This window comes from Balaenoptera borealis (assembly GCF_965194805.1).
Source record: "Balaenoptera borealis genome assembly, chromosome: 12".
NCBI lineage: Eukaryota > Metazoa > Chordata > Mammalia > Artiodactyla > Balaenopteridae > Balaenoptera > Balaenoptera borealis.
Genome location: NC_138869.1, coordinates 69,048,810 through 69,292,602, shown reverse-complemented (window position 1 = coordinate 69,292,602; position 243,793 = coordinate 69,048,810). Strand labels below are relative to the sequence as shown.

Here is a 243,793-nt window from a genome sequence, read left to right as displayed (position 1 = left end):
GGCCAGTGGAGGACACAGCTGTCCTCTCTACTGTCCTGAGATCCCTCATGGGGAGGAGGGAGCAGCTTCCATTCCTGTAGATGCGTGTGTACATCTGCAACAGCAGGGACAGCCAGCCCCCGAACCTGACACTTGCACTGTGAGGGTCTCCTGACTGCCAACACTCGCTGAGGTGTGGCTGAAGGAAGGGGGCTCTGCGCAGGCCTGAGGCTCCCGGTCGCCTGGTCTCAGGCCTGTGGCTTCCCCTCTCAGCTTGTTTCCTGCCCTGTGGACCAGATGCTGCCCATCCCACTCAGTCCTTTGGAATTACCATGGTTTACCTTCAGCCTCCTACTCCATCCTTGGCAGCCCCGTGAGAGAGAGGTTTCCACTGCTGCCTGACAGCTGCTTTTCAGAGAGGTTAAGTGACTGGGCTGAAGCCAACTTTGTGGTTGAGTCTGGGACCCCAGGTCCCAGCTCCAAGTCCCGCGTTCTTTGCGGGACGGTGGACGGTGGTGGAGACCCTCCCCTCTGCCCACCGTCCACCACCCACCCTGGACTTCAACCCTGCTGAGTCACTCCTCCCAGCTGGTCGGTTTGGCTTTGCCCTCTTTGCTTTGCAAAGGTGAGGACCTGGGCTGGAAGGAGCAGAGACCCCTTCAGCTGGCACAAAGGGGAACCGTGGTGAGCAGCAGGGAGGCACATGGCCAGGCTGCAGGAAGGGAGCTCATTTCTTCCTCCTTTTTCTCTATGGACGGGGGATTTTCCTCCTCGCTCAGGCCACGGGGCAGTTCGTAATATTCAATCCAGGCACATTTTGATCTCTTTTTTTCTCTTGTCCAAGATCCTGGGGGAAAAAAAAAACCACATCAGGCTGAATGTGCACCCACTGCTATGTGGGGCAGGGGCCAGGTGAGACAGCCCCAAAGTGCCCACCACCATAAGATTCTCTGAGATCTGGAAGATTCCATCCTTGGTGTCTGCCTGACGGCAGCTCCCCCAACCCACGCCCCCAGCTTCCTTGATTTACTCGGGGCTGAGCCTGGTTGTTTTCCTCTAAGTCCCCAGGGTATCTTGAGTTACCCTGCTCAGAATCCCCCTTCTCTAGAAATTCCCCCCATAACATGTATAGCAGCCACTTTCTTATATGACCTCAAATCCTTCGCCATGGTGATGGGATCCAGGGGAGGCACCTGATTGAGATTGGGCCAATCATATTACTATAACACTGGCCAAAGCCAACTGGATCCAGGACAAAAGAATAAAGCCCTTCCCTATGTATTGCTTATAACTGGGATCCAAGGAGTAGTGGTCAGTCCTTTTCTCATGTGTGCTGGTAATATTTTGCCACATTTGTTCACACATGCACAATCAACTTTTTTTTCTTTCTGAATCATTTGTAACAGTTCATCCCTAAATCCTTTTGCAAAGTCCCCTGAGAATGAGGACATCCTCTTCCATAACCACAATACCATGATCACATCTGCCAGTTTTCTATTGTTGCACAATCACCTCAAAACCTAGAGGCTAAAAACAACAACAATTATTTTATTATCTCTCTTGGGTTTTGTTTTGTTTTTTTAAAATAAATTTATTTATTTATTTATTTATTTATTCATGGCTGCCTTGGGTCTTCGTTGCTGCGTGCAGGCTTTTCTCTAGTTGTGGCGAGCGGGGGCTACTCTTCAATGCAGTGTGTGGGCTTCTCATTGCGGTGGCTTCTCTTGCTGTGGAGCACGGGCTCTAGGTGCGTGGGCTTCAGGAGTTGTGGCTCGTGGGCTCTAGAGTGCAGGCTAAGTAGTTGTGGTGCACGGGCTTAGTTGCTCTGCGGCATGTGGGATCTTCCTGGACCAGGGCTTGAACCCGTGTCCCCTGCATTGGCAGGCGGATTCTCAACCACTGCGCTACCGGGGAAGCCCTCTCTCTTGGTTTTGTGGGTCGACTGGGCTCAGCTGGGGGGCTGTCTCTCAGGACCTCTCTTGTGGTTGTAGCCAGATGGGGGCTGGGGCTGGAGCCATCTAATGTTCCTCATCCCCATGGCTGGTGGTTGAGACTGCCTGCTGGCTGGGACTCAGCTGGGACTGTTGGCCAGAACACCTCTGGGTGGCTTCTCTGTGTTGCCTGGACGGCCTCACAGCATGGTAGCTGGGTTCCCAGTGTCAGGGTCCCAGGGGGCAGGAAATGGAAGCTACCAGGTTCTTCAGGCCCCTACCCAAACACTGGCAGAGCATCACTTCCACCTTATTCTCTTAGTCAAGGAGTCACAGAGCCCAGATTTAGGGACAGGACAGGGTCCCATCTCTTGATTGGAGGAGTGTCCAAGAATTTGGGGGCTATATTTTAAAACTAACACACAACCCCATGAATTCAATGTCAACACAATAATATTACCTAAAACACAGTCTGTACTTCAGCTTGTCCTAATGATGTCCTTTATACCTATCTAAACAAATCCAGGATTCAATCCAGGTTATGCCCTGCATTTAGTTGTCATGATTCATTAGTATTCTAGAACCCTCCACATGTATTTTGTCTTTCAGGACATTGCTATCTTTGAAGAATCCAGTTGTCTTGCAGAATACGCTGCAATCCATGTTTGTCTGGTGGTGTCCTCAGGATTTGATTCAACATTTTTTGGCAAGAATACTACCGAGATGGCATTGCATACTTCCTGCAGCACATCTGGGGCACATAATGTCATTAAATCAAAAGACATATGAACCCTCCCCCCACAAAACATGTCATTCATTGATTTATTAAAAACTTCACTTCGCTCTACCTAGAGGACAGGGTGCTCTAGAACTAAGAAACCTAATAAGTCACTCAAACCTCTCATCCTGTCTGCAAATGCCTGTTATTGCTAATCAAGGGAAACAGACGATAATTCAACATGAACAGAAAAAAGCAGACAACGTCCATTCAAAGAAAAAAAAATAGAAAATGAGAATCAAAACATTTCAGCTGATGAAAATTCTCCTCCAGAAAACCACCACCAGGCAGTCTAACATAACACTTCAACCTGTGCTAAATATCCTTAAACAAGCTTTTGCAGATATGAAGAAAACACTGTAAATCAGAAATTTTAAGACATCATACAAAAATGGACCCCAAAATGAGAAGCAGGAAATGAGAGTTAACAAAAATCGGGAAAGGAATAGAAGAAAAAGTCAAAATCATCTCACAAGTGAAGATTAAATTGCAAGGTACGGGACTTCCTTGGTGGTCCTGTAGTTAAGACTCTGTGCTCCCAGTGCAGGGGTCCCAGGTTTGGTCAGGCAACTAGATCCTGAATGCCACAACTAAAGATCCCACATGCCACAACTAAGACCCAGGGCAGCCAAATAATAAAATAAATATTTAAAAAGTTGCAAGGTACTCAACTGAAAATATCATAAGAGGCATTCACATCATAAAAGGAATGAAAAAACCCAAGAGAACAAAAATAAAATCAATCACAAAGTAAAAAGTGTCAGAGAAAAAGAGATGGTTAAATATAAGCAAAGATGGTCCAACACACACTTAACTGGAGTGCTCAGAGACAGAAAAATAAAACAGTAGAAGAGAACTAAGATCACACAAAAGTATCACTTCCCACAGAAAAAAGAAACTTTCTAGAAATAAATGACATGAACATAATAAAAGGGCCTATCGGGTTTTCCCTGGTGGCCCGGTGGCTAAGACTCTGCGCTTCCAATGCAGGGGGCGTGGGTTCAATCCCTGGTCGGGGAACTAGGATCCCACATGTTGCACGGTGTGGCCAAAAAATTAAAAAAATATATATAAAAGGTACTATCAAGTACTTAGAAAAAATGATCTGGAATGGTCAACTCTGGGACAAATGTTAGTAAAACCTAGAAAAAGAAGAAACTTGTCCTGATCATGCTGAAGGTGGGGGGCCTGGCAGTGTTATTTACTCTCCCTGTTGCTTTGGGAGGATGTGTGGAGAGATTTGGATTTCAGCAGCTGCCATTATCTAAGGGAACCTGGAACCCAGCTCAGGTCCTCTTGGTGAACTGGCAGAGACCACTGGGAAGTTACATGTGAGTTGTCAAGTCAGTTCCTGTTACTTTGTTTTATTTTTGCTTAAGTTGGCCAGAATCATCTTGTTGCTTGCAACCAAAGGTTCCGAGCTGTAATATCGTGTTTCCTGCTGACTGGATGGAGCTGGGTTGCAGAGAGAAGCAGATGTGAGCTAGAGAGGTGAAGGAGTTTTGGAGCCCGTGGGAGCCCTCGTTTCAACCCATTCAGAATTCTGTGTATTTACTGAAACTTTTGCTGAAGTACTACACACTTTCACAGAAAGTACACACCCATGTCATTAGCATCCAGATGAAGGATGGAACATACGAACCCCGAGAGGCCCCCTCACATACCTTTGGGTCACTGCCCCCCCTCAAGGGTAACCAATATTGATTTCTCTCACTACAGGTTACTGTGACCTGTTTTTTTTTTTTTTTCACACACACACACTGTATTTTATTTTTACAAGAGATAAATAGACTGACACCAAGCATTGTACATGGATGACCACAACAAAAGCAACAATGATTGCAATTACCAAACATGAAACACACTCATACTATGTCATAATATTGACATTCAGTCCAGTAATCCTCCACTGTAACAGCTCCTTTACTTTGTGTGACCTGTTTTTATACTTTGTGTGAATGGAATCACACAGAATCACCCAACATGTATACTCAGGTCTGGCTTCTTTTGCTCAGTAGGATGTTTGTGAGTTTCACCCATGTTGCTGTAGAGATTTAGGATCCATTGTGGAGGTGGAACAGGTAGGACTTGGAGATTCATCATTTGCCCAGTGCCCTTGGGCAAAGCACATCACCTCCCTGAACTCAGTCCTCTCATCTGTAAAATGGTACTGACGATGCTAATTCCCAGCTGTTAGTGCTGCAGTTTCCTCACTGAGCTCCATCAAAGGGCCTGGAATAGAGCAGAGGCCGCGGGAGCCCTATCCTTCCTCTTGTCTAAAAGAGCGTAGCTGTGCAGTTGGTGGGAATGTAAGTTGGTGCAGCCACTGTGGAAAACAGTATGGAGGTTCCTCAGAAAACTAAAAATAGAGTTACCATATGACCCAGCAATCCCACTCCTGGGCATATATCTGGACAAAACTATAATTCAAAAAATACATGCACCCCTATGTTCATAGAAGCACTATTCATGATAGACAAGACATGGAAACAACCTAAATGTCCATCGACAGAGGAATGGATAAAGAAGATGTGGTACATATATACAATGGAATACTATTCAGCCATAAGCAGGAAGGAAATAATGCCATTTGCCGCAACATGGATGCAACTAGAGATTATCATACTAAGTAAGTCAGAAAGAGCAAGACAAATACCATATAATATCACTGATATGTGGAATCTAAAATATGACACAAATGAACCTATCTATGAAACAGAAACAGAATCAGGGACAGAGAGAACAGACTGGTGGTTGCCAAGGGGGAGGGGGTTGGGGGAGGGACAGAGTGGGAGGTTGGGGTTAGCAGATTTAAGCTTTTATATATAGAATGCATAAACAACAAGGTCCTACTGTGTAGCACAGAGAATATCCTATGATATTGATATTGATATTCAATATCCTATGATAAACCATAATGGAAAAGAATATATATAAAAAAAGAATGTAGTGACTTCCCTGGTGGTCCAGTGGTTAAGAATCCGCCTTCCAATGCAGGGGACATGGGTTCGATGCCTGGTCGGAGAACTAAGATCCCACATGCCTTGGGCAAGGAAGAGCCAGCCATAATGAAGACCCAGCGCACACCCCCGCCCCCCAAAAAAGAATGTATATATGTATAACTAAATCACTTCGCTGTACAGCAGTAATTAGCACAACATTGTAAATCAACTATACTTCAATTAAAAAAAAAAAAAAGAGTGTAGCTGTGGCTGCTAGCACTTGGGCTTGGTCGTCCCCAGCGTGTGAAACAGGGGCACCTCTCTCCACCCACACCCCTCCCTCGACTGCACTTCCAAATTTGGAAACAGCTCTTTCCCTGGGGTGCTCTTGCCCCTGTTCTCCACTCTGTCTCCTCCGTCCCCAGTCCTTGGTCCATGGGAGGACGTGGTTGTGTGCTCTCAGTAAACATATTAGGCCAATAATGATGCCTGTTAGGGATGACTTCTTGCAGTTGAGGAAGCCTTAGCTTGCGCACGCCAGCGCAGGGGGCTGAATCCCAGCGCTCCTTCCGCTCCCTGAGCCTCTGTGAGGAGCAGACTGTCTATGTACCTCTCAGGGCTGTGATAAGAGTGACAGGAGCAACCTCATGACAGAACCAGCCCAACTTGCGCCTGTAGTGCCCGCACCGCGGGAGTGAGACGCGGTGCACATTGCATCACTGGGATGATTACACATGGGCCCTCCAACACTTTGTGATTTCATTGGTTTGAGGTGCGGACGGACATCGGAGCTCCCCCAGGTGACTCTAATGTGCGATAGAGTTGGCAACCAGGGCCAGGCACACAGTGAGAGCACAGTAAATGTTGACCTGGGCGGAGAGAGGCCGGAGCTTGCTGGGAAGGCTGGAGGGTGCAGCTTCTTGCGGCTGGCGCGCCCCCTTGCTCCCCTTACGCGTCTCCTGTTTGCACCCCCAGCTCCCTTACTCTGCCTTCCTCTCACCCAGGAATCCAGGACATCCCTCACCTGCCGCCTCCTGTCCGGGGTCAGCCCGGTTCCTTCTGGATTTGGGGGTAGTGCCCGCCTCCATCCCTGCTGTCAGCGCAGGTGAGCCCAGCCGCGCACGAATCGAGTCGGTGGGGGCGGTGGCCCAGCCTGGAAACAGCCCTGAAATAGACACCCCCGCCGCCCCCGCTGCCTCCTCCCAGGATCTACTCGAGTGAAAAACAACCCTCTCTATCAGAATGTCTCTCCAGGCGTCGAAGTGGGGTGGCACCGAGTCCTGCCGGCCGCGTAGACCCGGGCCTGGGTCCAGCTATGATGCGCGCGCGGACCCTCCCCGGGCGGGCCAGGGCGTGCGGTGAGGGCGCCCGGCCACCGGGCGGCGCTGCTGGTCCGCGATGGGAGCCTCGCGGCGGCTGGGGCTCTGGGCCGGGCCGGTTGGGAAGGGAGAAGGCCAGCGCTGTGGCTCTCCAGTAGGGAGGCTCCTCACGCCCCTTCTCGGTCTGGGGCGTCCCGAGAGGTGATCTCCCCGCATATTTGGGGTGGAGCAGGGACGAATGGGCTCTTCATCCTGAGGAGGCCGGGGCAGGGGGCTTGCCCAGGCCAGTGATGCACCCTTCTGCAGGAGCTGGCCAGGAGAGAAATGGGGCCACCGTCCCCACTCTCTTGATACTTCTTTTTGTCTCACGTTTCCCACGTGCTTCCTGAGTTCTGAACTTTGGTGGCGGTAGGGGGGAGGAGGTCAGGACTATCTATACATCTAACTCTTAGTCTGTGTGTCCATCGACCTGTCTACCCAGGTGACATTTGTTCCCCACAGGCTCTAAACCAGCTGGACTGAAGAAATGGGAGGTGGGTAAAAGATCATCCCTCCCAGCCTGGGGAAGGCAAACCAGTGAACTGGATGCCCTGGAATTCTGGACCCAGGTGATGGTTAAGCCGGGCCTTGAAGGTCAGGGAGGGGGTTTCTGGGTGAGAAGGGCAGGTGATTCAGCCACAGAGGTGAGAGGGAGGATGGAGGGCCCAGGGTCACAGGCTGGAGGGAGCCAGGAGCTGCATACACTATCTCACCCAACCATCCATAGGGACAACGCTGGGGGATCCCCTCCTGATCCATGAGGAAACTGACAGAGGTCAAGGGACTGGCTGTGGCTCACCGGTGGTGAGTGTTCAGCTGGGGCTGATGCAGGTGTATGAGGCTCAGGTGGAGAAAGCACCGGCCTTTAACCACAGAGCACCTTAACCGGGCATACAGGGCCAGGGTCAGCCTGCATCAGCTCGCAGTCCTGAACACTCTGACACTGGCCTCCCAGGAGCACAGGGGCTCTTTCATGCTCCTGGCTTCTACTCTGTGCCCCCTGAGATTTCTCCTGCTCTGCTCTCCTCCCCACTCACACCTTGCTTTTGGGAGGGGCTCTGTCTGCCATCAACCATGACCTCTGCAGTGTGTGGGAAAAGCCCTTGCCCCTGGTAAGGGGATTCAATTCAGACTCTACCAGCAGGTAGGGGACACCGGGTGGGGCAGAGTCAATGCTTTAGGAGCCCCACTCCTCCTGTGACCACCAGGGGCTGGGGCCAGAGAAGCCATGGGCCAAGGGGCTAGCGGCTCAGAGCTGGGGCTGTGCAGAATTGGGGCCAGGGTCAGAAGTCAGACTGAGCTCTGCAGTGAAACTGCTGTGCAGCCCTGGCCCAGTGGCTCCCCATCTCTGGGCCTCAGTTGCTCCCTGAAGGGGTGGGGCAGATCCCTGAGGTGGGGAGGGCAGAGGGGAGGCCCAGGTGTGGGGATGTAGGGGTGGAGCGGGGTGTGGGGGGCAGATGGGGTGGGATGGGAAGCCCTGGTTCTCTGGGTTGGGTGTGGCTGCGTGCTAGCACACCCGGCTGAGAGGCCCTGTCTCCCCACCCAGCCACGGTCCCACCTCGCTCCTGCCTGTCCCCCGCGTATCGTCAGCTGTGGGGCCTCATACCCCACTCCAGCTGGTTGGAGTTCTATTAATATTTCAGTTTGATGAATTAAAGATTCTTTCTCCCCTCCTCCTTCTGATGTCCCAGGTGGGAATTAAAAGCACATCCGATCCGGTCAAACGCCATTAAAATGCAGCCCACGAGGGTAGGAGCTGGCGGGTGTGGGCTTTTCTTTCCCAGCACTGCTTTGTCCTCTTTGGGGGTGTCTGGGTGATGGTTGGTCTTTGTGGGTACGGGAGGCAAGAGAGAGCTGAGGTGGAGGAGCATGAGGGGTGTTTGCCTAAATGCTGCTGCTTTAGAGGGAGCAGCACCCCCTGTGTGTGGGGCTCGGGTTCCGGATAAATGAGGATGTGGGGATGGGGCAGGGCAAGGCCCCTGCAACCCCTGCCCCGTGACCTGACCAGGACCCCCACCATGGGGTGTTTTCCGGGTCAGCCCAGCTGCCCTGGCTCTCCGCGGGGGCCGCTGCAGGCACCTAGCAGTGAGGATGAAAGCCTTGGAGTCAGCAAGGGCGGGATCGATGCTCCTTGAGGCTCCACTAGCAAGAGGTCCTGCGGGGTCCTTCCCAGCTTTCTATCCTGCCAGCTATCTGGCTCCACCTTAGCAGGGAGCAAATACTGGGACTTCCTTCCATGCTGTACAGGAGGTTCCTAAGGAGGACCAAGGCTGGAGTGTGGTGGGGAATGATGGAGGGGCCCGCCAGGGATTCCCATCCTGGCTGTCAGTCAGCCAGCCAGGCTGTGTGGCCTTTGCCCCAAACCAAGGGCCTGGGGCCCATTTGGAGGACAAGCTAAGGCTCCAGCCATAGGGATCCTTAGACCTGAAAAGCGCTTCTCAGCCCCATCCTTTCCCTTCAACCCCAAAGAGCCCCCAGTGTCAGCAGCATCACGGTCCACATTTGCCGGTGGAGGGAGCTGAGGCTCAGAGTAGGCGAGGTTCATGGGACACATGCCCTCTAGAACAGGGTGGGGGGCATGCTGTGACAGTGTCTGAGGCCGGGGTGCTCCGTGGCGTGTGTGATGATCAGGGAGGTGTGTGGTGGGCATGAAGGAAAGGACTGGTAGGATCTGGAGAAGGCACTGCAGGTGGGGCATGGGGAAGCAAAGACATCCCCTTTCCAGGTTGCCCCCCCACCCCTGTCCCCTTGCCTGGCCTCCTGCAGGCCTCCTCTCTGGGCCAGCTGGACTGCATCCCCTCCTGCCCTGTCACCTGGCTGCTCGCCTGACGCCCAGAGCCCTGCCATCAGCAGAAGGAGCAGGCCTGCCATGAGGCCCAGGGTGGGGCGGGAGGGGCTTTAAAAAGTTAATTGTATTTTGATCTCGGCTGTGACATCCATCCTAATGCTATTGGGCTCACAGCTGACAGCCCCCCGACATAGGGAGGGAGAGGGATAATAAGTAGTTTTAAATCGCAGCATGGCAAAGAGGCTGGAAAATCCAGAGTCTTAAGAAAAAAGAGGGAGAGAGAGAAGAGAGAGGAGGAGAGAGTGGAAATCAAGGAGGAGGAAGCATCCTTCTCTGGGGGGGGGGCGGGGTTGGTCATCATTCATTTGTTTAACAAGCCAACCTTTATTGGGCACCTGCTGCATGCTTGGTACAGGCTCAGACCCTGGAGGCTCAGATGCCCAGTCTGGCTATGGAACCCCCCTCCCCCTCCCCTCCCCTCCCCCTCCCCTCCCCTCCCCTCCCCCTCCTCCTCCCCTCCCCCCGCCCTTCACAGCACTCAGCTCTTCCAAATCCTACTCCTCTTTCAGGGTCTAAGTGATAGCTCCCCTGAGGGCCCTGACCTCCCAGCCTCAGCTGCCCCTCCCTCCCTGACCACCCAAGAGCCTGGGGCTGCGCCACAGCCTCTCCTGCTTTTCCTTCCTCATATCCCCTTCCTCTAGCAATGTGGTGCCAACTGTCCCCTAAATCCTTACCTACCTGGTTCGGCTCCTGCATCTGGTCCCCAGCACTTGGGTTTAGCAGAGCTGTGTTCAGAATCTGCTCTCTCTGCTCCGTCCAGCTTCTCTCCTCTTCCCACGTGTCAGGGCGGGTTGGGAGGGTGTAGATACAGCTGTGCTGTGGACCCTGGAAAGTCTTTGGTCCAAATGGGATGATTACAGGTGCATAGGTCCCTGGGGCCAGATGGTTTTGGAATTTAGAAAGATAATATGGCACAAATATGATATATTGTGCAACAGCGCCAGGGGGCCTGGGGCAGTATCCCCAAAACAATATGCTGGCTCAGGTTCCTGTGGTGAAACAGAGTATCTCCCACCGAGGGAGCAAGACAGTTACAATGACTCGCTTTCACATCAGGTTTTGCAGCCAAATGACTTTGCCGAAAATTTATGGACAAACTGGTTTTCAGAGCCTGTTGGATTTTGGAATTGTGGAAAGGGGATGATGGCTTTAGCCAACTCATTAGTCCAAGTCAAAGGTCTGAGAAAGTTCCAGGGGTTGTGGGAGGATTCCCAAGGTTGGACCCATACCAGCCTCAAAGGAGGGGGTCACTCCCTGGCCTGTCCCCGAGCCAGGCCTGGGGCAATTTCCGAGTATCTGTGTCCTTGAGACTCAATATCTCTGTGGGGCAAAGGAGAGGGGCTGGGGTGGCCCTGCGAGGCTAAGTAGGGGTGACTTACCCCGGGGTGCTTAACCCCGGGCCTCACCTCTCACCCCAGCTCTCCTCAACTCCTCTGAGCCTGCAGGGTGACTTCGGACTCACTGCAGAGCCCGGGGCCATGCCTTCTCTTGTAGTCAGTTCTTCATCCTGGAAATGTCCTGCCAGGGGACAGTTATTGTTTAAACAAACTCCCCTGTCAGGGACATTTCCATCTCATGGCCTGGTTCAGGGGAAACCAAAATTGAAACCCATCAGACCCCGAGGCTGAGGCGGTGACTGGTTTCACTCCACATGGGGACCATTTCTCAGGTGTTCCAGGCCTGCCAGGCTCCCCCCAGGCCCCTGCACCTTCAAGCTCACTTTGATCTAGTTCAACAAATTCTAAACTTCAGGATTTTCAAAGACAATTGCCCTCTCCTATTAGGAATCTTTTGAAATAGAGAAGTCCTAGAGCAGCTTGGTGAGTTTGAGTTGCCAACCCAGTGGTTGGGAAAAGGCAGGCAAGTTGTTTTCCCTTGCCAGGGAGGCCAGAATGAGAGCAGGAAGAAAGAATCTGCTGCAGCAGGAGGGAGTTAGGTCAGACCTCAGGAAGAACTTCCAGGTCATAAAGGTATAAAGTACGGGTGCAGGACTTTCTCTGATTCTTTCCTCTAGGACTACCTGCCTCTTTCTCTCCCCCCAAAGCCATCTGTCCATCGGTGCTGAGACGGTGTCTCCTTTTCTCTGGGGAGGCCCATGTGTGCAGGACTGGTGGATTAGAATATCCCCCCTGAGGACCCCACCAGTGTCAATCAGGTCAACTTCCTTAAAGATTTCAGAAAAAGACCCAACACCAAATCCCAGCATCCTTAGAAAGAACTCGGCCCAGCCCCTCATGTCACTGATGGGGAAACCAATGCTCAGAGAGGCTGGGCAACTCCCCCAGGTCACCACACAGCCTTAGCGCCGAGGACCTGGCCTCCTGCTTTCAGCCCTGTGCCCCGCTCCCAGTCAGAGAACAGCTCTGAGGAGTGGGAATGGGACGGCTTGCTGAAGAGCAGTTTGGAATTTGGGCCCTCGACCCACGCTGGGGCCCTGCTGTGTGATTCCTTGAGGTCACCTGTGATCACTCTTCTCCCACAGAGGCGGCTCTGTAGTTCCTTTGTCTCCAGGGCAGGCGACAACAACTGATGTTTCTGGAGGTGTGTGTGAGTGTGTCTGTGTGTATGTCTGTGTCTGAGGGTCTCTGTGTGGGTGCGTCTCTGTGTATGTGTGTATATATGTGTCTCTGTGAATGTGTATCTGAATGTGTCTCTATGTCTGTGGCGGGGGTGTGTCTGTGTGTTTGTGTGTGTGAGTCTGTGTGTCTCTGTGTGTCTGTTACCATGATAAGTCAAGTCAGCCATGAGTCAGCATGAGGGAGAAGAGGTGTCCCAGCTGGACCAGGCTGGGGGGTCACAGGTGAGGGCTGGGTGGCTGACCACTCTGAGGCTGGAGGCCTGGAGGCCTGGGATGGCCCGGGACAGCTGCCCAGAAGAGCTAGGCCTCAGGCTGAGACCTTCAAACTGGACGAGTCCACAAACTCAGCCATCTGCCAGCCAACAGTGTTTCTTTTTTTAACCCCTGAAAAATATAGCCTACCCAGGCTTCTGCGACACAGCTGGTGGGGGGTGGGATAATTATGGCCAGAGTGCAGGCAATGCTGAGGGCCAGGGGGTGGGGAGAGCGGCTGGGCTCCTTTTGGCTCTCAATAAACCATGGCCCCTTTATGTTCAGTTCCATTCATTCATTCATTCAACAAAAGGCTATTCAACAAAAGGATATTGAGGACTATATTCTGTGTTAAAAACTGCAGTGGCTCCCACTTCTGGGCACCTAAACACAGGACTGGGTGCCCTGCATCCATTATTTCTTTCCCTCTTCATGATGGCCTTGCCAGTAGGGCCCAGGCTCCGGCCCTTATGGACCCTTGGCAGGAATCAGACAAAGAACCCCCATCTTTTAGGCAGACCCATCCTTAAGACAGGATGTGTCCTGTGTCAAGCCCAAGGCAGGCTGAACTTGAACCTCCCAGCACCCCTAACTGGGTGGCTTCTTGCACAGCAACCCGGCAGCCCTGCTCTGAGGTCAGCATCATGGTCCTTCTTGTACAGGTAGGAAACTGAGGGACCCTGGGCAGGAGGACCCAGGTACGCTCGGGGTTTGGTTGGAACCCAGGCAGGCTGTTCCCAAGGCCACGGCCTCTCCAGGAGTGACTTGAGTTTCCTGCAAGCCCAGAGCAGTGCACACGCGGCTGGGCAGAGCCGGCAAACAGCAGGAGCTTTGGTGGCCTTAGCTCATTCATGCCTCTCTAAAATGCATCTGGCCGAGGTGCATGTGGCCATGGGTGCGCTCTTCAAGGGCAGGGTGCTGTGCTGCCCTCTGTGTATTCCTGGGACTAGGAATGCAGCAGGATCTCGGTCAGTGCTGGTTGCATTTAAAAAAAAATGGCATGAATGAATGCATGAATGAATGCATGATCACCGCCCTCCGACCAGAGACTTCAGTCTGACTGGGTAAATGAGACATGTATTTGGGGCTATCACATGAGAGAGTTACAAAGAGAGTTCATGTTTTGCCAACATGTGTTCATTCACCAAACAGTGATTGAGCTTTCACTAGGGCCAGGCATGGTGCCAAGCCCTGGACGAACCATGGTGAACAAGATATGGTTCTGGCCTGGCAGTGTCTGGAATTCTGGAGGAGGGGATGCCTGAGTGGGTCTTTGGGAAGATGCCGGGGCATTGGATGAGGAGCAGGGAGGGAGAAAGGGCAGAGTAGGGGAGGGTCAGACCCTGCTATTCCCAGGCCCTCCCAGACATTCCCCTGATCTAGAAGAAGAAATTATTTGTGGAAATGAGGGGTTGGGCTGTGGGGGGCATGAATCCCCCCAGGCCTGGGCACAGTGGAGCCCAGATGGCACTCTGCAGGTCGGCCAGGATGACTGAGGTACTGATGTGGGGGAGGGAGGCCGCTGGTCAGCCACTCCCCCCCCCCCCCCCCCCCCGACAGCTCTCTGGCACTGTGCTGAGCACCCTCCCTGGGACGAGGACAGTCACTTGTCACAGCTCTAACTGAAGACACTTCTGCAGTCTGGGATGGGATGCTCTTGCAATCCTAAGAGGGCTGCAAGGTTCCCTCCCTCTCTTCCTCTCTAATGCCAGCCCTCTCCTGGGATTTTTCACAGCCCCCCTGGGGAGGAGGAGAGCTGGGGCTCCAGCTTCTCCCTGGCTGAGGGATTTTTCCCCAGGCTCGCTCCTGTCTGCCAGCCAGACCACCTGTTACACTTTGCAGACCAGTGCTGGAGGGAGACCAGTGGGCTGTGGGCCATGGAGTGGGAGTTCCCCAAGCCTGGTGGCGTTCTGGGGTGGAGGGGACCTCAGTGGGAAGGGGCTCCTGAAGGCTGTGTGACCAGGGGCAAATGGAATCCCCTCCCCCTCCCGTCCTGTGTCATATGCTCAAACCAGGAGCAGTGGGGTGTGCAAATGAACATGCCACATGGGGGCACACGCCACGTGCGTGGTGCAGATGTGTGATAAGCTGGCCTAAGGTGGGGGTCTTAGTGATTCTCAGGGAGGATGGGGGTGGGGGTGGGGAGGAGTGTGACCCCTTGGCATCCCTGTATTTGCTGTACTTCTCAGGGAGTGTGTCGGGATGCTATGTTCCTTGACCCTCGACCTTTGGGGTCAGGAGGGGTCCCTGCCAAGTCCTCTGGGTCGAGGAGCAGACATCCGCCCCGGGGGAGGGGGGAGAAGGGGGCTTCCAGGAGAGGGCGCCTGTGGGGCGTGGTGAGAGGGGGAGCAGAAGGCGGGGCTGGTGCGGAGGGGTGGCGGGGAGCTGGGCGAGCCCCAGCCTTCCGGCGGTGGAGGTGCGGGGTCGGGGGTGGGCTCCCAGGTGCTCTCTCTTTAAAAGGCCGGCGGAAGCCGCGCGCTCGGCCGCACCTGCAGAGCAAACTTGGCGGGCAGGGCTCCCGCCTTCCCGAGTGCGGCGGCAGCAGAGTGGGCGTCGGGCTGAGCGGCTGCGGTCCCCTCGCCCCCTCGTGCTCCCGGCGCCCGCCCCCTCCCGCAGCCTCCCCTCTCGGCGTCTTCCTCGCTTGCTCGCTCGCTCGCTCTCCAGCGCGCTCTCAAGCTCGCTCTCCTTCTTTCCTGCTGCCGTGCAGCTGCCGCGGCGCCGCCGGGCGCCCGCATCTCAGCCGGCTGAGCTCGCTGCTCGGCTCACGCTCCACTCCCTTCCTAGCCCGGAGCCCTCGGCCGGACCCCGCGCCCCGGAGCCGCCTCCTCTCTCCCTCCGGCTCGGACGCCGGGCTCCGCGGCGGACGGAGCAAGGCTGCCCGCCGCTCCCTAGCTCGCTGGCTCGCTCTCGCCGGAGCAGCAGCCGACCGCCGCGCGATTGGAGGCGGCTCGGGCCGGGCGGCCGCCAGCTCCTCCCCGCTGCGTCCCGGACTCCGGGCGGCTCCGCGCCGGGCTCGGACCGCAGCGTCAGAGCCGCCCGCCGCGGCCCGGGCTCCGGCCACCGCGAAAAGCCAGCCTCCGGCCGCCGCCTCCCTGCGCCCCCGGCGCGGGCGGGTGCGCCACCGAGCCCTCGCCGGCGCGCGGTGAGTTGTGGCCCGCGGGGAACGGACAGAGGGGACCGTGCCCTCCGGCCTCTGGGGCACGAGCTGCGGCGGGGACTCCAGGGCTCGGGGATGTGGCCTCTGACAAGCCCCCGGGCTCGGGGCTGCCCAGAGGGCCGGCGGACCGGAGCTTTCGGGGCTGGAGGGCGCGGGACCCGGGCTAGAGGGTCTCCCCTCGGGGCTGGGGCCGGCTGTCCCACCGCCCCGAGACAGGCAGTAGGGCAGCGGCTCTTTCGCGGGCCTGGGGGAAAGTGTCTCTGTGCCTGGGGTTGTTTCGGGTTCCCCCGATTGGGGGGTCGAGCCCGCGCTCAGGTGGGGGCGGCGGCATCAGAGCGCCCCCTCTGCGGAGAGGCAGGGCGGGCGGGGGCGCGGGCCGTCCTTTGCCCCCGTTCCCCGCGGTCTCCCGGCGGGAGAGCAGCGCCAGCCTCGCGCGCCTCTGCTCCCTGACCCACACCAGCCCCGCGTCCCGCTCCCGTGGCCGCCCCAGCGTCGCCTTCGTCTCCGACCGACCCCGGCGCCGGAGGCTTGCTCTCGGCGGAGGCGGGATGGGACGGCACCCCAGGGTCTGGGGTCTCCCCGCGGCCCCGGGACTTCACGGTCAGGTGCTTCTCGGATATTCGGGACCGACCCTCTCCGGGACCCTGATGAACCTTTGCTTCTACGCGGCCGCGGGGCGGGCAGCCGGGCCGAGTGTCTGTGTGTGTGTCTGTGTGTGCGTGTTTTGTGTGTGTGGGGGGGTCCCCTCCGGGGTCGGCTTTCCCCGGCGCTCAGGAGCTGAAAGCGCCCCCTCCCCGCGCGGGGGCGGGGCTGGGAGGGGGAGGCCGCGACTGCGAGAGGCGCCCCCGCACCGGGACGGTCTGAGGCTGTTTGTGCTGAAATGGGGCGGCAGTGGCGGCGGCAGGGAGTCCTGAGGCCCGAACCTAAGAGCGCCCCCTCCCCCAGGCCGCGAGTGACACCCCCGCCTTCAGACTTTCCGTCCTTTTTGGAGGAGGCTTCTTGTCTCTTTCCATACTCCGGTCACCCTCCCTGCCCCTGGTGCGGGAGAAAGCTGCTTTGCGGGACTGAGCTGGTCTTGCTTAATGGGGTGCCCCAAACCACGTGTCTGTTGGAGCCGTGGTTAGTCTGTCTGCCCCTCTGTCAGTCTGGCAGAAAGCCAGATGATGGTGGAGGGAGGATTGTGTGTGTGTGTGTGTGTGTGTGTGTGTGTGTGTGTGTGTGTGTGTGTGTTCCTCATAGTCCCTCCTCTCCTCCATTCTGGGGTGAGGTTGGGGACTGAGGGCTGGCAGGGCGGCCAGCTCTGTAAGAGTCTCCATACTGGGCACCCCATTCCCACAGCCTCCCATCCCTGGGCCAGCTCATGGTGGAAGTGAAGAATGTTCTAGTTCCCATTGCCCCTTCCCCAGGATGTGTCCTGGGTCTGCCTTGCTTTCTCCCTGGCTCCACATTGGATGCTGGGCCCCAGGCTCTGGGTGGGCACCTCTGCTCCTCAGAGGCCTCAGGGCATAAGGTGGTGGGAGAACTTCCATGAAAAGGTGAGGACTTGCAGGAGCTTTTCTGATGACCCCTCCTGACGTGGCAGAGAGAATTCCCACAGAGCAGTCTGGAGGCTCCTGGGTGTGGACATCCAACGGACAGGGCAGGGGGCTTATCTCCTCTCCTGGGCAGGCCCTGGGACTAGTGGCAAGGGCCCCCGAAGCGGCTACAGAGGGGAGTAGGGGTCAGAGCCCTTGACCCTCTCCCTGATCCCCTAGAGGACCACTTCCTGGAGGGCCTTCCCAGCCCCTAGTGTTCTGTCCTTGGGATGGGGTCGGGAACCTTTGGGGATGGTGCCTCTGAGCCTCTGCTTAGCCCTGGATGGGCATGCCTGTCCACTTGTGAATTTGGTGACCACTGTCTTCATCTCCCCCCAACTTTTGTCATTCTAGCCCTCAACTTTCCCTTAAATGTCAACATCTTCACACCTGTCAGGGACAAAAACATCATAAAGTTCTTCCCTCCTGAGGTCTTGCTCACTTCTAGGGCTACCCATCCCAGGGGCATTTGCTGTGAAGACAGATTCAGAGAGGAAGAAGGCAATGCTTAACCCAAAGGAATGCTCTACCGGTGGTGGATTTTCAGGAGAGAGATGTATGGGATGTTGGGGGTGGGGCATGCAGCACATCCCATAAAATAGGTCCTGAGCTGGTAGAAGGGGAGGAGGGAGCATGCCAGGAGTTGAGCTGCCTTCTTGGCCTCAGTGGTCCAGCATAGGCTGCTCCTCCCACCTCCCTCCTCTCTCCTCCCCCAACTTTCCTCTGTGTGGCTTCATTCTGTTGGAGGCTTGACATCTCCAGGAGGGAGCGCCTTGCACAGCGGCAGGCAGGCAGCTGAGGTAGGTGAGAGAGTCAGCGAGCAAGCCTGTGAATGAGCAGTGTGCTGGCCAGACAAGTCGGGGGTGGGCCCAGACCAGAAGGGCTCTGCAGCCCCCACCTGCTCCCTGAGGGGTCCCCTGCCCAGCTTCCAGGATGCTTGGCCACACCCGAACCTGTCCCGCTGCAGGGGGACAGCTGGCAGGAAACGATGGCACCAGGACCATGGGCTTCTGAGCTTTATAATTACAACCACTAGACACATCCTCTCCCTTAGACAAGTGTGGGGCCGCAGCCCCTAATTACCAGTGACCCCAAGACATCTGCCCACCCCTGCTGTCCTCCTCTGCTCAGTCTAGCACCCCATTTTCCAGTGGGCAGGCCCCACTGGCAGCCTGGGTAGCTGGGCCTGCCAGCTGCTGGATGGGAGATTATCTCACTTCTGCAGAGTGAGGCTGCCTTTGCCACCCAGAGAAGGCACGGGGGAGCTGGCATCTGGGCTCTGGCCCTGCTCACTGGGGCTGGCAGAGCTGCTGGCTGCCCAGGCCAACCTGAGGGAGGAGGCCGAGGGGCTTCCCCTGGTGGGCAGCGGGCCCGAGTGGAGGGCACCAGCTTTCTGGTCCACCCCCCCCTCCCCCCTCCACCGCCCAGCCTGGTGGCGGCTCCTGGAAAGAGCAGGGAGGGCTTGTTTCCGTGTCCACTCTGCCCTAGTTAGCAGGGGACTATCAAAAATTAATTTCAAGATCTCACTGCCTTTGGTCCTTGCCAGAGTGCAGGCTGCCTTTTCTCTGGCTCCTGGGAGCTCTGTTTCTTTCCTGGCTGTGCAGCTTCTGGCCTCCCTCTGTCCTCTGCTCTGCTTCTCTTCCACTGTCTCCCTGCTGCCTCTCAGCCCAACCCCAGGCATATAGCTTTGCCTTCCCAGCGAGCTTCTGCTCCCCGCCAGTCCTGGAGTCAAGCTCTGGGGGCTTCTGCCTCAGTACCGCCCCCCCCCTCTGCTCCCCCAACCTCTCTTTCCCTGCCTGAGCTTTGCTCCTGAAAGGGAGGCTTATAAAGGGAACCTGCTTAGGAAAGATGAAGCCTGCCCTGCAGCCCTGCCTCCCAGCCCCCCAGCCCCCCAGCCCACAGGGCAGAGAGAGTCTCTAGCCGCCTGTCCAAGTTTCTCTTGGCTCCTTGGAAAAACGAGCACCACAAGGATAGTAAAAATCACCCTTAAATGAAAGCTGATGACTCCCGTCGAAATGTTTTATAATTAACCTCACCGTTTAGCAATCTCGTGGCAGCAGTGAGGCATAAATATATGTGTACACACGTATATTAAATAAATTGGGGAATGCAGTGCATAATGACATTATCTGGACCCCATTCAATTAAGGTAGATATTATCTGCAGTAATTGGGAAATGCCAGCCCATAATGACAGCCCGTGCCATTTCGGCTGGAGCCATGCTGACGAGCAAGCTGTGGTGTCTCCCTAAGCCTCCCTCTTCTCCTGGAGAAAGCCCTGGCCGCCCAGGGGCTGTGATGACGCCCTGGGGAGCTCAGCTGGCTGGTGGTCCCAGGCTGGGCCACCTGCATCGGGACCAGGAGGTTGAGTCCTCCCCGGGTCCCCCACACTCAACCCTCCCAGCCACCCTTCTGTCCCTCAGGGGGACAGACTAGTCTCTGGACCCGTGTTCTGGTTGGGCTATGACTTCTAGTAAAAACACTTCATCGCTACAGGGTTATTTTTAGATTTGAATATAGAAATAAAGATTGGGGACTTGACCTGGATTCTTAAGTTTTTGGCAGGTGATTGCTTCTCAGATGTCACGGCCCCTTCTTTGTGCCTGGCCTCAGGGTGCCTTAGGGTGGGAAGTCTCCCCCACCGCTGTGGTTCTGTTCGTGGCTGTGCAAGGCAGTAGGGTTTGGACATGGACTCCCTAAGCCAGTGGGCCCCCGCTTTCCAGGGCAGTGCCAGGGTTCAGGAGGGGAGACAGGAAGAAGGAGGAGAGAGGAAGAAACAGCATGAGCAGGAAGCCCACAATAGCAACAACTGCAAACAAAGGCACTTGCCCACTTGGATGTTGTGCTGGAAAACTGGATGGTCCTGGCAAGTGGGGGTGGGGTGAGTTGGGGCCAGAAGGAGAGGCCTGGGGGTCTGCATGGGGGCTGCTGGTTGGAGGAGACCTTGAGCAAGCGTGAGCTTGGTGGCTGGCCCCCTGGCTCTGGGAGAGGGGGAAGGTCAAGGCTGGGCATTTTCTGAGCTGAACTGGTGGGACCCAGTGCCAATGAGGTTTGCTTGCTTTGCCTTCCAACTGATGGGAGCTGCTGTGGCCTTAGCAGGTGGCTGCCTTTGAGCCTCTGGTTTCTCTAGTCCCGAGTCCCTGCCTGCTGTGCTCACAGTGGGCCCTCCTTTCTGCATCCACACCATGGCCCACAAGGTCCTGCTTGATCTTGTGCTTGGAGCCCTCTCTGACCTCCTCTCCTGCCTCTCTCCCTTCCCACTGCCCTCCAGTCATGCTGACCTCCTTGCTGTTCCTTGAACAATGAATGCTAATCATATGCCCACCCCAGGGCCTTTGCACTTGCTGTTCTCTCTACCTGGGATGTTTTTCTCCCAGATACATGGCTCATGCCTTTACTGTTTTTAATCTCTGCTCTAATGCCACCTCCTCTGAGAAGCCTTCCCTGACTATCTTTTTCTGAAAAAGCTCCTCTGAGTCATTCCCTTTCTCCTTACCTGCCTTGTGTGTCTTCATAGCTCCTTGATCCCCTGAAGTGCCACCCATCTGTGTGTAGATGTATTTATTGTCTCTCCTGCGCCACTCCCCACTGGGATGTTGGCTTCACAGGGCAGGTGTTTGTATCTGTTTTCACTTCCAGCGTTTCCCCAGTGCTCAGAACAGAGTCTGGCACACAGCAGGAGCTCAGCACGTATTCGGATGGCACATTGAATAACTGAATGGTCATGGATTATATTCCATGACTGCCCACACAAGAGGGTTGTAAGAATTCAGGGTAAGGTCTGAGTCCCACTCCGGGAACCTGGAATGCTGCTGCAGACCCCCACTCCCTGCCCTGGGCTCCACACTGGTGAGGGTGGTGCTGTGCTGGCTCTGGGCAGGGACCTGGCTTTGTCTGGTTGTTGATTGAGAATTTCCTGCATTCTGAGCCTTGGGCTGGGCACTGGGACACCGAGATGAGGGCGGTGCTGTGCACCCAGGCCCTTAACCTGCTCCCAGGCTTATCAGTGCCAAATAACAACACACAGAGAGAGGCTTTATGGCATTGGCTGTGGAGGAAGGAGATTAGGGGAACTAGAATCATCAGGGCAGGCTTCCTGGAAGAAGTATCTCAGTTGCTCACTTGAAGGGTAAGCCCCACAGGGAGGAGGCTGGAGGGACTCCAAGGGTCGGGGAAGCATGGGCAATTGGTTTGTTTCCCCCTTCTTAGTTTCCGTTGGCATGAAGCTCAGGAATTATGTCCTCCATCCCTTCCTTCTTTCCTTCCACACGCATTTCTCAGTGCCCACCGCATGCCCAGCACAGAGCCAGTCACTTCTGAACCAGGCCCTTGTTTTGGAACAGGGAGAGGATGGCTTTTGAAGTGAGGTCTGGGGTGTCTGAACTTGGGAGGTTCCTGATCAGGCCAGGGAGCTGGAACAGCTCAGGGAATTGAAGGGAAGGGGGCATGGGGTCCAGACCCCCACTCTTCCCTCCTTCTTGCTCTTAGAACATGGCTCGAGCTGGGTCAGTGCCTGGAGCAAGGCTACTCTTCCTATTATTCTAGAAATAGATTATCTGGGAGAGAAGGGTGGAAAGACCCCAGGGATCATTCAGTCACTTCCACAGACCCTGGTGGGGGATGCGAGGCACCGTGCAGGCTGGGATGCAAGATGAGGATGATGTGATCCCCCCAAGTTGTGGTCCAGGTGGGGAGAGGGTTGTGCTGCTGGGGTTTGAGGGAGATAATTGGTCACCCCCTTTCCTTAAGGACCCAAATCATACAGGTGGAGATTTGTTGCTGGTGCAGCTGGGGTGGAGCGGGCTTCTGATGACCTGCTTCCTGGGTTAGGCTTTGTCCATTTGAAAGGAGACTGTCTAGCAAACCACACCTCTGCCCAGCCAGCGCAAGTCCCCAGGGGGATAGGAGAGAGGGGGGCCTTAGAGGTGACCTGCAGTCCCAAGGGGGTGGGGGTGGTGTAGGAAGGAGGGGAGAGGCCTCAGGTTCTCCCTCACTGTCCCCTTTGGGGAGTGGAGCTGCCAGCCGCTCCTTTCGTGGAAATGTGAGATGTGGGCAATGAGGCGTCTAAACAGCTCAGGGGGTTCAAACCCCACTCCACCCCTCCATTCACAATCCCTGAGTTCTCCCAGCACCTGGGCTGGGCTGGGCCCAGCAGAGGTCAAGGTGAAGAGAGCTGAAGTAGGTGCTGGAGGGAACTGGGGCAAGCAGAGGGGGAGGGCCACCATAGGTCCGGAGGCCTGGCTCAGGAATGTCAATGTCGGGAGGGTGTGCTGGGGACCCCGGGCAGGCGGGGAGTCCTCTCTGGACCTGGCTTTCCTCGTTCCACCCGCTCAGCCCTAGGGGCTGGGCTGCTGGCCTGCAGAGGAGCCAGGAGGCTGAGCGTCCCCTCGGAGGGCTGGAGGGGAGACGGAGCCGCTCTGGTTGTGGCCCCCACCCCTGGAAGCAAAGCGCAGGGTCCCTCCCTCCGACTCTGCCCTTTATTTCGTGTTTGGGAGAATTCTATTTCTTTAGCTTTGGGAGAAGAAAAAGCAGCTCAGTGAAAACTAAATTGGAGCTTACTAAGTCACAGTAGCTCTCTTCTGGTTGTTGTTTTGTGGTTTGTGGTTCTTTCTGGCCCAGGCCCTGGCTGGAGAGGGAAGGGTTGAGGTCAGGCAGGAGAAAAGCCTGGAATCCTGCTTGTTAAGACTTGGAAAGGGTCACTGAGGTAGGTTTGGCCAGTTCCTCGGGCGTCTGAGAGACCCTCAGGTGGTGGGGCTGGCTGGGCTAAGGGAGGGGGCCAACTGCAGCTCTCCCCCCAGCCTCCCCTCCCCCATCCCCTTTCACTGAGGAGAATGTTCTGGAAAATGCCATTGGCCAGTGAACTATTGCTCTACCCTGTGCTCCTCATCCCTCCCTGCCTAGTTCTGTCCTCCCGGGAGCGAAAGGCTCTAGCAGGGACAACAGAGGGAAGTGAGTAAGGGGCTGAGGAGGGAGGTGAGAAAGGGAGACTGAGGACGGGAGAGGAGACCCATCTGGGGGTGGGTGGCCATCCTGGTGATTTCATCCCCTCTAACTGTTCCGGTTTGAGCCTTCCTGGCTGTTTTGGACCTGGGGGGGTTGGTGGTCTGAGGGCTCCCAGCTCCCTCCTCCCCTGCAGGTGGAGGTGCCCCGTGGGGGAGGGAGGATCAGCCTGACTCCCCGTCCGCCCCACCCCCAGCCTCTGCTCTCCTGGCTCCTTTCACTCCCAGGTATTTTTACTTTTCCCTGGTGCCTGTTATGCAGGATCAAAGGAAGGAGGGGAGGCTGAAAGAGGCAGTGGTTTGCCCAGCTCTTGGAGAAGCTCGGAAAAGGCAGGCCTGTTAGGTCTGAGGGCTGGAGGGGACTCGCTGCAGGCAGGCTGGGACCCAGTCCAATGGAGGGAGGCCTTGCGGGTGTCTGAGCAGCTTGGGGCAGGGCCTGGGGCCTTGCGGTCGTGATTCTCATCTTGCAAGTATTTGCCTTTCTCCTCACTGAGGCCTCCTTCCCCCGTGTGGCCTCTGTCCTTCCCCTGCCTATGGTGTGTGTGTGTCTGTGTGTGTCTGTGTGCGGGCACTGATCAGCCCAGAGGTGCTCAGGCTTCAAGAGAAGCCAGTGCTGAGCCCTCACGAAGGATCTGGAAGCCTGAGCAGGGCCTGACTGTCAGAAGCTGCTGTGCATTGCTTTCCCAGCCTGAATCTGCCCTGTTGCAGCCTCGGCTCACCACCTTGTCCTGATGCCAAAAATCCCTCCATTTGAAATTCAAGAAAACCAAGCCTGACTTCCTAGGATGCGGGAACTGGGCAGGGCCTGAGAGACCCTCAGGGCCAGCGTGGTGGGGTGGTCAGGGCCTGGGCGGCCTGCACAAGCTCTGTGTCCCTGGGCTGTGTCACTGTTTGACGTTTGGTGCCTCAGCTTCGTCATCTGTGTGATGGGGATAAAAGTCCCAACTGGCTCATAGGGACGTGAGTGTCACCTGAGAAGCACTTGCATGGTGGCTGGCACACAGCACTGTGTTGTCCTTTGCTGTTATTTCTCCAAGGGGCACAACTGGCATTTGGACAAGACAGTGTTTCATTGTGCGGGCTGTCTCGCCCATGCCATCTCTGACCCTGCCTGGATGCAGACTAGTAGGTGACTCTCTCCCATCATTGTGACAACTGAAATGCCCCCACAGGGACGGGATGGCCTCCAGACTGGGTCTTATTCCAGCCCATCCATTTTACAGATGTTGAAACTGAGGACTCCCCAGGGGGACAAGTGTGGCCTCCAGCAGGGCAGCAGCAGGACTGCGGGGTGGTCTGAGGCTTCTGCTGTTTCTCTTCTGAATCCCCTAGAACTGGCCTCAGCAGCTAGTATCCCCCATCCCCTCACTCCCCACAGCCCCCTGGGAGAGAGATCTGATAACTTACTCACACAAAGGGTTGAGTGCTGATGAGGGTTCCACACAGGTATAGCTGCCCCTCTCCTGTATTTTAACAGCTCTTAAGCCTTCCCCAAAGCACAGACCGCCAGCCCTAGGTCACTGAGTCCTGGCTTCCTGCCAGCTTCCCCAGGCTCTCTCAGTGTGACTGGTGCTGGCTTTGAGTCCTCACCCGCCTTGACTTGCTGTTTGACTTTGGCAGAGTTACATGGTCCCTCTGGGCTACTGGTTCACCTGCAGAAGGGGGCTGAGGAGAATTAAGAGCCATACTCTTGGCCTCTGAGGAGCTAATGGAGGAGAGAGCATTCTGATGCGGGGGTAAGATGTGAGGTGAGGGTTTAGAAGAAACCCGGGGGCTGAGGCTGGATCCTGGGCTGTGCCCCCTCTCCCCCTCTACCCCTTGCACAGACCTGGAGCAGTCAGGGACTCTGTGGGGTGGGGGATGGGTGGTTCTGAGACCACAACTTGGTCTTGATAGAGGGACCATATTTCCAGGGACACCTCCCAACCCAAACACAAGCTCTTCTTCCAAATGGCTAGGGAAACTGAGGCACAGAATGGGCGAGTGGCTGCTGGTCTTCATTTGACAAACCCATGGGGAAGGGGGCCTTGGGGTCTCCCCCTAGCCAAGCCCTGGCTCAGCTTTCCGCCTTTCTCCCTGGGGCCTCCTGAGTCGAGGGGAGGGAGGTTGCTGGTGGTAAGGGAAGGCTGGGCCCACACAAGGAAGTCCTGGGGAAATTAGCCCAAATTAGCCATGAGAATGAGGAAGAGCTGGTACTCTCTCCTCCACCCTTGCAGATAAATATTTAATCACAACAACAATAATTAACGACGATCATCATCACAATGTGCACTAGCTCAGGCCAGAACCCAAGCCCCACTCTCAGAGGGAGGAAGTGGGGAAGAGAGAAGGAGCAAAGAGAAACGAAGAGAGAAAGACCCTTAGAGAGGGGGAGGGGAGGGGGGGAGGGGAGGCGGAGGCCCAGCAAGAGAAAATGAGCCTCAGTTGTGTTGACCGCCCCCCACCCCCCGCCCGGGGTGGGGGTGCAGCTGGGGTGGAAATGGGAGGGTCCACCTAGCCCTCCCCAATTCAGCAGAAGAACCCCAAACCCCGGCAGCCCCAGCTTCTCCCTGGCCTTCAGGCTGAGCAGCTCTCAGCCAGACTTCTCCTGGGGCTTTGTTGGCTTTCCTTGTCTCTGAGTCCTCAAGGAGCCCAAGTGTGTCTGGTTCCAGAGCTGGGAGCCAGAAAGCTGGGTTCCAGGCGGCGTTCTGCTGCTCGCCCCCTGTGTGACTTGGGTCAGGTGCTCTCCTGCTCTGGGCCTTGGTTTCCTCATCTCTGAAATGGGCTGTGCCCTGTGGGACCGGTTTCTGCCTGCTCCTTCCTGTGGATGAGTGTTGAGAGGGGCCTCTCTTCTTCCCAAGCCTCCCAGGTTGTTGCCTGGGGAGAGTGCTCTCTGAGGCCTCGGGTCTGATGGTAGTAGGCACAGGCCTTAAGAAATCTTCAAACACCACCCAATTTCTGCCTCAAGTTCTCCCATTTGGACCAAAGTCGAGCAGCAGCTGGGAGGAAACCAAGTTCAGGAGATTTGTGGAGTCTTTGGCTATAACCTCCAGCATCTCCTGCTCTCAGGCTCCTGATGAGAGATCCGAATTGCTAATGTCTTCTTTGGGCTTCTCTTTGATTCTCTCTCTCTCTCTCTTTAAGGTTGGTAAGAGGAGAGCATTGGAGCTGTTTTCTCCTTGATGCCAAGATCTGCCAAGCTAGGAGCACTCTCCTGCTTTCACAGTCATCCACCAAGAACAAGGCCTGCAGGACGTGGGGACCAAGCCCAGAGCTTTGCTGCACCCCAGGCACTCCCTGCCGTCTGGGAGCATGGCCTGTGCCCGTAACTGAGCGTTGCCTGCGGGGCGAGGACCACCAGTATGGTTCAGCCTGTTGGCTGCCATCAGCCGCCCTGCTGCTGAAGCTGTGCTGGAGAGACTTGTGGGGGCTGCTCTGCCCCTGCTCCCCCAGGCTGTGGGCCAGGGGCCCACCACGGCTAGGAGGGAGGCCTGCCGTTCATGGGTCTCTAGGGATTTCCGAGATGCCTGGGAAGAGGGGCTGGGGCTGGCAGTGGGCCCGGCTGCTCCTTTGCCTGCTCCTCAGCCTGTCTGGGCCCTGGGTGCCTTCCTCCCTGGGGAAGCCCAAAGGCCACCCTCAAATGAATTCCATCCGCATAGATGGTGACATCACTCTGGGAGGCCTGTTCCCGGTGCACGGCCGGGGCTCAGAGGGCAAGGCCTGCGGAGAACTCAAGAAGGAAAAGGGCATCCACCGGCTGGAGGCCATGCTCTTTGCTCTAGATCGCATTAACAATGACCCGGACCTGCTGCCCAACATCACGTTGGGCGCCCGCATACTGGACACCTGCTCCAGGGACACCCATGCCCTGGAGCAGTCGCTGACCTTTGTGCAGGCGCTCATTGAGAAGGATGGCACGGAGGTCCGCTGTGGCAGCGGCGGCCCGCCCATCATCACTAAACCTGAGCGCGTGGTGGGTGTCATCGGTGCTTCAGGGAGTTCGGTCTCCATCATGGTGGCCAACATCCTTCGCCTCTTCAAGGTTAGTGCCTGCCCAGCTCCTTTCTCTTCTTCTCCTCCTGAATCCGAGGGAGAGAGTGTGTTTCCCAGCAGCCCCAGCAATACCTGAGAATTTGGGGCTGACCTGTGGTGAGGAGGGACCCAGCCCCGTGGTGCTGACCGTGGTGCTGAAACAGCACCTGCTGCAGGCAGCTCCTTGATCAACTCCACTCCTCTGCGGGGAATTCTGAACCAGGAGGGGAAAGGAAGTACTGGCGAACAACAGAAGGGAGGCGGAGATGGGCAGACAGAAATATAAAAAACCCAGACAGATGGACGAATAGAAATTTAGGTAGATAGAAAGGTAGACAGGTTAAAAGATAAACATAGAATGGGAATGTGAATGTTGGAGATTGCCAGGGAGAAAAAGCAAGACTTTTGTTTTGACATTGTTTTTCAATAATTGCAATTGCCAAGAAAGATCTGTTTTTCTCCTGGGTAGTTGAGAAAGCCCCGCGTGGCCCTCCCGCTCCACCTCAAGATTATAGTCAGAAGATGTGTCCTGATTTTTTGGATGAGGTGTTGGCTACTGAGCCCGCAGCGACTGGAGATGAGGACGGGAAAAGGCCTGGAGGAGTGGGCAGTCCCTGTTTCTGGTGCCCTTGGCCCTGAATTTAGCTTCCCTGGCTCATTACCTTCCTTCTGCCCCTCTTCCTTGCACACCTTTCTCCCTTTCCTTCTGGAATTCCTCCCTCCCCCTCTTTGCCGCCTCCCTTCCTCTCTTCCTGGGGCCGGAGCTGCTGATTTGCAATTCAATTGGAGCCAAGTGCTTCGCTAAGCTGCTAAAACTACTGAAAGCTACTGGGTAGAGAGAAAAACATTACAAGCATTTTACCAGTAATTATGTGCCTGCTCCTCTCTGGGAGCCTCCTCATTTGCTGTGTGTGCGTGTGTGTGTGCGTGTGTGTGTGCGTGTGTGTGTGTGTGTGTGTGTGTGTGAGAGAGAGAGAGACAGAGAGACAGAGAGACAGAGAGAGAGGGAGAGAGAATAGGGTGAGGAGGAGGAAGGGAGGCACAAAGGGAGCCTCTGGGTCCCTTCTTCACTCTGGTGTTAGATTCTTGGCCTCTGGAATTGGCCCCTTGTCTCCTCAAAGGCTCCAGAGTTAGGGAGTGGACGGAGAGAGGCTGTTTGGCCTCATGCAGGATGGGAAGCGCTGAGGCTGGAGCCGTCTCTCCTGGACCCTTTCTGGAACACGTTTGCCCAATCCCATGATGCCTCAGTACTTGGGGGGCATTTCTGGGGGGTGGGGTAGAAGTGGGGATGAATGGTGCGAATGCCCCTGTGTTGGCTGCGGGGGTAGGTGGGAAAGAAAGGTGGTTGGAGGTGTCCTGTCACAGCAGGGGCGGGGTTGGAACTTTGCCATAGGCTGGTCTGGGCCACGTGTGCTGTGCAGTCCTTGCCTTGGGGCCTTCTTCCTGTAGTGCTGGTTTTGCTTGATGATCCAGATGAAAACACTATTTTAATTTAAAAACAAATGGCTGCATTCTGAAGGATGCAAAATCACGCTGAAGCCGGAGACTTGAAGGAGACTTTGCCTTTGTAGTGAGCAATCTGAACAACCCCTGGGGAGCAGTGTTGCTCATGGGCATTTGTTGGTGGGATGGTTGGGGAATGGGAAACCGGTCCAGTCCCTCCACCTGCCCGATTCTGCAGTGAGGAGTAGAGACCCAGAGGGGAGGGGGAGCAAGGCTCTGTGGTCCCAGGGCCTAGTGATGGCTTTCGTGAGCTGTGTCATCAATTCAGCCTGCCTTCCCTGGGCTTGGGAGGTGAGGCGACCTGGGTCAGCAGATGTCATCCTATCTGAGTGGGGCACAGTCCCCCAGCCTTTGAGAAGGCCAGACTACAGGTGGGGCTGCTGCAGTGTCCTTTTCTGAGCTTTGTATTAAACACCTTGGTGAGTCTGGGTGTTTTAAAAAGTGTTTTATAAAGATGATAAATCAACGTGATTGGGCCCTTGGGGCGATGACATTGGTGAGGGTCCTTCTCCACCATGTCCCAGAAGGGAACCAGTACCCACTTTATAGGGAGGTGGAAAAGATCAAAGGAGCTGAGAGGTGTCCCCAGACACATGGCAAAGGCTCTAAGAAAGGTCGCTGCCAGCGTTAGGCCTTGAAGCGGGCTCTTGGAAGCCCCATGCAGCAGTGGGCTGTGACTGCTATGCTGACCTCTTCCAGGATGGGGAAGGTCGCTGGTGGGGTGAGGGGGTGTGGGGCCAAAGGGCCTCACCAGCCGAGAGCTCTTCCGCTGCCCATCTGGTCACATATGAATGTGGCCGTGGCCTGGGTTTTGTCTGAGCCTCCTCAGATCACAGGGAGATGAGTGGGTGGGGAGGTGGCGGGTCGGGATTCCCCCAGCCTGCGCAGAGAGCAAGATGGGACTGGGAGGTAGAGGCCTAGGGAGGGGAGAAGGAAGGGGGATGGAAGGGGCCTGTTGGGAAAGGAAAGGGAACGGGCGGTGGGGGAGATGGGGAGAGAGCCAGAAGGAGACAGCTGGCTATGGTCCGAAGTCCCTGGGTCCCTTTTAACAGCGTTGATGTTCCAGGCTGGCGACAAGAGGGCTCCTCAATAATTAAACTGATAGAAATGAGAGGCTGGGCCAGAAACTGAAAAGCCATTTACAGAGACCAAAAGATTGAACTTTGAGGAGGGAGGTCAGGTGCAGAGCCTCAGACAGGGAAGGATGAGGGAGGGGCATCTTGGGGGCCGGGGGAGCTGCGGTGTCAGGTGTCTGTTTCAAAGGGCATCACTGCGCCCCAGTCCCGCTCTCCGCCAAGGCTATTAGTGGGGTCTGCTGGGAACTTCTCCCAGAGGCTGTGATTACAGCTCTCTGTCCTCCGTGAGGTGGATTTCCTGTGCAAAGCTTAGAGAGGAGCTCTGGGTTTGGGGGCACGAGGGGTAATTTCCTGCCTGGAGAATGCTGATGGGGTTCCATCAAGGCCAGGGTATGAGCAAAACTCACACCTGCCAGAGCTGGGAGGGGCCAACTTCCTGTCATACAGATGTGGAAACTGAGCCCTGATTAAGGGACGGGTCAGGGCTGTGGTCAGGTCCCAGCTCCCAGAACTGACTCCTTCCAGACCGCCTGCCCAAAGCAACTGGGTTGGAAGTGGGCCTCAAACCCAGGCCTTCATTAGGGATCAGAAGCCCTGACTTTGGGAAGTTGTGGGTCTGACAGCTTATATCCTTTACTCCCCTGTTCCCACCCTCTCCTTCATCTTCATTTTGGCTCCATTCTCCTAGTTAAGGGAATATTGATGGAGGTAAAGAATACTTTTCAGAGGAGAGCCTAACGCAGAGGACGTGGCCTCTACAATACTATGTCGTGGGGACAGCCCAGGTTCTGAAGCCAGTCAGATCTGGGTTTGAATCGCTGTGCCACCAGAGTTACCTCAGCATATCCACCATATCTACTCACCCTACCAGTCACTTACACCATAGTATGAACGAGCCAGTGAGATCTTTTCCTGAGAGCAGTTATTGTTGGGGGGAAAAAGAACATAGTAAGTGCCCTGGAAGGAAACAGTTTTCAAATCCTTGACCTGTAAGAGCTCAGAAGGATCCAGAAATCATTGCATTGAGTCCCTCATTAATCTTGCAGTGGAGAAAAAAACAACAACAACAAAAACTGAGGCTTGAAGATGGGAATATGGCCTAGCATGGTGGTTAAGAATCTGGACACTGGAGCCAGACAGCTTTCGCCACCTTGGCAAATCGTTTAGCCTGTTTGTGCGTCAGTTTCCTCCTTTGTAAAATGGGGATGATAGTGGTCTCCTAGGCCTGGTGTGGGAATTAAGGGTTAATGTCCAGAAAAGGCCTAGCCTGGTGCCTGGCACACAGTCAGCCTGCAGGAAATGTCATTGCACAGCTTGTAGCTGGGCCTTAAGTCAGCATGGGAGACTCCGTTGATGTGGAGAGGCTGGACCGGGTGGGCAGGGACAGATGGTGACCTTTGAGGCTGATCCTGGAGAGGACCGACCATCTGCTGGGCCTCAGGTGTCTCCCTGCAGTGTGGAGACTGAGTGGCCAACTTAACTTGCAGGTAATGAGGGTTTTCTGGCTGTCACCACAGTGGGGTTTGAGCACTAAGAGTGGGGTGGAGTGGAGGGAGGGCAGGAAGGGGCAGGTGGGAGAGGGGATGCCAGCCAGCAGGTGGAGGGCAGGTGCCCAGCTTCCTAGGAGAGGCTGGGCCAGGGACACTGGTGGGCGACATTGGCTCTCTGTGCCACGTCAGCCTGGCATGGGAGGGCTTGTCCCTCGCGGGGCTGTGAGTGCTGTAAGGGTTTGTGGTGCTTTTTAGAGAAAGCTGCCTGCCAGGTGCTTGGCTTGTCTGCCCCTCAGTGCCAGGCCCAGGGCTCCTGGGGAACCTTTGTGGCTCAGCTGATACCCCATGTTCTGTTGAGGATGTGGCTTTCCTGTCTTGAAAGTGTTTTCACTGCACAGCCAGGAGGAACTTTCAGGAGGGTCCATCCACTCTCCCACAGCCTGCCTGTCTTCCTTGAAGACAGCTCTGTCCTTGCAGCGCCCAGGCCAAGAAACTTGGTGGCATTTTTGACCTCTGCCTTTCTACCATCTGCAAATCCTGCAGGCTCTCCTTTAGGACACGTCCTAGTGCTGGAGTCTCCTCGACCCCCACCTTGTGCGCTCTCACCCGGATCCAGAAGAAACCTCTCTCCTCTCCCTGCTTCCAGACAGGCCTTTCCACAGCCCAACCTTTGCTCAGCTAGCAGAGGGATCTTGCTAAAAGCCAAATCCAATCTGCTCCCCACCCTGCTTAAACTTTTTCTTGACTTTGCATTGCTCTTAGATTAAAACGCAAACTTCCAAAATGCTTGCCAGTCTGACAGACCCTGTGCTACCTGGTGCCCTGACCACATCGTTTTGCCTCTCCTGGGTGCACTCCATACCAGTCCTACTGTTTTCTTTATGTTCCTTGAAGACACTGTGCTGTTTGCCCACCACAGGGCCTTTGTACCTGCTGTCCCATCTCTATTGGAATGTTCTCCTCCTACTCTTTGAGGCTGGATCCCTCTCATTCAACCTAAAGTTTAAGTGGACTCTCTTCAGAGAAACACCCTCCATCCCCCAGTTATTCTATATTATTTTCCCATCTTCCCCTTCATGACCCTCACCACAGTTTGTAGTCATGTCCGTATTTCTTTGTTTGTTTTCTTGTTTCTCTTGGCTTCCCCTCTGGCCTGCTGCCTGTTTTTGTATGGCCCATGGGCTAAGAATGGTCTCCGTGTTTTAAATAGTTAAAAAAAATTAAAAGCAATATGTCATGACACAGGAAAATTATATGAAATTCAAATTTCAGTGTCTGTAAAGTTTTATGGGAGCGCAGCCATGCCTGTTCATTTACATATTGTCTAGCACTGCTCTTGAGCTATGCCCTTGGAATTAAGTAGATGAGACAGAGACCATCAGCTGACCCCTGCTGGCCTCTAAGTTGCGCCTATAGGACCCCAACAGATGCCAGATCCATGGGGGGCCCTCAGGAAATCATGGCTGAAGGGACTCATGGAGAGTGAGCCATTTGCAGCCCCCATGTCTCCCCAAACTCTGCGGTGACAGCAGGGTGGCCCCCGTCTGCAGAGCCTGCATGAGCTCCTGGCTATGGGGATAAGTGTAGCTAAGCTCACCTTACCATGGGGTCCAGCCACTGGCCACTAGTGCCCACCACTTTGGTGACCCCTGGGCCACCTGTTTCCTCCCCCCAAATACCTCCAGCTCCTCGCTGACTTACGGAATTCTTTTCGCTTAATGCTTTGTTCCCCGTTAAAGGGTATCCCCATGTCCCACTGTTGGCTGTTATTAGAGATTTGTCCCAAGAAGACTTACTCAGTAAATGTTCGGGAGTGAATGAGGGACCCTCCTGAAGAGGTCGTTGGGGTAAAATAATCACAGCATTTACATGGCATGTATCCTGTGTCAGGGTCTGCCCCAATCCTCACAGCAACCCCCAGGAGTAGGTGTGCAGTGGTTATCCCCATTTTATAGACGGAGAACTGAGGCCCAGAGAAGCTAAGCAAATTCCCCAAGGTCACACAGCTAGTAAGTGGTGGAGCTGGGATATGAACCCAGGCTGTTTGGCCCTGAATCTACCGTTTTCACCGCTCTGCTCTCCTTTCTCTTGGTCATCAGATAGTCTTGGGTGAGATCTGGCCCAATACTCACTGTGTGGCCTTTCTGAGCCTCAGTTTCTGTATCTGTAAAAAGGAGTGTAATGATACTCATTTGGCAGCAGTGATAAAGTATGCAAAGCCTTTAGCGGGTGCTTAGGGGATGCTGGTGTTACGAGAACAGGTTGGATAGACATTAAGGTGTCTATCCAAGCAGCCGAGGGGGGTGGGGAGGAACGGAGGAGGTGTAGGAAGTGGTCTTGCTGAGGGTGACTGTCAGGGCCTGTTCTCCTGAGGTGAGGACCACACAGCCCTCCCTCTGCTTTTACAGCATTTCTCTTTCCCCCAAACCCTAGGTGTCCCTTTGTGGTGGGAGTCTGGGGAGGGGGCCTCAAGACCCAGGGTCAGGCCAGCATCTAAACAGAGTGGGGAGGGAGGTGAGGGGAGGGAAAACGTGGCCCTGGGGAACAGCCCTGACCACTGAGTTGCCAATTCTCTCTGTGCTCCCGGCAAGTCCTTCCCTGTGGGTGGGGCACTGGGGTACAGGTTGCATCGCCTAGTGGTTCTCAAGCCTGGCAGCTCATCATAGTCACCTGGGGAGCGTTGGATTCCTGGGCCGCCAGTGGTGAGGAGCCCTGGGGCTGGGTCTGTATTTGCACACCTGCTGGGAGGCTCAGCTGGCCGCTGGCTGAATGCTCTGAGTCCTCCACGGCGTCCCGGTATTCCTATCCCATCTGGCTTCTCTAGCGAGCGCCCCCGCCCACCCCGCAGCCCTCTCAAGCCCACTTCCTCTGATGTGCACCTTCGGGTTGCAGGACCTCTCTGAACACGGGAAGTTTGGGAGTGGAAACGAGAGGGTTTCAGCTCTGATCACTGGACTGGCAAACAGGCTCATTACTGGGAATGAAAAGGAGTGGAGGCCTTTGGGGGGCCTCTGGGTAGATTTCCTGGAGATGCCCTGGAGGGAGGCCTGGTGGGCTCCTGGAGCCTGGGTAGGGCTGACAGGGCCCCTGGGCGAGGTGTGTGACATTGTGGAGGGGCCAAGGTGGGGCTGAGCCTGGGGAAGCTCAAGTTCATGACTGCTGGTTTCTGGCTCGCTGTCCCCCATCTGGACCTTGGTTGGCCCATCTGTAAGAATCCATTCATTCGTTCACTCACCAAGTGTGTATTGAACATCTCCTCTGGGCCTCCCTCTGCTAGAGCTGTGGCCTCCATCTGGCTGCACATTGGAATCAGCTGGGGAATTTAAAATTCCCGGGTACCCGAGCCCCACCTCAGGATTTTGGATTTAATTGATGTGAGATGGGGCCTGGGCTCCCCAGGTGATACTCACGTGGAACCCCAGGTGGAGAACCGCCACGCTAAGCAACTTTACAAAGCAGGCAACAAAGCAGATGGAGGCCTGGCCCTCGTGGGCTTCCACGTTTGAAGGGAAGGCAGGCAGTGAACAGGTAAAACACATAAACGTATAATTGTCACGGGAGAGCAGTTCCTTGCAGGACAAAGCAAGGAAGTGGCTAGAAAGCCATGGGGGGTGGGGGTGCCAACTTAGGATGGTTGGAGGTGGACTTTTTGAAGTGGGACATTTGTGCATAAACTTGAGTCGAGTGAAGGAGGTCGCCCTACAAATATCTGGAGGAAGAGTTTTCCAGGTAGAGGGAACAGCAAGTACAAAGGCCCTGGGGCAGGACTGTGCTTGGTTGATGACTTGACCCAGGAGCTCAAGAGGGAGGACCCAGACAGCCCTGGGACCAGGGAGAGGAGGACCAAGGGGGCTCCAAAACCCACATCTGCTCCTTCTAGCTGCAAAGGGTATTGGGGGAGGAGGGTTACCAGGATTCTGGTGACCTTGGGCAAGTCACTGAGCCTCTCAGGGCTTCAGTTTCCTCACCTGTAAAATAGGTAGGTGGTTCTTGACCAGTCCTTGTGAAGCCACAGAGGTGATGGGCAGGAGATGTAAGGGTAGAGCCCATGTGAGAGGCTAGTTCTTTCTCCTGGCTCTCTCCGTGCTGGCCTCTGGCCTCCCCCTCCCAAGCCCCCTGTACCTCTTCTAACTCCTCCCCCTTCATTTCCCTGCTCCCCGCTCCCTGACCTGAGGCTGAACAGAGCTGGAGACAGGAGGGAGGCAGACGGGGACCCTGAGGGGCAGTAGCTTTCAGTAGTCAAAGCATGGGCCCTGGGCCAGATGGCCTGGTTCATACCCCTGCTCTGCCATTTATTACCTGGGAGGCCCCTCTCTGTGCCTCAGTTTCCTTGTCTGTAAAATGGGGACCCTTGTAGCCCCCACCTCATAAGGCCTTGTGAGGATTACATGAGGAATACACAGAAAGAGCTCAGGGCAGTGCCTGGCATGGGACTCTGGATATTGGCCGAGTGCCTGGCCCTGGGGGGGACAGCACAGAGCAATGGCCTTGCAGGCAGCCACACAGTAGGTCACTCAGATCCTGGCCCCAGATCACTGGGCCTCTCTGGACCTCACCATGTCATCTATAAAATGGGCAGAATCACATGCACCTTTCAAGGTGCTGATGCAGAATGATAAGAATGGGGAGCGGGTGGCAGGGTGGGCGCACAGTAGGGTCAATAATATTTGTCCTCATCTCTTGCTGACAGAGTATCCAAGGGGCCTTCGAGGAGGGGTGTGGTCTGGGCCATGCTGGGTGGGGGGCTCTGTGGGGCAGAGAGGCAGGTCGCTGGCTTTGGGCAGAGGAATGACTCTGGTGAGTGTACCCGAGTCCCCCTGTGTGACGGTCCTGGGGTCCTACCGACCCTCCCAGTTAGGTGTGGGGGATGGTAGGGAGATCTCCGGCTCCCCCCTTGGGGAGGGCTGAGGGTCCCCTTACCAGAAGTCTCCCATAGCTTAGGGACCTGCGCTCTGGGCCTGGCTCTGCTGCTGACTCACTGTGTGACCTTGGGTGGGTTGGCTGCCCTCTCTGTGAGCCGAGGGCGTTGGATTAGGTGGGCTCTGACCCCGGTCCTTTACCTGGAGCCTTTCCTGCAGAAGGAGCGACGAGCTGACTCCTCAGGGTTCAGGCTGACCACCCGTGGCCTTCCTTGATCGTGGGCCGTGCTTTCCAAAGCCTGCCTCCCCGCCTCTGCCTGGGCCATGCCCTCCTCCTGGAATGTCCTCCTTGATGCCTGACGGGCAGAGTCGGGCTCCTCCTCCAAGCCCTGACTCAACATCCAAGACTTTCCTGACCCTCCAAGGTCTGAAATCCTGGGGTACATGGGGTTTCTCGTGTGGCATTCTTGGGTCTCCCCAAAGTTCATGAGCACGTTGAGGGCAGGACTGGGTTGGACCTCTCTTGGTGCCCGGCCTGGATACAGACAGAAAGACAAATCAGGGAGCCTGCCATCCTTGGGACCAGGAGTTGGACCACACGAGGGAGCTGTGCCTGCCGCGTGGGTGGGGCGCACAGGCTGCAGGGCTAAGCCCACTTTACTTCCCTCTGCCCAGCCCGGTTTGAACTGTGTACTTTTCGGTTTCCCCCGAATTATTAAACTAGCATTTTTATGACCAAGACATGTTGGAAATGAAAAGAAGGAGAATTCTGCTTTATATTCCAATTGACCTTTTCACTTGCCACCCGCTCAGGGGGCCTGGGCTGGGGCGAGGTGATGAGACGCAGGCCCAGGCCTCGCCTGCGGGCGCTGGTGCTGGTGCTGCTGTGGAGAGTCCTGGCCGGAAGCTCTGTCGGGGGAGGGGAGCAGGGACACCCTTAGTCTGAGGCCCTCTTTCTCTGTACATGGGTCCCCAGCCCTCTGACTCATTCTGTCTCGCTCTGCAGCTTTCTCTGTTTCCCTCTCATGGCCTCCCCCATCTCTCTCTTCCTCCTGGTCCCTTTTGGACTCTCTCTGGGTCTCTCCCCAGGTGACCTGGGGCAGCCTCATCCCGGGGCCCCGTGGTTCAGGTAGGATGTAAAGCGGCTGCCAAGCCCACCTGCTCCCGGCCGGGCACCCCCCAGCCTCGTGCCAACTCTGGACACCCACCTGCCTCACACCTGGATTACGGTCGTCGGTATCTCAGCGCTGAGCACTTCCTAGTGGGTGCCCAACCCACCCAGGCCCCCACTCCTGACTCAGGTTGCCTCCCACAGAGCTCCAGAAATTTCCTTGGAGGTATGGCCTGGCCGCGGGTGCACCTTGATGCTGCTCTGGGCTCCGCTTTGCTCGCCTGTGGGGTGACAAGGGCTGGCTCTATGTGCTTCGCAGGGCTGTGGGGAGACCAGGCCAGGCACAGGGGTGTGGACCTGCTTCAAAAAGGGAAAATCCTGGCTCTGCCACGTACTGCTCTGTGACCTTGGGCAGGTCACGTAACCTCTCTGAGCCCAGTTTCTGGTCTGTGAAATAGAGAGGGTGGTTGTGAGGGTTAAATGGGATGATGTAGAGTGGCCAGCACAGGGCCTCGTGCCCAGAGGTGCTCAAGGACAGTAGCTGCGGCGCCCTGTGTTCATGCGCTACTCTCCCCACCCCCTCCTTTCATCCCTCATTCCTGGACCTCCATCCTCCCTGGGCCTCCCTTTCTCCCTGGGGTCTGCTGAGAGGTGCCCCAGGGTGACCAGGAGGCCTGCGCTCTGCTCAGCCCTGGCCCAGCGCAGGGACAGTGAGGGTGCCACCAGGCCGGGGGCCCAGGGAAATTTTAAACTCATCACAGCTGAACTGTCTGGAGGGCGGGAGCCCCCTGGGTCCTACCCCCGCCCTGGGCAGAGTGGAGAGGGGCCCTGATGGTCCTCCATGTCTCCTTTTAGGGCTGCAGAGCAAAGAGAGGCAGCTCTTACCTCATTCTCCATCACCCTGAGGCTGTGGTTTAGGGGAGAGGACAGGGCTGCGTTAGCCTCTGTCAGGGCTGCAGGCGGCAGGGGGCGTCTGTGTTCAGTGCAGCTTCCTCCCAGGCTGAGCAGCCTCCCCCCTTCCAGGCTCAGGTTCTGGAAGCTGCCAGGGAATCCAATGTGGCCCCCACCCCAGAGGGGCAGGAAGAGGGCAAAGCTTAACCCTTAGGAGTGAATTCCAGGTGGGAGACATTTGAAGTTTAGGCCTGGGGGGTGGGGCTGTGAGGGGCGTGGCTTCCACCGTCAGCTCAGTTCAGAGAGAAGACCTACGGAAAGTGGGGTGCAGGGAAGTGGGGTGCACCCAGCTGTCACAAAGAGCCTTTTATTTTACTAAAGATGAATGGCATCTCCCATGTGGGTCTGACAGGAAGGGGTTTCCCTCGTTCACCGGGCATCATATATTTTAATAATGCACTCTTTCAAGCGTATGGAAAATTATAGAGAATAATATAATGAACTGTCCTTGTAACCACCCCCTGGCTTTGTCAAATATTGATAATTTTACTCTAATTGTGTCAAAACTTGTTTTCTTTTTAAAAAAGAAAACATTGCAAATATAATCAGAGGCCCTTGCTTGCGTCTCCTCATCCCACTCCTTTTCTTCCCCCCAGCAGAGACGGCCCCAGCACTGTCTTGTATGGGTTGTTTTTAATTCCTTTAATTCCTGTGCACTTGAAAAAAAAAAATATATATATATACATACATATACATCTCTCCATAAATAATACTTAGTTCTGTTTTGCCTGTTGTATGCATGATAGACACAGGATCACACTGTGTGTGTTCTGCAGGTGCTCAATGTCACATTGCTCTGCGGTTTTCTTTGTTCCTTTCCTTTTCCAGGTAGCTTTCCACTGCAACAGTGCCCAGTGTGATTGCTGTCCGTTTTGTGTGGTCACCTAGGCAGGTTCCCCGAAACTGGTTCTGCGTAACCATCCTTGCCAGCGTCTCCTTGTGCTCTTGGAGAGTTTCTCCTGGGTCACACCCAGGAGCGGAATTGCAGACTCATGGGGAATAAACCTCCTGAACTCTCCTAGAGGCTGCCATGTTGCTCCCCACATTCTGTGCCAGGGCACTGGTTTCCAAACCTGCCTCACCACTGGGATCCCCAGGGGCTTGTTAACACAGGTGTTCCCGGGGTGCCTGGACCTAAGCCAGCCCTTCTAAGGAGACAGTCATGGTGTGGAGTCTTATTTCATCAAGTCCCCGGGGGCTTCTTGGACCTGCATTTGGAAGTGCCCCTCCTGGCTCTGCCACAGACTTGCTGTGTGGCTTTGGACCAGTTGCTAGATCTCTCTGAGCTAGGGTACCCTAATCTATAAAATGAGGATGACGATGAGGGTGAAGACTCAGTCAGGGCTGGCCTTTACTCCCTAGGGTATAGCCTGTGGTGTCTCCAGGGTGGCCGCAGCCTGGCTGGGCTCTGGCTTCATCCAGAGGAGGGATGTCCTCTTTGACGCCATCTGTGAAGTCATGCTTGGATTCATTGTTTTGCTTAACAAACATCAGGGCCCCCTGCTTTGTGCAGACTGTGCCATGCTTTAGAAACACGGAGTCTAGGCCAAGGACCCTGACCTTGGGAGTTGAATGGGGCAGTAATTCAATGACAATGATGTGAGTGCTCTAATGGGGGTGGACAAGGTGCCCTGGGGGTGGGTGAGGGGGGCCTCTAACCTGCCTGGGGGGGAGGTATCAGGGAAGGCTTCCTGTTAGAGGACAACTAGCTGAGGCTTACCAGCCAGGACACAATTAGCTAGGTCAAGGGGAGTGCTGGTGGGCAGGGGAGGGCATTCCAGGCAGAGGGATCTGCGTCCAATGGCCTGGTGGTGAGAGAGAGAGAGAGAGAGAGAGAAAGAGAGAGAGAGAGAGAGTGAGCCTGGTGTGCTTGTGGGGGCCTGGCTCTCACACCTGCCTGGGGCTGCAGGAGCTGGGCCTGACCAGGCGGCCGCCTTCCCCATAGGGGTCGCTCTTGACAGCAGGATGGCCTTGGGTCGCAGCTGGAAGGGGTTTATGGGAAGCCTGAAGTGTGAGGAAACGTTAAGTGCCTTCTAAGTACTTTGATTATTTTAAATTGCTTAAGTGGTTTCTAAGATGGTCCTAAGTATCCCGGTGACATAGACACAAAATCAATTAGGAAAGTACAACAAACTCAATAAGAGGAGAGTAGACCCCTCACCTGCCTTCTCTGCCCCCATTCCCACCTGGGCCTGGCCGCTCAGCCTGGACCAGGATCCCCTCCTCTCGCCTCCCAACACCAGACTGGGGATCCCCCACTGCCTGTGCTGGGCTCTCCTGGCCTTGAGTCCTGACCCCTCTCTCAAGCATTTCAGTTGGGGGTCGGGGAGAGAGGGTGTGTGTGTTTGGGGACCTGACAGGGTCTCCTTTAAAGATGCTTCTCTCTCCGGAATGAGCCTTTTGTCTGGCCGCTGGGGGACCTGGCGCACCCTAGGCACGGCCTCCTTTTCAGTGACAGCATTATTGCGTGAGTGCATCAGACCTTCCCCTGGGTGTTCAAAGGAGCCAGAGGACGTACCCCAGCCCCAGCCTCGCCTGCGTGCCACCGCTCCCTGCGTGCCTTCCAGAGAGCTCTCAGCCTGGGCGTGGCTGCCGTGTCACCCACTCCAGGCAACATTCACCAGCACGTGGGGGGTGTGTGCACACGTGTGTTCTCCCCCTCCATTTTCACACATCTGCAGCCCCTGCTGGGTGAGCTCCCAGTGCTCTTGGGGTTCGCCTCTGTCAGCGCGAAAGGGCTTTGTGTGGCCCCCAGGACTGCCTGCTTCCTGTTTCCTCAGGACAGACACTTAGTAGTTTCTGATCTTGTGCTTTTACAAAGAACCACGATGGGTAATTTTGTGATTGGCCACTCCGCGGGTCTCTGTAGGGTGAATTGCTACAGACACGTGCTGGGGCAAAGGGCAAGTGTGTTTGTAATTTTTTGTACTCTTGCCAGCAAGGGGTGACGGCTGGACTCGGTGGTGCCCTGTGGCCGGGAGCGTGGCCCCAGAGGAGGTCCTGTGGCTGATTCTGACTTGACCTCCGTGCAGCCTCCTGTAGTGGATCGTGGGAGGTAGGGCCAAGCTGGCCCCTGGGCCTCAGCTCAGGAGCTGCCCAGAGGAACGAGTGGGCTTGTGTCATGTCTCACTGGTAGCTGGTGGGGTGTGAGGTTTCTGAGCCGCTTCCTCGGCCGTGTCTGTGCACGTCCAGGGGGCTCTCCCTCCACAAGGAGTCGTGGCAGTGAAGGCTGGGGTGCTGGGTGCTGGGAAGCAGGAGGTGGCAGGGTCCTACCTAATTGGAGCGGTTATCCTGGGAGTGACGGGTGTTCAGGTGCTCCCTTTGGGGGTGGGTGGAAAGGTGGATGTGGCAGGTGCAGCATAGGAGGCAGAACCAGGTGTCCTCCGTGATGCCGTGGGCATAGAGCACGGGGGTGGGGAGAGGTGCCCAGCTGGACTGCCGGCCTGAGGCTGGGGGACTGTGGCTTCACTTGATTCCTCCTCAGGAGGAAAGCCCCCAAAGCCCAGGAAATTCAGCTCCAGGACTGCAATCCAGCATGGTGGCTGAGGGAGGGCGTGGGCAGGGGGCCAGTCCAGCAGGGAGGGGAGATGACCTCACTCGCACCATTTGCTGTGGACAGGAGGGATACATGGCAGGAGGGGTCTGGGAGAAGCAGGCAGGAGCCCCAGGGCTCCCAGGGTGGCCTTGCCTTGGTACCCTTCTCGCCCACCTCAACTCCAGCCCTCCCTCCAGCCCCTGCCAGCTCCAGCCCAGTTCCCCTGGGTCATTCCCTGACCACACCCCCTGCAATGTCCAATCTGCTAACCTCTGCTTCTGATGTTCCCTCAGCCCCTGAAGAATGCTCTGTCTACCTTTTCTTTCCATAAAAAATAATTGAAGTATAACTTATACATAGTGAAGTACACAAATTTCAGGGGCATTACTTGATGAGCTTTTATAAATTAAGATACAGAACATTTTCAGTTCCCTAGAACATTCCCTTGAGCCCCTCCCAGCCCACATCCCTCCCTCCCCAAGGCTAATCAGTAGCCTGATTTCTAAAAGCATAGATTAGTTTTGTCTGGTTTTGAGCTTCATACAACCAGAGTCACACAGTCAGTCTTTTGTGTGTGGCTTCTTTCACTCACATTATCTGTGAGATTCCCCCATGTGGTTGGGTATTTTGATGATTTGCTCTTTTTCATTGCTCTGCACTATTCCACTGTGTCATTGTTTGTGTAGGTCAGCATTCATTTACCCATTCTGCTGCTGCTGGACATCTGGGCTGAATTCAGTGTTTAACTATTAGGAATAAAGCTCTTCTGAACATTTGTGTACATGTCTTTTAGTGGACATTAGTGCTCATTTATATTATATATATAAATATGAGTAGATATGATTGCTGGCTCTTTGGCTGCATGAATGATTAGATTTAGGAGAAACTGCCAAACATTTCCCTAAAGGGATTATAGCTTCCTGCCACATTTTTTTTGCTTTGGAAATTCCACCTGTGCTTCAAAGGCCCATCTTGAATGCCACCTCTCCTGACATCCTGATGGATAACAGCATTGGTCACTTGGATGTCAGCTCTACAGGGCACGGTTGTGTCCCTTTTCTTGTCTGCTCTATCTCTAGGGCCTGGAACCTGATAGGTGCTTCATAAAATGAATAGTTGAATTTATGTGCCTGGCCCTGTGTCAGGAGTTTCACATAGGTTATCTAATGTAAGTCACTGGCTAGGAAGTCTGTCGCACTGGCCCTATTCTACAGGTGAGGAAACTGAGGCTTGTCCAGAAAGCAGCAGAGGCCTTCAGCACTGCCTATCCCTGAAGCCTCTGCTCATTCCACAGTTCTCAGCGGCATGTGTTTGGAATTTCTTGCTCTTTTTCAGCTCGCCCACTTTGATTTCACTCGGCCTCATATTCTAGTCCGGGGGTTGTTGAATTAAATCTCGTGGGTGACCTAGTTAGCTTGTGACCCAGCCAGCTCCTGAAGGATCTGTCAGCTTTTTCTTCATCCTGAGCCTGTGCCCTAGAATCAGGGTTTTCCAGGTTGGGATAGGGGTGGGAAGGCGGAAGAAACCCACCCGTATGAAATTAAAGCCCTCTTTTGGCATGGCCAACATTTGTACCTTGTCAAAATCCCTTTCCATTGGTTGTGACAATCCCTGAGGTCACAGCCTGGCCACCCTCATTTGCATTTTCCGAGTGAAAACATTGGAGCCCAGGGAGGTGGTATGACCTGCCTAGAGTTGTCAAGGAGCCTGGGGAAGAGCTGGGGTGAGGGCCTTGAACTCCTGCCTTCCAGCCATGTGCTGTGGTATTGTAGGGGTGGGCTGGGAGCGGATGGAGAATGGGAGTTAGGCTAAGAACCCACCGAGGCTTGTCCCAGGGCCGCTTTGGGAATCTGGAAAGGCTCTTTCAGGTCATCGATTTACTAAATGGTCTTTTAGATCCCTGAAAGGTGTGCTGGGTGTCTCAGGGGCAGAGCCCCAGAGGAGCCTGGAGGCCACTGTCCGTGGTGCTGAAGCAGGACTTGGCTGTTGGGAAGCAGAGGAGGGGGCAGTAGAGCTGGCCTTGGGGGCGCTATAGCTTCCCAGGAGGTGCTATCCTGCCAGTTTTGGTGGGAGCTGGGCATGTGGCTGGGCAGACGGTGCAGGCGCCTTGATATTTTAATTGAAGCCTGCAGACACGGTTACTCTGTCTGCTGTGCTAACAATGTACGGAATAAATAATTCATTGGTGGCTGTGTTGTGCCTGCTGTTCTCACCCATGGGGGTGGCCACACGTGTGCTCAACATGCAAGCTGCTGGGTGGGCCAGGAGCTGCTATAATGGGCTGGTGGCTGGACCAGAGGCGGTGCGTTGCCATTTTAACAGGGCCCTGGTCACCTCTCAACCGCCGTGAATCGGTTTCCTCCCAGGCAACCCCCAAGGAGAGGTGAGTGGAATGCGGGGCCAGCTGCTCCTGTGTGTTGCAATTAAGTGACACTTAAAGGTCCATTTGTCCTCAGAGCAGCCTGAAATGGCAGCAACCTGGAGGAAAGGCCCCTCTTAATGGGCACTCTCCCTGGGCTGTGTTTGAACTGGTTCCATTGGATTCAGCAAATATGTATGGAGCTCCAAGTTTGTGCAAGCTACCGGAGCAGGTGGTGGGGATGGGAGAGATTGCCAGTGAATAAATCTGGGTCCTTCCTGGATGCGGAGGTATGACATGCATATGATTTGTCACAGCTCAAGTTGGGGGTGTGGGAGGGCTGTGGTGGAGGTACAGGAGAGGGTGTGTGGGGGCTCAGAGTAGGGAGAGGTCGGTTCTGACAGGGCATACATGGGGTGGCTGCCTGGAGGAGGTGTCCTGCAGGCAGAGAGGGAACCATGACAGTGCTCCAGTGGAAAGGACAGGTATGGCTGGAACTTCAGGTATGTCTGGCATGGATGCAGCAGGGCTCCTGGCATGGGAGAGGGTCAGTGGAGAGGGAGTTGGGGTGGATTAGGGGCTGAGGCCAAGAGTGTGGGCTTGATCCTGCAGGATGGTGCCTTGGTCCGATTTGGGGGTTAAAATATTCCTTTGGGTGTGGAGTGGAGGTTTGGTTGCAGGCCGAGGCCTGAGGCTGAGAGAATGGTTAGGAGACTGATGGAACATTTCAGACTGGAGGGCCATATGGTGGCCCGAATGATGGCCTTAAGCATAGTGTCATTCATTCATTCGTTCATTCACCAATCAAATAATTAGTGAGTCATATGTTAGGCTAGGTTAGGAATAGAGCAGGGAATAAAAGCACGCGCAAGCACGCGCAATCCTTGCCCACATGGAGCTGACCTTCTAAAGGGGGAGAAAGACAGTAAACAAGCAGTAATTCAAGAGGTGACAGGTGCTGTTGAGGAAAATTGCAGAGGGCCAGGGGTTTCGAGAGTGATGGAGGAGGTGAAGAGCTCTTTTAAACCAGGTGGTCAGGGAAGGGGCATTTGAATACAGACCCAGGCAAATAAGGAAGGGAACCAGGTACCTGGATGGTATTGTGGGTGAAGGGCACAGCCAGTGCCAAGGCCCCGAAGCAGGAACATTCTTGGTGCATCTGAAGAACAAGGAGGCTGTTCAGAGGGAGGAGAAGAGGCGGCAGGGCTGGGTCAGCAGGAGCTCTGGGTCCCAGGACAGTGTGGCTGTTCACTCCAGATGCATGAGTGGCCTGTGGAGGGTTTTAAGCAGAAAGTGATGGGATCAGATTTATGGTGTCAAAAGCCCCCTGGCTGCCCTGTGTGGGCTGAAGGTGTAGCCGTGTCAGAGGCAGGCATGGAGGAGTTTATGTGTAATAACCTCCCTCTCTCTCCCCTCCTCCCAGGGGGCAGTCACCTCCCAGCCCTCCTCCGCAGAAAGCCCCTGAGGAGGCTTTCAGGAGGCCTGGCAATTCTGCAGAGCCCTGTTCTTCCTGCCCCCCTGCCCCATGCCCCAATCCCTGACGCGCTGCGGCTGCGACCCTCAGACACTGCTGGATGTGCCTTGTTCAGGGCCCTCTCTGGGCCTCAGTCACCATAAGGTGAGCCTCGTGGCAAATGTCTTCCTCACTGAGTTGATGTGAGGTTTAAATGGGAGAATGTCTGTGAAAGCTGTAGAGGGAAGGCCATTATTATTACAAATTTCAAAGCTAGAGGGCAGACCGAAGGGAATGGTTGAAGGGGGCCCTGAGAGTAGTGATTTAGGAACCTGTGACTCTAGGTGGTGACCCTGGCTGAAATATGCATGGATTCAAAAGCTGCAGGGAAGAGATATTTAGGGAAGCACATGCCGGGCAGACTGCCCAAGGAAGTGGTGGGTGTGGGGTGCACCCTTGCCCTGAGGGTGATGCCGTGACCCCCTGATGCCTGAGCCCTGGGCTGAGTCCTGTCCTCACAGGAGGTCCTTCTTCAGCTTCCCCTGTACCCTGTGCCCCCTCCGGCCCCTTCCCACCAAGAGGTTGGGGCCAGGAGGGTGTTTCCAGCTGGAACCTGCTGGGGGCACCAGACTGTCCTCATCTGGGGGGCTGCTCACGCTCCCCACCTTCCATATCAAGCCTTTCTCTCCCCCACAGAGAACCTGGGGACTCCCCAGCCTCCAATCAGCTCAGGCCCAACCTCAGGAACCTCCCTCTGTCCCTCCTCGGGAGGGTGGTTGAGTTATCTGCCGCTCATATGTTTGGCAGAGAGCTGGCGGTGAGACCCAGACTGGCAGTGCGTTCACTGTGGGGCTCCTTCTGGGGAAGCCCCTCTGATTGCTGTCGGGAGCCGTGGATCTGCTGAGGTCCTCCAGGAGCTGCTTATAGAGCTGTGAGCGGGAGACACTGCCTCCCTGGGGCTGGGGGAGAGGACTCAAAGAAAGGGCCTGTTTAATTTAATTCTGTGTTCTATTGCGCGTTGGATAAATAACCTTCATTGAGATGGAAGGTGGGGGGATGGACAGGGAAGTTTGATTAATTTCGAGCTGGTTTCTCATTTGCTAATTTTCTCCCAGTTCAGCAGGATTATTAAAACAAATTACCGACACTGCTCTCTCCTCCCTGGGCTGGAGCGGGGCTTGGTTCACAGGAGCGATCCTGCCCCTCTTTTCCACTACAGATATTTAGGTACAACTTGTGGTGAGGGATGAGGCCTCCCCTGTCTCGGGGTCTCTGGGCAAGGCCCCCATTTCTTGTTGGGGATCTTCACGTCCCTGCAGCCTCATGGAAGTGCTGGACACCCAGGGAACAGGGGGAGGTGCTGGCCAGCCAGGGCGCTCTCCCTCCAGCAGTGCCAGTTACCTGGGTGGGCTGGGGCCTGGAGTGAGGGACAGGCCTGCCAACTCCAGCCCTCTCCCCAACCCATGGTATCCAAGGGAGCGGGACAGGTGGACGAGCATGGCAGGCGGGCTCACAGTCTCTGGGCTGCCCCTCCCCGTGGTGCCCAGTCCTTCGGTCCCCTCAACCCCCACTGACCCGGTCTAGGCTCATCAGCCCTCGCCCACCTTGAGCTCTGCCCCTGCCAGGCTGGATCTCCTATTGGTTGGATCAACCCTGCAGAAAAACGGCCCCTTGCCGGGTGGTAAGTGGGGAGAGTGATCGGCACTTTCCCGCTCACTGTGGGCAGTTGAGAGTTCCAGCTGCTTGATGGGCAGCTGGGCAGGGTGGTGACAGTTCAGGGGGTGTTATGAACATTCTTTTGTGCTCCCCAAAATGCACAGTAAATGCTGTCCCTGCCCATCCTGATTATACAGGAGTGTGTGTGTGTGTGTGTGCACGTGCACACACACACACACATTCAGGTATATTTAGCACCATGAGCCACTGTCAGCATGTGTGCTTGTGTGTCCAGGATGTGTGTGTGGGACTCAGGGCTTGCTTGTGTGAGCTTGTGCTCCTGAATATGGGGGCGGGTGTCTCAGGTACACTCAGGTAGACCTAGTGTGCATGCCTGGCTCATAGCATACCATCTGCCTCTAGGTGTATCTGTGTGTGACTCATGTAATTCTGTGTGTGGAGTGTGTGCTCTCGTGTCTGTGTACCTGGGTGTATGTGGAGTGGGCAGGGGCGAGCACTTGTGTGTGTGTGTGTGTGTGTGTGTGTGTGCACACAACGCCCTCGGCACATGCACGTGAGTGGGTCCTTCGGTTTTGGTGGACTGAATCTGCCGGCTCCTGGCAGGGCTGCCAGGTGCGTCCACGTCTGTGTCCGTGTGTGCGTGTTTCCTCCTCCCTGGTCCCTGCCCCCATCGGCTGATACTCTGGAGCCTGAGATTGGATTACCTGGAGTGTCCACCTGGGCAGGCCTTGGCTGCCCTGAGGGTGACCATGGGGGGACCTGTCTCTGCTTGGCTCCGTGTTGCCTGGGGGACATAGGGGTCCCCTGGAGAGAGGCTGTTCCCTGTGGCCTCCTGACCCTCCACTCCCCCAGCCCGCCCTAAAGGACCTTCTTGCGGTCTTCATCTCCAGGCCTGAGCTGGAGGAAGGGGCGGGTGAAGGAGAGCTGCCAGGCAGGAGAGATGGCCCTGAAGCCTGGGCTAGGGGAGGGGCACCAGCTCGACCTCTAACTCCTGAGGCTGGGCGGTGGGTGCGGGACGCCCCAGCCCCTGTGACTCACAGGCTGTTGAGGCTGCCAATCCTGTGAGGCACAGCTCCCTCCAGATGCTTCCTCCAGCAGAGATGTGTTATATCAAGTCGAGTGAGAAGGGCCATGGGTCAGGGGCCAGGGAGGGGTGTGGGGCTGCTTGAGATGAGCTGTTCAGTGACAGCCTCTCTGAGAAGGTGATGTTTGATCAGAGATATGAATGAGTGAAGGGGTGTATGTACTCTGTGGCTCTGCGGGGGGAAGCCAGCCGGGCAGAGGGCACGGCACGTGCAAAGGCTGTGAGGCTGGACCATGCTTGGGGCTCAGGGGCTGTTTAAGGAGGCCAGTGTGGCCAGAGGGAAGTGAGTAGGGGGAGGGTTGGTAAGAGCTGAAGTCGGCCAGGCAGCAGGTGTTGGGGACATGCTTGGGAGGCTTTGGGCCCTTCTGAATTGTCCCTGCAGGTGCCCGCTGTCTGCTGGGCCTGGCTGTGCTGGGAGACGGGACCCCTCTCCGGGCACTGCTCCCAGCGGCTGCCCCCAGTGGGACCTGCTGAGGCCCGGGCTCACGGGCAGACCTTTGTCAACTCTCCGGCTTTATGGAGATTCTGGGGCAGGGGCTTGAGTCGGGGGGGACCAGGTGGGAGGGGCCAAGATCCGCTCCGGGCTTCCCTCTCAGAGTGAAGCGTCAGCTCAGATCACCAGTTGCTGGAAACTAGACACGTGGGCTGGGGCAGGGGGAGTCTGTGGGCATGTCCTGCCTGTCCCCTCATTGTCTGGACAGGCCCCAGATGTGCTGGTGGCTCTCGCTGTGGGCTTGGAGGAAGGCCGGGCAGCAGGATGGAAGGATTCCTGCTCTGGCATTGGTGGGCCTGAGTTTCCATCAGTAGTTGAGGGATTGAGGGCCAATGACTTCTTTCCTGTCTCCAGGTCCCTGCCCATAAAGTGCAGAGAGCAATGTCCACCTGGAAGGGGTGTTGTCAGAATTAAATTAGTGAGGTTAGAAGGCCCAGTCACAGGTCAGACCCCAGAGCAGACCTGAGATGAGCATGGCGGGCAGCTTTCCTGGGAGGTGCCCTCAGGATGGAGGAGAAGAAAGAAGGGAAGTTCCAGGGCCACTGCCTTCATGAGCTGGTACCTCGGTGGGTGCCCGGGACTCATCCTACCTGGGCTGCTGGGGGAACAGCATAGAGCAGGTCCTCAGTACTGGGCAGGACCGTGCTGTCCCCATCCCATCACAGTACCAGGCACACTGTGGGCAGGTGGGCTGTGGTCGCTGAACGGAATCAGACATCTGCAGGTTTCTGCAGTAGATGGAAGGAAGCAGAAGGGTCTGGGGAGAGATTCCCCCCCAAATCCTACCTGCCATCCTTTGGGAGGAGCTGGGCCCTTCCAGGCTGGAGGCCGAATTTCTGGGCTGAGAGGCACAGAGGCAGCACAACAGAGCTGGGGTGTCTCAGAGGTGATTCAGGTCAATCCTTACTTCCACGGAGAGGTGGCAGAGCCTGGTGGCAGGTGGAGCCCAGCAGCGAGAGTTCAGATGCATGTCTTTGGGCAAGTAATTCAACTTCTCTGGACCTCGGTTTCCTCACCTGTAAAGTAGGCGGAATGCTAGTACCTTGATGACAGGTGTCTGGTGAGGACGAAATAAATGAATGCTGAGAACAGAGCCTGGCACATAGTAAGCATTCAGTAAATGTCAGTTATTACTGTGATTGTTATTTTATGATTATTAGATGAGAAACCTGGGGCACAGGATGGAAGAGGGTCTAGTTTGAGGTCACACGATGAGTTAGTGACAGACTAGAATTCAGGCTCTTTCCACCCTGGCCAGATTTCAGAGCGGTAGAAGGTGCCGGCAATGGGGGTGAGAGGTGGGGTAGCTTCCCCTCCGCTCTGGGCTGAGTCCCTGGCCCCTCCTCAACCTGCTATGTCACTGGGGCAGCTGGAGAATCCCCAGGAGCCCACTTATCTTGAAGGAATGGGCTTGGCCCAGAGGAGAAGCGGGCAGCTGACCCCGGAGAACTTGTTTGCCTGGCTCCTGGCTTCAGGCTCTTCATTTGGTCTTGGGTGCGCTCAGAGTTCAGGGGAGGGCTCACTGAGAGTTTTGTCACAGAGGGAGACACTTGGAGCTAGAGGGCTTTTGGGGGGGTGGTCATACTTCTCTCTATCTCCACACACACCCCTGGGCCAGGCCACCCTCACCTCTTACCTGGACTAGTGCAGTAGCCTTCCCAATGCACTTGGTGGTTCCCATCTTGCCCCGGATCTGTTTCCAGTACAACCATGTCTCATGCTATATTCTCCCATCCTCTCTGTGTTTTTGCCTTTCCTTGAACCAGCCACAGGGCCTTTGCACCTGTCTCACCTTCTATCTGGGTTGTTCTTCCCTCTTTACCTGGGTATTGCCTACCCATCCTTCAGGTGTCAGCTCACTGCCCCTCCTCAGGGAGCCCTCCTTGGGTGCCCTGACCGGATTCAGGCCCTTATTCCAGGCTCTCACAGGTGCCCCCCTGCACTCCCCGACCTCTTCCCAGCCCATCTCAGAGGTTGTGATTATGTATGTGTTGGTGTGCGTATCTGGTTAGAGACCGTCTCTCCCACGGGACTCAGCTCCACGGGAACAGCGGTTTGTCTGCTTTTGCTCATTGTGGTCTCCCCGGTGCCTACCATGGCGCTGGGCACAGAATGAGTGCTCAGTAAATATATTTTATTTTTGTTTAATAAATTTATTTGTTTATTTTTGGCTGCACTGGGTCTTCGTTGCTGCGCACGGGCTTTCTCTAGTTGCGGCGAGTGGGGACTTCTCTTCGTTGCGGTGTGCGGGCTTCTCATTGTGGTGGCTTCTCTTGTTGTGGAGCACGGGCTCTAGGCGTACGGGCTTAGTTGCTCCGCGGCATGTGGGATCTTCCCAGACAGGGATTGAACCCATGTGCTCTGCATTGGCAGGCAGATTCTTAACCACTGCACCACCAGAGAAATCCTGTAAATATATTTTAAATGAATGCATGATGGGGTGAGAGGCCCATATCACCTCTACCCTTGCCAGGGCCCAGAAACCCTTGTTTTGCAGATGGAGATGGGGCTTCCACAGCAAACGTCCCCCAAGAGGGAACCCTGGGTTAGAACAGCACCCCAGGTACACCTGCATGGGGCCCCCTTCCTGAGGGTGCTGGTGAGAGATGGGTCAGCGCCAGGGGCTGCCAGTGCCTGAGGACAGCGGTGGGAGCAGCTAGGAATCAGAGAAGCCCCTGGAGGTTGGCGGTGCCCCCTGCAGGCTGGGTTCTCAGCAGCTGGCTCCATCCCAGGGCCCCGGGAGGCAGTGCTGGGTCAAAGGGGGGTGGGCAGGGGAGAGATGAGCTCTGCAGGTGGCTAGTTGTCAGCCTGCCCTGTGGTCTTGGCTAAATTGCTGCACTTGGCCCACCCATTCCCCTGTCCAGCCCAGGGCTCAGGCTCCCTCGCTCCAGTGGGGCCTCCTCCCTGCCAGCCTGGCTGTGGCTGAGCTGTGATGTAAATTACCTGGAGTGATGGTGATATGACTTTTATCGGCTTGTGTGTTCGATAATGTTCGTGCATCCCATTATATCATATTATATTAATACAGAGCCATATATTCCACGCAGCACAGCACATTTACCTGACTTGGGAGAACACTGGGCAGACGCCGTGGTTCATCTCTCCCCGCCTGGCCGCGCCCCCATCGCTGGCCTGCAGGACAGTGCCGTTACAGATGCTCCAGGGGCACCCCGTTCACTGAGGTCGTCCCGGCCCCGCCCCCGACACCCGCAGCTTGGGGGTGGGCTCAGCGGGTTCTGTGGAAGAGGCTTCTGGATGTCACCCCCACATCGTGGAGGCCCCGTCCTCTGTCCTTACTTGTGAGTCCAGGGCTCATTAAACCTCCATTGAACAGATGTGGAAACTGAGCCTCGGACACGGGAAGTGTGTGTCCAAGAGATGTGGTGAGGAAAGGCCAGGAGCAAGGACTCTTGGCTCCCCATCCTGGCTGCTTCCCAGGGGCAGGGATGGTGTGGGCAGAGGGCAGGAGGCTGGCAACGAAAACGGAGTATGTGCCAGGCGGGGCGTAGGGGTGAGAGCGCCCAGGTGCCGCAGTCAGTCAGACCTGGGTTCAAATCCTGCCTTGCCACTTGCTGTGTGATTTTGTTTCCATATTTTCTTGGGCTTCAGTTGTCTTATCTGCAAAATGAAGGTAATAATAGCATTCCCTTTGTGGGGTTATTGTCTGCAGATTAAATGAGAGAATCCCTGTGGAGTGCTGGGCGTGGTGAAGGAGCTTCTGAAATGGTAGCTCCTGGACCTGCTTGGATTCTGCTAATACCTGCGCAGCCTCCTGCCTTCTGCCGCCCACCCGGCTCTCAGGATGCCCGGCCCCAGCCCGGCCGGTTCTGAGTGCCCGGTCCCTGCTCAGCCGCACCCTCACCTCGACGCCCTGGGGTACGGCAGCCCCCTGGGCTGGTCCCGAGCCCCTGCCCCTTGGACACTTGGGTGTGGCCTGGTGCCGGGTGCTGCCCGGCTCCCTGGCCCACAGGCAGCCTCATGGCATGGAGAAAGCCCAGCTTGGCCATTAGGTGGGCCTGGGTGTGGCTCCCGGCCCCAACGCTAGGTGACCCCAGGCATGGGCCTCAGCTCTGAGCTGCAGCCTCTCGTGTCAATCGGGGCGAAGGAAACCTTCGCGCTCCCTCAGGGTGTGGTGAGAATCAACAGGAGAGTCTGTATCAGACACATAATAATGGCTCCTGGCAGCTTGGATGTTTGTGTCTCTTTCCAAGCTTTCATGTCTGTGGACAGAGGCTGGTTCTCACCACTGTGCCCACTGGACAGATGAGGAGACTGAGGCTCACAGGGGCGGTGACTTGCCTGCAGTCTTGCAGCGAGGCAGTGGGCAGAGGGTGTGGTGGCCTGCTTCTCACCTCCGGAAACCTGGGCTTTGGGCCCTTCTAGGAGAAGGGGGTGCAGGCACTGCAGCCCCATGGGGCTCCCCTGGCCCCCACCCTTCCTCCCCAGACTCTGGGCTCCTCCGTCCCTCGGCCTCCCCCCACATGTTACTCTTGACAAGGTTACGGAGTCAGCATGTAAAACCTGCAAAAGTGAGTGTAATTTATTGATCTAAATTTTGCTTATGAAATAGGACAAGTGCTGATTTGAGGATCTTGTTTCCTCTCGCCCTTACGCCGCCTGCTCCCCCGCCGGCTCTTATCTGCGGTAATTCCCCCGAGCCTGCATCAGAACCTGCTCCTTTGTCAGCCCTGCGAGGCTCTCCACTCTGCGCCCTCTATTCTTTTCCAGGCTCCGTGCCTTATCGGCAACCCCCCTTTTTTCCTGGGCTCCTAAGAAAACATATAATGTTTAAAAGGGTGAGACAAGGTACTGAATAAAGCACTTTCTGGGGAAATATTTGTTCAAAGGCGTGTTGCCTGCATCTGTCTGGTTCTCTCCTGGAAAACATAATTCAGAGCAGGCCTGGAAATTAATCCAAGTGTCCCCTTGCTTTCCTGATAAGAGGCTGGGTGGGTTCCCGGGAGGGAGAGACATAGGTGGGTGGGGGATGGCCCCCCAACGAGTGCCTTCTAGGATATCACTGTGAAATCAGGGGGATAGGGCCCCAGGAGGTGCATGAGCTGAGCCCTGGGGTGGGAGGAGGGAGACCTCAGAGCATCTTCCGTGAGCAGGGCGCTGCTGTGGAGTGGCCCCCTTCCGCAGAGCAATGCCCTCCACTTACCCAGGTGAAGTGTCAGACCATGTGAGAATCAGAACTCGGTCGTCTCTGTCACCTTGGCAAGGCCCCAAGGCTCTGAGCCTCGGTTTCCTCACCTGTCTAAGGTGCTCGGGGCCCTGCTGAGCTTGTCCTCAGGCTGGCTGTGTGGAGGGAATGAAGTGGCCCTTGAGTTTATTGAGCCAAGTGCTGTGCCAGGCATCTGAGGACACAGTGAGGAATAAAAAAAGGCCCCTGGATTCATGGAGCTGATGTTTTAGGGGGAGGCGGATAATAAATGAAATAAGCAAGTAAATCTAGAGCATGTTAGAAAGTGATCATTGTTATGGGGAAAATCAAAGCAAGGGAGGTGGAGATGGGGTGCAGGAAAGGGACGCTGGATTGGTATTAAATAGGGTGGTCTGAGAAGGTGGTATTTGAGTAGTCTTGAAGGGAAGGATGTGAGAGAGCGAGCCACATGGGTCTCTGGGGAGACCTGGGGGAAGAGCAGTCAGGCAGAGGGAACAGCCAGTGCAAAGGCCCCGAGGCAGAGTGTGCCTGGCATGTTCAAGGGAACAGCAAGGAGGCCAGTGTGGCTGGAGCCACGTGAGCGAGGCCAGGATGGTAGCTGGAGATGAAGTCAGAGGTAATGTGTTGAAAATGCTTTGTTAAAATGCCAAGTGTTGTTGATCATTTTGACAGATGGCCCTAAGCTGAGCTGTAAAGGGCATTTTATTAGCACCCAGCAGGGGGTCCCAGAAGAAGGCTGGTGTGTGAGTTTCTCAGGAAGAGGGGAGACCTGTTATCTCTCCTGTCTTCTGCCACCTTAAACATTTCAGTCCTTCCAGCTGCAAGATGATACGAACTCTTCCCAAACTATTTCCCCATTACGATGCCAGCAGGAAAAAGATGCCCCTTGTGACTGTGGGGCCATGCTGTGGGTGGGAGGTAGGTGAGGGTCCTGGTGAGGGGCCCTGACCTGGGCAGCGGGGCCCTGGTGGCAGTGGAGGGACCTACACATGCTGGCTGTGCCTGGGGCCTCGGGGGGAGTCAGGGGCCATGAACCCACTCTCTGGCAGCCATGGGTGGGGTTGGTGACCCTAATTAAAAGCTTGGATCCAAAAGGCTTGATGATGGAATTTCTAATTAAATCAATTTCATCTCGTCTGGGAGACAGAGGTTTGCATATGATAAGCATGAAATTAATAATTATGTTCAGAAATTAGCTGTTGCTCAAAGCAGAGCCATTTACACAACCCTCTGGGGCCCCTGGCCCCCACCCCTGCCCGATCCTTTGTGATGGGGATGGATGGACCATTTCAACCCATAGTGTGATAGCCAGGAGTGGAGGTACTGGCTGAACACAGAGGGATAGTAGGGCTGGCTCTCCCCGCTGCGGCCACAGTCGATGTGGGCGGCCCTCCTTGTCACTGGAGGCTACTGCCGTCACTCTCAGATTCTGTGTGTGTGTGTGTGTGTGTGTGTGTGTGTGTGTGTACGTGTACATGTATGTGTAGGCCCACTTGTGAAGGGGGGAGGCTGAGGTTTTACATGGCAGTAAAATGGGCTCTGGAGCTCGTTCCTCTGGGTTCAAATCATAGCTCAATCACTAGCTGTGTGCCCTTGCACAAGTTACTTAATGTCTCTGTACCTAAGTTTTGGGAAAATGGGGAGAATAAGAGGGCCCACTTCATATACAGTTATTGTAAGTTTAAAGGTGTTAGTCACATAAAACCACTTTGCACAGTTCTTGGCACACAGTAAGCACTCAATAAATGCTCATTCTCAGGATGACGATGATTACATCTGTGTGTGTGTGTGTGTGTGTGTGTGTGTGTGAATTTAATTCAGTTCAGCCCAAGCCAGCCTATGATGGGTGTGAACCAGACACATCCAGGCTCTTGAAGTGGAGGTAAATAAGACCCATTCCTTGCTCTCCTGGAGCTAGAGCTTACGCCCCCTGTGTCTGTCAGCATCAGGAGGAGGTGCTGCAAGAACAAACAGCCCCCGCATCTCTGTGGCTTAAAATACGTAAACTGAATACTTGCTATGTTACATGTCCACAGGATTTGGCTGAGTGCTCTGCCCACCTCCTCAGGGACCAGGCTGGCCTGGAACATTGCTGGTCACGGTAGCAGGGGGAATATGTACCCTGTAGGGTCTCACAATGGCAATGAGGTGCTCTGGACTAGAAATGGTAGCATTTTCTGCTCCCAGCTCAGTGGCCAGAACATGGCAGGTGGCCCCGGCCAAGCATGAGGGGCAGGTGGTTGGATTTTGCCAGGTGCCAGGAAGTCAGGGAGCTGGAAGTGTCTCTAAGGACCAGCACCCATGTTAGTCACGTGCGGGCTCATTTAGTGGCATCTCTCCCATTGGAATGTCAGCTCCATGAAAGCGGGGATTGGTCTCTGTGTGTTTACCCCAGTGCTAAAGATTGTGCAAGGTGCTTAGTAGGTGCTCAGGGAAGCACTGAATGAGTGAATTCATGATGGAATCAACAGAGTTTCTGAGGTGTGTGGGTGGGCTGGGAGCCTGTTGAGGGAGGGGAGGCTGGTGGCCACAGAGCGGCCCAGGCGAAGGGACCACATGGCTTTGTGGGCAGATTTTACTGTCTTTTAAGATAGCACTTGCAGCCTTGGAGACTGATGTCCATTTCTCGGTCAAGGAGGGGAACGACTGCTGGCCTGAGGGGCCTGTGTGACTCGGGCAGAGGAGAACACCCCATCTCCGGGCCTGGGGAGGGGGCAGAGCCGGGGAGGCCGAGTGCCCTGGGCAGCAAGAGGGGCAGAAGGCCTAGTCAGGGCGCCCAGGGTGGGCTGGGCAGGCTGATGGACTGTGCTGGGGCAGAGGTCGGCGGGCCCAGGCCAGGCCAGGGCACATGGCCCGGCCCCCAGTGACCTGGTGCTCGGGGTCCGGAGCTGGCGGCTGGGCTGTGTCCGCAGGGTAATGGGATCTGATTAATGACGGCGTCCTGAAGTGAGTCGCCCTGGACCGGCCTGGCCTGAATTCCCACAGGGTCTGTGGGAAAGTGGCCGGTGGCCCCCAAATGGCCCAGTGGGTTGGGGGGAAGGTGGTTGTTGAGGGGAAAGGCCCTAGCGTGTGGCTGGGATGAGGCCCAGGGCAGCTGGCAGACCATCCTTCCATCGGGGACCCATCCCAGTCCTTCCACAGACCACGCTGACCACAGACCACCCAGACGCCAGCCCAGCCCCCTGCTCAGGGCATCCCCCACTTTCCAGGCTTTGGAAGCCTGCTTCTCTGCTCTTGAACCCTGGGGTCCCTCTCAGAGTCGGGCTGGGTCAGGACTGAGGGCAGGTGCCCCTCTGCGTGCTGGGTCCCCCCACTGTACCCCCCTCTGCCGTACCCCAATTCCTTCACCTGACTGCCCTTCCCAGCTGCCTTGAACTCCCCCTGACCCCCCTCTCTGCACCGCCCCATTTCTCCTCTTCAATCTCTCTACACCCTCGACCCACCCTGCCAGCCTCTGCTCTCTCCTCAGGACCCACAGTCTGACTCTCCCCGCAGTGAATCCCTGTTGCCCCCAACCCGGCACTTCAGCCTGGAGGCATTTCACTCCGAGGACCTCCTCCCCCCACCCCCCCAGCAGGCTGGTTCTCTGAAGGTGGGTTATTTATTTATTTTTTAAAAATAAATTTATTTACTTATTTTTGGCTGCGTTGGGTCTTCGTTGCTGCATGCGGGCTTTCTCTAGTTGTGGCGAGCAGGGGCTACTCTTCTCTGCGGGGCACAGGCTTCTCATTGAGGTGGCTTCTCTTGTTGCGGAGCACGTGCTCTAGGCACTCAGGCTCAGTAGTTGTGGCGCACGGGCTTAGTTGCTCCACGGCATGTGGGATCTTCCCAGACCAGGGCTCAAACCCGTGTCCCCTGCAATGGCAGGCGGATTGTTAACCACTGCGCCACCAGGAAAGTCCGGAAGATGGGTTATTTAAATCCGTGTCTTCAGCGCCTGGCTGAGAGGAGGTGGTCGCTGATCCACAAGTGTATGGGGGGTGCCTACTGTGTGCCTGGCTCTCAGTGAGATGCCCTCCTGTCCCCGAGGCCCCGGGGAGGGAGGGAGGTGGGCTGGCAGCACCTCTGCTCCTCCCGGGCACCGTCTCTGCAGCAGAGGGCGTGTGGCTCAGGCCATGAGAGGGGTCGGGTGGGAAACGACGGCGCCCCAGGCCTTTGCAAGCTGGCCTTCTGCCCTCTCGCCAGCTCTCTGAACCGTACATTCCTGCCTGAGCAGCTTTCATGTGCCTAAAACCTGGTTGCCTTTTATCTGCAAAGAAAACAGCCGATGCTGAGAGCTGGGCAGTCGAGGCCTCATGCAGCCAGAATCAGAAGGGCAAGGAGCAGGCAGCCACTCCGGGGTCTGACCGGCCCCATGCAGGGTCCTCTGCTCCCCGAGTGAGAGGGGCTGCGCCAGGCAGGTGGGGGTCCTGGGGTCTGCCTGGGTCCTGGCCTGGGTCGGGCTGGTGGCCAGAGGGGGCTTCAGGATCCCGGCCTCAATGTGTGGCTGCCCGGCCTGGCTTGTGGGTGGAACAGAAAGAGCAGAGTCGGCTGGGAGGGTGTGCAGGGTCTGAGGCCAGGACTGGGGGACGGTGAACAGGGAGGCAGGGGAGCTGGGTCTGTGCCTTGTTTCTGATTTCTCCTGGCTCTGATACTCAGAGGGCACTTTCATCTCTCCGAGCCTCAGTTTCCTCATCTGAAAAATGGGCACAACGGTCCCAGTCTTGCCTCCCTCTCTAATAGTATCTAGTATTTGCTGAGGGTCCCCATGTGCTGGGCACAGTTTTCAGCCCTGTGTGTGTTCTCACTAATGCAGTCCTCTCTGTTGTTACTGTGACTGCTTTATAGGGGTGGAAACTGAGGCCCAGAGAGGCTGCCTGCTTGCCTAAGGTGGCACAGCTGGATGGCAAAGCTGGGTGGCACAGCCCTGGGCAGGTTGGCTCCAGAGAGTGCTGAGGCAAGGGTTAGGGAAGAGGAGGGAGGAGGAGGGGCTTTTAAACACTCACGCTCACAGGAAGAGCGTTGCGGTTCCTGTCAGGTGGCCCTAGGTGTCCGTGGTGATGGCCCCGGACATCCAGCTGCTTGACCCGGGGTCCCCAGGCCTTGCACAGGTCAGGGTGGGAGGTTCACCCCTGACTGCTATGAACAAAACCCTGGCCTTGACAGAGCCCTGGCCTTCAGAGGCTGTGGGGACTGGGCCCTTGGGGCACTCTGAGATGTTGGGCAGCTTGCTTATCCCCCGACACTCCTCTGGATGGGGTGGGATGGGGACCGGCCATTCTCAGGGGGTCCTCAGATTCTGCTGGTTGGGGAGCCAGTGACCCAGAGCCTGAGCTGTTGGCACCTGGGGCACCACGTTCATCCCAGCCAGTGTCTCTGTGCCCCGGGGGGTGTTTGGGGCTGCTGGCCAGGCCTGGGGCAGGTTCAGAACAGATTCAGGTTGGAACACACAGATACACATGCATGTACATGCTTACACACATGTGCATACACGTACATACGCGTGTTCCCTCTGCCTAAAAAGCCCTCCTTCAAATACCCAGGGCTGCCTCCTTTACCTCCTTGGGGTCTTGACTCAAATGTCACCCTACCAGAGGGGCTTCCCTAGGCCTTCTCCCTAACAGTCCCCTGAACTCTCCTGATTTCTTTTTCCTCCTGGGCCCCATCCCCATCTACCAGCTCTGCATCGCCTTTCCATCGCCTGCCCCTGTCTACATGGGGTGCCCCACGGGGCAGTGTCCACCGCCTACCCCTGCTCTCAGAGCTGTGCCTGGCAGGTTGTTGGCGCTCGGTGACTATTGGTAAGAGGAATAAATCAATGAGTGTGCTGTGTGCTCAGGGCATATGCTCCAGCATGTGCTCGCACGTGCGCATGTCACACAAACACACATGTGCTTGACATTCATCTTCATTGTTGCTCAAGCCCGGAAGCAGCTTTTGTCTCCCATGTGGCAGGGACCTCCTTGTCACTCCAGAAGCCAGAGAGAGAGAAAGAGAGGGAGGGAGAGAGAGTGTTTATTCATGTATTTCCCCCTTCAGTCACTCACCCCTTTCGTACTTTTGTAGGCGTGAGGCTCTGCTGGGTGCCAGCTGCAGACACACTGTGTGCCACTCATGGGCATCCCACCTGCCTCCTCCCCAGGGTGTCCCCCAGATGCAGTGAGTGTTGGGTTTGGGGGTGGAATGAGCCCAGTTCCCCTCAGTGTCTCCCCAGTGGCCTTGCCCAGCACAACGTGGGGTGCCTCAGAATGCTTGTTGAATTGTTAAGCGGCCAAATACCCAACACCTGGGAGGACGGGGAAGATGTGCTCAGTGCCCCTGGAGCAGCCCGACTTGGTGCTGCGGGAGGTCTGAGCAGGCTCTCTGGAGGATGAAGGCTCCTGGGGGGCTGCTTGGAGGAGGTGGCACTTGAGCTGGGCCTTGATGCACCAGGAAGATTTGGATGTGGGGAGATGAGGTCTTGGGCTTTGTGGGCAGAGGAAGGCAGGCAGAGAGGAAAGAGAAACAGGCGGACAGATGGCCCCAGAGTAGGACAGCCGTCGTTGGTCAGGGCTGCTGGAGTCTGACTTCTTGCTGACTCTTGTCCCATGAGGGCGCAATAGGAAGGTGTGGCATCCCCAGCACCTGGAACAGTGCCCAACACACAGTTTGGTGCTCTAAGTGTTGGGCGACAGCAGGAGGGAGGCAGAGAGGGAGGAGCTGGCGGTGGGACAGGATGGGCATGGCTGTTGTGAAGGAGAGGAACGTTTTCTGAGGAGGATGTAAGCCAGCGCCTCCCTCCCTCTCGGCTGGGCTGCAGGGACAGTGAGAGCTGCAGAGATGCCAGAGCCCCACTAGGGCCAGGTTGTCACAATCTCCCTGCCCATGGGGTCCCCAAGGCAGTCCTTGCCTCTGCCCCTCCACTCCAGGCTGGGGTGGGGATGGGAGGGAGGGGAGCTTGGGGGGACCTGCCAGCCGCAGGAGGTGTCCCCACTAAGCAATAACTCTGTGACTACAGAGAGAGAGCTGGGGGTGGGAGGGGGAGGCACCAGGGACAGTCCTAGAGAGTAAAAACAGAGAGAGAGCTGCCAGGAAGAAGTGCAGGGGGAGGGATAATAACCCATATCAGAGCTAACCCTTGAGTGCTGACTGCCTGCCAGGTGCTGCCCCTAGCACCTCCCGTGAGTTCCCACACGTGACCCTCACAACCTTATGAGAAAGGGATTGGAATTATTCCCATTTTGCAGAGGAGGAAACTGAGGCCCAGAGAGGTGAAGTAACCTGCCCCAGGTTTCCCAGCCGGTGCATGGCAGACCTGGGATTTGAACCTGAGCAGTTTAACTCCCAAATCACTGCTTCAGGCCATCCTCCTGGGCGCCTCAGGAGGGCCTGGAGCTGAGGAGGGAGCCTGCAGGGGGCGGGGTAGGAGGAGCTGGCAGAGGCGATGTGTAAGAGGATGCTGGCTTATCCCCTGGACCCTGTTCAGGAAGCTGGCTCTACCCCTCCCCAACCCTCATCATCTCAGGGCAGGGTCCCTGTTCCAGGATCTCAGGAATGGTTGGGGGCAGCGCAGGGGCCCCTCCTGGGCTTCAGAAATCAGAGGCCCTGAGCACTCCTGCAGGCTGACACACACACACACCTGCAGGAATCCCATGCTTGGCCCTCCCACCCTTTATGGGAATGAGGGTGTGCAGGGGGCTGGGGCGGCGCCTGGGTCTGAAGCCGGCCGACGCAGGCTGAGCTCACTGGGGGAGGCTCTGAGTCCCGGCACCTGGACAGCCAGCTGTCCATCCGCTGTCCCTGCCCAGGCCGAGTGCCCGGATGGGAGGGGAGGGGGGAGGTGGCTTGGAAGGAGGACCGAGGGATGAGAAGTTGCCTCATGTGAGCTTCTCTGGCCCGTTCGGCCACCAGCCCCAAGACCTCCCTGCACCTGCTGCCCCTCCTCTGAGCGGGCACTTTTGACTCCGGCCCTGTGGCCCTGTGTTGGGAGAACACATAAGAAGTAGGAGACAAGCTGCTTCTAATCAGGAGGCGAGTGGATTTCTGGGTGTGTGATTAGGGCTGGCAGAGGTGAGCTGGCAAACAAACAAACACGGCCATCTTCTCTCAGGGACCTGCTGTGGTGGCCCTGCATCTCCATTGCCAGCTCCAGATTCAGGGCGCTTCTCTTCAGAGGGATGACCCCAAGGGTGACATTTATTTTGTTCTGTTTTACTGTCAAAAATGTTAAATGTAGACATTTCAGGCACGCACAGAAGTACAACAAACAGGGCAGTGTACCTTCACGTCCACACCAGTCAACAGTTGGCAGCTCTTGGCCAGTGTTATTTCTTCTTCCACGTGTTCCCACAGCGATTATTTTGAAGCAAATCCCAGACCTCATCATATCACTTCATGCCTAAATATTTTAGTACATATCTCTGAAATGGTGGGTCTCAACTGGGGACAGTTTTGTCTCCCGGGGGACATTTGGCAATGTCTAGAGACATTTTTGGTTGTCACAACTGGGGGAGGGGTGTGCTACTGGCATCTAGTGGGTAGGGGACAAGGGTGCGGCTAAACATCCTACAAGGCACAGGACAGCCCGCCAACAAAGAATCACACCCCACTCCCCTCCACAAGCGTTAACAGTGCTGAGGTGGGGAAACCGCGCTCTAAGAGATAGGGACTCAAAAACCAGCCAGCCAACCGCACCTATAATACCATCATCAGACCTTAAAAATAGCGATACTTTTTGAATGAATCATCAAATGTCCAACAAGAGTCCGCATTGTAGGGGGTGCTGCTTTCATGCTAAGTGTCCTCCAGGGCTGAGAGGACTGGGCTAGTTTTCAGACACTGCTGACTCAGGCAGGCAGAGGGACGCATGTGCTCTGGAACATTCCAGTGAGGTTTGCTTTCTAAACATGTGCTGTATTTGCGTGGTTCTACATGGAAAACATACAGAGAGTCTAAGGTGGAAGGTCCTGCCCAACCCCGCCTCTAGCCCCTGGCTCTCTCCCGGGAAGCAGCTTTGCCCCGTTTAGTTTCAGAGCAGGTTGAGTATATACCCCAGTGGAAGGTGGATCCCCCCACTGTCCCTGGGGATAGCCACACCCTAGGCAGAGGCCAGGTGGGCAAACCCATGTGCAGGGGGCTCCTGGAGTCCTCTGGCTCCCGGAATATTTTCCCACCCTCAGTTGCCATGTGGACTAAAATTCTGGCCATTAATTTTTTTCTGCCAGGATTGAATCTTAATTATTCCTTAGGGGGATCAATCTTCGATTTGACATCAGCCCAGATCAGTATGCCCAGCCCTTCACCCTGTCACCGTGGACGACTGAGAGCAGGGTAAAGGGCACACAGGAAGGGTACATGTCGGTGTGGACCAAGGCAGGGGGTGGAGAGCACGGGCCACTGGCTGGTCCTGGGGAGCCGGGAGCAGACGAGAGCCCTGTGAGGAGGGCACCGGGGATGTGGGTGGGGGGAAGGTGGGGGAGGCTCAGGAGGGTCCACACGGCCCCTTTCATGTCCCTTGGGGATGTTGGATGTCAACCACAGGAGGAAGGGCAGCTTGAGAGCTCTGTGTCCCACCTTTGCCTGGGGGGCCAGGTGGGAGGTGTGAGGGCAGGAAGGTGCCCTGTGACTGGGGGAGCCGGGCTGGGGCCAGGAGGCCCGGAGTCTGCCGTTGAGAGGCTGTGGCACGGGGTGGGCCCTGTGTCCCAGGCTGCGGAGAGAGGGTTTCCTGGAGGCCCCACTCTCTCTGACCTTCTGGGATTCAATCTGTGGGGTGGGGCGAGGGCTGTGGGAATTGGAACCTGGGCTCTGTCCCCTCTGAGCTGGGCAGGAGGAAGGAGCCTGGGCCCAGAGGGAGCTGTGGGGATGGGGTCTGCTGGGGGGGTGACAAGAAAGGCTGCCTGGGGGCAGGGAGTGGACCAGATAAACCCTCAGGCCCCTCTCACCACCCTCATCCCCACCCCATCCCAATTCCCACTCCATCCCTGGGCCAACCGTCTCAGCCACCTGGGGATTCTCTCCAGCTGGGATGTTCCAGCTCTTTATGTAAATTGAGGCACCCAGAGGATCCCGTGGGGTGTGTGTGTGTGTGTGTTCGCACGTGCGTGTATGTGTGTACATGCATGTGCGTTATCCCCTATGACTCTGGGGTGTGTACGTGTGTGTTATTGAGGGACCACCGGCCACAAGACCCAGGTGAGGTGGCTTGGGAGACTTTCTAGAGGGCTTGATGCTGACATGCCTCTCACTTCTCACCCTGATGCCAGCCTCACTCCTGCTGGGAGTCGGGAGAGGCCTGGGGAGAGATGGGAGCAGGGGAGCTGAGTGGGGGTGGGAGGCATTGGGACCCTGGGTAGAGCCAGGGGCGGGGCTGACCAACCATTTGCCCACCCTCTCTGGGCCTCAGTTTCCTCCTCTGTCAAGTGGGGCTGGGACCTATTCAGCCCATGTCAAGGGGTGTCCCCCAGGACGAGAGGAGGCAGTGCCCATGGGAAGGGCTGGGGGTGGGGTCCCAAGGCCATGGGGTGGGAGGCAGGTTGGGGTGTAGGGGCTGGTGCTGGCCAGGCAGGGTGAGGTGCCAGCCGCCCCCATCAGTGGCCCCTCTCGCCCCCAGATCCCCCAGATCAGCTACGCCTCCACAGCCCCTGACCTGAGTGACAACAGCCGCTACGACTTCTTCTCCCGCGTGGTGCCCTCGGACACGTACCAGGCCCAGGCCATGGTGGACATCGTCCGTGCCCTCAAGTGGAACTACGTGTCCACGCTAGCCTCAGAGGGCAGCTACGGTGAGAGCGGCGTGGAGGCCTTCATCCAGAAGTCCCGTGAGGACGGTGAGTCCGGCGCCCGCCTGCAGGGTCGTGCTTGGGGCCGGGGGGATGTCACAGCGTGGTGGCCGAGCACTGCTTGGGAGCCGCTCCCTGGGTTCTGCCTTGGACTCTCCTGCCCCGGGCCACCCCCTCATGGGCCTGAGTCTCTCCTCTGAGCCTGTGGCCTTGTGGGCGGGTGGCTGGGTGACTGCTGGGGCCTGGGGGTGGATGTGAATGAATTTTGCGGACATGGCTGGGCAGACGGAGGGACTGACAATATTCCCAGCATGGGAGCTGATGGAACAGCCCCTGTTCTCAGGCAGAGAGGAGGAGAAGGAGGTGGGGATGGAGGTGGGCTTGTTCAATGACGTCTCAGGGACCCAGGAGCCAGAGGCCAACCAGCAGCTTCTTGGAGCAAGGATTTGTTTGAGGGACTGGGAATTCAGAATCCTTAAACTTGGGCCGTGTGGTGAGGGGCAGGGGCTGCGGTGGGGCTGTGCCGGCCTCAGGGAAGTAGGTGCCCTGTGGGTGGGATTCGGGGAAGGGTGGGAAAGTGACTTGCTCTCCTCCCCACTTACCACAGGCCCCCTTGCCCGCCGAGCTCACTGCATTCCTGAATTGCCATCCTCAAAGTGATAAAGCTTCTAGTTATCAGCAAGCAAGGAGAGGCTAAGCAAGCAAGGGTTACCTCCACGGCAGGCCCAGACCTGGGCTTCTGGCCGGTCCTTTCCGATGGTCACACTGAGGCAGGACAGCCTGCGTGGGACTGTGTGTGTGTGGGCGTCTGGGGCAGCAGACAGGCCCCTGGGTTGGGGGCTCCACCTGGACTGGTGAGCCCTGCCAAGCTGATTCAGAGCTGTGGGGGCCAAGGGACGGCTCCCGTGCTGCGTGGGGCATGGAAGGAAGCAGGGAGGCCCTTCCGCTCCTGGCGGACCCTCCTCCCCGCAGACGGGGCCCCTCTGCCTCCTCTCCTGGCCTCTCCCAAGGCCCTGTCTCTAAAAAGCTCACTGTGGCGCCCTTGACCTTGGGGGATGGCGGCTCTATATTTATACCCGAAGAGCCCCGGGACTCTAATTGCCTTTCCTAAGGACCACAGAGTGTCCAGAGGCTGGCATTGGTAACACCCTGCGGGCGTAATCCTGCTATAAATCTCAGACAAGCCCCTTTAATTGTACAGCCGAAGCAGCTCGGGTGCTTGTAACCTGGCGGCGAGGGCGGTGGGGTGGCGGAAGTGGGGCAGTGTGACTGATGGCTGCGCCTCCAGCAGCTGGGCCCCCGCGGAAGGAAGCAGGGGGTGGACAGACCCCACTCCCACCTGCAGGCAGCCTGGGCAGTGTCAGACCCCAGCCCCCCCGCCCCTCCCTCTGACTGCCCACAAATCCTTTCTTTCTTTGCTCAGACTTGGGTACCTCTCTGCACTGGCTCCACCCATCCTGCTCTGCAGTTTCCTCTCCTCCTTGATGGCTTGAGTCCTTCCCCAAACAAGCCCACTGCCTTCCTGATTCAGGTGCAACCTCTGTTGGATTTGGGGACAAAAGTGCTGGATGGGGGCAGGGACAGAGGTCCAGAATCTTAGTGTTCAGTTGTGTTTGGTCCCTGCCATAGGGACCTGGAAGCCACCCCCTGTGCTCAACATAGCCTCCCCTATGCCACTGGCACATGCTGAGCCTCTGTTTATACCGGGTGTTCTGGGTAATCTGTCCTACCAGATGAAGCAGGTACCCCCGTTTTACAGGGAAGGAAGCTGAGGCTCAGAGACACCAAATAATAACTGGCATCAGGTCACAGAGCAGGTTAGAGGTGGAGAAGGGATTTGAATCCAGGCGAGCTGGCTCCAGGACTAGAGGTCTTAACTGCTTTGTATTTTTGTCACTCTGTCTTCTGCCCATTTCCCACTGCAGTAACTGAGACCCATGTGGACCAGTCCTGTGCAAGGGATGGGGGTATGACAGTCACGTGTGCACACACACACACACACACACACACACACACACTTGGCCTGGAGGGACACATGCTGATGTGTTAAGCGTGGGAGAGGCATGGGTTTGCGGTGAGGTCAGGGCATTGCGTTTTGGCTGAAGCTAAGGCTACTGTTTGAATTTTCTGCAAGCATCTAATCAGGCATTGAGTAGTTAGAAAATAGAAAGTCTACTCAAGATTTTTAAAAGGACCCCTAGAAAAGTAAGAGAACTAGCTGCTCTGCCCGGGCCCAGCGCAGGGGCACAGCTGTGCCCCTGCCCCCTGCACTCCTTCCCATTGCTGAGGGTCTGGCCTCCCACCTGGCCGGACCTCCCTCATCCGCAGACCCCCTGGCAGGGTGTGCAGCCCCGGGGGCCCTGGCTGGGCAGCTAGGTCTTCCCGCCCCGCCTGCTAAATGAAATTTGATTTGGAGAACCATCTTTAGGCAAATGAAAAGAAAAAGAGAGAGAAAGCCACGCTCCAGCTGCCCAAATTGAAATCAGAATCGAGCGGCCAGTAGAAAGGGGCCGCTGTACCTTTTGCCTAATCCCTGTGAAAGATTAAAGATGTCTTCGCTGTATATCGTATTGATTCGTCCTCTGAAGTATAAATCATCTTCTCGTTGCTCTAGAGGAGTGCGAGGGAGCGGGGAGGATGGGAGGGTGCGCTCGCCAGGCTGAGGGTGTACAGCAGAGCCCTGGTGAGAGCTCAGCCAGCAAGTCCTGGGTGCCTCCTGTGTGCTGGGCTCTGGGTCCTTCAGGGAGCATAATTATGGCCTTTGTATAGATGAGGAAACTGAGGCCAGAGAGGGTAGGTCACTTTCCCAAGGCTACACAGCCAGAACGTGAAGGAGCTGGGATTGGAACCCAGCTCCATCCTCTGGGTGGGGAGCTCCTGGGTAGCACCCAGCACTATTGGGCCGTTGGCACAGGGCTTAGAGAAAGCTCTGGCGCTGCACTTTCCAGTCCCCATCAGCAGTGCCCTCCCACCCCAGTCACTTGGTCATGTGGATTACGCCCTGAGCCAGCCTATGGCCCTTGACTGAACCCTGCACCGTGTCAGGCAGCCTCACTGCACTTTCGTGAATCCGGATGACAATCTTGTGGGCCCAGTGTTTTGTCCCCCTTTTACAGATGAGGAAACTGAGGCTCAGAGGGGGTGAAGTGGCTGGACCAGGCTCACGCATTGAGGTGCTGAGCAGGACTTGGAGCCAGGCTGTGAGACCTAGGCCCTTTACCCCACGCTATCCATCTCCCCCAGCTTATATCGCAGAGATGGCAGTGCATGGTTAAGGAACAGGCCTCGACAGACAGACCTGGGCTCCGACTCAGCCACTTACCGGCCACGTGATTCTGGGAAAGTCACTCAGCCTCTCTCGGTTTTGGTTTCCTCATCTGCGAAATGGGGATGAAACTTGTTGTCATCAGAATGAAATGTGCTCCCGGCCCATGGAGGTAGGCGCTCAGGAATGCACATTGGAGGGTTGTTATTAGGGGTCTGGCTGCCTGGGCCCCAGCCCTCCCTGGTGCCAGCCGCTCTTGGGGAGGCCCGGGGAGTGATGGAAGGCCCGAGGGGGTGGTGCTGGGCCCTGCGTGGGGCCACAGGCAGTGTCCAAGGACAGGATGAGGGACAAAATCACAAGAGCCCAGGCCAGCCTGCTTGCCCTGGTGTCTGCAGCAGGTTGTGGGCATGTGTGTGCTTTTGTGAGGTGTCGGGCGCATCCCCTATCTGTGTGGTGTGCGCTGCCTTCTGGCTGCAGGGCTCCCCCTCTCCCTGCCAGGCAGAGGCTGCCCACGGGAAAGGCTAGGGACACAACCAGGCCTGGGATTAGGTATGTAGAGCAGGCCCTGCCTCGGCTCCGGAGATAATGTGAGTGAGTCACCCTTGGAGGGAGATGAAGGCTAGAGGGGGTGGCACAGATGGGGCCCCGCCCTCGGTGCCTCCCACCACTGTCCTGGGTGCTCTCGGGGGTTGGGGTCTGGAGTATAAACTTTTATACCCCCACAGCCTTTCCGTATCAGTGGGGCCCTGTGTGAGCCTCAGTTTACTTGTACTAGTGCTCCATTTCACAGATGAGGACAACCAAGGCTCAGGGAAGTCAAGGAGCCTGTCTAAGATCACAAGGAAGTGTTGAGTGTCAGAGCCCAGGGCTCCTGTGTGGGTGACAGGACAATGGATAATATTAGTAGGTAACATTTATGGAGCCCTCCTGTGGACCAGACCCCATTTTATGTGCTTCATACATGTTAACTCATTTGTCTTTCAAGACAACTCCATTATACAGATGGCAATACTGAGGCTCAGAGAGGTTAAGTAACTCCCCTGAGGCCACACAGCTGGAAAGTAGCAGGAGTGGGATTTGAATCCAGCATGGCCTCCTGATCTCTGGGGCACGTCATAGGAAGGACACACAGGTCAGCTCTGGGCAGGGGCATCTCCATGGGGCCACCTTGGGAGTTTGGTTCTCTAATGAGTGATTCCAGCACCCTGGGCACATCTAGGCCTGTACTCCTAGGGTGAGAATGGGAGGGCCTTTCTAGGTGTGGCGGGAAGGGGCGTGGGAGCCTCAGGCCTGCTCCTTGAAGGATGTCCTGTCCCTCACACGGTGGAAAATTTAAAGCCTCATCTCCCTGCTGTGTCCCCGCATCCACCATTGGTATTCCGGAGATGTTGGTGAGTCAAGCTGTTGCTGGTCTGACCTCCAGCTCCAACTCCCAGGGCTGAGCGTCAGACTTGCATTTAGATGGGCCCGTCCGCGCAGCGGAGTGGCAGGGCTGGCAGCTGGAGGCCCAAGGCTGGGGCACCTCATCCCTCTGGCTCTGTGACATCTCTAGACTCAGCTTCTCCAGCTGTAAACGGAGGCTCCAAGGGGAGCGGGGAAGAGCTGGCCATCTGGAAAGAGCCGTGCCACCCGGAGGGGCTGGCACTGGTCATCTTTCCGGGAGACCAGAAAGGAGAGAGGTTTGCCCCAGGGCACCCCCAGGATCCAGAAGCTCCCCTTTTTGCTGCCTCCCCTCCCGGACCTTGTCTCCTTCTACTCCCCTCTCAGCCTCTTCTCCAGTCACACCAGCCTCCTCACGGCTCCTCTAACACTCCAGGCACAAGCCCACCTCAGGGCCTTTGCACTGGCTGCTCCCGCTGCCCAGAAAGCTCTGTCCCTGGCTGTCCATGTGGCTGCATTCTCAGTGCATTCAGCTGCCTTCCCAGGGGTCCCCTCTGCAGAGGGGCCTCTCTGACCACTGCGTCCCCAGTCCACTGCTCTCCATTCCCTGCTCCCTGCTGTGTTTTTCTTTATAGCAATTGACAAGTACATTTTTATTTGTTTATGGTCCATGACAGCAGAGATTTTTTGCCTGTTTTGTTCTCTGGTGCCTCCCCAGCCTCTAGCACAGTCCCTGGCACACAGTAGTTGCTCAGTAAATGCTTGTGGGATGGGTGATCATGAAATCCAGCCACCTACTCACTACTTTAGCCCTTCTTCCCATCCTAGGCCTGAAAGGTTGCTCTCCCAGTCTATAGAAGGGCAGACTGAGGCTGACAGAGCACGGGCTTCTGGGATCAGGCCGCCCTGGGACCCTGCCCTCCCCTCTGAGCTCCTGGCTACCCCCAACCCTATCCTGACTCATTGAGGACAGATATCCTTTCCACCGCAGCGCCTGCCTTGGGATGCTTTGTTCTGAGGTGCTGCCTGCCCCAGAGGGCAGGAACGGGAAGAGGTTCAGCCTTCCAGACCCCGCTCGAGTCTCCCACTGGCCTGGACTTCATGGATTTATTTCACATCCACTGGGTACCCAGCCCCTGCGCGAGGAGAGGAGAGAGGCAGTGGGCTCTGCCAGCTCTCAGCGGGCGTGGGAAGAGCAGTGCCCAGCCAGACCTGGCACCCTGCCCTCCTGCAGGAGGTGCCCAGGAGAGTTTGCCTTAATAATTGAATGAAGGGATGTGATGACGCATGTGTTGAGGTGAAGAGATGAACTCCAGGGTTGCAAGGGGCCCAGCGCATCAAGATGGGCAGTCCAGCAGGGCTTGGAGGAGGGGTACTTGGACAAGTGGAGAGGAAGGAAGGGGTGTGCCAGGCGGGGGAACAGCGTGAGCAGGAGCCTGGAGGAAGGAGTGAGCAGGCAGATGGGACCCCAGTGAGGGGCCTGGCCTGGTCCTAGTAGCCGTGGGATGGGGACCCATGTGAGATGGAGCTGAGCGGTTTCTTTCAGGTCAACCCTGCATTTAACAGTTTTTTGGTACTTGGGGTTGTTGTGTCCACCTGCCATGTCCAAGTTACTTAAGGCCCTGGGGAGTCTTCTCTGCCCAACACGGCTCAGTGCCAAGGCCCCTCCTCCCTGCAGACTTGCTTACCCAGGGAGGCGTGTGATCTTCCCCTAGGCTGGCCTCCTGGGAACCTCAATCATATCTGCCCCAGTGCCTGTTGAATTTCCCCTCTTCCTCTTCCACTTGACTGGGCCCCTTGAGGCCGTGGAAGGCAGGACCCCCTTGGCTCTGTGTCCTTCGCCGTCCCTCTCACACAGTGGGGCCTCAATAGATGTTTGTAGGATGAACAGATGACCAGCCCTGTGCCCTTGGGCACGTCATTGCCCTTCTGGGGCCTCCGTCTCTCATCTGTGACAGGAGTGGGCACGTCAGCTCATCTGCAGGTCCAGCTCTGACATCTGGCAGGCTGGGTCCTCCTAGGCCGAGGGCCCTGACGCCAAGCATCCTTCTCGTAAGCAAAGGCTCATCATGGGGGCCCTTCAGGCTTGGTCTTTTGGTTCAGGGACGAGTGGGTCCAACTGTATGGGGACAGAGCCTGGAGCATACGACCTTCTCACCCTCAGTCAGGTGAAATGTGGTTGAGATTAGCCGACGGGGCAGGGCGCTGGAAGCGGGGAGGCGTCCTGCCACTGGCTTTGGGTTGGTGTATAAGAGAACAGGATAGCTTGTAGCATCTTCTTGAGGGGAGATCTCTGGGCCTCTCAGCCCAGGGACCCACAGCCCTGTCCACTGACCATGCATTTTCCAAGAATGTGGGCGGGGAGTGGACCCCACCCCGGAGTCAGTCCCCACCATTCTAGCTTATCAACCAGGCTGCCCCCAACTTGAGACAAATTGCGTCTTCCTCTCCCTTGGTCTGCTGCCCGTCACTGCTCTGTGGGTGGAAATTCAGTGGACTTGGTATGGGCATCCCCTGCCAAGCTGTGAGGCCCACCACGTACCAGCTGGGTCTCCAGGCTGCTCTGGGAGATTGGCAAGGTGCTGGCATCAGTGTGACTGTTCAGTGATTACCCAGTCAGTCTCTGTCCCGCTTTGAAGGTGAACCCTGAGCTGTCTGGCCTGCCGTGGGGACTTCGCCTGTCCGTTCTAATTTCTCTGCCCTTCTGGCCTTCGGTGCGGTGCTGGCACTTCTTGATTTTGTGAGTCCCGTGGGTTGGGTGTCATCAGGCCACTTTTCCTCTCTCTCTCTGACTCATCTCTGATGTGTTCGCCCTGGCCTATCACAATGGGGACATGCTCCCATCCGAGTTTGCCTCTAAGCTTGACGGGATTGACAGGAGGAAGGAGACAGAATGGACACTGAACCCTTTTTGCTCTGAGTTTGCACCCCTTCCCTCTTGGACAGGAAGCAACATTTTCTTTCACCGGGCTTCTTTGTGGAACATGTTTGAAGACTTCTTCCAGGTCTAAAAAAGTTTTCCTTTGCTGGTTGCAGCCCCTTTGTGAATCCTGTCCTCCCTGGATGATACAGTAGAGTGGAGGGCTTAAGAGCCCAGATGCTGGCTTGGCCACCATGAACTGTGCAATCTTGAGCAGTCACTTAGGGGCTCTGGGCCTCAGTTTCCACCTCATGAAATGGGAATATTTATAGCACTTCCCTGGACTTTCCTGGCAGTCCAGGGGTTAAGACTCCATGCTTCCATTGCAGGGGGCCCAGGTTCGATCCCTGGTCAGGGAACTAAGCACATCCCGCAAGCCGTGCTGTGCTGCAGAAAAAAAAAAAAAAGAAGCACTTGCCTTCCAGGTTGCCATGAGCATTAAATGAGTTAATACATGTAACGCACTAACTAGCACAGTCTGGGCCCTGCACTAAGCACTAAGCTTCTGGAGGTGTAATTTTCACCATTATTCATCAGAGTGGGAAGTGGGGATCAGGACCCAGTTGTAGTCCTAGCTCTGTCTCTGGGTGGCTGTGTAACACTGGGCTGGTCATTTTCCCTCTCTGAGCCTCAGCTTCATCACCAATGTGAAGGCGATGGGTCAGGGGACCTCTGAGGTCCCCCGTGATGTGGGTCTTTGCATCTCTCACCCATCTCTCTTGGCTTTTCTGTCCTCACCACATGGAGGTCCGGGTACCATGGGGTTGGCCTCTGGCTTCTGCTGTGTCTGTTCTTGAGCCCAGACCTGAGCCCACAGAGTAGCCACATCCACAGCATCTGTTTCCTCAGCTCCTTTGGCCTCTTTGGTTTATTTTTTTTTTTTACCTCTGAGCCTTTTGACAAACACATCTCTAAACCTGGTCTGAACCCCATTGTCTTCAAGTTCCTTTTCCTGCCCTTGTTTCTTTTTCCTCCCCTTCCTTGAGCCTCTGCACTGGAGCACGTTGGGATCTGTCCTCCGAGGCTCCCACATTTAGGGATCCCTTCCGATTTCTTCCCCTGAACAGATGGCAAAGGCTGTTGACCTTTCCCTGCCCCCCACCACCCCCAGCTCCGGGCTGGGCCTGGACCTCCAGGAAGCCCTCTTCACCTGTTTGCTAACTACTGGGTTTGAGCCTGTTTTCCTATCTGAGGCAGGGTTCCAGCACCCACAGCCCCCCACTCTGAGCTTCTTGGAGGTGTCACCAAAGCAAGCCCTATCCCCCCTTTCCCTGCACTGTGGCTTCCTTCCCACCCTACCCTGAGGTTCCTACTTCAGGCCAGTATGGGGCTGCTGAGTGTCCTGGGCGGGTTCTGGTTTCAGCCTCATCCCCTACTCCTCTGTGACCTTAGGCAAGTCACTGCCCCTCCCCGAGCCTCCAGTTCTTCATCGTAAGACCGGGAAGGGGCTGTGCGCCTTTTTCAATGGGCGCATGCATGTCGTGGACACACGGAGGGATGCCCGCAGCCATCTTTGCCTTATTATCCTGTGTCACCCACCCAGCCCTCTTCCCAGAGCCTTTTAGCCCCAGGCTCTGCCTCCTGCGCCAGCCCCTCAGCCAGCCCAGCCTGGTCTGTGTGAAGACCCCTGGACCTCCTTTTGTTTTAATATACAATTTTCTAGGGAACATTTCGTTACCCATCCTCATCGAAGCTACCAGACCCTGGCCCCAGCTCCTACACAGCCGTCCTGAGAATTGTCCCCGTTTTACAGAGGAGGTGACCGTGGCTCAGGCTGCCCAAGGACTGGTGCAGTCCCTCACAGCTTGTCGGATGCAGAGCTGGGATGTGCATTCTGGTCTGTGTGACTCCCGGAGCTCAGCTGGAGGGAAGGAAGGTGGGTGGAGCCCTCCTTTCAATGAGGTGTCTGATGCCTTTCACCTGGCTTCTCCAGGGAAGCGTTGGTGGGTCAGTCAGATGGATGGACCTCGGAGGAACCCCCCTTCCCCCTTCCCCCTGACACCGCCGCACACAGAGGCCAGAGGTTCTCTCAGAGCCAGGGAAGGAGGAGGGGGAGCGGCTCCTGTGACGGACAATGTGTGTGTGACAGGAGTCACCAAGTCACGTGTGGCCTTGCATGAGCCTGTGAGGGGCTCTGTCTAAAAGTGGGTGTAACGGGGCCTGGAGATCAGGAGGAATGCATCCCCTGATGCTCACCTTTTCAGTGATGGCTTCCCTCGTGCTCCTGGGGTTTTTAGGGACTCAGAAGGAGAGAGTCCAGGCCTCCAGATCACAGAGCCTTCTCTGGGGGGATGTGGCTGGTAAGGAGGGCAGTGGGGGCATTTCTTCAGCCCTTTCACCCCTCACGTCTATACAGTAATTAATTCATTTGCTGGGTACATATTTACTGAGCACCTATTATGTGCCAGGCATTGAACCAGGACATGGGGGATGCAGCAGTGAACTAAACAGATGAAGATCCCTGACCTTGTGAGCTTATGTTTGGGGAGAGAGATAGAGGCAGCTTATAGTAAACAAGTAAATACATCACCGTATAATAGAATTTCAGATAGGAACTGATGGGCATTTCTATGAACAAGAACAAAACAGCATAAGTAGACAGAAGGCGCAGGTAGGGGAGACTATAACACAGGTGGTCAAGGAAGGCTTTTCTGCAGAGGTGACATTCGGGCAGAGCCCTAAATACAGTGAGGGAGTGAGCCATGCAGAGATCTGTGGGAAGAGTGCCCCAGGCAGGAGAATCAGCAAGTGCAAAGGCCCTGAGGTAGCAGCCTGCCTGGCATTTGGGGACTATAGCCAAGAAGAAAGAAGGAGCAGAGTGAATGAGGGGGAGAGAAGTAGAAGGGGAGGAGCATATCACAGGGGGCCTTCTGGGCCACTGTGAGGACTTTGGCTTTTGCTTTGAGTGAGATGGGAACCATGGGAGCGTTGTGAGCAGAAGAGGGACGTGAATGGACTTGGGTTTACTAGGATCCCTCTGGCCATTGTGTGGGGGAGAGACTGTGGGCCTGAGGCAGGAAGGCCAGTGAGGAGGCTGCTGCCGTCCTCCAGGCTAGAAGGGATGATGACTGGGACCAAGGGACTGGGAGTGGTGAGAAGAGACAGATCCGGGGTATGTTTTGAAGCTCGAGCCCACAGGACTTGCTCCCGGGTTGCGTGTGGGCAGAGGGCAGGGGCGTCGCCCAGGCGTTCCTGGCTTCAGCACCACGGACAGCACCAGCACCAGACACCGGGGAAGCCCTGGTTGGCTCAGGTCCCCAACAAATAAATGGCCAGTCCCTGGATGCTGATCGGAGCCTCATCTGTAAAGTGCTGGTCCCTTCCCCTCGATTTTGTTATCCATTTCTCTTTTAGCCAAATATGTTTATTTCTGGGCACTGCTGCGAATCCATTTTGGGATGAGGCAGGTCTGAATGCAATTATATAGCTGGGATGAGGGGTTTGGAAGCAGTTGTCTCCAAAAATCTCTGCATCTGGCTAAATTGTTGTTGTATGGAGGGGGGTGCTAGGATGGGAACTGGGGGAAGGGGAGCTTCCTTGAGGAGGGGGTGATGGGAAGAGAGCCTCGAAGAACGGTGGGCCTGTCTCAGAGGAGCAGCAGGGTGCTCTGCGTAGGGGAGCTGAGTGACTGAATGTGGTTATTCACGATGCCCTCCTTCTGAGAGTGAGGAGGGGGCAGCATTCCTGACAGTGAGCGTGGTAGGTCGGCCCATGGCAGACAATGTTGACCCTCAGGGCTTCCACGGACTTGCTGTGTGTCTGTTCTTTGGCTCTCAGTTTCTCCAACTGTAAAATGGGGTAATTGTAGTCCCTACTGTGCTGGTTATTGTAAGAATGACAAAAATGGGTGAATTAACCATCAGAAAGGCCAAGAAAGGGCTGGAGGGGTGAGGGGCTGCCTCTGAGGCCTCAGACCCCAAGGGTGAGCACTTGGCCTCTTCCTGGTTGGGTGCTCCCGGTCCCTTTGTGACCATCCTCCTTGTTCTCCCTGACTCATGTGGTGGGTTATATCTGTGCCCCATTTTGCTATAGACAGAATGATCATATGGATATTCTATGCAAATTCTCATTTTTAATGAGCCAGAAGGAAAGCTAACGACCATCTTGCAGATGTATTGGGACCCGAGGGAGGCCTTAAGATGGGGGAGGAAGCAGGGGACAAAGGGACAAGCAAGAGGAGAGAGGAGGGAGGAAGGGGAAAGGAAATGAAGCGGGGTTGGGGTGGACACAGTAGGGGCTGCAGAGTGGTGGAGGGGAAGCACGGGCTCTGTTTACCATCTCTCAGAACCTCTCTGCCTGCCCCATTTTAAGATGGGGAAACAGGCTCGGAGAGAGGTGGAAACGTGCCAGATATCCCAGAAGCTGGAAGAGAGAGAGAGAAAGGCAGAGGAGAGGGAGCAGATGGGCTGGAGAAAGGGAAGGTGGAGGCAGCTGGGACTAGGCTCTGGGACTCGGTTTCCTTATCTGTATGATGGTCGTAGCACCTAAGACGTGGGCTGATTGGGAGGAGCTAATGAGAGAACATGTGCAAACATTATTCGACTGAAGAGTGCTGCCTGAATGTGAGGGCCGTGGAGTAATGTGTGTGTGGGAGAGGGAGAGGATGGGGCAGGGGACCGAGTGGGGGAGACAGGAAGATGAGGGTGGAGGGACACGAGCTGGAGATGGGGGTAAGAGGCCTTCTGGACAATAGGCCAGCTCTTAATTAATTAGTCCATTCAGTCATTTGTTCACTTATTCATTCATTCATTCATTCCTCAGCATCTATAGTCTACTTAATAGAGGGAAGTCAGCTCCCAGAGGGCAGGATTCTTGTCTGTCCTATCCGTGGCTGTCCCCGTAGTGTTGAGGGCAGCACCTGGCACCGGGAAGAGCTTAAATTGTTGCTGAATCAGTGGCTGTTCTGTGCCCGGCAGTGGGCCCAGCAGTGGCCATCTCCCTGGAGCTCAGAGGCATCTAGTCCAGTAATTTCCCTTCCCTGTGCTAAGTGCAGTGCTTGAGACATTGCGATTCTTACCGGCACCCAGGGGAGAAGGAGCCTGGAGACAACTACGAAGGCTTCCTGGAGGAGGGGGCCTGAGTTGAATCCTCAAGAACTGACAGGAGCTGACTTGAAGGAGTCTCGGTAGGGGAACTGGGCATAAAGGCAGAGCGAACAGTCTAGTGTTGGGAACTGCAGGTGCCCTTGGAAGTGGGGGGTGATGGGAGCTGAGGCCGCAGGGCCTCAGGACTGGGCTGAGGGGTTTGGATTTTGCCCTGAGCCCTGAGGGAGGTGAGAGCCAGCGAAGGTGGGAGGGACGGGTGTGCTGGGGTGGGATCAGTTTTGGTGGAGAGGTGGGGTGGCCAGGCTGGGCAGGCTGAGGTTTGCATGCAGGTGTGGGGCTCTGGTCTGGACAGGCAGTGTCGACAGGAGTTGGGGGGCACAGGGGGTTCGGGCCTGAGGGGTCAGCTGGCTGCTGCCAGGTGAGGCTGGACCCGCCCCTGGGGCATGGAGCCAGCCTGGAGAGGGACCAGGGCTCTGGTTTAGATTAATTAAAAGACCTCTTAGCTCTGGGCAGTCCCACCGGGGCCGGAGTGCCTGGAGAGCATTTAAATGTCAACATAAATATCACAGTGACCCGAGTCCCTCCTGATACTCAGTGCCCAGATTCCCAGGATGTCCCTTGTATTACAACATGGGACAGTCTCTCACTATGAAAACTGTCCGACCCCAAATGCCTATTGAGAAAAACTAGCAGATGGTAGCATCCCCTGCCCCAGCTCTGGCCTTCCAGAGGAAGGGCAAGATCAGCTGAGCACGCTTTTCCCACCCCGCCTCCCCGGATGCCCTCCTGAGGCCCACTCAGGGCTGCTCCCAGGATCCAGGCCTGGAGTCCCCTTTCCAGCCCTCCCTGGTCCCTGTCTCTGCACTCCCAGATCTGGCCAAGCAGGCCCCCAGGCTGTGGGGCCCCAAGCTTTTCCCCAGCAGCGTCGGGAAAGCCTGGGGCAGGTTTTGGGGGGGTGGGGTGAGCGCTTCTCCAGCTCAGGGCCACATCTGGGCCTCTGTCCCTGACCTTTGTCTACCAACTCTTAACTAACCCGAGTCCCAGGCAGCCCAGCACCTCAGGAAAGCCTCCGGCGGTCCACAGGGTCGGGCTGGTGTCTGCGCTGTCCTCACTGCCCTCCTCCACCACAGCCAGTTTATGGAGAACACTCACGCCCACCGTCTCATCCTCCTTCCCAGCCGGGGGTGTCAGCAGCCCCATTTTCTGGCTGAGGAAGCTGAGGCCTCACCCCAGGTACATCCAGAGCCAAGGCTGGGCCCAGACCCCCCCATTCCTTGCATTTCCTGCTGTTCTTCCCTCAAAAGTGTCGGCTTGGAGGAGCCAGAGCCGGGCTTCTCACCGTCCCTCCCCCTGCCCTGGCCTGAAGAGGAGGGCTGGTGTGGGAGAGGGTCCGGGAGGACTTCATTACCCAGTGCCTGCTTGTGGCACGCTGGGGGGGCCTGAGCCCGCCCGCCGGTGGGGAGACATGCTTGGCCTATCTGGGTAATTACAGCTCAACATTTCATTTTGCTTGTCAGTTTCCACTTCCTGGGGATGTGGGCTCCTAAATATTTCATCCCAGCCTGCAGCTGCCTGTTCCTCTCTGGCCAAACCGCAGGCCCGGCTGCCGACCCCGAACCCTGGCTCCTCCCTGCCCAACTGAGCCTTGTTTCCTCTTCTGGGCTGGAGCTGGCCAGAGGTCATCATCTCCATGCCCCTACCCCACACAGAGGTCTCTACCACCAGCCCAGCGCTGTCTTCTCTTCCCAAGGGGTCTGGGGTGAAGAGGCCAGACAGACAACATTGCCAGAAATTAGGCTCAGTTCAACCAACATTGATTGAGCACCTCCTGTATGCCTGACACTCTGCTGGAAACCAGGGAGTTAGGAAAGAGAAAGATACAGTCAAGAAAGAAAGCCCCTTGAAGGGGCTTATGGGCTAATGGAGGAAACGGACAACTGTGTTATAACAGCAAACACTTATTGAGTACTTATGTGCCAGGCACTGTTACACGTATTAACTCACTTATTCTTCATGCTTTGTTATGAGGAGACAAGGCCCAGAGAGGTGAGTAACTTGTCCAGAGTCACACAGCTAAGAAGTGGCAGAGCCAGGATCTGAACTCAGGCAACCTGGCTCCAGCCTTCATGCCCTGAAGCACGAGAGTCACAAACCGACAGCCTAGGCAGAGGATGGCGGGTGCCAGCGGAGAGGGGTGAGGTGAGAGCCGGGGTGGGTAGTGATGAGTCCCCACTCTGGGATGTTTTGTGGGGGAGGAGGTGGAGAAACTGAGCCCCGAGGTGGGGTTGGGCAGGTGGGGAAGCAGGAGGGGTATTTCTGGCAGAGGGACCAGCAAAAGCTCCAGGGTGGGAAAATTTGAGTTGCGCTGGAGAAAGTGGTCTTGCTGTAGAGTGTGGAGTCGTGAGGCTGAGGAAGGGGCTGAAAAGCTGCTACGTGATCTCAGCCCCTAGGTGTGTCGCTGGAGCTGGGCCGTCTTGTTCTGAAAGGGGTTTTTCAGCAGAGGACTCTGAGCTAACACTCAGCAGTCCTGTTTCTGGCTGCTGGCTGGCCTGACTTGCTGTGTGAGCCTTGGGCAGACTCCTTTCCCTCTCTGAACAAGATCTGAGGAATGGGGGGGGATTCCCTCAGTTGAAGAATGCCTGGTATGGCCACTGAGAGTGGGGGGAGGTGGGCCGGGGGGGCAGGGGTCTCCTGGGAGGCCTTGGGGTGGGGGCGGGCCAGAAATCAGTCTTAGGGCCCCTCCCCCCTCAGTCCCCTCCTGCCACCACCTGCCTCCAAACACCTTTGCTTCCTTCTCTCTCTCTCTCTCCTTTTTTCTGCTTTTCTTGCTTCAAAGGTGTTTTACCTAAATGGGTTTGTGTTAAGATATTAGGTCGATCACTCAGCAAATTTCCCTCTGCTCAGAGCTGAGTGCCATGAATAATGGAGCTCTGAACAGCTTGCGCTGCTTAGTGGCCTCCCAGCGAGGGGACAGCAGCACTCAGCTCAGGGGCCCTGAGCCCCACAGCTGCCCTGGCTGGTCCCCCACAGCCTGCCTCCTCCCCCTCCCCAAAATATCCCCCCAGGGGCCAGGCCTGTCCACAGGTGATCCCTTTAATCCTCACAACACCCCTGCCACGTCTGGGGAGTGGCGAGAATGCCGTCCCATTTTACAGATGCAGATGTGGAGGTTCAGAGAGGTTGGGTGACTTGGCTCTTATCACGTAAGGGATTGAGGTGGGATGAGGGCCCCATCTGTGCCCAGCCTCGGCCTCCTGTGTCACAGCAAGCCAGCTCTCTGATGCCTGTGCCCCCGTATCTGCAGGTCCAGCCCGATTCTCTATGGGGGCAGGTGGGTGTGAGTGGACGGCCTGGTTTCAGAGGAAAGTTGAGGACTTTGCCCGGATGGGGGCACTGAGGCTCCTCGGTACATAGCTGTGGATGACAGAGGTGCCGTACCCCTCCACCCTGTCACTACCCCATCCCCGTTAGCACCCCCCAGCCAGGCTCGCCTGCACCAGTAGCAAAGGCGAGGTGTTGATGGTGCTAAGGTGTGGCCGGGCTGGCTGGTGGAGATGTGGACAGCTGACTTGTGCGCCTGGGTCTGCGGCTGTGTGGTTGTGTGGAGGGTGTGACTTTGGGAGGTTGGGCGTGGAGAGTGTGGCTGTGTGGGGCGGTGTGGTTAGTGTGTGAGCCTGTGTGGCTGTGAGATTGTGTGAGGTTGTAGTGATGTGTGGTATGTGACTGTGTGAGGGGGGTGTGTCACCACGTGTGTGTGGCGGGGCGGGGCTGGGAGTGATGCAGGGGTGGGGAGATGAGCTGAGCGTGTTCAGGAAAGAAAGGATGTGTGTCCTGCCTTGCATAGTCCCTGGGCCTCTAGGCTAAGGCCCCAGGTTCTGCCCAGCACTCTGTCCCTGGGGACAGCTCTCAGTTTCAGCTGGTGTCTCTGGTCCCCAGAGCATCTCTCACCAGCCCTGGGTCCTGACCCGAGCTGGGTGATGAGGTCCATGCCCCCTTGCCTCAGCAGCCCCCACCCCCACTAGGACTTGCTCCCCAGCGGCTTTGGCTCCAGGAGGCCAACCCAAGCCTTCACAAACACCATCGCATTTGACCCTCACTCCAGCCCCACCCGGCTTTTTTCCCATTTTACTGATGGGAAGCCTGATGCTCAGAGAGGCTAAGTAACTTGTCCAAAGTCACACAGCCAGGAAGCAGTGGAGCAGGCATCTTCCCCTCTGTCTCAGACTGGAGGGGAGGGGAAAGCTGAGGGCAGGTGCAGTATCCACGCTTTGCACCAACCTTTGATGGGGTATATCAGGGAGACATCTGCAGCTGGGAAACCGGAGTGACTGTTTCCCCCTCATTGTCCCTTGGTACCTGGGTCTTCCTGGCTCCAGCCAAATCTCTCACAGTGGGCCCACCGTGTCCACAGGGCTGGAGTCGCCCTGCCCTCATGCCCTTCTCTACTGGCCCAGCTATCTTTGGCTCTGGGCCCTTGGGGCCTGGCCAGTTTGCATGGCTATCTTATACTTCTCCACTTGTTCTTTTGCATGTGCATTTCTTGAGCGCTCGTAGCAAGGAATTTGCATCAAGGTGGAGAAGTAAATTCCCAGCAGAAGGCAGGACTGAGAGAGAGGTCCCGGTGTGCATGACGCCCAGCACCATGTGTACTTGGAGCTCACCAGTGTGTCCTGCAGGCGCTGTGCATGGATAACCTTTGCAGCCCAGAGCCTGGCACAAAGTGGGTGCCCAGAGCCTGTGCATGCAGACATTCGGGCACTCCGTGTGACCAGGTGGTGGCTCAGAGGGGAGGTCATAGTGGGCTTTGGGGGTCAGGGAGGTTCCCAAAGGAAGTGGGAAGGTTTGAGCAGGTGGCTACCTCAGATTCCTACAGAGCCTCTGCCCCTCTGCCCGTGCCTGCGGCTCCTGCCCCGCCAGCCCTCCCATCCCTGTCAGTCGGGCACTCAGTGACTCATTCAACCGGCAAGCGTGGGTCACTGCCTGACCCGAGCAGGCACAGCATGTGTGCTGGGCCCCATGAGGGATGGGGTGGAGAGACAGACACCGAGGAGAAACTGGGACCCAGCAAGGGAAGGGCTGGCCGAGGGAACAGCCTCTGCTAAGGCCTGTTGGTGCAGCAGATGTGGTCGGATGGTGGATTTTTGTAGGGACCAGACCTGAGGAGGAGATGTGGCCTTGACTGTCACACACACACACACACACACACACACACACACACACACACACACACAATGGTGGGGAACCACCAAGGGTTGCAGGCAGGGAGCCACGTGTCAGAGGGATTTGTGCTTTAGAAAGAGGCTGGAGTGGACACCGGAGGGTGGGGAGTCGGGCCAGGAGTGGAGCAGACAGGGGGATGGTGGGCGTGAACCAGGCTTGAGCTGCCTCCGGGAGAGCCCTCAAGCCCTCTGTGGAGCCAGAGCCAGCCAGAGTGCGGGTCCACCCCTCGCTGTGCCCCCCAGCCCCGCTCACCCCGGACAGCCACAGGTTAGGGGGCATTCGCTCAGGGCCTGGGTGCCTTCCTGACCTCAGACGCCCTTTTAGCCACAGCTCTGCTGCCTGGAATCTGCCATATGGCTCCATTTACTTAGACAAGGACTTCCTTCCTGGTTGAAAACAAAAGTAACACCATGTTAGTCACTGAGTCCTCTGAGTAACTCCCTTTCCTGAGAGCAGGTTTGTGGGGAGGGCCTGGCTTTGGAGTGGGAGGGAAAGAAGGGAGGACCAGGGAGAAAGACCTCTGTGTGTGAGTGTGTGTGTGTGTGTGTGTGTGTGTGTGTGTGTGTGTGAGGCCATACAGTCCAGGGTAACTCCCAGCCTCCTTCATGCCTTCCCCCCAACTCCCTCTCTGGCAGGAACCTAGCAGAGCCTGGGGGACCGCCTTGGGTTGTTAACAATCCCCACTTTCTCTCCATGTTGCAATTTGCTGCCTTCACGTTGTTTTGCCATAATGTAGATTTTTTCCACTTGATTTCCTCGGATTTGTCTTTCTATGTTTTTCTCCCTTTTTAAATTTAAAAAGACAAAAAAAAAAAAAAAAAAAAGAGAAAGAAAGAAAAAGAAAAGGGAAAGAGAGAGAGAGGAGAAGAGCCCAGTCTTGCTGGCCTCCTGCACTGTTTGTCTGCAGGGAAATTGCTCGATGCTCTGGAGGAGGATTTTCTCCCCCTCCTGGTCTGGAGCCCAGAGCCCAGGCTGCTGCTTGGGATGAGGGAACAGCCTGGGTTGCAGGATGTGATCCCAGGGTCCTGGGTGTTAGAGCAAGAGGGCTTTGGAGCTGTGGACACAGTGCCCTGTCTGGGTCACCTCGCTGCCCACTGCCTGCGGGCTGGCTGCTTAGCTGCTTCCTGGCGAGGGTGGGTCTCTTGGTGAGTGAGAGGATGAAGGATGGGGGAGCAAGAGGATTCCCAAGCCTGGAGGATGTGGCTGAGGGCTCTGGGAAGGCACAGCGGAGCCCAGGTCCCCGATTGCCCCCTACCTGGGGTGAGCTTGGGCAGAAGCGGGCTGCTCCAGGAGGAGGCTTTTTCTTTTTACCTGCTCTGGGCCACCGGGCTAGGCTCAGCCCACAAGTTGGCGTGTCGTGAAGGCAGGGGGTCTGGGGGCTGCTTGGAGCGAGTAGGGAGGACTTATTTAGATAGGTGGAGTGGAGAGAGCCGCCCCGTGGGGGACAGGGAGGTGCCAAGAGAAGAAGAAAGCTGAGCACAGGTGCAGTGATCATACTTGGTGTAACCTGAGTCCACCAGGACATTAGGGAGACACCTCAGGCGGGAAACTAGGCTGATGACTAACCCCCCGCCACCCCGCTGAGTCCTTAGTGCCTGCAGGTCTCCGTGGCCCTGCCCTCAAATAAGCTCCCTGGGTCATCTCTGCTGATGGAGGGAGCCAAGTGTGGACAATCCCACGCAGCGAAGGGTAGAAAAATGAGGGCATTTCAGCAGCGATCTCTCACTTGCGGGTGGAATTTACACGTCCAAAGTGTCTTCAATTCCTGGCTCTCAGGCCAGGCAGTAGCTCCTGGAAAAAAGTCTGAGTAGAGTCCACATCTGCTGCTGCCACTGCGTGGCCCGGCCTGAGCCTCCCTGCCCCTAGGATGCAGCCCCCAGCCTCCCTCCATCACTTCACTCCACTTGTTTCCTCCTCTGCCCTGCAATGAGAGCTGTATGGGAGGAGGGGCTCTGTCCTCCTCACGGCTGCATCCCAGCATCTAAACAGCGCTCAGTAAACACTTGACTCAGCGAAGGAAAAGCAGCGGTAGCACGCAGGACAGGGTGCGTTGTTGGATGGCTGGTGTCTGGGGAAGCGTGCGGTGGGCCTGGCACCCAGGGGGCCTTCCCCACCACCAGTGTGGCCAGCAGTGCTGTCTCCTGTGCCCCTCCTAGGGCTGGTCGCTCTCTCTTCCTGTCTTGCCTCCCAACTAGACTGAGCTCCCAAGGAAGGGGTTTGACTTGCTATTGTTTCTTTCTTTTCTTTTTTTTTTTTAAATTTTATTTATTTATCTATTTATTTATTTTTGGCTGAGTTGGGTCTTTTGTTGCTGCGTGCGGACTTTCTCTAGTTGCAGTGAGCAGGGGCTACTCTTCGTTGCGGTGCGCGGGCTTCTCATTGCGGTGGCTTCTCTTGTTGCAGAGCACGAGCTCTAGGTGCGCGGGCTTCAGTAGCTGTGGCATGCAGGCTCAGTAGTTGTGGCTCGTGGGCTCTAGAGTGCAGGCTCCGTAGTTGTGGCGCACGGGCTTAGTTGCTCCGCGGCATGTGGGATCTTCCCGGAGCAGGGCTCGAACCCATGTCCCCTGCATTGGCAGGCGGATTCTTAACCACTGCGCCACTAGGGCAGTCCCTACTTGCTATTGTTTCTTAAGGACCAAATGTGCCAGGAACTGAGCAGGACACTTCTTGAATGAATGAATGAATGAGTGAACGAATGAACAAACAAACATGCAGAGCCGGCCCTGCCCTTGGGGAGTGCAGCTGGAGGCAGACACTGACACAGATATATTGGCTGGACCCAGAGAACACTGGGAAAGGTCACCAGACTGCAAATGGAAAGGGCGCAGAGACCACAAAATACAAGAGGAAACCCATATCAAGTTTCACTAGTGGAGTCTCCATGTCACGTTCAAGTCAGGGCAGGTGCCTGGAGCCTGGGGGAGGCGCAGGGTTCCAGCGCCGGGGAGGGCTGGCCAGGAAAGAGCCTGTCCCCAGGGGGAGGTAGGATTTTGGGAGCCAGATGGCTGGCAGGAGGAGGGCAGCCCCAGGTGGGCTCCCCACGTGCTTCCCCTCCAGTGTCCTGTGGATTCCACCGGGCTGGGAGTGGCCGAGTGACCCCGTGTCACGGATGAACAAAGAGGCTCAGGGCAGCGCACAGAGGGACTGAATGCCTTCACTGTCACTCGTGTCTGAAAGTTTGGTCTGGCCTGGGTTCTGGGGTCCACATTTACCAAGCATTTACATCTTTACATCTTGTATTTGCTTCTGATTTTTTTTTTCCAAGAAATAAAATGGGGATTGCCTGGAAGCCCTTTCACGGAGCCCTCAATCTTGTTCCATCCCTGCCTCCCTTGAGGTACCCTCTACCCACGACTCTGAAGGGGATGAGTTCCCTTCTTGTCCCTGTTTAGTCATTCAACAAGCATTTATGGAGCACCTAATGGCACTGGGAGATCGCAGTGCATACAATAGACCAAATCTGCCTTCATGCAGCTTTTGCTCGTATATACGTGTGTGTCCATATAGAATAAATCTTATTATATGTGGCTTTGAATTTCTACATAAATGGGACAGATTGTGCTGCACTTTGCTTTATCAGCCAACTTTATGTTTTCAGGGTTTTGTCGTGCTGATACACGAGAGCTACATAATATTCCATTGTGCAAACACACCACAGATTAGCCATTGTTCTGTTGTAAAATGTTTAAGTGGTTTCCATTTTTTTGCTGTTTCAAACAGCGCCACAGTGACCATCTTTGGGCACGTTCCCTTGCACCTGTGTGTGACTTTCTCTTGGAAGGATGTGGAGGGGGACACGCTGGCTTGTAGGATTCTAGACCCCCTGGCCCTGCACGGAGGCACTGGCTGGGCGGACGGTGGAGCTTGCAGCTGGCATGTGGCAACTGGTGCTGGACAGGGGGCTGGGGCTCGGGCTGTGTGTGGGGTGAGAGGCTTGCCAAGGGCGACCCAGGAAGGCCTAGGGGAGCCACGGGGAACCCCAGACTCCTTCATGCCCCCCTTCTTATAATCCTGTTCCTGGAGCCTGGGACAGGTGGAGGGTTCCAGCTTCTGTGCAGAGATAGTGCATGGGCTCGTTCCTTGCTGCTTGGGTTTAATTTGATTATATTTGCTCTCAGTATGGACTCATGGATTTTTTTTTTTTTAATCCAAAGAGAAGGTCCTTGTGATAAAGGAGGAGGGGTGCAGAGAAATGCCCCCGCCCTGGTGGAGAGGTTTGAAGAGGGCGTCCCAGGGGAGTGCTAGTCATGGTCCCCACAGTGATGGGGCTGCAGAGGCAGGGGCTGGACATGAGAGGGCTGGCGGGCTTGGCATGAGACTTGGGATCTTCCCAGGGGTGGGGAGAGGCTGCAGGAGATGGGGGTTAACAGAGACCCAGCGACTGGGGCCTTCCCTTTCTCTGCCGGAGGGAGGCTCTGGACACAGACCTGGATTACAGGCCCACTGACCGGCCATGTGACCTCTGTCAGGCTACTTAGCACCTCCAAGCCTCAGTTTCCACATCTGTAAGATGGGGCCATTAGCCCCTGCCCCAGGTTGTGTGAGGATTCACTGAGTGCCAGACATGCCGTGGGTGCTTAGTAAATGCGGTCCCTCTTGGGCCACTCCAGTCCTCTCTGGCTGTGGCATGGGGTCAGGAGGGCCGTGGAGACACTTGGTTTCTCACTGTGGGGCCAGTGACACCAGTGGTACTTAGCCCAGGGTAAGCCTTGTGCCCAGCCATATTTATGGGTCCCAGGTGGTCCCTGACTCCACGTGACCGGTCGTGACACATTGGACTGGGCGAAGGGGTGGTCTCGGGAGCCAGACAGCCTGCATTCAAACCCCACCCTGTGCCTGACTGTGTGACCTTGGGGAAGCCACTTAACCTCTGCATTTCTGCGTCCTCATCTCTAAATTGGAGCTGTGCTGATGATACTGACCTCAGATGAGTGAATCCATGCAAAATATGCAGAATAATATTCAAAGGCATTAGGCACTTTATAAACGTTCACTGGTATTGAGCTCTGCATAAACCCCCAAACTCCCCTCCAGCCCCCCCACCCTTGTGGTTGTAAGAATATCGCATCCCGCTAAGATCAGCTCTTATCTCGAGTACCTTGTGACTCGCTCACATTTGAGCTGACTGAGCTGTGGTCACCTAATTCTTCTTTCACCAGCAAAACGAAGCCTGCAAGATATACCCTGACATGTCAGGTGGGGCCATCCTATGGAACTTCTTAGGGGAGCATTGCCCAGAAATATGACTTAATCTAAAAGTTTCTCCCTCCTTGAGAACAATTAACTCCTGCTCTATGCCTGCGTCCCCTCTGCCCCTTGGCCCCCTCCTCCCTCCTGGAGCCAGGTGGCACGTCCTAACCCCTCAGCCAGCCTCCTCCTCTTGTCCATCTGTCTCCCCAGATAGGGGGAGAAATGTAGCAATTGGGCCAATTTCTAACTGGAAAGGAACCATATGGAGGGTTTAGCTGGGAGCCGAGTGTCTGCCCGGCCTCTGTTAGGGCAGAGCCAGCGCTGTGGGCAGCTCCCTGGGCTCTCTCTGTGAGCCGGGACCGGAGGGGCCCCGTCCTGCCCCCAGACCCTCCCTCCTTCTCTCCTTCTCTCCCTCCCCCATGAGCCCCTGGTCGACCTGCTTTTCTCCTGTGCTTGGGGCTTCTTTGGGTGTCTTAGGAGGTCTTGAGGAGCTTGGTCTGCCCGGAAGTGGCAGAAAGTAAGGGAGGTGGGTGCTGGTCAGGGCAGGGGGCAGAGGGCCGTGGCTGCCTTGCCTGGTGCAGAGAACCAGGGGGACTGCTTCCTGGCGATGTGAGAATGTGTCTGTGTCGTGTGGCTCCAGGCCTTGCAGGTGCCTGGCACAGAGCAGCCCCCATTCTAGTGTGAGTACCTTGTTCTCCCAGAATGCCCCACCCCCGGCTGCTTGCGCCTCCTCCTGCTAAGACTCGGCTCAGGGTCACCGCCCTTGGGCAGCCTTCCCTGGTTGCCACCTACGCCCAGGAGTAAAGGGCCCTCCTTGGGTGGAGCTGGGTGCTGGCACCTTTCCCCGGGGGGCAGGTGGGTGTGTTACATCTCCCTGCTCTGGGAGCCCCTTGCAGCCAGTCCTCCATGCAGAGGTGCGTGGAGTCTGTGCGGAAGGCTCGGGGGTGCCCAGTGGTGACAGCCAGGTGCCCAGCCAAGGTGGATAGTTTGGCTGGGCCCTAAAGGGCTCCTGTGTGAGGTGGAGTTGGGCTGAGACCCTTGAGTGGGACCCAGAGGAAGGTAGTGGTCTCAGATAAAGGATCTGCTTTCATCAAGAGTAATCCCTCATGTTTTTCCATCAGCTGAGCCCTGACTCTGCCACCTGGGGTCCTGGGGGGTCTTACTCCCTGGAGGCCCCCCCATTCTGTACCTCAGTAGGGCAGGGAATTGTGTGGCTTTGGGTAAACCACTTCTCTTTTCTGAGCCTCGGTTTCCTCATCTGTCAAATGCAGTTGATAGAAACAGTGGTCCACAGTGCTTTTGTAGCAGGAGATGAGGGGAGATTGAAATACACGCATGATACCTGTCCCCCGCCAGCACTGGAGAGACACATCTGAGGCTGGGGACTGGCTGGGTGAAGTGGAAAGTGCTCCCAGAGTTTCTGTAAGCCACATGGCCTGGCTGTGAATTCCGGGGTGTGTTGACTGCATCCTGGCTCCTGCAGACTTGGCGGCTGGGCTTCTTGCAAAGGCATGAGCTTGAGAGGCAGGTAGGCCCTGGGTCCCCTCCCCCAGGACCCAGCCAGTTAGGCGGCGGCCCAGAGAAGAAGGAGTGACAGGAGGGCCCCTAAAGACCTTCTGACCCCAATCAGAGCTCTTCCAGTCCCTCCACCCAAAGCACTCCGGTTAGAATGACCTTCCGGGGCTCTCCTGAGCTCCCTGCTAGGAATCTGATCACAAATATGATGGGCGGGGCCTCGAGTATCAAGGCACCCTGCCAGGCCAGGGTGGGAGCTGGAGAGACTTACACACTGAGTGGCCTGTGGGTTCCTGGAAGGGAACCTGGGAAGACCTGGATGAGGACTGTAGCTGGGCTTGCAGCATCGCTGCCCAGGATGTGTGGGCATGAGTCAGCAGCCGTGAGCGCACTGCTCTTACCAAGGGGCCTGCTGATGAGCATGGGGCCCGGGGACAAGAGCCCTGGTAGGTGTGTGTGGATGTGCGTGCCAGAGGCACTAATGGCCCAGGGTGGGCAGTTTGCTCTCGTTCTCAGATTTACTCCTCCAAAAAGCCTTATGAGGTGGTTACATTGAAAAGAACCAATGTTTACTGAGCACTTACCATGTGCCAGATATTATTGTATTTATATGCATGAACTCACGTAGCTTTATAACAACACTATGAAATAGGTAGTATCATTATCTTCACTTTATAGATGATGTATCTGAGGCACAGAGAGGTTCAGTAACCAGCCTGAGATCACACAGCGGTAAGTAGCAGAGCTGAGATTTGAACCCAGGCAGTCTAGCTTTAAGCACAATGCTGCATTGCCTCTTGCTAACAACCTATTTTATTTATGAAAACTGAGGCACAGAGAACCTAAGTGACATGTCCAGGGTCACCAACCTTGTGAGTTGTGGAGCCGAAATTCCCGCTGTGGCTATGCTGACTGCACAGCCCGTGCCCAGAGATGGGGACCTGGGACCTAAGAGTCAGGCTACAGGGCCGTGAGCAGCCCCCAGGAGTGTGGGTTGGGGGAGAAACTCTGTCCGCCCCAGGCTGACTGGTACCCTTCTTGCAGGGGGTGTGTGCATTGCCCAGTCGGTCAAGATACCACGGGAACCCAAGCCTGGGGAGTTCGACAAGATCATCCGGCGCCTCCTGGAGACCTCGAACGCCAGGGCGGTCATCATCTTTGCCAATGAGGATGATATCAGGTGAGGGCAGGTGGGGCTTGGGGCGGGGCTTGGGATGGGGCTTGGGAGCTGGGGATCCCTGCTGGAGACCTTCCTAGGCAAGCCTGACCCACTCTGGGGTCCAGAGAGATGGGGTGGGCCAGTGAGTGGGCAGTGGGGAGACCCTTCTTGCTGGGCCACAGGCTACTGCTAATGGGCTCCCCTTCCCCTCGCTGTTTCCTGCATCCATTCTACCAACTGGGGATGGTAAGCAGGTACTTTTACAGAGGGGCTAAGGCCATGGGCTTGGGGTCAGAGCACCTAGGTTCCTCGCCTGCTCTCCATCCTACTAGCTGTGTGACCTCAGGCAAGTTTCTCAACCTCTCAGGGCTTCTATTCTGCTTTAAAAAAAAAGAGAAGCTAATTATGCTTGCTTGATGGTGTTGCTTGAGTATTGAATGCAGGAATGTTCATAAGGGGCTTCGAGCAGAGGCTGGCAAGGTTGGCCACCTCTCAGCCCCTCCCTCCTTTCTTCGGTGAGCTCAGAGTAGTGGGAGGAGGCCTGGGCTGAGGTTTTAGTCCTGATTTGGGCACACACTCACTGTGGGCAGTATTGTCCCCTCCCTGGTCCTCAGTCTCCACATCTGCAGATTGGGGGCAGGTGGACTCCGGGTGCCAGAACCATGCAGCGCAGAAACCCTGGACCACCCCACCTCTCTGCACATCTGCCCCTGGGTCCTGAGTCTCAGGTCAGAAACTCAGGTGCCCTTAAAAGATGACCCCTGAGCACCCCTCCTAACCCACTTCCCTTCTTCCTGCCTTTTCTCTCACTACTACCCCTCTGAGACTGTATGTTAGGGCCAAGAGGGGCCGGCCTCCTTGATTCCCTAGTCTGAGTGGGAGACACAGCCCCTGCTCAGAGTCTGATTGGCAGAGGAGATGTGGTTCTCCCCAGGCCTCCTCCCTCAGATAGTTGGCCTGAGCTGTCAGAGCCCGCTGTGTCCTCCGGTTGACCTGCCCACCTGCCTAGCCCAGCCTGCCTGGTCCACCCCACCGTGCACCCGCCTCCCCATTGCTAACCAGCATCTTCTCTGGGTCGCATTCTTTCCAGCACTCTTTCCCACTTGTGAAGACCCCATCCTGGACTCCTGAGTTTCAGCAAAACAGATATCCCCCCAGGAGACATTGTCGGGTCCCTGGAGGGGTGGAGGGGGAAGTTCGGGAAGGTCATTAAGGCCTCAAAAGCCGCAAGGACCAACTCTAATAGGTGTTTCTCAGGCCTCGAAGGACCAGGGTGTGGGAGTCCTCAGGATCCATCTGGCACCTCCAAGCTGAAAACAGAGGCTGCTCCTGACCCCCTCAAAGCTTTCAGGTCCCCTAAATTCCTATTGCCACAGGTCTGCTGGCAACTGGGGCAGGAGGGGCTCCTTCTGAGCTCTTCCCCTCCCTGCAGTCACCAGTCGCTGCCCCCCTGCCCCTACTCCCACCCCGAAGCCCAGCACTACTTGGGTCCCACTGCACCCCGGGATGCACCCCACTCCAGGCCTCCTGTGCGGCTCTGATGGAGCCACACGCGGGGAGGGGAGGATGAAGGTGCCACGTGTCCCAGAGAAGAGGCCCCTGGGGGAGAGGGGGAAGGGCCTGAGACTGACTCCCTGAGCAGCTGCGGGGGGTGGGGGTGTGTGAGGGAGGGGGGCACATTTCTGGAAATCCACAGGCGGTTCAGAAGCAAACAGAAGTAAAAATAAACCCAGGTGACTTTACAGAGATGGAGCCTTGGGAGCCCTGGTCATCTCTGGCTGGCCGGATGCAGGCGGGTATCGATAGGCTGTGGTGTGGGTTCTGAGAGCAGCCTCACCTACAATTACTGGGTCCTGCCTGGGCTGCGGCAGCTTTGGGGGTCTGGGAACGTCCATCAGGAGACGATGGAGGAGGGCAGGTGTGGGCCCTGGGGCTGGGAAACATGTTTCTCCCTGGCAGCCCCAGGCGGTCCTGCCCCAGCTGGCCACCTCCTGCTCAGGCCCGGCAGCCACCCCAAGCCCTGGAGTCTGTCCTGGCCTTGTCCATGGGAAGGGCCTGGACAGTTTCTAGTATCCTGGCCTCTCGCTGTGTGATCTTGAGCAAGTTGCTTGCTCCAGTCTCTCCCCGTGGAAGGAGGTGCTTTGGGAGAATTCTTCCCAGTCCTTCCTATTTTTCTCCTCCTAGATGTCTCTGAGGGGCCACTTAGTTCAAGCATCCGTTAAGCACCGACTGAAAGCCTCCTGTGGGCTGGGCCCTGTGCTGGGCTCCAGGGCCCCTGACTTGACTAGGACCACTGTCACTGGGGGCCTGGGGAGGGGTGAGGCCCTGGCTGCCCGCACCCTTTCATCCATCCAGGAGGGTGTGGGGAGCAGCTCTCTGAAGCACCTGGACTTTTGGCACAAAAGGAGGTGGCATGCAGAGGGGGAAGGGTGTAGTGGGGTGTGTGTGTGTATGTGTGTGTGAGAGAGAGAGACAGTGGATATAAATGTGAGAAAGGGCCAAGGGATGTGGGTCTGGGCTTAGGACCAGGGTGGCATGTACCTGAGAGGACAGAGCCTGGGCAGATGTGGTTCTGGGGACCTGAGTCAGACGTGGAGCAGGTCCAAACTGAGGGAAACAGCTGTGGTCTTTGCAGGGACTGAGGTAGCCCTAGGGTACAGGAGTGGGTCTGGGAGACAGACAGGGGCTAGGGGTGCCGTATGGGTGAGAGGGGAAGCCGTGGGCCTATGGGCAGGTGTGGGCCAGGGCAGCAGGGAACTGTGGGCCTGGGGGTACGACATGGGTGCTGGGGCGGCTATGGGCCCTGGGCTCATGTGGGTCAGGATGGGGGATCCAGGCACAGGCTGGGAGGGGGACAGGTGTGGGCCTCGGGGAAGGGGGTCAGCCAAGGGCAGGCGTGGCCAGGGTGGCGGCAGCCGCGTGGGCAGACACGGCTGGGTTGGGCTGGGCTGGTGCGTGTTCCCACAGGCGTGTGCTGGAGGCGGCCCGGAAGGCCAACCAGACCGGCCACTTCTTCTGGATGGGCTCGGACAGCTGGGGCTCCAAGATCGCCCCTGTGCTGCACCTGGAGGAGGTGGCCGAGGGTGCCGTCACTATCCTCCCCAAGAGGATGTCCGTGCGAGGTAGGCCCGGCAGCCCGGACGGCACGCCCGCCGCCCTCAGCCGGCACCATCCACCACCGCTGTCACTGTCACCCCGGTGGTTCCTTCTTATCGTCGCCCCGTGCCCTTCCGCTCCCGCTCCTCGTCTCCCTGCATCCTGTCTTTCCTCTTCCTTGGCTCACAGCTTCTTTGTGCTCGGGTTCTGGGATAGGAAGCCTTTCTGGCCACACTTAACCCGGCAGGATTCAAATCCAGATTCAGGACCTTTCTTCCTTCCGTCTCAGATACTTGTGGGTGTGGGAGATGGTGGCAAGTATAGGAGGCTCATTTATCAAGGACTCTCCTTCATCCCTGTATACTCTCATCCCTTCTCCCATCTGGGATAGAAGAGGTGAGATCCCTGCCCTGCCTGGAGCGCATCCTCTGCCAGAACGGGGCCGGGCACTGCCAGCAAGCTACAAGAAGAGGGTGCCATGCCAGGGGGCAGGGGCCTCCCTGCAGAGCCCGCCTGGGTCTGGCAGGCCCTGGGTGTGGGGGCAGGGGTTGCGCCTGCCCTGCCCGGCCTCCCATCCTCTTGGGGCAGAACCCAGTCACCCTGGGCAGGAACAGATTGCTCTGGCCAGAACCTTGCTGTGCGTGAGGCGTGAAGTTCCTATTAATGGCTCAGTTTGGCAGGGACCTCACTGTCCTCCCCATGGGGGAGGCAGGCTCCCAGGGCCTTCTCCCCTGCTCTTGCTCCGGTCAATAGAATCCAGCATTGATGGAGGGGGAAAGGCCTGCAGACATCTGCTTCCACCAAACTTTCCAAGAGACCTGAGTGATGCGGGTCACACCGCCGTGTCCTCTACTCACCCTGAGGCAGAGGGAGCATAGGCTGCAGAAGTTTCCACACCTCCCCTCTCAGCCTCAAGCCATAATAAACACAAAATAACAATAACTATGGCTCTTGGTACCCGCAAACGCCAGGCTCCTTACAGACATCTCATTCAATCTTCTCTGCAACCACAAAAGAAACTTTTATCCACATTTAGTGGGTGAATATGTTTAAGGATCAGAGAGATTTAGTGACATGTAGTGGCAGTAAGTGACACATACTTGCTATTAAGTGGCAGAACTGGGATCTGAACCCTGGACTTGCCAGACAAATCCCTTTTTTCTCTGGGACATTAGAGGAGCCTTTAGAGCAGTGGTTCTCATCTGGGGGTGATTTTGATCCCCAAGGGACGTTTGGCAATGTTTGGAGACATTTTCGGTTGTCACGATTAGGGAGTGATGCTTCTGGCATCTAGTGGGTAGAGGCCGGGGATGTTGCTCAATATCCTGAAATGTACAGGACAGCCCCCTGCCGCTCCCGCCCCCCACCCCAGCAAAGAATGATCGGGCCTAGTGTCAATGGGTCAAGGTTGAGAAACTCTGCTCTAAGGCCAGTCCCCCACCAGTGCCAGCACCTCCCTGACAGCTCCGACAGTCAGACAACTGTGCCCATGACACGGAATGATCATGATATATATAGAAGGGGCACTGGTAGGAGAGAGAAGGCGATATTCACTCACCAGCCTGCCTACCCTGGGATGGGGTTTTCTAGGCTTAGAGCAGAGTGGGTAAGCCCTTAGGAGCATTTGGAGAAGGAGGCTGCCTCTGTCAGTGATGGGGAAATTCTGGACTTGAAGGAGGAAGATCCAGCTCCCCATCTTATCTGTGTGACCTGGGTCATTCCCTACACTCTCTGGTCCGGTCTCCTCTTCAGAACTAGAATGCCCAGGTGCTCCCAGGATTGGGTGCCTGCCCCCCACCAGCCTCTCTGCTCTTATCTCAGGGCCCCCAGGTGACTCCTTCTCAAAGAGGCCCCATATTACCATTTTGGTGGTTAAGAAGCAGCGGAAGCACCCTCATCCTGTACTTCTTCCATAAAGGAAGCAGTTGTAAGATTACACAAGCTTTCCCTGGAATTTAATACAGCTCTTTTCATTGTGCAGAAAATGAAATGGTCCACATTTTGTTTTTTCCGGCTGGGCCCTGGATCAGAGGATGTGCTCTTCCCTTCCGCCTCCCTCTGCCTGGGCCACATGAAAGCTGCGGGAAGCGGGAAGGGGAGGGGGCGGGTGGGGAAGGGAGGCACGAGGTCCTGACGTCCTGGTTCCCGCCAGGCTTCGACCGCTACTTCTCCAGCCGCACGCTGGACAACAACCGGCGCAACATCTGGTTTGCTGAGTTCTGGGAGGACAACTTCCATTGCAAGTTGAGCCGCCACGCGCTCAAGAAAGGCAGCCATGTCAAGAAGTGCACCAGTGAGCACGCGCGTGGGGCGAGGCGTGGGACTGAGCCTCAGGGGGCGGGGCCAGGGTGGGCCCTGAGTGGGTGGGGCTATGGGGGAGAAGGCTGAGAGTGTCAAGTGGGGTGGGCTACGGGACACTACCGCAGGGCTAGCAGTTTCAAGGGGCCCAGGCGGTGCTGCCTGGGGGCAGAGTTGGGGGCCAGAAGGGGCGGAGCCCTCAGGTGGTGGGGCCAGAAGGGGCGGGGCCAGGACTGACTGAAGGTCTGACGCCAGGGCCTTGCCGGTGGGTGGGCTTAGGGTAGCTGAAACCTCGGTGATCTCTCAGACCATCAGCCGTAGGACGCTGCTGAGTAGGGGAAGGGGCTCCTGGGTCTGGGCAGAGGTGCCGTCTGGCTGCTCACCTTGGGCTTCATCTGGACGCCCCTCTGGCAAGCCCACAGAACTGACTGACCCCAGCTGCCCTGTGAATCCTAACGCTCACCGGTCTGAGCACTTTACAGAAACCATCTCTAACCCCTCCAGGTTCCCACAGTCACTCAACAGACACCAGTTTGACTCCCACTCCCTGGCCCTTTTCTTTTTTTTTTTTTTAAACACAGTCCCTACCATTTATTTATTTATTTCTATAAATTTACTTATTTTATTTTATTTATTTTTGGCTGCTTTGCGTCTTTGTTGCTGCGTGCGGGCTTTCTCTAGTTGCAGTGAGCAGGGGCTACTCTTCGTTGTGGTCCATGGGCTTCTTATTGCAGTGGCTTCCCTTGTTGTGGAGCACGGGCTCTAGGCGCACGGGCCTCAGTAGTTGCGGCATGTGGGCTCAGTAGTTGTGGCTCGCGGGCTCTAGAGCACAGGCTCAGTAGTTGTGGTGCACAGGCTTAGTTGCTCCATGGCATGTGGGATCCTCCCAGACCAGGGCTCGAACCCGTGTCCCCTGCATTGACAGGCAGATTCTTAACCACTGTGCCACCAGGAAAGCCCTCCCTGGCCCTTTTCTAAGCACCATGGATATAGCAGTGAATAAAAGAGCCAAAAAGCTCTTGGAGTTTTTATTTTAACAGGGAGACAGACAATAAACAAGATAAGTAAGTAAACTATAGACTATGTCAGAAGGAAAAAGTGCAGTAGAAACAAAATAGATAAGAAAGAGGATGGCCTCCCTGCAAGGTAACGTTTCAGCAGAGTCCTGAAAAGGACAGGGAATGAGCCACGGGAGGCTGGGATGATGGGTCTATTTTACAGATTGGAAAACAGAGGCTCAGAGAAGGTAAGTAAAGGGACCTGAGTTCCCGCAGATGAAAGGTGGTGGAGCAGGATGTGGACCCAGGTCTGAGCTCTAGGCCCTCAGACCCCTACGGTAGCCATCTTGGCGCGTTCACCTTTGATACAGTTGGATGTGGGTCCTTGTGCGCTCTTTGTCTGGGTAGCTCTGCAGCAGGACCTGGCGTCAGGGACATTGGGAGGGCTCTGTGTACCCCTCAACCATGAGTGGTGCCCATGCAAGGATGATGAATTCCCTCTTATAGTCTCCTGGACTGATGGGTGCAGCTTGGGCAGAGGGCCAGATGAGCAAGGGCCACTGGATCAGCCGCAGGGACATGCTGCATGCAATCACTGGCAGTTGGGGGCAGGGGGGTTGGTCCACTAGGGCCAGGGAGGAGGGAGCATGGTGAGGTGGGTGGGCCGGTGGGGAGCATGCTGACTTCTGGTGGACAGGGCAATCGTGGCTACTTAGGACTGTGGGTATCCCCTGGGGACGCAGGCAAACTCCTGTGGGTGTAGGCAGCAGTGTGTGTACACCCTTGTGTGTGTGACTGTATGTGACTGTGTATGTACATGAGTGTCTAAAAGAGAAGGTATATATGTGCATGTCTGTCTTACGTAGGGGCGACATTCTTGGGTGAGCTAATAACCATAAACACCTCTCTTTACTATGCATTTACTATGTTCCAGACATTTTAACATCATCTCATTTCACCCTCACAACAACTCTAGGGGCTCTTATGACCCCCATATTATGGAGGCTATGGAGAGTCAGAGAGGTCAAGCAACCTGCCCAAGGCTGCACAGCAAAGGTCTTTATGAGGCAGTAATCACAACAAAGGTGTAAGAAGTACAAACATGCCTGGGCATGGGAGGCTGGACCCTCATGGGTAGGAGCATCCTGTTTACTTCTCTTTTCCTGGCATAATTATTGAGAGCATCCCCTTTTATTCTCAAAAGTGCCCAAGTGGGGATGGAAGATTGTATGTTCACCCTGATTATAGGTCACGAGACCTGGCTTGGAGATGGGGATGGGTGAGACTGAAAGTGGGGGCAACATGGATAAGGGGGCATCTCGGCCCCTGTGTCTGGCTCGCCAAGGGAGCGGGGCTTTCTGGAGTCTCCTCTTGGTCTGGGAGGGGCAGGCAGGGAGAAGGCCTTGGTCAGTCCCTGTAAGCTCTTTCCAGACTCCCAGTCCTCATCAGGACTCCCCAGCTGCTGGTGAACTGGGGCGGGGGGCGGGCACCTCTCTAGGTGCCCTCAGGGAGGTGTGTGAGCTGTCAGAGCAGGTGGGGAAGGAGGGCTTGATCAGGATTCAGGAGAGTGTAGAGCCTTACTGGGAACCTGAGGCCAGCTGTACCCTGTCAGGACCTTAGCTTTCTCATCTGAGAAATGGGATTGGTGGTGAGCCAGCCCAGAGGGTGTCTGGGGGTGCAGGTGAGAAAGCTGATTGGAGGCACTTGGTGAACTGTAAGAGGGTGGTGCTCAAGCCTGGCTGTGCATCAGAATCACCTAGAACTTTTAGAGCTCTACTAGGGCCCCACCCCCAGACCCACTAAGCAGAACCTCAGGGGTGGATTGTTTTTCAAGCTCTCCCGGTGGATTTTATGTGTATTTAGGGCTGGGAACCTCAGGCAAGAGCAGCTTTGTTCACAACGAATCACCTGGGGATCTTTTCAAATGCCGATGCCTGGCTCCCAGCCCCAGACATTCTGATGTAATTGGCCCTGGGTACCACCTGAGCACCAGGATTTTTAAAAGGTGCCCCTGTGGTTTACTGTGCAGCCAAGTATGGGAACCACTGCCTCAGAAGGAGAGGTGGGTGATAGAAGGGGTGACGGCGTGCACCCCAGGCAGTGGGGAAGGCGTGAGCAAAGCATCAGAGCCCGGGATGAGCTTGGGGTGTGTGTCACAGGGAGGGGTGGAAGGACAGCATATTCCAGCTGACCTGGATCCTTCTCGCTGCATCTGAAGCCCCAGCAGAGGCTGGTAAGTGTCCTTGGGTGGCCCCACGTCAGGCACAGTGAGCCCGTCCATCTCTGGGTGAGGTGAGGGGCGGGGGAGCTGCTGGGAATGTTTGTGGGATCTCAGACCCACCCTAGGTGAGGGAGAGGCAGCTCTGGCTTCTCATGGCCCCACCCAGGTTTGAGCTGAGCTTGTCCCTTAGGCCAGGAGGGCTGGGGTGACACCCATGGAGTACGGGCTCTGGACCGGGCACCTGTCAACGTGTCAGGGTCTGGGTCCGACTCTGCCTCCTCCCTGCTGTATGACCTTGGACATGTTATTTAGCCTCTCTGAGTCTCAGAGGAGGCAGGGAAGTCACCACCCATCTCAATGGGTTGTTGGGAGGATTGGTGATGTGTTTGAAGAGTATGAAGAAGCTGGCTGAAAAAGGATGTGTATGATCAGCGCTGATAAAATGGTGGTTGTTGTTGATAGAGAGGGAGGGGGAGAGGTGGGATTTACCTGCAACTGGGTAATTTAACAGCTCAAGTCTGCTGTAAGGATTCTGTCGGTTGTGGGATCCCCGATGGGGAGGACACCATCCTGAGGGTGGGTGGTATAGGCTGTCACAAGTGTTGCATCCATTTTACAGAAGAGGACGCTGAGGTGATTGGTGAACATCGCAGTGCTAGAGAATTGGCAGAGCTGGATTCATACCCAGGCAACCTGGCTCTCCAGCTGGTGCCCCACCTGCCTCTCCCACTTCCTTTCCTCCCACGCCCCCAGCCACCCTCTCGCTTGCCCTCAGCTTGCCCTCAGCTAGCCCTGTATTCTCCACCTGCCTCACTCTGTCTCCCGAGCCTAGCTTCACGCTCACTTCTTCCAGGCTGCCTGCCCATCCACACTGGGTGGGCCCACTCTGGTCCCCTCAATGCTAACGGTTTCAATAGTCAGCCTCTGCCTGTCTCAGTCCCTCAGGCCCGGCCCACGATCTCAGCATGAGCGAGTGCCACTCCTGTGTTCCACTGCCCTTTGCTTTGCCAAGTCTGTGCCTTCCCTCCCCAGGGCAACAGATGGGCCTGATGACCTTCTCAGAGGGTGGGAAGGACCTTCTCATGCTGGGGTCTTACACTTGGGAAGATCCGATCCATCCTTCAAGGCTGTGTTAAGTTGAATTCCCCTCAGGAATTCCCTGGTGGTCTGGTGGTTAGGACTCCACACTTTCACTGCCAAGAGCTCGGGTTCGATCCCTGGTTGGGGAGCTAGGATCCCACAAGTCGTGCAGCGCGGCCAAGAAAAAAAAAGTTGAATTCCCCTCAAGACAAGGAATTGAGAGCCAGTCGTTTCTTTGGGAGAGAATCCCAGGAAACATTGGTAGGGGAGGGAAGGCAGACATAAAGGGTGTGATACCAAGCAGGTTACCACTGTGAGCAGCTGGAGCTTCACTCCCCCCGGGGGCTCTGGAGACAGAAAGGAGCACGCCTGGCAATCATCCCACTGGAGGTGTGAGGGAGCTGGGGTGTGTGTACACCAACTCCTGTCAATCATTGCTGGCTGTTCCCAGAGGGTATTAATTCCTCAGTGCCTCCAGATGCCAAATGGCTGGCAAAGAGGGCTTCTGTGGCCAGAGAGTCTCAGAAGAGTGGCAGTTACTGGCAGTTGGAGACTGGGCTGGTGTGGGCTGGTGTGTCTCAAAGTGGCAAGGGGTCGTGGGCACCCATTCTTTCTCAAATACACAACTGTGAGAGTCCCCCTGAATTGGGTGTGAATCCTAGTGCTGCCACTTCCTAGCCGTGCGACCTGGGGCAGGTCACTTCTTGAGGCCTCAGTTTCCTCATCTGTAAAATGGGGATCATACTACCCACTTCCATCCCCCAGAGCCCTGTCCCTAGCAGAGCTGCCTCGCTCATGGTTTCCCAGAGAAGGAGTGGAGGTGATCTGCTGGAAGCACTAGAAGATGACCTGCGGGCTGCTGCACACCTGAGCGAGATAGGGGTCACTGAGCAGGGTGTCTCTGCAGCTGTCAAGGCCTGTGGGAGGGCAGTGCCCACCTCCCACCTCCTCTCCTGGCCCCCTCCCCAGGAGCCTGCAGAGCAGGGCTTGGGAATTAAAGCTGTAAACAAGGCAGATGTAGCATCCGTCTTTTTGACAGGACTGCCAGCCAGGTGATGGCTGAGCGGAGGAAGGCCTGGTTTATGAGGAGATAGGAGAAATTTACTGCCTGCTGCTCCCAGGGGCCGGGAGTTCTGAGAGGGAGGGTGGCCGCATGGCAGCTGGGAATGTGTGGGGAGATGCTGATCACCCAGCCTGGGCTAGCAGCAATAACAATAATAACAGCTGATATTTATATAGCATTTATTACATGTCAAGCTCTGTTTTAGTGTTTTGCATTTGCTTTTCACAGCAACCCATTTTACAGATGAAAAAGCCGAGGCACAGAGAAGTTAAAGACTTTCCCAAGGTCATACAGGTAGTAAATGGCAGAGCTGGGATTTGAACTCTGGCCATCTGGCTCCAGGGATGTCCTGCCTCAGGCCAGCTGATATCCCAGCCCCATGGCCCTCTGGCTATTCCAGCCTGGCTTTGTGGCTCTTTTCACCTCCACATTCCTAAAGGAACCTGGGAAAAAGAAGGAAGACCCACATTTGGGATTACCTACTATGCGCCAGGTTGTGCCACTCATTAGAGGAACTCACATTTGCCCAAGCCAACAGCCACCTGGTGGCCACAGGGGTCCTGAGCCCTTCCCCTCAGTGCTGTTTCTTACTTGTTCAGCTGGCATTTACTCAGAGGCTGACTGTGTCCCCAGCCCTATGCTGGGCTCTGTGAAGGGGACTGACCTGCCCTGGGGAGCTCCCCCTGCAGGTGGGAGATGATATGGCCTTGAAGACAAGGTGGTACATGATGGTGTGGTCCCAGTAGTCAGAGCTGAGGGCCTCCAGAGAGCTTAATCATGAGACCAGAGAGGACAGATCCAGGAGGCCTCCTGGAGAGTTCTGGGAGACTAGGGATGTTGCACCTTTAAATCAGGAGGTCAGAAGTCCTCACTGGGAAGGTGACTGGGAAAGAGCATGCCAGGCAGAGGGCACAGCATGTGCAAAGGCTCTGAGGTAGGCTCAGGCCTGGCAGGTCTGGGGAGCAGTGAGGAGACCCATGTGGTTGGAGCAGAGAGATCAACAGGTAGGAGATGAAGTCTGAGAGGTGGGGCGGGGTGGCACAGGTCTGTGGGCCTTGTTGGCAATTTGTAAGGATTTAGTCTTTTAATGCCAAATGAGACAAAGCCACGGCAGGGTTTGAAAAAGGATTGACGTGATCAGATTTATGTTATAATGGGCTCACTCTGGCTGCCTCCTGGAGCAGAGATGGGGGTGAGGGCAGAGCTGGAGATCAGTTAGGGGCCGGGGCTGTAGTCCAGGTGGGAGGTGATGGGAACTTGGAGCAGGTGGTGGCCATGGAGATGGTGAGAAGGAGTCTGATTCTTTATCAGTTTTGCAGTGTGGTCTCAGAGTTTGCTAAAGGATTTGAGGTGAGAGAAAGATGACAGAAAATCAAGGATGACTCTGAGGTTCTTGGTGGTGCGCTGAGAAACGGGGGGTGGGTGGAGGGTCAGGCATAGCCACGTGGAGATTCCTGGGAGAGGTGGGTGCAAAACCCAGACTGCAGTTGGTCAGGAGAAAAATGGAGGAGAGAAAAATTGATGACAGTGAGTAAGGACAACCCTTCTGAGAAGTTTTGTTGTAAACAGGGAGAGAGGGATGCTAGCTGGGGGAAAAGTGGGGTCGAGAAATGGTTTCTGTTTAAATGGAAGAAATTAAAACATATTTCTATGTTGACAGCAAAGATCCAGTAGAGGAAAAACTAGATGCTCCTGGAAGGAAAAGGAGCATGGCTGGGTGATGGGGGAGAAGGGGCATCCACATGGGGAGTTGGCTGTAACTTCGGCCCCGCGAGCTGCCTCCCCTTCACCCCTGGCCCTAGTCTGACCCTGTCTGGGAGAGCTAAGCCCAGGCCCCTGGGCTGGGCAGAACCAGTGAGGGGTAGAGAACGACCTTCCCTGGGAGCTGGCCTGTGCAGGTGCAGAGTGTGGCTTCTGCTGCAGGTATCACTCTTCTCTAATGGTCCCGGGAGCCGACCTCATTACAGACAAGGGGATCGAAGCTCAGAGATGCTAAGCAACTCGGCAGGCCAGTGAGAGGCTGAATGGGGGGGGCGGGGGAGTGGGGTGTCAAGCTGCTCCCATCTGGCCGGACGTCCACGTCCTGTTTCTTGAACTAGGGTCTGTGGACATCTGGGGATACGTTCTTGAGGTCAGACTCTCAGGGAACTAGGAGTTCCATGACGATTCTTGAACTTGGCATTTTCATTCGACGGCCTTCCGAAAGCGGTCTTTACAGATTGCAAAGACAACTTCTCTGCTTCTGTGATCATTTGCAGTTGGCAGTAGCTGTCACTGCCAGGGCTTCAGCCTCTGACATCAGTATTTTCATCCCGGGGCCATATTCATCCTAGGATCATCCTGGGACAGAATTGTTTTCCTTCAAAAGGGGCCTGAGGCTGGCTCAAGTTCGGGGAGCCCTGGGCTGTACCACCACTGAGAGCCAGAAAGAGAGCACCTGGGAGACAGTCAGGAGCCGCCACCCCCCGCCCCCGCTGCTGGGCAAGACCCTTCACCTCCCCGCCCCCGAGGGGGTGACCGTTACGGGCCCCCACCCCTAACCCCCCAAGACACTGGGGCTGGCTCAGGGGTCCCCAGGACGGGAGTTGGCGGAGAGCTGTGGCAGAGTTTGGCGGAACAGATCTAGGGGTGGGGGGACCAGGCTGAGTTGTTTAGAGGTGCCCTACCCGGAAAACAGGTGGCTTGATGGAGGTTGAAAGTTCAAGGGGAGGGGCTGGCAGACACCGTGGTGTGAGTGGGGTTGAAGAACAAGGGTGCAACTCCAGACAAGGAGGGGGAGCCTGCTCTGTGACTTCTGGGGATGCCGGGGTGGTGGAGCCTGGCCTCCGGAGAGGACTCAGGGACCCTCAGAAAGACCTGCGTGTTCCAGGGAGGTGACGAGGAGAATGGCTCAACCACAGGCAGAGTCAGGAAAGAGGGGGACTGGCCAGGAAGCACAGGTGGCAGCTTCCTCCCCCATCTGAGTGTCAGTGGGTGAGCTGACCTGGGCCCCCCACCCTCATCTTTTGGGGGTCTGGGAAGACCCAGCACGTGCCGGGCTGCAGACAGGATGGAGGGGTGGCCAAGGGCTGCGGGGGGGAGGCCTCCGGGGGTGGGGAGTTATCCACGGGGAAGTGTTAGGGAGGAGAGGGAAACGGAGGCTTAGAGAGCACTATGTATAAGGCATGATGCTGTGTGTTTTACGTCTGCGCCTCCTTGAATCCTCTCAGTGGCCCCTCAAGGTAAGTATTATTACCCTGGATTTACATCTGGGGGATGTAAATTTTACTTGACCAGGGTCTTATGGCTGGTCCAGGGCAGAACCACACACTAGACAGGTCTCCCTGGGGGGAGGGCATCCTAGGACCCTCTTATCCTGCTCCCTGGAAGTTTGCACAAGGGATGAAAACTGGTGTGTATGTTTGTGCATTTGTATGTAGGTGCAAGTTTATATGTGTGTAGATGTGTGTGGTATGTCCACACACCTACGCCGATTACACGTGTGGACTTTAACCTGTGGGTGTGGTGCCCCAGGTCCCCTCGGCGCTCCCGAGCCCTGCTTTGCCAATGGAGTTAATGCCCCCGGGAGCAGTCTGCAGCCTGAGACTGGTGGGAGCGGGGCTATTTATCCCCTCAGATGGGACAGCCCTGAGGCATAGGCTACACAGTTTTCTAGAGCCCCCCACAGGGTTGAGCCTCACACCTGGCGTTAGTGTCTTCCCATCCCTTCCCGTCTCCGCCTCACTTCCTCACCCCCGATTTGTGCTTCCAGCCATCACCACCCAGATGAAACACTTGTACTCACATCCTTGTCAGGACCTGCTTGTGGGGCTTCTCAGCCGACAGTGAATCTGAATGACCACATGCTTGTAGGAGTGTCATGCTAATTGTGTAGCTGTGTATTGGGTTGGCCAAAAAGTTTGTTCGGGTTTTCGTAAGATGTTACAAGAACCCAAACGAGTGACTTCCTTTATGGGCCAGTGGTTAAGACTTCGCCTTCCAGTGCAGGGGGTGTAGGTTCGATCCCTGGTCGGGGAGCTAAGATCCCACATGCCTCGTGCCAAAAAACCAAAACATAAAAACAGAAGCAATATTGTAACAAATTCAATAAAGACTTTAAAAATGGTCCACATAAAAAAAAAAAAGAGAAAGAATCTTAAAAAAAGCCCGAACAAACTTTTGGTCAACCCAATATATAGAGTATGTGTTTATATGGACACTTACGTTTCTACATGTTTGAACATAGATGTGTGTATAGGGATGTATATAAATGCATGCAGGTTTGTGTGTTGCTACTTAATATGTGTAGATGTGAAAATACGTGAGTGTATATGTGGCTGATTTTGTATACCTTTATGTGAGGGAGTGTGTGTGTGTGTGTGTGTGTGTGTGTGTGTGTACACATGAGCCTAGAACTCAGGAGGATTGTGGCTGGGTGGGGTGAGTAGTTGTGGAGAGGTGAGCAGGGAGACAGGGAGGAACTCTGATTATTTCAACCTTGAAAACTCATTTCAATTACAATTTACAACCTGCAGACAAAGGCTGCAGTCGCTGTAGTAACCACAGCTGCGGGGTTGGACGGAGAAAATCCTCTCCCGGATGGTTCCGGGGCTGGCTGTCATCCGTGGCCGAGCCAAACACATCTCCGGCTCACTGTGCCTCGGGACACAATTAGGACATCTTCAAACTGTTGCTGCTGTCATTGCTGCCATGTGTCTGGAATTTATCTCCTCTAGGAGCTCTCAGAAATGTGTGTCTTGTTTCCTGCCAGAACTGTGGTTCCCCTGTCTGGGCCTGGGGGTCCCAACCACCCATGAAAGGGGATTCTCTGACCCACCCCCCTGCTTCCCTCCATGGCCATCTGTGTCCTCCAGCCCTGGCGACAGGGATCCTTAGCTCCTGGTTAGGCCTGGCCAGACAACTGGGGCAAGGCCTGAGCCCCAGAGAAGGGGGAAGGCAGGTCGGGGCTGGATGGAGGGAGAAGAAGGAGGCAGACAGTTCAGGGTGGTGGAAATTCTTTGGGAGCCAGAGAGATCCAGGTTCAAATCCCAGCTACTCACCAGCCAGGCCAATCCCCAGGTGGGTAGGAACACCTGCTGGGGGCCAGGATTCCCTCAAGTCTCTGGGTACCGTACTCGACCACCTGCAAATCTCAGTTACCTCCTCTGTGATGGGGGCCAGTCTGGCCTACATCCCAGAGGCTCGGGGGAGAGGAAGCACCAGCCATGCTGCAGGGTTATTTGCTGAAGAGTCGAGGGTGTGCGGAGAGCTGCACTGGTTATGGGCACAGCTTCCGACGTTCAGGACAGCATGTCTTGACCTTGTTTGACTTGTGTTTGTGATCCCTTCCCCCTCCCCCAAAGGGAGCACACTTAGGCTCTGTCATTGTTGCTTCCTGTGGGGCTCAGGGGAAGTGCCCTTGGAGTTTGAGGGGGGTGTGTGTGTGTGTAGGGAGTCACACTCAAGGCCCGCCGCTCCCTTTCAAATTAAGGCCCTTTGCAGGGCACCTCACTGCCCTGTTATCTCATTTGTAATTGGGGGCAGACTTGAGACAAAAGTCAAGGACGTGAAAGTGTGTTGGGAAATCTCCAGAAGTCCATGGCTGGCACCATGACAACTCTGGGGTGGAGATCCCAAAGGGGCAGTGCTCAAGGGCTGCTGACAGCCCACAGCCCACAGGACCCCAAAGCCCTTCCCACGGGAACCTCCCCAGGCAGAGGTGGGCTCCCCTGGTGAGGACCTCCTGTGGGGTCATCTGTATTCCAGTGCCAGTGCAGGTGGCTTCGTGACCCCAGTGAGAGCACGTGGTCCTGGACCTGAGTGGCCCAGGGATGGATGCTTCAGCTGGACCACTGAGGAGGGACCCCTGGGAAGATAGGGAGAGGAGGGGGCTGAGGGCAGCTCAGCCAGGGTCCCTTGGCCTGGTGTGTCCTTGGCCTTGGGATAGAGCTGCTTCTTCTCTGCAGTGGCTGCAGCCTCCCCCTCCGTCCTGGTTAGTAATTCAGTCTCTCATCCATATGAAATGAGGGCGTGATGGGAGCTTTGGGAGCATGGAGCAGCGGGATACAGAGGGCAGGACCTGGGGGCTGGGGGTGATGGTGGGGTCTGGGGCTGGACCCTTCCATGCAACCCTGCCCCAGGCCCCTCTGTCACCCTTTGGGGACAGGATTGTCCCTTGCGCTTCTCTCCTGGCTCTCAGAAGCTGTGATCAGAAGCCTTGAACAAGAGGGCAGGCTGCTGAGGCTGGAGAACTCGCCTCTCCTGTCCATCCATCTCCGTTTGTGCCGTGGCCTAGAGAGAGCTTTGCCTGTTAGCAAAGCTCTGCTGTCCCAGGAGCTCCGAGGCAGGCAGGGCTTAGAACTCTTTGTACCCTTGTGTTTAACAAACTTCTGCAGCACCTGGCAAGCATCAGGCCCCTCCTTATGACCCGTTGTGAATATAAACCCATTTATCCTCATAGGGACCCTACCCTGACCTATGAGGTAAGTACCATCATTATCCTCATTTTGCAGATGAGGAAACTGAAGCCCGATAGATGAGGTGGCAGGTCCAAGATCACAGCTAGAGTACGTGGTAGAGCTGGGGTTTCAGCCCAGACAGTCTTGTGTGAATGAAGTGTAGTGGGTAGCCAGGGGCTTAGCTGACCCCTGAGAGAGCCAGGTGAGCCCCCTTGAAGACTACCCTGTCTCCAGCCCCAAGGCCATGCCGTAGAAGCTGTGGGCTCTCTCTGGAGCCAGCAGTGCCCCCAGAGCCAACTGGGCATCTGCCCCTAAACTGTCCAGTCTGTGTACTGGGGACCTTTGATCTCTGACCCTGAGGTTGGGGTACTGGAGTCAGGTTCTGACCTTGGTCACAGAGTCTTGGTGGCCAAGACAGGGATATGAGTTGTGCCATCAGCTCCATGGGAGCCCTGGGCAGCAGGGCACAGTGACCATGCATTGGCTAAAAATAGAGGAATCTAGGGGGTGATCTGTGGATCCCTGGGATCCCATGGGACACCCAGGCCTGTGGCCCATGGGGTGGGACACAGGTGCAGCCACTCACCCTGCTGGCCGCTGGGGAATTACTTCTGTAAGGTGCAGCACTGGCCCTCTAACAGGGAGGCATGGTGTGTGTGTGTGTGTGTGTGTGTGTGTGTGTGTGTGTGTGTGTGTGTATGAGGGTAAATTTCATTGTCCTGGCCTTGAGGGAGGAGGCTGCAGGCCATGCTGTATGCAGGGGCTGTGGGGGGGGAAGCTGGGGTTCCCTAGCACTCTCCCTTCCTCTCCTCTGTCATCCTCTGGCCCCTCTGTCCTCACCTCAGAGCCCCTGCCCCATCCCCCCCCCACTTTCCTGCCCTCCCCCTGCAGTCAGGCTCTTACAATCTCTCAGGTGTAGTGTGGTGCACAGGCTGGGATCTGGAGCACCTGGTCAAATCCAGCTCTTTGTGGTCCTGGAATGCCAGTGAGCTTTTCTGTGCCTCAGTTTTTCCATCTCTATAATGGGGATAATTACTCACGTCATAGCATTGTTCTGAGTATTCAATGACTTAATATACATAAAGAGCTTAGAAGAGTGCCTGACACAGAGTGGATGCTCCATAGAAGTTAGCAGCCCCTGGGACTTCCCTGGTGGAGCAGTGGTTAAGAATCCACCTGCCAATGCAGGGGACACGGGTTCGATTCCTGGTCTGTGGAAGATCCCACATGCTGCGGAGCAACTAAGCCCGTGTGCCACAACTACTGAGCCTATGAGCCACAACTACTGAGCCCGCGTGCCACAACTACTGCAGCCCAAGTGCCCTAGAGCCCACGCGCCACAACTGCTGAGCCCATGCATCGCAACTATTGAAGTCCGCGTGCTCTAGGGCCCGCATGCTGCAACTACTGAGCCCACATGCTGCAACTACCAAAGCCCATGTGCCTAGAGCCCGTGCTCTGCAGCAAGAGAAGCCACCACAGTGAGAAGCCTGTGCACCGCAAGGAAGAGAAGCCCCTGCTCGCCACAACTAGAGAAAGCCCATGTGTAGCAACGAAGACCCAATGCAGCCAAAAATAAATTAAAAATTAAAAAAAACAATAAACAGGAGCAAGTTAAAAAAAAAAAAAAAGAAGTTAGCAGTCCTTATTCTTCATCATCATTATTACCCAGGGCCCAGGCCAGGAGCTCCTCCTCCTCCAGAAAGACTTCCTGGCTTGCTCTGGCCCCGGGACCTCTGTAGCCCACCTTAGAAACCCTCTATTCTGACCACTTAAGCATAATAACAATGTGGCTTAGTCAGCCACTATATGCCACATGTTTTCTGTATCTCATCTCATTTAAGCCTCACAGCACTTCTGTGAGGCAGGATGATGATCTTTTTACCAAGAGGACATCGAGACCTCCAGCAGCCAAAGAGTTTGCACAGGGCCCAGAGCAGAGGGGTTGGGTGTGCCCAGAGCCCAGGGGGTGAGGATGGGAGGCCACGGTGCCCTGGGGAGCCACTGCTGTTTGCAGTGAGAAGGGGGTGAGTGGGGTGGGTTCCCCATTTTGCAAAGCTCACTCACTGTGGCTAATGGGGGGATGTCACTGACATGGGGGAGGAGTGGATGGGGATGATGGTGCCTTCTGGTGTCTGGGGCATCTGGAAGTCATTGAGGGCATCTGGTGTCCTGAATCTTGAGGGACCTGTGGCAGGTCCCTCACCCTCTCTGGGCCTCAGTTTCCCCACCCGTACCCTGTGCTGGGGCTACCCATGGGTGAGCTGCTGTAGGGCACCACTGCCCTCATCGACAGTCACAGCTCCTGCCTGTGTGAGGGCCAGCTGCTCCCGTGTTTGGTCCAGGCCAGGCTGGGGGAGGGCAGGCAAGCACCACGGCCACAGGGAGACCCGCAGGCTCACTGCCCTCCGAGGGTGATGAGGACAAGGGAGCCTGCCCTGGCTGTTCTGGGGCCTCAGGGCACAGGGTCCAGCGGTACAGTAGGGAGGGCAGCAGACCTTCAGGACCATCCCCCAGGCCCTCCACAAGACCATCTCCTGGGGTGATGGAGCGAGCACTGGGCCGGGGGCCCAGAGACCTAGGTGTGCCCAGGTGGGCTCTCCGGGCCCCACGGGGCTGCTGTGGTTCCCACCATACATCTGTGAGGATGGTGGGCCTCATGGGCGCCCCCACTCTGAATATTTCGTTGCAGACCGCGAGCGCATTGGGCAGGACTCGGCGTACGAGCAGGAGGGGAAGGTGCAGTTTGTGATTGACGCCGTGTACGCCATGGGCCACGCGCTGCACGCCATGCACCGTGACCTGTGTCCGGGCCGCGTGGGGCTCTGCCCGCGCATGGACCCTGTGGACGGCACCCAGCTGCTCAAGTACATCCGCAGCGTCAATTTCTCAGGTGGGGGCACCACCCAACCCTGGGGAAGGGGTCCTGGGGCTCCATGGGGTGGGAGTGCGTGGAGGTCTCTTCAGATGCTTCCAAGGGGTTCCTTACAGAGGTGTCTCTGCCCTGGGCTCACGATCCTTCCTGACTCTGGGTGAAGGCTCAGCAAAGAAACTGAGTGTGTGACCCCCACGGGCCCCCGCAGGCATCGCGGGGAACCCTGTGACCTTCAATGAGAACGGAGACGCACCTGGGCGCTATGACATCTACCAGTACCAGCTGCACAACGGCTCTGCCGAGTACAAGGTCATCGGCTCCTGGACTGACCACCTGCACCTCAGAGTAAGCACCTGGCGGGAGGGCAGGGAGGGGTCCCAGGGGGCTAGGGGGCGGAGAGAGGCCACCCCAACCCTGGGAGGGGAGGCCAAGGGGAGGCAGTCGCCGACTAGCCCTGCCCCCGGGTTTGCTGCTGCCAAGTTGGGGCTTCCTTCCATGTCCCACCGTAGACCTCAGAGGGCCCTGAGCCCCCCAACCCTGGAACAGAAGAACAGGGCGGCTGGGCTTCTGCTGCCCTTCCTGCCCCTGCCCTTTCCCTTGGCCTGGGGTCTTCTTGCCTGCTGCCCCTTCGCAGGGCAAGAACTCTGGATAGATGAAGTCATGCTGGAGTTCAGGGGCTCAAAGTTTTGGGGGGGTTGGGGGGGAGAGAGGTGACGAAGGGGAGGACTGCGTCTGGACAGAGGAGGACGACATCTTAAGGCAAAGAGCACAGCCTGCTGTTCTCTAAGCATGAACTCTCCTAAGAGCCACTTATTTAGAACTGATGCTTTGAATACGGCTCCCAGGTGTAGTCAGGCACCCTTTGCCCAGTGCCTGGAGCTCTATGGGGCTCTCGCTTACTTTCCAGAACTTTGTGACACATTCAGTAGGGCGTGCCAGCTTCTATCGCTCCTTAGCTTGCAGCAGTTGTGTCTTCAGAGACATATAACAGTGACTAGCACTCATTTAGAGCAAGATGCAAAGAAACGCTAACCCGTGGGCACACATTACTGGTCCTCTGATTGAATGTTTATTCGTTGTTCTCTTCTGAACCCAAGTCCCTGTGCCGCCTGGGGGAGGCCCAGTGGGCTGAGCCATAGCACATTTCTACTTGAGGGTGCACAGGAGTCACCCGCGGGGTCTTGTTAAAACTCAGATTCTGTGTCAGTGGGTCTGGGTTGGACCAGAAATTTCCATTTCCAACAAGCTCCTGGGTGATGCTGATGTGGCCGGTCTGGGGACCACTTTGAGTAGCAAGGCCTCATGGGGCTGGGAGTCGGGACTGCTGGGTTCTCTCCACTCTGCCATGTGACCCTAGGTTGTCACTGCCAGTCTCTGGGCGTTTCTCCATATGACCCTTGGGAGTTTTGTATTCCAGCAGGATTCCCCCATGGTCAGCTGGGTCTGAATCCTGCCCCGGGGAGCTTATTTAAATGCAACTGTTGGATTCAGCTGATCCTGGCAGGGCCCGGGCAGCTGGATTTTAGCCATCTAACTAAAATCACTAACTAAGTGATTCAGATTGGTGCCACCAGTGGGGCAGTCCAGGGCACTTGGCGGCACGTCCTGAGGCCCGCTCCTCTGCGCTGTTGTTGCCAGATAGAGCGGATGCAATGGCCGGGGAGCGGGCAGCAGCTGCCCCGCTCCATCTGCAGCCTGCCCTGCCAGCCGGGTGAGCGGAAGAAGACGGTGAAGGGCATGCCCTGCTGCTGGCACTGCGAGCCCTGCACGGGGTACCAGTACCAGGTGGACCGCTACACCTGCAAGACGTGTCCCTACGACATGCGGCCCACAGAGAACCGCACGGGCTGCCAGCCCATCCCCATCATCAAGCTTGAGTGGGACTCACCCTGGGCCGTGCTGCCCCTCTTCCTGGCTGTGGTGGGCATCGCTGCCACGCTCTTCGTGGTGGTCACCTTCGTGCGCTACAACGACACGCCCATCGTCAAGGCCTCGGGCCGCGAGCTGAGTTACGTGCTGCTGGCGGGCATCTTCCTGTGCTACGCCACCACCTTCCTCATGATCGCCGAGCCCGACCTGGGTACCTGCTCTCTGCGCCGGATCTTCCTGGGGCTCGGCATGAGCATCAGCTATGCGGCCCTCCTCACCAAGACCAACCGCATCTATCGCATCTTCGAGCAGGGCAAGCGGTCGGTCAGCGCCCCGCGCTTCATCAGCCCCGCCTCGCAGCTGGCCATAACCTTCAGCCTCATCTCCCTGCAGCTGCTGGGCATCTGCGTGTGGTTTGTAGTGGACCCCTCCCATTCGGTGGTGGACTTCCAGGACCAGCGGACGCTCGACCCCCGCTTCGCCAGGGGCGTGCTCAAGTGTGACATCTCGGACCTGTCGCTCATCTGCCTGCTGGGCTACAGCATGCTGCTCATGGTCACGTGCACCGTGTACGCCATCAAGACGCGCGGAGTGCCTGAGACCTTCAACGAGGCCAAGCCCATCGGCTTCACCATGTACACCACCTGCATCGTCTGGCTCGCCTTTATCCCCATCTTCTTTGGTACCTCGCAGTCGGCTGACAAGGTGAGCGGCAGGGGCTGCGGGTGGGTGAGGGCGGTAAGCAGGGGGCAGCCTCCTGGGGCTAGTTGGCCTCCCACCTTGCTCTGGAAGTGCCTTCATTCCTGCCTCATTCTGTCTTCTCTCTGTCTCAGTTTTCTCTCGAGGTTCTGGGTTTCTCTCCTCTCTCTCTCCCTTTCTCTTCTCCTGCCTCCTCTCCCTTTTCTCTCTGCCCCCCCCCCCACCTTCCGCTTCCTCATCTCTCTCCTTCCTGCTCCTTCCCACCCTCTCTCTACCCTCTGCCTCTCCTCTCTCCCTCTCCTCTCTCTTTCCCTATCTCTCCATCCCTGCCTCTCCCACCCCACCTTTTTCTCCTCCCCATCTCTTTCCCACCTTCCTCTCTCCTCTCTGCCAGCCTGGGATGCTGCCTCCGCTTTCATTCTTTTTTTTGGCTGTGCCACGTGGCTTGCAGGATCTTAGTTCCCCGACCAGAGATCAAACCCCGGGCCCTCGGCAGTGAGAGCATGGAGTCCTAACCACTGGACTGCCAGGGAATTCCCCATTATTTTCTATACTCTCCCTTACCTCTCTCCCTACTCAGCCCATCTTCCTTTCTGTCCACTCCTCTTTTCTTCCTCCTCTCTCCACCCTCTTCTCTGCCCTTGCAGGATCCCCATGGGTCCCTGAGGTGGGTGATGTATTGGGCACTCGCTCCCTCTCTCCCTGGCCCCAAGCCACCCCGAAGGCCAGGCGGGGGTACCTGGCAGCATCAGCTGAGGGTCCACCCTCCACTGGCCGGAGCTGCCGATGAGCTGCCTCTTGCTGGCTCTGTCAGGCCATCCTGCCAGCCTGGCCTGAGGGTCTAGATACACCCCAAGGGCCCCGTGGACTCTGCCCACATCACTGCCCCAGCGCTGCCTGGGTGCTGGGGGGGTTTATCTTGAAGGATTGGGAGTCACTGAAGTCAGAGGCCAGAGATAGGGAGAATCAGAGGGACCGAGGACCCCAGCTCTGTGTCTAACTGTGGGATCCTGGGCAAGCCAGCTGGCCTCTCTGCTTCAGTTTCTTCATCAATAGATTGGGGCCATGACCCTTCCTCTGCAGTCCTTACAGGTGTTGTAACAATCACACAACATGAGGGGTGTAAAAGCCGTTTACCCACTGTAAGGAGGCTGGGGCTGGGAAGGAGGGTGGAGGGGACGAGGTCAAGGGGCAGACAGGGCAGATGGTGTAGGACCCAGAGGCTGTGGGAAGGATGTTGGCTTTTACCGGGAGTGAGAAGGGAGCCACTGTGGGGTTCTGGGCAGGGAGGGATGCGTTGGGACATAGGTTTAAAAGGATCCCTCTGGCTGCTGGGTGGAGCCCTGCTGGAGGTGGTTGTAATGATCCCGACAGGAGCTGCTGGCAGCAGGAGTGGTGAGGAGCGGGGGATTCCTGCTGTGTCAGGGCGGTGGGGCTGGCTGGGTTTCCGATGGAGTGCATGTGGGATGAGAGGCGCAGAGGGGAGTCAGGATGACTCCACAGTCGTTGGTGTGAGCGATGGGAAGGAAGGAGTGTCTGCACTGGGGTGGGGGGGTGCGGGGCGGGGTAGAGACGGCAGCGGAGCCTATGGGGGGCGGAGATCCGGAAGTCCTCTGGAGGTGCTGAGTTTGGGATGCCCATGAGACGTCCAAGTGCAGCTGTTGAGTCGGTGGTTGACTATGTGAGTCTGGGGTTCAGGGACGAGGGCTGGGTTAGAGCTGTACCTGGGGGAGTCGCCATCCTGTGGACAGCATTTGAAGAGTGAGCCTGGGGTGAGCTCCTAGGGATGCTTGGCCTCAGTGAGGCGGCAGTCAAAGCAACCACGGATGGCTGCTTGTCATGTGTTAGGCACTTCACCTGGTGGTCAGCAGACACCACAAGAGTGGGCTAGCGTAGATTCACCATCCCTGTTTACAGATGAGGACGTGGAGGCACAGAGAGGTGAAGTGACTTGTCTAAGGTCACACAGCCAGTAGGAGGCACGGCTGGACTACTTGAACCTACTCTGTCTAACTCAGGAGCCCCTCCCAAGCCCACACCACTCCCTGCAGCTCTGGGGCACCTCTCCCGCTGGGCCTTCCTTGGTAGGCGCCCACCCCTTCTCCAGCAGCTCCTCAAGGGCAGGAGTTGCGCCCTCCACCCCAAATCCCTTGGGTCTGGTGCAGAGAGGCCTGTGGCCTGTCTTCCAATGGTGACCCAGCAGGCTGGGGGTTCTGAGAAGCAGACCTTGAGGCTGGCAGTGAGCGCCCTGAGGTCTGAGACCAGACCTTGCTCCAGGCCACCCTGCACACTTGAGCCAAAGCCACCGCCGCTGAGGAACAGCTCACACGGTGGGCTGGGTCTCCACCCCCAGCAGGCCAGCGAAAGGCCTTCCCCGCTGCAGGCAGAGGCCCACACGCCCCGCAGCACCCAGGGGGCCCACGGAGCCATCAGTGGAAGCCGCCCACGCCCCAGGAAGCTGGCAGCTTGAGACATTACCCTCAACAATCCCAGGAGGCCCCTTCCCTCGCCTCCTCAGGGTGTAAAGGTACACAGCCAGGTGGCCGACAGCATGGCGGTTCAGGCCCTTGCTCTGCCTTCCCGTTACTTCCCCTGGCTGCCTGCCAGCACGCTGCTCCCAGTGCGGTCCCTGCCATCCTGCTACCAGACCCTCCCACCTCCAGGCGCTGGGACCCAGCCCCCCTCTCGGCACCCTCCCCCCCGTCTCTCCAGGCCACCCCACCTGCCTCTGATTTCTCCCTTTTTAGGAGGCTCCTCTCAGTACAGATTATGAAAAGGAGCCTCTGAGATGATCTCCTCTGAGGCCCAGAGAGGGCGAGGGACCTGCCCAGGGTCACAAAGCAGGCTGGCCCACACCAGCGTATGGTCCTGAGACCCAGCTCTGCCCCTGATGGTGTCAACATGGGATACACCCCCTCCTTCTCTGGGCTTCTGAATGAGGCGAGGGTGGGGAGGGGAGCTCTGAAGTCCCTCCAGTTCAGACCACCAGGCTTCTTAGAGGCTCAGGCAACCCTGGGGCTCTATCTGTGCTGTGTCATGTCTGAGCTACAAACAGCCCCAATGACTGCTGGGTCCTGGGTGCTAGTGTGTGTGTGTGTGTGTGTGTGTGTGTGTGTGTGTGTGTGTTTGTGTGTGTGTTTGTGTAGATGGAGTGGAGTGGGGCTACTATGGGGAATTGTGTTATGGGTACAGAAGTGTGTGTGTACAGAATGTGTGTGTGCCTTTTTGTGCACATTGAGCAGTGGATGGGCAGTGTGTGTGTGTGTGTGTGTGTGCAGATTGAGTGGGGATGGACAGGTGTGTGCACTGAGGGTTCATGGCTGCTAGGGTGTATTTGGGTGTGCAGATTAAGTGTGCATGCTCAGCAGTGTATGTGCAGATGTTTGAGTGTAGGTGTGTGTGTGCACAGGTGTATGTCTGTGTTCAAGTATGTGTGCAGGTGTGTTGAGTGCATCTCTGTGTGTGCACACGTGTGTGTACCCAGGTACATGAAGGGGTGTGTGTGTGTGAGAACCCAGGTGTATCTGAGTCAGGTAGGAGTGTGCGGCTGTGAGTTCAGGTGTGTGTGTGTGAATGCAGGGTTGCATGGGTACATGAATGTGGATTTGTGAGCATCTGTGCGTGCCCTGGTGTGTGCGCACGCATACTTGCAACCCCGCCTGTCCCCCAGGCTGCAGGTGGCGCCGAGTGAAGCTGTCCCTGTTGCTCTGGTGAGCAGGCGACCGGATCTCCCATGTTGGCCTGGATTTCCAGGGCTCACCTGCGTAGCCGCGTGCCATTACCCTGAGCTGACTGGGGCATCATCTCTCCACCGGTTGGGGTTACTGCTCAGCCAGGCTGGGGCGGGCCGTGGCCTCAGAGGCTGGCCAGGTTGTGGGGAAGGTCATTTGTCTGGTTTGTTAGACTGAGGATCTCAGGACCCACCAGAGTCAGCCTGGGCAGAAACACGAAGCAGGCGGACTCCTCTGTGCCCCCCACCGGACCGAGCACAAGACAGGAACTGCATTGTCCACCTCCACAGCAGCTCCTTTCTTTGCCTTTGGCCCCACCCCAGGTGACCTCTGTCCTCCCCCATCAAACCCAGCTCTGACAACCTCCTTCACTCTGGGGAGCAGTGACTCGTGAGGCTAAGGCAGGATTCCTTGCAGAGGACGGAGTGTAGCAAGGGCCTGACCAAAGTCAAAGAGGGGAGCAGGAGGGGTGGCAGTTCAGGCTGGAGGATGGGTGGATGGGAGAGAAGGTGAAATCACATCCTGGAAGAAGAGAGAAGGTAAAATCACATCCTGGAAGCCGCCTCTTACTCTGCATCCGTTTGAGACCTGCATCCGTGCCTGGGCCCCATCCCTGCAGGCTAGAGGTTCCAGAGGACCGCTGCTTCTCTGACAAGGTTAACACGCTACCACCTCCTGGTGATGACATGCACCTTCACCCCGGGGGGCCCCAGAACAATGCTGAAGCCAGTGGTGGGGTGAGAACTCCAGACCCTGGGGCAAGGAGAGGGGCTGGGGGTGCACAGCCCCACTTCTGTGCACAGGGCCAGCCGCCCCCAGCCTGGGCATGGCTAGAGGAGCCCCCAGGGCCCATGCTGGCGGGGAGGGGCCCCAGCAGACGGGGGCAGCTTTGTCCAAGTTTGATCTCTTTACACCCCTCCTTGTATTTTGTGTGCAGAAATGCTCCTAGGCCGAAAAGCAGATTAGAACAGAACACCGAGGCCTGTGCTCGGGGCTGGCTCCATAGTTTTCAGGGACAGGAGCAAAATGAAAACGAGGGCCCCTTGTTCAAAAATTGTTCAGGATTCAAGGTGGCGGCCGCAAGGTGTTAAACCGAGTGTGCATGCCCATGGAGCGAACTCTGCCTGTATTAGTGGAAGGGGCTCAGCATCCCTCAGTGGGTCAGGGCAGAGTGGAATCTGGAACCCAGCCCCCTGACCCCCATACAGGGCTGTGTCCACTGCAGGCCTCACTGTGCCCAGAGAGGGTACTTGACCCCTGTCCCACCATCCCCATATTGGCCCAACTATACCTCCTTCCCATCAACAAGTTGGGGGCAAAAGACCTAAGATGGATATCTGCCCTGGAAATACACCCTTATACCCAAGAACTCCCAGTGCAAAAGGAGAGACACCCCTGCCCTCAGGAAACCCCCAGTCTAATGAGGGAGACACACCTTGTCCCCACGGGACCCCCAGTCAATAGTGAAGACCCAGGTAACAAGCCCGTTCTTGCTTAGCCCAGATTTCCACTGTCTTCTCCAAGGGTCTGTTATGATATTCTGGAGACTGTCCCCCTTCACTCCTTCCGCCCTGGCCCCGAGTGCCATCCAGGGGGTGGGAGAGGTGGCCAGCACCCTCCTACTGGCTTGTCATGACCTCTCCCGGTCCACATGCTGGGCGGCAGCACTGTGCCTGTCGGTGAGAGTGTGGGTTGCGTGTGAGGACAGAGGGTTGTGTGCTCACTACGGAACAAGCTCTCATTTCCCCAGGCCTGTGACATTTTCTGAATGGTGGCAAATGAAACAGCCTCTCTACACTCCCAGCCTCCTTCCCCCCCACCCACCTCTGGTGCCCTGTAAGTTTCATGTGGCCTCACAGTCTGCACTTGGGTAGCCTCATGGTTTGGGTGAGGTAGGTGCTATTATCCCATTGCACTGTTGAGAAAACTGAGGGCCGGAGAGGGGATGAGACTTCCTCAGGGTCACACACCTCTCTCCTCTCGGGCCCTAGAGCTTCTCCAGCCCCTCTCCCAAAGGAGACCCGGGGAAGGGTGGCTGGGATGAAGGCCTTCAGATCCAGGTCATGAGGTATTTACGAGAGGGGCGAGAGATGGGGAGGAATGTGAGAATGGGAGGACCTGGCCCCTCCTTTCGGGAGACTTCCAGATGAGCTCAGGGCTCCTGTGACCTCAGGAGGCAAGTCCAGACCTCGGTCCCCCACTGCTGGGCTGGGTACAAGGAGTGAAGGCTATCATGGGGGATTGGCTAGAGCTGAGATTCAGGGAGAGCTTCCTGGAGGAGGTGGTACATTAGCCAGGCCCCAGGGGAGGGGCCCAGGCCCGGAAACGGCAGATCTGGGCGCAGAGCATTTCCTGCTTTCCCATACCCAGACCTGGGGGCCACAGCCTGGGCTTCCCCTGGCCCCACCCTGGCTGAGGGGGCCAGAGGGGCAGCTGAGGCCTGGAGGACCCGGAGGGAGGGAGGAGGTGGGGAGGGGATCCCAGGCGGGGGTGGTGGGAATTGTCGGGCCCTGCCTGGAAGGCCCCACTATTGAAGAATGGATTACCCGACACCCAGATTAATGGACTTTCATTTTGCTAAACATCTGTCACCGTTAGTGCTGGTGAGTGAGCGTGAAATGAGCTTTGACTGGGCTGCCATCAGTGGATCATGATCAGGCCACGGCTCCTGTGCCAGCAGCCTGCTCTGCACAGGGTGGCATGTGGGGGGACAGTCACTGAATGGGGGGCGCGGTTGAGGGGCTGTGCCATGGCCACTGGGAGTTACTACAAGGCACCGACAGATGTTCATCTCACTCCCAGCCCTGTGCAGGGGGCGCTGCCCCCAAGGAGGGTCAGCTGTCCCCTGAGGGCCCCTCCCTAGGGGCCTCTACCAAATAGCACATAACAGTGGTGAACACTTTTGTGCACTGACCATGTGCCAAATATTATTTTACATGTTTTTGCCATTTATTAAGTCATTTCAAACTCACAACAGCCCTACGAGGAAAGGGCTATAATTATCATGCCCATATTATACCCGAGGAAACTGAGGCCCAAGGATGTGACTTGCCCCAGATCACACAGTGACAGTGGTGAGCCCGGCTGAATCCAGGGATTCTGGTCTAAAGTCCCAGCTCTATACCACAACTCCCTTCTGCCCGAAGCCAGCGGGACACAGGGCAGCCCCTGGGTTTGTCCCCCACTGTGTCTGTCTAGGGCGTGGGCTTCAGACACGGCCCCCGAGAGGCCGGGGCGGAGCCCGCCCTGACACCGCCCCCGGCCTGCCCCCAGCTGTACATTCAGACGACGACGCTGACGGTCTCGGTGAGTCTGAGCGCCTCGGTATCCCTGGGGATGCTCTACATGCCCAAGGTCTACGTCATCCTCTTCCACCCGGAGCAGAACGTGCCCAAGCGCAAGCGCAGCCTCAAAGCCGTCGTCACCGCCGCCACCATGTCCAACAAGTTCACGCAGAAGGGCAGCCTCCGGCCCAACGGCGAGGCCAAGTCCGAGCTCTGCGAGAACCTGGAAGCTCCAGGTGAGTGCCTGGCCCCGCCCCTCTCCCTCTGGGCCCGCCCAGGCCCCGCCCCCTTCCTGGAGAAGGTCAGCCCCCCCCCCCCAAGTCTGGTCCAATGAGGGCACTGGGAGAGCCCTGAGGCCGCAGGTGAGCCGACCCCACCCAGAAGAGAGGCTTGAGGCTCTAGCTTAGCCCCCTCTACCCGACTCTGACCAGGTAATGTGGTCTGTCCAGGTCCCGCTCCACACGCCCCCTGCTCCGCTCTAGCCTCTCCTTTCCAGGGATCCCTGCCTACCTAGGGAGAGGCGGGGTGGGGCGGGGTGGGGTGGGGGGGTGTTGGGGGGGCCTCGGTTCAGGCAGAGTGACCTGAGACTTCGGGATTCCTCTGCCCTGGAGTCCACATCTGGGCCTGTGCCCTTTCAGTCTCCCTGGGGAAGGGATTGTCTGGAGGGCCACTGCTCTGGGGCCCTTTGGTAACCTGGGAGCTGTGGCCCTGGTGCCAGAACAGTTGAAATCCCTCGGCTTGGCTTTGCCCAGCCGCCCCCTGGCAGGGCCCTGAGAGATGGGGACTCAGGATACGGGCCCTGGGATGGGTAAGTGAGGGCTGGGGCGGGGAGGAGGGCCCGCAGAGCCGTAGTTCTCAGGGAGGTGTCCAAGGAGACCTCAACTGTAGAGGGTTGTGCTTTGAGAGGGTTGGGGGAGGATGTGGGACCCTTAGCATCTGAGGGGCAGACCCAAAGCCTGGGCAGGACTTGGTCCCTCAGTGGTTGAGGGATGTGTACAGGAGGGAGCAGGGCCACCATCTTTGCCTACTTCCCTGTGCCCCCTGGAGCTGGCCCTCGGTGTGACGAGAAGGGACAGAGAGGAGAGAGGGGCAGGGCATGTGAGGGACAGGTTAGGCCTTGGGGGACCAGTAACAGTGGTGACCATTTCTTGAACCCCAACTGTGGGCCACACCTGCCAGGAACCAGTTTTCATTTTCACAGCCACCTTGAAAGCAGTGATTTTTAGTTACTTGCTGCTACAGGTGAGGAAAGGGAGGCTCAGAAAGGCAAGGGACTCACCCAGGCCACACAGCAGCACGTGGTATCCCCGCTGCCTCTGAGCAGAGACCGAGGCCTCCGGCCTGTGGGCTGGGCCTCCAGGGGCCTCGCTTCTGGTTGCTCCCGGGCGGACAGGGTTGAGGGGTTGCTGTGGTCACCCCTGCCCCACTGCACACCTGACTCCCTCCCTGGACACCCTATAAGTGTCCAAATGGTTAACATGGCAGCTCCTCCTGCCTCCCTGCTCTCTGAGAGTCTTGGGGGGCTTCCGTTGGTGGGGGAGGAGGAGGAGAGCCCCTCTCCCCAGGAGAGTTTCAGATCCTGGTGGCACCTGGGGTTAGCACTCTGCTTTCTCCCTCTAGTACTGGGAGAAAGGCCAGAAGTGGACATTGTTGGTGGCAGCAGGAGGGACATTGGTGAGCGTAGGCTCCAGAGAGGAGCCCCTTTGTCACCCACCAAGAGATCAGGAGAAACAGGAGACCTCCCCTCGCAGGTGTGTTGGGACTGGGACAGCCCCTCTTACAGGCTCCCCACGCTGGGGCTCTGGGTGAAGCATCTTCCATTCTCAACATCATTCCCACGTGTAGAAGGAATATCAGCCATGGAAAGGAGGAAAGTAGCTTCCCACATCCAAACAGGATTTTTCACTTCCCAGAGCTCTCTCCCCTGTGAGTGATCTTCACAGCAGTCCTGTGAGGCCCGGATTGGGCTGGATCCCCAGCTGAGGCCCAGAGAGGGTGAGTGACTCTCCTGAAGTCACATAGCAAGGTGGTGACTGGCTGGCCCCACCCAGTGTCTTTCCCTTGACCCTGACTTCATATGGCCTCCCTCTCTCTCTCTGCTGAGCAGTGTACCTGGCTTCCAGCACCACCCCCCCTTTTGATGGACACCCCTGATGACTCTGTTGGCCACACCCTCCACCAGATGACATCTGGTTCTCTCCAGTCCTGCTCTTTCTCCCAGAGCACCAGCTTCCCTGTACCTACAGCCTGGGATATTCCCTTCAGATGCCAGGTGGGCCCTCTACTTGCGATGGGAAGGGGCAGTGTCTTTGTGGGCCTCCCCACCTTTGGCCTTTCTTGTCGACGCAGATGTGCAGAAACCCCCACTGCCGCCCCTAACCAGGCCCTCCTATCCTAAGCACGGACCCCTCGCCACTCCCTGCCCCAGGCTCCTGACTTAGTTTTCCTCCTTCCCACGGACACTCGCCCTTGCTGGGTCCCATCCCTCCAGGCCCTACTCTGCTCCAGGGCTCTTGAGACTGAGTGGGGCATCAGCCCTCTGGAGACCATGGGTATCTAACAGGAGATAGCACCCTGATCCCAGAGGGCGGCCCTCATGGTGCTGTGACAGGCCAGAGGGGACCACAGGAACAGGGCTGTCACAGAGCGCTGATGTCACCTCATTGACACTGTTGCCTCTGCCTCTGCTCCGGCTGGTCACCTGGGGACAGGGGACAAGGAGGGGTGTGCAGGCATGGCGAGGGGAGACCCAGCCTTCCCAGCCCCTGCTTCCTGTGAGGGAAGGGTGAGAGCTGCCCCTCCCCATGGCCCCCTGCACTGAGGACCAGAGGCCAGTGCCCCTTGCCCCCACCGTCTCAGCTTGGTGACAACAGGGGCCGTGGAGGCACTGGGCAGGAGCTGGGTGATTAATTCTGGGAACAGCCAGATGGAGGGGGTGTGAGCGGGAGGAGTGGGGAGGTGTCACTCCCGTGGAGCAGAGACATTTTTCACTCTGTCACTGGCAGGCCACGTATCTTTAAACAAACAACAGAATAAATAATTCAGGGACGCGATTGCAGGCAGATTAGGCAAGGAAACATGGGGCCGACAAATGGGGGATGACAGCTCTGCCTGCCGCTGCCCAGCTAATTGTTATCTGAGGTGGTGGGGACTGAAAGCCAGCAGCCAGGGCCTGTCGTCGGCGAGGGATGGATGGGGGCCCTCTGCCCACACCCTCCCCCCTCCCCCCCATGCTGAGGCTGCCCCTGGAGTGTCGCTGTCCCCATCCTGTCCTCATCACTGTGGTTATTCAGCCCTGCCCCTTCGCCTACCATTTTGCAGGGTTTGGAGAGTATTTCTATCCATGCCGTGGCTGAAAGCAGCTAAGGGTTTATGATCATCCCATCTAACATGAGGGAGTTGAGGCTCCGAGAGGTTCAGTTTGTTAGAAAGGATGCGTGGCAGGTGCTGAGATCCCCTACACCAGTGAGGGCAGGGCTGGACCTCAAGTGTCCTGACTCTTGGCCAGAACTCTTCCTTTTGAGCCTCACAGCTCCTGGGGGCCCCGGGCACAATCATTGCTCCCATTTTCCAGACGGTCAGACTGAGGCTCTGCTGAAGGACTCTGGGGCTCCTAGCTTATAGCTGAGGGCCGAATGTGCTTCTAGGTTCTGAAACCTACAGATTGGGTTTTCTAGAGGAGGCAGCTCTGGTGTTTCAGGGAGAAGAGGGACCCAGCTGTCCCTCACCTCCCCGCCACTTTCTCTCGTCCCTACTGCTCTCGGTGCTGCTACGGCCACCCTCAGGCTCCTGTTTCCCTGCAGTCAGTGGAGATTTTGCTGCTGCTGCTGCTGCTGAGGTTTTCCTTCACCTCTGAGCCAGGAGCTGCTGACAGGTTTACAGGTTTAGAAACTCAATAATTATCAGTTCACCCAAGGGGTGATGGAGCCCTGGGGAATTGATTCTCACCAGCTTTGGCCTGCGGGCTCGTGATTCACAGAGCCAGCTGCCGGCTCTTTTTCTGGTGGTGGGGGAGAGAGTGGGGTGGAGAGGTGGGGGTGGCCAAAGCCCCACAGGAAAAGAAGTCTAGGCAAAAAGGGCTACTCCTCTCCTGCTACTGGCAGGGAGACCACAGCCTCGCAGGGCAGGGGAGGAGCTGCTTGAAGTCACAGAGGGAGGCTGAGGCCCTGGTCTCCAGAGGCTGATCTGCGCTGGCCTCCCACCTTCCACCTCCTTTTCAGCACCTTGTGCCACCCCCAGGTCCCAGCCTCCTGTCGCTCAGCTCTCTTCCCCTGGTGCCTCCCAGCCCAGGCCCCTCCTTAATGATGCCCGGTCTGTGCTTCTTCTCCCCTCTTGGTCCTCCAGCATCCTGGAGGGACCTGGGCCATTTTAGAAATGAAGGTGGGCATTCTTCACAAACTGTAAGGCGCTGTGCTGTGTTCTTAATTGTCTTGTGTGTCGTGGGCACCATTTCCTTCCAGTAGCACCTAAAACATGAAACTTCCCTGCCCAGTGATTGTTCATCTTCTGCTTGAATATTTCTGCTGACAGGGAACATTTCAGCTCACCTACCGCACAAAGTGACCCACTTCGCTCTCAGCTCAGGCCAGGAGAGAGTTCTTCCTTTAGCTCAGCTGCACTCTGACCCTCATGCCTCCGCACTGGTCCCATGGTGTCCCCTCTGCTCACCCCACCCCGGCAACTTTGCTTCTTCCCACACTCGGGGGAACCCCTGAGAGGGTGACACAGTAGTCCTGCCTGTATGAGTGGGCTTCTAGTTACGCTGCTGTGACAAAGAGGCCCCAGGACAGAGTGGCTCAAATCAGACAGATGTTTGTTTTTCTCTGATATCGTAGTGCATGGGGGATGGGCAGGTGCAGGGACCCGGGTTCCTTCCATTTTGTCATTTCATCAGCTCCGAGAGGGTTGTCCTCATCCTCATGGCCGAGGCTGGTTGACCTCAAATGTCTGTTCTGGCCCTGGAAGGGAAAAGAGAGGAAGTACAGGGGAAGCAGTCTATTTTAATCAGATGACATGGAAGCTGCACACTTGTCACATGGAAGCCCTTGACACTTGTCATTAGCAGGAATGTAGTCACACAGGGCCACTTGGGGCTGCAAGGGAGTCTGGGAAATGTGGTCCTTAACTTGGCAGTGAAAAATGGGGAGAGAGGGTTGGGGGTGGTCAGCGTGCAGCCCACCACACTGCTCCCCTCCATGTCACCTTCTCCAGGCAGACACCCCTGGCTGCGCCTGGCAGATGTACCCTCTTTTCTGAGCTGTCAGGATCCTCACGGAGTCAAGGCAGTTTTATGACCAAGGGCACCAGGGCTTTCCCCCATCTAGTCTTCTCTCTCAGCGCCAGCAGACCAGCCTCAATTACTCTCACTGAGCTGTTCCCAGGCCACAGAGGGAGACCCTGAACCCTGGCAGGACAGGACAGAAACCAGGACCTGGCTGGGCTCCTCACCCCTCTGGCCTCAGCTCCTCATTTGTCAAATGGGGGTGCTGCTTATCTGGCCTCCTTGCGAGGCTGCCGTGAGGCGTGAACCCCGGCGGGGTGGAGGTGGGGGCACTCGTGCTGTCCAGGGGAGCTGACGTTGTCACCTGGCTGTGGCGGGGAGAGGAGACACCCAGAGAGGCAACGCTGGTCCCAGTGGGGGTGAGCAGGGGCCAGAGTGTTGGGTGCAGATAAGAGGGGCTCAAGGCTGAGGCGAGTCAGGACACCCAGAAATGGAAAGCGTGGCTGCACCGAGGCCTGAGGGGCCCTGGAGGACTTCCGTTTCCCTTGGGCATGCGGAGAGGGCCGAATCAGTCATACGCCTCAGTTTCTAGCCTCGCAAGACCCCTCTCTGGTTCCATTATTTATCTCCTCTGTCCCCATTTTCCACTCACTTCCGCTAGGCTGCCATCTACGTATATTCTTCACACGTGCTCTTCCAGAGTGTGTGTTGAACTTCTGAAAAACTCCCCCTTGATTATACTTGAAGACAGTATATCACAAATAAAAACGATTCTCTTAAAGTGTGGTGGAGCCAGGAGGTGGCAGGGACTCCGTGTGGGGTGTGACACTCACAGAGGGTTGGGGTCGGGAGGCAGTGCTCCTAGAGGGACAAAGTGAAGAGGGAAGGGCCCTCCCGGCCAGCAGCCCAGGTGTGGGTGTGGGTGGGATGAGTCTGGGGGAAGCGGTGCGAGGGGCGGGGTGGGACCCTGCCCCGGGCTGGGGGATGCTCACTTCAGGGGTCCGGACTTGATGCCGTGGGCAGGGCCACACCCCTGCGGAAGGGGCGTTGGAAGAAGACAGCCCCTGACTCCTCCTCCCCCTATCTCTCTCGTTCCAGCGCTGGCCACCAAACAGACCTACGTCGCCTACACCAACCATGCAATCTAGCTAGGCCACCGGAGCTGCACAGGAGGAGGAGAACAGACCCTTGTGGATGGTGCGTCGGGCCAGGCCCCCCACCCCAGGGGGGCCCAGCTGATGTCCTACCTGCCCGTGGGCACCCACGGACGTGGCTTGGTGCTGAAGATAGCACAGCCCCCAGCGGTCACTGCTGGGTTGCCTGGGCAAGCCGGGCTGGTGACAGGAGGAGGATGAGGGGCCGGGGAAGCTTCAGGCCACCCCAAGACCCTGTGTCCTGGACCAAAGCCCCTCCCAGCCCCAAACCACAGGAGGGCCCCCACGCTGGTTTTCTCTCTCCCTCGTCTCTCTCTGTCCTATTGGTGACCTTCTCAGTCTGTCTCCATCCCTGTCCTTATTTTCTCTTCTCTCTTTGTATCGCCTGTTCTCTCTGTGTCTGTCTGCTTTTTCTGTATCTTCTTTCTTTCTGTCTCTGCCTTTTCTCTGCCGTCTCCAGCTTTCTCCTGTCTTTTCTCTTGTGCTCCACCCAGGTCTCTCCTCTTGCGCATTTTTGTTTCCTGTCCTCAGCCGCCTCCTCACCTTCATTTACATCCAACCTTTGCTCTCTCTCCCTGCCATCTTTTCCTAATTCACCAAATCTTACATGTCGCAAAAGAGAAAAAAGGAAAAAAAAAAAAATCAAAACACAAAAAAGCCAAAACTAAAACAAATCTCGAGTGTCTTGCAAAGTGCTGCGTCCTCCTGGTGGCCTCTGTGTGTGTCCCCATGGCCCGCAGCTTGCCCGCCTGCCCCCGCCCGTCTGCCATGTGTCCTGCCCGCCTGCCCCTCCTGCTGATGACACGGAGTTCAGTGCCTGGGTGTTTGGTGATGGTTATTGATGACAATGTGTAGCGCATGATTGTTTTTATACCAAGAACATTTCTAATAAAAGTAAACACATGGTTTTGCACCCTGGCTTCACATCCACTGAGGGTCCTGCGGTGGGACCCCTGGCCCAGCCTGAAGCTGGAGAGCCTGGAGTTAGAGGGAAGGAGGAAATGGCTGATAGGGACATAGGGCTTGGGGGCAGTGGAGGCTGCTCCCTGGGCTGGCATCGGGTGGGGTCTTGGAGAGTCCTTGGGCAGGGAGGGGCCAGGACACTGTGGGAGGTTCCAGAAATCAGCCCCTGGTACTCCCCTAAGTAAGGGGGCTGTTCTGTCCCTGTCCTCCGTCCTGCAGCCCCTAAGGAGGGTACCATTTCTGCCCTGCCTCTCCTCTGGCCCACATCCCTCATGCCTGAGCCCCACCCCCCCATCCCATAACTTGAGCTGCTCCTCCCCTTCCAGCCAGGAAACTCTGCTCTTGAGAAATCGCCTTCCCGGGCTCCCAGCATCCACAGCCCTCCCCTCCTGCCTGTCCTGTCTTCAGGTCACAGGTGCTGGGCTGACATGTGACTGTCTTGGTGATGAGTGTGTGGTGCGTGGCCAGGTGGGCCAGGTGCACGGCACAGGTGTGTGTGTGTGTGTTTTCCCCCATTCCTGTGCGTGTCTGTTTTATCTGTGTGTGGGGGTGCTCCTGCACTTCCATATTCAAGCTTGTTTGTCTTGTGGGAGTGTCTGTCTGTCTGTTTAGGCGCACGTGGGTGTGAGTCCACATCACACCCATGTCGTGAGGATGCCTGTCCTGGGCAAGTGTGAGAGTGCGTTCACAGCAGCTGGCTTCCGTGGCAGATGGGGAGATAGGGAGCGCGAGCCGCTCAGGGGCTGGGCCCTGCCAGGGGTAAATTATAGAGCCAGTAACACAATGAGCCCACAGGCAGCAGCTAGAGCCCGGGCTGCCTGTGCCGCCCCTTCCTGCCGCACCCCCAGGCCTGTACCCCCTTCCACCTCCTCCACTACCTGACGGGGGGCGGGGCTTGGAGGGACCCGGTGGGGCAGGAGGGGACTAGGTGTGGGCGTGTGTGAGAGGTGAGGCTGGGGCATTCAGTCATGCCACGTGTTAGTGCCCCTCTGTCAGCCCATCTACTCCTGGGGGGCGGGCTGCACTTGGGAGTCCGTTCTCCCCGAGGGTCTGTGTGAGACTGCGTGTGTGTGCAGTGCCTACTGTATGCTCAGTAAATATGTGTGTAAGGGAAGGGGCGGGGAAGGAGGTCTCACACTGATCATCTTGCTTTCGAAGAATGGTCCCTGAGACTGCCACCCGGCATAGATTCTACCCAGTGCCCCAGGATAATCAGGCAAAACTAGGGTGTCAGTCCAAGAGCGTCCTCCAGAAGCTTCCAGGGCAGTATATGTGGGGGTGGGGTGGGGAGGAGCTGCATGTAGAAGGGGAGTGGGGCCAGCTCTCTGATAGCACCCCCAGCCTGGGCACCTTGTTCGCTCTCTGGTCCATGTCCCTCTACAGTGATCGCCATGCTGGGGCCCAAGTCTAGACTGAGGGTCTGGCCTAGACTGAGGGTCTGGCCTGGAACTCAAGGGTTTGATGCTCAGCCCAGGACTTTCCCAGGTCCCCCACATCTGTGGAGCCCCCTTTTAGGTTCTAGGGAGAATCACCTTCCTTCCAAGGCGGGTGCTGCCCCATCTGCTCCCCTCCCTTCAAGGCCTCCTAGGGGGAGGAGGAGGCCGAGGGCCAGGCCAGGGTGGGCTCTCGGTGGGGCTTAGGCCCATCGGGCATCCCTGAGGCTTGGCCGAGACCAGCCTGCCTGGGGCTCTGAGAAGGGGCAGGTGGGAGGCGGGGCATCCAGGCGCTGCCCTCAGGAGGCCACCAGTTGGATGGGGGAGAGAGCCCTCAGGGAGCCAAACAGCCTAGAAATGCTGATGGTCCCAAAGAAACATAATTATGGGAACGAGTGAGTTAAGTGGGGAAGACTCGGGTGGGGTGTGAATGCTGAGCCACTGGGTCTGGCACAGAGGAGAGGTGTGCAGGCTCTGTGGTCCAGAGCTGGAGAGGAGGCACCAGTCCCCAGCAGGACTTGTGGAAGTCAGGCCTGCAGCAGCAGTGTGGGACGGAAGACATCCAGGCCCATGAGGCCAGGGCTGGGATTCCACAGGTGGGCCCAGGTGGGGCCTGCCCTGATGCACATGGTGGGGAAGACCTTCCTGGGCTAGTTGGCTGCTCATCTTTGCTCTCCATCCCATATTATTAATTCACCAGGCTCATGGGACACCCAAGAAAGGTGGACAGATATTTGTATCTTCAGGATTTTCTATTTCAATGAGATGGGGGGTTTGCACTGTCTCTGGCTCCCTGGACCAAGCCGGCGGCCCCCAGAAACCTTTGCTCTGCAAGAGGGGTGATGGGGTCTCCACAGGCTCTGCGCTCACCCCTCCCCTGGGGCCTCAGCCTCCGAGTGAGAGGCCCAGGGGTGAGGTCAGGGGCACACCCCATGGCTGCTCTCCTCAGGGCAGGATGAAAGGATTAGGCTAGTGGAGATTCTAACCTCACCAGAACTTTTAGACTATGCAGATGCTGGGCCCTCCCCAGAAGGACGATCTGAGGCCCTGTGGGTGGGTTGGCACAAGTGTGCTTTACAAGCTCCTCAGGAGATCGGGGGCAGCCCAGTGGGCCAGGTGAATCAACGTTCCAACAACAGAACCTTAAATCAGCATCAGCATCCCTGGGAACTTGTTAGAAAATCAAATTATGGGCTTCCTCCCCACCCCCACCCCAGGTGGGCTGAACTGGAAGCTCTGGGGGTGGGTCCTTAAGCCCATTTTATGCGCCCTGCAGGTCACTTCTGTGCAAAACCAAGTTTGAGAACCACTGCCTAAGACTGTGTGTTAAAAGGCCAATGTGTGAGATTGAAATATGTTTGTGGGAGGGCAGGGGGAGGGTGGAGTTCAGGCCTAGGGTTCCTGGGGCCTGGGGGAGTTCCTGGGATGCAGGACTTTCAGTGCTAAAACCAAGAGAGTCCTGGAAAAATCTAGACAAATCTGATAAGACCCCTTTCCTTATTCATTCAACAGATATTAAGTACCTACTATGAGCCAGGCCCCGGGTATGCAGCGGTGAACGAGCCAGGTGTGGTATCAGACCTTGGGGTTTCTGCAGCCAGTAGAGAAGAATGCCATTCAAGAGCTTTTTGAGGCTCAAAACCAGGACCAGGCTACTACCTGCCCTGAGCAGGAGCCCACTGAGCTCCCAGGCTGGCTGGCACACGGGACACCTCTGTGGAACTCCCAGGATCCTGGGCACTCAGCTTCGGAAGCAGTATCTAAGCTTGGATACCTTCCAGCTCAGATGGGCTGGTTCTGAGTTCCAGTGTCCTATGGTCAGTTTCTCCCATCCTGTCTCCTTGGGCCCTAGAGGCGGAGGCAAGGGGGCCAGGGAGCCTGTTAGCACCACACCAGGTCCCCTGCACCACTTCAGCCTCCAGGCCCAGGGAGGGGTCCTTGGGAGCCCGCAGGAGGAGGCTGAGCTTTTAGGAGGCTGTGGGACCCCTCCCCGGCCAGAGGTCAGACCATGGACCCTTGTTTTTGATGCTCTCACTTTTTTTGACGCTGCTCCCTCCCCCCAGCCTGGGGTTTCCATCCAGCCACTGAACACTGAGGGGAGACTGAGGGGCTCTCCCTGGCACGAGAGCCCCTCTCTACCCCTGTGCCTGCCCTGCCCTGCCCCACTGCCCCACAGGCCTTGGCCCTGGCACTCTGAGCTTCCCAGGGCTTCGGCTTCCCTGCAGACACCCCGGCACTGAGTGGTACACGGTGCCAAAATCTCACTTCAGTTGGCTAAAGCAGCAATTAGCATCTAATGAGGCTTCTTGCTTTATTTTTAGGTAACGGCCAAGGCCCTGCCTGTGTAATTCAGCCCGCCATTGCTCGGCAGATAATTAAAGCATGTCACCGTAATTTGCCTTTTTTTTTTTTTTTTATAAAGCCCATAATTAGAGGGAAAAAAGCCAAAAAGAGGAGGGAAAGAAAACAAAGAGAGATGGAGTTGGAGCAGGAAACGGGGCTTGGCTGCCCCAGCCAGGATCCTGTGCTCCATCGGCAGGACCAGGAGCCCCATTCTGGGAGCACGTACCCCTGGGGCCTCCCTAACTTCAGAGTCTGCCCCAGGTACTTCCTGCCCAAGACTCCCCCCTTGTTGGCTGCCCTTGCTTGCACTTCTGGAGTCTTCCTCTTCCAGGTTAGGTTTGGGGGAGACGAGCTTCCTGTTCTTCCAGTTCTTTCCTTATAAAACCAGCCCCAGTATTCCAGTATTCCAGAAAGCCAGAGGATTCCAGTGGGCAGAAAGGGTGTGGAGCTGAAACCAGAGTAGCCCTGAGTTGATGGTTCTTGAGCTGCGCTTGGGCATCTGCGAATTCTTGATACTACTCTCCTGCTACAGATGTTTGAAAATTTCCTTAATAAATAAATAAAATTCCTTCACCAGGAAGGGGTCTGCTAACCGAGGCTGGCACCTGGTATCTGCTCTCAGGAGCACTTGTGACTTGATGTTCTCTCTAACTCTGAGCTCCTTATGCACCAGGAACTGCATTTCAGTCATTATTTTGGTGCCGGTGACTGGTGGTGGGTGATCCTCTTGGAGCCCGTAGGCCATGCTGGGAACAGACAGGGCAGCTGCCCATGTCGTTTCAGGGAGGCCACTGCCCCCAAATGTCTTCCCACCTGCCATCTATGCCACCTCAAATTCTACCGCTAAAGCCTCAGGCTTCTGGGTCGAGGCATGTTCTCCTAAAACACGGCAATGGTTGGCAACCATATAGGAGTCAGGTTTCAAGACACCAGCTGCCCTGAAGGCGTGGAACGGAGGGGACAGGTAAGTTTTGAAAGACTTGATTTTGAAAGAACTTCCCAGACCCCCTTAACTCAAGTAGCAAGCATTCCCTCCACCACTTTCTGGAGACCACCTCACCCCAGACATCATCTTACGTTCATGTGGTTTGTTCATTATCTTCATCCTCCCACCAGAAGGTCAGCCCCACCAGGACAGGGATTTTTTGTCAGTTTGATCATAAATCACAAATGTCAGTTTGATCACAGCTGAATCTAGAACAGTCCCTGGCACACAGCAGGCATATAATGAATATTAGTTGAATGAATGGATTGGGGGGAGGGGGTGGGACTGGAGACCCAGAGGAACCTATTTAGCTGTATCCCCACCTCCACCGCCCCACCCCCAGCCCCCAGCCCTCAGCTCTATCACTGAGTCCCTGCCCAAAGTCCAATGGTTCATTTCTTCATTGTAGCTTCCCAAGGTCTTCCCCAGAGGCCTGAGGGGAGCATGGTTGTACCACTCTGGTCACTGGATAGGGAACTGGCCCCCATCTGCCCCCTCACCCCCACCCCAGGATGACAGGCAGCCTGGAATTGGAATCAGGAGACCTGGATTCTAAGTAAGGCTCGGCGGCTAACTCGATGTGTGCCATTGGGCAAGTTGCTTTCCCTTTCTAGACCCCAGTTTCTTCATCCATTAAATGAGATATTGAGCTCTGAGCCTTCAGAGGCTGGGTAAGCAGCCAACATTCCAGTGTACAGAAAGGTGAGGCAAATGCAAAGAAGAGTCTTTTAGGGTCAGTTGCTATGGCAACTGTGCACACACTAAGGCCTGCAAATCAGGCCCTTCGTTTGGCTTCCCCAGCCCTGGTGGTCTGTCTGTGATTGGAGGAAGAGGCTTTATTAACGTTGTGGGCAGTGGAAGAGGATGGAGAAATGATGGGGGTTGTTGGGGAGCTGGGGACCAGTCTAGGGTGGGCCTGCCAGCCCCGCCCTCCACCACAGTGTGGGAGATGGACTCGCTGGTGAAGTAGGTATAGAACTAGACGTCTGAGCTGGGCAGGACCCCAATGACCATGCACTCTACCCCCTCACATGTACAGTAGCCGAGGAGGAAATTGAGCCCAGAGAGTCGAGAGGTTTGTCAAGATCTGAGAGGCCCCAGAATGACCCTCCCCACCACCATCCTGGTCAACCTAGGAAGTTAGGGGAGGAATGCTTTTCAGGGAGCCCGCAAACCATCTTCCTGGTAAATGCTGCCCTTTCTGAGCTTGTACTTGGGAAAGCAGGGGGCTGAGCTTGGAAGGCAGGAGCCACCTGTGCACGCTGTCAGGGGAGGTAGACAGCTGTGCCAGGTCCTGGCTGTGCATAGGCGGGGGAGGGGACAGAGAGCCACTGAGGGGTCTGGGGCTAGAACCCTGGCTTTGGTCTCTGTTACTTGGGCGCCAAAGTCACTCAGCTCTCCCAACTTTAGTTTCTGCATCTGCGAAATGGAGATAAATATCTACCGAAGATGATTACAGAAGCATCGTGAAAACACAGGAGGTCAGGAGGGGACACGAGCCCACCCTGGAGCCCTGGTTGCCTTACCCTGTAGGACAATGTGCCCTCCTCTCCTCCTCTGCCCTCCCACCCACGCTCATCTGTGGTTTGGGGCTTCTTTTCTTCCAACCACTCCTCAAATGCTAGGGCTCCCTCTGGGGCTCCAGGCCAGTGTCCAGTTGCTCTTTTCTTCTTCCACCTCAGTACTTTCCCAATATCCCATGTCCTCCCCCTACATGTCCCAGCCTCCCTTGCAGTTGGGTTGAGGCCATGTGACCAGTTCTGGCCAATGAGCTGTGGGCAGCGACAATGTCCATCACCTCCGGAAGCGCACAGGTGTACTTCCTCCAGACTTTTCTTCTCTTGCTGCGGCAACCTTGGAAGTCACGTGTTGAGACGGTGGCACATAAGATGGAGGTCACCTGGCTCCCTGAATCACGGATTGGAGGAGAGCTTCTGCCAACTTTGTATGCACAGGAAATAAATCTCGTTTTTGCTAGGATGCTGAGATTTCAGGATTGGTTGCTAATTTATAGCTTTTCCTATCCTGTCTAATAGATCATCAAATAAATGCCAAATTTATCTCTCTTCCAGCTTCCAAACCTCCTTCTGAGCACCGCACTAGCTACAATTCTCCAGGGTTCTCTCTCTGTGAATGGTCCACGGTGGAACTCAGTCTTCTCCTAAATGTGGTCCGCTTCCTTGCTTCCCATTTTGGTGATCAACAGCCATGAAAACCAGAAACCTGAACCTTCCCCTAGACCTCCCCTCCCCACCTCTCATGTGTGGCTAAGTCCCCACCATCTTCTCTGTCCTCTCCTCCATGCCCACTGCCACCTCTGGACCTCACGCTCCCACCACCTCTCGCCCCTGAGTGGCGGGCACAGTCTCCCAGTGCCTCTCCCAGCTTCTAGCCTTTATCTCGGTTCTTTAGAGATGTTGCTCCCTGTCTTCCAGCTTGTGTTGTTTCCAAGGAGAAATGTGCCATCATCCTTATCTTTGTCCCTTTGTATATAATGTCACTTTCCTCTGGCTGCTTTTACGTTTTTCTCTTTATCACTGGTTTTAAGCAGTTTGACTATGACGTGCCTTGGTGTGGTTTTCTTCACGTTTCTTGTACTTGCATTTTGTTGAGCTTCTTGGATCTGTAGGTTAATAGTCTTTGTTATATTTGGAAAATTTTTGGTCATTATTACTTCAGGACTGTTTCTGTCCTCCCTCTATCTTCTCTCCTTGGGGGACTTCTATTACATGTATATTAGACCTTGTTCCAATAACTCAGGGATGCTCTGTTCTTTTTTTTTCTTCAATCTTTTTTCTCATTGTGTTTCATTTTGTATAGTTTCTATTTTTTAACTTAAAAATTATTTATTTAAGTAAAATTGACTTACAATATTATATTAGTTTCAGGCATACAACATAGTGATTCGATATTTTTATACATTACAAAATGACCACCACGATATGTCTAGTTACCATCTGTTACCATACAAAGTTATTACAATATTATTGACCATACTCCATATGCTGTACATTATATCCCTGTGGCTTAGTTATTTTATAACTGGAAGTTTGTACCTCTTAATCTTCCACACCTATTTCACTCATCCCCCAACGCCTCTCCCCTCTGGCAACCACCAGTTTGTTCTCTGTATCTATGAGTGTGTTTCTATTTTGTTCTGTGCATTCGTTTGTTTTGTTTTTTAGATTCCACGTACAAGTGAAATCATACAGTATTTGTCTTTCTCTGTCTGACTTGTCTATTTTAGTTTAATATGCTCTAGGTCCATCCACATTGTCTCAAATGGCAAGATTTCATTCCTTTTTATGGCTAAGTAATATTCCATTGTATATGTATACCACATCTTCTTTATCCATTCATCTATTTATAGGCACTTAGGTTGCTTCCATGTCTTGACTTTAGTACATAATGCTGCAGTGATATAGAGGTGCATATATATTTTTGGGTATTTAAAAATTTATTTATTTTATTATTTTTGGCTGCATTGGGTCTTTGTTGCTGTGCATGGCCTTTCTCTAGTTGCAGCGAGCGGGGGCTACTCTTCGTTCTGGTGTGCGGGTTTCTCATTGCGGTGGCTTCTCCTGTTGCGGAGCACTGGCTCTAGGTGCGCGGGCTCAGTAGTTGTGGCTTGCGGGCTCCAGAGCACAGGCTCAGCAGCTGTGGTGTACAGGGTTAGTTGCTCGGCCGCATGTGGAATCTTCCTGGACCAGGGCTCGAACCGGTGTCCCCTGCATTGGCAGGCAGATTCTTAACCACTGTACCACCAGGGAAGCCCCTCTATTTTTGAATTAAAGTTTTTGTTTTCTTTGGAAAAATGCCCAGAAGTGGAATTACTAGATTGTATGGTAGTTCTATTTTTAATTTTTTGAGGAACCTCCGTACTGTTTTCCACAGCGCTGCACCAATTTACATACTCGCCAATAGTGCACGAAGATTCCCTTTTCTCTCACTGCTTTTCTCTCTTATTCTTTAATTTTTGCCATTTTAATGACCATGTGTCTTGGTGTGGACTTCTGAAGGCTAATCTTGTTTGTGACTCTTTGTGATTCCTGGACCTGGATGGATGTCTGTTTCCTTCTCCAGGCTAGGGAATTTTTCAGCTCTCATTTCTTCAAATAAATTCTCTGCCCCTTTCTCTCTCTCTTCTCCTTCTGGAACCCCTATAATTCAAATGTTAGTATGCTTGATATTGTCCCAGAGGTCTCTTAAACTATCCTCATTAAAAAAAAATTTTTTTTTGTTCAGCTTGGGTGATTTCCACCTGTCTTTCAGTTCACTGATCCATTCCTCTGTATCATCTAATCTACTGTTGATTCCTTCTAATACATTTTTTATTTCAGTTATTGTATTCTTCACCTCTGGTTCTTCTTTATATTTTTCAACTCTTTGTTAAGTTTCTCCCTGGGTTCATCCATTCTTCTCCTGAGTTCTTTAAACATCTTCATGATCATTACCTTGAGCTCTTTTTTTTTTGGTAGGTAAGAAGTGGATTTATTTAGAGATACACATTCCATAGACAGAATGTGGTTCATCTCAAAATGTGTGAATGGCCCTGGGAGAAACACTCTACAAATGTGGCCATCTCAGAAGGTGAGAGCACCTTGAACTCTTTATTGGGTAGATTGCTTATCTCCACTTAGCTTAATTCGTCTAGGATTTTGTCTTGTTTCTTCATTTGTGACATATTCCTCTGTCTCCTCATTTTGCCTAGCTCTCTGTGTTTATTTTATGTATTAGGTATTAGGTAGGTTGGTTACATCTCCTAATCTTGGAAAAGTGGCCTCAGGCAGGAGATGTCCAATGGGGCCCTGCAGCATGCTCCCCTCCTGTCACCAGAGCTATATAGTCTAGGGTGCCCCCCATGTGGACTGCATGGGCCCCTCTGTTGTGGCAGGGCTGGCTACTGTGGGCGCACTGGTGGCAGGGCCGACCCCTGGCCTGGTTGGCTGCCCCCTGCTGGTGGGTGGGGCCAGGTCCTAGGGCTGGGGCCAGCCCATTGGTGTGCGGGGCTGGGTCTGTTGCGGCTGGCTACTTGGTCCAGGGGGTCCCTGGCCTGCTGGTTGGCGGGCAAGCCCCAGGCACTAACAGGCGAGATGGAGGACTCCAAAATGGTACTTGCCAGCACTAGTGTCCTTGTGGTAGAACAAGCCTCCCAAATGGCTGCCATCAGCATCCGTGTCCCCAGGGAGAGTCCCAGTTGCCTCCTGCCTCTCCAGGAGGCTCTCCAAGATCAGCAAGTGGGTCTGACAGTCCCTCTGTGCTGGGACTCGGAGAAGGTGAGATTTTGCGTGTGCCCTTTAAGAGCAGAATCTCTATTTCTTACAGCCCTTCACCTCTCCTGTAGGCAAGCCCCACTGGCCTTCAAAGCCAGACATTCTGGAGGTTCGTCTTTCGGATGCAGAACCCCCAGGCTGAGGATCCCAGTGTGGGGCTCCGCCCCCTCACTCCTTGGGGACAACCTCTGCAGTTGTAACTACACTCCTGTTTATGTGTCACCTACCTGAGTGTGGGCGTCTTGACTATACCATGTCTCCAATCCTCCTACCATCTCACTGTGGTTCTCTCTTTACATCGTTAATTGTGGAAAATCCTTTCTGCTAGGCTTCAGGTTGTTCTCATAGACAGTTGCTCTGTAAATAGTTGTAATTTTGATGTGCCTGTGGGAGGAGGTGAGGTCAGGGTCTTCCTACTCTGCTGTCTTGACCACAGTCTCCATTGTATAGTTTCTATTGCTGTGTCTTCAAGTCCACTGACGTTTTCCTCTGCAATATCCAATCTGCTGTTGTTTGTGTCCAGTGCATTTTTAATCTCAGCGTTGTAGCTTTCTTTTACTCTAGAAGCTTGATTGGGTCTTTTTAAAATTAATTAATTAATTAATTAATGTGACTGCCTCGGGTCTTAGTTGCAGCATGCGGGATCTTCGTTGTAGCATGCGGGATCTTTCGTTGCAGTGCGCGGACTCTTTGTTGCAGTGCGCTGGCTTCTCTCTAGTTGTGGTGCGTGGGCTCACTAGTCGCGGCATGCAGGCTTAGTTGCCCCACAGCATGTGGGATCTTAGTTCCCCGACCAGGGATCGAACCTGTGTCCCCTGCATTGGAAGGTGGATTCTTAACCACTGGACCACCAGGGAAGTCCCCTTGATTGGGTCTTTTTTTAAATATCTTTCATATCTCTAGTTAAATGTTCAATTTTTCCTCTACTTCCAGAACACATGGAATACAGTTATAATAACTTTTTGAATATCCTTGTCTACTAATTCTGTCATCATGTCATTTCTGGGTTGGTTTCAATTGATTGATTTCTTTTCTCATTATGGCCTGCATTTTCCTCTGTCTTTGTATACCTGGTAATTTCTTACTGGATTCCAGATACTGTTAATTTTACCTCCTAGGGGGCTGGTTATTTTTGTGTACATCCAAATATTCTTGAGGTTTGTCCAGAATGTGGTTAAGTTACTTGGAAATGGTTCAATCCTTTCAAGTCTTGCTTTAAAGTTTTGTTAGATGGGACCAGAGCAGCATTTAGTCAAAGACCCCAAGGGGAGATCACCCAGGACCCGGCACCATGCAGCCAGAAAGCCACTGGAAAGCTTTAAGCAGGATGGGGCATGACATGCACTTTTAATGACCTCTGGATGCTTGTGTGTCCAGGGCTCAGGCCACAGACTCCTTTCCTTCTCCAGCTGTACCCTCTCCCTAGGGGCTAGTCCTGTGGCTTTGACTCCCAGACATGCATCTCCAGCTCTCTGTTCTTGCACCTGAACTTGACTTGTGTGGCTCCTTCCCCATTCCCCAGTTCTGCCAGCATAGGGGAGGGAAAGTTTTCCTTGAGCCTCTTAGGACCCCTGGCTGGGTCTGAAAATTAAACGGACAAAGACAGATTCCCATGAGAAAAGCATACACATTTACTTAATGTAAGCTTTACATGACATGGGAGCCTTCATAAGGAAAGAAGAGCCGAAGAAACAGAACCGAGTGTTTTTATGCTATATTTGATGAAGAGAAGCCAGCTGCATAGAAATATGACAGGTTAGAGGGACTTCCCCCATGGCGCAGTGGTTAAGAATCCGCCTGCCAGTGCAGGGGACACCGGTTCGAGCCCTGGTCCGGGAAGATCCCACATGCCGTGGAGCAACCAGGCGCATGCGCCACAACTACTGAGCCTGCGCTCTAGAGCCCGCGAGCCACAACTACTGAAGCTGGCGCGCCTAGAGACCGTGCTCCGCAACAAGAGAAGCCCGCGCACCGAAACAGAGAGTAGCCCCCGCTCACCGCAACTAGAGAAAGCCCACGCCCAGCGATGAAGACCCAATGCAGCCAAAAATAGAAATTAATTAATTAATTTTTAAAAATCACTTTAGCCTCAGCTTTAAAAAAAACAAAAATATGACAGGTTAGAGAGTAAGAGGTAAGTGTAATAAACTTAGGGGAACTTAGCAGGACCTCTTTGTTAGGTTCCTTCTTGTCACCACTTTGTCTTCGGAGATGAGGAAGCTCCTTTCATGGGGCGTAGGGAGAGCACCTGTCTCATGAAGGTTTTATGACCTGTTTCAGGGAAGGAAGGTGGGAGGTAGGTCAGGGTGACCTTCCTGCTTCTGCCGTTTTTAAACACACTCAGCTTAAAATATTCCATATGCCAAGGTGTCATATTTTGGGATGGCCTGTTCTGAACCCCATCACCAGGCACCTGCACCTTAGCATGTGCAGATCCAGACCTTCAACCACCCCTCAACCTGCTCCTCCCTCTTCTCTCCTTTCAATAAAAGGCCCCACCAGCCTCATGGTCAGAAACTGTAGGATCAACCTTGACCCCTAACCCCCACCCCTCATCCAGTGTGTCAGCGAGTCCTGGTGGCTTGCCTTTAGGAGGTGTCTCAAAATCCAACCGCTCCTTCCCATCTGGTGCAAACCACCACTATCCTTATGAAATTGCACAATTCAGATGGGACTCAGCCAATACTCAGATTGGGACTTGAACTCACGGGCTGGGACTCGAACCCACTGTCTTTTAATTAAGATTGCACACCTGTTCTCAGGACTTAATGAAGCTCAGGTTCTTTATGTCTCAGTGCAGAAGAAATTCAGCAAGAGGCAAACTGAAAGGTAAGTGGATTTATTTAGAGACATACACATTCCATAGACAGCATGTGGTCCGTCTCAAAAGGCCAAGAGCAGCTCTGGGAGAAACACACCCCATAGACAGAGTGTGGACCATCTCAGGAGGTGAGGGGCCCCAAAATATGGGGTGGTTAGTTTTTATGGGCTGGGTAATTTCATAGGCTATTGAGTGGGAGGATTATTCCAACTATTTTGGTGAAGGGGCGGGGATTTCCAGGAATTGGGCCACTGCCCACTTTTTGGCCTTTTATGGTTGGCCTTGGAACTGTCCTGGCACCTGTGGGTGTGTCATTTAGTTAATGTATTACAATGAGCGTATAATGAGGCTCAAGGTCCACTGAAAGTCGAATCTTCCACCATCTTGGGCTTAGTCCTAACCAGTTTATGTCATATCCACAACAGCTGTGTGGCTATGTAATTCTTAAAGAGTTGTGCCCTGCCCCCTTCCCTTGTCTTTCACTTAGCCTGGGTTATTTAGGCCCCCTGCTTCAGCTCTTGCTTCCTCACACAGGTCCTATGCAGCAGCAAGAGGGACCTTGTGAAAATGTAAATCGGATTCTTTCATGCCCCTGCTTTAAACCCTCCAGGTTTCCCATCACGGTGAAAATAAACCTCAGATCTCTAGCCAAGGCCCATGAGGCTCAATGGGGTGGGGCCCTAGTGTTTTTCCAGCTTCCTTTCCTTCCTTTGTTCCCCTTTCTCTTCCCGAACTTCCCTCCCCTCCACCAGTTCTGGCGCACTTACTTTCACTGAACGAAGTTGTCTTCACAGAGAGGCATTTTCTGATGCCCCTCAAACGGCATTCCCATCCCCCCATTACTCCAGCCATAGATCTTATCACCCACCTGGCATAGTATATTGATTGTGTCTCTCCCAGGAGAATAAAAGCGCTGAGTGGGCAGGGACTTTATTTTCTACTAAACTTCAGATGCTTGAAACAGTGCACACGGAGATATTCTACAAATATTTATTGAATGAATGGAGTGAATGACCTTGGAATTCCAGGGACTGCTCTGACCACAAAGACCTTGTTTTGCTCTTTCCAGGGAGAGTGTTGGGGGTTGCGGCAGTTTGAGTTTTTGGAGGTGGAGAATTAAGGCTTTGGAATGGGCTCCCTTTGCTTTGTCTGTCTTCATCCCAGGCTGGGCCCTGTAGTTACAAACAAGCAAGAGTCCGCCCTATTTGTTCTTGGAGGAAACTGTAAAGTCACCACAAATTGGAGCACAGATGCGGCAGTTTGCAAGGTTAAGTGCGCTGTTTAGTTATGGAAATCAGGAGCTCCTCTAGCCCGGCTGGCTGTGCCCTTGAAGCATTAGAGAAAAGTTTTCCCTAAATGTGCACTGTGGCTGTCCCAACATGGTGTCACTTTGAAGTTAAATAACCCAGAAGCCAGGAAATGTACGTTCGCTTATTATAATGGCCTTGCTGGGTCCAGAAGCAGGGCCTCATTCATTCATTCAGCAAGTCAATACTGAGCATCTCTTGTGGGCCAGGCTCTGGATTCCAGAGTGGACAAGCCTGACACAGACTCTGAGGGATGGGATGCATATTCTTGCTACTGGAATTACTGGGGTCTTGGGCTGGGGGGAGGTAAGGACATTCTCTTTGAGGTTGTGAGCGAGGGGGGTGGAGACCTGGAGGTCAGGGGAGGAGGGAGGTTGTGGAAGAGTAACAGCTGTTGCCAAAGCAACTCTCTCCTCCAGTTGTGACAACCAGAAATGTCTTCTGGGGGACATGGTTGTCCAGGCCCAGAAACAAAGGCCTAGAGTCTTGTTAAAGGCTCCACAAGGAAGAAAGAGACAGGTTGTGGGCACTCATGGTGGGGAGCTAAAACTGAGACCTCTACACACACACAAAAAAAACGAAAAAACAAAAACCAGGACTCTCAAGGCTACACGTTTTGTGAAAGGATAGAGAAAAAAAGTCTCCAGTGGCAAAGAACAATGATAAGAATATTTGTTTATTTCAGCTTGTGTTCTAGATAGAAAAAAAAAGCCTTTTTGTTTGTAACCACAGGCCTGCTCACACAAGGGTTTAGGATAAACATTTGCATTACCTGTGTTCAAGGAAACTTCAAGTAGTGAAATTAACTCCAAGTGTATTGGTAGCCCCTGGGGCACAGGGCTGAAGCAAAAGCAAATTCTCTTGGGAGGGACACACCCTCAACTCCTGCTGTGCAGGAGTCCCAGGTGTAGAACCCAGCTAAGCTTGAGTTTGCAATACAAAATTACAAAGCACATGAGGAAACAACTGCTCATGAGTGAGTGAGTAAAAACAACAAATGGCCAAATTAGACCTTCAAGACTTAAGATACTGGAATGATCAGATCCAGAATATTAAAAAAACAAAAACAAACAAACAAAAACTTGTTAAAAGTGTTTAGAGAAATAAAGATGCTACCAGGAAAACCAGGCAAATATGAAAGTGAACACATAGGCTCAGAAATGAAAATGATAACATTGAAATGTAAAACCCAATGCACAGGTTAAACACCAAATTAAATACAGTTGAAGAGATAGTTACTGAACTGGAAAACAGATTTGAAGAAATCATTAGCCATAACACAGCACAGAGAGAAAAATATGAACAAGAGGAAAAAAAGACATGGGATATAGAATAAGGAATTTAACAAATGTCATCTAGGGATTCCATAGGAGATAATTGAGGGAATTGGGGGAGGCAACACTTAATGATATTGATTAGGAATTTTCCAGAAATGATAAAAAAGACAAATCCTGGGAAGGAAGCATGAAGAATTGAAGCAGAGTAAATAAAGAGAAACCCAGACCTAGAAACACTGTAGTGAAACAGCAGAAATCCAAAGAGATCTTAAGAGCAGCTGGATAGAAAAAAGTCAGATTACAAATGACTCCAGGATAAAACTGGAGACATGAACACTTGTCCTTGGGAGGCCCAGAAATTGTCTAGGGAAGTGTACCTCAGGAGAAATCCTGACTACTGCCAGCATGAGCAGGTTGGGCCTCAGACTGTTACTGGTAAATTATTAAAAGAAATATGATCTTAGTGTTCTCTCAAGCTGAGTCTGCTGGTTTCACAGCCCAGTCAGTGTGTGTGAGTGTGCAGGGTGGACAGACTCGGTAACTTCTGGACAGAGATCTGGTCCACAAGCTGTGGGAGGTTACTTTTGCCTGTAGAGGGCAGAGGACCACTTTTGGAACACTGCCTGGACACAGCAGGGGGTGGGCAGTGAACATGAGGCAGTGTGAGAATTAGGGTGCCTGGAGTGGGACCTGAGGGCAACAGAGATGGCCAGGGAACTAACTCTCGACCTCCAGCCCTGTTTGTGGCCACTGCCTTCAAGGGACTCTGGAAGACACTAGGGGCCACTTTTCCAATCCCCAATGGCTTCCTGGAGGAGGTGATGGGCTGCAAGAGGGAGCTGGGAATGGTGCATTGGGGGAAAGGAAAGGTGGGTCTGGGTGTGTGCTGGAAACTGTGGAGGACAGGAAAGAGGTTGAGAAGGCTGAAGGGAAGCCCAGGGACTGCCTCAATTTCTGGATAAGTGCACCATCTCCCACCCCCTTCACACACACACCCCTTATACACACACATCCCCTTCTCCATTTTTGGTATGAATTTCTCACCAAATAAGCTTCATTAATCATCTAATAACCAGATTAATTAAGGATGCTGAAAGTAAACAGCAAGAAGGTAATTTGCTCCTGATTACTGCGTAATTGTGGGAGGATGAATTTATTTGCATATGCAAAGAAGGCTCCACACACAGCCAATGACAATGAAGAGAAGTAATTGTGTATCTGACCCGCACCCCTCCATCCCTCCCTTCTACTTCCTGCCTCCTCCAGCCCCCCTCAGCCTCTCTTGAAAGCTGGTGGAGAGGCCAGCCCTGCTCCCTGCCCGCAGCCACGTCAATCTGACTCCCTGCTTACCAAGCCCTCTGGCCCAGGCCGGCTCCTGCAGCTCCTTTCCCTCCCAGGGACGTGGGTCTCACAAAACAGAGACTGGGAATTCTAGCCTGGGCCCTGCCTGAGTGATCTTGGCAACACACCTCCTCCGCATCGAGTTCCTTAACTGTAAAACGGACTCACACACCCGCTCTCTGTAGCCCTTAGGAGGACTCAACTAAGAGCTATCGAGGGAGCCTTTTATAAATTGTAAAGCGCTGGGCCAAAGCTTGCTGAGCATTATTTTTGCCTGAACCCAGTATTTGCTGAATGTGAGTTTTCAAAGGCCCCTCAGAATTCGGCCTCGTCCAGGAAGACTTCCGGTATTGTGCCCTTCAGGAGAACTGGCTTCCCTCTGGGGCAGTAATGTGCTCTTTTCTGTGGCAGAGCTGCCCCACGGCTAGATCCCCTTACCCTGGGGACTGGGGAGGGGTAAAGGCCCCAGGGTACCTCCTCCCTCCCCCCTCACCAAGGCTAAGCTCAGGCTTGGGGGATGGGCACCTCGTTCTAGGGCGCCCCCTGCCCCCCAGGGTCTTAGACGCCAAATTGTTTTCTGATGGCGGCCTCCGTCTCTCCTGAACTCAATTTGCGTTTTCAAAGCAGCTAATAGACGCATTAAAAAATCCATTTTCACTCGGGATTGAATCTGTCTGGCGCGAGATCAATGCGCAGAGGCCTCTCTCCTCCCCCTGCGTCTCCCCTCTTCCCCCAACCCTTCGCGTTGCCATGGAGACCGCGGAAGCCCGCCGCGCCCTACTCGACTCCCGCGGATCTGCCGGGGCCCCTCTGCTCCCCAACATCCTTTCAGCGCCTTCCTCCACTCCCCATCCCCGCAGTCGTGGTCAGCTTGGCTACTTGGGTCAGAAACCTGTCTCTGCCACTTAACTACTGTGTGGTCTTGGGCATGTTAGTTAACATCTCTGTGCCTCAGTTATCTCATCTGCAAAGTGGAGATAGTAATTGTACTGACCTCATAGCCCTGTCATGGGGATTAAATGAATCAAGTATACAGTACTTAGAACAGGGGTGGTACACAGTGAGTCTTCAAGAAGTGTAAGCTCTTATTACTCAAACCTCATGCCGCAGTTTTTATGGAGGGGGAAGTCCCTGTGTGCAGGTCTGTCTCTCCTTTTCCTTCTGTTCTCTCAGAGCAGCCCCAGCCCAGGAGCTCGTGGGCCTCCTGCAACTTCTCTCTCCAGATGTCCTTGGCCAGAAGCACACAGAGGGCAAAAATCTCTAGTGCTTTCCATCTGTGTTCCAATCTTTGTGAAATAGGACACCTGTGTGGGCAGAGAGATCACCTCTCGTCACTATTCCACCGCCCCTCTCTGGTCTCTGGCCTCTCTGACTGTCATCCTCTCGCCCCTGTGCTCCCTTAGTTTTGCCCTCAAGCCCTCTGGCTGCCTCTGAAGCCTCTTGCCTTTGCTCTGGTCTCCAGAGAGATCCTTAGTGGAAAGGTGGGGCTGGGAGGGGGGAATGATTGGCCTGGCCTGGATTTTGGATGAAGCAGATTCTGGAGCTGGAGGGACCTGGGCTGCCCAGGTCACACCCCCGCTGGCAGCGGCTCCTCATTACCAAGCACCTTTGATTCTGTGTGGCTCAGCCCAACAATGCAACAACCTGGTGTCCCTCTGGGGGAAAAAAACTGCCTTTGATGCCTCAGGAAGCTGTTCACACACACACACACACACACACACACACACACACACACACAGAGGACCAGCCCCTCTCACCAAAAGCTGGGTGAGTCCCCTTCCCCCATCATCTCCTTTCTCAGCCCCCTCCCTCCCTCTGGTGCCCATGATGGGACCAGGCTGGTTGGAGGGACAAAGAAAATCCTTTCTCCACTGAATTGCAGTGGTGTCTTTGTCGTAAATCAATTGACCATACATGGGTGGGTCTATTTTGGGGTTCTCTCTATTCTCTTATACTGGTCTATTTATTTACCCTTACACCAATATCACAGTGTCTTAATGGCTGTAGTTTTATAGAAAGTTTTAAAATCAGGTAGTTTAAGTCATTCATCTTTGTTCTTCATGATCCTCTTGCCTATTTTAGGTATTTTGCACTTTCATGTATGTTTTAGAATAGGCTTGTCAATTTCCACAAAAAACTTGCTGGAACTTTGACTGGAATTTTGCTGAATCTACAGATCATTTTGGGGAGAATTGACACTATCGATATTGAGTCATCTAGTCTAGGAACATGGTGTAGCTCTCTATTTATGAATGTCTTCCTTAATTTCTCTAGGCATCCTGCTTTCTCTTTTTTTTTAAACTTTTTTTATTGCAGTATAACAGAAATACATGCAGTTTGGGAAAAGAAAAATTGCTCATTTGTAATTTTTGTTAAATTAATGATGTAAATACTCTCTTAATGGTTAATTTTAAGCTACCAACAGTTTGATACTTGACTCACAAATTCCTGTTTAACAATTGGCCCTCATGAACTAGGGTGAACCAGCTTTAGCACACCGCTACAACATGTATACAGAAAAATGTACAAATCATTAGTTTATAGCTCATTGTATATCAGCAAAGTGAACACATCTACCACCCTGGTCAGTAAATATAATTATACCTTTCTTTCTTCCTTAAAGGTGACCACTGTCCTAACTTCTAACACCATAGCTAACTTACTTTTGAGATTTATTTTATTTTATTTAAGGGTGATTTATTTTACTTAAGGGTGGCAGTGGGAATAGTCATAGATTTCTAATACAAATCAAATACAAAAATCAAACCTGCTTTCTCTTTTAAACCCCACTGCATTCTGGCACTTGGTAGAAATTAACTTCCATCCCTGTGACTGCCGTTGCTTGAAGGGAGTTTGTTGTCCGGTTGCAGCTCTTCAGGGAGACACCAGGGACGAGGTCCTGGGAGAGGGAGAGGGGCAGGTGGAGAGATCTAAGGGGGAAGGGGACACCCGGGACCCCAGCCTCAGTCCTGACCACTGAACACCCCTCTTGTGGAAAGTCTGCTCTGTGGGAGGTCTCTGAGCTCAGCAATTTCGCAGAACTCTTAACCTCAGTTTTCCTATCTGTGCTTGATAAATCATATTGGCGTTTGTTTCTGCCCTCAAGGGAAGACCGATGCCACCAACGTGGATATAGAACTGGAAAGCACCAGGCTCATGACTAGCACCCTCCAGTCGTGCTTTTTCCCCCTTTTAAGGACAAACTTAGAGTGTGCCTTAGTAATCAAAGAGATGGAAAAAGAAAGATGATATCTGTGCAGAAAGTTTGAATAGACAGTGGAGGCCTGGTCCACGTAGCTTGCTGACTTTCTATTCCTCTTGTTACTACTGGACTTTTCATTCTCTCAATACACTTGCATTGTGTTCCATCCATCCATCCAGGCCCTGGCACCCACAGTCCCCCTCGCCTTGGGCCTCCTTGGCTGTTGAGGGTCAGATGCCTACAGGCTGAGCCCCCGGCTCTGCCCATTCAACTCAGCGTGTTCACCGAGGCTGGGGTGGGGGGTCCCTGCCAGCTGATGCCCCTAAACCAGGGTGTGCTGGCCCCTCCCAGGCTGGTCACTGCTCCCACCTGTACAGGCCTCTGGGTTTGGCCTTAAGCGCTAAAAGGAACTAATTAAACTGTTGGCAACTCTTGCTTTGTTTCCTAATCACTGACTTTTGTGCTGACAGAAGCAGTTTCTTCCAGATTATTCTTAAAGGGGGTGAACCCTTTTCCTACTGAACATTTTCAATACCATTACATGGAAGAGAGTGATTTTAAAATACACTTCACTAAGCACTTTCCTTTTTACTTAAAAAACACTTTTATAGCACTTGTCATGGGCTAAGAACCTTACAGATATGATCTCATTTAGACCTCGCACTCACCCTGTTATTATCACCCCCATTTTTTAGGTGAGAGGCACCCACAGGGTAATCAACCTGCCCATAGTGGGCAGCTAGCAGGGTACAGAGCTGGGATTCAAGCCCAGGCCACCTGGCTCCACAGCCTTGTGGTTTAACCCTAGCCCTGGTGGCCTCCTTGGAAACATCGCCCTTGGCCAGCTGGCCTCAGAGTGGAACACTTGGGGGCTTCCCCTCCTGTAACCCTGTACTGGGCCTTTAGCCCCAAGCTCCAGGCCCTCTTCAGGAACAGGACTTGCCACAGTCTGGTTCCTGGCCCACAAGATCCAGGCTGGGGAGTCCCATAACAGGCAGTTAGGCATAATGGCATTTGGCTTTGAGTAAAAAATCAGGGGACTTGGCAGGCAAAGAAGGCAATGCTCTGGATTCCTGGCACAAAGCAGCTTATGTGGATACCTATTAACTAGGGCTGGCAGGCAGGGCTGGCAGAGGGGGTCCAGGGCTGTGGGTTGGGGGGACTCAAAGGGAGGAAGTCCCAGGGCAGCCTGCCTGATTCACTCCCTTTGAACCTCGTCCAACATTGTCCTTCTCCCTAGCTGCTGGAGAGAGCGAGGGAGACCGAGGATACACTCAGGATTCAGGATGCACACCAGGTGCTTAGTAGACTCCTACCTCAGGACCTTTGCACTTGCTGTCACTTCTGCCTGGACCACTCTTTCCCCAGATACCCACATGGTTCACCTTTCACCTCCTTCTAGTCTCTGCTTAAATGTCATCTCCTCAGAGAGGAGCCCCCAACCACCCCATTTAAAATAGCACACACTCCCCAGGCCTCTATCCTCTGGCTTTGCTTTTTCTTCATAAGTGCTGTGAAAACATTATATGCATCTGTTGCTTATTTATTTATTGCCTGTCTCTTTCCCACTAGACTATAAGCTCCATGAGGGTAAGCACTTTCAACCCTTCTTCATTACTGTATCCTCAGTGCCTGGAACATGTCTGACATAGTATGTGCTTAATGAATATTTGTTGAATGATTGATTGGTGAGTGCTGAGAGGCTGGATGTGCTGCCCTGTGTCTCTGTGCCCACATCTCCTCGACTACACAAAGGTGAGACGGTGGCTGTTCTCCTATCTGACCGGGCAGTGTCTGTAGTTGTCAAGATAGGTTGAGTTATGCTGCGGTAACAAACAAGCCCAGAACCTCGGTGCTGAGCTCTGATCTCCCTGGGTCTTTCCTCTATCTCATCTTTCATGGTGTTTCATGTCTTTCATCTCTCCTCATGATAAGAAAATGCTGCGAGAGGGTAATAGGGCAGTGACATGCCATTGTTCTTTCTAGATCAGTCATATCTGTAGATTGTGAGTTCTTGGAATTGCCCCTGATTGCCCTACCCTCCCAAATCTGACAGCTAGAAACTGAATCAACCACTTTTCCCACTTGAGTCTTTACACCTGGGCTTCTGACAGCTGTGTCCTCTTTTAAAGGAAGCACAGAGACAGACCCTTTCACGAGCAGGGGCAAATCCATGTTGATGGCTGAATAGTTATCAGTGAACTTAGGGCCTAATAGGAAAGACAGACAACAAGCCACAGGAAGGCCACTTTCCCAACCCCTGCCACACACACACACACACACACACACACACACACACACACAGGACACAGCTAATGGGGGCCCCACCTTAAGCCAGGAGTTGCGACACACAGAGGCTAGGGTGGGGCAAAGCCCGCGCAGAGTGGGCACACAGAGAAGGGGCTCCTCACCCCTGGGTGGCGGTTCAGGTAGGGCTTCCTGGAGGAGGCGATGCCTGGGCTGAAGCTCAGAGGTTGCAGCTTTGAGCCTGGTGATGGGCAGGGAAGCTGCAGGAGGAGGATGGAAGGGAGGGAGAGGTAGAGGGACTGGGGCTTTGGAGCAGTGCCCCTGGCGACCCGAGGATTGAGCGAGGCTTCTCTGCAAATCCGCTGGGGGAAAATCAATACCTGGTCGGTCCCCAGGTACTGCGCCTGAGCACCATGTTCAGAAACTCTGGAACAAAGCAGGCTTCTCAAACCTCGCTGGAGGGAGCACGAGGCTGCCACAGTCCCCACGGAGGGGAATTTAGCAATGCCTTTCCAAATTAAGAATGGCTTTCCCTCCCAGCCTCACACCCCACAACTCCCTGAGGGCCTGGGGAGGCTCTGTCCTCTTCAAGCTCGGATGGGGTGGACGCCCTCCCCCCAAAGCCTCCCTCGCGTGCCTGCCTGCACGGCGTCAAGGCCCTGTCCTCTCTCCCTCTGGGGCCTCCTGTCCTTCTGCTTCCTCCTCCCGACCCTGCGGCCGCCCCAGGCACACCACCGTTTCCTGACTGAGCCTGCCCCCTCCCACCCCCGGCCTTGTGGGAACATGTTCCGTTCTCCACCTGCCAGAACCCTGCTCCCATTTCAATACCTCACCAAGACGCTACCTCCTGCAGCCCCAGTCAGAGCCTCACCTCTGGAAAGGGCCACCAGGAGGACGTTGGAGTCACCAGGAGGGCCGATTAGAAAGGGTGGCAAGGAAGCCCATGGGTTAGGAACCTAAAGAAAGATCTGGACCAAGAGGACCAAGGGACCAAGGAGAGCCCAGGAGGATACCTCCTGGCCCCATCTATCCTCAAGTATGCAGGAGCTGTGGGGTGGTGCAGGAGAGGGGCTTAGCAGTTACTGGGAAGGAACCAGCCAGGCTCCACAAGGCCCTGAGGTGGCAGGAAGGTTCTAAGAAGATGGTGGCAGTTTGCAGAGGGAGGGCATTAGATCTGATGGGACTCACTGAGCAGGCGGGGTGTGGGTCAGGGGCTGATGGGCAGCAGGGAAGCTATGGGGATCTTGAGGTGATGAGGGGAGGTCCCTAGAGGGGACCTCCTTTGATTGCCTGGGCCAGCTCCAGGGGGCAGTGGCTCCCAGGGGGGTTTTGATCAAGGGGTTTCTCTCAATCAAGGAGCAAGCAGTACAGGGAGCAGGCTGGTCTTGGGATAAGACAAAGACTGTTGTGTATGCGTTATGTTTGCACTTGCCTGGACCACTGTCAGTGGGATACACAGAAGCTGCTAGGAGGATTTGGGTGGCTAGAGGATGGGATGGAGGCCAAGGTGACCTTTTAATAAACATTTTATTATAAAACTTTTCAAGCATACAGAAAGGTTGAAAGAGTTGGACAGAGAACACCCATCTATCCACCACCTGAATTCTGCAATTGACATCTCACTAGGTTGACTTTATCCCACATCTCTCAGTTCACCCACCCATCTTATTTTTTGATGCATTTCAGAGTAAGTTGCAGACATCAGTATACCGCACTCCCTACACTTCTGCTTGCGCATCATTAACTAGAGCTCAGTATTCGTTTACAGTTCTTCTTTTGTGTTTGTTAGCCATGTTTAGAGATAATACTTACATAAAGTGAAATGCACAAATCTTAAGTAGATCATTCCTTGAGCTTTGAAAAATGTATGCACCTGTGTAATCCAACCTCATCGAGATAGAGAACATTACATCACCCCAGAAAGTTCCCTCATGCCTGTCCCAGAGAATCTCCACCAGAGAGTCTTCACTGTACATCTTTTATATGACTGATGTTCACCAATCTCTGCTCTCCCCTGGAGCACATGGCTGCGGAGGGGAAGACCACGTTTCCCAGTCTTCCTTGTAGCTTCATGGTTATGTGATTAAGTTCTAGTCTGTGGAGTGTAAATAGAAGCATCGTGAGGCAGCTTCTAAAAACCTTCCTTAAAGACAGCTGGTGTGTCCTTGGCCCCTTTCCTTGTCTTCTCTGCCTCCTTGCTGTTGCCTGGGACACAGCTATCATGGCCACCATAGTGGACCATGGAGGAGGGGACACACGCACGGTGGTGGAGCAGTGAGCCAGAAGGAGCCTGGGTCCCTGAACTCTCCGGGGTGTAGGACCGTCCTGGATCACTTGCTTACGCCAGACTTTCATGTGAGAGAGAAATAAACATCTACCTTGTCTCAGCCACTGTCAGATGATGGTCTCTGTTACAGTCAAACCTAGTCTTTTTTTTTGGCTGTGCCTTGCAGTGTACGAGATCTCTGTTCCCTGACCAGGGATCGAACCCGTGCCCCCTGCATTGGGAGCGCGGAGTCTTAACCACTGGACTGCCATGGAAGTCCCCAAACCTAGTCTTAATGGCAAATTTTGTGCCTTTTAAATGTTGTACTATGTGCATTTATTACCTATTTTAAAAAGTAAATTATAATACAAGATTAAACAGAAAATAATAAAAAGAGATTCTGCTGTAGAGACTGTGACTGGCCCCTCCCACCCAGGCAGAGGAGTGATAAAGGGGCAGTTGATTCTGTTATTTACTACTGAGAATGGGTGTCGTGTGGCAGAAGCCCAAATTAAGAGGGGTTTAAACAAGATAGAAATGTATTTCTCTGCATGTGAAAACCCGAGCCAGCCAATACCACGGATTTGTGACCAGCTCCCACTGGCCCATATTTCACATCATGCAGTGGCCACAGTTTCTGAACACTGGGCCTCACACCTGAGGTGGCCACAGGGCATTGTTACCTTCCAGGACATGTAGGTCCCCCTCTGGTCCACATCGTGGGAAACCCTCTGACACCTGCCTGGACCCTGGGCAGGGGGCTTTCCCGCCTGAGGCAGAATCTTCCGAATGTGGGCGGCTCCTAGCACGGACATCTCAGTCTGGACCAGCTCCTAGCCTGTGCCTGTGGGCTGGCTCCAGGCTGCCATCTCTGTCCCCAGACAACCCTCTTGGGCTTCCAGGGCCCTCTTTCTGGGGCCTTGGGGATTTGGAGGTGAGATTTCCTTATCCAGTCCCTCAGCAGGTTATCGACTGGACTCTTGCACTCTTGCTAATGTTCGGTGATGTTCAGTCGCCAAATCTTAATATTCTTAGGCCAACCTCACTTGCAGCTGTCGGATCCCGTGTCCTCTGCCCTCTCAGGCTTACCCTCTGTTCCCAGCTGTGATGGTTCCACTCCCTCCTCACTCCCCCAGCCAAGTTAGGGGAGTCTGAGCCTTGGCTAATGGCTCTCGTTCTGGGGCCATCAGAGAGGCTGTTTGTCTGGCAAAACTACCCCTTAAAAATCACTCTTGGAGGGGCTTCCCTGGTGGCGCAGTGGTTAAGAATCCGCCTGCCAATGCAGGAGACACGGGTTCAAGCCCTGATCTGGGAAGATCCCACATGCCACGGAGCAACTAGGCCCGTGTGCCACAACTACTGATCCTGTGCTCTAGAGCCCACGAGCCACAACTGCTGAGCCCGTGTACCACAACTACTGAAGCCCGTGCGCCTAGAGCCCGTGCTCCACAACAAGAGAAGCCACCACAATGAGAAGCCCATGCACCACAACGAAGAGTAGCCCCTGCTCACCGCAACTAGAGAAAGCCTGTGCGCAGAAACAAAGACCCAACACGGCCAAAAAAAAAAAAAAAATCACTCTTGGAATTGGGGACTGTCATCAGACTGGCAACAATAATTTTAGTAATAGTAATAATAATAACATTATTATTACCAGTGTCAGTGGGATATTATCATTATTGTTATTAGAGCGACTGCTTTGTAAAATACCTGCTAGATGACAGATGCCTCTCTGAGGCAGGGGTTGTTTGCTCCCATTTTACAGATGAAGCAACTGAGGCTCAAAGCTGTTAACAGACACTCCCAAGGGTTGAAATCCAGGTCCAAAGTGTTTGGCTGCTCTGCAGCTGTGTCCTTCCCAAGGTCAGGAAACAGGCCTGGAGTCCAGGCCAGCTCAGCTGCTTGCCAGCTGTGTCATCATGGGCAAGCCCTTTGCCTTGCCAGCCTCGGTTTCCTCACCTGAAAAAGTAGGAGGGAGGATGCCTGGGACACAACGACGTGATAGAGCCCTTCCTCCGTCATGGTGTGATCCTCCCGTCTGTCTGCTGGGCTCTTCAGAGCAGGGCTTCCTCAGGGCCTGGGTCCCCATAACCTCAGTCGGTGCTGCGTCTTGATAGATAGACACACCTTGGGGGGACCCAAGGGCGGGGAAAGTGGGTGTCATAGGGGCTCCTTAGAGTGGGATGGGGAGGAGGACCCGGAGGTGAGAACAGGGAGGGTGTGGTCATGAGGGGTAGGATGGGACAGAGATCTGAAGAAGCTGGGGTGGCAAGAAATTGGGGCAGAGAGAGGAGAGTTTCAGCTCAGGCCAGAGGGCCCTGGGCAGCCTTGGGGAGGTGACTCTGGGTAGCACACCGCCGCAGAACAGGCCAAGATGCAGGGGACCACGACATTGGGGTTTGGCTCCTTGTGAGCCTCTTTTAGCATGGGGTCCCCTGGTCCTGGCTGGAAAACCCACCCCCTCAGGAAAGCCTTCGCCACCACCCTAGATTCCTCCCGCCCCTGCACCCTGACAGCACACGCTTTGGGGGAGTGGGGGAGCAGTGGTGACAGGGAATCCAGGGCCATGAATTACAGATAAACCTGTCAGTCTTTGGTGCAGCCTTAGGGGTGGGGCGGGTGGCAATTTGGAGAGCAAACTCTAGGTTGTTTACCCAATGGAGAATCTCAGGGTGGTTATTTACTTTTCTGCGATTCTGGGAGGGGGAGAAAATGAGCACGGGGCCTCGAGGGGCCTCAGCAAACAGAGGAGAGGCGTCTGTGTGTTAACTGATTCTGTCAGCGGGCTCCCGGAGGCGATTGGCATGCACGGTGGGTATGGGGAGCCAGAGGGAAATGTGGAATCAGTGAGGCCAGGCCACCATCCACCAGCCCACTGTCTAGATGAGGAGACTGTGGTCCGGAGAGGGGAGGTCACTCCTCTGAGGTCACACAGCCCAACCAGAGCCGGACCTGTCCACGGGGCCTGGGTCCCAGGATGGGGAGGAGGAGAGTGGAGGGGATGCATTTTGGGGTGAGGGGCTGGGGCTGCTTAGCCACTGGGCACCCGGGGCCAGGCTGGGCACTGCTGCCGGAGCCCTGCTTTGCTAGCTCTGTTGTCCGGGACCCTGGCAGACGTGGGCTCTAGTCTCTTGGCTTCTCTGTTTCTCTGACTGCAGTGTAGGGATGAGAAGAAGCGAGGAGATTTCCTAGCTGTCGAGGAGTGCCTGGGAGGTTCCCAGGTACTGATGGAGCTCTGTAGAATTTGAAGAGCTGACTAGAAACGTAGAGTGTAATCATTTCCCAGCCTCGTTTTGGAGGTCGGCACGATTCTCTTTTGAACAGAGAGGTCGCTCTGTGCCTCAGTCCCCTCACCTGTGAAATGGGCATGATACTAAAAGTACCCGCCTCAAAAGCTGTTGTGAGGGTGATGAATCGGGTTCCCAGTGAGTGCTCAGCACTGCTGACTGTTACTCTGCACCATCTCTGTGCCAAGGACCCAGGGACAAAGTGTTATAGCTTCTACTTTCAGGGGCTCAATCCTCAAGGTGTGGTCCCAAGACCCTTTCAGGGGGCTGAGAGGTCAAAACTATTTTCGTAGTGATACGAAGACATGTTATTCGCCGTTTTCACCGTGTTGATATTTGGAACTGATGGTGCAAATCTGTAGTGCTTAAAAATGTTGTTGCCTTAGCACAGATCTAGGTGGTGGCATCAGACCGCACCCGGAGTCATGGCATCCTTCATCAGCAAGCATGGCAGGAAAGGAAAAAGACAGTTTCACTAAGAATGTCCTTGATGAGCCAATAAAAACCATTAACTTTATTAAATCTTTGTCCCTGAGTACACATCTTCTTAATATTCTGTGTGATAGAATGGGAAGCACATAGAAAGTATTTCTGCCGCATCCTAAAGTACAGTAGCCCCCCCTTGTATGCGGGGGATACGTCCCAAGACCCCCAGTGGGTGCCTGAAACCACGATAGTGCTGAACCCTGTATATAGCATGTTTTTTCCTGTGCATACCTATGATAAAGTTTAATTTATAAATTAGGCACAGTAACAGATTAACAATAATAAAATAGAGCAATTAGAACAATATACTGTAATAAAAGTTACGTGAATGTGGTCTCTCTGTCTCTCTCAAAATATCTTATGATATAAAAGTAATGTCTTTTCCATCTCAGCACACACTGTGGCCATAACGTTTGCAGTTTGAGGTGTGACAGCAAAACTAGCACGAGGTTCTTTTTCCTTCATCGCAATTTCACCAATAAAAGATTCATTCTGGGACTTCCCTGGTGGCACAGTGGTTAAGAATCCGCCTGCCAATGCAAGGGACACGGGTTCAATTCCTGGTCCGGGAAGATCCCACATGCCGCAGAGCAACAAAACCCCTGCGCCACAACTACTGAAGCCCACACGCCTAGAGCCCGTGCTCCGCAACAAGAGAAGCCACCGCAATGAGAAGCCCATGCACCGCAACGAGGAGTAGCCCCTGCTCGCGGCAACTAGAGAAAGCCCGCGCGCAGCAACGAAGACCCAACGCAGCCTAAATAAATAAATAAATAACTTAAAACAAAAAGAAGATTTGCTCTTACCGTAGATCTTAGCCACCTTAGCATACGATTTTTCTTCTTTTCTGATCCAGTTGAGAACTTTCACCTTTTCACTTTAAGGAAGCACTTTACAGCTTCTCTTTGGCGTATCTGAAGTGCCAGCATCACTGCTCTTGTGCTTTGGGGCCATTATTAAGTAAAATAAAGGTCACTTGAACACAAGGACTGCGATACCGATACCTTGACAGTCGATCTGATAACTGAGACGGTTACTAAGTGACTAACAGGTGGGAAAGGCTGGACAAAGGGATGATTTAGGACCCGGCTGGAGGGAGTGGGATGACGAGAGGTTTCATCCCACTACTCAAAATGGTGAGCAAGTTAAAACTTACGAATTGTTTATTTCTGGAATTTTCCATTTAATATTTTTGGACTGCAGTTGACTGTGGGTAACAAACTGAGAAAAGTGAAACCATAGATAACGGGGTCACTATTGTTCGGTAATTGTCTCCAAGGATAGCACTTATGTGACTGTTTGAATTGTAAGCTGAAACAGCCATTTTTTTTCATGGGGCACCAATTTTACTTGAAAAAAAAAAAAACAACTGTAGACAAACTATAGATTTTCAGTCTCAGGCACTTGACATACGTGTTCTTGAAAATGAATGAAGGGAACTTGTCACTTCAAGGAAAACTGACAGTATTTGTTGCCGGTGGTAAAGTTTGAGATTCCAAACAAAAATTTGGATTTTGGACAACTTTTATCTACTACTATGAGCCTCCCAATACTTCAAGACTTTTGTCTCTAAATGACCAATGCAGATGTCACAAAATCATCCATGGGTAAAAGATTCATTCAAAGTGCAAGATAGACCAGTGGATTTGAATGTAACAGAATTAAGCAACTGAAAATTTTCAGATTCCAGAATCTACCACATGTCAAGGTTTGGTGTAGTATCAGAGAAGAATGCCCACAACAACGGAAAAGGCTACCAGAATTCCCCTCTTTTTCCACTCCATTATCTGGGGGAGGCCAGATTTTCTTTATCTACTTCAACCAAAACAACATATTGCAGGAGACTGAATGTAGAAGCAGATACGAGGACCCAGCTGCCATCTATTAAACCAGACATTTAAAGAGATCTGCAAAAATGTAAAACATGGCTACTCTTCTCTCTTCTGTTTTGTCTTATCTTTTGCAAAAATATATTACTTTTATTAGCATGTACTGAGTTTATGGAGAAAAATCCCACATACTGGGATGGGTGTCAGAATTGTAACTGGACACAGAATGGACTGTGGGTGGGCAACTAGCTCTGATGGGTACAGACATCTTCTCTTGGAGAACCTGTCTTCTCCTGTGGGCCCCTCCATGCCAATGCCTCCTAAGTTGGTTTGAACCACCAGCTTCTCTCCTGATCAGTAATTCCAACTGCCTGGTCCAGTTTCACCTTTAAACCACAGGTCCCAAACCCAACCAACCAAGACAAGCTTCTCTTCGTAGTTCAATAACCCTTCAGTTCCTTGGCCATCCAGATTGGAAATAGCAGCCCACTTTCTCTCTGTCCCCCGCATCCAATGCCATGCTTCTGCCCTGGCAATGTCCTCCCAGGGCAGTCAGCTCTGGTCCCGACTCTCCCACTGCCCCATGCCAGATCCCCATGCCACCTCTCTGCCTCTAGCCTCCCTCCACTCCACACCGGACCAGATCTGTCTAGGACACACTAGACATCTGTTCATGGTGCTTCCTGACATTCCTGTTCCCCATGATCTGGCACAGTCCACCCTTCCGGCCTCTTATCCCATTCCAGATTCTGATCCTCCACATCTTCAAACTCCCTAGGGACACAGGCTCACATGTGTGCACACGCCTGTGCACACATGTATGCACATGTGCCCCACATACCTGCTCTGCTCTCGCCTGGGTGGACCACTCACCATCCCCATTCTGGGGACACTTCCTATAACTTCCTTGCCTTTGTATCTTTACCCATGTTGTGCCCACTGCCAGGATGCCTTTCCTGCTCAAGTCCTAGTTCAGATATTTTGGTTGCGAATGTTAAAAAGAAACAACAGGCCCCAAGTGGAGTCACTTATGCTAAGCTCCATCAAGACTTAATAACTAACCTGATTGCAGTTTCAGCCTCTCCCAGGAGTAAAATTTTAAGCCAACTAGTCTGGGAATTCCTGATCAACACTAGTGAGGTAATCTGAGGGAAGGTGGTCTTGCCTTTGCACAGGGCACTGGCCCCATGCCACCCCTTCATTCATCCTCAGGACCTGCTGCCCTGCGGGAGCTGAGTTTTCAAGCCCTGCTGGCTCCACCTGATTCTCTTACAGAGGATGCTGAGGCCCAGAGACCTCTGCCGGTGTCAGCTGCCATGCCCGTGGGGGCCGGGCCCAGGACCTCTGACCCCTGGCAGAGCGCTGCCAGCCCCAGTGTTTTCCCTCCCACCCCAGGGCTTGCTGGTGGCTGGACCTCTCTGCCTCAGGAACATGGCCCCTTTCCCCTCTTCCCAGCTGGCTCAGGACAAAGTCCAGTACATAACATGCTGCCTATCGATTGGAGGTCGCTCGGGCCAGGGCTGATCGATGGCCACAGACAGCTGGGCAGGCGGGTAATGAAGTGCCAGCTCTTTGGCGGGGGCGTGGCTGGCCCTGGGCTTTAATCCCCTCGCCTCCTTGACAAGGCTCCAGCTCTGGTGACAGGAGGGAAGACCGATGAGGCTCTGAGGCCAGTGTGGGGGGTGGAGCTGTGGGTGGGAGGGGGTGGGGCGCATGGACTTGGTGAAGCTCCCTGGGAGCTCGAGCCCCCTTCACTCCTGTGGCCCCCCTCCCCAGGCACGCTTCCCTTAGCGACGTCCCAGAGGAACTCTCACTCCCCATCCCCACCCCTGCCCACCCTCCATGGCATATTCCATACCATGTACCTGTCCTGTGGGCCTGAGGCTGTCTGCATCTCTAAAACGACGCTGCTTTGAAGGCAGGAAAGGACACAGGAAACAGTACGTGCCAGCTCAGTATCATCTTATTTGGTTTTCATAGCAGTCAGGCTTGATAAATATTATGCCCATTCTACAGATAAGGAAACAGGCTCACAGAGATGTTTAACAATTAGAGCTGCTCCATCATGGACTGGACTGGACCAGGCAGCCTCATAATGTGAGTTCTCCGTCACTTCGGGCATTCAAGCAGAGGTCGGAGGACTAGCTGTTGAGGGGCTATGGAGGAATTCCTGCACAAGGTGGGTTTTGGTCTACGTAGCCCTAGGATCCTTCCCAACTTTGAGGGAAGCAAGGAATGAACTAGATTTGGGGGGCAGGGCCCTGGCCCCAAGAGGAGGGATCGCTAAGTGAGACGTGGCTGCAAAGTCCGTGGCTTACAAACTACGTCTGCAGACCCCTGGGGCACTCTGGAGGCCCTGCAGATTCCACAAATGTTTGACTCAAGTTCATTTACAATACCATTTTTTATGATAGGACATTATTTCAAAACAAATATAGGCTGGCAATTATGTTACACAACTTTTAACCCATGCGAAATCACCAGAAAGGTTGCTTTGAGTGGATCTGTATTTAACTGAAGAGCATTGCAAGGAGAGATAATAAAGAAACAGAACCCTCTTTTAACTTGCAATTACTTATCTGTATGAATAAGTAATAATGTACAACAGAAGCAAGATGTGGAAACAGGTTGGAGGCTGAGGACAGAAACCATCACTGAATATTATTTTTATCTTATGTTCAACCAAACAGCCTTGTTCTCATCTAATCTTACTGTAACTGTTCTCTGTTATTACAATCAGAATATGGCATCCGTGTGAGCGTATCAAGTGCATTTGTACTAACAAAATCTGACTTTTATCTGTTTTGCAACATGGTGATTCTACCTAGATTTCATTTGAGAAAAGAGCTCGGCTTTGAAAATCCTGGAATGTCACCATAGCCAAGTGACCAGGCTGCACCCTTTCCAAGCAAGGTGGGGTGAGGTGGGTGGGATTTGAGTTTATAGCCCCTGCCTCTCCTTCCACACAGGCTGCAGCCTCGGCGAGCCTGGCCCTTGGCACCCATGGTGGACCCCTGACTCTGAGCCCCAAGCCCATGGCCAGCGGCCAGGGAGGAGCTTGACGGGTACACCGTGTGGGCAGGGATGAACAGGGGGCCGCTGAATGAACAACCTTTCCTAGGAGGGAGGGCTAGGACAGAGGCGGTGGTGGTGGAGGAAGCTCGGTCACCCACAGAGAAGGCTGTGTGCTGCTTCCTGACATAGGGAGCACGTGTAAGCAAAAGAGATGCGGGAGCAGAAGCCACCGGAGGGCTTGTGAAGGATGACGAGAGTTTGAGTTGGTGAAGGAAGAACAGCACCCTAAGTTAAGAGACTGCATGGGCAAAGGCGAAGACCTCAGACTGAGCAGAGAACATCAGGAAAGGGTGTCTAGGCTGGTGTGGCTGGCCTGGAGGAGCCCGTGGGGTCGGGAAGGAGAAGCAGAGGGACAGCAGGCCACGAGGGAGCCAGTGCTTTGCCAGGTGATGGGGAGGTTGAGGGGGCTGAGACCAGCGTGCCCACCCAGGTGGCGCAGGAGGTGGGGGATGCCAGGGTCCAGAGGGATTGACAGAAATGTGTTTCCTCTGCCCCCCTTGCCTCCTCTAACATGCCGTACTTTCATCTGGGCTCACCCTGCCCACCTCCCCACTTCTAATCTCACTTAGTACGGCAATTAAATTTTAAAGGCCCATCAGCCTGGTCCCTCGCAGGCCAGGTTCTTCCCAGATAGAATTATTTGATAGACTGGATGGCAACTCTGCAGGCTCCAGCTGGAGCTGCAGACCCACTGAGGCAGAAAATTAATAAACACGGCGGCTGCCCCCACCACCCTCTGGTGGCTGTGCCTGGACTGTCTGCTCTCTCTCCCCTGCCATGGAGGGGCTGGCAGGGACATTTTTCCAGGCAGAGGGCACGGGGGTTTGTGGGAGGAGGGACAGGAAAGCCTCAGGAACTTGGCAGATCATCTTGGGGTATTGGGGCCGCTCTGGAAGCCCCATCTGCCACTTTTTAGCTGAGCGGCATGGGACAGGTTACTTAACCTCTCTGGCCTCAGTCCACTCATCCGTGTAATGGGGTCATGGCAAGGCTCATGGAGGTGATGTATGTAAAACATTCGGCACGATAACCAGCCCATGGCAGGAACTCAATAGACAAAAGTTTTTCCCGTTCCCTCAAATAATCACCACTGCTCTGCTGAGCTATGGCCACCTGGCTGGGGGAAGGGGTGAGTGGGGAGTGATAACCACACTTGTAACCAGGTGGTTCCTGACTTACCCGGCCTAAGGGCTCACAGGTCTGTGGGCGGACTGGAATTTGGGGCTGCGGCATCAGGAAAAAAGGCCCCCGCATCCAGCAGTATGGGTGGGAATCTCACTCTTATAGTATATCTTTGGGTAGGTCACTTAAGCCTCTTGGGCCTCAGTTTCCTCACCTGTGAAGTGGGCACAGGCACCAACTTCACGTAGTATTATTGTGAGACTTGGTGAGTTGACAAGGCTGAGCACCTGGCATAGCAGTAGGAGCCCTGGTGATTCTGTCAGCACTCATGTGGGGAACCCCCCAGGGAGAGCAGCAGCTTGGAAAGGGGGGTGGGGGACCAGGAGAGGGGGAGGCACACTGCCGAGGAAATGTGGAGTGTGATTCTGGTGGACAAGGGCCTGGCCTGAGTCCCAGGCTTGTGTCTGGGGGCAGTGGCTCACCCCCTGCCTCCCTCCCCACCTTATTCTACATCCAACCTCCTTCCTTGGTGGGTGGTGGGTGAGGTGTGAAGATAGGGGTGTGGGAATCTGTGGGAGCGGGAGTCCTGACCTGGGATCCTCGTATTCATCTAACAAATATGGATTGAGCACCTCCTGTGTGTCAGGCACTGCTCTGGGTGCTGGGAACACAGCAGTGACCACAGCTCCTCATGGGGCTGATGTTAAACAAAGGCTTAAGTGATGGTCAGCACCATGGACAGCGAAGGGGGGACACTTTGTGCAGTGGCAGGAGGAGGGCAACTTTTCATGTTGGGGCCATTAGGGACAGCCTCTCTGGGAAGGTGACATTTGAGCAGAGCCCTGAAGCAGGCGAGGGAGCCTTGTGAATATCTGGGGGAAGAGCATCCAGCAGAGGGAACAGACAGCGCCAAAGCCTGAGGTTGGTCTGTTTGAGCAGGAAAGAGACTGAGGAAGTGGGAGTGCAATGCTTGAGGGGAGATGGCGGGGGTGGGGGGGGGAGCCGAGGTAAAGGGGGTACTAGGGTGCAGGTCTTGTGTGCACTGTTTCACTCAGAAGAAATGGGGAACAGGGGAGGGTTCTGAGCAGGAGAGGGACAGGATCTGACAAGGTTTCAACAGGTTTCTGTGGCTTCTGAGGGGAAATTGAGTGGAGAGGGCAGACCAAGAAGCCAGGGACCAGTGAGGAAGCTACCTGGGCTGTCCAGGTGGGAGGTGATGGGGCCTGGATGAGGGTGGGGACAGTGGAGGTAAGAGAAGGGCTGGGATTCTGGATTTTTTTTTTTTAATTGAGATATAGTTGATGTACAACTTGATATGTTTTGAGAGTAGAACCGACTGGAAGCACAGACCCAGGGTTGAGTGAGGGGTGGGCTGTGTTCCTCAGGCCTCCCACCCCACTGTCCACCTCCCTCAGCACCTCGACTCTTAGTTGGATGACTGGCCCCTCTGCCCCTTCCAGGAACCTTCAGGGCCCTTCTGGAGGCAGCCTGTGGTCTGGGAGAACCTTCCACCGGGGCCTTTCCCTTCTGTTCATCACCCACGATCCTGCAGTGAGGGGTAGTGAAGGCTCTTTAAGGCTGAGGCGGGGTAAGGGAGGAGGGGCGGCCTTGGGGGACAGTGTCCCTACTGGGGCCCCACAGTTTCCTCACCCCCAGCCTTCAGTGGGGCACCCCGATCCTGACTATCCACAGCCTGGACGCCACCCTAGGCCCCGCATCCCAGCCTGGCTCCCGGACCCCTCCCCCCCCTCTCCCGCCCGCTACAGGTTGGGAGGGAGGCGGAGGCCGCGGGGCGCAGGCCCAGGAGGGACTATCGCACCGCCAGCCCTGAAAGCCAGCAAATTGCCTGGTGCGCTCAAACCTGCCATTTCCCGTGCTCTCCGGTGCCCCGACAATTATGTGGAGAGAAATCAGCCTTGTTTTCCTTTTTCCTCACAAAGGAAGAAATGAAAAGGTTTCCAAATTGCTTTCAAAGAGGGGGCTCGGCCCTGTGCTTCCCCCGGGCGCCTATCCGAAGCTGCCCCCACGTGGGCTCCGCGCCAAGAGGAGAGTGCGGAGACGGGGCAGTGCCTCCCAGACAGAGGTCCCAAGACCACCCGAGGCCTCTGGGGTCTGGCAGAAATACAGATTCCCCACGTCTAACCTCCTGGGTTAGATGCTCTATATCCGCATTCCTCGGTATCTCTCCACCTATCACCCCCAACCCCCAACCCGCCGGTTTTTGAAGATCCCTGGTGAGGGGTACGTTCTGAGGTTTACTTTGCAATCTACATTTTAAACTCATAGTCCTTGGGGACCTTGACAAGTTCAGAGGTGATTGGGGCAGAGGAGGGGAGAGGTGAACCGGGTAGGCTGGGGGAGAAGCCGCCCACCAGTTTGGGGGTGCTGGAGAAGAGGTTAGAGTGTGCCTCTTCACACACTCCCTTCCTGCAACTCACAAATGCTGGCTGCAGAGAAGCGGAAGGAAGCGTCCAGGCAAGGGGACCCAGCATGGGCAAAGGCCCTGAGGTAAGAGAGAGCCTGCGTCTTCAAAGAACTGAGGAAAGGCTAATGTGCCTGGGATGCAGAGTGAAGGGTTGCAGGTGGGAGAGGAGGTTGGCTGATGGGCTGGAGACCCTGCCTTTGAGGAGTTTGGCTTTTGTCCAAGACCACTGGGAAGCCATGAAAGATTTTCAGCAGGAGAATGACAGGGTCAAATTAAAACATTAAAAAGAAAGTTAATGTATGGTAAAAAATGGACTTTGGGGCGGGTTGTACTGTTCTATGAGTTTTCATACATATTAAATTTCTGTACGATCACAATCAGGATTCTGAACAATTCCATCAGCTCCAAACTCCCTTGTGTTGACCCTTTGTAGTCACCCCATCTTCTGCAACCACTGATCTGTCCCCCCTACAACCCCTGATCTGTTCTCCATTGCTGTAGTTTTGCCTTCTCCAGAATGTCATATGAATGGAATCTTACACATATAACCTTTTGAGACTGGCTTCTGTCACTCAGCATAATGCCTTTGAAATTTACCCAAGTTGTTGAATCAATAGTCTCTTTTTATTGCTGAGTAGTATTCTATTGAATAAATATGTTGTTTTAGTGCTAGTGTTTGGAGACTTACCAGTTACCTTGTTCATTGTTAACTTTTAATTTAATTCCATTATGGTCAGGGAACATACTTTGTATAACTTCAATTTTTAAAATTTGTTAAGATCTATTTTATGACTCAGGATATGGTCTATATTGGTGGATGTTCTATGTGCACTTGAAAAGAATGTGTATTCTGTTGTTTATGGGTAGAGTGTTCTATAGATGCTAATTAGACCCAGTTTGTTAAGGTTGTTGTTCAGTTCTATATCCTTACTGATCTACTTTTTCCATCAACTGCTGAAAGAAGAGTGTTGAAATCAACTATGATTGTAGAACTTATCTATTTCTCTGTTCACTTCTATCAGTTTTTGCTTCATGCATTTTGAAGCTCTGTTGCTAAGTACATACACTTTTAGGGGTGTTACCTTCTTGGTGAATTGACCCTTTTATCATTATAAAATGTCCCTCTTTATCCATGGTAATTTTACTTACTCTGAAATCTACCTTGTCTGATATTAAAATAGCCACTCCAGCTTTCTTTTGATTACTGTTTGCAAGGTATATCTTTTCCCAACCTTTTACTATTACGTTATAAAGTGGATTTCTTTGTAGACAACATATTATTGTCTTGTTAGTTTTTTTATTCATTAAATAACTCTGATTTTTAATTGGTAAGTTTAGATCATTTATATTTAATGTAATTATTGATATGATTGGATTAGAATTTCCATTTTATGATTTGATTTCCATTTGTAACCTCTGTTATCAGGTCCCCTGTTTCCCCCTTTCTGCTTTCTTTTGGGTTATTTGACTATTTTTCTGTATTATGGGGGTATTTTAAATTTATTTTTTATTGATGTATAGTCGAATTACAGTGTTTTTTGTTTTACTTTAGGAAGGCTGAGTAGATTCTAAACTATTTTCCTAAGTTTTCATAAGAGCTTCTTGAGACATTACAGACTGCCTCCTAAGTCTATCAAAGAATCTGTCTAGATCCTCATTTTTTAGACTTCTCAGAGAAGCACAAGCTACCACTTGAAAACACACCATTTTATTTTACTGTCTGCATGCCTTTGAGGAATTGGGTCCACCTGGATTTCCCTGAGCTGGGAGGAAGGTGCTCTACTTAAAAAGCTATGTGAACTTCCTCCAGACTTTGGTATTCCATTTTGCAGATGTTGACTTCAGTACATCGTGAAGATTTTCCACAAGAACCTTTGCCCTGGGAATTAGGGATCTAATGTCTGCTCTGTCCTTGGATTTCTGGGGTCCCTATAGAAGTTTCTGAATCCATTGCCATTCTTACAGAATCATACTAAGTTGACCACATTTCCTCTAGTCCAGTGATGATAAATCTTCTCCTCTCAGAGATATGAAGTTAGGAACTTTTTTATTTTTATAGAAGTACAGTAAAAACTAGTATACTCAGCATTCTCTCAACAGAAACACCATTAGTCAGCACTTCTTCAGTCTATCACACTATAAGTTAATTGAATCAGAGCCAAAAGAGCCCTTAGAGATAGATCATTTAGTCTAGCTCCTTGTTTTATAGACAAGGAAACTGCAGTGGAGAGAAGTGATTTGCCTCAATCCAACAACAAGGCGTGAGTGAGACTGGACCAGACCTCCGTGTCCCTGGCACTCAGCCCTGTGTGCTTTCCAGATCCTAGGTTAATGTTTATGCGCCTCTAAGATGCTTTATACAGGTAACCCTGACACATCCTATGGTTTCAAAATGCTGAATTCAGTCTTAGTGCTGCTTAGATTGTTATAATTCTTGCTAATAGAGATGCCACAAGTGTGATCTATATTTCCTATGATAACTTGGCTCATTGGAATATTTGGTTAAATGGAACATTTCATTTTCTAGGCATGCCTGGTACACAATAGGCATTTAATATAATATTAACTGATTTAAGTTGATGCTAGTAACCGAATTTTCTGTACTTTTAATTTTTTTTTAACTGAGGAGTGTTTTTTCCTCTAGCTTTTGATTTGTTTTATTTTATTGAAGTATAGTTGATTTACAATGTTGTGTTAATTTCTTCTGTACAGCAAAGTGATTCAGTTATACATATATATATATATATACATTCTTTTCTAATATTCTTTTCCATTAGAGTGTATCACAGGATATTGAACATAATTCCCTGTGCTATACAGTAAGACCTTGTTGTTTATCCACTCTTTATATAATTGTTTGCATCTGCTAATCCCAAACTCCCACTCCATCCCTCCCTATACTTTTAAGTTTTTAATATTTATTTATTTTTTTCCTGAAAAAGAAAAAATTTATTTTATTTGTTATTTTTAAAAAACTGAGATATAATTGACATATAACATCATATTAGTTTCAGGTGTACAACATATTGATTTGATATTTGTATCTATTGCAAAATGATCACCTAGGGGACTTGCCTGGTGGTGCAGTGGTTAAGAATCCGCCTGCCAATGCAGGGGACACAGGTCTGATCCCTAGTCCTGGAAGATCCCACATGCTGCAGAGCAACTAAGCTCGTGCGCCACAACTAGTGAGCCTGTGCTCTAGAGCCCATGGGCCACAACTACTGAGCCCGTGTGCCACAACTACTGAAGCCCGCGAGCCTAGAGCCCATGCTCCGCAACAAGAGAAGCCACCGCAATGAGAAGCCTGCGCACCGCAACGAAAAGTAGACCCTGCTCGCCGCAACTAGAGAAAGCCCGCGTGCAGCAACAAAGACCCAATGCAGCCAAAAATAAATAAATAAAAATAAATTAATTAAAAAGAATGATCACCTATAATAAGTCTAGTTAACATCCATCACCACCATATTTCCAAATTTTTTTTCTTGTGATGAGAACTTTTAAGATCTACTCTCTTGGCAGCTTTCAAATATACAATACAGTATTATTAACTATAGTCATTGTGTTATACATTTCATGTATTTTTGTTAAGAGGTGAATCTAGTGATTACAATATACATACTTCCCTTCACTGTCTACTTAGCAAAGTTTGTTTGAACAAGATCATCAGGCCACAGTGTGGAGATGCAGGGAGATGAGTTAGGATTAGGATTGCCAGTTTTTGCAAATAAAAATACAAGACTATCCTTGAAATAGTTCAAGGATTTCATGGAATTTTAACTAGAAAAGGACATTAAAAAAATACAGGCTGTTGAGTTACCCTTGAATTTCAAATAAATAATAAATAATTATTTAGTATATCTCATGTAATATTTGGGATATGCTTATATTTTTAAAAATCATTGTTTATCTGAAATGCAAATTTAATTGGGCATTCTGTATTTGATCCAGTAATCCTAGTTCAAATCCAATTTTGAGTGCCCAGGACTAGCTTTGTGGTGATGAGATGAGTACAAGCAGACTAATCTAGAAAAGGCTTAGGAGGCAAAATCTAGAGGACTCGCGATAGATTGGACATGGGGGTGAGGGATGAGAACAAGGATGACCCCATGCTGGTGTGGGACCTGTGCCCTCATTGGATGGAGACTGGTACCCGCGCTGAGATGGGGAACCCAGGAGAAGGAGCGGGTTGAGGCTGTGGTGGGATGTTTGGATGTACTGATTTTGTGTCTTTGACCCATCCAAGTAGAGGTGAAAGGCAGGTGGTTGGATATCTGGGTGTGTGCTTGGGGAAGAGGTCTGGGTTGGACACACAGATGCAGATGCTGGGGGCTCTGGCAGACCTCCAGAAAGAGAGCACGCCTTGCGGGGACAGGAGGACCCAGGGCTCTGCCTGAGGAGTCCCTGCATGTTGAGGAGGAGGACCTGGCAGGGGAGTCTGAGAAGAGGCATCCCTGAGAGGGCGGGTGGGGGAAAACCAGAGAGAGTGTGTCTCGAGGTGTAGGGAGTGGGCAGTGGTGCCAGACGCACCAGCACCAGCGAGGTGGAGCCAGATGAGTCCCAGAAGCCAGAAGGGATGTGAGGTTGAAGGATGTTTCATCTTTCCTTCTGCTGGGAGAGACTTGAGCCTGTTTCAGTGTAAACGATCCAGAAGAGAGGGAATATGTGCACGTGGCGGAGAGAGCGGTGGCTGGATTGGGGAGGATTCTCCAGGAGGTGGGGGTGGGAGTACAGGTGTGACCTGGGCGGGGAGGAGGGACCCCTCTCTCATTGTGTAACAACAGGGACTGGATTAATTTGGGTTCCCTGAAAGCAGAGCCTGAGAAAAGACTTGGTGCAAGTTAAACTCCACGTTTAACTTGGAGACAAGTTTATTTGGGAGGTGACCCCAGGAAATACGAATGAGGGAGTAGAAGGAACAAGAGGAAGAAGGAAGAAAAGCTAACGTGGGGCCAGTGTTATTGAGCTAGTTGCCACTCCGGGCAGCTGGAGGTCAGTCCTGCGGGGACCCTCCAAGGAACCTGCACGGTGCCCCTCAGCATCATCTGTCAGAAGGACGTTTATCTGCCTGCTCCCACCTTCCATGATGAGGCTGCCCCTGGGGCTATTGACCCCCGGCACTTTGGTCTGCTGGGCTGCAGGCTGCCTGAGTCCCACCCTTGTCCCACCCCATCCCCAACACAGAGAGTGGATGAGCCCCGAGGTGGGATGCTTCAGTGTGGAGCACTGCGTACACAGCTGCACCTGGAATCCCAGGAGGGCCGACGGGATGTGGATTATTACAGGGATGGGGTGGGTGGAGAAGAGGCAGGGAAGTGTGGAGGTCCATGGGGGGGTTCCCCTCTTTTGGCTCCTTTGGTTTGGGGGTAGGAGGAGTGAAGGGCTGTGTTGAAGGTGGAAGGAGGTGGCGGAGAGGTCAAGGGGCAGAGGGTAGAGGGCATGGAAGGATGAACCTGTTCATTGTAGGAGTGGGAGGGGCCAGAGCAGGTGGCTTTGAGGGTACCGTGAGGCTGGGCAGGGCTTCCACTGCAGTCTTTGCGGGCCCCCAGGATCTGGCCCTGGTTCCTCCCTGACCTCATCTCCTTCTATCCGCCCCCTCACTCACCCTGTTCCAGCCTCACCGGTGTCCTCACTGTCCCTGGGACCCACTAAGCGTTCCTGCCTTTGCCCTCACTATTTCTTCTATTTGGAACTTCACCCACCCCCTCCCGGGCCCCAGCAGGGCTCCCTCCTGCTTCCTCCAGGCTCTGCTCAATGTCCCCTTATCAAAGGGGCCCTGCTGATGATCCCATCTAAGATCTAAGGCAACATCACCGTCACTCTCTTTCCCCTGGCCTGCTTCATAGCATATATCACCGTTGGACATTATCACACGTTCTTATTAGTTCACATGCTTGTCATCTCCTCCTTCTGCCCACTGCAATCCCTGAGGCCAGGGTTTGTGTCTGGTTGGGTTCCGGCTGCATGAAAGGTGCCTGCTCAGTGCCTGGCACAGAGTAAGCGCCCAGCATGTGCTGCTGAACGAATAAGCCATAAGACTGAGGTCCAGAGAGGGGAAGTGACTTTGGTGCCCCAGGGGTCAGTGCACCCCCTGCTGCACCAGGAGGCTTTGTGCTGGATGCTGAGGAGACCAGGAGGCAGACAAGTGGGCAATCAGAGCCACCACTCTGAGAGACGCCCTCGAGGCTGTGGGCACAAGGGGAGGCTTCGTGGAGGAGGTGGCACCTGAGTTCTAAAGATGACAGGGGTTAACTGGATGAAGAACGGGAGAAAGAGCATTCCAGCAGCAGAAACAGTGTGTGCAGAAACACAGAGCATGAAACAGCCTGTTTCTGGGAATGAAAAGAATCGGTGGTGAGGCCGAGGGTGGGGAGTGAGAGGGGCAGGGAAGGCATGGCTTGGCGTGATTTCTAGATACATAGGCAGAGGCTGGATCAGGAAGTGTTCTGTGCACTGGGCCACAGAAGCTTGGAATTTATAACTTAAGCTGCAGGGAGCCCCTGAAGTGTTATAAGCAGGTGAGAGACATGATCGGATTTGTAATTTAGAAAGATCTTGGTGGCTGCCGTGCAGAGGAGGGAGAGGGTCGGAGCTATTACAGTCAGTCATCCAGGCTGAGGTGGGAATCTGAGCCCAGGAGGTGGCCGTGGGAAGAGGTGCTTGGGAGACTCTGCGGTGGGCGAGTGGGGGAGGTGTCCAGGTGTTCAAGTCTGAGGGCGGCACCTGCTGGAACCAGGGGAGGGATGTACATGTGCTCCGGTCTGTGCTGGGGAGAACAGGAAGCTCCGTCCAGGCAGCCTGGGTGAAGAGCAGACCTGACTACTCAATCAGCGGGGCCCAGTGGGCCCCCTTGTTGAAAAATCATTAAGAATTTCAAGAAGGCAAGAGCAGAGTGATAAGTGAAGCGTGGGAACCTGTGTGACTGTACAGGGGACACACCCGTGAAGCCAGCCTGGGAAGGGGAAGCTTTGGCTCACAGAATCCAGCAGATGACTCAAAGTCCAAGAGGTCCGGGGTTCTACCTGGCCTGGAGACAGCCGGCATCAAGACATGGAAATGCTCATGGGACCCTCAGCCACCAGTTTTTACCAAGGAGAAGGGTATGGAACTTCACAGCAGAAATAGGGAAATGGCTCTTAGATGGTTTGGAGGTGAGATTGAGATGCACAGAGCTTGGTCTTATGCTGCCCTGGGCACCTGCAAGGACATCCCATTTGCAGCCTGTTCATGCTGGAATCCCCTCTGCAGCAGGCATAGCTTTGGCCCTCTGAGCCAAGACTGTGCTGAAGAAGACGGGTGGGTGTCTCCCCTCTCCCCCCCGCTACCATCCAGACCATGCAGACGGCAGCCCCTCCCCACCACCCAGCTGGTGTGCCAGAGGCGAACGTGGTACCCCATCCTCCAGAGGCTCCAGATCCTTCCAGGCCTTCACATTCACCCTGGCTCCATACAGGCTCCTCCGTGCCTGCTTTTCAGCCCCTGCCTTCTGCTGAAGGCACCTACTCTTCATCATCTGAGTGTCAGAAAAGCCAACTCAAAGGGGCTTAGCCAATACGAGTTTTTATTATTTCTATTTATTTAACACCAATATTTCCAGGCATATGTGCAGGCATATCTTTAAGAGCCTTACAAATAATAACTCACTTTTATCCTCATAACTGCCTATGAGGTAGGTGTTATTATTGGTTTTTTTGCAAATGAGGAGGCAGAAGCAGCTTGCTCAAGGTCACAAGCTTGCTTAACAAAATGCCAAGAGCTTGGGTAGATACAGTACATTATCCTGGACCTCATTTCTGCTCATCATTCCACTCAGCTATTCTCAGAGTGTCAGCCAGGTTTTCGCTCATGATCACAAAATGGCTGCCACATCACATACTCACACCACAGTATCCAAAAGCAGGTAACAAGGGCTCCTCTCCTAGCATATGGTTCTCTTTTTATCAGGGAGTAAAATCTTTTCCAGAATCTTTCCTGAAAACTTCTTTTTATGACTTATTGGCCAAAATTGGGCCACGGGCCCACATTCAACCCAATCACTGGCAAAAGGGAGCAACGGACTTGGCATGATTGGCTTTGGCAATGGTGGGCGGCCCTGGGGGAGGAGGCTTCTTTCCTGAGCCCCCACATGGGAAGATGGGGGCATGTCTGTTGGGTGGGTGTCTGTCACAGCTCACCTTCTCAAAGGGTCAAACCCTTTTGTTTCCAACATTTTTGAAACCATCGAGGGAAACCCAAACAAGTGTTTAACAGCGTCAAAAATGGCTTCTTCCCAGTCATGAATGACTATGGCATATCTGGGGGAAATTAAATCAGAGTGGTTGGCTGCAGCAGCAGGTTTTTCAGTGAGGAAAGAGCAGACAAATAGTTGGGAAGGGAGGCTGCGGGAGATTAGGGAGGGCTCTGCCTGGGAGCACAAGGCGTCTGGGACTTCGTTTTGGGCAGCGGGGAGCCAATGAGTGATTCCGAGTATGGGAGGTAAGGTGTGGTGGAGAGGACACCTTGGAGAGGGAGCTGGGCCGTGGTGGTCCACAGTCTGAGCAGTAGAAATGGAGGAGAGGGAGCCGTCTCAACTCTTCAGTCTCCCCCACTCCTGGTTACATTCATGCTCCCATCCCGCCTCCTCACCCAAAGAAAATCATTTCCTCAACCCCACTTCCTATCCTCACCCCTTCCCTCCCCTTCCCCTCCAGACACCTGGAAAGAGCTCCCCAAGTATACTTCCTCAACTCCCACCCGCTACTCAATTCCTCACAATGTGGCTTCTGACCCCAACTTGTACTGACAGTGATCTCAGGGAGCCCACCAAGGAGCTCAGTGAATAAGGGAGCCCTCGAGGAAATCGACATGAAGATAAAATTCCATTTCCGTATGTGCGTCAGAAGGATGCTGCGGGCTGCTGGTAGCCTCCTAGAAGGACGGGAGGGTTTGTCCCAGGGCATTCCAACCCCAAGGACATCCGACACCCTCTCACCCCATCTGACCCTGCAGTGCTCTTCGTGGCACTGCTGCCATCACCGAGGGACAGTTTTGCCCCTGTCCCTTCCTACGTCTCACACCTTTCCTTGGGCTGGTTTTCCTCTGTCCACCCCTTAAATGTCAGGGTTCCCCAGTGTTCACCCTGGGACCCCCTTCTCCTCTCTGTCTACATCCTCCTACCCATCTCCCCCGTGGCTGGAATTCCCACCTCTGGGCCAGCGTGTCCCAGTCTTCCTCCTGTGCTCCAGACTCCAGTCTGCACCTGCCTATGGATGCCTCTACCTGGTCGTCCCCCAAGACCTCAAACCAACGAACCAATTTGGAATCATCACCTCCCTCCTTGTTCCTGCTCTTCCCCTTTCTTTCTTATCTCCACCAGTGGCTTGTTTCTTCTACCAGCCACGTGAGCCAGGAGATTGGGGGCATTTTTTAATCCCTCTCCCATCTACACCCAAATAGACTGATGAGCCTAGTGAACTCCTCAGAATTGTCTTTCAAATCTATTCTCAGATCCCCAGCCTGCAGCCACCGCCCTGCTTCAAGCCTTTATCCATCTCTTGCCTAGACCACTCCTGAAGCCTCCCTGCTAGCCTCTATTTCCAGCCATCCAGGTGTTGATCTAGTCCTTGGAAGGGCCTGAAAGAATGATGCCCACACCACACTGCAGAACTGGCCTGCCAGGGGAGCTGCTGCCTCTGCTCCATCGTGAAGGTGGGGAATCCCAAGGCCACCATTAGAGTCGTTAGTTAATAACACAGCCTGAGTCCTAGGGCTGAGACCAGGGCTCAGGAAGCCAGGATGAGGACGCCACTGTCTCCACTGCTGTGGTATCTCCAGGAAGCTGGATGCTGGATCACTGATGGCAGAACTACTCAATGTCTTCTCTCCCTGCTTGCCAGTGGAGGACGGACAAGGAGAAAGATGACCTCACCTCACTGTATTTTCCAGATCATGGGCAACGGCTTCCACCTGGCAGAACCTAATTCATATTCCAAAACTCAGCTGCAAGCAAGTCTGGAAATATAGTGTCAGCTTGCCAGGCCCTGCAGTACTTGGTGGGCATGCAGGACGGGAGAGAGAAAGGATGCTGAGGGCCAGTCCCTTGCTCTGTTCTAACCCACTCTCCTTTTTGCACCCAAGGAACATTCTGAAATTCAGGTCAGATAACATCACTTCCTTGTGCTAGCCCAACCCCTCCAGAGGCTCCCTGTGCTCCCAGGAGAAAGCCTGACTCTTTCTGTCCTGATAGTGTGACCACAACTACGCATGGGTCTGGCGGTAGCCATGCCCCCGTGAAGCGAGGACGTGGAATCCCCTCTCCACCTGATCAATTGCCACCAATCCTTGAGACTCAGCCCCACGTCCCCTCCCAGCCCCTCACTTCCTCTAGCCTGTCCCACGGCACCTTGAATGTACCTCAGGTGCGGCACATTCTGAATGATGGTGGGTGAGTTATGTGTCTCTACCACCCTCCTCTGTGGGGTCCTCACACATGCGGAATGTGTCTAATTAGCCATCGTATTCACAGAACTAGTGTAGGCACACACAGTAATCATGGCAGTCGCTTATAGGTTATTTACCATGTGCCAAGTGCTAAGGGTTTTATATGTATTAACTCATTAGATCTTCCTAACAACCCTCTGAGGGCATGTGGTAGAGGCTGCACTGCTCCATCTTTGTCCCCTCGTTCCTCTCTGGGCACACAGCTTGACTACATCTCCTGGCCTCCCTTGCAGCCATGTGTGTCTGTGTAACCCCTTCTCACCCATGTGAACTGAGGGACGTGATTTCCAGCCAGGGCTCTCAGGAAGGCAGTCATGCTTCCCGCATGCTCCTTCCCCTCTGCCAGTGGGACATCGGCTATGGGGACCCAGCCAGGAGCACCAGGACAATGACAGAGCCCCCTGGGGCAGGGGGAGCAACAAGAGGGAAAGAGCCTGGGTCCTTGGAGTCATTGCACTGCAGGGACCCGCCTACTGGCGGGTGAGAAATACGTCGCTATTGAGTTCGAGCCATTGCATTTTGGATTTGTTAGGGCAGGTTAGCCCATCCTGACTGAGGCAGTGGAGGCAATGATTATGCCCCATGTGACTGTCCCCATCACAGAAGTGGGGAAACTAAGGCATGGGGTGTCGAGTAACCGGCCCAGGGTCACACAGCTGGTAAGTGGAGTGCTGGGGTGAACCCAGGCTCTGATGGAGCTGGAAGCAAAGACAGGGGCAGTCAGGACCTGGGGGCTGGTAGCTGACAGAATTGGAATGGGAGGCTGGGAGAAGCAAGAGGTCAGAATCAGAACCGGAAGTTGGACCTGAGCTCTGGGGATCCCCCATGGGAAGGAGCAGGAGGAAGAAATGGGGCCTGAGAAGGAGGTGCTGGAATAATTGGCAACGAGGGGACAGGGAGGCCAGTGGAGGGGAGAGACATGTAGGGTTTGTGGTTTACAAAGAGGGGACTGTGTGGAGCCCAGGAGGACCCTGGGTGCGGCAATTAGCAGGGCAGGGGGGTCAATACAGGTCTGAATGTCACTTGCAGAACCCAGGCGTTTAGTACTCCGAGGAACCTTGGTGTCATCTGGCCTGCCCCCTCCTGAGGAAGAAGCCGGCTGGGAGGGGTTAAGGGGTTTGCTCAAAATTGCAGTGTGTTTTTGTCTTTTTCTTTTTAAACTGCAGAAGATGGCTTGTGTGGCACATGCTCAGCTCCAGACTCACATCTGGAGCCCGGGAAACCCAGGGCGCCCCTGCCAGCCCGCGGCTCATCCTGGCGTCACCGTGTTATTATTTTAACTGTCGTGCTCATAGAGAAATGCTGCCAGCATGTTAAAGACTGCGTTAATTAATTAACCAGGCACTTCATTGAGAGTCAATGGCGTAATTGTTGTTCGTGGTGGATAAATACTAATTGAATATTAAGAACATATTTGTGCAGAAGGAGCTGCTTCCAACGAGCCATGCCCTTTGTCAGCCAGATGTTTGGGCTTGTTTTGGAGGCTGATTCATTAGCTGGGAGCGCCCTGGCATTTGGGCTGTGTTGTTCTGTATCTGAGAAGGAAGGCGGGCAGCCTGTGAAGGACTGGCTCCCAGGCTGTAAGAGGTGGGGTGTGGGGGGGACCTCCACAGACAGATCTGGAAATAACAGTCGTATTAAGCAGATGACAGATATGTATTAAGCTTTTTTTTTTAAACTGAAATATAATTGATTTACAATGTTAGTTTCAGGTGTACAGCAAAGTGATTCAGCTATATATATATATATATATATATATACATTTCACATTCTTTTCCCATATAGGTTATTACAAAATATTGAATATAGTTCCTTGTGCTATACAGTAGGTCCTTGTTGTTTATCTATTTTATATATAGTAGCGTGTATATGTTAATCCCGAACTCCTAATTTATCCTTCCCACCTATTAAGCTGTTTTTATTTTTATTTTAATTATTTTTTTAAATTAAATTTATTTATTTATTTTTGGCTGCTTTGGGTCTTCGTTGCTGCACGCGGGTTTTCTCTAGTTGCGGCGAGCGGGGGCTACTTTTCGTTGCGGTGTGCAGGCTTCTTACTGCTGTGGCTTCTCTTGTTGCAGAGCACCGGCTCTAGGCACGCGGGCTTCAGTAGTTGTGGCACGTGGGCTCTAGAGCTCAGGCTCAGTAGTTGTGGCGCACGGGCTTAGTTGCTCTGCGGCATGTGGGATTTTCCCAGACCAGGGCTCAAACTCGTGTCCCCTGCATTGGCAGGCGGATTCTTAACCACTGCGCCACCAGGGAAGCCCTAAGCTGTTTTTAAATTTAAACACTCTATTCTTTTAATTTTTAATTTTTTTTGGCTGCGCGGCATGTGGGATCCTAATTCCCAACCAGGGATGGAACCCTTGCCCCCTGCACTGGAAGCGCGGAGTCTTAACCACTGGACTGCCAGGGAAGTCCCCCACCTATTAAGCTTTAACTGAGGCAATTCTAGGTGTGATTTTAGGCATTGGAGAAGACCTCCTTCTCTTTCAAATCCTCCAAACGGATGGTTAAATCCTGGCCCATGAGGCAGGCAGGGTGGGGCCTGTCAACCCCATTTTACAGGTGGGGAAACTGAGGCTCTATGAAGCAAGGTGACTTTCTCGGAATCACGAAGCCACAGAATCCCAGTCTCCGAGCTTCCAGCTACAGCCGTATCCCCCCTGTGGAGGGCGGCTCAGGCCCCCAGACCCCTGATGAGCCGAGGGGAGATGACTCGGGGTCCCTGAGTCTCAGAACTGACTGGGCCCCAGCAGTCAGGGCCCTCAGCAGATTTCCAGCTCTTGTGACTGGCTCATCCCTGCCAAGGCTATATGAGGCAGTGTCGCAAGGAGTGTGGGCTCTGAAGCCAGAATTCTTGGCTTCAGAGCTCAGCTCCGAATCTTGGTCAAATCTTGGGCAAATGACTGAAGCTCTCTGTGTCTCAGTTTTCCAAATGATAAAATGGAGATAATAATAGGCCTTACCTCAATAACCATGAATGGTCCATACTGTGTCTTTACATAAATTAAGAAAAGCTTCCATCTCCCCTCCAAGAGACACAGGTATATGCCGGGTATGCTGCTTGGTTAGATCATGGACTGCTCTCTTGGCCAGATACCCTTGTTTAGTGAACAACCTTCCCAACTGTACATGGCAGCCCTGCCTACAGGGTTGTCATGAGAGTAAAAAAGATATAACACAGTAAGCGCCTAGCATGTGTTAGAATCTTCCAGTTTTCTGACCCCACCTCCTCAAGAACTGGGCATGATTTGCTGCCACCTACGTACTGCTGGCAGCCTCCTTCAGAAAGACTGATAAGAGGATGTTGAAACATGAACCAAGAACATGACAGGAGACAGCTCCTGTCACTGCACCAAAGGCAGCAGAGGGTCAGCAGAGCTTGATAACAAAGCGTCTCCTCACAGCCCTGGCCCCAGGGCACTTGGAGAGGCTTCGGGAGGACCCCTCCCTCCACCCCGGCTCCAGCCTCTTAGTCACTGATCTTGGGGAGAGCTCGCTCACAGCTGTGCAGAGCTCAGACCAGGGCCCGGAGACAAGGATTCAAGTCCAACTGCGCTCAAGTTGAACTGGGAGATGATCCCAGGAAACGCTGGGAGCGGGCTGGGGAAGGAGACAGGGAGGGAGGGCAGCGCCGTAGGCCACGGGGGCTCTGCGGACCCTTGGGAGAGGCCAGGGCTCTACACGGGGTGGGGCTGCCCCAGGGCTGCTGCTGGAGGGCGGCGCTGACTCCAGTCATCACTCCTGGGCCAGGAGGTCCCCATCCAGCGGAAGAACTGGAAGTGGAGGCCCCAGGGCCTCGGTCCTAAGGACAGTCCTTGCTGTGTGCCAGGCACTGTTGTATTAGGTCATCCCCGTGTTGCAGGTCCCTCAGGGGGAAAGCGAGGTTCAGAGAGGCTGAGTGCCTTTCCTGGCATCACAGAGCCAGTAAGCGGCAGAGTCGCGTGCTCGCTGTTCTGTGTCAGCCTCACTGTTGGAAACCTACCAGGCACGAAGGGGTCTGCAGGGGGCAGCCCTCCTTGCCTGTCCCACAGTCCCCCAGTCCCCTCCTCTGAAGGCATTTGAGTCCGTCTCCCCAGGGGGAGGGAGGTTCCTCCTCCGCCCTGATTCAGCTCCGAGGTTATGGGAGGGAGGCTCTGGCCTTCGGCAGCGGCCCAGTGCCCGTCTCCTGTTCAAACCTCAGCCCTGCCCACTGTGGTCACAGGCCATTCTTATCAGTCAGGGTCTGGGAGAACCCCTAGCAGCTCCCGTCACCCCCCAGGGACTTTCCGGGCCTGATCAGGGCACCACCAGCAGGCCAGCAGGACCTCCTTCATAGGAAGGAGACTCCAGTTTGAGGAGGGGGCAGAGCCACCTGCCCTTAAGGACCACCCTGCCCCCCCAGTTTGATGGGCAGAGCAGCATCTCTGGGAGCTCCCAGTCAGATGGGGGAGGCACAGCCCCAGACCCTGGGCAGCTCTGTCTCCTCTACCTTCTTGACAGGGTAGCAGGGTTTGAAGAAACCCACGTGGACACTCAGAAATACCAGACAGAAGCTGGGAACGTGGGGCGGGGTGCTGGGGTGGGTGTGAGGGGAAAGCTTTGTGCTCTCAGTTCTGGAGGTGACGGAACCAGGTCCTGGAGACCCAGGCAGGGCCTTGCCGAGGAAGGTGAGGCCAGTGTGGCAAGAGCCAGGGGCTATCTGTATCTCTCACCAAAATCTTTGTCATTGCTCTTACTTGGACCCATCTCACGAGAAGTGGGGATCTAAAGGACGTTACAATCTCCTCATGGTCCCCCAGGGCGGCCTCCAGGACCAGTGAGGCGCCTGGGCTCAGTGGGATCAGCTGACAGATTCGGGGGTGACGTCAAGGAAGGGTCCCTTTGTAGGTATCTCAGAGGTGCACAAGCCATCGCCTGACAGCCCAGGTGTGGGTCTGTGGCAGCCAAGAAAATGCTTGGGAGAGGCCAGAACTGCCCAAGGCATTTGTCCCCGAGGAGTGTTGGCTTAGGTCCCCAGCACTGCTGCCTCCCCATCTCAGACCCTATCATAGGCCCTCACCTCACCCCAGCAAAACTCTCCTGGGAAGCTGATGACATCAGAAGTGCCCCAGGAAGCCACCCACCCCCAGGGCGACAGACGGGACTATTTATATGGAGGAAGCGCAGCCCTGTCACCCTCCAGCTCCAAGTTGCCTTCTGCTTCCCCTGCTTCCCCCGCTTGGCACCAGGGCTGCTGCTGCCTATATTAGGAGCGCTCGGCAGATGGAAGGGGCGGGACCCTCCCCCACGCCCCTGGGCTCTCTGCACGTGCCAGCCTGGCCCTGAGCCATCAAGGACCTGGCCCACCTTCCCTGGACTACCTGCACCTACCTCAGACCCTATGGGGTAAGGACTCTGTGTCAGTCTGATTCTGGGGACACAAACCAGAGGGGCCCATAGAGGGTGGGTACGGAGAGGGTGGGATCATGGCTAGAAGAAAAGGAGCAAGGAAGGAGTGGAGGAAACGAAGTGTTGAGACAGGGGTGGGGGACCCAGGAGCAGGGAGGAGAGGTAAGATCTGAAAGGAAGGTGTCGAGCAGAAGAAAGAGGAGTCTGGGGTCTGAGGGGCCCCCAACCTCTACAGTGACTGTGCAAACTGGGAAAAGGCGCCCTCTGCGGGTGGATGAATTAGGAAAAGGTGTAAGTCAAGTGTGTCTGTGTGTGAAGAAAAAGACACCCTCCCTTCTTCCCAGAGGATTGGGCCCCAGGCCAAGCCACCCAGCTTGGGGAGCAGGGCATGAGCCCGAAGACGGCAGCGCCCTCATGACCTGCACAGCTGTGCCTGGCAGCCTGGCAGCCTGCTCCTGAGCCCATGGTTAGAAGAGAGGCTGAGGGGGGCAGGCCTGCCCCTGGGCCTGAGCTCCCAGCTGAGGGCTGCTCTCGGGACACCCCAGTGCTCTGCCCCCAGCAGCCGAGTTCTGACCACCTAAGAGGCAATCGTTTAACCAGGTCGGCAAGCAGACAAACAATTCTTACCATCTCCCAGCTGAGGGCTCCAGGCTCACCAGGGAGACCAGGCCCATTAGGAAACCACACAGCGTTGTTGCCCCAGCCAGGCAGGAAGCCAGCAGGCCACCTGTGGCAAGTTCCAGCCTGATCTCCTCTGGGGGTGACAGCCCAGACCTCCAGCTCCCACTTCTGGCATCAGTGGTTGCTTCTCCCTCCGGGAAGCCCTGGAGGCAGGACCTGCATCGGGCTCAGCATCCCAAGCCCACCCGGGGCCCATCCTCCGTCCTCCATTGATTCATATGCCAGCAAGTGGGGTCTCTTGCCATCCTGGGTGACTGGGGGGTCCTGCAGCTTTGATTCCTGATTGTGTTCTGTGGCTTTGGCACTTGGGAGGTGTCAGAGACTGAAGTGCAATTTGCATTTTAATAAAGAAAGTTGTATTTCAGTGATTTGCATTTAAATAAGGTGCTGCTTCCTCCCTCCCTTCCTTCCCTGCTGGTGGTGGCACCTTTGGGAAAAGAAGCCTCCCCAGGCCTTTGGCTCCCCGCACAGCCTCCCCAGCCAGCTTCAGGGGGGATGATGGGAACAGCAGGGATCCTCCCCCATCCCCTTCCTCAGTCACTGTCTCTGCAGGGCTTTCCAGCACACACATGCACACGCGTGCATACAGGTGCGTGTACACGGCCTGTGCACCCACACACCTCATGCCACAGAACGCATGCACATACACACATGCACACACCATGTGTACATGCAAACACACGCGCACTGGCCCATGCATGAAGACGTGCACACACATCTAGTACACACATGCACACACATGCATAAGCACACACATGCATAAGCGCACACAAACACCTAGCCACCAAAAGTGACACGATGCCCTCATGCCTTGTGCTCTAACCCCAGCTACCCAACCCTGGTAAACCAGCCCTCAGAAACTTACACCGGTACAGCAACACCCACGAACCATTGCATCTGATGGTCCCTGGGTCCTCTGGACCCTGGAAGGCAGGAGGGGCTGAGATGCCTGGAGGCCAGGTCTGGCAGGGGAGGGATGGCGAGTGGTGGGGCTCATGGCCCAGCATCATCCCAGGGTCCCTAGGAGTCCCCTCCTCACCCCAGCTTTGCCGCAAGCATTGTTGGCTCCCGAGGGTGCAGATGCTCTGGCAGCTTCCTTCTTCCTTTGGCTTACCGCGTGCCTCCCGGGGGGGTGCCGGCTTGCTTTTCCTGGCTAAAGCTCTGTCTCCTGCAGCAGCCACCAGCCCTGGCCTCCCTTCCAGTGCCCCAGTCCCCAAACTCACAGTTTCTTCAAGACAAGCATCCTCTCTCCTCTCCACGTGAGCTGTCCTCTGGTCCCCGCCTCCCGGCAGTGCTGCGGGAGGGGCACAGACTTTCTCATCTCCAGAACCAGGCTTGACTCCTGGTGCTGGCTCTGCTTCCTCATCCCAGCCTGGGACACCTATTCCTGGACTTGTGAGGTCTGACAAGTCCCAGAGTCAAATGCTCAGCACGTGGTCGGGGTTTCATAAATGAAGGCTGGCATCACTGCAGACCCCCGAACGCACACAGCCCCGCTCTCGGCATAGTGATGGGGCCCCAGGACAACCTCAGAACCCACGTGAGTCTAAGCGGATGCCCCCTCAGTCCAGCACAAGGGCTGTGGCGAGGAGCATACAGCCCTGCGCAGGGGCAAAGACCCGGACTCCGTGTCACCTTGTCCCTGAAAGCCTCGAATTCCCCATCTGTAAAATGGGCACAATGACATCGGCCCACTTCCCTCCAAGGACGTTAGGGGGAGCCAATGAGCAAAAGCGTGCTCTTGTGCTGGGGAGGCTGTAAGGCAGAGCTGGAAGATGGGCCAGGTCCACTTGAGGTCCAAGAGGGATGAGCCTCTTCCTGGATGGAGATCCCAGTCCAGAACAACAGGCAGGAAACCCAGGCAGAGGCTGGGCGGGGCCACTGGTCATCCCAGGGCCCCAGTTGCCTTGTGCCTGCTCCACTCAGGGGTGCCCAGACACCATCTCTGTCCTCACGGCCAACCCCAGGAAGCCAATGGTACTGTCCTATTTACAGATGAACAATTCCGAAGCCAGGATCTTTCCACCACCTCAGACCTCTGGCAGGTCATGGAGACGGCTGGAACTTGGGCCGAGATGAGAGGAAGTGGTGGTGACAGAACATGTGAACATTTGGACATAGGGCAGAGGGCCTGGCAAGGGTGAGGACCCCGAGGCAGGAGGGCCCTGGCCTGTTTAGGGTCAAGGAGGCTGCTGCGAGGTGCGTCTTCGGCCCTCAGGGTGCTGGCGAGGCTGGTTGCCTCTGGATTCCTTGTCCTTATTCACAGTGTGCCTTGAAAATGGCTGTCATTTTCCGTGTGTGTTGTGATGGTGTTGTGATGGGCAGAAGGTCGGGAAGTAGGGCCTCAGGCAAGAGGCCAACCTGAGCTCCCTGAGCAGGAAGGACGAGGGTGCCAGCCCCTGGGATGCAGCCTTAGAGTAAGTAAGACAGGGAAACTCAGACCACAGGGCGGTGGGGATGGATCTTGGCCAGTAGAGCCAAGTTTGCCTCAGGCCCTCTCCTTCCGAATGGTTTGTCCCAGATGCCTTCCTGGCATGACCAGTCTCATAAATGCTCTCAGACTCACAAGTTAGGGTCTTGGAGGACTTCCTGTCTAGGGGCATGATTCGAATTCTACCCACACCCCCCTATACAAGCACGTCTGCGCAGGCACAACCCTCAGCCCAGCTGTGATGGACAGTTCTCCCTGTTTCCAGCCCCTGCCCGTGGCCCAGTCCTGCCAGCCTATCTGGAGTGGGGCTCCGTCTCCTTAGAACGCCCTGGACCTCTGCAGAGGGGGAGAGCTCTTTGGGATGCTTTTGCCTTCCTGGCTGGGAAGCCAGATCCTTGGGCAAAAGCCCAGAACTGGGGAAGCCACGGCATTGACCAAAATATGTTATAATTTATTGAGCATTCACCATGCACCAGGCCGGATACCAAGCATACGATTTTATCTTCACAACTATAGAAGCAGGTGTGATTGACTCCATCTTATAGATGAGGAAACTGAGGCTCTGCCCGGTTCCAAGATGCACCCGGGGCTCTACACTGAGCATGTTGTGGAGCTGGGTTCACCCAGGGCAGTTTGATTCAGGCTCTGTCTCACCACTAAGCCTTATTCACTTCTATGCTGGCTCCTTCCCTCCCTCCCTCTCCCCACCTTCCTCTCTTCCACTTACCTTTATTTTGCTTCTACTTTGTGTCAGGCCCTCTTTGCATGAAGTTTCCATTTAGAACAGAGGCTCCTCACTGATGCGATGCCTGGACCCCTCTGCCGCCTGGGGAAACCTATAGATCCCTTTTCAGAATAACATTTGTAAATCCACACAATAAAATTTCTAAGATTCAAAGGAAACCAATTACATTAAAATGCAGTTATCAAAATATTAAGAAAAAATTGTGATGGAGTAATACATGTGCTTCTTTATTAATGCGCTAAATAATAAGATCGAGCAGTGGGTCTAATAAAACTACCATCCTTTTGAAGTAGGGTTGAGTATAAATGATATTTCAAGATTTCTGCTGCAATATAATATGATTTGAAATGATCTGCACTTTCTACGTGTGACAGAGCCACAGTTTCTGTGACGAATACTGTGGTTCCCTGCTGACATGCACAAGGGAAGGAAGTGCTCAATTTTAACTAAAGATGAGTGAAATAAAAATGTGATTTTTTCCCCGTCCACACTGACAGACCCCCAGAATTCTATACAGGGATCCTTGGGGATCTGTAGACCCCAGGCCATTCCTAGTAGCAGAAGACAACCTGGAAATAGGTAAACTAGCTGGAAGGGTGAAATGCAGGGAAGACAAATGAGGAGGAGGTGGGGGGAAGGAGCCAAGTCAGTGAGGGGCCACCTGGAGGAAGTGAGGGAGCGAGCCTGGGGGTGCCTGGGAGAAGCTGATCAGCAGGAAATAGGGAGGCCAGTGCAGTGGGTGTGTCTGAGTAGGGAGAGAGTGGTGGCCACGAGGTTGTAGGGTTTCTGAAAATTTGGATGCATTCTAGGAATGGCAGGGCCGTGGGACCACAGAGACCAGGGAGGGTCGCTCTGGCTGCATGTGGAGGACCCGCTGTGGGGCAGGGGGACCCCTGAGGAGTCGACTGCATTCTTCCAGGCTCATCCAGGGCGGCAGCAGCATGGGGAGAAGTGGTCAGATTTGGGGCACATTTTCAAAGTAGAGCCAGCAGGATTTCTGAGTCAAAGGTATGGGATGAGAGGAGTTCATGTCCCCACCCAGTGGCCTGGTGCTCCCATCGATGGCTCTGGGGCCTCGGCCCTGCTGCTCGAGACTTGATGGCGAGCTCTGGTTCTGCCACCTGTCCCCAGCCCGACAAAGTGCCCCGAGGAAGCTGAGGCAGGGACAAGGGGGGAGCACCCAACAGGGGCCAGATGGCAAAGTCACCTCTTGGTTTTTCAAAGCTAACACTTTCTCTTTCCCGTCAATCAGTATTGCCTTTAACATGAAGCCTTCGGGGACACCTTCCCACTGCCTCTACATAGGACTGGTTTTGCTAAATTACTTGCTTTGCCAACATCCAGGGATTCCCTCAAGAGACTACTTACCTGCTCTGTTGACATGGATGTCCTCTATTTACTCTCACTTCCCAGGCAGCTCAGGACCGTCCTTGGCAACCCAAAACACAACACTTGCCCTCTCTCAGGGTCATTTCCAAAGACAGCTGCAAGGCTAGGAGGCTTTGTCTCAGACTGAAAACCAAGCCACCCTTAGTAGATGCAAAGAAAATGTTGACTGAATGAATGAGGTGAATAGGGGTGAGGAAAGAAAGACAACTTCTCAGCTCCCTCTGAGTCTATTCTCTCATTTACCTTGACGTCCCAGAACATCAGAGGCACCCACAGTCCCATGTGAGAGCAGGAGGCTGTCCCGGTTCCAGACGCTGAGGCCCGACCTCCATTTTGGATTGTCCATGCCCTGCCCCCAAACCAGCTGGGCTGTGGGAGAGCGGCTGCATCACTCCCATCCATGTCTGTTTGTCTGTCTGCACTCACATCCTGCCTCTAAGCCTCTTTCTGTCCCTCATGGGCCATCCTTTGGAGCCATTTGATTCTCTGGTGAAACCAGGTCTGCACCTTCACTTTTTTGCCCCCCTGCCTCCACCAGCGAGGCTATGTGGTGGGACTTTAGGTTCCTGGCTCCCTCTGGAGGGGTCATACCCCAGGAAAGTTCTCTTTGGGATGCCCAGGGAGTCCCAAAGATTCCTAAAGCCTAGATCAGGGTTGGCAAACTCTGGGCTGTGGGCAACGCCTGGCCCGCCACTTGTTTTTATATGGTCTTGGGGTGAAAAATAGTTTTTACTCTTTTAAGCGACTGAAAAAGAACCAAGAAAATTTTGTGACATGTGAAAATTATTTGAAATTAAAATTTTATTGTCTGTAAATAAAATTTTATTGGCACACGGCCTCGATCGGTTATGTATTGCCTACGTTGTTTTTGCACCATGTCAGCAGAGTTGGATGGTCATGACACAGACTGTATGGGGCCTGTAAAACACAAATATTTACTGCCTGGCCCTTTTATGAATAAGTTTGCCCCCGTGGCCTAGAGCCCGCATGGCCTGTGGAGCCTGGCCCTGGGCTCGAGTCCAGCCCCTGACTGGCTGAGAGGGATGAAGTTACACAAGCTTGTTGCTTCACCCTTCCCTCCAGGTGCGAGTGTTTCCCCACCTTTACCTCAAACTTCCCGCTAAGGTCGGTTGGAAGATATCACAGGATCAGCTTGGGCGGTATCTGGCCCTCGTGGGCTCACTAGTGCCAGAGCCTTTTGGAAGCTCACACAGCGAACCCCGAAAGTTTCCGTTAAGAGGCACGGCCACTCCCAGGCAGGTGTGGCACATTCCATCCCTGAGAAAGCAGCTGCAGGGACTGCGGTGGGGCGGAGTCACACCGGCTTCTCTTAGAGGCTTCTTGGACTTGGGTCAAGGAGGAGACCCATCAGGCCTGGCCATTGCCTGGCTGTGGGGGACAGGCAGGGGGAGCAATGGTGTGGGCTGTGTGGTCCAAAGAGCACTGTGCAGATGGTCCCTGGGGATTTGGGCAGCCCACCCCCCTCCCCTCCTGGGACTATGGTCTCTTGGCAGCGTAGGGATGGACTTGAAGCACCCCTCCCCTCCCAGGTCTGAGGCTGAGCAGATGCTGCCAGCACTGTCCCCCTGGATCTCTCTACCACCTCCCGGGCACCTATCACTCCTAACCACCCGCCCCCAGGGCAGGGCCATCTGTGTGTATCTGGGCCTCGGCGCCCAGGAGCTGGCAGAGCTGGCCCAGGCTGGGGCATTGAATCCTCCCCGCTTGCCCCCCACAGTGGCTTTATTAATTGTTTATATTAGAGTCTGTTAATTGGCAATAACCAGCGTGCTGAAGTGTCTTTTAATGACACCCCCCCCCACACACACAGGGCCCTAAGGCTGTGAAGGAATGGAGGATTCAATAAAGTGAGAAGGAATTAGCACCTCATCCTCTTTATTAGCCAGTTAGATAAACTGCCAACACCTGTCACACAAATCGAGCCGGAAAGAGAAGTGGTCCCTCAGGAACTTCATGGGTGAGGTGAGGTGCAGGCCAGACCACACTGGGCATTGGACACCCATCCCCACCCGCATGCGGGCACACAAAGAGGCATGCGTAGGTGTATACAGACCCCCCGGGATCGCCTCCTGTGCTGGCCTGGAGCACAACTGTTCATTCAATAGGCATTGCTTCGGCACCTACTATGTGCCAGGTGCGGTGCTCCCTGGGGGTGTGACAATAATCTGTCCCAACCTTTGAGGAAACTGCAGTCCACCAGGAAGACAGACCAGTCCAGACCTCCCTCTGGACTCTGGAGCTACACTCTCTATCCGGTTTCCCACTGGACACGTCTGCTTGGAGAGCAGGTACGCACCCCACCTGCCGCACATCCTAGATTGAACACGTCCGCCCCCGCCCCCACCATAGCCCGCTGTCCCCTCCATCATCCTCCACCCCTCCTTCCAGCCCGCCCCCCCCATCCGCCAAGCCCTGTCCTGGCAGGCCCACCCTGTGTTCTTGCTTCCCTTTACCCCACCTGGGCCACTGCTGCAGCACGTGACAGCGTTAACGCCCTCACACCCTCCCCCAACCTCCAGGCCGGCCCTCTCCCCACCCATCCATGGCCCAGCTGCTGGAGGATCATTCTAAACACAGGTTTGTTTGGGACAGACTCTCTCTTTGGTCTCTGATCCTCAGGGAGGGTACCGTCGTCTGGTGGGACTGCTCTGAATGCCTGGTTCGTGGGTGTCTCAAACAGGAGACACCGTGGCTCCAGCCTCCTGCAGAGGGAGGTGGAAATCTAGCGCCATCTTGGAGATGCCCTCAAGGATGAACTGTCCAGAGAGAACACGTCCCATCCTGCCCACTGTGAGTTAGATTTGGCTGAACCTTGTTGGGCCCTAGGGGATGGGAGAGGGGTGGAATAACTGACACCCTCATGTGAAGGGAAAATATAAGGGCCCGGAGGAGCCTAATGAAACAGCACCTGCCTTCCCAAGAGGCTTTCTCAGCCAAGGTGGAGTTCCTTGTCATAAGCAGGGATACATGCAGGAGGGAGAGTACACCTATCCCTCACTCCATGACTTTAATTTCTGAACACCCTGCTCCTGGATGAAAAACCATAAAATGAAAAAATATTTTCATTAATTTTAATGAAAAAAGGACGGTACGTTCTATCCCCTGCCAAGGCACCCAATTTCTCACAGAAAGACACAGCCATTGTACAAGGAAAACAAGTTTATGTAAGGAATAAACAACGACCTGAAATTAAATACTGTGGCTCGTAACTAAAATGTAATGTGATAAAGATTTCTCTTTCCCGCACGGGAGATGGGCAGTGCTTTGCAGGGCTCACGGTTATCGTGTGCTGAAAAACAGAGTTCTAGCAGAGAACAAACACTTCGGGGCAAAGTGAAAGCTTACCAGAGAACACTTTCAAGCAGATGGAAACAGGAAACGGCCCCCTCGCCCAGCACCGCCTGGCGCATGACAACGAGCAAAGCAGTTGGTCCCTGCAAACGTGGCTCGGGACACAGAGGTGTCCCATAGGACCATCTCTGCATGAGATGAGACAGCAGAGTCCAGTAAACATGACAAGTATGTCTTTGTTGAAAACTGTAATGCAGAAATATAACTTTTAAAAGTGTGTTTCATTAGTGGGCTTTGGCGTGAAATGTTTTCATAACGAAAAAGGGGGGCTGCTGTGAAAAGTGGTATAACTTTCAAGGTAGGGCAAAAAGTCTCCAAGCGCAGAACCTGAGCCAAAGGCCTGTGTTTCCCCAGGACTTGGTTCCCAGGTTCCCAGCCTTATTAGTAGAATTCAGGAAAAACAGCCGAAGTTGAAGCTCTGAGGTTTCCCCACTTCCCTCCACCCAGGGGCCATGGCTCCCTTCCCCTCCTCACAGCTCGCAGAGGCCTCAAAGAAGGAAAAACCGCAGGACATGGTTGGAGTCTGAGAGTTTATAAGATTCAAGCCAAAATACGGGACTATGATTCTGTAATCAACTCTGATTCTCCTCCTCTCCCCTGTCCCCTGTGTGAAGTCTGCTGTTTACAGGGCTCAGCATCCATTTCCCCCACTTTATGGCAATAAAGACCCCATTTCCTTTGGAAAATCCCCAACTCATCCCCACCCCCAACTCTTGGTCATGTTACTAGGATAGGATTGGCTCCCTTCAGCCCCAGGGGTGGGGCCTGGATGTCTGCTGCCCATCAGTGAAGCTCCTCAGCCACAGGAATTGGTCCACGGATGGGCACATGACCCAGTTCAGGCCAAGGAGACACAGGATATTGGAGGATTCTGGGAAAGGAGCTCCTCTGCTTTCCCAAGAGTTGCCACCAGACTTGAAGGAGGAAGCAGAGTAGCACCAGGAATGCCGACAGCCATCCTGGCCAGAGAGGGCAACGTCAGGATAATGTTGACACCATGGAAAGCAGAGAGGAGAGGCAGGAACAAGGTCTCTGGTGAGATCACTGGGCTGCTGGATCCAGCCTCACCTGAAGCAGTTAACTTTGTATTTTTTTAATGAGCCTTTCTACTTTTTAAGTCAGTGTTTTCTGTTACAACTAAAATATTCCTTTCTGATACTCCTGGTCTCTGCTCCCTAGAGTGTAAAAGGTCATTCCCATGTGGGACAGAAAGGAGAGGCCCTGGTGTAGGTTATGCACAGGGTTACTGGAGACAGAGGCTGCTGGGCACGCCCCATATGGGGTCAGGGAGACCAGCGACACCTGGTTCATGATGGACATCTCAGGCCCCTGCTGCTTGGTGACTCAAGGTCAGGTATTCAGTCTCTCTAGAGCCCATGGCAAGAATCCTCAAAGGATTAGATTTACTTACTCAAAAGCTCTAGAGACTCGGCTGGGGCTTTCCCACTGGGGCTTGCTGCAGGTGAGCCCCGCTCAGCATCGTGCCCTGCCCTGGACAATCTGAGTACCACTGGCTCAGGGCTAAGGGCAGAGGGGCTTACAGCACAGCTGGGGCCCTGCAGAGCCTCCCCTGCTCGGGGCCCCTCAAAGCTGGGTGCTTTCAGGTTCCTTAGAAAAGGTGTCAGAAGAGTTGATCTTCAGGCTGCTTTTTTAGAGGTAGAGGGTTCAAGTGGCAGCAAATTCTCTTTCACTTTGAAGAAAGTATTCCAACAGGCCTCAGACCACCAACCGGCAGGATCCTCGCTGAGGCGACAGGCCCTGTCACACATACATCTTACCAAAACATCCAGGGCACTTGTGACTTCCTTCTGGTCAGACCCTATCAGTGTTTTGCTACCAATACAGAGCATAAGCCCATTGGCAGGGTGATGCCCATGGGGAGGTGGTCCAAGGCTGCGGGAGGAGCTAGAAAGACAGCATCCCTGAGGCAGGGCAGTAACATTCTACTACCGTCCTGATCAGGTGCAAGCAAACAGCTTCTGGTGTTTTCTGTTTATCACGTGGAATACATTCCATTTTCCAGATCTGTAACTGAATACCAAGCACCGGGGCTGAATTAATTTGCTCTACCACGGAGACTACATCTGGAACAGCAGCTGCAAACAAAGCCACCGCCCGCTTAAGTTTACAATGCGCCACTGTTGCGGGCTAAGATCGAGCTATTCTTCACACTAGTTGGTCTGTGTGATAGAATGCGGGTGTGACCAGGGTCATCACAACTCCACCTTTCTGGTGTCTGATGGGGATGCTCATCTCTGTGGGCTCCTTGGGGTGGCGTTGTTGCTTTGGTTCACTGTATTTGTAGGTAGTAGGAGTGTAAATGGCTTCCTCCTGGCTTTTCCTATTGTAATAAGCCCTAGTCTTCTGGTCAGGAAGATGATGTGGGCTTTCTGTCACCCACAAGGACCTCGATTCCTCTCAGGAACTTGGGAAGTAACTCCTGGAGGGGGTTGAGGTCCCACCGACCTAGTGTAGGGTGAATTCAGGTGAGATCCAGCATTATTCCTGAGCTGTTGAAGTGCCCCTCCGACCCCCAGACCACGTGGCATTCCTGTCCCCAGGAGTCAGAGTTAGCCAGACACTCATCTAATCGTCCCCTCCGCTTCTCCTGTGCTCAGCGACCCAGGTAAAGGGCAGCAGCTTCCTTCGGGGGAAGTTGGAAGGAAGATGCATCATGTCCTCTGTTCTGTGGCAACAGGTCCTTGTCCAAAGGCACTGCCCACTCCTTTATTTGAGGATCTCTAGGTCCAAACCAGCCCTGGACTGGGAACACTATCCCAGTTACAGGTACTTGAGGGAGCCCATGATTCACGAAACCTAGAGGATTTGGGTTGTAGACTCAGGTGAGGCCTCAGTGGGCTGCTCTCTCATTTCATCCCGAGGGACCCTTGATCAATTTCCAAAGTCCAGCGATCTTTGCCCCCTGTGACTCTCTTAGCCCCGCCCCCCGGCCCTCTGCCTGTTAGGGGATGGCCGTGCCCACTAATTTCACAGGACTCCACCTGCGCAGGCCCGCCAAGCTCCTCCTACCCACCCTAAGATTAGAAATCCCGTTGCAACAGCAGCCCTTCTGCCAGAATTCCCAGACTACGGAGAGGAAATAGCTGAGCCTATTCTAAAGATTTGGGAGGTGACAGTTAATAAGGAGTTTGATTGTTTTGGGCCATGTTTCATCTGTGGCCGTGAAAATGTGCACCTCCTACTGCACATCATTGACTGATGACCCCCTACTGCTGCACTGAGTCCTCCTCTGGATTTGTGTCAAGGCCTCACTTCCCAGGCAGCACCCATCCCGAGTGGGCCTGGCAGGGATACCAGGCAACCCCTCAATCCCCACCCACCACCCCACTCCCACTCCTGTCCTCTCTGGGAGGACTTTGGCTCCAGGACTTCCCTGCGGCCTTGCTGAAACTTTCTCCGAACTGCGCGGCTGTCTGGGACTCTTCCTCCCTTCCTTCTGTCCTTCCCAGGGGTCAGACTGTGTGGTGATCTGATGACCCTCCCACCCCCTCTGCCTCCCCAGCATTTTCCTTTGCAGGCGTTTTCTAATCCCATCTTGGTGTCTGCTTTCCGGAGGACTCAAACTCCCGCATTTCATATCTTAAGTTGGATAAGAAGTTCACAGATGTTTGTTGTGTTATTCTTTATGCCTTTTGTATATCTGAAACACGTCACTAATTTTTTGATTATAAAAGACAAGGTTATTACTTTATCTCACTGATAGCATCCTCAAGGGGAGTAGGAAGGGAGAGTGTCCTGGAATTGGTGCCGATTGATAGATCCATTCAGTGTTCCCGTCTCTGGTTGTTTTGCCTTCATTCCCCTAATTATGCCAGGGATTTTCTGGTCCTTTTTAGCCAATTAGTGCAGATCATCATTTGGTTCAGATTCGCATTAGTGACTTCTGCAAATGTCAGAATATCTGCCAACTGCCTGAAAAAGCACCTCCAATGTGAAATTTCTGGTGATGGCACCCATATCAGTAACCGCAGCCCGGTCCTCACCGGTATCCCTCCCGGCTTGATCAAGACATTCTCAAAATCCTCTCCACACTAGTTTATATTTAGAAATATAAATTAGTGAATTCCTGCAATTCTTTCTGGGCATACCTCTTCTCTTCCCCTGATTCTGAGTTGTATCATCTGGACCACGCGGAGTCTGGATTCTGACTACTGCGGGAGAAAACGTGAGGGATGCGTCAGGAGGGAACGCAAGGGTGGGACAGTGAGCTGCTTAGGCTTAGGGTCCTCGTCATCCCCCCAGATACCACCACTCCAATAAGATACTAACGTTTTCCTGACCAGCGCCCTCCCATTCACCAAAGGGACCAAGTGGGGTTGTAAATTCAACTGACACTGTAATTCAGTAACTTCAAAATCAATCTCTAAGTTCAGTCTTCAGCAATTTCAGCTCTGTAGCTATATGCAATAAAAGATTCTTTCATATAATGGCCCTGAATTTTATTTCGTGCCTTAAGGTGAACATTTTGATTTGAGCCTGTCATTTTCTTGCTTTAAATTATCCAGTGTTAGGAACAACCATCCAGCCGATGGTCCCAGCTTTCCTCATCCTTTATAAATTGGCCCACAGCAGCTGCTGGAGTCTCTCACGTTCAGTTGGCACATGGTCCCCGGTGACTGGAGGGTGTAGCACGATTACCTGTTCATCACTGCCTACCATCAGTAACCTCTTTTCTGTCGAATAATATGAACCAGAGTCCTACTGATTTTGGCCCCATGGAGTTAAGAAAACCAATATCAAGTAGCTCACATATCCCTAAGGGTTGTGTCGTGAATCCCACTGCTGGTACTAATTTCTGAAATCAGGATTCTTTGGTTGCAAGTACCAAAAATTGACTCTGAAAGAGTGAAACAAGAACAGGGGATTTATCGAAGAGACAGTGAAGCAGGGCACAGAATGGAAGGAAAAGCTAGACACTGGGTCTCAGGATGGACAGGACCCAGGGCAGCTCTGGGCGTCTAAGTAGCCTGGATACTCTCTTCAGGGCACTGCTGCAGGGTGCCTCAGCCCTTACCACCTTCCACCCCTGTGTGTCTCCATTAGAGATGCAGACCCTTGAGGGAGGTGCTGATTGGGCTAGACTGGGTCGTGGACCTAACCCTATGGTGAGGGACATGGTGGTGGTGACTGACCATCTCCCAGAAGCAACATGGGGCCAGGGAAGCTGAGGCCCCCATCCCCAAGGAACCTTGGGGACAAAATCCCCAAGGTTTTGTCTGCCAAGCAGACAAAACCAGCATGTGGATTCCACACATCACTCCCTTTCAGTTCTGAGCCCTTTCACGTTCTGTTTCCTCTTCCTGGAGGGCTTTACTCTCCTGTCGGCCTCGGCATAGTTGTCATCTCCCCTAGAGAGTTTCTGGGAGCTTCCCTTCCTGGGATAAGTGCCCCTCCTAAGTGATTCCATAGCACTTATCTCCCTGTATTGTAATTGTTTACTTGTCTTCCTTTCTCACGAGATTTTGAGCTCAGTGATAGGAGGGATTATGTTTGCCTTGTTTACAGTTATAACCCCCAAATGGACACAATTCATGGCACAGAGTAGGTCCTCAATAGCTATTTGTTACATGAATAAAGGATGAAGACCTCCCTCTTTCACTAACCTGCTGTGACCTTAGGGAAACCCCTTGCCTCTGGGCTTATTCATAAAACGCAGAGTAGCGGCATGTCTTGTTCAAGGATAGTTTGATGGCAAGAAGTAGAAATCCACTCAAGCTATCAACATAAGGGGGTATTATGAGAAATCAGGGATGTCTCACAGAACTGGAGGGGTTCAGCAGGAGCTGGAAAGTGTCAGGAATCAGAACAGTTTCTTCTGCTCCCTCCCTGGGCTCTCGCTGAGCTCCAGGCTCTCGCCTGTGGATGACATGGTCTCTTCAGCCCGTGTCTCGGGTCCTTCTAGCTCTTGTGTCATGGGTTGGGTCCCCCTGGGAGGCAGCTCTGAGTTGGAGTTTATCCTGGAGGATGTTCATTAGGAAGGTTCTCAAGACCAACACCTATGGAAGGAAAGGAAGGATGCAGGAGCAGACAGAGGGAGAGGTCGAGTTGTGATACTATCCCCCAAATGTCCTCAGCAGATCTCACGGGAAGCTCTGGACCTGAGATTGTGAGAGGACTGGGTCTTTAACACACCCCCACTGCCCCCCCTCCCCCACCCCCACCATTAGCCATTGGATTGGGCTGCCCCGGGAAGAGGGGGTGACTTCGGGCAAGGCATCTCTCTTCAGCTGAGGCTGTCCTTGAAGGGGTGACAGCAGAGAGACATCTCCTATCAGCGGCACTTCCAGCAGCTGGGGGGGAACACGCCCTCCATTCCTAAAGAGGGATCCGGGCAGGGCATCATAATGTTCTCCACCTGAGACCGAGTGCCGGGCTTGGTTCAAGTTCTTGAGAAAGAATCTGATTGGCTTGGCTCTTGGTCAGGTGTCTGCTTTAAAACCAATGAGCTGTGCTCAAGCAGACACCCAGTTACTCGGCATAAATAGCCCTTCAGTTCTGGAGGGGAGGGAACCTTAAAGAGGATGTATCGTGAAGAATCTCCAAAATGTCCTCTACAAATTCAGTGATAGGTAGTACCAGATTGCTAAGATCGGGGGCTCTGGAACCAAACTGTTGTGTTTGAATCTTATTAGCTAGGAGTGCATTTGGCAGTGAGTAACAGGAAATGATGATAGAGAGGCTTAAACAAGTGAGTGGTTTATTTGGCTCATCCAAGAACGAGTCTGGGAGAAGGTAGCCCTGAGCTGGTACAGTAGCTCAAGGATGTCACTGGGACTTGGGATCCTTCGATTTTCCTGCTCCATCATATTTAGTTACTGATTTTCTCCTCATGGTTACAAGGTGACTGCTGCACCTCTGGTCATCACGTCTGTGTCCCCCTTAAATAACCAGAAGGAAAAGGGGCAACCAGAGAGGAGCAGGGAAAGGGGGACAAAGGGTTCTCCTCTAGCTAGGCTTTTTCTTTTTGTTTCAAAAGAGGTGCTCCAAAGACTTTTACCTCTTGTTCATTGACCAAAATTGTGTTGCGGGCTACTTCCCAGCAGCAGGGGAGGCTGGGAAGTTGAGCCTTTCAGCTTTCCAGCCATAAAGGAAGGAAGAGAAAGGGGGCTTGATAATAGCTTTTAGGTAGTACATCCATTATGCGTGCCGCAACCACGTGCTGCCTGTGTGACCTTGGGGAAGCTCTCCAGCCTCCGTGTCTCCACTGATAAAAGGGAGATAATCACAGTATCTACATCATTAGGTGAGTTCATACAACAGCACCTGGTATATGGGGAACTCTCAATAGAGGTTAACCAGTATTGTCATTGCTCTGATGACCTGTGGTTCCAAAGGTAGCATCCGAGGCACAGTGGTGGAGTGGGGGAGTTAGGTGTCTGTCTTGCCCCTGTCCTGTGGGGTTCTGCCTTGGAAAGCACAGCTCACTGAAGTGTAAGTGATGTGACGTCTTCTGGAGCAGTAGGTGGGGCCAGGATATGGTTCCATTTCGAAATGTTTGGGGTCAGAGAGAGGGGCAGCTGGGGGTGGACGTGTCCCCATCCCTGAGGCCTTTGGGCAGCCTTCAGATTGGGGGCTGGAACAGCTCAGTGGAGGGCGGGGCAGGTGGCATGTGACAGGTTGGCTGGGCCCCCTCTGGTTGGCGCGGGTTCATGTGAATGAGTGAAATTTGGCCCTGGGGCCCCAATGCCTCATTTCTCTTCTTCACTGTTGGAGAATCAGACCAAATTGATTGTAAGCAACTTTAATAAATTGATTTAATCTGGTGAACAAAAAAGGCAAAAGAGAGGGGAAAAAGGCAAAATACGTATTCCTTCCAGCCACAGGACGGATGGTTAATTTCACCTTCATAACCCTGTCCCGGTGGCTGGCGGCTTAAATAATTAAGTGGAGTGAACGCTGGCGAAACGATGCTTCCTCCCCATACTGGCTTATTCGTAGGGGAACCAATGGCCCGTACAGTCGGAGCCCTCTGCCTCCCACTGCCCTCGGGGGCCTGGGGTGGCGTGCGTGCCACGCATCCAGGTGGGCTCAGGACACACATGCACCCCCCAACGCCTGCAGACCTGCACACACACGCCTGCGCACCCCACACCTCAGGGCACACATGCACCCAGACAGGGAGGAAGCGCTGTGCACGTTCTTGCATGCGGGCCCACCCCAACCCCTACTCGCCCTGAAGTGGGCCTGGCCCCTCCCCACTCCCAGGCTCGGTTTCCCCATCAGTAATGCAGGCATTGGAACAGGCCTCCGAAGCCCTCGAGGTGACTGGTGGAAAGAAAGCTCTTTGTGAACTGCCCGGGCCTTTGATCAGGCTTGCCTGGGCTTGTTTTCACATCCCCTGCTCTCTCCCTCTGAACCCCACCGCTCCCCAGGACCCAACTCAAGTTCGTCGCATCTGTTCCCAGAAAGAGACCTGGTTCCTGGTCCTGTGTCTCCTCCCAAAGGACCTGCATCTTGAGCCTTTCTCTTCATCTGTTACTTCCCTATGGTAGGCTCCAGGCAGAGTGGTTAAGAGCCCAGCTTTGGAGCCCCACTGCCTGTGTTTGTGTGACCTTGGGCAAGTTACTTAACCTCTCTGTTCCTCAGTTTCCCCATATAAACTGGAGCATACCAGTTGGGTCGCTGGGTCGTTGTGAGGGGTCAGTGAGTGTATAAAGCACATAGAAGTGTACCTGGCCCGCGGTGAACACACATAAGTGTTAGCACCCTCGGGGGGAGCAGCCCGGTGCTGGTAGAGGTGAGGGGGCTCCCCTCGGTAGGGCAGGGCTGGGCTTCTCGACCCCGGCTGCATATTGGAAACACCTGGGAAACTAACACCATATTAACATCCACAACAAGGCCCTCTCCTGACCACTCAAATTAGGATCTCCAGGTGTGAGTAGGACATCAGGATCACTGAAAATCTCTAGGTGATTCTAGTGTGCGGCAGGCCTGGGAACCCCCAGGCTAGACAATTACAGGGAGGGCAGCACGTCTGGATGACAAGCACAGTCCAAATGGAGATGGTCCGGGAGTCCCAGCCAAGTGTGACTGCCAGAAGTCTTCCTGGAGGAGGGGACAGAAGAGGTGAGGGAGTGGGAGCAGGGGGTAGGGAGAGGGGTTGGTGGTGGGAGGGGCTCTGAGGCCCAGGTGGCAGTGGGGCAGCCCCTCCTCTGTCCACCAGCCGCTCCACCCTCCTGGCTCCCCTGGCTGCCTCTGCTCTCTCCTCTTCTGTTTCCCAGGGCCCCTGCGCTCCAGCTGGCACCCGCCTCCTTTATAAAGGCAGACTGCTGCTCAGCTTGTCCCCAGGACTCCTGACGGGGCCATTAATATTCCAGGGAAGATTAACTACCCCTCTGCTCCATCCCCTGCAGCCGCTGGGCCCTGCCTGACAGATGAGGGCCTCTGGCTCAGACAGATATGACGCTGGCACCCAGGCAGGGGGCTGCCTGAGATGATCTCTAGAGCTTAGGTGCTTTCCTGCCTCTGCGGCCCCCTCCAGGTTTCACCTGAGAAAGTGGGAGAGCACGAATGAGAGGGAGAGGCTGAGTGTAGCCACGTGCCACCTGGGACTCTGGATGGAATCTTAGGGCTCTAATTCAGTCCTTTTATTTGGCTCAGAGAATGCAAATGAGGTACCCACAGCCACGTGGCAGGAGTGGAACCCAGGACTCCTGACTTCTGGCCGAGTGACATCTATCAGACCCCGGGGCCCAGGCAGGTGGACAGCACCTCACACCCTCCCCGGAGGCCTCTTGTGACAAGAGCCATGTCCTCTGGGGCTGCTGGCGAGGCAGGGGCCTCCATGAGCCCTGCCCGCCTCACTTCGGGGAGCGAGGAGGGAGGTGGGCGGCCTGACAGCGGCCGGGGCAGCTCTGAAGGTGGCTGAGGCACGAAAGGAAGAAAGTGGGAGGCAGCAGAAAAGGGAATCCAACCCCTGAAGGCTAATTGAAAGGCACATCCCTCCCTTGAATCCCACTTATTCTCTGTCAACCTCCAGCGCCCAACCATGTACAGGCACATATACCCACCCCACACACTGTGCCTACCACACCGCACATACCACACACACACACACCCGCCACATATACACACCCACACACACCACACGCACGCTCAAGTGCACACAGAGCTCCTCCGTTCCCGGGCTCTTGGTTAGCACTCATGCTGCTGCTGCTGCCCAAACGGTGTCTCTGGTCCAGCCTCCCTCCAAGCTCCAGACTCGTATCTCTGTGACACCACGTCTCCCAGTATTTGCACTCTGTGTAGTCCTCTGCCCTTGAACGTGGGCTGGCCCAAACCACATGGCAGGAGCCATGCCGTGCGACTTCCAAGACTGGGGCACTAGAAGCCTTGCGTCTCCTGCCTGGTCTCCTGGAGTGCTCACTCCTGGGACACTCCTTGGAATCCCACCTCCATGCTGTGAGAGGCCCCAGTGGGGGCTCCCATAGACAGCTCCAACTGAGCTCCCAGCCTTCACCACCTGCCAGCTGTGTGAGGAAGGCATTTTGGACGTCCAGCCCAGTTGCACCTTCAGATGACTCTTGCCCCAGCCACTATCTGACTGCAGCCTCATGGGGGATCCTAAGTTAGAAATGCCTGGTGAGCCCAGAAAATCCATGAGAGATAAATTGAAGTTTGAAGCTACTAAGTTTTGGGTGGTTGGCAGTAGATAACCAAACACAAGATGAGCCCAGGTGAGACTTAAGGCAGAATATCCTGGACTTTGGGGAATCCCGGCTGTTCCACTTCTGTGGGTTGTCTTGTGGGGCCACTGTCAGGGGTAAAGTGGGGCTTCTCCTGAAGGGAATCAACAGTCGCTCATCCTGGGCACAAATGGATCTGGGCAAAGGAAAGGAGGACCATGGGACTGGGTTTTAGATCTGGGGTGTTAGGGGTAGATCCAGCTGCAGATAGCAGATAATCCTCAAATAGCAGTTGCTCACAATGGAGTCTGTTTCTCTCTTATCTGCATGATGTTCAGAGGCAGGCAGCTGAGGCTGATATGGCACTCTGGTATCAGCAGCCCAAGCTCCAGGGCTGCTGCTTTGCAAACTCTGGGGGGTGCCTTTCACACTGTATTCTATTCACCATAGAATATAACATAAAGGGTAACCCCTGGAGTTGGGCAATGTAGATACTTCCAGGCTTCTTCTATCTTGTTGCTCCATTGTGTGTGGCTTCCATTCCCGAGGTCACCCCCACCTCATAATCCAAAGTTGCTGCTGGAGCTCCAGACATTACATCTACATTCCAACTATCAGGAAGGAGAAATGATGAAGGTCACACCTCCTTCCCTATAGACACTTGCAAATGCATTAGCAGGACTTAGTCATATGACCACATCCAACTGCAAGCAAGGTTGGGAAATGTTAAGTTATTCTGGATGGGTACGTGCCCTGCTGCACATCCCAGCCTTCAGTCCTTTCCTGTGTGTTCAGCCCAAGCCAGACACCTGGTGACATGCTAGACTGCTCCGTCTCACCCTCCCCCCACCCCACCCCCCAATCCCGTCACCAAGCTGCCCCTCCACACCCTTAGCATCCTCTCCCTCTGCCTCCACCGGCCTCTTGTAATCCAGCTGCTCTGTCCAGGTAAGTTTTTACCTCCTCAGTCCTTCATACGTGCTGCCGTGCCCCGTTTGCTCTGCGGCAATGCTCTCCCCAGCTCCTTGCAGGGCCAGCTCCCTCTCATCTGTGAGGTCTCAGCTTCAATGTCACTTCCCTACAGAACGTACAATAGTGAGACTTTGGAAAACAGCGTGGCAGATTTTTAAAAAGTTACATGTACCGCATGATCCAGCAATTCCACTTCTAGGACTCTACCGGAGAAATGGAAACACACATCCACACAAAGACTAGCTGTGAAGTGTTTATAGCAGCTTCACTCATACTAGTCCCAAATTGGAAGCAACCTAATTGTCCATCCCCTGGGGAATGAATGAACAAAATAGGGTCTGTCCGTACAATCGAGTATTATTCAGCAATAAAAAGGCATGAACTACTGGTCCATGCTCCAACATGGACCTTCAGAACATGCTAAGTGAAAGAAGCCAGACATATGAGATCATACATTGTGATTCCATTTATATAAAATTTCCAGAAAAGGCAAATCTAAAGGAACAGAAAGTAGATTAGTGGTTGCCAGGAACAGGACTAACTGTATATAGGATTAAAGAATCTTATTGGGGGGATGAAAGTGTTCCAAAACTGGATTATAGTGATGGTTGCACGACACGTAAATTTACTAAATATCATTGAATTGTAAATTTGAAATGGGCGAATTTTATGATATATAAAATATAACTCAGTGAAGCTGTAAAATAAAAAAGATATTTTAAAAAGTCACTTCCCCAGAGCAGCCTTCGCTGACACCTGTTCTTCAGCCATCCTTGCCTTGTCTCACGGCCTGCTCTGCTTTTCCGTCATAACCCTGTGTCAGGTGGAAACTATACGTTTGTGGGGTGCTCTGTTTCATGCAGATTTCTTCTAGAATGGAACCTCCATGAGGAAGGGCTGGATCTATTTTGTTTTAAACTGTTTTGAGACATAATTTACGTACCATACAATCTACCCACTTAAAGTGTACAATTCATTAGTAGTATATTGAATTAGTATATTCACAGATAAGTTCAACCATCACCAGTCAATTTTAGAACATTTTCATCACATCATGAAGAACCCGCATACCCTTAACAGCCCCCTAACCCTCCACTCCCTGCTAGCAACCACTAATCTACTTTGTCTTTATAGATTTCCCTACTCTGGACATTTCATATAGATGAATCACAATATGTGGTCTTTTGTGTTTGACTTCCCTCACTTAGCATGGTGTTTTTAAGGTTCATCCATGTTGTAGCATGTAACAGTACTTTATTCCTTTTTATGGCTGAATGAGATTCCATTGCATGAATATACCACATTTTATCCATTCATCAGACATTTGGGTTGTTTCCACGTTTGGCTATTGTAAATAATGCTGCTATAAATATTCATGTGCAAGTTTTTATGTGGACATGTTTTCATTTCTCTTAGGTATATACCTAGGTGTGGAATTGCTGGGTCATATGGCAACTCTGTTTAGCTTTTTATGCCCGACTGCTTTCCAAAGTGGCTACACCATTTCACATTCCCAGCACAAGTGTCTGAGGGTTTACATCTCTCCATATCCTCACCAACACTTGTTATCTGATTTTTAGATGATAGCCCTTCTAGTGGGTGTGAAGTGGTACCTCACTGTGGTGTTGATTTGCATTTCCTGAATCCTAAGGATGTCAAGCACCTTTTCATGTGTTCATTGGCTATTTGTATATCTTCCTTGGAAAAATATCTATTCAGATCTGTTGTCCATTTTTAAATTGGGTTACTTGTCTTTTTATTATTGAGTTGTAAGAGTTCTTTATTCTAGATACAAGTCCCTTTTTGGATATCTGATTTGCAAAAATTTCCCCATATTCTATTGCTTGTCTTTTCACTTTCTTGATAGTGTCTTCTGAAGCACACGTGTTTTTAATTTTCATGAAGTCCAATTTATTTTTTCTTTTGTTGCTTGTGCTTTTGGTGTCATATCTAAGAATCCATTGGCAAATCTGATGTTATGAAGATTTATCCCTATGTTTCCTTCTAAGAATTTTATAGTTTTAGCTCTTACATTTTTTTTTTGATGTGGACTATTTTAAAAGTCTTTATTGAATTTCACAATATTACTTTTGTTTTATGTTTTGGTTTTTTGGCCATGAGGCATGTGGGCTCTTAGCTCCTTGATCAGGGATCGAACCTGCACTCCCTGTATTGGAAGACGAAGTCTTAACCACTGGACCGCCAGGGAAGTCCCCTTACATTTAGTTCTTTGATCCATTTCGTGTTTTTGTACATGATGTTGGGTAAGAGTCCAACTTCATTCTTTTGCATGTGGCTATCTAGTTGTCCCACCACCATTTGTTGAAAAAACTATTCTTTCCCCCCATTGAATGGTCTTGTTACCCTTGTTGAAATCACTTGACCATGGACACATGATTTTATTTCTGGACTCTCAATTCTATTCCATTGATCACATGTCTATTCTTAAGCCACACTGTTTGGGATTCCGTTGCTTTTTGTCACCGCCACGTTGCTTGGAACACTGTGGTTCGAATATTTGTGGGATGTTCAAAGCCCAACAAACAAATACCACCAGGAACACACCTGTAATAAAAAATTTAGGTTTATTTAGCTTGCTGCAGCAAAGGAGAACACACCTCCAGCGGATTCCCCAGAGCATCCGGAAAGTTAAATTCTGAGAGGTGCATCTTAGAGGGTCTGGGTCCGTGCTGAGTGATTTGGAGGAGAGGTTGGGGAAGCAGAGGCCAATCTAGGGTCGGTGCTGCCAAGAAGTGGGGCTATCCAGTGACTGGGATCTTAGTTTTTATCTGGGAGGTAAGAGGGTTAAAGTAGCGGGGAGAGCTGTCCCTGGGGGAGGAGAACTGTCCCTCTAAGAGGCTGTCCCGAATGGCCTTGTCTGTGTGCTCTCTGATCAGGGTCTTTGTTCCTTTGGGAAATTCTTGATCTGATAGTAGGCAGGGCTGTTTTCTACTTTCTGGAAGTAAGCAAATGGTCCCTGCTAAGGAAGAACTAGAGAGCAGGCCAAGGCAGATGCCACCTATCCTATGACATCTACTCCGACGTTTCCTTTAGGGGCCAACCCCGGGATGAGGGGCATGTGGGGAATGTAGGAGGTGCCCTCAGTGTGCGATGGCCAGAGCCTAGACCGCTGACTCAGCGTGTGGCTTGGCCCATCCTCCCTCCTTGGGCCTGTTTCCTCATCTGTGATATAAGGAGATCTGATGGGACGGTGCCTGGGCCTCCTCCTAGTTTCTTATCCATGATCTAGCTGTCTTCCTGGGCTATTGCAGAGAGAGGGAAATCTCTACTGATAAACTTCCCTATTTCACCGGCCCCTCCACACACACACACACACACACACACACACACACACACACACACACACACAACTGACTCATCTGGCCTCAAGTCCCTGATTCAGTCTTTTAGCTCAGCAGCTCCCAGACATTTGGATTTGATACCCTGGTAAAATTTCCAAAAACTATTTTGGGGATCCACATACGGTTGCCAATATTTTATTTTGTCAAATAGGACATTAAAAATCACAAGTACCACCACCTGTTGCAAGTCCTGTGTCATAAAAGAAAGGATAAATTAAAATAGAGGATAATACTCTCAAATTGCCCATGTTCCCCTCAAGTCTTGGATAACAGAGAAAACTGTTAGAATGAACAATTGCAGTCTTTACCTGGGTTTGGGAATGGCTGCTTTATCTTATAATGGCTTTAGCTTTCATTAAAATGCAAATACTGTGGGAGAGCCAGCCTCAAGAGTCCATAAAGCAGTGACAGGCTCTAGGATGGGATGGGGGAGATGGCAGGTGAAAGTGGGGGCAGGAAGAACTCAGATCGCACTTTCTTTGAACACCAGGTCTCTGGCAGCTCCAGTGACCTGAGAGGGAAGGACCCGTGTCCCCAGGCACATCTCGAAGGCCTCCTTAACTGTGAGACTGGAAACACTAGCCTGGGAGAAGAGGTTGGGAACTAGCGCTAATCAAGTGAAAGCAGAACTATTGATAGATAATCTCCCCCGGCTGTGAGGCTGAGCCCTCTTAACACCTCCTCAGCTGCCACCTACTACTTCCAGCCCTTTCCACCCCCAATGTTTACCCAAAGCCTGTGAGAAATACTCTATGTTGTGTGTGTTATGTGTGTGTGTGTGTGTGTGTGTGTGTGTGACTCCAACAACTGCCACAGGTATTTTTTGTGGAAGGGAGTAGGAAGTGGAGAGTAAGTTGTCCACCCCCAGAACAATGTTGCGTGACTGTTTTTTAACTCTTGTGTTACAGGACAACACACGTCACCAGTGGGTTCACTCTGGACTGTGAGGAGCTGCATTCAAAGCCGGGACCCCTCCCACACCCAGCCCGTTCTCCCAGCACCTAGAGGCACACTGTGCCACTGTTCCTTTAAAAAGTACGCCATGTTGCCAGAGGGAACCAATCAGCAGATGGGGGAGGAGCTACTTGGGGCCCAACCACCAGTCACAACAATAGAATCTGTGGGAGGGCCCCAAGAGTGATGGCATACTGAGGCAGCCTGGGCAAACCTGTTTAAAGGGAGAGTCTCCCAGATGCATTGCTCAGGTGGTGTAAGAATCCAGAGTCCCTGAGCTGACCAATGCATCCTCAAAGTGGCTGCTGTCCCCACCTTCCCACAAGATGATAATTTGCTGAGAAAGAGAGTGATTTATCTGTCTAATTGGGTTTTTATTTGCATTTTAAATCATGCTCTTTTGCTAAACTAATGGACCCCCTATTTATAGATGCCTCCAACACAAAGTGACTACTAATTACTACAATTAATATCACGTTAAGGGCTTGCCAGCCAACTTCACAGCAACTTTTATCGCCTACTCATTTTCAATTAAGGCACATTGACAGGGAGAATACGTGGTTATTAAGAGTGGGCCCTGGGGTGTAATTACTGCTTACAAGGTCATTAAGCAACTCCCCTGCAGGGTTGGCACCTTGGAGCCTGGGGGCTGGGGGCCCGGATCAGTGTCCCACCCAGGGGCCAGGAAGCCTCAGTGCCCCAGGTTGCCGGGTAGATGGGGGCCTGGCTCTGAGCTGTCTGGAGGTGGAGCAGCTGATGCCTGGATGTCTTGGGGCTGGGATGGGAGAGCCAGGAAGGGAGGCTGAGGGGGATGATTCACCCTTTCCAAAGACAGCAGTTTGTGGCAGCCACCAGAGAGCTGACAGAACTACGGTCTTCCTGGAGCAGCATTCAGGAAGTGTCTATGGAAGCCTCCTCTGGGACAGGCAGGGGGTTGGCAGCAGGGCCGCAGGGGTGAGGGGAGGAGAGGCCAGGAAGGAGACAGCTGCCAAGCACTGTGTGGGGGCGGGGCCGGGGAGCCTGGGAGGGAGAGGGCGGGCTCTGGGCTCCACGTGCTGGGGAACAGTCCCTTCTGACAATGAGGAGGTAAGGAAAAGCCATGGCAGAACAGGAAAAGGCCTGGAAGGGGTGGCTAGTGGTGGCAGAGACCAGGGGGAGTGGACACCTCAAGAGGGTGCTCTTGTGGCTGACTGTCCCCTGATTCCTCTCTACACAGTGGCCACGGCTGACCTGCCAGGGACAAGGTACAGGCTGGTGGGAAGGCTCCGGGGCCCAGTGCCTACTTTCCCAGGGGCCAAACCCAGGCCAGGCAACCTATGGGCTCAGGGCCAAGACACCGTTGTACGGGTGGGGACCTGCGACAGGTGATGAGAAGCCCTGATGGTGGTGTGCTGGAGCCGCCCCGAGAACCAATCTCAGGCCTGCCCAGTTCTGCTTTCAGGCACTTTGTGTTCAAGGCTTAGAATCACCATGGTGGAGGATTTAGACCACGGAAATCTGCAAACACTACAAACCCAGAGAACTGGTTGTTAGGTATTTACTAGCACACCACTGTCCTGGCTCAGCCTGCCCGGGCAGCGTGCCCTGGGTGCTGCAGGGCAGGGCCTTCTCCGAGTTACGTCCTTAGCGCCTGGCCCCGTGTGCATGTAGTGTACACAGCAGGGCTCTGTGTGTTTACTGACCTGAGTTCAATGGGGACCCATATAGTACTGGGAAGGGTTGCACTGACGAACCCTTCCCAGGCTCTGTCCTCCTCTGCGTGCAGAGTCTCCATTGCTGAATTCCTTGGCACCCATGTCCTTTCTAAATCGCCTCTAGGAGCGTCCCATCCCTTCTCTGCTCTCCACGAGGCTGTCGGTGGAGGGAAGGTGGGAATGAAGGGACCATCGCATTGTGTGTCAGGATCAGGTTTGCCCGCACAAAAATGGTGTTGGTTTACATAAGATAGACGTTTCTCTCTCACCTTCACATGCACTGGTCCAGGGCTGGTTCTTGGTGGTGCCGTGGCTCTCCAGAGCCATTGTCACAACGTGGCTTCCACTGGTGGTCAGAGATGGCAGCCAGTCACCTGGCCACTCCTGGCTGCCAAGGAGGACTGTGCAGTGGTGCTACCAGTTTGTTTCCACCTAAAAAGCAGATTCTATTGCTAAGAAAGGCAGGGGATAGCTGTCACATGGTGACAGCCTAATGATCCCTGACAATCAAGATGATCGATGTTGGTGAAGGGGGAAGGACTCCTGACCACAGCTGCTGCCAGCTGCCATACCCCACAGTGCCCGCTGCTCCCGGAGGGAGTGGGGGGATGGGCAGAAGTGCCTCAGAATCCAGGAACCTGGGGAGCCTGGGCAAGCTGACACCTCCTTAGGGTTTGGGCCACCAAGACCCTCCCTGCTTCCAGGGCTGGGACCCAGCATTCTCACCTGGTCCTCCTTGGAGCTGGGCAGCTTCCTTCAACAGCACAGGTGTGCTCGGCTGAGGACGCAGCGAGGAGCTGGCAGCATGGCCCCCAGGGCACTCCTGTAGGTGGGCGGGGAGGAGATCTGGAAGGAGCCAGGGAGGTAGCAATGGGCCTTAAATGGAGAAAGGGAAGGTTGGGAGGGTGGCATGAGGCAAGGTCAAGGACGAAGTCAAGGGCATTTCAGACCCACTGAACTCAGATTAACAAAAAGCAGAGACCACAAAGGGGCAGTGGGCATCTGGAGAGAGGTTGGCAGTTTGGTGGGGCCAGAAGCGTGGGCTGGGTCGGGGGAGAGGCGGTGGAGAGGGAGGTTAGGGCATGTGTTCCGTGAACACTGACTCCTACTGCGATTGTTCCAATTTCCCTGAGCACTTGTTATGTGTCAGGCATTATGCTTAGAGTTGGAAATGCTTAGTCATGTTTTCTCCCTCACAGAGGTCCTATGAGAGGCGTGCTGCTCCCATTTTACAGGGAAGGCTAGTGAGGCTAAGAGGGGTTAGGAAGAGCTGCCAAGCAGTGGGGCTGTCATTCACTCACTGCCGAGTCGCCTGCTGATGTGCCAGGCTCAGAGTCTGGAAAGTACCATGGAGGGCAACGGGGGGAGCCCAGAGGGCTGTCGCATAGCCCTGAGAGGTGCATCCCAGCCCTGCAGAGCCGGGGGCCATCCACCCAACCCCGCCCACTCAGGCTCCACCCCCTCCAGCAGCTCCCTCCGCTCTTCCAGTGTAACTTCATGCTGGCTCCCCAGGGCTCTCACTGCCCTTCCACCTCCCTCCACCTCCCGGCAGATAAAACCTGCACCTCCTAGCATCTCCTCCCACCTCCTGGCTCGACTCCGGATTCAGAAGGCAGTCAGAAGGGAAAGGCTGCCAGGGTTGCACCTCCATCCCTGGGCCCAGAGGGGACAGGGTGTGACTCTGGGAAAAGAGCTGTCCCGTGCTCACTCGGAGTGGCCTAGAACTGGGAGGGAGCGGGGTGGGGAATGGGCTGTCGCTGCCCACCAGTGGGGAGGCGGCATATAGTAGGCACTAAATAAATGCTAATTACTCTTCCCACCTTTCTCCTCCCCATCAAAACACAAAGTGCTTTGTGAGAATTTCTGGTTATTCATAAAAATCTATGAATAACTATCTTCTTTTATGAGAGTTTAAACAAATGAGAGATTTTCATTTTTCCCCAAATTTCCATTTCATGTGCTAGTGAAGCTGAATATGTTTAGACACGCAGTTTTGAGGCCCAAACAGAGGTCTGTGTTCCACGATGGAGCAGAACCGGGTGCCTGGGTTTTGGAACGGTGAAGATGGGTGCTGTGGCGTGGCTGTGGGTACCCTCTTCCCAGGCCAGGCTCGGTGGCCACACCCCCTGCCAAATCCACCCGGCCTCTCCCACTTGCTGCTTCTGTTCTACCAGAAAATGACCCACGTCCACTCCCATCTTCCCTCCTTCGGGGATCCTGACCTTACTGTGGTCCTCTGTGCCTCAGGCCACTGGGCCTGCTTCAACGCCCGCTGTCTTGGCCAAATCCCCATGTCCATCAAGTCAGTTCTCCAGCATCTGCGGCTGCCAGGCCCCTCTCCCCGAGCTGCTGGGCACCACTGCGACCAACCACACGTCCCAACAGGTCAGGCTGGCTCCTAGTTAGCTCTAGTTAGCACCTAGGTAGAGCCTAGTTAGTCCTGTCTGGTCCTCAGAGCCCTCCCTGACCTCCTACTTCACAGAGGAACAAGCAGCAGAGGAGAGGAACCCTGACCACCCTTCCATGTCGCCCCCCTTCATCCTCTCCTTCGTGAGGCCTCACCTCCCCAGTGGGAGCACTGCCCTCCATCCTCACAGGGCCTTAGACACAGGGGCCATGCTGAGGCCTGTCATCCTCCCAAGGACCCCGCAGCAGCTAAGGGAGCTGGGCCTGCCCTTTCTGCTTCTTCTGCCCAGCCTGCTCCCAGCCCCCGCCCCTACCCCATAGCCACGTGGCTCCCTCCTCTTCCAGGGCCAGGGGGGGCCCCGACCCCAGAGAAGAGTAGCTGCCTGCCTCCGCCTGCAGCCCTGCTCTACTATCCTTTGGTTTTAATTCTTTGGACACACACACAGCGGTCGGACATAATATTCATTTGTCTTGTCCCCCACCCTCCCAGCTAGACTATCAGCTCTAGGAAGGTAGGAGCTTGTCTGTCTTGTTCAGAGATGAATCCCCAAGGCCTTAGGCCCGTGATCGCGGCCCGAAAATACTTGTTCAATGAATGAATGAATGAATGAGTGAATGATTCTTATTATCCTGTTTATACCAGTGAGGAAACAAAAGCAACTCTTCCCCTCCCTGGCTCCTCAGGTCTTCCAGCTTTGGCCCTGCGCACCCTGTTTTCCATCCCGGGCTCCTTTTCTGCCTCATCTGTGCCGGGACCTGGGAGGTCCTGCCCTCTCCATCCGGGCTTACCTCGTCCCACGAAGCCCCTCATCAGTCCGTGGGACCACCTGGGACGCTTCCTCCCCACACTCCCGCTTGTGTGCAGGGTTCTTAACAAAAGTCCCTCGGGTTGGTTCAAGAGGAAAGGGGATTCATTAAGAGGTGCCCAGTAGCGCGCATGCTCTCGGGACTGGGCAGCAGGGACGTCTCAGGACAGACCGTGTGGGCTGTCCAGCAGCAGCAGTGCTCAGCCTCGCCTTGGGTCTGTGTTGACTAATCGCACCCCTCTCCCCTCTTGGTGCCTGAGACACTGGGGCTGGTCTTCAGAGGCTCTACCGCACCACCCACCCCTCAAAGACTCAAAGGCCCCTCATTTTCTGGAAAACAGAACTTCCTGGGCGGCCTCACAGCAGCACCTCTGAGCCTGGAACCCAGATCACTGCCTCCATCTGGCTCTAAAGGAGCTAGTGGCAGGGATTTTTCTGGATTCCCCCTGGGGATGGCTGAGTCACACTACGGGAAGCTATCCCCCCAGCGCGCCCCAGAGTGAACGCCGTCTGTAATGGGTCAGAGCCTTGGTGGGTGTGGTCTGCAGCAAAGTCCACTTCAGGGGGCCCCAGTCATCCAGAGCAGGGTGGGAGCTGCTTGCCCCTTACCGACCCCTTGAGAAACAGTCCGAGAGGCCCAAAGAGGCTGCCGCTGCCTCCCCTGTTACCTTCAAAGCCTCTCGACCAGACTCTTCCCACAGTGCAGCCAGGACCCTGGTGGGGCTGGGAGATGGGAAGGCAGTATAGATCAAGGGGTGGGGTGGGGGCAGGGAGGGAGAGCCCGAGGGAGACCTCCTGGATGCCCACCCAAGGCCCACCACCCGGGCTGAAAGGTGGCCCAAAGGAAAGCAAAGACACTTTCTGCACCCTCTTCTTTCTCTTGTTTCCTGGTTGCCAGGGGCACAACGGTTTTGTCCCTAGTGACGGTGTCTGCACAGGGGACAGAACTGGAGGGCGGCTGAGTCTCCAGGCCGGAACTCTGTCGAGCTTCTGGACCAGATACTCACGACTACCACCTCTTCCTCAACGTGCTTGAATCCAGCCTCTGCGACCAGACATAGCCTCTCCCGGCTAGAATCAGCTCCTCCCTGTGTCCCCTCCCTCACTGAAGGCCACCACTGCCGCCCTGCCACTGCTTTCCTGGGCTAGCAGCTCTCTCTCTCTCTCTCTCTCTCTCCCTCTCCAGCCACTTGCGTGTGCCGCGTGCCCCTTCCTCACTCTCTGAGCCTGTACGGTCTGTCTCCAGAGGCTCTCTCCATCTCCCTTATTTCCTGAGCTCAGGCCTCTGTCACCCCTGCCTTTCAAACTGCAGTCCTCTCCCCACTGGCCCTTTGCCCCCAGCCCAGCCTGCGTCCCCTGCAGGCCCAGGCCTGTCTCCAGCCCACGCTGAACCCCGCCTCTGCCCCGTGCACCCTGGCCTGGCCCTGCCTCCTCTCCAGCTGAAATCATTCCGGTTTCTTGGTTGTGTCCATTGCTACCCTCTGTGATTCCTTCCCCTCGCTTGCTTCTGTCCGTCTTGAGGGCTTAGCTCTGCGTCTCCACCAGGAGAAGCTCTCCCTGTCCTTCGCCCCCTCCACACTGGGGTTTGCACCACTCCTATTTGCTTCCCGATCCCCCCTGCGCTGCCCCAACCTGCACCTTATCGCACCGTGCCACCCGCTCCGTGCTGGCAGAGGCCACATCCGTCTTGCTTTTTGCCAATCAACACCGCAGGGGCCAGCGGGAAGGTCAGTGAGCCATGACCCCGCCCTTAGTGTGAGGGCCTGCATGGGATGGAGGACGAGACAGGGAGGCGGCTATGCTGGGACACAGCTGGCTGGGGTGCTGGCCTGCACCCCAAGGCCCTTCGTCCTCCCTGGCCACCCTCAGTGACTGCACAGAGGGATGACGTGTAAGCTGGTTCTGGCTGATGAGCTGTAAGCAGAAGGTGGGAAGCCTAAAAAGGCCCAGTCTGTCCATCAGGCCTCCTGTCCCTCCCCTCTGGGCATGGTACCTAGAGGAGCATCAGCATCTTGTAACCACGAGGATGGAGGTGACACGCTAAGGATGGCAGAAAGGTGGACAATGTCCTGATGGCCTGGGCCGCAGCCCCAGCCCGTCAGCCTCCACACTTCCTCTCCCAGTGGATACGGGTACTGTGCATGGACCACTGGCCAAGACCCTTGGGGAGATATCTGCCCCCCTCAATGTCCTGGCTGCCCACTGTGGACCAGAAGGCAAGTCCTCTCCCCGCCGCTGTGCCATTCCCCCTGCTCAGGAGGCCCCACTCCAGGCACACTCCTGGGCTGAGAGCCCAGTTGGGATATTCCCAGGCTCTTACAGCCTTTTACAATTTTATGTTTTAATCCTCAGTCCGAGCTGAGGTTCCTTTGGTCCTACTAGCCCCCAGAGGAGGGGGTTAACATGCGGCCTGATCTCCAACTCTGGTCCGTCTGGCTCCCCTGCCTATCTTGGTTGTGGCTGCCAGAAACCCCCCTCCCACAAGGCTTGTCCCCTACACCTGGGGGTTCAGTTAGGAGGCCCTGAGCAGGCATTTCCCTGACCCAGCCTCCAGGGATTATCTGGACCCTGAGGCTGGGGCTGGGGAGCAGCAGCCAGGCCCACCTCTCTGGTCCCAGGGCCAGATGGGCACGGTTGGCACACCCACGGTGGGCTTTGGGCCAAGGCCCATCTTGCAGGACCCAGGACTCTCGGCCCACGGCCGTTTGTGGACCCGGTCAGTATCAGCTCTTCGCTTTCTGTTTCTCAACACTAATGACCATGTAAATATATTGAAAAGAACCTGGGGATGCTGGCAGCCAAGGTGGTCTCTTGGAGGTAGAAGTGCCACATCCCTGATTAACCGTGGTGGCTGATGGGGCAGGGCTGCAACATTTAACCAACACAGAGAAAATGAAATTTCTTTATTTGGTCTATAGCTTTAAAAGAAAACTGCACAAATGCCCAGTTTGACTTAAAGTTTAGCCCCAGGCCCAGATGTGGCCCACTCTGGTCCCCACGGTGGGGCTCTTTGCCTCCCTGGGTGCAGGGTTGTGGTGCCTTCTGTGGCCTGAGCAGAGCTCCTCTGGGCACTCTGAGCCTCCACGGGGTCCAGCCTGGTATCCACACTGGAGTGACCCCACACCAGGCACCTCTGCAGCCAAACAGCTTCTGGATCCTGCCTATCGCACGTGGGGACCACGGCAGATCAAAACAGACTCAGCGACCCCTCAGCCTTCAGGAAAGGTGGCCCAGGGGCAAGTCTGTGCTCAGGTGGCCATGGGGCTGCTCGCCTTTGGTTTTGGCTTTCTCAGCTGGTAACGTGCTCCCTGCTCTGGGGCTGAACCCTAGAGAGGGGCTTCTCTTTCTCTCTTCTCCTTCTCAGAGTCCCCTGTTCAGGCAGCGCCAGGTTTGCACCTTCCTTTTCCGCCTGGGCCTCACTTAAGTAAAAATTCCATAGTCCAGCTCACCCAGCCTGGTCCTCAACATCCTACTGAGGATGATTAACGAAGTTAGACACTCTTCTTTCAGAACCAAAACCTAGTTTGTCAACTCCTGGAATTACAGCTAATGCACTGCTCAAAACCAGAAGCTGGTGATTACTTCCACTGCCTCTTTCCTTCTTTCTGGAACAAATCGGAACACTCCCACATTCCAACCTTAGCTGCAAAGTTGGGCCACCCCTCTATCTGGGTTTTATTCCTGGATTTGCTCCTTTGCTCCTAAGTGTTTTTTTCTGGCATGAAAACTGGCTAGTCCACAATGGTAGCCGATGTTGCCCTAGTCCATTAAGACCCCAAAGCCTCATTCTACTCCCAAACCACCCTCATCCCTGTTCTTGTGTATATTCTCTTCCCAAGAAGTTGAGGCTAGTGGAACGTGAGTTCCCTGTGGAGGCCAAAGAGTCGCTGGCCATCCAGGGCAAGTTCAAGGCCAGGTCATGATCCAGAGGAACCTGGCCCCATGGACAGTCCCGACTCAGGGCCCTGCCACCAGCTCCTCCATGCCTCCAAGCTCTTCATCCAGGGACAGTGTTTTAGTCCCCTTCCTGACTCCAACCCAGACTTTTAGAAAGCAATTCTTGTGCTCTCTCTGCTAGTAGGGGGCCCCAGAATTCCCACTGTCACTCCTGCTCCTTCCCCGCTGTCAGGATCCCGAGTGCTGCAGACAGGTTTCTGCTTTGGTGGCTCTTTGAGGCTCACCGTTAGCCCTCCACCCCCTTGCCTTTACTTACTCTAACTTCTTAAGCCTACATATCCCCAGAAACCAGAATAGCAGCTATGCCAAACCTCAGATTCCCTGATCCCTACCAAAATGGCATTCCCACAGACCTTGGCAACCAGATACCCCAGCCTGGATTCCATTACCCCTACTTATGAACCAGACTACCAGGCAGGATCAGTCCCAAAGAGGGGGGAGTCCCTTGTTTGAAGACCTTCAGTGTGGGCATTCCTGCCTGGAAAATCCCCTCCCCCTGGACCATCCACGGAGGGTTGCATGAGACCCTTTACTAGGTCTGGCCTGATCGATGGGGGTCCAGGGGCTGCCAGGGAGGCTCAGGGACTGATGCATGGACCTGTCATGGCCCCATCGATCTCAGGCTGTCTGCCTCAGCTCCCACCATCTGGGACAGTGGTCCCACTTCTGGTGCTGCTCCAACTGGCTGATTCTGGCCCCCTGACTTCCTGCAGCCTGTGAATCCACAAACAATATCCAGAACAAACTAGACCTCAGCTGACCTTCAGGAGACTCAAGAAAACCCTAAGAGGTAGGAAAGTAAAGACAGAGCCTGGGGACCCCAAAGAACACGATAGAAGAAAAGGCCTTCCCAGCCACTTCTTGGTCAGGGACATGCTCTGTGATCATCGTTTCTGAGATTTCTTGAACATCCTTATGTTGTTTGTTGCCCCACTGTTCTTAGCAGAGAGGCATTTAAAATGGACTTGTTGGGTGGCAACTACTGAGGGCAGGGAGAGGAGCCCCAGAAGATAGAGTAGGTGGTTGCAGCTGTGAAGAGAAGAGGATGCTGCAACAAGACCCTGAGGCCCGGGCAAGAAAGGGACCCACAGAGATTGGACCCAAGACCAGGAAGCAAGATGGGCTTAATTGGCAAGAGCCCCATTGCAAACCTAGGGGACAGGGACGAGGAGTGAGGAAGTGAGTAGGGTGGGGGAGTTGAAGGTATCACACGGGAAAGAGGGGCAAGTTTGGAGGATGGTGGGTCCATGTGGAGGAGATGCTCAGTGGGACCCCTTGCTCTGTGGGGATGGCGGTGTGGGAGGCCCCAGAAGCTCATCTGATCAATTCCCGGGGAACGAGGGTGGAGCACCCAAAGCCATGTCTCACTCTCCATTCCCTGTGCCCAGACGCCAAGGCCCAGAGGTCCCCCAAGTTTCAGAGTCAAGTGCTCTTTGGTGACACTCTGGGGTGCTTATAGACCTTGCATTAAGGGTGAAGTGCTCAGCCAAGGCTGGGCGGTCCAAGAGGACACGGATGGGGAAAAGAGCAGTCTGCCACCCCCATCCTTGCTCTGTGTATAATTTTGTCCAGCAGACACATTTGTATGAGTGGGGCTCTAGCCTCAAATATCCCCAACCCAGACCGGTATCAGCTTGAGGTTCTGCTTTCCAGCTCAGACATTTTCTTTCTTAAAATAAAAGATTGGAACTCCCTAGCATGTATAGAAAGAGGGAAGGAACGAACCCCTTAGAAGAGAGAAAAAGGCATCATCAACCTATTCTAGAACCCCCCTTCACTGACGTTCTTGAGTTTCTCTCTGAGCTTCCCTGCCCCATTCCTGCCTCAGCTGATACTTCTTGAACTTTGAGGGGGCCCAGGGACCAGGGGGAAATCTCAAGGTACCTTCTATTCCTTTGGCTTCTCATTGTGTTGGCCAGGCTGGGGGTTCAGATGTAGTAGTGACAGTGCGATCAGCTGGAAAAAAGAGCGGGAAAATCAGCTGGAACCACCGTACTAAGGCTGGAAAGAGGTCCCAGGTAACGCCTCCATCCGGGACACCCAAATGCCTGGACAGGGGCAGTGTAACAGCCCCACCCTTCCTGCACCCAGGATAAGGCCCTCCCCTCTGCCCACTGCGGGACTAGCCAATGTCCCCCAAGGACTGTGACACCCCATAGGCTCCCTGTGCCCAGCGCCACCTGCCCCCCCGACTCTGTCAGACAGCCTGGGGAGCATGCTTCTCCTTTCCCCTCCCTCAGAGACCCCTCGGGACTGTTGGGTCCCATACCTGGGCAGGCGGAACAGAACTACACATTTTTGGCCCTTCCTCTCCCTGCCTCCAGGGATCCAGGCTCAAATGAAACTGGAATTGCATTCCATTCCACAAATCTCTCAGCATGCCATCTGTCAGCAAATGCTGGCTGGCCTGCGCCCAGAACACGCTCTCTACCAGCGCCCCGTAGGCCCTCTCCCTGGCTGGGATCTCCCCTGGATTGGGTCCTGGGATGAGAGTCAAGGAGGTTTGATCTGACCCCCATCCCACTCGAAACCTGTGTCTGTCCCTCTGTTGTCACCCACCCATTCATCCATTCAACAAATACTCATTGAGTGCCCATCGGTGTCAGGCCCCATTCTAGAAGATGAAGGTACAGCTGCAGCCAAGAATGACCAGACCCGGCCTGCATGGAGCTTAGCTGCCAGGGAGGAGAGACAGACAACCAACAAGGAAACAGAGATGGACAAGATAAATCCAGATAATGATAAGTGCTATGAAGAAAATAGGACAAGCAGGGTGACAGGATGGCCTTGGTGAGGGGAAGGAGGCCAGTGGAGCTGTGCAGCATCAGAGAAGACTTTTCTGAGGGGGTTATTTAAGCAGAGCCGGAAGGGTGAGGATCCCTGTCATTCAGTTCAATTTGGCCTGTATTCACTGGCCACCCTGTGCCCTGTGGCTGTGCCCCGTTTCCTGTCATCCTAGAGCTTGGCTGTGGACCCCAGCTCTGGACCCTGGGAAGGACCTCATTCCTTCCCCTCCCTGTACCACAAACCCTATCACTCTTCTCCACAGCCCTCCCTCTGCGCTGACCTGGCTGGGACCGGACTGATTAAGGCCCCCCCTCCCCGGGTCCCCTACACAAAGCAGCAGTTCCCAAGCCCAGCCCGCCCACTTAGACAACAGTCTGGCTTAGAAAACCCTGGGGTCTGTCCCCTCAGCCCAGTTCTTGAGCCTACTTCCTTCCCAAGCAGGTCTTCCCCTCTCGGTCCCCTCATCCCCCTGCCTCACTCCCACCTCACCCCCTGGGTCTGAACTTCCCCTACATTCCCTTGGTCCTGAGAGGGTCCTAAGTACCAGGTCTAGCTTCTCCATTGCCCTTGGAGAACCCCTCTCTTCCACCCCCACTGAGATGCCATCAGTCGTTGGAGCCAATGTCATTGCTGCTTCCAGCCAGTGCCCAGGCTCACTCAGCACCCTTTAATACTGAGCCATCAGCACCACTACACAGGCAGCTAGCACACAGGCCAGCTTCCCTCGAAACTCTTTATCCCCCAGGGTGAGGGGTGAAGGGCTTTAAAAGAAATGCAGGTTAGGCCTATCCTCAAGGAGTTTATTATCTTGTTAGATAGAGAAAAGAATGCCCAAGAAACTACTCTTTAGAGATTAAAACAGAGCTAAGCCATCGGTGGAGTATAATAAAGCACTAAATAAAATATGGGATGCAGGCAATAAAAGCTCTATGTAGTCAGAAGACTGGGGAGATGGTGGGCTGGAGCAGACCAGGAAAGCTTCCTGGAGGAGAAGGGCCCCAGGCAGGCCATGGAGAGTGGGCAGAGTGATAAGGAGAAGCGAGGGGTGGGGTGGGAAGCTGTAGATAACTAGATAACAAAAAAATCAAGAGAACCAAACCAAAAGAAAAAAAGCCACTGCACTCTTTTTTTAAAAATAAATTTATTTTATTATTTTATTTAATTTATTTATTGTTTCTGGCTGCGTTGGGTCTTTGTTGCTGCTTCGTTGCTCTTCTCTAGTTGCAGCGAGCAGGGGCTACTCTTCGTTGCAGTGCGCGGGCTTCTCATTGCGGTGGCCTCTCCTGTTGCGGAGCACGGGCTCCAGGCACACGGGCTTCAGTAGTTGTGGCACGTGGGCTCAGTAGTTGTGGCTCGAGGGCGCTAGAGCACAGGCTCAGCAGTTGTGGCGCACGGGCCTAGTTGCTCCACGGCTTGTGGGATCCTCCCGGGCTGGGACTCGAACCCGTGTCCCCTGCATTGGCAGGCGGATTCCCAACCACTGAGCCACCAGGGAAGCCCGCCACTGCACTCTTTAGAGCCACTACAGAATGATTCCTGGGGCCAGGACATCAGAGGACCCCTCTGGAGGCCTGTTTCCTGCTGTTTCCTTGTTGCTTTTCTGAAGGCATCTGGAGGTTGGGCTGGAGAGGCCCAAGCTGCCCTCCACTCTTTGTCCTGTCCAAGAGGACACACCAGCTGAGGGCTGGGCCAGGTTCTGGAGAGAGTCAGCTTGCAGGGGATAAGGAAGCAAGTGGGGAAAGGCCCTGGCAGGGAGGGGCTGCGGTCATTTGGCTTTGGGGGCAGGCAGCGCACGGCCACCTCCGTGCCCGGGCCAGAGGCTGACCGTGGACTCTGTCACAGGCTCAGGGGGAGGGGGAGGGAAGGCAGGAGCAGGAGTCACCGTCAGAGACAAGCTTCCCAAAGTAGGCGTGAGGCAGCCCTGCCCCCGAGCAGCACAAGTGCGGCTGCCCCCAGAGAGGTTTCCATCAGTTCACCAATCATTGGCTCATATGTGGGCCACCATCTCCCAGACTTCCCTTCTCTGTTCCCAAGGCCCAGAACACCTCTCCGCTCAGCCACCCCATGTTGGCAGAGCATCTGCCCCAGCATGAACCTTCACGCCTCTTCTTCTCTCTCCGTATGTTGGGGTCTTCTACAGCCACCTCTCTCTGCCTCATCCTCTGTCTCCCCAGCCCCCTTAATTAACTTGCCCCTGAATTCTAGAACCCTCCAGCTCCAGATCAGTCCACACACAGCAAGGGCTTGCTGCTGCCCCCCTCTGCCCCAGGTTATTCTGGGCTGGGCTCACCATCTCATCTTCCCCCTCTCCCTCTAGGCCTGCTATAGATTGACTTTCAACATCAGCGTTTCCATCCTACAATTTTCCTGCTCATCTCAGGTCCTCAGATGTAGGACACAAGACACGGCAGGGCCTGTGAGACTGAATGTGTGGGTTGAATGAATGGTTTTAAGTTGCTGGGAGTGAGACTCAAATGGAATCAGGGTAGTTTTTCAACTCAAATAGGAGAAAATGCCAATAGGCATCAACCTGTATGAGATTCTGATTGGTACCTACCCCGTGACAGGCAGTGATCAGAAGGGAATGTAAAGGGATTTGAAGAAAATCGGGGTAACGATGAAATTTTCCCATGTAATCTGACAACCGACAGGCCCGGGAAGTGGCAGAAAAGCAAAGACAAAGTATGTAACTGTTTCTACACGCATGTCACAGGTGGAGAAATACAATGAATGACTCGGAATGCTTGGTGCATCCTTGACAGGAGTGGGTAGAAGAGACCAGGTGGAAGGCCACTGACCCACGGCTGCAGCTCTGACAGACTGGAAATTCTACAGGAAGGAAGAAAATAGGAGTGGCTACAACCCCTGGGCTGGTTAAACAGCCCAGCCTACCGTACACGGATAAACCAACAGTTGTAACATAGCCAAAATGGATGGGTTTTCAGTAACTAAATCTCATTTCACTGATTGCCCTGAGGTGTCCCCAAATCTGTCTAGAACTTTCTCTTTTCCAGTTGCAACATTTTCTGTATGATGAGTTCCATATGTTCTCCCCGTCAGTCAGCTACCATTTCACTATTCAAGATAAAACTCCCCTCTCTTGGCTCCGACTGCTGATTCCTCTTCAGGACGAGACCCTGAGGTGAGGCTCTTGGTTAAGATAAATGCCTCCTCCAATCCAGAGTTTTATCATCCGTAAAGAGAGGAAATAGGCTGGGTTCGTTCTCCAAAGAGACAGACCCTGGAGTGGGAGGGGTCCTCAGGATGGCGCCGAGGCTCTTAACACCTCCTGATAGTATTTAATGCTGTGGTGGCAGAGAGAAGGCCCAGATACGTCCCTGCAGATCCTCCATTTCAGGCAAATGAACTACGATGAAATGTGGCCAATAGTAAGGGGAAAAAAGAGCAAAAATCCCACAGGAAGCCTTGGAGAATACTTGAAAACAGGAAAAAACCCAAAAAACCGAAACCCTCAAAAAATGAGACTTGCAGAACAAAAAGTCCAGACCTGTGACCAGATGCTACCGGCAGCGGAACACAAGGCCACCATGAGCAGAGAGAGGGTCTGGGAGCTGGGAGCCCCTGACAAGGGCCCTCACAAACCTCAAAAGCAGGAACTAAAGAACAAGTGGGGTTGCAGGCGGAGTCCATCAGCGAAAGGATACACAGAATCCTGGACACACACATCTTACAAACTAATGACAGCCGTCTGCTGGGGACACACAGAGGCGAGGGAGAAGGACTCTTGGCCACACTGTCTGAACCAGGCCTCTCATGGACACCTGGTCAGCTCCCAGGGAGTCACAGGAATCATGGCCAGAAGAGATGCTTCTGTCCTTCTTGCCAGAAGCTGAGCAAAGCCTTGGTCACAGATAATGCCCTCACAAGTGCCATGAAAAAGAAAAGGTTCTATACCCACCACAGGCACTGTCACTATTGTTAGTGTAACACTATGGTAAAACTTTCACGTTCACTTTTTTCTAGGCCAGACGTTGTAAGACCTAAAGAATATTTGCCCAGCAACTTCTAGCAGGATTGTTGAGAATCTCTTGGGCACCTTTGGGCAAATTAGAAAAAGGCACCCCACCCTGGGTGGATCCAGGCCAGCTGGGCCCTGCACGACCTGCTGAGCAGGCTGGCCCCATCTGTAGGGCCATATTTATGGGCTCTGCCACAGGGGACATGGATACAAGGCCTGGAGAATTCCAGAGGGGAAATGGCCATTAGTATTCATGATGTGGTTAGTCATCTGGAACATTTTTCACTGTCACTGGCCAGGGCAGGGGGAGAAGACAGAGGTGGCAAGCTCTTCACCTGGTGCAGCACCTGGACTGGAAGAATGGCTGCCATATTGATGGTTGCTGTTTCCAGCTGGCCAGGAGGAGATCCAGCATCTCTTGGAGGTGACCTCAGAAGTGACTGGCCTTGGAGCCCAATGGAACTGCTCCACATTAGATAGTCTCTCCCTCTTTTTTAAAAGTAAACTTTTTATTGAAGTAGAACAAACACACAGAAAAATGTCCATGTTGTAAATGTACAGGCCAATGCTCCCACCCACCGAATGGACCCGTGAACTAGCCTGAGATCAGCAGATAGAATAGCAGCACCACCCGCCACCTTCCCGCCCCTGCCAGGAGCTCCTCGCATCCCTTTCTAGTGATCTCTCTCCCCAAGAGTAATCACTATCCTGAAATCTAACCCCATCGGTTACTTCACCTGTTTCTTGAGCTTTACATAAATGATTGCAAATAGTCCCTAGTCTTCTATGTCTGACCTCTTTTGCTCAACAGTTATATGGTTTTGTGATATATTCACACGGTTGCATGGAATTGTATGGCACCCCGTTGTAGAAATATACCACGATATTTTTTATCCATTATACTGTTGATGGGCATTCAGGCCACTTTTCTTTTTAATCGCCTTATTATTTGATTACAGAATTAAACAAATAGTTGTTATAAAAAATGTCCCCATTTTCAATCTCATGGAGAGCTCCAGGTCCTGGAGTGCCCTGGGGGTCTTGACATCTGGGCTTCACTCCTTTCCTTCGCTGCTTAGACCCCGTGTCTCACCAACATTCACACCTTTGGGCCCTTGCCCGCCTGTCTCAGTCTCCTTTCAATCCCCCAACACGGGAAGAGTCCCCCCTAAGTGCCACAGCACCTGCCTGCCTCTCTCCCAAGGCCTCCAGGATCTCGGGGGAGGGGTGTGTGTGTGTGGAGCCTTCCAGGGCCTGAGACCCCCTCCCTGCCCCCTCGGGACTCGCTCCTTTCAGTGTTCTCCCTCAATCCAGAAACTCAGCCCCTCCCTCTCTGAGGGCATCTCCCCCTCAGCTGCTAACCACCTTCATTCAGCCCCTTCTCCCGCTGCCGGGGCCACACAGCACCCCACAGCTGCAGCTCCAGCAGAGCTCACTAGCAGCCTTGCTAAGTCCACAGGATACGGCGCAGGCCTTCAAAAGGTAACCTCTGTATGGCATTTGACATGGTCACCTGTGCTCCCTCTACTGACACTCTTCCCATGACTTCTGGGACAGTGATTTTTCCTAACCTCTCTCTGCATCCCCACCTCTGCCCTTTCATAATCCTCTCGCCCTTGTTCTCCTCCTGGGCCTGCCTCTTAAGTGTCAACTTTCACCTAAGTTCTGGGTTCATTTCCTTTTCTGGACCCCTCCTCTCAGCAACACCAACTATGGGACCCCCACCTCTCCCATCCCTGGTTCCACCTTGCCCCCCCATCCCCCACCCCTGCCAAGTTCAGGCTTCCTGTCTGGCCATTCCATCTGGAGGTCCCAGAAGAGCCTCAGCATCTCAGGGAGATGCCTTTTGAATAAGAGCATATTCTGGTTTGAATTTTACATTTGAAAATGAAACCAGCGAGTGTTTTCACAATACTAACCACACCATGCAGAGCCCAGTAGAACCGGGCAGGTGGGCTGCAGAATGACAGTCTGTTCCTCCGGAGCATACACGGTGCCTGATCGTGCGGGGTGGGGGCCTCCCGCACTACCCGAGAGGTGCATCAGAATGCCTGGCTGGGCGCCAGGCCTGTGTGTTCACTGAAAGGAAACATGAGTTTAGGAAGCTGAGAAGCCACACTGGAGAGAAGCACCGCCCCGTCAGGGACTTTGAGCAAAGCTCAGCGATTCCACTCTCTATGATGGTGACTGGTGAGATTTAGGACATGCTTCAGGGAGAAATAGAAGACCTGAAATCAGGGGAGCATGCAGCTCTGAGACTCAGAGAGGACAGCTGTGTGCTGGAGAGGGCAGCCGGGCCAGCCGTAACCTCCCGCCGAGGGACCCCGGCCAGTGCCCGCTCTCTGCACCTTCATTCTCTCCTGATCATGGCCTTCACTTGGATCCCACTGGGAGACGTCCCTGTAGTCCATTCCGGCCAGCCCCCTGTGCCTGAGGCAGAGGGGCCTCGGAGGGGGTTGGAACGTGGCTCTGGAGAAGAACATGAGAAGGAGCAGGGACAGGGTGATGCATCCCCCTCCAATGAGTCATCAAATGAGGACGGAGGCCCGTCCCTGACGCTGCAGACCAGGAAGTAAAGCTGGGAGGACCCGGTGACATTCCCGGAGCCTTCGTACCTTCCCCTCATTCATCCTGTTTTCGTCTTGTCTGGAACAGTCACCAATCACACCCCTCACTAGAGAGGACTTGTGTGCTTGAACCAATGTCAGGAGAGCTAGGGCAAGGCTGGGGCAGGGTCAACCAGACCACCATCCCTCTCCCTCTGCGACCAAGTGAGAAGGCCAGGAGAGGCAGATAGGAAAAGATGAAACAGGCAGGGCCCTGGGGGCTGGGTGTGAGGAGGAAGAGATCCAAGACAGAAAGAAGATGTGTCCAATACTTGTACGGGTAAGAGGAATGGGTCCCCAAAAGCAAAACTCAAAAGAAGAACTGAGCGTGGATGTTTCTGAATAGAGAACTGTGATCAATGGGGTGGTATGAGGAGCCCTGGTGGGCTGTGTCTTATGTAAGAGGGGTGGGGGGGGGGAATGGGGCACAAAAAGAGAATAATTACATTCCCAGCTGCAGGAGGGGGAGGGGCTGCGGAGCCACAGCTCGGGGAGTAGGGAAGTGAGTGGCGGCAGACTTGAACTTCGTGGTGGACAGACTTATGGCCTCCAATGTGGCCTTGAGATAAGGACAAGGGTCTGGGCACTCCTGAGCACAGGAGGCCGGTGAAACGATGGGATCGTCGGCAGAAAGAAAAATAGAACCTCATCTGAGCCCGACACAAAGCCAGGAGCTTCCACACCTGAGGCCAACCTGAGGCTCTCTTCACTCTACCTCAAGCAACATATTATAGGGCTTTTTCTAGTCCAGAGAAGGGTGCCAGGAAGCTCAAGGGATTCAAGAAAGAAGAGGGCTGAGCTGGGCTGTGTGTAGCGTCTTCCAGTCTCTAAGGATATGTCAGCAGGGATCGAGGATCAGTTCCTGAAATCCTACTCCATCAGGACCAGGACACCCTTTGGGGCTGGAAAGACCCATTTAGCAAAGCAGGTAGTTTCAGGAGAGTTTTCTAAGCTGAAAAGAAATTTAAAGTAGGGTTTAGATACATCGAGAGCATGAGAGAGCCCCCATAAAAGTTATGGGGGGAGCACTGGGAACCCCCGCTCCGCTCTGGGGCCACAAGTTGGCAGGGGGCCGGGCACGGCATTTCCGACATTCCAGGCCACTGTGGAGCGTGCAAGGCACTGTTGCCTGTGAGCTCTTCCTGGGTGTGGTGAAGATAAGGCAGGTGAAGAGCTTTGGTCTGTGTAAGAAACCAGAGTGGTTTCCAAACAGCCGTGGGCCTGATAGTCTCAGCAGAAAAGCAGAGCTCATGAGCGCAAGGCTTGGGGTGAGGGGTGAGGGGCGGGTCGTCTGGCGGGAGCAGTGAGGGACCCCCCGCCATGCTCCCATGTCTCCAGTTCTGGTCCAGGTCCGAGGCCCCGAGGGCATCCCCCGGCACCGGTTGGGGGGCCATCGTGAGAACTGTAATGGCACAGCACCTGCCAGCACACGCACGGGGCTGCAGTGCAGAGAGGAGGAGGGGGCAAGTTGGGGGGCTGCTTCCCACCACTGCGCCGCTTCTCCCCCCTGACAAAGGGTCCTCCAGCAGGTTTAACTGCAGGTAGAGGTGAATGTGTGTCCTTGTCCCATGCCACCTACCCCAGAAGCAAATCTGTTTCCAGCACTTTCTTTTTTCCACTCTTCTGTCTGGGACCCTCTTCTAAGAGTTGCAAGCTTTTTTGGCCTCTCCTGTTATTCTCCCCTGGGATTATCTGCTGCTACGCGCACGTGGCCACCTGCAGGTGGAAAGGCAGTGTTTCCTTCCAAAAGCCGTGGTCCCTTTCCTACCCCTCTACCCCTCAGGGCTGATGGTGTCCCTGCCCGGGGGGTTCCAGTTCCCACTCCTCACTTCCTGCTGCCTTCTCTTCCCTTCCTGCCCGTCTCAGCTGCTGCGCTTTTCCTTCTCCAGAAGCAGCAGTTGCTGAGCCAGGAGCCAGGAGAAGGGAGAGTGGCCTGACCACCTGCTGGCGGAGCTGAAGAGGTCCCAGCCCTCACTGGCATTCCAAGGACTTTGAGGGCAAAAGGAGGAAAAAAGACATCCGTCCGCCAGGAGTTCAGCTCCCCTCCTACCCTCAGATGGCTTCTGCATCCAGCTCTTCCAGAAAGACCATTCCAGACTCAGATTGGCCCTCCTCCAAGAGCAGAGCCTTCTTGGCCTGCAGGGGAAGTCGAAGGCCCCAGGCCATCCTGCCGGGAAGTTTCATCTGGAGCCTAAAAAACACAACTTGATTGCTAGTGCCGTGCAGACGGGCAGGTCTCGAGCACCTGGGGATCCCCACGCCCACTCCCCAAGGGGGGAATGAAGACCAGGATGCTCAAGTCAAATGACAAGGTCAATAGTGTAGGGAATGGGACAGAGTGACAGCAGGTGACCCTAGAAAGTGGAGCTCAGTCTGGAAGGTGACATAATGGGAGAAGGCCAGGGTGTTCAAGTAGAAGGAAAGGTGTCCTCCCCGAGATTCCCGGGAGGGAACCCAGGTCACCAGGTCATTGCCACCCACCTCTCTCCAGGCCCTTTCTGCACCCCTGGCTCCACCACTGCCCCCAGACCTCTTCCTCCCACTGCTCCCCCACCCCCCCGTGGCTTCAAGATGGCCTGAAGGACAGGCAGGAGCCATCAGAGGGAGCTTTGCTGGCTAATGGGAACCCCTGAGACACGGCAGAAGCAGATGTACCTGGTGGGTTACCGTCTCTCGTGTGTGGCCCCATTTCCCTCTGTGTACGAGCGTCATCCACCCCCTTCTCCCAGGAGTATCTTTGACGTCCCTCCCGTTTCTCTCACTTCCACACAATGGCTGGGGGCCAGAATCCGGAGCTGAAGTCACAGGGAAGAGTGTCACAGTCCCGGGCCTAGAGGAAAGTCTTGCCTCTCCCCTTTCACCAGCCCCAAGCCGTTCTGTGAGGCCCGACGTGTGGGGGAAGGCGGCCAGGGGACAATGAGGAAGCCACGAAACACACTAACACCCACCTTCCCCTCATCTGAAGCCTGCTTTCCCTGATGGTACTCCTCTTCCAATTCCTCTAAAAGAGTGAGGCTGCTCTTCTTCTGTCCATCCCAAGCCCGCCAGCGCCCCCCGGTTCCTTGCCCCATCTTCCTGACCATTCTAAGTCCTTCCTTGGTGACGCTTCCTCTTCCTCTTGGAGTCCCACCCCCCGACCCCTGCCACCGCCTGACCCCCTTCTTCCCATCTTCATCTATCAGCAGCCCCAGGGCCTCCTGCGTTCACCATCCTGAAAGGCTTAGAAGGGTGCCTGGCACATCGTAGGTGCTCAATAAATATTTGTTGAATGAATGAATTGAAGCTCTGGCCTCAGATGGATTTTATCTTTGCCCCAATACTGCCCCTACTTCAACAATTTTAACAACTCCCGAGGAACTCGGTCCCCACTCTTCTCCACCCATCCCCATAGCCAAACTTCGAACCCAGACATCCCCTAAGGGGTCCATCCTGGCTCTCCACAATTCTCTCCAATGCTCATCACTGCAGTTGCTCATCCCAACTCGCAGGTCTCCAGTTCCATATCTTGTTTCTCTGCCTCATGGTCAACCCATTGAAAATCCTCCACTCCCCTCCCTTCATGCCATCCCCAGCCTCGGAACCGTGTGAACTTTCATTTTCTCTAGTCTTGCACTTGAGCTCTGCCTAGAGAAAGCAGAACTGCTGGTTGTCCCATCACAAAGGTGTGATTCACCAGGCAGCTGGGCCCTCCTCCACCGCCAGCGAGCTGGCCGTTCACGAACACTTTTTTCCCATTCCCAGACCTTTGCCCTCAAGACACTGTCCCCACTCCCAGCCGGCTCCCTTTCCGTGACATAGCCACTCTCAATTCCCTGGTAAGAGCCAAGGTCTCATCAACTCTGAACTCCCTCCCTGGCCCTCCAACCTCAGGTTATCCATCCAAATCCCCCGCCCTCCCCAGCATGCTCCTCACCCTTTTTGGCTAATTCCTCCACTTGGGCCCTTGGGTTCACCCCAGGCTGGCCCTCCAACCAAATATCCCTCTCCCCAATGTCCTGTGAAATTACTTCTGATCTTACCTCCCTCCCCTCAGCCCACCAACATGCCAACCCCTCCCATTAGCTATAAACCTTCCCTCCACCATGCCTCTTCCTTAAGCTAGCATCCTCTTTCAAAAATGGCACTCACCCAGAAAACTTCTGGAAAGATCCTCGCAGTCTGTAGACAGCTTGCCCATCCGTCCCCCCAACTCCACCCAGGCCATTGGCTTCTGTTCCCCGAAGCAAATGAATCTGAGCTCCCAGAGTGCAGGATTCCCTCTTCCTTCCACACCCTACAACCTTTCCTTTTCCTTTTTATCACAGAATACATATTTACCCAAATCATACCACAGAGAGGGTCAAATAGTGTGACTCCCCTCTTAGCCCACCCTGAATCCCATTCTCCAGAGGAAACAAGTGTTAAAAGAGTATGTATGTATCCTTTCAGACTATTTTCTATGCACAAACACACATAGTTTCATGCACACAGTAGAAGTTTGTTGTAAAAGCAGAAATAGCATCCTAGTGCACACACTGCTCTGTAGCTTCAGTGAACGGATCAATGGATTTCCTGGTCAGTAGTCGCATCCCCATCACTCTTGGTGAGGCTGAATTGTATCCTACCCTACGGGTGTACCATGGATTTAGCCCCTCCCCAATTAATGACTTTTTTAACATTACAACACTGCCACAACTATCCCTGCATGTAGGTCCTCACAAAGTTACTCAAGTATCTCTGTTGGAGAGGGTCCCCAAAGTGGAACTGCTTTTTATGTTTCAAACTGCCCTCCAACCAGGCTGTCCCAGCTTCCCTGCCCACCCACAGCGCAGGGCAGCTTCTGCCCAGGCCTGGGCGGGACTTCCTGGCTTCTGCGGCAATGGCCCCGCCCCCCACTTCCGCCTTCAAACTCTGCAGTTGTGTTTCCTCTTCTTCTCAAACCTCCCCTGCCCCTCCACACTGGCCCATCTTCCTCTGCTGAGCTCTTGAAAGTTGTTTCCTGAGTTTCTCCGTTTGTTTTCTGAATGGCCTCCTGTATCATCTTTATGCTAATGGGTCTCAGATGGGCCCTTAACCTCCTCCCTGCAGCTCCAGACCCCTTTCTTTACATGTACCTCATGGAGCCGGGCAGCCAAGCCATTCAGGTGAACTGCCCAATGAATGAGGGTTGCACAGGTGAGTGTGAGGAAAAGAACTCAGGTTGCCCCTTCCATTCATACATTCTACAAATATTTATTGAGTACCTATTAAGTGCTGGGGCGTGGCAAGAAAGGCTAGGGAAAATGGTGAGCAGAACCAGGCAAGGCCAGTCTTGGCGGGGAGAGGGACATTAATCAAATAATCACACAAATAAATGTATGATTTCAAAGTGTGCTAAATGCCACAAGGGAGTGGCTCATGGAGATGTCCCTGATGGCTGCCGGGTCCAAGGGGCCAAGGAAGATGCTCCCCAGGGAATGACATTGGAACTGAGATCTGAATGATGGGCAGGCTTTGAGCAGATGAAGCAGGTCAGCGAAGAGTTCTCTGCACTGGAACAGAAGGCCTGGCCAGAGGGGAAGTAAGGCATTCCAGGGACCTCCAGAAGAGAGGACAGAGTTTGATATTTACCTGAGGGCTCGGGAAGCCTTGGGGGTAGAGAGGCAGGCAGTGGGCTAAATAAGATGTGTGTTTTGTGAGATTCCCGCTCTTGACCTTGCCTGCATTTCTAGCCACAGGAAATAACAGAAAAACACTTGTTTCCCCTGCTTTGCCCTCTCAGACCACAGGACCTCGGATTCAGGATGCACTGATGGGAGAGAAGCAGGAAGCAGAGGCCTTTGCCCTGCCTTTCAATGACTATCCTGGTTCCATCCCTATACTCTGCCTTTGCAGACGCAACCCAATTCCCTCAGCTGGACGCTCTAAACCTTCCTACAAGTCACTGGGGAGAGAAAGTTAGAATCTGGACCAAAGCGAGGGTGGGCAGTGTAGGTTGGGTTTTGACCAATCAATGTACTCTTCTGTTCTGCCAAGCCCACCTCTGGCCCCCAGAATGTGCTCTTCCCATCTCTGCGGATCTGTGCCAGGCTATGCTTTCTTACTGGGTGTGTGGACAGTTTCTGGTTTTTCATTCACTGGTATTTTCTGCTCTTGGAATCTGGGCACCTCTCAAAAGAGGCTAAGAAATGCTGATCCCTGCACAGAAAAGAAAGCCACTTAACTTGGCCATTGGCCATCGGCCTCATCATCCATCTAACTTAAATCTCTCCAAATGGTGGTTTGACCACTGGCCACTCAGAGGATCCCACGGGCACCATCCTAAACAACAAAATAGGTGGCATAGGGTCTGGAGCCCCACCCCAGCCGCCCCTCAGCCTTTCACCCAAGAACCATCCATTATCTGCCCAGAGAGGCCACACTGACCTCCAGCCAAGGGACTGCCTCCTTGTCTGTGTAAGAGGGATGCCCTGCCTCTATCCCTCAAGAGATTAGCCCTCCTCCCCAACACCTCCACTGAATTTTGAAATACATTAGAGTGGCCCTTCTCCTTTACACAGCACCCACCCCCTTGTCTGCAGCTGAGACCCATGGTGTGAGGACTTAAAAGTTCTCCAAGAAATAGGCCACCCCCATTCCACAGCAGCCCTACACACATTAGTCAGCCCACTGTGACATCACTTGAGTTCACCCTCGCGCTGTCCACACTGATTATCAACCACCAAACCTTGCCTTCAGAGTCGAAAGCATCCGCCAAGGGCTGGGTCTCTAACTTTGACCTTGTAGGAAAGAGGGGAATCCCCAGGAGGGACTCACCTATCTGGGAGACCAACCCTCCTTTCTGGATTTTGGTTCTGAAAGTGTGGAATAAAGAGCCCAGTCCCATTCCATTTCAAAGACCTCTGATGAGAAGGCAGATGCTTATTGCAATAACAGCACTGAGAGACTCTGAAACAAAAATGGAGCTAAGCCGTACAGGAGACCAAAGCTTTCAGGAATTAAACGCTCAATTAATTCATGGAGAAAAAGGTGTGTGGGTGATTTCTGGACTCCTTTCACCTGGGCAGCCACGTAGCTCCCACCAGAGTTCTCACACCTGCTGTTTGGGCCCCCCGTCCAGGTTTTGCTGCCTCCTGGCCCAGGCCGCGTGCTGGCTTAGGGTCGAAATGGGCTGAAGTGCACTAGTGGAGATAGCCCTCAGTGACCCCAGTTCACCCACAGAACCTTGGGAACACTTCTCCCACGAGGGTAGCACCTGCTTATGGGTGCAGGGCCCAGGCCAGTTCCGGCAGCTCTTCTACTCCAGTCTTTAAGAAACTCTTCCAATATTTGATGAGAGTAGATATCAGAGGGTGTAAAGTACTTTTCCTGGGCATCCTTTCAATTCCCAGCTGGTCTCAGTGAGCTGCAAACTATTCAGAGAAGGTACGATGAACTCGCTTCTCTCTGCCCACTGACCAGGCCTGGCGAGAGCATCACCCCTCCTACGCCATGGAAACAGGAACTGGGCTGCCCAGTCCAGAGAAGTCAGCCATCCACTCTGTCCAGGCATGTAAATGCAAGGCCCCCTGATGGGCTCCCCAGAAGCCCTGCTCCTTCCAAAATTGAAAACAACGATGATCTGCTAAAAATGCCAAAACTCCAAAGGAAACTGCTGAGAAAAGGAGGCAAGGGACTTGGAACCCCCAGAACACCAAGTTGGGAGGGGAGTGTCTCCTCAGGGTTGGTCTAAGATCTTCCCATCGCTGACCCCTGACTTCTGCCCATCGTCAGAGGGGTGTGTGTGTCTGAGGGCCCAGGTGAGGAGGGCTCGAGCAGAGCCTCCAGGCTGCATTCAGGACATGGTGTTTTCCCAGGCAAATAGTCGTCTGCCTGCTGGCGGGGGCAGGCGTGTGTGATGGAGTGGGTGGGGAGGGCACTGTCTTCCACCACCTATTGTTCTAGGAGTCCATGGACAGCCCTCTTGTGGCTGTGGGCAGTGGCCAGCTGTGCTGGAGCAGCTGTCTCCAGGGGCGTTTCTGTGGGGCCGGTGGGAGGCTGGGGGCGGGGGGGATGACTAAGGGACCAAAGGGGGAGACGCTCTGTCACAGCACTTTCTCCTCCACATCTGGGCGCGGGTTTTAGCGGACATTTCTTGGCAGAAAGGCATCTCAGTGCAGTTTTTAAGCTGCCATCCCCTCCTCCCAAGCCTTCTAATTAATATCTAGTATGTGAATTATTTACTGGGAACAGATGTTAGAGTTTAAAGAGTGTTGAGTGGAGATCCTTGGCTAATCAATTTATTTGAAGAGCCGTACGTATTTACTACAAACCAAACTGCAGATTTCCCTGGCCCTGGAAGTCTGTGCTCCTACTAGCCTGTGCCGTGAGTATTTCCAGCTTGCTTCCAGCCTGCTGCCTGATCTTTTATTTCCCCTATCCCAGCCAAGGTGTCTCCTCCTATTGGGATCGTAATGTGATCTGAAGAAAGAATTGTCATCTGTCCTTTCCTCTCCAACCAGAAAAGATGAACCTCGGTCCTTGGCTTGGACCAAATGGTTACTCAATGAGATGTGGGTGTTGGCACGCCAGGCTTCCAGCCAAGTTTTCCCAGGCCAGGCCATTAAAACATATTTGGGATCAAGAAGTAGCCTGAGGGCTTCCCTGGTGGCGCAGTGGTTGAGAATATGCCTGCTAATGCAGGGGACACGGGTTCGCGCCCTGATCTGGGAAGATCCCACATGCCACGGAGCAACTAGGCCCGTGAGCCACAACTACCGAGCCTGCGCGTCTGGAGCCTGTGCTCCGCAACAAGAGAGGCCGCGATAGTGAGAGGCCCGCGCACCGAGATGAAGAGTGGCCCCCACTTGCCACAACTACAGAAAGCCCTAGCACAGAAACGAAGACCCAACATAGCAATCAATCAATCAATCAATCAATCTTTAAAAAAAAAAAAAAAAAAAGTAGCCTGAAAATCCAAACAAGGGCTGCAGGACTAAATGACCCCGTGTGTGTCTCCCCACAGGGCTCTTCTCACGGGGGCAGTTGGGGGAAGCTGGGGAACACTTGCCCCTCCAGCCCTAAATCCACAGCAACCTTGGGGGCGGGCTGGATAAGCACTGGGGTAGCTTAAAGCATTTTGGGGTCAGGGTGCGGCGATAAATGATCCAAACAGTCAAAGGCCCTGTGCTCCACAAGAATTTACAGCCCAGGAGGTGGTCAAGCCTGTACCTCATGTTTTTCTGCCCAATCAGGGTGAAGGAAGGAAAGGTGAGCTCTCCCTCAGCAACCTCCTCTTCCCTGACCTCTGCCAGCCCCGAGCTTGGGGCCACGCTGGATCTGGAATTGCCCCTGGCTGGTGAGAAACAGAGGTGTTTTGGAAGTCCACAGGGATTCCCAGGTCCACCAGAGCCCCATTTCATCCTCCAGCAGGTGCCCTCTGGCCTCAGGGGCTCTGCAGCAGCAGACAGACGGTCTGAAGGGCAGGTGCAGGGAGCAGCGGCAGTAAAATCATGGCCGGGTGAGCCCCTCTGCCCCATTACTAATCTTCCCATCTCCCCAACACTAATCCCACCTAGAGCCATGGTCCAGAATTCACTGGTGGTTCTATAGTCTAAGGTGAGAGCAACTCCTCCTGAGAGTCCACATTTACTTGGGAGGCCTGGGGGAGGAGGGGCCCAAGGGAAGATGTGCTTTGCTTCTGCCTGGACCCCCAGGGGTATCACTGTCTCAGGACCACGTTTTTAGGTGAATTCCTCATTGTCTTATATTTGTGGCTAACGTTCATCTGTGGGCCCCACTGTAAATATTAGAGACACGTATCCAGGGAAGGAGGAAAACTCTGCAGTAACTGGAGACGTTGGGCCAAGGAGGGATGGATGGATGTCTTGGGCCCAGAGGATGTACAAGGACCACACAAACAAAAGTAATCTGTTTCAAGTAGCTGACACCCAGCTTCCATTTGACCTCACGCACAGGTAAGGAGCCATCACGTACTTTATTTTGCCTCCCCAAAAGGGGACTTGTGATCCTGGAGCTGAGGAGAGAAACGAGCATCCCTGCTTCTTCCCAGGCAGAGCTGCGAGGGGCTGGGGCTGGGGGCTCTGCCTCTGGCTAAAGTCTAAAGGAACCATGACTATGACCCCAGACATGACAGTCTCCCTTTGCCTTGTCTAGCATTTGATAGTTGTCACTAGCCACTTGCAGGGGTCCCTGCGAGATAAGATGCTGCGCCCAGCCCCCAACACAGATCCTCACAGGGACTACTGTCCAGAATTCTCTGATAGTTCTCAGTTTTCTGGAGGCCTAATACTGCGGTTCTTATCTGCTCTTCTTGTGAGTGAGCTCATCTTTTGGGGGGCCTCTATCTGGGCAAAGTGGGAAACCACTGTCCCCGTGGGGGCCTGGGCCTGAGCCCCAAGGGCTGGGGCTACACTGAGCCAGGGGAAGCCTACTGAGTCCCTATGTCTCCACAGTGAACTCTGCAGAGCAGGTGAGGGAGTTTGCCTCGGAAGAGGGTCTGGAAAGCACTCATATTAACACAACCTTTATGTGTGGCATGTGATGACACCGGGGCCTGTAGCCCTGATCCACATCTGAGAATCTCCCACTTCATAGCCTTTAAAGCCCTCATGGCACACATGAGTCCCTATGTTCCTGGAGCAGCAAGCTGTCTCGGGACCTTTTGGGGATGTTCTTGTGGGGGCTCTGTTTCCTGGGCTTTGGGGACCAAAGGTTCTGCCACGGCCAGTGAAAACAGGGCCAAGTAGAGAACAGCACAGCACACAGGGGAGGATGGCCTGTCACCCCTGGGGATGGGGCAACTCCAGAGAGCACAATGGGGTGGACGCTGAAGCTGGAGACTCAAGTCACCAGCAAGGGTACAGGGCCTTCACTTCCTTCCCAACTCTGAGATTCCGCCCAGTGTCAGGACCATTTGTCACCCACCTCAGAGACATTTCCCTTTCAACACTGATCTCTTTGGGCAGGCAGGCCCAGGGCTTCCTTGGCTCCTGTCTATAGGAGGTTAGCCCAGGCTGATCAGGCAGGTGAGAATATATAATCTCCATGCATTTTTTAGGGAGTAGGAAGGTACCTTGGGGGATTTACTGCCATGGCTCATAGATAACCCAGTGTCCACCCAGAAATCCTTCACGGCCCAGTGGGAAGGGAACTTCCTATCGGCTCTTATATATTCCCGGAAGGCACATCCAAGTTATCTACAAGCGTGAGCAAAGGAGGCCTGCTCAGGCTCCATTCTCCAGTAGTTAAAGCTCACATTGAGCTTCCTCCTTGGATACTTCACGTGATTTCAATCAGCTCCCCAGTGCCTCCCCACTCTGCTGCTGCTGTGGATCGTATAAACGTGCCTATGGTTTGGGCCTTCAAAATACAGTAAGTATGTGCATCGCCAATGCCAACCCTGTGCCAGTTCAGTGCTTCAGCCGCAGGGGCCCAGAGGTAAATGAGGCCACCAGGGAGTCTGCCTCAGGTTGGAAAATCAGACGAATATAAGGGAATAGCGTCGCCTCTGTGACCTTGCACATATCCACATACGCCACACAGGTCTTGTCATGAGACAGTTATCACCTCTGGGTTCTGGCCAGAAGAGAGAATGTTGGTATGGAAAGAGCTCCTTTCCAGAGGCTCATGATGGAAAAACTAAGATGCGAACACTCATGCCTGCTGGATTCAAGGCCTGGATACTCAGAAGCTTTGGAACTCAGGGTCAGGCTCAAAGATTTTCCTGTACTCTGGATTAATCTGTGAAACAAAGATATTTCTCTGAGGCTCTTAATATAGGGAGCCTGGTAAGGCCCCAAAACTTCCCCTCTTCCTCCATTTTGCTGACAAACAGGATTCCACGGTCAGGACATGTCTCCCAAAGATAGCTGAGGACTCTTAGCAAAAAGCTGATGAGATGTCTGGTGCTGGGTGACCTGGAGCACTGCTTCACCCTCTTCCCTTCAAGCCCTCCCCAGCCTTTTACACCATGACACCCCACCCGGTCCTCATGTAATAACCTTGGAGTTTGCCCATGTTGTCAGCTGATTGAAGTCCATCAGATTTCCACCTTTCCCACCCCGAGGGCCTGTCTGCTGGAGATGCCACTGACTTCTGCTCTGTAAGAGCATGCTCCAGCCCATTCCCTGCACACATGCTCCTCTCTGCCTCTCCCCACAGCCCCTCCATGCCAGCCTTTCTTCAGGATGCCCATAGTGGCCCCTGCAGAGGCAGTCCCAGCAAGCTCATTTCACGGGAACCAAGTTGTAGGCTGGGCTATACAGACTGCTAAGTGCAACTTGGATAAAGTTTGCAGATCCCGGCCCCCCAGAGCTCCTCACAGTGTTATGACCCGTTGGAGGGGTACAGTTGCTTGCTTTCCATTTGGGGTCCAAATCCTGCACCTCTGTGGTGAGCGCCCTCCACGCCAACATACTCCATCTAACTTGACGCCCCTGCAATGCCTCCCTTCCGCTCAGAAGCCCACAAGCCCCTTTAGTTCCAGCGTCGCCCTTCGCCTGCTTTGGGATCAGGCAGTGACCAAGAACAGACGCTCCTGGCAGCAGCAGGACTGATGGCCCGCGACCCACCGAGGGCACAGCCGGTGGCTGGTCCTCTCCCTCTGGGACCAAGGGGGTTCGCGAACCGAGAAGCGTGGGGGCCTCTCTCCCGTCTCCCCAGCCTCCAGGAAGGCGCCCCCCATCCACGCTTCCTCCCGCACCCCATTCTCGGACCCTTCTGCTGGTCAAGACCCGCTTTCGCCCTCAGGGAGCTCTGGGTGGCTCTGCCGCGCGGCAGGACTGAGGAAGACGTTGGGGATGACAGTTACACCGAGGCCTCCGCGCGGGGCGGGGTGAGGAGGGGCTTCCCTCAACGCCCCGCCCCTGCCCGCCTCCAACGGCCAGCGCAGCCCAGAGCTCCCCCAACCGGGGGTGGAGCCGGCAGCGCCCCGCCCCGCGCCCCGCCTCGCCCCGCCCCGCGCCACACTCCCCAGGCCCGCCCCACCATCGGTCACTGGCTCAGAGATTCCCAGATTCCCCGGGGGTGGGACTCTGGGGACCTCTGCCTCTCTGGACTCCTGGGCCCGGGGGTGAAGACCAACTTAGAGGGTTTCCCGAGACATCCCTGATTTCAAATATCCTGTCCTGTCGTCAGAGTGAGCTGTACTCCCTGTGATTTGGAGAACGGCGCGTTACATGCGCTCTCTAAAGAGCCTCAGATTGAGCAGAATAGAAGCGATTGAGGATCGCTGTGGAAGGTCCCAGCTAATCCAGATATCTTGATCCACCAGATTTGTCCCTAGGGTCAGAAACATCTTTTTTGGGTGGGGGGCTGGGAAGGGGACCTATAGACGTTATCTAACCAAGCCTTTGGCCTTGAGAAGGAATGGACACTGCCAAGGCCAAGACCTTTGAGCAGGAGAGAGGTGGGTGTAGGGTCTGCCCGAGCTCTAGTATTTGCATCTCACCCAGTTAGACTGAGAGCCCTGCCCAGAATTTGGGGCACCTTCCAGCCCCACTCCTCTCCGAACCCTCCAGTTCCTCCCCATCATCCTTGAAGTCAAAGGATCTTCTTAGCTCCCTCAAGAAAAAAATGCGGGCCTCAAAAGAGTTTCTCCACCAGCCGCCTCCTCCCTCAGGGAGTGGGTGGGCTGCGTTTCCCACCATATTCTGTTCCAGACAGAGCCTTGGATAGTCCGTCGGGCCTCCACTCCCTGGAGCCCCTCCCTCCCTCCCTGCCCTTCTGCCTCACTTAGGTCCCAACTCCAGCTGAGGAGATGGAAAGTGAGGTGAAAAGACAGAAGATGAAAAGTAATTTCCTTTCCTTCTAACCCGTTCTAATAGGAAGGAACCTGGAGGAAATGGAATTTAATAAACTGAAAGTGGTTGCAACCAATCTCTGACATACTTCCCACCTCGCCCCCCTCCATCATTGCTTTTAAATAACTGAAGACCTTTTACAAAATGTAAAGTGAATTGGCTAGTCCTTGAGGCAAACAAAAGGTGGCTCTGAAATTATACCATTTGTGTTAGCATAAATCCATGAAAACAGAAAGTTTGTAACCATCCACATTTTCATTGAGGACCCCAATCCATCCACTTGCAGTAACCTTCTCCCTGCCCTCCCACCCAATCCATCTACGACAAACTTGCATAGAAAGTCATGGTGAATTGCAAGGGAGCGTAACCCAAAAGAGGGAAGGAAGGAAGGAGGGAAGGAAGGAAAGAAGGAAGGAAGGAAGGAAGGAAGGGGAAATCCATTTTTAATTAGAGCTTGGACTTTAAAGTAGCAAGAATTAGAGGGACTTACCTTTAAAATGCAGATGTGTGTTGTGATGGTCTGAGAGGGAAAGATACTGAGAGATGTAAAAAAAAGGTGGAGAATTTTCCCCAGGGCCTGCGACAATTAGGTTAATGTGGTCCATCCATATCTGAAGCCAGAGGGCGCCAGGAAAGAGGATGTCTCAGACTAGAAGGAAGCAGCATAGATTGTCTCTGGTAGAAGTGGGGGTGAAGGCAGGTCTGCTGTGTGTGTGTGTGTGTGTGTGTGTGTGTGTGTGTGTGTGTGTGTTTGAACCAAGCTGAGAAGGGGAGCTATGAGAAGAAAGGCTGGGTTTTGAGAGGGGAAATTCACAGCCTCCCAGATTCTTTCCTCAGAAGAGCCAAGTTCAGATCACCTGAAGACAGGCTCTTGGCTCCATTATGTCACTTCCCCAAAGTGAGTGTCCTTAGAAACCTTGGTAATGATAGAAAAGGGGCCGCTGCCTTGTGGGAGGGCTAACCAAGTATCAGTACTGGATAACCAGGCTTGGGGAGCTGGGATGGTGAGGTCCCAGCAGGAGGATTTCAGAATGCAGGGAGCATTTGCAGTTCACCATGATTCCCTCCAAAGCCCTCTGCCGGCTTCCTGGAGGGACAGGGTCAGGAAAGCCTCTGTAGAGGGGCAGCTTTGTGTCTTGGCTGGTACACCCTTAGTGTTAAAAGCAGAGGGCAGAGCTTCAGTGGTGCTTCCAGAAGGGAATCAGAAGTTATAAACTAGGGACCAGAACTGATGGAATCTTTGAAGAGCCTGTATCTTATCACTTCTGAATGTTCCTATTTTAGTCAACTCCTTTATTTCTCTGTAGATAAACCCTGAATACAGCAAGGAAGTGGGGAGCAGGAAGACCGCCCTTCTAGCTGCTAGTCCTGAGTGGAGCCAAATCCCTCTCTAAGAAAACGGGAAGGACTGAACCCTGGGGACTTGCTGTATAAAGAAGGAAAGGTGGGTTGGAGGAATGTAGGCAGAAATGGGTGGTCTGCCCCTGTGGATATCACTGGCGGCCGGCGGCAAGTCACAATGGAGAAACCTGGAAACGGAGGATTTCGCAAAGAGGTCTGGGTGCCAAGAGTGACAAGGGAAGGAATGAGTGGGTCCGAGCAAGGGAGAAGCAGGGTCGTAATGGAGTGTAGTTTGATCTCTCCCTCCTCTGATTTGTCCCGTGAATTTGCAGACAGTCTGACTGATGCCCCAGGTAGACTGTTTGCCCCTCGGGTGTTGGGGCTTGGTCTTATTTTCCATTCCTGGTAGCCCTTTAGCTCAGTGCCTGTCACACTAAGTCAAATTTTATTTAAAACATTGAATTTGCCTTCAGTGGTATATTTGCAAGCTCATTCTTTCAGATCTCAGTTTATTCTTTTTTTCCAGTCTTTTAAAGGGATTCTCTCAGACCCTCTGTTGGCTAAGGGAATTGATCTCACAGCCCTTGAAACTTCCTTCCAGAATTCTCAGGAAATGGAGCTGACTGGCTTATGAGCTGTTTAATCCTATTCAGAATTAACATTGTCTCATAAGATGTGTGTATACACTCTGAGAGTGGGTGAAGTGCTCTACATGTGAAAGATGGTACACAAAATGGCTTTGATTATAATAGATTATTCTTTGCCAGACCCAGAAGGGTTAAATCAAGGCAGGTAGCTGGAAGGGGAGGTCCAAATCGCAGAACCAGAGTTTTACCAGAAGTTTACAGCTGGGCTCATAGCATGGCAGCAGGAAACTCACCTCCTGAGTTGAGGCTGACTGGGGCCAAGATTTGCCAAGGCCAGCGACTTCTGAAACATTATCTCAGTCTCTATCCCGGCCCCCACTGCACCCCAGGCACGCTGTCTGTCTAGAAGCTGCACCCCGGGGTGGCTCAAACCCCAAACTCAGCCAGCATTGGAGCCACCTGAGCCTGCTTTCTGTTAATAATTCAGATTGCTCTTTTCCAGCTGTAGCCTTGCTTCGGGGTGGCCCTTAAGAACATTACTTCCTAATTTAAGCTCAACGTGGAATTCTTTGGGGGTTTAAACACAGAGGGACCTGTACTCATATCTTGATAAATTGTAAGATATCTCCACCACATCTCGCTGTCTCCCTTTTACCCCCTCCTTTCTACCATTGCAACCTCTGGCACATAGCTTTTCAAAGGAAACATAGTAAAAACAAAGAAGAAAAGAAGAAAATGAAAAGCTTATTCTTTCTAATGTCCCCTAACGTTAAACACACACACACACACACACAATTATACACTTAGTGTATTTTATTTTTTCAGGGAGGTGGTATCCTAAGAGGTCACACGTTGGTGTGTGATTTTGTGACCTACACTTGAACTGGGAATATGGATTTATTTGAACAGACTTTGAAAAGGTGACCCTGAAAAGAACTGCTCTGGCATTCGACCGGCCGGAGAGCGGAGTAGAGGGCTCTCTGTAGCCCCAGGACTCACCTTGGAAACTGTACCTGTTATTTTTTGGTGGGGGGAGGGGGTTACTTTTTATCAACAAAAGTCCAGACAGCACAGTTTCGACATTTATCAGTTTATCAATAAGGTTGAGTGCAAATTCTACCAAACTTGCCACCATCGGGGGCTCTCTCTGAGATGCAGCTGAGCCAGGAAGAGCCCGTTCTGATGCACCCCAGTCTCCTCCCCACCCCCCAACCCCCAGCCTGACTCCCCTCCTCCCTCCTCTCCGCTCTGAGCTGGACAATGAGGCGAAGCACAGAGCCCATCTGGTACAATGCCCTTATTTTACAGATGAGGAAACTGAGGCCCAGAGAGGGATCACCCTCACCCAGTCCTGCACCCTCTACACTTTTCCCTCCTGCCTTCACTCCCTATACCTTCCGGTATGAGTGGCACCAACCTTGCCTCTCTCTGGTGCCATGCCACCCTCTTTTATTTGGCATGGTAGAAAGTAGGCCTCTTTCCTTCCCCCCAGAGCCCCTCCTCACCCCACCACTGTGAGTTCTGCAATGCTGGTCCCCATCCGTGTCCTTCCATTTATCACAAACTCAGCATGTGCTGCTTTATCTTTTACCACCTCGTATCCACAAAATCATGGCATGAGAAAGTCATGCCAGAGAAATGGATCAGGAAAATGGTAATTGACAATTTACTATAAGAATTATATGGAACAAAAATTCTCCTCTGTTGGAATAATGACAGGAGAGACAACATTGCTGCTGTGTTGCCTCTCCTTTGATCAGGATACAAAAAACTCAGTAAAAATATTATACCAAAGGCTCATGAGCATCATTCAAATCTTCCCTAATCCACTGTCTTCATTTGAAAGCCAGCATTTCCTTAAAGACAGTAGTGTTGTGCGTAACACTGACAGTACATTAATTTGTTGTGTGAATCTGTTACTTTGCAAACAAATGCTTGGGTGTCCAGTGTGTGAGAAGTAACCTCTCTCGAGTTACAGCTTGGCAGCACTGGAAGGAACTCGGGAAGGCATCTGCTTTGTCCCCCTGACTTACAGATGAGGAAACTGGCCCCCAGTGAGAGGGAGAGACTTGCCTAGGGCCACTAACCAGTAGTAGAACCGAGACTCGTTCCACAAAGTCAAATGCAAAGTCAGGACCCTCCTCCACCTCACCCCACTCCCAGCCCAGCTTCTCACGGTGGTAGAACCACCGGATGCTGACAATGGAAAGTATGGTGGAGGTCTTCCTAACACTTTTCTTCCAAATACAAAAAGGCTGGACCATCCACACTGAGAGGAAGCTGACTCCCCTGAAGAGTTTGTCTTCATCAGACAGCTGCCTGAGTTAGAGGCCCAGGTTCCAGGAGGAGAGCCTCTCTCTTCCAGAAGCAGGCTTGACAAGCCCAAGCACACAGCGTGGAATCAGAGCATTACTTTCCTCTGGCTCATCCAAGCTACTCTAGGGCAGGCAGTAGGCTGCCCAACTTTGGTGTCACCTGCAGCAACCAGCACCGATGCTTCCCTAGCCAACTAACAGGTGGTCAGAGAAGCCCCCCAGTTGCTGGGTCAGTTACCAGGAATTTGAGGTGTCGACAGAGAAAGATAAAGACCAGGAAACTGTTTCTAATACCATTGGCCCAGAGCAGAGAGTAAGTCGCCAGAAATGGCCTGGAAGAGGCTATAAAACGAGAATAAAACAGGATGATAATTTATGATGCGCAGTAAAAAGATCAGGGGAGGCCGAGCAGCCAGTGACGGTTCATTTCTCTCCGCTCGGTGGCCCTTTAACCATGTTGAGCATTTCCTGCCCACCTCGGCAGCCCCCACACTTTGGAGAGCCCCTGTCCCTCCCCCATAGCATCCAACCCCTCCCCCCCGGCCCCCAAATCCCGACAATAAAGCCGCTTCCTGGTACAGCACCTGACAGATGGCGACGCCCTTTCCCACCCGTCACCTCATTTGATCCTTACAGACACTCTGTGAGGGGCCTTTTACAGAGATATCAAAGGACTGGCTCAAGGACACGCAGCTAGTCAGTGACAAATCCAAGGCCTGGACCCAGGACTACCTATTTCAAGATCAAAGTTTTTTTCAAATCCACCCTATTTTCCTTGCCAGGAACAGAAGACTTGAATTTCAAGATCTAAGTGAAGGCTCTTCTCCACTTCCAATGTTCTCCCCACCCAGAAGGACCCAGAGTCCAGAGCCCAGGCTCAGGGGGCACCCACTTTAACTGCCATTGAGCCTTGCAGTGGGCTGGGGCAGCCCCAGTGGGAGGCCAGCCAACCTCCCTGATGGCAGATCCTACAGGCTGCAATGGGGCAGGCTGCTTCTCTGCCTTGCCCACCACGCCCCCATGGATTTGGATCATCTACAAGTCACTGAGTTGGTGGAGCCCCTGGGCAGCCCCTGCTCCTAGAGGCTCTGTTGGATTTCCACAAGGGCTAACCAGGTACCCCAAGGGGCTCAGGCAGCCCTCTCCCCACTTACTGCCAACTGTGAATTGTTCTAAGTGTTCTGATGAGTGGGAACACCTCTTGTCCCATGTAGCAACCAGCAACAGTGCCCCTGTCGCATCCTTCCAGGATGGATTTGCAAAGTGCCTGAATGTGGAGGGAGGTGACCAGAAGCAGAGAGAGTGCTGGATTGCCTCTCATTCCAGTGACTCTCCCTTGGGGTGACTTGGAGACTCCCCATGGGACCGGCCCTTTGCAGCTGGGTAGAGGTGGGGGGGGGCAGGAGGGCGAAGGGCCAGAAACGAGAACTCTGAGCGTGGAGTCTAGCGCTGACTCCATCACTAATCCATCATGTGACATCTCTTTGGAGAAGTCACCTCTTGGAGACCCAGTTGCCTCTCCTTGCCCATCTCAAAGTACCCTTGGAAAGCTCCAGTGAGGTAATGGATGTGATGGGACTTTTTGTGAATCTCCAAGCCCTTGAGTTGTAGGATGCTGTAACTATCATTGGCTGAGTGAAGAGGTCACCAGCAGGCCCGACCCAGCCACCATCAGTCTTGAGGCCGTTATGGTCCGTCCCCAGGCCTGTTGCTGTCTCTGTATCCCTGCCACATCAGGGACCTGCACCTTCTTGTGTACCTCCCCACCAAGGCAAGTCTAAAACTTAGAGAAAGCAAATGCAACTCCACCTGAGGCCAATGTGGAGAACCTGAGGGTCACCGATCCAGAGTATCCCCCCAAGAGCCACTCCCCCGTCATCCTTTCTTTTTACTCATCCTTTTCCCCATGATCCCTCAGAGGAGGAAGGAGGCCATCGACTCCGAGCCCTGCTCTCTACCCTGCCTACCTACCTTAAGCTCAAATTGAACCCCACTCATTCTTAAGAATGGGTGTCTGGGGGCTTCCCTGGTGGCGCAGTGGTTGAGAATCTGCCTGCCAATGCAGGGGACACGGGTTCGAGCCCTGGTCTGGGAGGATCCCACATGCCGCGGAGCAACCGGGCCCGTGAACCACAACTGCTGAGCCTGTGCGTCTGGAGCCTGTGCTCCGCAACAAGAGAGGCCATGATAGTGAGAGGCCCACGCGCCACGATGAGGAGTGGCCCCTGCTTGCCGCAACTAGAGAAAGCCCTCACAGAAACGAAGACCCAACACAGCCAAAAAAATAATAAATAAATAAATTTAAAAATATATATATACCCATGTCCATGAAATAACACAGGGGGAAATAGTATGTTAAACATTTAAAAAAAAAAAAAAGAATGGGTGTCTGCAAGGACCCCAGCCTCCTTAGCAAGGGGCCTGTTGGCTCTGGTTGAGGTTGCTTGGCCCGGCAGCTGCCCAGAGGCATCCCCGAGTTCCTGAAGACCTTCTAGGTACCAGGCTGGGGCAGCAGCTGCCCTAAACCTCTCTCCAGTGATAACTTCCTAATCCACCCCAAGAACCCCAGATTCTTCTGCCTAGCTGGTTCCCCTTATTTAACCCAACGAACCCTTGAATCAGTTGATACTTAAGGGGACAATTCTTTGTCAACCCAGAGCACAGAATTTCCAAAGTGATTTTTCAGGGGTGTGTGTGGATGCCACCACCAGGGGCTCGGGCAGCAGCCTCCCCTTGCTCTGCAGACACACAAGTCCCCCCTCCTGCTGAACTCTTGGGTGTCCAGCCCTGCCCTGCTGGTCTCCAAGAATTGCTTCTCTTTCCTCTCTCTCACTCTGCACCCCGCTTCCCTC

General features: G+C 54.3%; 1 protein-coding gene and 1 long non-coding RNA gene across 10 annotated transcripts; one reads left to right on the top strand and one right to left on the bottom strand.

The window, feature by feature from the left end:
* The first annotated feature begins 15,073 nt into the window (after positions 1-15,073).
* On the top strand, positions 15,074-127,530 carry GRM4 (glutamate metabotropic receptor 4). Of its 9 annotated transcripts, none has more exons than XM_082345057.1 (13): positions 15,074-15,808; positions 26,519-27,416; positions 64,729-64,945; positions 90,477-90,612; positions 93,559-93,713; positions 95,840-95,980; positions 110,477-110,677; positions 110,868-111,004; positions 112,298-113,233; positions 120,232-120,264; positions 120,343-120,478; positions 121,863-121,993; positions 126,562-127,530. In XM_082345057.1, exons 2-13 carry the CDS (start codon positions 26,898-26,900, stop codon positions 126,613-126,615), a joined length of 2,796 nt encoding a protein of 931 aa, XP_082201183.1. In that variant the 5' UTR covers positions 15,074-15,808; positions 26,519-26,897; the 3' UTR covers positions 126,616-127,530. The 9 variants fall into 9 exon arrangements, 7 of the variants coding, with proteins under 7 accessions (XP_082201183.1, XP_082201186.1, XP_082201182.1 ...); XR_014232191.1 differs by lacking the exon at positions 121,863-121,993 and adding exons at positions 122,156-122,237; positions 122,350-122,514 and having other exon boundaries at positions 15,075-15,808; positions 120,232-120,478; XR_014232190.1 differs by lacking the exon at positions 121,863-121,993 and adding an exon at positions 122,350-122,514 and having other exon boundaries at positions 15,075-15,808; positions 120,232-120,478.
* A 22,124-nt stretch (positions 127,531-149,654) lies between these two features.
* Positions 149,655-151,392, bottom strand: LOC309607281. Its single transcript, XR_014232352.1, has 2 exons — positions 150,190-151,392; positions 149,655-150,069 (listed from the first exon to the last, which is right to left on the bottom strand). It is a non-coding gene; the product is annotated as an uncharacterized lncRNA (long non-coding RNA).
* Positions 151,393-243,793: the final 92,401 nt, after the last annotated feature.

Bases quoted from the DNA above. Each gene is read 5' to 3' on its own strand.
- GRM4 (XM_082345056.1), top strand. From the start codon at position 26,898: ATGCCTGGGAAGAGGGGCTGGGGCTGGCAGTGGGCCCGGCTGCTCCTT. The intron at 120,479-121,862 runs GTGAGTGCCTGG...TTCTCCCTCTAG, and splicing joins CGAGAACCTGGAAGCTCCAG to TACTGGGAGAAAGGCCAGAA. The intron at 121,994-126,561 runs GTGTGTTGGGAC...CTCTCGTTCCAG, and splicing joins CAGGAGACCTCCCCTCGCAG to CGCTGGCCACCAAACAGACC.